Source organism: Pseudophryne corroboree, chromosome 2 (assembly GCF_028390025.1).
Source record: "Pseudophryne corroboree isolate aPseCor3 chromosome 2, aPseCor3.hap2, whole genome shotgun sequence".
Classification (NCBI taxonomy): domain Eukaryota; kingdom Metazoa; phylum Chordata; class Amphibia; order Anura; family Myobatrachidae; genus Pseudophryne; species Pseudophryne corroboree.
In genome coordinates this window covers 7,771,789-8,060,146 of record NC_086445.1, presented here as the reverse complement: position 1 = coordinate 8,060,146, position 288,358 = coordinate 7,771,789, and the positions used below count along the sequence as shown (strand labels likewise).

General features: G+C 45.1%; 2 protein-coding genes and 1 pseudogene across 3 annotated transcripts; 1 reads left to right on the top strand and 2 right to left on the bottom strand.

Annotated features, from left to right (window-relative positions):
* Positions 1-51,654: 51,654 nt before the first annotated feature.
* On the bottom strand, positions 51,655-54,346 carry LOC135050440 (uncharacterized). Its single transcript, XM_063956929.1, has 4 exons — positions 53,858-54,346; positions 53,272-53,331; positions 52,984-53,196; positions 51,655-52,367 (listed from the first exon to the last, which is right to left on the bottom strand). Exons 1-4 carry the CDS (start codon positions 54,204-54,206, stop codon positions 51,700-51,702), a joined length of 1,290 nt encoding a protein of 429 aa, XP_063812999.1. The 5' UTR covers positions 54,207-54,346; the 3' UTR covers positions 51,655-51,699.
* Positions 54,347-61,286: 6,940 nt separating this feature from the next.
* Positions 61,287-61,405, top strand: LOC135051782 (5S ribosomal RNA; annotated as a pseudogene).
* Positions 61,406-68,598: 7,193 nt separating this feature from the next.
* LOC134992488 (zinc finger protein 664-like) lies at positions 68,599-183,020 on the bottom strand. 2 transcript variants are annotated; one of them, XM_063950785.1, is made up of 3 exons: positions 182,935-183,020; positions 112,651-112,728; positions 68,599-74,003 (listed from the first exon to the last, which is right to left on the bottom strand). In XM_063950785.1, the coding sequence occupies exons 2-3, from the start codon at positions 112,700-112,702 to the stop codon at positions 72,694-72,696; spliced, it is 1,362 nt and encodes a 453-aa protein (XP_063806855.1). In that variant the 5' UTR covers positions 112,703-112,728; positions 182,935-183,020; the 3' UTR covers positions 68,599-72,693. The 2 variants fall into 2 exon arrangements, with proteins under 2 accessions (XP_063806855.1, XP_063806856.1); XM_063950786.1 differs by having other exon boundaries at positions 182,930-183,013.
* Between the last annotated feature and the right edge of the window lie 105,338 nt (positions 183,021-288,358).

Genomic DNA, 288,358 nt, shown 5'->3' with positions numbered 1-288,358 from the left:
GTAGCTACAGCCGTGGACTACCGTACTGTGTCTGCTGCTAATATAGACTGGATGATAATGAGATGAAATCAATATATATATATATATATATAATATCACTAGTACTGCAGCCGGTCAGGTATATATATTTATTATGTAATGACTGATGACGGACCTGCTGGACACTGTCAGCTCAGCAGCACCGCAGACTGCTACAGTAAGCTACTATAGTAGTATGTATAAAGAAGAAAGAAAAAAAAAAACACGGGTAGGTGGTATACAATATTATATATATATTATATACAATTATATATATATATATTTATTAAACTCACTGGTGGTGATTATTAAACTGGTGGTCAGGTCACTGGTCACACTATCAGCAACTTGCAAGTAGTACTCCTAAGCAGACAATCACAATATATATTATACTGGTGGTCAGTGTGGTCACAATGGCAGTGTGGCACTCTGGCAGCAAAAGTGTGCACTGTACGTTATATGTACTCCTGAGTCCTGCTCTCAGACTCTAACTGCTCCCCACTGTCAGTGTCTCCCCCACAAGTCAGATAATTAATACAGTCACACTATCTATATCACTTCAGTAAGTAGTAGTAGTAGTACTCCTCCTAATAATGCTCCCCAAAATGACTACTACTGTGTCTCTCTCTACTGTCTCACTCTCTTCTCTAAACGGAGAGGACGCCAGCCACGTCCTCTCCCTATGAATCTCAATGCACGTGTGAAAATGGCGGCGACGCGCGGCTCCTTATATAGAATCCGAGTCTCGCGATAGAATCCGAGCCTCGCGAGAATCCGACAGCGGGATGATGACGTTCGGGCGCGCTCGGGTTAACCAAGCAAGGCGGGAAGATCCGAGTCGCTCGGCCCCGTGTGAAAAAAACTGAAGTTCGGGCGGGTTCGGATTCCGAGGAACCGAACCCGCTCATCCCTAGTTTACGCTTCTCCTCAGACGATTTTGATTTAGATTTTTGGGTAATTTTACTGAGCTTTATTTTTTTGGATTTTACATGCTCTCTACTATGACATTGGGCATCGGCCTTGGCAGACGATGTTGATGGCATTTCATCGTCTCTGCCATGACTAGTGGCAGCAGATTCAGCACTAGGTGGAAGAGGATCTTGATCTTTCCCTATTTTACCCTCCACATTTTTGTTCTCCATTTTTTAATGTGTGGAATTATATGCCAGTAATATATCTGGAATTAGACGGCGGTAATGTCTGGAATTAGATACCACTAGATATATACCAGACACCACTGTGACTGGAAGGATGAGGACCTATGCACAGTGACAGGACACTACCACAGCACCCTACAGCAGCAAGATGCAGAACAAGACACTGTACTAGTATTAGTAATGTAGTATTACTGAGCACCACAAGACACTGAGCACTGATGATACTGAGCACTGATACTGAGCACTGATGATAATGAGCACTGATGATACTGAGCACTGATGATAATGAGCACTGATGATACTGAGCACTGATGATACTGAGCACTGATGGATGATAATGAGCACTGATGATAATGAGCACTGATGATACTGAGCACTGATGGATGATACTGAGCACTGATGATACTGAGCACGGATACTGAGCACTGATGATACTGAGCACTGATGAAACTGAGCACTGATACTGAGCACTGATGATAATGAGCACTGATGATACTGAGCACTGATGATAATGAGCAGTGATACTGAGCACTGATGATAATGAGCACTGATGATACTGAGCACTGATGGATGATACTGAGCACTGATGATAATGAGCACTGATGATACTGAGCACTGATGGATGATACTGAGCACTGATGATACTGAGCACGGATACTGAGCACTGATGATACTGAGCACTGATGATACTGAGCACTGATACTGAGCACTGATGATAATGAGCACTGATGATACTGAGCACTGATGATAATGAGCACTGATGATAATGAGCACTGATGATACTGAGCACTGATGATAATGAGCACTGATGATACTGAGCACTGATGATACTGAGCACTGACACTGAACATGTTAAGTTTAAGAAAGCGCTGGGACATCCAGGAGGAGATAGCAGAGAGACATTTGGAGATAGAGGTCAGCGGTGGATAGGTACATTATCATCAACATAGAGATGATATTGTAAGTCAAAAGAGCTAATGAGCTCACCTAGGGCGGGATGTGCTATGGTGTGGCGGAGTATTCCGCCAAACTTCGCCTACATACTGATCGCATTTTCACTTTAGTACATCCCACCGCTAATGTGGATATGTAGAGAGAGAAAAGGAGAGGACCAAGAACAGAACCTTTGGGGGATGCCTACTAGTAGAGGAAGTGGGAGGAGGTGGAGTCATGAGAGGAGACAGAGAAGGAACGGTCAGAAAGGTAGGAGGACAGCCAGGAGAGAACAGTATCACACAGACCAAGGGAGTAAAGGATTTGCAGGAGGAGAGGGTGGTCCACAGTGTCATATATATATATATATATATATATATATATATATATATATATTATATATATTATTATTTTAATTTATTTATATAATGGTGGATGAAAGGATGCCGCCCACACAGGGCTTCTTCATCTTCACAAAGTCGGAGTGACTCTTTCAAGCTTGTCAACTTTTCACTTTTCATTTTATTTTAGAAAATGTCATCATGACATGAATATACAAATAGTGTCTTACCTGATGTAGCCTAGAAGGATGGAAACCTCCACCGAAACCATCACCCTGTGCTGCGCCCACACCATCTGGGTACAATTACATCATGATTCTATGACGTGCGCCTCTTGGCGCCGTTGCCAAGCAAAACCCGTTGTGCACGTGCTGCAGCACTAAAGACAAAAACCAGCAAAATGTAAAAAGAGTGCGTAACCATACAGAGCCACAAGATGGCAGTAGAATCAATCAGCTATTTGTATAGATGTGTGTGTATATGTATATTTATGTATATATACATTATACAGCATATATAAATAAGTGTGTGTGTGTGTGTGTGTGTGTATATATAGTATATATATATATATATATATATATATATATGTAAACAACAAAAATATAGTGCTCGGGATTGTTTGAGGGAGGGGGAGCCCCGTGAGGTCTGAATCCGGTTCTGCATTTTTGTCATTTGGGGACAGTGATCTATCGGCCTCATTTTGGTAAATACTAACAGTATATTACACATTGGATATGATATATGCACATGGATAAGACATGCACATGGTCAACAATTCCCTGGTTACAGAGTGCATCACCGGTATGTACTGTACATGTACAATATGCTTTTCCTGCGTGCTCATTGTCTGACCTATGGCTGAGAGAGTGATTATCATTTATTCCTCATCAGGGGCAATCTAGCCTTATATTTCTATTACTTACTTCATCTGGATTTCATACTACATTTAGATTCAGTTGCTGAATTATCACTGCGGAGCACGCCTGCTGTAGTTATATTGCACTTGTGGTATGATTGGTCACCAGTTATCATGTCTACACAGATGATATTTCCACAATGTGAACTGATGGTCTAGTGGTATCCTACCTACTACCAGAAGCAGCCACAGCTTCAGCATCTTCTTCTAGGTCCTGGAGGTCCCATTCAGAGCAGTTCCAGTGGCAACATCTCAGCAGCGGCATTCTGGCAAGAATTCTACCTCCTTACCTAACCCTCCCCTACTGCTCAACCATAGCTTGTAGTCTAACCCTGACCCTCCTGGTGACACCTAACCCTTATTCCTATCCCTAATCCTCCACCTATAGTAGTGCTTAATCAGTGGCGGAACAAGCAAGCGGTGGGCCCAGGTGCAACAAAATGCTTTGGGCCCCCCCCCCCCCCCCCCCCCATCCCATCCAAGTACACCCCATGGGCGCAAAAATACATAGTGGCGTGGCTTCGTGGGGAAGGGGTGTGTCCACAAAATAATACCAATTCATAAAACGGTGCACAGTAGTCTCCATTCTTCAAATTACGCCGCACAGTAGCACCACTACACCAGGTAGAGACCCTTTTACTCCTTACAGCGAACAGATTCCCCTTTTTACACATAACGGCAGACAGCGTGCACTTTTTACACATAACGGCAGACAGCGTGCCCTCGTTACACATAGCGGCAGACAGCATACACTTTTTACACAATGGCAGACAGCGTGCCCTCGTTACACATAGCGGCAGACAGCGTGCCCTCGTTACACATAGCGGCAGACAGCGTGCACTTTTTACACATTACGGCAGGCAGCGTCCCCATTTTACACATTACGGCAGACAGCGTCCCCATTTTACACATTACGGCAGACACCATACACTTTTACACATAACGGCAGATAGCGTGCCCTTTTTACACATTACGGCAGGCAGATTCTACCTTTTTACACATAGCGGCAGGCAGATTCCCCGTTTTTATACATAGCGGCAGGCAGATTCCCCATTTTTATACATAGCGGCAGGCAGATTCCCCATTTTTACATTGCGGCATGCAGATTCCCCATTTTTATACATAGCGGCAGGCAGTCCCCCCTTTTTACACATTGCGGCAGGCAGTCCCAACAAATAAAAAAAGAAATTACCTGCTTGTTGCCAGGGGTTTCATGCACTTGGTTCCATGCACGGTGCCAGGATGTCATGCTCGTTGCCAGGGGTTTCATGCACTGGGTGTCATGCTCGTTGCTAGTGGGTAGTGCTTGTTGCTAGGGCCGTGCTCCCAGTGCTACATATGCTCCCAGTGCCAGATATTCCCCCACAGTGCCAGGTATATGCACCCAGTGCCAGATATTCTCCCACAGTGCCAGATATTCCCCCCCAGTGCCAGATATTCCCCCCCAGTGCCAGATATTCTCCCACAGTGCCAGATATTCCCCCCCAGTGCCAGGTACATGCCCCCCCAGTGCCAGGTACATGCCCCCCCAGTGCCAGTTATATGCCCCCAGTGCCAGGTATATGCCCCCAGTGCCAGGTATATGCCCCCAGTGCCTGCTTCCCCCCCAGTGCCAGGTATATGCCCCCAGTGCCGGGTATATGCCCCCCCAGTGCCAGATATTCTCCCACAGTGCCAGATATTCCCCCCCAGTGCCAGGTATATGCCCCCAGTGCCAGGTACATGCCCCCCCAGTGCCAGTTATATGCTCCCAGGTCCCAGTGCCAGGTATATGCCCCCCCCCCCAGTGCCAGATATTCTCCCACAGTGCCAGATATTCCCCCCCAGTGCCAGGTATATGCCCCCAGTGCCAGGTACATGCCCTCAGTGCCGGGTATATGCCCCCCCAGTGCCAGATATTCTCCCACAGTGCCAGATATTCCCCCCCAGTGCCAGGTATATGCCCCCAGTGCCGGGTATATGCCCCCCCAGTGCCAGATATTCTCCCACAGTGCCAGATATTCCCCCCCAGTGCCAGGTATATGCCCCCAGTGCCAGGTACATGCCCTCAGTGCCGGGTATATGCCCCCCCAGTGCAAGGTATATGTCCCCAGTGCCAGATCTGTCCCCCCAGTGCCAGGTATATGTCCCCAGTGCCAGATCTGTCCCCCCAGTGCCAGGTATATGTCCCCAGTGCCAGATCTGTCCCCCCAGTGCCAGGTATATGTCCCCAGTGCCAGATCTGTCCCCCCAGTGCCAGGTATATGTCCCCAGTGCCAGATCTGTCCCCCCAGTGCCAGGTATATGTCCCCAGTGCCAGATCTGTCCCCCCCAGTGCCAGGTATATGCTGCGGTGCCTGCTCCCCCGGCCCCCCCTCCCCCCCCTATGTGTTGGAGGGACACGGAGCGCTTTGCGCGTCTCTCCTGTGTCCCTCCTGGCTCTCCCCCGCTGGTCTAATGAAGGAAGTGCCGTTCGTGAGCCAATCAGAGCTCACGAACGGCACATGCTTCCTTAGAGCGGCCGGGGGAGAGCCAGGAGGGACACAGGAGAGACGCGCGATGCGCTCGTGTCCCTCCAACACATAGGGGGGGGGAGGGGGGGCCGGGGCCGGGGCCGGGGGAGCAGCAAGGAGGGAGAGGAGAACGCAGATTGACATGCGGACTCTCGTCCGCATGTCAATCTGTTCTAAAATGCCGACGGCTGTGGGCCCCTGAGTGCGGCGGGGCCCCAGTGCAATGCACTGCCTGCCCCGCCAGTAGTTCCGCCCCTGTGCTTAATACTCCCTTCTACCCCCTATCCATAACCCTTATCCCTACCCATAACCCTCCCCTACTGCTCAACCTTAGCTTGTAGTCTAACCCTGACCCTCCTGGTGACACCTAACCCTTATTCCTATCCCTAACTCTTGCCCTAGTGCCTAAGCATTCCCTGCAGTCTAACCCTCCTGGCAGTACCTGACCCTTATCCCTACCACTAATCCTCCACCTATAGTAGTGCGTAATACTCCCTTCTACCCCCTATCCATAACCCTTATCCCTACCCATAACCCTCCCCTAGTGCCTAACCTTCCCCCATAGTTTAACCCTAACCCTCCTGATGGTCTAACCCTAATCCTTCTGATGGCAAATAACCTTCAACCCTACCCCTAACCCCTATCCGTACCACTAACCCTTCCCCTAGTACCTAACCCGAACATTCTCCTGCAGTCTACCCCTAACACTCCTGGCAGCAACTAACCCTTATCCCTACCCCTTCCCCTTCTCTTGGCACTAAACTTCCCCTGCAGTATAACCATAACCCTCTTGGTGGCACCTAACCCTTATTCCTACAGCTAACCTACCCTCTTAGTACCTAACCCTAACCTTCCCCCACAGCCTAACAGTAAACCTCCTGGTGGCACTTAACCCTTATCCCTACCCCTCACCTTCCTCTGCAGTATACACTAACCCTCCCTAACCCACCCCCTAGTGCCTAACCTTCCTCTTCTTAACCCTCCTAGAGGCACCTAACCATCAGCATTCTGAGTAGGTCATCTCGGCCATCGTGGACGTGTACCCAGCATAGAGAGCCCTCAATTTGCAGACGAAGGTGCAATTCCAGTGATATGGTTATTGCCAGGTTTGTTTTGTCTTTAAACTAATTGCTGCATTATATCTAGTGACTATGTCGGTAGTATTGTGCCGACACCTTTAACTTATGGGCTTCTATATTTGGCATCTAAGGTTTCATTAGAAGCCCGGTAACACCTTCATCTACCTGTACATAGGGGATGTAGTCATGTGATCAGTTGTCGAGCGCAGCGAGCAACCGAGCCCTTAAGCGGTGTTAGGCGCCGAGGGTCCGCTCGTCAGTGCGGCCGGCGCCTAGCAACGGGGACGCCACTGTCGGATCGTGTTCCCCGTTGCTGGGTCTAAGTTTATATCATCACTGGTTTCCTGGCTGTGTAGCATGCAGCTGCACGGCATGTTGTAATTATCACTCATCTGTTTCCCTGGCCATGCAGCTTGTCAGCTGCATGGCATTTAATCCAATCAGCCTCCAAACAGCTGATTGGAAGACTCTCTGTTAAAAGCACTCCCAGGACTCCTCACAGACGCCGGTGATAGCTTCCTGTTTGCCTGATTCTGCTGCAGAGAGAGTTCCCAGTCCCGGTCTGTTCGTTTGTTCCTGTTCTCAGTGATCCTGTACTCGGAAGTTACCATCTGTTCCTGGAGTCTGATCGAGCACCTTTAACATCTGGTGGCGTTCGTGAGTCGCGGCGCAGCCGTGTGTTGCGGCTTGTCCGCTACTATTTATTATTGTGTTTATTTTGAGTTCTATAGCTTTGCGGAGGATTCCGCTTCCACAAGATCCACTCTGGTGTCCAGCGGTGCCGGATAGGAGTGTCGGATCCGTGGATCTTTGGTTGTCCTTTTCCCTGGCGGCTAGTCCGCACATACCTTTTGATTTAGTTTAGATAGCTTGTAACCCCTGGCTTGGTTGCTTAGTCAGAGGGCCCCTTGTTATCACCCTGTCTCGGACTTCCCCTTGTCTCCCATTAAGACCTGCGGGGGCATCGGGGTTGGGCAGACATAATCCGCCCTTCGAACGCGGCTGCCATGGGCTCAAGCAACCATAGTCTCGCAGGGGATTTCTGATAACACGGGCGAGACAACGGAGTTAGGGCGCCAGGGGTTACTAGGCTCTCCAGCTCCCACAACCTGTATTTCATTCCTGTACTCAGATCTCTGCCATAAGATCTTCTCCAGTCTGGAGTACAGGAATCGTAACAAGCGGCTTCATTGTGCTTACCTCCCGTCCCGGCCCCTGGCAACCTGGAGCCCGGGATAGTGGCATCGGTATCGTGACTGATGGGATCCCATGCGCTGGTCACCCGAACCCAACGTGCACATAGTGGTCTATACTAGTGATATCTTAATTGGTCCAATTGTTTCATCTGGAAGGAATCATTAACATTCTGAATCTAACATGTGGATGGAAAGCCCCATGATCCTCTGTCATTGTAGGCTTCAGCTGGAGACACTGTCTATAGACTATGAATGCCACACACTTCACCACATAAGATCCAATCACCATCTGTGGTTTCCAATGCTTTCAGTGTCAGAGCCCGCTGTAGTGTGTGAGGTCACTGGGAAGCCTCTGTGGCCACAGATCATTGTAGTGGTCACACCCTGAGGGTGTACATGTCATAATTGCTGCCATGATGTTACGTTAGGTGCAGGATTGGGTCGTCACCCATTAGTAATTTTACTTGTTTTTGAAACCTTTCCCAAAGCGATAGAAAATGTGCAGAATTCTGATTTACGGAGACCTACTGTAGAGAGCAATAAGCAGGGGAGATGTTTCCTCCTAATGTTACACATGACGTTGGCTTGGAAGCTGCTCCATGTGCTGAGTCCTTGGCAATGATCCCTGCAGGTTTCCTGCTCTGGGGACTTCCCTCCCGCTCTATTCTGCTTCCTCTTGGATCTCTCTGGAATAGGAAACTAGTAGGTAAATGATGGAGAAGGAAGAGTTGTCTGGCAGCCACTGTCCTGGCAGAGAAGTGTATCTGCTGAACCCGTGTCAGATGTTATTCGTTATGTAATGTATCAACGTGACATGGGCAAAGCTTCAGGACAAAACAGCAATCCTAATATTGGTTATCTATGTATCTCACATACACAGGTGTATCTATAATAAGTTCCCTCCACCCATATGATTATACTTACCTCTCTGCTATCTCTGTTGTCCAATGTTAGATGGCGGCCAGTTGCTTCTTACAAAGCGAGGGTCTACTGTACTCCTAGGCAGCGAGCTTGTGGGGTAGGATTGATTGTCCAGTTCTCAACAGTGATATCAGGTTGGTAACTACTATACAGTAGTTGGAAATATAATTAATTCTGTTTTGGAAATATTAAGTTTGAGGTGGCGAGATGTCATCCAAGATGAAATGGCAGAGAGGCATTCAGTGACCGGGCCCAATACAGATGGTGATAAATCTGAGGAGGATTGGTAGATGTGAGTATCATCCGCATACAGATGATACTGATCCAAGAAGGAGCTGATTCGTTTGCCAAGAGATGAGGTATAGATAGAGAAAAGCAGAGGACAAAAGACTGAGCCTTGTGGTACTCCAACTGATAGAGGAACAGATGTGTCCGCATACATTTTTAATTGCAGATACAGCTGCAGTCGCACACAGAATATAGGCATGCCACAGATCATATTACTGACACTGTTATATAGCATTCCGTATGCAGATACAGCCACAGTCACACACAGAATATAGGCATGCCACAGATCATATTACTGATACTGTAACACAGCATTCCGTATGCAGATACAGCCGCAGTCATACACAGAATATAGGCATGCCACAGATCATATTACTGACACTGTAACACAGCATTCCATATGCAGATACAGCCACAGTCACACACAGAATATAGGCATGCCACAGATCATATTACTGACACTGTTATATAGCATTCCGTATGCAGATACAGCCGCAGTCATACACAGAATATAGGCATGCCACAGATCATATTACTGATACTGTAACACAGCATTCCGTATGCAGATACAGCCGCAGTCATACACAGAATATAGGCATGCCGCATATCCTATTACTGACACTGTAACATAGCATTCCATATGCAGATACAGCCACAGTCGCACACAGAATATAGGCATGCCACAGATCATAATTCTGATACTGTAACACAGCATTCCGTATGCAGATACAGCCACAGTCACACACAGAATATAGGCATGCCACAGATCATAATTCTGATACTGTAACGTACCATTCCATATGCAAATACAGCCGCAGTCATACACAGAATATAGGCATGCCACAGATCATATTACTGATACTGTAACACAGCATTCCGTATGCAGATACAGCCGCAGTCATACACAGAATATAGGCATGCCACATATCCTATTACTGACACTGTAACATAGCATTTCGTATGCAGATACAGCCAAAGTCACACACAGAATGTAAGCATGCCACAGATCATAATTCTGATACTGTAACACAGCATTCCGTATGCAGATACAGCCACAGTCACACACAGAATATAGGCATGCCGCATATCCTATTACTGACACTGTAACATAGCATTCCATATGCAGATACAGCCACAGTCGCACACAGAATATAGGCATGCCACAGATCATAATTCTAATACTGTAACGTACCATGCCATATGCAGATACAGCCGCAGTCATACACAGAATATAGGCATGCCCCATATCCTATTACTGACACTGTAACATAGCATTCCGTATGCAGATACAGCCAAAGTCCCACACAGAATATAGGCATGCCACAGATCATAATTCTGATACTGTAACGTACCATGCCATATGCAGATACAGCCGCAGTCATACACAGAATATAGGCATGCCACAGATCATATTACTGACACTGTAACACAGCATTCCATATGCAGATACAGCCGCAGTCATACACAGAATATAGGCATGCCACAGATCATATTACTGACACTGTAACACAGCATTCCATATGCAGATACAGCCACAGTCACACACAGAATATAGGCATGCCACAGATCATATTACTGACACTGTTATATAGCATTCCGTATGCAGATACAGCCGCAGTCATACACAGAATATAGGCATGCCACAGATCATATTACTGATACTGTAACACAGCATTCCGTATGCAGATACAGCCGCAGTCATACACAGAATATAGGCATGCCGCATATCCTATTACTGACACTGTAACATAGCATTCCATATGCAGATACAGCCACAGTCGCACACAGAATATAGGCATGCCACAGATCATAATTCTGATACTGTAACACAGCATTCCGTATGCAGATACAGCCACAGTCACACACAGAATATAGGCATGCCACAGATCATAATTCTGATACTGTAACGTACCATTCCATATGCAAATACAGCCGCAGTCATACACAGAATATAGGCATGCCACAGATCATATTACTGATACTGTAACACAGCATTCCGTATGCAGATACAGCCGCAGTCATACACAGAATATAGGCATGCCACATATCCTATTACTGACACTGTAACATAGCATTTCGTATGCAGATACAGCCAAAGTCACACACAGAATGTAAGCATGCCACAGATCATAATTCTGATACTGTAACACAGCATTCCGTATGCAGATACAGCCACAGTCACACACAGAATATAGGCATGCCGCATATCCTATTACTGACACTGTAACATAGCATTCCATATGCAGATACAGCTGCAGTCACACACAGAATATAGGCATGCCGCATATCCTATTACTGACACTGTAACATAGCATTCCATATGCAGATACAGCCACAGTCGCACACAGAATATAGGCATGCCACAGATCATAATTCTAATACTGTAACGTACCATGCCATATGCAGATACAGCCGCAGTCATACACAGAATATAGGCATGCCCCATATCCTATTACTGACACTGTAACGTAGCATTCCGTATGCAGATACAGCCAAAGTCCCACACAGAATATAGGCATGCCACAGATCATAATTCTGATACTGTAACGTACCATGCCATATGCAGATACAGCCGCAGTCATACACAGAATATAGGCATGCCACAGATCATATTACTGGTACTGTAACATAGCATTCCATTTAAAGATACAGCCACAGTCACACACAGAATATAGGCATGCCACATATCCTATTGTGATACCCGCGCCACAGCGAGAGACCGGACTGAGGAGCAGGAGAGGTGCACACTGCGCTCTCCTGTCATCACACACAGCCAGGCACCAGCGGGGGTAAACACATTGTGAGCATATGTTATCTGGCACTGTGGGAGCATATGTGTAACTGGCACTGTGGGGGAATATGTATATCTGGCACTGTGGGGGCATATGTTATCTGGCACTGTGAAGGCATATGTGTATCTGGCACTGTGGGGGCATATGTGTATCTGGCACTGTGGGGGCATATGTGTATCTGTCACTGTGGGGGCATATGTGTTTCTGGCACTGTGCGGGCATATGTTATCTGGCACTGTGGGGTCATATATGTAAATAGCATGGTGGGGCATAAGTGTATCTGGCACTGTGGAGGCATATGTGTGTATGGCACTATGGGGACATATGTTATCTGGCACTGTGGTGGCATATGTATATCTGGCACTGTGGGGGCATATGTGTATCTGGCACTGTGGGGGCATATGTGTATTTGGCACTTTGGTGTCATAGGTGTATCTGGCACTGTGGGGGCATCTATGTATCTGGCACTGTGGGGGCATCTATGTATCTGGTGCTGTGGGGGCATGTTTATCTGACACAGTGTGGGCATATGTGTTTCTGGCACTGTGGGGGCATATGTGTTTCTGGCACTGTGCGGGCATATGTTATCTGGCACTGTGGGGGCATATGTTATCTGGCACTGTGGGGGCATATGTGTATCTGGCACTGTGGGAGCATATGTGTAACAGGCACTGTGGGGGCATATGTGTATCTGGCACTGTGGGGGAATATGTTATCTTTCACTGTGGGAACATATGTTATCTGGCACTGTGGGGGCATCTGTTATCTGGCACTGTGTGGGTATCTGTTATCTGGCACTGTGGGGGCATATGTTATCTGGCACTGTGGGGCATATGTTATCTGGCACTGTGTGGGTATCTGTTATCTGGCACTGTGGGGGCATATGTTATCTGGCACTGTGGGGCATATGTTATCTGGCACTGTGTGGGTATCTGTTATCTGGCACTGTGGGGGCATATGTTATCTGGCATTGTCGGGGCATATGTTATCTGGCACTGTGAAGGCATATATTTATCTGGCACTGTGAAGGCATGTTTATCTGGCACTGTGAAGGCATATGTTTATCTGGCACTGTGAAGGCATATGTTATCTGGCACTGTGGGGGCATATGTGTTTCTGGCACTGTGGGAGCATATGTGTAATGGGCACTGTGGGGGCATATGTTATCTGGCACTGTGGGGCATATGTGTATCTGGCACTGTGGGGGCATATGTTATCTGGCACTGTGGGAACATATGTTATCTGGCACTGTGGGATCATCTGTTATCTGGCACTGTGTGGGTATCTGTTACCTGGCACTGTGTGGGTATCTGTTATCTGGCACTGTGGGGGCATATGTTATCTGGCACTGTGAAGGCATATGTTTATCTGGCACTGTGAAGGCATATGTTTATCTGGCACTGTGGGGGCATATGTTATCTGGCACTGTGGGGCAATATGTTATCTGGCCCTGTGGAGTCATATGTTATCTGGCACTGTGGGGGCATATGTTATCTGGCACTATGGGGCAATATATTATCTGGCCCTGTGGAGTCATATGTATATCTGGCACTGTGGGGGCATATATGTAAATAGCATGGTGGGCATAAGTGTATCTGGCACTGTGGAGGCATGTGTGTGTATGGCACTATGGGGACATATGTTATCTGGCACTGTGGTGGCATATGTATATCTGGCACTGTGGGGGCATATGTGTATCTGGCACTGTGGGGGCATATGTGTATTTGGCACTTTGGTGTCATATGTATATCTGGCACAGTGTGGGCATAGGTGTATCTGGCACTGTGGGGGCATCTATGTATCTGGTGCTGTGGGGGCATGTTTATCTGACACAGTGTGGGCATATGTGTTTATGGCACTGTGGGGGCATATGTGTATCTGGCACTGTGGGGGCACATGTGTATCTGACACTTTTAGGGGCACGTGTGTATCTGGCACTGCACTACTGGTGGCATATGTGTATCTGGCACTGTGGGGGCTTATGATATCTGGCACTGTGGGGGCATATGTGTATCTGGCACTATTGGGGGCACATGTGTATCTGGCACTTTTAGGGGCACGTGTGTATGGCACTATAGGGGGCATATGTGTATCTGGCACTATAGGGGGCATATGTGTATCTGGCACTGCACTACTGGTGGCATATGTGTATCTGGCACTGTGGGGGCATGTGTGTATCTGGCACTGTGGGGGCACATGTGTATCTGGCACTGTGGGGGCACATGTGTATCTGGCACTTTTAGGGGCACGTGTGTATCTGGCACTATAGGGGGCATATGTGTATCTGGCACTGCACTACTGGTGGCATATGTGTATCTGGCACTGTGGGGGCTTATGATATCTGGCACTGTGGGGGCATATGTGTATCTGGCACTATTGGGGGCATATGTTATCTGGGATTGCTCTACTGAGGGAGTATTTGTATCTGGACCCCATATGTGTTTTTCACTCACCCATTTTTGGGGCATGTGTGCTTTCAGTGCATGCTCACAGCAACACTAAGACATTTTTCCTACTTGCACCATTACAGTAAAGTAAATGTTTTCTTCACGATACTCGACATCTCTTTGATTATACTTTATTGTTGGTTTTTCTAAAAAATCTTTGAAAATTGCGTAAGACTCTTTATTTTTCTGGCAGCCCACACAAGACTTTGACCTTGATTATTCGGCCCAGTTGGGATTTTGATAAGCTCTGCATCATCTTTCAGTTGCTGGTCACACAAGGTGGATACGCCTCACTGGCAGAGATGTTTAGCCTAGCTCCCTGAGTCAATATGGCCAAATTCACAGTCTCTGTCACATCAGACAGCACCACAGTGTGTAACTCAGTCATAGCCTCCAAATGACTGCACAGAACTGAAACGTTGTGGACAAGTAATCCAAATACAATATTAATTGCTGTAACTGAAGAGATCTGATTCCTGCACAGACAGGTCTCTGATACAATCAGTACATTATAGCAGCTCTCCCACCAAATACTGCATCAGCTCCAGAGACCTACTAAGTATGAAATGGGAGCAGGGCCATAACTAGCGGTGGGCCAGTGTTACCTTGCACACAGTGCATAAGCACTGTGGGCGCAGAAACGCTGGCAACACCCGCACGGCTGCACTCATACCCGCACCTTGGAGATGGAGGACACCCGGTGGTGTGACCTTAATCACCATAGAATTGGAACCCAACAGGTGCCTCCAATCCTGCCTCCACCCCCCAGTCAATGCCCTCGCATATACCTGCATGGGATCCATTCTGGATCCCAGAAGCTCCCCGCTCCAGACCCCGCCTCCTTCCCCAAGTAACTGCCCTCCCATGTACACGCACCATGGGATGCAGCCCCAACAGCAGCTCTGAGCTTCCAGCCCCGCAATAGCTCGTAAATGAAAGAGCTGCATAGTAGTGTGGCCTAGGGTCCTCTGTGGCTCCTTACCCCCTTACTATTCCCCCGGTCACTGCCCTCATCCCCACAACATAGGATCTGGACTTCAGCAGCAGCAGCTTCCCACCCTGGTGAGTGTCCCCAACTGCTTCACAGTTTCTCTGTCTCTCACTCAGCTCTCTCTCTCTCTCTTTGAATCCCATTTTTTACCTTAGTCTCTTAATCTCTCAGCTCCCTTTTCTGTAAGTTCCTATATTATGTGTAAAAGGGAGCTCTACCTTCTATAATGTGCAAAAGGGGACTCTACCTGCCGTAATGTGCAAAAGGGGACTCTACCTGCCGTAATGTGTAAAAGGGTACTCTACCTGCCGTAATGTGTAAAATGGGGCTCTGCCTGCTGTAATGTGTAAAAGGGGCTCTGCCTGCAGTAATGTGTAAAGGGGCTCTGCCTGCTGTAATGTATAAAAGGGGGCTCTACCTGCTGTAATGTGTAAAAGGCGACTCTGCCTGCTGTAATGTGTAAAATGGTTCTCTACCTGCTGTAATGTGTAAAAGGGAGCTCTACCTGCTGTAATGTATAATAGGCGACTCTACCTGCTGTAATGCGTAAAATGGGTCTCTACCTGCTGTGATGTGTAAAAGGGGCTCTGCCTGCTGTAATGTGTAAAAGGGGCTCTGCCTGCTGTAATGTATAAAAGGGGGCTCTACCTGCTGTAATGTATAAAAGGGGGCTCTACCTGCTGTAACGTATTAAAGGGGGCTTTACCTGCAGTAATGTGTAAAAGGCAGCTCTACCTGCTGTAATGTGTAAAAGGGGACTCTACCTGCTGTAATGTGTAAAAGGGAGCTCTACCTGCCATAATCTGTAAAAGGGGACTATACCTGTCATAATATGTAAAAGGGGACTCTATCTGCCGAAATGTGTAAAAGGGAACTCTACCTGCTGTATTGTGTAAAAGGGCACTGCCTGCTGTAATGTGTAAAAGGGGGCTCTGCCTGCTGTAATGTGTAAAAGGGGGCCATGCCTGGTGTAATGTGTAAAAGGGGGCTCTGCCTGCTGTAATGTGTAAAAGGGGGCCATGCCTGGTGTAATGTGTAAAAGGGGGCCATGCCTGGTGTAATGTGTAAAAGGAGACTCTGCCTGCTGTAATGTGTAAAAGGGGGCTCTGCCTGCTGTAATGTGTAAAAGGGAACTCTACCTGCTGTATTTGTGTAAAAGGGAGCTCTACCTGCTGTAATGTGTAAAAGGAGGCTCTATCTGCTGTAATGTGTAAAAGGGTACTCTACCTGCTGTAATATGTAATAGGGTACTCTACCTGCTGTAATATGTAATAGGGTACTCTACCTGCCATAACGTGTAAAAGGGGGCTCTGCCTGCAGTAATGTGTAAAAGGAGGCTCTACCTGCTGCAATGTGTAAAAGGAGACTCTACCTGCTGTAATGTGTAAAAGGGGCTCTGCCTGCTGTAATGTGTAAAAGGGGGCTCTGCCTACTGTAATGTGTAAAAGGGGGCCCTGTCTGGTGTAATGTGTAAAGGGAGTATCTGCCTGGTGTAACCAAACATGTCTAGTTACGGACCTGAATGGGAGTACTGATATATATATATATATATATATATATATTCGTATATATACACTGCTCAAAAAAATAAAGGGAACACTAAAATAACACATCCTAGATCTGAATGAATTAAATATTCTTATTAAATACTTTGTTCTTTACATAGTTGAATGTGCTGACACAAAATCACACAGACATTATCAATGGAAATCAAATTTATTAACCATGGTGGTCTGGATTTGGAGTCACACTCAAAATTAAAGTGGAAAAACACACTACAGGCTGATCCAACTTTGATGTAATGTCCTTAAAACAAGTCAAAATGAGGCTCAGTAGTGGGTGTGGCCTCCACGTGCCTGTATGACCTCCCTACAATGTCTGGGCATGCTCCTGATGAGGTGGCGGATGGTCTCCTGACGGATCTCCTCCCAGACCTGGACTAAAGCATCTGCTAACTCCTGGACAGTCTGTGGTGCAACGTGGTGTTGGTGGATGGAGCGAGACATGATGTCCCAGATGTGCTCAATTGGATTTAGGTCTGGGGAATGGGCGGACCAGTCCATAGCATCAATGCCTTTGTCTTGCAGGAACTGCTGACACACTCCAGCCACATGAGGTCTAGCATTTTCTTGCATTAAGAGGAACCCAGGGCCAACCGCACCAGCATATGGTCTCACAAGGGGTCTGAGGATCTCATCTCGGTACCTAATGACAGTCAGGCTACCTCTGGCGAGCACATGGAGGGCTGTGCGACCCCCAAAGAAATGCCACCCCACACCATTACTGACCCACTGCCAAACCGGTCATGCTGGAGGATGTTGCAGGCAGCAGATCGTTCTCCTTGGCGTCTCCAGACTCTGTCACGTCTGTCACATGTGCTCAGTGAGAACCTGCTTTCATCTGTGAAGAGCACAGGGCGCCAGTGCCGAATTTGCCAATCTTGGTGTTCTCTGGCAAATGCCAAACGTCCTGCACGGTGTTGGCTGTAAGCACAACCCCCACCTGTGGACGTCGGGCCCTCATACCACCCTCATGGAGTCTGTTTCTGATCGTTTGAGTAGACACATGCACATTTGTGGCTTGCTGGAGGTCATTTTGCAGGGCTCTGGCAGTGCTCCTCCTGTTCCTCCTTGCACAAAGGCGGAGGTAGCAGTCCTGCTGCTGGGTTGTTGCCCTCCTACGGCCTCCTCCACGTCTCCTGATGTACTGACCTGTCTCCTGGTAGCGCCTCCATGCTCTGGACACTACGCTGACAGACACAGCAAACCTTCTTGCCACAGCTCGCATTGATGTGCCATCCTGGATGAGCTGCACTACCTGAGCCACTTGTGTGGGTTGTAGACTCCATCTCATGCTACCACTAGAGTGAAAGCACCGCCAGCTTTCAAAAGTGACCAAAACATCAGCCAGAAAGCATTGGAGCTGAGAAGTGGTCTGTGGTCACCACCTGCAGAACAACTCCTTTATTGGGGGTGTCTTGCTAATTGCCTATAATTTCCACCTGCTGTCTATTCCATTTGCACAACAACATGTGACATTGATTGTCAGTCAGTGTTGCTTCCTAAGTGGACAGTTTGATTTCACAGAAGTGTGATTGACTTGGAGTTACATAGTGTTGTTTAAGCGTTCCCTTTATTTTTTTGAGCAGTGTATATATATATATATATATATATATGATGGTTTCGGTATGATAGATAGACACCATATGTTAGACAGACATTAGGTCGGCAGGGTCAGAAAGTCGACATGAAAAGGTAGACACCATGTTTTTTGCATTTTTGTTGTTTGTGTGGATAGTTTTGTCATCTGGGACCCCCATTTGTAGAAAGGCATCCCCCCGTGGGGCTCGCCGCAAGGTTTATAACCGACTCTTTACCGACATGGATAGAGAAGGTATGAAATAGTCCAAATACATGTTACATTAAAGAAAATAATTTGTCTATCTTTTTTACGTCTACCATTTTCATGTCAACATTTTGACCTGTCGACCTAATGTCTGTCTAATATATGATGTCTATCTATTGACTGTCTTACTAGACACTGTCTATGTATCCTCCGGATAGGAAATATGATATTTGGCACTCCAGAATACATGTAGCAGGTGCCCTCCTTGAATAACAATATACCCAGGTGTGATCCCATGTGTGAGGTGTGTACTTCCTCTTCACATTCACACACAGGCGGCCAGAGCCGGCAACAGAAATAGATCTCTGTGCCCCTCCCCCTCCCCCCCAAACTCTCTTTACCCCTCCTAAAGACATCCCTCCCTGTGCCAATACATGTATCTCACACACACACACACACACACACACACACACTATACAGTACTGTGCAAAAGTTTTAGGCAGGTGGGGAAAAATGCTGCATAGTAAGAAAATACTTTTTACCACGCCTGCCTAAAACTTTGCACAGTACTGTGTGTGTGTGTGTGTGTGTGTGTGTGTGTGTGTGTGTGTGTGTGTGTTTATATATACAGGTTGAGTATCCCTTATCCAAAATGCTTGGGACCAGAGGTATTTTGGATATGGGATTTTTCCGTATTTTGGAATAATTGCATACCATAGTGAGATATCATGGTGATGGGACCTAAATCTAAGCACAGAATACATTTATGTTTATATACACCTTATACACACAGCCTGGAGGTCATTTAATACAGTATTTTTAATAACTTTGTGTATTAAACAATGTTTGTGTACATTGAGCCACAGAAAACAAAGGTTTCACTATCTCACTCTCACTCAAAAAAGTCTGTATTTTGGAATATTCCGTATTTCGGAATATTTGGATATGGGATACTCAAAATGTGTATATATATATATTTAGAGTCCAAAGACGGCGGCACTCACGAGGACTTGTAAATGCAGAGAAATAACGAGGCAAACACCCCTACTTTGCTGTTAACGTTTCAGTTGTTTAAAACTTTCGTCAGAACAATACAAACATTGTAAAACCCTTACCTTTATACATTCACCATCACCTCCTCTGCTCCCACGGCGCGGCCGCCAGGCGAGTCCGGATGACGTCACACGCCCACGTGTGCGGTGCGCTCCTTTCCCCGTCATAGCGCCGGTTGCCTAGGGAACATCTACACAAAAACATAGAATCAACACCAAACAAAAATAGACATACATTAGTGGCATGCGATCCAGTATACATCAATGTTGGAATTTTTACAGGCTCATTATATATCATTAATTATATGCATTAGAGAAATATACATTGACCCTTATATCTGGCTTTAAAGAAAACAACGTACTCCCAGTTGCTCATTTAAGCCTACTGGAACAAGAGTATTTAATCGGTGGATCCATCTAGCCTCCCTACGGAGGAGTGCTTGATTCCTATCCCCACCTCTTATATTAGCAGGTTGCTGGCCAATAATCTTGTATCTCAGCGATGCCAGATTATGTTTTGCCATTTTAAAATGCCGCGCTACAGGTTGTGCTTGCTGATCCCCCTCCAAGGCAGCTCTGATGGCCGATCTATGCATAGCCATCCTTTCACGAAACTGCCTGGAGGTTTTACCAATGTAGTATAGCCCGCACGGGCACCTTATAAAATAAATGACGTGTGTGCTAGTGCAAGTAAGGACTTTGGTAATTTTAATGAATTTGCCAGTCTGGGGATGGGGAAAGCCAGGGCCTGTCTCCATGTAGCTGCATGTTGTGCAGCCAACACATTTATAGCACCCTGGCTTCCTTGTTAGAAACGTAGCTATAGGCTCTGGTTTGCGGTCAGAAATATCATTATGGACCAATAGGTCCTTTAGATTTCTATTACGTGTATATGATGGTAGTAAGGTATTGGATTTAAACATGGGCAGGTCTCTATCAGAAGTAATGATAGACCAAGACTGATGGGTAACTTTCTTAATCTCATTACTGTGAGAATTATATCTTTGTACAAATGGAATTTTATCTTTTAGTAGAACTGATTTCGAAACCCCAGCCAGTAATAATTCTTCCCTATTCATACTCAAAACTTTCTCTTTGGTAGCCATCAAACTTGACCAATTATAACCCCTTGCCTTAAAATCCATAGCCATCCTCATAATTTCAATATCCGTATTGGCCAGATCATCTGAAATGCGATGTGCCCTTAAAAATTGGGAGTATGGTAAACTGTATTTCATGTTAGGGGGGTGAAAACTAGATGCATGGAGGACAGTATTTTTATCTGTCGGTTTCTTGTATAAATTCGTACGTATTCTCCCTTCTCTGAGTGAAATTTCCACATCTAAATAATTGACACTAATATTGCTGATTGTCGCAGTAAATTTTATATTAGTATCCATACTATTTATACGTTTCAGACAATGATCAAAAGATTCCTCCGTCCCCTGCCAAATCAAAAATAAGTCATCTATATATCTGACAAAAAACTTTATGTTACTAGACACCTCTGTATCAGCAAAAAACATATCTTTTTCTATCTCAAACATAAAGCTATTAGCAAAAGCTGGAGAGACACAGCTACCCATGGCACACCCTTGGCATTGTTCAAACCACCTCCCATCAAACAAGAAGTAATTTCTGAACAATGTCAATTGCAACAATTCAATAAATTTTTTTATATCCGGGCCATTATAGGCTGGTGAAATGGATAGTAATCTCCTAGCAGCCCCCACACCTCTCCCATGTGGGATATTGGTGTAAAGGCTGATTACATCCAGTGTACACAACAGACATCCATCTGGTAATTTTGGTAACATCTTCAATTTCTTAATCAGGCTCGTAGTGTCCTTCAGGTAAGTGGATTGTGATTGTATCACTGGTTGAAAGTAATAGTCCAGAAATTGTGAGGTTTTATAGAATATTGAGTCCCGTGCCGAAATAATAGGCCTTCCGGGCGGATTCCGGGGATCTTTGTGGATCTTAGGTATGGTGTAGAAAATTGGAGCCACGGGATGTTCCTGAATAAGAGTATCACGGACTTCAGATGAAATAATATTAATAATATTATCACATACCGCCTTCTCCAACATGATTTTAAATTCCTTGTTATATCTAACAGTGGGATCTCCCCCCAATTGCCTATACACGGTAGTCACCTTATCTGACTATCACCGTAATCGACAGATTCCGAGAGGTTTCAGAATCCGGAACATACCCACCATTGGCAAGTACAATGTAGATTTTTGCCGCAAATGGATCGGTATTTTAAACAAATGTTCGCTGGATCTGATCCTCTTAGTAATAGAAGAATCAGCAAGAGAAATGAATGTAATAAAGGAGATGTTCACAACGTTTGAAAGCCAATTTGCTGCGAAATTACAATTGGATAAAGAAAATAAATGGATGGATAAAATTGCCATACAAGTGGAAGCATACCGACAAGAACTGGTTAAATTTAAACAACAGAAATAGGACACTGTTCAGAAGGACTATAAAGAAGGTTGAGTCTACACCTGGGTAAATAATCCGGATGGTCAACAATATACTCGACGCAAGTACCGACAGGGATCACGTTGGAGACCCAATCAGGAGTCTTCAAGCGGGGACCATACTTCACTTAGTGAGAGTGATACACCGGCAAGTTCTAATGTGGCTAAACCACCTTTAGGTGTCAATACACAGAATATGCGTGGCGTAAAAAAAGACAACGCACGAGGCGCGGGGGGCAGTGCAAAAGAAACGAAAAAAGGATCGAGAAGCAAGAAAACAACATAGTTTTCAATCTATCAAGAAAAGAATTAACTGCAGACGAACTATCTCTCCTAAACAAAGGGCTATCATTTATTCCATCCCAGAAATTTGATGAGTTTCAATGGAAAATTGACTCCTATAAAGTCAATAGACGATTAAGGCTTAAGGAGTTTTTTGCAAATCAACCTCCGGCCATTTCAACATCAGATGTACCCAAGAAATTAAAAAACCTTCACAATTTGACCCGACCACCAATAACACTTCATTAAAATGTTTTGCAAGAGTACTTGACTCTAATGTCATGGGACTTTCCAAACAACAAGTCCATATTAAAGATAACCTTACAAGGAATGAGAGAATTGCCTTAACTACACTCAGTAAGGATCCAAGTATAGTAATCCGTACAGCGGACAAAGGTTGAGGTATCATCATCCAGGATTTAACGGATTATAAGAAAGAGGCCTACCGACAATTATTGGACACTACCGTGTATAGGCAATTGGGGGGAGATCCCACTGTTAGATATAACAAGGAATTTAAAATCATGTTGGAACATCCCGTGGTTCCAATTTTCTACACCATACCTAAGATCCACAAAGATCCCCGGAATCCGCCCGGAAGGCCTATTATTTCGGCACGGGACTCAATATTCTATAAAACCTCACAATTTCTGGACTATTACTTTCAACCAGTGATACAATCACAATCCACTTACCTGAAGGACACTACGAGCCTGATTAAGAAATTGAAGATGTTACCAAAATTACCAGATGGATGTCTGTTGTGTACACTGGATGTAATCAGCCTTTACACCAATATCCCACATGGGAGAGGTGTGGGGGCTGCTAGGAGATTACTATCCATTTCACCAGCCTATAATGGCCCGGATATAAAAATTTTTATTGAATTGTTGCAATTGACATTGTTCAGAAATTACTTCTTGTTTGATGGGAGGTGGTTTGAACAATGCCAAGGGTGTGCCATGGGTAGCTGTGTCTCTCCAGCTTTTGCTAATAGCTTTATGTTTGAGATAGAAAAAGATATGTTTTTTGCTGATACAGAGGTGTCTAGTAACATAAAGTTTTTTGTCAGATATATAGATGACTTATTTTTGATTTGGCAGGGGACGGAGGAATCTTTTGATCATTGTCTGAAACGTATAAATAGTATGGATACTAATATAAAATTTACTGCGACAATCAGCAATATTAGTGTCAATTATTTAGATGTGGAAATTTCACTCAGAGAAGGGAGAATACGTACGAATTTATACAAGAAACCGACAGATAAAAATACTGTCCTCCATGCATCTAGTTTTCACCCCCCTAACATGAAATACAGTTTACCATACTCCCAATTTTTAAGGGCACATCGCATTTCAGATGATCTGGCCAATACGGATATTGAAATTATGAGGATGGCTATGGATTTTAAGGCAAGGGGTTATAATTGGTCAAGTTTGATGGCTACCAAAGAGAAAGTTTTGAGTATGAATAGGGAAGAATTATTACTGGCTGGGGTTTCGAAATCAGTTCTACTAAAAGATAAAATTCCATTTGTACAAAGATATAATTCTCACAGTAATGAGATTAAGAAAGTTACCCATCAGTCTTGGTCTATCATTACTTCTGATAGAGACCTGCCCATGTTTAAATCCAATACCTTACTACCATCATATACACGTAATAGAAATCTAAAGGACCTATTGGTCCATAATGATATTTCTGACCGCAAACCAGAGCCTATAGCTACGTTTCTAACAAGGAAGCCAGGGTGCTATAAATGTGTTGGCTGCACAACATGCAGCTACATGGAGACAGGCCCTGGCTTTCCCCATCCCCAGACTGGCAAATTCATTAAAATTACCAAAGTCCTTACTTGCACTAGCACACACGTCATTTATTTTATAAGGTGCCCGTGCGGGCTATACTACATTGGTAAAACCTCCAGGCAGTTTCGTGAAAGGATGGCTATGCATAGATCGGCCATCAGAGCTGCCTTGGAGGGGGATCAGCAAGCACAACCTGTAGCGCGGCATTTTAAAATGGCAAAACATAATCTGGCATCGCTGAGATACAAGATTATTGACCAGCAACCTGCTAATATAAGAGGTGGGGATAGGAATCAAGCACTCCTCCGTAGGGAGGCTAGATGGATCCACCGATTAAATACTCTTGTTCCAGTAGGCTTAAATGAGCAACTGGGAGTACGTTGTTTTCTTTAAAGCCAGATATAAGGGTCAATGTATATTTCTCTAATGCATATAATTAATGATATATAATGAGCCTGTAAAAATTCCAACATTGATGTATACTGGATCGCATGCCACTAATGTATGTCTATTTTTGTTTGGTGTTGATTCTATGTTTTTGTGTAGATGTTCCCTAGGCAACCGGCGCTATGACGGGGAAAGGAGCGCACCGCACACGTGGGCGTGTGACGTCATCCGGACTCGCCTGGCGGCCGCGCCGTGGGAGCAGAGGAGGTGATGGTGAATGTATAAAGGTAAGGGTTTTACAATGTTTGTATTGTTCTGACGAAAGTTTTAAACAACTGAAACGTTAACAGCAAAGTAGGGGTGTTTGCCTCGTTATTTCTCTGCATTTACAAGTCCTCGTGAGTGCCGCCGTCTTTGGACTCTACATATGCTATTTTAGCTGGAAGGCACCTGGGGCAATTAACAACATAGGTGGAGTGCCGGTAATCTTGCTACATTATATATTTATTTATATATATATTTATATATATATATATATATATATATTAGTGATGTGCACCGGAAATTTTTCAGGTTTTGTGTTTTGGTTTTGGATTCGGTTCCGCGGCCGTGTTTTGGATTCAGACGCGTTTTGGCAAAACCTACCTAAAATTTTTTTGTCGGATTCGGGTGTGTTTTGGATTCGGGTGTTTTTTTACAAAACCACATCAAAAACAGCTTAAATCATAGAATGTGGGGGTCATTTTGATCCCATAGTATTAATATCCTCAATAACCATAATTTACACTCATTTCCAGTCTATTCTGAACACCTCACACCTCACAATATTATTTTTAGTCCTAAAATGTGCACAGAGGTCGCTGGATGGCTAAGCTAAGAGACACAAGTGGCCGACACAAACACCTGGCCCATCTAGGAGTGGCACTGCAGTGTCAGGCAGGATGGCACTTCAAAAAAATAGTCCCCAAACAGCACATGATGCAAAGAAAAAAAGAGGTGCACCGAGGTCGCTGGATGGCTAAGCTAAGCGACACAAGTGGCCGACACAAACACCTGGTCCATCTAGGAGTGGCACTGCAGTGTCAGGCAGGATGGCACTTCAAAAAAATAGTCCCCAAACAGCACATGATGCAAAGAAAAAAAGAGGCGCAATGAGGTAGCTGTGTGACTAAGCTAAGAGACACAAGTGGCCGACACAAACACCTGGCCCATCTAGGAGTGGCACTGCAGTGTCAGACAGGATGGCACTTAAAAAAATAGTCCCCAAACAGCACATGATGCAAAGAAAAAAAGAGGCGCACCAAGGTCACTGTGTGACTAAGCTAAGCGACACAAGTGGCCGACACAAACACCTGGCCCATCTAGGAGTGGCACTGCAGTGTCAGACAGGATGGCACTTAAAAAAATAGTCCCCAAACAGCACATGATGAAAAGAAAAATGAAAGAAAAAAGAGGTGCAAGATGGAATTGTCCTTGGGCCCTCCCACCCACCCTTATGTTGTATAAACAGGACATGCACACTTTAACGAACCCATCATTTCAGCGACAGGGTCTGCCACACGACTGTGACTGAAATGACTGGTTGGTTTGGGCCCCCACCAAAAAAGAAGCAATCAATCTCTCCTTGCACAAACTGGCTCTACAGAGGCAAGATGTCCACCTCATCATCATCCTCCGATTCCTCACCCCTTTCACTGTGTACATTCCCCTCCTCACAGATTATTAATTCGTCCCCACTGGAATCCACCATCTTAGATCCCTGTGTACTTTCTGGAGGCAATTGCTGGTGAATGTCTCCGAGGAGGAATTGATCATAATTCATTTTGATGAACATCATCTTCTCCATATTTTCTGGAAGTAACCTCGTACACCGATTGCTGACAAGGTGAGCGGCTGCACTAAACACTCTTTCAGAGTACACACTGAAGGGAGGGCAACTTAGGTAGAATAAAGCCAGTTTGTGCAAGGGCCTCCAAATTGCCTCTTTTTCCTGCCAGTATACGTACGGACTGTCTGATGTGCCTACTTGGATGTGGTCACTCATATAATCCTCCACATTTCTTTCAATGGTGACAGAATCATATGCAGTGACAGTAGACGACATGTCAGTAATCGTTGCCAGGTCCTTCAGTCCGGACCAGATGTCAGCACTCGCTCCAGACTGCCCTGCATCACAGCCAGCGGGTGGGCTCGGAATTCTTAGCCTTTTCCTCGCACCCCCAGTTGCGGGAGAATGTGAAGGAGGAGCTGTTGACGGGTCACGTTCCGCTTGACTTGACAATTTTCTCACCAGCAGGTCTTTGAACCCCTGCAGACTTGTGTCTGCCGGAAAGAGATACAACGTAGGTTTTAAATCTAGGATCGAGCACGGTGGCCAAAATGTAGTGCTCTGATTTCAACAGATTTACCACCTGTGAATCCTGGTTAAGCGAATTAAGGGCTCCATCCACAAGTCCCACATGTCTAGCGGAATTGCTCTGTTTTAGCTCCTCCTTCAATGTCTCCAGCTTCTTCTGCAAAAGCCTGATGAGGGGAATGACCTGACTCAGGCTGGCAGTGTCTGAACTGACTTCATGTGTGGCAAGTTCAAAGGGTTGCAGAACCTTGCACAACGTTGAAATCATTCTCCACTGCGCTTGAGTCAGGTGCATTCCCCCTCCTTTGCCTATATCGTAGGCAGATGTATAGGCTTGAATGGCCTTTTGCTGCTCTTCCATCCTCTGAAGCATATAGAGTGTTGAATTCCACCTCGTTACCACCTCTTGCTTCAGATGATGGCAGGGCAGGTTCAGGACTGTTTGCTGGTGCTCCAGTCTTCGGCATGCGGTGGCTGAATGCCGAAGTGGCCCGCAAGTCTTCGGGCCACCGACAGCATCTTTTGCACGCCCCTTTCGTTTTTTAAATAATTCTGTACCACCAAATTCAATGTATGTGCAAAACATGGGACGTGCTGGAATTTGCCCACATGTAATGCACGCACAATATTGGTGGCGTTGTCCGATGTCACAAATCCCCAGGAGAGTCCAATTGGTGTAAGCCATTCTGCGATGATGTTCCTCAGTTTCCGTAAGAGGTTGTCAGCTGTGTGCCTCTTATGGAAAGCGGTGATACAAAGCGTAGCCTGCCTAGGAACGAGTTGGCGTTTGCGAGATGCTGCTACTGGTGCCGCCGCTGCTGTTCTTGCTGCGGGAGGCAATACATCTACCCAGTGGGCTATCACAGTCATATAGTCCTGAGTATGCCCTGCTCCACTTGTCCACATGTCCGTGGTTAAGTGGACATTGGGTACAACTGCATTTTTTAGGACACTGGTGACTCTTTTTCTGACGTCTGTGTACATTTTTGGTATCGCCTGCCTAGAGAAATGGAACCTAGATGGTATTTGGTACCGGGGACACAGTACCTCAAACAAGTCTCTAGTTGCCTCTGAATTAATGGTGGATACCGGAAACACGTTTCTCACCACCCAAGCTGCCAAGGCCTGAGTTATCTGCTTTGCAGCAGTATGACTGCTGTGATATTTCATCTTCCTCGCAAAGGACTGTTGGACAGTCAATTGCTTACTGGAAGTAGTACAAGTGGTCTTCCGACTTCCCCTCTGGGATGACGATCGACTCCCAGCAGCAACAACAGCAGCGCCAGCAGCAGTAGGCGTTACACTCAAGGATGCATCGGAGGAATCCCAGGCAGGAGAGGACTCGTCAGACTTGCCAGTGACATGGCCTGCAGGACTATTGGCTTTCCTGTGTAAGGTGTAAATTGACACTGAGGGAGTTGGTGGTGTGGTTTGCAGGAGCTTGGTTACAAGAGGAAGGGATTTAGTGGTCAGTGGACTGCTTCCGCTGTCATCCAAAGTTTTTGAACTTGTCACTGACTTCTGATGAATGCGGTCCAGGTGACGTATAAGGGAGGATGTTCCTAGGTGGTTAACGTCCTTACCCTTACTTATTACATCTTGACAAAGGCAACACACGGCTTGACACCAGTTGTCCGCATTTCTGTTGAAATAATTCCACACCGAAGAGGTGATTTTTTTTGTATTTTGACCAGGCATGTCAATGGCCATATTTGTCCCATGGACAACAGGTGTCTCCCCGGGTGCCTGACGTAAACAAACCACCTCACCATCAGAATCCTCCTTGTCAATTTCCTCCCCATCGCCAGCAACACCCATAACCTCATCCTGGTGTACTTCAACAGTGACATCTTCAATTTGACTGTCAGGAACTTGACTGCGGGTGCTCCTTCCAGCACTTGCAGGGGGCGCGCAAATGGTGGAAGGCGCAAGCTCTTCCCGTCCAGTGTTGGGAAGGTCAGGCATCGCAACCGACACAATTGGACTCTCCTTGGGATTTGTGATTTAGAAGAACGCACAGTTCTTTGCTGTGCTTTTGCCAGCTTAAGTCTTTTGATTTTTCTAGCGGGAGGATGAGTGCTTCCATCCTCATGTGAAGCTGAACCACTAGCCTTGAAAATAGGCCAGGGCCTCAGCCGTTCCTTGCCCTCCATGTCGTAAATGGCACATTGGCAAGTTTACGCTTCTCCTCAGACGATTTTGATTTAGATTTTTGGGTCATTTAACTGAGCTTTATTTTTGGGGATTTTACATGCTCTCTACTATGACATTGTGCATCGGCCTTGGCAGACGATGTTGATGGCATTTCATCGTCTCGGCCATGACTAGTGGCAGCAGCTTCAGCATGAGGTGGAAGTGGGTCTTGATCTTTCCCTATTTTACCCTCCACATTTTTTTTCTCCATTTTTTAATGTGTGGAATTATATGCCAGTAATAGATCAACGTATAATACTGGTGGTCACTGATCAGCAAAACTCTGCACTGTACTCCTCCTATATAATACTGCTGGTCCCCAGTCCCCACAATAAAGCAGTGTGAGCACGGATATATGCAGCACACTGAGCACAGATATGGAGCGTTATTCAGGCAGACAACGTATAATACTGGTGGTCACTGGTCAGCAAAACTCTGCACTGTACTCCTCCTATATAATATACTGGTGGTCCCCAGTACCCACAATAAAGCAGCGTGAGCACAGATATATGCAGCACACTGAGCACAGATATGGAGCATTTTTCAGGCAGACAACGTATAATACTGGTGGTCACTGGTCAGCAAAACTCTGCACTGTACTCCTATATAATATACTGGTGGTCCCCAGTCCACACAATAAAGCAGTGTTAGCACAGATATATGCAGCACACTGAGCACAGATATGGAGCGTTATTCAGGCAGACAACGTATAATACTGGTGGTCACTGGTCAGCAAAACTCTGCACTGTACTCCTCCTATATAATATACTGGTGGTCCCCAGTCCAAACAATAAAGCAGTGTGAGCACAGATATATGCAGCACACTGAGCACAGATATGGAGCGTTTTTCAGGCAGACAACGTATACTGGTGGTCACTGGTCAGCAAAACTCTGCACTGTACTCCTATATAATATACTGGTGGTCCCCAGTACCCACAATAAAGCAGTGTGAGCACAAATATATGCAACACACTGAGCACAGATATGGAGCGTTTTTCAGGCAGACAACGTATACTGGTGGTCACTGGTCAGCAAAACTCTGCACTGTACTCCTCCTATATAATATACTGGTGGTCCCCAGTATCCACAATAAAGCAGTGTGAGCACAGATATATGCAGCACACTGAGCACAGATATGGAGCGTTTTTCAGGCAGAGAACGTATAATACTGGTGGTCACTGGTCAGCAAAACTCTGCACTGTACTCCTCCTATATAATATACTGGTGGTCCCCAGTATCCACAATAAAGCAGTGTGAGCACAGATATATGCAGCACACTGAGCACAGATATGGAGCGTTTTTCAGGCAGACAACGTATAATACTGGTGGTCACTGGTCAGCAAAACTCTGCACTGTACTCCTACTATATAATACTGCTGGTCCCCAGAATAAAGATATTTGCACTGCAGCCCCGTGAAACAAAGTGAGAGGACGCCAGCCACGTCCTCTCACTATCATTTCCAATGCATGAGTGAAAAATGGCGGCGACGCAAGGCTTTATATAGAATACGAATTTCGCGAGAATCCGACCGCGGGATGACGTTCGGGCGCGCTTGGGTTAACCGAGCAAGGCAGGAGGATCCGAGATCGCTCGGACCTGTGAAAAAAAAAGGTGAAGTTCGGGCGGGTTCGGATCCTGACGAACCGAACCCGCTCATCACTAATATATATATATATATATATATATATTAGCTGTTCTACCTGTTCTTCGCGCGGGAGTTTCTGATTGTCACGGTTGTACATATAGATGAGTGTTGATAATTTGGTAAATCTATAGAGATGTGAATGTGAGACGTCTTAATGTAAGTAAATGTGAATCCCTGGTTCTTGGCGTTACCCGAGGAGAACTCGTAGCAGATACGGTAACAAGGGACAGGAGCATTTTTGTAGTTTAGTAAATTCTATACACTGGAGGTGCGATCCAAATTCTGATCCGATTGTCTATTTGGGTGGTATCGTTCACGCAATGCAAGCCACGCATCGGTAATGACGAGTGTGTCTGGAGACCCTGGTGGCACATGGTAAATGGCGACTGCGGCACGTAATGGGTTATCCTTTAAGTGCTCGCTGCCATTTAATAGGCGCCACTTTTCAAATGCACTGGCGCCATCTTTAAAATGTATAGGCGCTAGGTGCTGAGTGTTTACAAATGTTTTAACATATGTTTTAATGTCTGCACCGCAGTCCTGGACCTTTCCAGTGACCACGGCAGTGAGGGTGACCCCCGGAGCGCTGGCATGTGTGCTCACCCGGGGAGAAGGGGGAGCCACTGCATCTGGGAGAACAGGTCCCACTGTAGCTCTCAGAGTGTGCCGCCGCTGGGGGCCGGGAGCTCAGCGCTATGTAGGTGGACAGCTGCGGCAGCCGGGACGAGCGTCCCATGCACCTGGGCAGCAGGGGGGGTTGCACTGCTCACGGAGGACCAGGCTAGCCATTTCCCTATGCGCGGGGGACTGAGTAGGATGCTGAGCAGTGGGGTCCGGCACCTCAGCGCTACAGAAGCACGGAGCCATGGCATCCAGGGCTGCCAGGCTACAGAAGGGGGGTGGGCCGCACGCTGCAGTGAGGCCAATAAGTAGTTCCGCAATGGGGGACAGGGAGAGCCAGGTTCCTGGACCCCAGTGGCAGGCAGTGTCCAGGCAGGCTGGGGGACAGGGGAAGCCCCCAGACCTCCAGCACGGGGAGAGCCCTAGCAGCCAGGCTGCAGGGCTAATGGAGACCAGTGCTGGGAGGGGACTATGGCTATGTGCTGGGAGGGGGATGGGGACTATGACTATATGACTGTGGGTGCTTATCTGGCACTCTGGGGGCATATGTGTATCTGGCACTGTGGGGGCATGTGTGTGTAGCTGGCACTGTGGGGGCGTGTGTGTAGCTGGCACTGTGGGGGCATGTGTGTATCTGGCTCTGCACTATGGGGGTCATATATGTATCATGCCCCCAATTTCATTGGCCATACCCCATGTGGCATGTGACCACATACATATTTTGGCGTGCACGCGTAAAGATTCTTTTCTACTTGCACCACTTGGTAGTGCGCTGCACTACACTTCTTTGCACTACTATTTGATTATACTATCTGGCCTTGGGTGGCATTGCCTTCTCAGCCAGGCCAGGCACTGCTGATGTCTCCTCAGTGTTATAAGAATTACTGTGTGAGCATAATGTGTAAAGCGAACTGCTACTGTGTGGGCATAATGTGTATAAGGGTTACTACTGTGTAGTAACGCTTTCTCACAAAATCATGTCCCTTTTTTTATGGGAGACAGCATTCCTTTATTTTGCCAGGGGCGCCCAGACCCCTAGATACACCCCTGCAGGGCCAGATTAAAAACGGGTCCCCAAACCGGCTGGCCAAAGTTCCGACCACGGAAAACCTATCCCCTACCACATACCCGTAGCCTAAACCTATCCCCTACCACCTACCCGTAGCCTAAACCTATCCCCTACCACCTACCCGTAGCCTAAACCTAACCCCTACCACCTACCCGTAGCCTAAACCTAACCCCTTCCACCTACCCGTTGCCTAAACCTAACCCCTACCCGTTGCCTAAACCTAACCCCTGCCACCTACCCGTAGCCTAAACCTAACCCCTACCACCTACCCGTAGCCTAAACCTAACCCCTACCACCTACCCTAAACCCTACCACCTACCCGTAGCCTAAACCTAACTGCTACTTCTACCCGTAGCCTAAACCTAACCCCTACCACCTACCCATAGCCTAAACCTAAACCCTACCACCTACCCGTACCCTAAACCCTACCACCTACCCGTATCCTAAACCTAACTGCTACTTCTACCCATAGCCTAAACCTAACCCCTATCACCTACCCACAGCATAAACCTAACCCCTACTTCTATCCATAGCCTAAACCTAACCCCTACCACCTACCCATAGCCTAAACCTAACCCCTACCACCTACCCGTAGCTTAAATCTAGCCCCTACTTCTACCCGTAGCCTAAACCTAACCCCTACCACCTACCCGTAGCTTAAACCTAGACCCTACTTCTACCCGTAGCCTAAACCTAACCCCGACCACCTACCCGTAGCCTAAACCTAACCCCTACCACATACTCATAGCCTAAACCTAACCCCTACTTTTACCCGTAGCCTAAACCTAACACCTACCCGTAGCTAAACCTAACCCCTACCACCTACCCGTAGCCTAAACCTTACCCCTACCACCTACCCGTAGCCTAAACCTAACCCCTACCACCTACCCATAGCCTAAACCTCACCCCTGCTTCTACCCGTAGCCTAAACCTAACCCCACCACCTACCCGTAGCCTAAACCTAACCCCTACCACCTACCTGTAGCCTAAAGCTAACCCCTACTTCAACCCGTAGCCTAAACCTAACCCCTACCACCTACCCGTAGCCTAAACCTAACCCCTACCACCTACCCATAGCCTATACCTAACCCCTACTTCTACCCATAGCCTAAACCTAACCCCTACCACCTACCCGTAGCCTAAAGCTAACCCCTACTTCAACCTGTAGCCTAAACCTAACCCCTACCACCTACCCGTAGCCTAAACCTAACCCCTACCACCTACCCGTAGCCTAAACCTAACCCCTTCCACCTACCCGTAGCCTAAACCTAACCCCTACCACCTACCCGTAGCCTAAACCTTACCCCTACCACCTACCCGTAGCCTAAACCTTACCCCTACCACCTACCCGTAGCCTAAACCTAACCCCTACCACCTACCCGTAGCCTAAACCTAACCCCTACCACCTACCCGTAGCCTAAACCTAACCCCTACCAACTACCCGTAGCCTAAACCTAACCTTTACCACCTACCCGTAGCTAAAATTAACCCTACCATCTACCCGTAGCCTAAACCTAACCCCTACCACCTTCATGTAGCCTAAAGCTAACCCCTACTTCAACCGGTAGCCTAAATCTAACCCCTAAACCTAACCCCTACCACCTACCCATAGCCTAAACCTAACCCCTACCACCTACCCATAGCCTAACCCCTACTTCTACCCGTAGCCTAAATCTTAACCCCTTCCTGTAGCCTAAACCTAACCCCTACCACCTACCCGTAGCCTAAACCTAACCCCTACCACCTACCCGTAGCCTAAACCTAACCCCTACCACCTACCCGTTGCCAAAACCTAACCCCTACCAACTAAGAAAACCCTTTAACTGATTTTGATTTTACATTACATTTGTCAGATACCCTTAACACATTATCTCTATATATAATTATTTATTCAAGGTTAGTTGGCCGTCTGTCTGTAGTACGATTGTAATTCTGTCATTTCTCCTTAAATAATCGTTTGTATATTCCATCGTTTATATAATCAGATGCATCTATAATATGATAGTACGATTATTACTCTATGTTATCAACAATAATTTAACGTTCTTCTAGTTCATTTCTTCTTTTTTGGTTTTACCAGCGCTTTACCGTCATTAATTGACACCTTTTATATCCCTCTTTCTTTTCTTTTTTCATCCCGAGCATGATGGACTCCATGCTGATGTCAGCACATGAATTAAACAGAATGACCACGGCTGTGCAGCAATCTAAATGCGAGATACACACACCCCCATTGATTGGATATCTGCTGACATTCATCCTGATAAAAAACTGCAGGAGCCCACTACACCACAGGAAGTGACCAAGCCCGGAGAACGGGCGAAACACGTCTTCTGACACCGGGCTGTCCGGGACTATCCACATCTCCAACCTCCTGCCTGCGCCGCATCCAAGACAGTGGCTTCTCAGCAACCCATGAACCGGAGGATACGTCCGCTGTTTAGCATCTGACGTCCGGACCTGAACCTGACCGGCTCACAACACAGCGACTCTTCAGCATCTCGTAACCAGAGCACTCCTCTTCACTGCGAGGCACATAACGATCATCTCTCCTATAGTCACTGGTAATATCAGCACTTATTACCTGTGTATACATGTAACTATTTCAAGGCGGCATTTGAGGATTTAAATCATCACGGACTTGCCGATCAAGGCCACAGTCGGTTACAACCCTATGGGTGTTCTTATATCACTTGACACCTATTATCTTTATCAGAACTGATTGTGAATAGTACTTTAATATTCAGTCACCAGAATTTATTTTGATCACATTATCATTATCTTATGACCGCAGTTCCCTATTGAGAGAGGTTAAGTGTCATTTGTGCTACGTTTCTCATGAAATGTATGCATTAGTCTGCTTAGAAGCAGGAGCACCCAGCTTGTTGGGTGCATACAGGATAAACAGCGAGTCAGTTTTCCTGACTCCAGCCATCCTGGAAACATAGATTTTCAGGGCCCTGACTACGTCCAGCAACTTGGAATCCTCCAAGCACCGAGTAGCCGCAGGCACCACAATAGGTTGGTTCAAATGAAACGCTGATACCACCTTAGGAAGAAATTGGGGACGAGTCCTCAATTTCGCCCTATCCATATGGAAAATCAGATAAGGGCTTTTACATGACAAAGCCGCCAATTCTGACACACGCCTGGCCGAAGCCAAGGCCAACAGCATGACCACTTTCCACGTGAGATATTTTATCTCCACGGTTTTAAGTGGCTCAAACCAATGTGACTTTAGGAAATCCAACACCACGTTGAGATCCCAAGGTGCCACTGGAGGCACAAAAGGGGGCTGAATATGCAGCACTCCTTTAACAAATGTCTGAACTTCAGGCAGTGAAGCCAGTTCTTTTTGGAAGAAAATCGACAGAGCTGAAATCTGGACCTTAATGGAACCCAATTTGAGGCCCATAGTCACCCCTGACTGCAGGAAGTACAGAAATCGACCCATCTGAAATTCCTCCGTTGGGGCCTTCCTGGCCTCACACCAAGCAACATATTTTCGCCATATGCGGTGATAATGTTTTGCGGTCACATCCTTCCTAGCTTTAATCAGCGTAGGAATGACTTCCTCCGGAATGCCCTTTTCCGATAGGATCCGGTGTTCAACCGCCATGCCGTCAAACGCAGCCGCGGTAAGTCTTGGAACAGACAGGGCCCCTGCTGCAGCAGGTCCTGTCTGAGCGGCAGAGGCCATGGGTCCTCTGAGATCATTTCTTGAAGTTCTGGGTACCAAGCTCTTCTTGGCCAATCCGGAACAATGAGTATAGTTCTTACTCCTCTCCTTCTTATTATCCTCAGTACCTTGGGTATGAGAGGAAGAGGAGGGAACACATAAACCGACTGGTACACCCACGGTGTCACTAGAGCGTCCACAGCTATCGCCTGGGGGTCCCTTGACCTGGCGCAATATCTTTTTAGCTTTTTGTTGAGGCGGGACGCCATCATGTCCACCTGTGGCCGTTCCCAACGGTTTACAATCAGCTGAAAGACTTCTGGATGAAGTCCCCACTCTCCCGGGTGGAGGTCGTGCCTGCTGAGGAAGTCTGCTTCCCAGTTGTCCACTCCCGGAATGAACACTGCTGACAGTGCTATCACGTGATTCTCCGCCCATCGAAGAATCCTTGTGGCTTCTGCCATTGCCACCCTGCTTCTTGTGCCGCCCTGGCGGTTTACATGGGCGACCGCTGTGATGTTGTCTGACTGAATCAGAACCGGTTGGTTTCGAAGCAGGGGTTCTGCTGGACTCAGGGCGTTGTAAATTGCCCTTAGTTCCAGAATATTTATGTGTAGGGAAGTTTCCTGACTCGACCATTGTCCTTGGAAGTTTCTTCCCTGGGTGACTGCCCCCCAACCTCGGAGGCTTGCATCCGTGGTCACCAGGACCCAGTCCTGTATGCCGAATCGGCGGCCCCCGAGCAGATGAGCACCCTGCAGCTACCACAGCAGAGACACCCTGACCCTCGGGGACAGGGTGATTAACCGATGCATCTGGAGATGCGATCCGGACCACTTGTCCAACAGATCCCACTGGAAGATCCCTGCATGGAACCTGCCGAAGGGAATTGCTTCGTAAGAAGCTACCATCTTTCCCAGGACTCGCGTGCAGTGATGCACCGACACCTGCTTTGGTTTCAGGAGGTCCCTGACCAGAGATGATAATTCCTGGGCCTTCTCCTCCGGGAGAAAGATCTTCTTCTGTTCTGTGTCCAGAATCATGCCCAAGAACAGCAGACGCGTCGCAGGAATCAGCTGCGACTTTGGGATATTCAGAATCCAGCCATGCTGATGCAGCACTTCCTGAGATAGTGCTACGCTGACTACAACTGCTCTTTGGATCTCGCCTTTATAAGGAGATCGTCCAAGTACGGAATAATCATGACTCCCTTCTTTCGGAGGAGCATCATCATTTCGGCCATTACCTTGTTTAGAATGGGTCTCACCGAACAGTCTGGTTTCGGTACCACAAACATTGTGGAATAGTAACCCTGTCCCTGTTGAAGGAGGGGTACCTTGATTATCACCTGCTGAAGATACAGCTTGTGAATTGCCGCCAGTACTACCTCCCTTTCTCTGAGGGCAGCAGGCAAGGCTGATTTGAGGTAACAGCGAGGAGGAGTCGCCTCGAACTCCAGCTTGTATCCCTGTGATACTACTTGCAGAACCCAGGGATCCACCTGTGAGCGAGCCCACTGGTCGCTGTATTTCCGGAGACGCGCCCCCACCGCCCCTGGCTCCGCCTGTGGAGCCCCAGCGTCATGCGGTGGACCTAGAGGAAGCGGGGGAAGATTTTTGATCCTGGGAACTGGTTGTCTGGTGCAGCTTTTTCCCTCTTCCCTTGCCTCTGGGCAGAAAGGAAGCGCCTTTGACCCGCTTGCTTTTCTGAGGCCGAAAGGACTGTACCTGATAATACGGTGCTTTCTTAGGCTGTGAGGGAACCTGAGGTAAAAATGTCGACTTCCCAGCTGTTGCTGTGGATACGAGGTCCGAGAGACCATCCCCAAACAATTCCTCACCCTTATAAGGCAGAACCTCCATGTGCCTTTTAGAATCAGCATCACCCGTCCACTGCCGGGTCCATAATACCCTCCTGGCAGAAATGGACATTGCATTAATTCTGGATGCCAGCCGGCAAATATCCCTCTGTGCATCCCTCATATATAAGACGACGTCTTTAATATGCTCTATGGTTAGCAAAATAGTATCCCTGTCGAGGGTATCAATATTATCTGACAGGGTATCAGACCACGCTGCAGCAGCACTACAACATCCATGCTGAGGCAATTGCAGGTCTCAGTATAGTACCTGAGTGTGTATATACAGACTTCAGGAAGGCCTCCTGCTTTCTATCAGCAGGCTCCTTCAAGGCGGTCGTATCCTGAGACGGCAGTGCCACCTTTTTTGACAAACGTGTGAGTGCCTTATCCACCCTAGGGGATATCTCCCAACGTGACCTATCCTCTGGCGGGAAAGGGTACGCCATCAGTAATCTTATCGGGGGAAGCCCACGCTTCTTCACACACTTCATTCAACTCATCTGATGGGGGAAAAAACACTGGCTGCTTTTTCTCCCCAAACATAATACCCTTTTTAGTGGTACTTGGGTTAATGTCAGAAATGTGCAACACATTTTTCATTGCCGTAATCATGCAACGGATGCCCCTAGTGGATTGTGTATATGTCTCATCCTCGTCGACACTGGAGTCAGACTCTGTGTCTGCCATTTGAGGTAGCGGGCGTTTTTGAGCCCCTGATGGCCTTTGAGACGCCTGGGCAGGCGCGGGCTGAGAAGCCGGCTGTCCCACGGCTGTTACGTCATCCAGCCTTTTATGTAAGGAGTTGACACTGTCGGTTAATACCTTCCACATATCCAACCACTCTAGTGTCGGCCCCGCAGTGGGTGACATCACATTTACCGGCACCTGCTCCGCCTCCACATAAGCCTCCTCATCAAACGGGATCCGGTCAATATACCGCTGGATGTAATACAGACGGATCAAATACCGACACCGCAATACCGGCAAATAAAATACCGACCCAACACAAATACCGACACCCACAATACAGACAACACCACAAAATCGACTACAACAGTAAACAGACCGACAATATACCGACAATTTGAAATACCGACATGGACCAAATACCGACAATATCCAATACCGACATGGACCTAATACCGAAAATACGAAATACCGACAAGCAATAAATACCGACAAAAAACATACCGATAACTATAAAATACAGACAAAAACAAAACACCGACACACGCAATACCGACAACCAAAACACCGACACCACCGAATACCGGCAGTACCGGGATCGATCGTAATACCGACATGACCCAAATACAGACAAGACAAAATACCGACAACCAAAACACCAACACCACCGAATACCGGCAGTACCGGGATCGATCGTAATACCGACATGAACCAAATACAGACAAGACAAAATACCGACAACCAAAACACCGACACCACAGAATCCCGGCAGTACTGGGATCGATCGCAATACCGACATGAACCAAATACAGACAAGACGAAATACCGACAACCAAAACACCGACACCAGTGTGGGTCTGGGTGTGTGTCCCCTGCGCCCCGCCGTGTCAGGGCGCCCTCATCAAGTCGTCGGCGGCGGCGTCACCCCAGCATTCATCAGACGCCCAGTGTAAGCCGCGAAACGACCCACTCATAGCGCTCTTCCCCAAGGCATGGCACTACATGTCCCAGGCTGCCAGCTCACATCCTTCACAGCCCCCAAGGTTTGGATGCGCTCCCTGCCTCTCTGCATGGGACAAGTAATGTGGGTCTGGCGGTCGGTGTGTGTGTGTGTCCCCTGCGCACTGCCGTGTCAGGTCGCCCTCATCAAGGCGGCGGCGTCACCCCTGCATTCATCAGATGCCCAGTGTATGACCTATGTCCAATATAAAACATGGCATCTTCATATTAGGGTGGAGGAAGGGGGTGGGGCTGACGGTAGTCCATTTCTGTAATGGGATGAACTGATGGCGATAACAATATTAATTTATAACACTATCCAAGAGACAAGCTTTATTAGTAATTTCACTATAAACATTTTATACTACTGATAGACATATAGGCATGACAAGCCAGTTTTAGTTTGACACCGGACATCGTAATTCCATAACACTGTATATGAGTGAAAAACACAGATTTTCTGAATGATGTTAACACTCTGTGTAACTGTATAGTGGACTTGAAAGACACAGCTGTCTATTACCATGCTGAAATAGCCTAATCCTCATGAAGGCCAGACGCATGCGCTGACCAACGATTATTAAAAGCATTGATGGGACAAAAATATTGATAATAAACATAGATATAAGGAGGTAATATGGACCATCACTAGGTATATAGCAATTAAGTAAAATAAAAATGAAACAGATTTAATGACCAAAAATGTATTTAACTGTATTATATTGGAATATCTCCTAACATGTTACTTGCTTAAATATCAAACTCCATTAAACTCCAAACGATAACATAATTTAACAAGTATGTACTAACGATCCAAATATTATATAAAAGTACAAACTTATAAACATTAAAGATTATGAAAAATAGAACATAAAATTGCTGCCATTCTCCAAGAAAAACCAGTCTTCGAAAAATACACCAAAAAAGGTAATATATATATATATTTAAAATTTGAAGTGTATAAGTTATGTTTTCAGATTATGTGCGATGCCTCTCAGAAAGGTCATGGTGTCCACTGAATCCCTGGTGCGTATACATGTCTCCAATGCCTTTTTTTTTATTTCAGTGGATTTACGTGGAGGTGTTCTTGCCACATTTGCAATAACTCTTTGGAATTGGATTTCAGTATTGCGCTGCTCCTTAATGATATAGGTAATCAGATGATATACTCCTAGTTTTCTTTGGCCCAGAACAGTGTTCCATTTCCTATGCCATGCCTCCAGTTTATTTTGAGTACGGGGTATACCATATTGATTATTTTCAGCGACCGACCAAAGTGAGGGGGGATAAGAAGGAGGAACTCTCGAGCATTTGCTCCTTGTCCCAGTTCGACTTTTCCCAAGCACATAGTTTTCCTCAAAATATTGAATCACTGGGGAAGCAATACTGGGCATATTAGCTTTTACTTCCAAAAAAGCTGCAGGTATCTCGCTGTCATTTAAGAATGCCAAAGCCTGTAACAATCTCATTTGGTTACAGAATTCAGAGTCTGCTCCATATTGGTCAACTAAACCAGCGCTTTGAATGCATTTCCAAATGTTCTGTGATAAATGAAAAAGGCAGCATTTATGCACACTGCCTGCAAATTCCATTTTTGAAGCATTTATTGCTGCTAATTCAAAATCTGTAAGTATATACTGGGGAGCGAGCTGTATATCGTTATCCTCGGCATAATCTTGTAAGTCTGCAAAAAAATGTTTATAACACTCCTCGCTCTTACTGGATAGTAACCCATAAACAAGGGGGAGAAATCTTTGCGTCGATTGATCAGTCCCGACCACAGCATGTATGGTGTACAATTGCCTGAACATGGTTGGACACGTCTTAAAAGTGCCGTCCATTACCCAGTATGGGGCTTCATGTAATTTTTGAATGTTTTCCTTGTTTGTAAAAATTAAAATCCGATTATCTGAGAATGATGAGTCTTTCACAAGAAAAGGTTCACCATCAATGTCCTTTAAATGGTTGGGAACATTTAGATCATGTAATGTTTTAGCTTCCGCTGGCATACCTTCCATTCTCGCACACTTAACAATTTGTCTTAGAGCATCTCGATTTGGCATAGATGCAGCACTCGTTGATGGCATGTTGGAGGTCACTGTATGAATTATTTGAGCGGGTGTTTCAGCTGTATCTCTAGCACGTTGCTTTAATTCTGCTTTTGCAAAAGCTATGTCGGTTTGTTTAGCACATGGGGCGTGATTGTGTTCTCCGTGAGATCTCACAACGGGTGTCCCAAATTCGATTGTGCTGGCATATGAGGAACAAAATCCACTTTTTTTCTCCACGCAGTTCCAATAACATACATCTCCACGTTGTTTGTTTTTTGCAAACAAATATCCCTGTATATTTAAAAGCATACCTCCTTTCTTAGAGGGTACAAGTTTGCATGGTATGTTTGGTAGTTGCTGCTGTTGCTGTGCCATTTTTCAAAATAATTTTGGAATAGAGGGCGAGAGATGCAGCTCCAGAGATGAAAAATTTGAATTAAATGGCGCCTAGGGCTGGGGGAGGGGCTACAGGTCAGAGCCTTACCCCCTCTGCTGGACTTCCCCACCGGGTACTGCTGAGCCTATACCAAATGTATATTAGAAAATCCGACCTGTTCCCCTTTCCCTATGCATAGACCCCATAGTAGAGTACCTGCCCCATGATTTGTGATATCAAATAATCATCGATCGACAGCAACTAGATTGACAAGGTAAATGTCAGGCACAAGTTTGATCGAAACTGACTAACATTACGGTGCTCCAGCAAATGCCAGGGGCCCACCAACCTGCAGTCATACATTAGAATGGATGGGCACCCCCAGTAACACTCCCGCACCCCTTCTCCTCCAGGTCCCCCTACCCGGTAATTCTTGACGCCCAGACCTTGGCGCCTCTTCATCCCATTAAAACATACAGGTCTAAATGAAGACGTTCCCTGACAATAGCACCCCCCCCCCGCCGCTGCTGAAAGCTGTAGCACTACAGGTCACAGCCTTCCCCTCACTCAACGCACTCCAGCAAATGCTGTTGTAGGAAGGATAATGTCAGTTCGGCAGCATAAAAGAAAACATGTTGCCTGCTGTGCATTGTATAGTATTCTGGAAATGAGTGTGTTTTTGCTGACAGTTGTAGTTCGACAGGACTACCCGACTACAGCCAGACCCCGCTGCACATCTAGACCTGGGCTCATCCCCACGGCGGGTGACAGTTACAACTGGGGTCCGCCGGGTGGCGTCCTGGCATAGACCCGGTTGTATCAACGACGAGATGCGCCTATGTTTAGACGGTAGCGCTAGTTAATATGCCGCCTAACACCATTGCGACACACAGTCCATATTTTATTTACCCATGAATCACTACAGCAATCAACTTTGAATATCAAATGTCCACACCCTCCTGTTGACATATTTACTTTGATCAATATATTTCCTGTGAAATTTCCTGCCCACTTCCTGTGTTGACATTTGTCATATCAATCACATCATACCATTTCAAATAATGCCATAGTTACATTTTTGCCGCACTTTTTGTCATTTTAAATATCCTTGTCACGCCCTTCCTTATCAGCCATTTTCCGTCCCCTGATATTGAGCGTGGCAGACTTAGGGAATTGGCTTCTGGCTGTTGAGAATCGGTTGCTGTCTGAGGCACCCCGCTGATGTCCGGCTGCTGTTTGATCATCACCCTTGACCGCCTGCGATCTACATTCTTCATTGTTTATTTAATTGTTCCTGAAAAGAAGTTTGTGCAAAGAACCGTCCTTGAAAACTCAAAGCCCGTCCTAACTTAAATATGCATTGGTCTATATGGGGTATATTCAATAGAAGTCCTATCCATTCCTACTGTACTTTTTTTTTTGGTAAAAGTCTTATAGAGATGCTGAAGCAGAGATGGGGAGAGACATGGGAAGACGGGGAGAACCGCGCTACAGCAGCGTAGCAAGAGGATGTGTCACCCGTCCACCCGTCTCAAGCAAGTGATGTCTCGCTGGAGACGGGTGGACGCTACTGTGGGCGACGGCTGTGACATCCCCCACCCCCCCAGATTTATCATGCTAATCTCAACTGTTATGTAGATTACTTGCGAAGATAATAAGAGTTTGAATGATATTGGAGCAGCATTTACACCGGTTACTATAATGGTGCTGCTTGTATAACTGTTAGTAGATGTATTTTTTTATTAAATACATTTATGGTGCAACATGTCTAAATAGTACTGTAGTTGTGCTTTTATAGTAAGTTACTAGATATGAAAGTGCTTCATGTACAAATGGGACAATTTTAAAAATAGACAGATTAAATGGAGCTGCATGTCTATCAGGTACTATAGTGTTGCAATTATTTCAAATAGATAAATGGTGCAGCATGTTTAAAAGGTAGTATAGTGGTGCTTTTATTTTGAATATATTGATATTATGGTTCAGCATGTGTAAATAGTACTATAGAGGTGGTTATTTTTATAGTAATAATAGCTGCTAGCAGGGACGTGCAGTCAGGGGAGGCAGTGCCTCCCCTGTCCTAATGTTTAAAATAATAAAAAGAAGATATTTATAACAGAGTCTGTGATAAATATATTCTTTTATTATTTTAATAATCTCCCCCCGTGAAAATGTTAGGCTGGGAGGCAGCAGGAGAGGTGCCTCCCGCACCTAACATTAAAGTCCGGGCAGCGGGGGGCGGGCAGGGGGCGGTGCGCTGCAATGGGCTGTGAAAGCCCATTGAAAAAGAACGGGTAAGCGGCACCTTTACTTATGCATCATCACAGGGGCGTGCATTCAGCCCGGATTAATGCACGCCCCTGTCATTCCCTTAGATGTGATTGGCTGTCCAATCACTATTGATCCCCCTTTCCCGGCTGCAGCAGGCGCCGTGGGCTGTGTGGGCGTCCGCTGCAGCCGGCGCCGCTGAATCACACTAGAGGTCATAATTGACCCCTAGTGTCTGAGCGGAGGTACAGTGGGAGAGATGTAATGAGTCATGACGTCCCTCCCGTAGTACAGCAGAGAGGAGTCGGCGGAGGGAGACGGAGGCAGCGCTGCAGGAGCGGTAAGTATGTGTGTGTGTGTTTTTCTTTTTGTGTGTGTGTGTTTGAGGCACAGCAACAGGGGCACAGTACAAGGGTGCAGCTACAGGGGCAAAACTACAAGGGGCACAGTACAAGGGGGCAGCTACAGGGGCAAAACTACAAGGGGCACAGTACAAGGGGGCAGCTACAGGGGCAAAACTACAAGGGGCACAGTACAAGGGGGCAGCTACAGGGGGCACAACTACAAGGGGCACAGTACAAGGGTGCAGCTACAGGGGCAAAACTACAAGGGGCACAGTACAAGGGGGCAGCTACAGGGGCAAAACTACAAGGGGCACAGTACAAGGGGGCAGCTACAGGGGGCACAACTACAAGGGGCACAGTACAAGGGGGCAGCTACAGGTGGCACAACTACAAGGGGCACAGTACAAGGGGGCAGCTACAGGGGCACAACTACAAGGGGCACAGTACAAGGGGCACAGTACAAGGGGGCAGCTACAGGTGGCACAACTACAAGGGGCACAGTACAAGGGGGCAGCTACAGGGGCACAACTACAAGGGGCACAGTACAAGGGGCACAGTACAAGGGGGCAGCTACAGGGGCACAACTACAAGGGGCACAGTACAAGGGGGCAGCTACAGGGGCAAAACTACAAGGGGCACAGTACAAGGGGGCAGCTACAGGGGGCACAACTACAAGGGGCACAGTACAAGGGGGCAGCTACAGGGGGCACAACTACAAGGGGCACAGTACAAGGGGGCAGCTACAGGGGCACAACTACAAGGGGCACATTACAAGGGGGCAGCTACAGGGGGCACAGTACAAGGGGGCAGCTACAGGGGCACAACTACAAGGGGCACAGTACAAGGGGGCAGCTACAGGGGGCACAACTACAAGGGGCACAGTACAAGGGTGCAGCTACAGGGGCAAAACTACAAGGGGCACAGTACAAGGGGGCAGCTACAGGGGGCACAACTACAAGGGGCACAGTACAAGGGGGCAGCTACAGGTGGCACAACTACAAGGGGCACAGTACAAGGGGGCAGCTACAGGGGCACAACTACAAGGGGCACAGTACAAGGGGCACAGTACAAGGGGGCAGCTACAGGGGCACAACTACAAGGGGCACAGTACAAGGGGGCAGCTACAGGGGCAAAACTACAAGGGGCACAGTACAAGGGGGCAGCTACAGGGGGCACAACTACAAGGGGCACAGTACAAGGGGGCAGCTACAGGGGGCACAACTACAAGGGGCACAGTACAAGGGGGCAGCTACAGGGGGCACAACTACAAGGGGCACAGTACAAGGGGGCAGCTACAGGGGCACAACTACAAGGGGCACAGTACAAGGGGGCAGCTACAGGGGGCACAGTACAAGGGGGCAGCTACAGGGGCACAACTACAAGGGGCACAGTACAAGGGGGCAGCTACAGGGGGCACAACTACAAGGGGCACAGTACAAGGGGGCAGCTACAGGGGCACAACTACAAGGGGCACAGTACAAGGGGGCAGCTACAGGGGGCACAGTACAAGGGGGCAGCTACAGGGGCACAACTACAAGGGGCACAGTACAAGGGGGCAGCTACAGGGGGCACAACTACAAGGGGCACAGTACAAGGGGGCAGCTACAGGGGCACAACTACAAGGGGCACAGTACAAGGGGGCAGCTACAGGGGCACAACTACAAGGGGCACAGTACAAGGGGGCAGCTACAGGGGGCACAGTACAAGGGGGCAGCTACAGGGGCACAACTACAAGGGGCACAGTACAAGGGGGCAGCTACAGGGGCACAACTACAAGGGGCACAGTACAAGGGGGCAGCTACAGGGGGCACAGTACAAGGGGGCAGCTACATGGGCATAACTACAAGGGGCACAGTACAAGGGGCGAACGTCTTCCCGCATCAGTGAGGGCATAATATTCATTCATTCGTTTGTAAGTATAATTTTACAGGTACCGGCCCTATTGGATTCTACTGGACAAGTGGAGGTGACCGGCGTGGGATGTAGGTAAGTATGTGTGAGTGTGTCAGTGTGGTTTAATAAATTTTTACTTTCACGGTGTGTGTTGTGTTTTTATTTGTGTATTTTTTGTTTTTGTCGAACTACAGGTACCAGCGTGCCCGTTATTTCCCCGCATGCTGGTACTTGATGTTCTCCAAGTACCAGCAAGCGGGGGAGGCTTGCTGGGCCTTGTAGCTCCACAACAAAAAACAATATTCTTTTTTTAACACTCATGACTATCAGCCTGGCACCCACCGCCCAGGGGTGCTGGGGACAGCCTCGGGCTTCTCCCCTGGCCCTTGGGTGCCTGGAGGGGGGGGGGGGACCCCTTGATTTAAGGGGTCCCTACTCCTCCAGGGAACCCCGGCCAGGGGTGACTAGTTGGGGGGGCAATGCCACGGCCGCAGGGACCTACATAAATGTGTCCCCCGGCTGTGGCATTATGTCCCTGGCTAGTGGAGCCCGGTGCTGGTTTTAAAAATACGGTGGACCCCTACATTTTTTGTCCCCCGTATTTTTTGAACCAGGACCGGTCTAAGAGCCCGGTGCTGGTTGTCTAAATACGGGGAACCCCTGTCCAATTTTTTCCCAGTATTTAAACAACCAGGACCGGCTCAAAGAGCCCGAGGCTGGTTATGCTTAGGAGGGGGGACCTGACGCATTTTTTTTAAACATTTTTTAACCCATTAAGACCCTTCTCCATTAAGTTAATGGAAGCCCTGGACAACAAAATTGCATTCATGTCCTCCTCCCACTCCCTTTCCAGTCCCAAACACTCATTTTTATTTTTTTTCTATAACAATGTACAATATATCACAAATATGATGAGAGGGAGGCAGCGGGCATTGGCGGCATCGGACTGAGATGCAAATTAGTGGCGGAGGGCTGGGTCAGTTGATGGTAGGTAAGTTTGTAAGCCATTGGCGGTGGCAGCAGCCACTGGCTCAGAGGCAGTAACGGGCATTGGCTCGGTGGCGATAGGGGTCATCTGCAGGATCCAGTGGACATTATGGCTGTAGTGCCTCACCAGACACTGACCTCACTGCACGCCACTGGCTGCACGGTTATTATGGTCAATATCAACATTTCCACAAATTTAAATAATTATCCAAATATACCCGTCACATATTATGTGTTTAACTGTATTTGATCCTCGCTTGTACTTCATACTGTCTGTAAACCATATTCCTAATTTGGGACTAGTTTTTACATCTTAGTTCTACACTTTTAATTGATAATTAACAAAATAATTTACATATTGTAAATATGCAAATTGTATAATTTTAATAATTATTTAAAATATAATATTTTTTTAAATGTAATAGAAGCACTTTGAAGAAATGGCTGCAGAGAAAAGGCGACGTTCACCATCTTCAACAGAGGAAGAGGAAACTACACCCCAACAAATGACACGGAGTGAGGATGAACAAGAAACAAGATCGCAGGAACAGGTTACTGGAGGATCACATGACGAAGAGGAATCTGCAGAGGAGGGAACAAGCACCAGGGCACCAAAATTCTCAGATGAAGAGACAGAAGCTCTGATTGATGCAGTAATTTCCTTTAGCTTGCAGCTTTTTGGTCCACAAGCAACAAATGTACACCAAAGCTTCAAGAACACAACATGGGAGAAGATATCAAGGAATGTGTCTGTTGCTGGGAATAGAGAGCGGACAATATCAAGCTGCAAAAAAAGACTGAGAGACTGCAGGAGGGTGACCAAAAAGAAAATACAGGCTGGACAGAAACTACAGAAAGTATGGGAGAAAAAGTTTGAGAAATACTTTAGGTTGGTCAGAGAGGAAGAAAGGGCTGGACATAGTGGTACAGGTAAATATCTCCAAAACTTATTTGTGTGTGTGTGTGTATAAGTTTTTTTTATGTTAAATAATACTTTTCAGGAACAGCTACACCTCAGGAAAGCAGCAAAACAGTCCCCACACCGAAAAAGCTTACTCCGACAAAGCAACAATCAGCAAGAAAGACATCTTCAACAGCATTGTCACATACCGAAGGTAATATATTGTTTATATAGTTCAATTGTCTTGCTTCCTGATTATTCAAATAAAATCAGTTAATGTGAGTGACTTGATTGGCTGGTACTTTTTCACTCCAAATTTATAACTTTCAAAGCGATGATGCATCTAGCAGACAGTCTTGGTGATACAGAGACGGGGTTGTACAGTGGTCATTCTCCATCTGCACATCCGAACCTGCGTTGGGGGCTTTGCTGAGATAACAAATCAGGTTCAGAGCCCAATGTCAGTGGCTTAAAACCTTGGTGAGGTGTTTTTATTTCAACAGTTCCATATTGGATCATAAACTTGATGAAAAGAAGTTTAATACCCTTTAGGTGTGTCCCATACTTTGGTCCTCTCCTGTCTAGCTTCCATAGACCTGAATGTCAGAATTTCAATACTAGAAATGAATGGAACATCATTGTATCTATAAATGTCTGTTTGATGCCTATAAGGTACATTTAGGGCCACATTCTGAGTGGGTGCTGCAACGTTCGTAGGCATCTTTTGCCAGTATTGCTTCTCTGGCTTTATGCAAATATGGCTACAATCCCTTCCCTGGTGTAGAAACGTACGTCTGCATGTTTAAGAATGATCTCTATGGGGGACATTTACTAAGCTCCCGATTTTGACCGTGATTGCGTTTTTTCTTCTAAGTGTCATCTCGGTCATTTACTAAACAGTATTTACGGCAGTGATGAGGGCATTCGTATTTTTTTCCTTGGTCAAGTCTAAAATTACGAATGAATACACCATCGGTCAAATTACGCCTGTTTAGATGCGAATCTCGGTCATTTACTAACCATTCGTAATTGTATTTGCGGCCGCGAAAATGCATTTGCGGCCGCGAATTATTACGATTCGCATTTTTTTCCTAAAAAAAAACGCGCCAGCCTTTGAAAGCCGCGTTTACATGTGAACTTAATTTTGCATTACTCACACCTGTTTTTTTGGGCCTATAAAAGAGTTTCAGCCACATTCTGAACTACTCTCACTCTGAAATGGCGGCTGTAGTGTGTGGCAATGGTTTTTTGTTGGCTGTGGGATACGTTAGACTGCTCCATGAGGCTTCCAGGAATCAGGACCAGGTAAGTGAACATGGCCAACAGGTTGTCCAGGTACCGCGGAGGCTGCGCCAGCCTCGTTTTTTTAAAGGGCGTTTAAACTTAAATGCATTGTCCGATGATAGGGTCATACAGATGTTCCGCCTAAATAGAAACAACATTTTCCACCTGTATGACCTTGTCAAACTGGGCATAGACCCTGAGACAGCACGCTCTCGCTCTGTCTCAGGCCTACACAAACTCCTGGCTGTGTTACACTTTATGGCTACTGGGAGCTACCAGGCTGTGGCAGGCGACGTCATTGGGATCTCACAGCCCACCTTTTCGAGATATTTGATGCAGGTGAGTCTACAAATACCTATGCGGTTATGGCTAAGTGTTGCTTGTGTAATTTGAAACACCACAGTATTGTAGAGACTAAGCTAACATGACACTCACCTTAGCTTCTTTAATGTCCACTCAGGTTTTGGATGTGTTGGAGCCACACATTAAAGCATCAATCTGCTTCCCTACAGAGGAGTCGGAGTGGAGTGCTGTCAGGGTAGCTTTCTATGAGCTTGCTGGCATGCCCAATGTGCTTGGGGCCATAGATTGCACACACGTTCAGCTGAGATCACCTAAGGGCCGCCAGTATATATATACTAATAGGCATATGGATGCATCAACTAATGTCCAGGTGGTCTGTGATGCAAAATTAAAAATTATGAGTGTTGTTGCTGGTTACCCTGGTGCCTGCCATGACTCCTTCATCCTCAGTCAGTCATCGCTCTTCGATAAATTTGAGGAGGGACAAATGCCTGATGGCTGGCTGTTGGGTATGTTGTAAATGTTATGTGTGTATGTCTTTTAACCACAGGCTACATTTTGTAGGAGGTGAGAGAATCATCTAACATATGTCCTAATGTTGACTATATATGTTTTTCAGGTGATGGGGGTTACGGCTGCTACTCTTGGCTCCTTACTCCATTGTCCCAACCTGATTCTCCTGCTGAACACAGTTATAATCATGCACATAAGGCTACACGGAATGTGATAGAAAGATGTTTTGGGGTGCTGAAGTCACGTTTTCGGTGTCTAGATAAATCTGGTGGCCTTTTGTTGTATAGTCCCTCAAAGGTGACTAGGATTGTGTTCTGCTGCTGTTTTCTCCATAATCTGTGTTTAAGCCATCATCTTGCACATGGTGAGGGAGAAAGCAGCCAGCAAGCAGAGGAGTTAGAACCATCTGGTGACAGTGTCAGTACAAATGTAGGGAGGCAGGTACGTCAAGAAGTGATCCTGCGATATTTTACAGGTTAGTTTTAGTATGCTCTAATTATCCTTCTCTAAACACTTTCGTATACTTTCTATTGTGTGTTCTGTTACTTACTGTTTGTTGTTTATAGTGGTGTGTCCATTGTGCTTAGTTGATGCTAAACAAACAGTTACAGTCATTACCCTTGAACAACATAACATCATACATACAGACCAGCTTCATACATTTTAGAGTCGGACACAGGAATGTGTTTTTAATTCAAAAGCTTTTATTTTGTCTTAACAAAAGTTTTCATTTATTTTTTTCTCTTGTGTGTGCTGGGTGCTGGCTCACTGGCACGTGCTCTTGATGAACGCCGGACAGGGGAGGTTACTGGCGTTTGAACCGGGGTTGTGGTTCCAGAGCTGGAGGTAGCTTGATGCCCACCCATGTTAGCAATATTGCTGCTGAGATTATTCAAACTGGCAATCAGCTGTGTGTTTGTAGCAGTGTGGCTGGCTACTATCCTGGATAAGGCCTCATTCACCACTTGATTGTGTTGGATTATCTGTACAAGTGCCTGCTGATGTCGCTGTTGGTCATCTATAATGCGTGTTAAGTTTGCGTTCATTTGACTATTTTCCGCCCTAATTTGTTCCATAGAGGTCGCCATTCTCCCTACTTGGACTATTAGTCTGCCCGAGTTGCGACTAAGACGCGGAAGATGATGGGGCAGACTGGCAAGGTGTTGTGTGTGTTGGGTGAGGGTGGCATTGCTTTGGGCCTGTTGGCTTGTCCAACTTGACCAAAAGTCGTCAGGAATTTGGGTTTGGGGGGGAGCTTGTGCCAGTTGTGGACTGCTGGTTGGTTGGGGTATATCCTGCAACTGGATTGGCATGCTTGGATCAACAGCTGTAAGTTGCAGTGTGAATGATGGCTGTTGTTCTGGTCCCTGCTGCTCGTCACCGGACATCAAGTTGGGCTCTGTATGGGGTAGGCAACATGCAATGTTGTTTGTTTTAAATTTGGGCGTGGCTAATACAACACATTAATACATTCATAATAAGACCATTTTGAAATATTACCTCTTGTTTTTCTATGCGTTAACTATGTTGCACTTTTTACAAACATAAACCCCACACTGGCACAGATATTGACCAATTTGCAGATTCCTCACATAACTAACTTCCCTCCACAACATTACACTGTTATATTCCCTCCCCTCACCACGAGATAGACTACTTACCTGTATAGTGGCGAGGAGCTGAGCAAGTAAGCCATCTACATACTGGTTAGGGACGATGTGTGATCACTATTTTTGCTTTTGTGTTTAGTAATTAAATTTAATACACTTCATAATTGTGTTCAAGGAAAACGTGTGTGTGCTTAATGTTTCGTCCAAACAGTTTATTACAAACAACTAGATTGTCTAGACCATCCACTAAGACCTTAGTTATTTTAATCAAATCACCTTGAGCAATTGAAGACATTACATCACATTGATTGCAGGGGAAAACATGTAAACTCCAAACACACTAACAACATCAGAAATGTACTGTGTATATTCTTGCTTATGTTTTTTTTTTCAAATTTTACTCACCAGATAACTGAGGTGATGTGGGCTCATCACTCTGCGAACTCGCCAATAGTGCCAGTGGTGGCTGGGATGACACTGCCGATAGCCTTCGCCTGGGTGGGGATGATGGAGGAGCAGAATCAGACCCAAGACGCCGAGTCTTAGTTGGCCTCCTTGGTAAGTGGCCCGAGCCCTGTGATGGGCGCCTTACAGGAGGGCGGCTTCCAGAAGCAGAACCTAGGTTGAAATTTTAAAATTAATATTTTGTACTTCTATGTTTTTTCAGAAAAAGTGACTACAGTAAAGACTTACCTGCAATACCGGCATCATCACGACTGGTCTGAGGCCTTTCTTGCCGGCTGGCCTGTGTGACTGTGAAAAAAGGAACATCAACATTATTTTCATTTTTTTTTAACAAAGGACCCAGTGCAAACCATTGATGTACTGTAAGCATATATTTTGTTTGTTTTACACAAGAATAAAAAGCTTAAGTGCCTTTTTTTTGGGTTTTTGGAGTTGTTAAAAAAAAAATAAGTCATGTGAGCAACACTTTTTATCATAAACAAACATCAATGTTGAAAAATATGGCAGAGAGTAATTACTTTCAAAGTTATTCAAAATGTAATGTTTTTGAAAAGGACAAGTTTTACAGTGGTCTGTTTAAGTTAAATCCAAATGAGGCATGCAAACAAACACACGTTACAGCATTAGCGCCAAAAATAGGTCCATAAATTGTAAAGCAACATATGCTTGCAGCATAAATTTTGCAAAGACCAAAAAAACATCTTAAGGGAGCATAGGCCTGCACTCTTAAAAAAAACCCAGTAAAAAACACAAAAATTACACCCAAAAAAAAAGAAAAAAAAAAAAAAAAAACACCATTAACAAACAAACTTACCATCCTGCGTGGGTCGGTCAGAATCCCGGACGTGAGTAGCAGACACCACTTCGCAAGGAATCAATGCCCGCACAGGCTCCTCCCAGTCCCGATAGGCGACACGTAAAGGTGGGCCACCTCCGGTCCGACGTGCAGCTTTGGACTCTTTGGCCATCTTGGCCTTGACACGCCGCTTGATATCATAGAACCGCTTGCGGCACGTGTCCTCTGTCCGCCTCACCACACCCTCACTATTGACAGCAAGTATGACTTGCCCCCACAGGGCAGACTTCCTGCGGGAGGACACCCTGGCAGCATCCTGACCAAACAATTGGCGATGGTGCTTCATCAGCTCCCGCACCAACGCCATGTTTTCAGCATAGCTGAACTTTATATTCCTGCCAGTCTTGGTAGTGGTGCGTGGCTGCGGAGCCACAGCACCATCACTATCACTAGAAAACTGACCAACAGGCACCCCCTCCTCCTCCTCCTCACTCACCTCCTCCCTCTCACTACCCCCCTCCACCTCACTAACAGCCTCCACCTCACTACGAGCCTCCACCTCACTACCAGCCTCCACCTCACTAACCTCCGCCACCACACTGACCTCTGAGTCGGACATGACAAACAACAGAAAACACTGAAAAAATAAAACACAAAACACACTCCTCCACTACTCCTACTACACACCACACAGCCAACACACACGCTCACTCACTCACAAACAAAGACAAAAGACTGAAAAAAAAATACAAGGACAAAAAAATTAACAAACTGGTAAAAAACAATACAACAAAGTTCACAAGACTACTAACACACACAGTACAGCACTCAACAATCACCAAACTCCTCTCCAAATCCACCAAAAACTCCACCAAACTCACCAACTCCAAATACACCTTCCTCTCTCCTCTCCACTAGCTAAACCCACGAGGTGCGGAGTGTTTGGGGCGTTTTTATAGTAACATGCACAGACACTCCTCCTTGACGAATACAACCAATCACGGCCGCGTGACGAAAACGAAACTTAGAAGTCAAATCGCGGCCGCAAAAAAAAAACACTGCCGTAACAGACTTGTGACGCATTCGTAAAAAAAAAACCCCTACGCGGCCGTGAAAAACTAAACGCGGCCGCATTCTACAGCAGAAAAGCACGAATGACATCGACATCGGAAGATACAAAAAATACGAATACGAATGCTTAGTAAATGAGTCGTAATCAATTCAAAAAGTTGCAAGATTACACTGTCGATGTCAGTCGCATTTGAACTTGAACATGATTCTGAAAAATACGAATCTTAGTAAATATACCCCTATGAGCATATTTAGGGGTAAATTTACTAAAATCTCTAAAACAGAGAATTGGCTCTGTTGGCCATAGCAACCAATAATATGCTGTCTATCAGTTCATTATTGACTTTTAGAAAATGATAGACAGCATCTGATTGGTTGCTATGGGCAACATCACCAAATCTCAGTTTTAGAAGCTTTAGTAAATTTACCCCTTACACTCAACCATCAGTCGCACCATCTAACCTTGCACCAGCCCCATCCTAGATGCTGATTGTCCATCAGAATACATCCTCCAATGTGGGTTTGCGACCACTTCAGTGACATGCCTGTGGCATTCCTGTAACACGTCCATTATATGGACCATCTCTGTGTGTCCGGTTACTGCCCAGGGACGCCCAGTACATTAAGTCATGAGGGCAAGCCAATAAAGAAGATTCTAAATATATACATGCCTAAAAGCAAGTCACTCAGTTAATATTATTGAAGATTATGTGTTGAGCCTTGAAAATACCTAAAATCAGGAACATTGGTGTGCTTATCATAATGCTTATGTGAACAATTTGTCACACATCTTCTTTTATTAAAGAATCAGGAAGCAAGAGACGCAGAAGAGTATCTTTTAGAGAAAATGTGACTTTGGAGGAAAACATAGAGCAGGAGAACATAACAGCAACACAAGAGGAAACTGTGCAGGAGCCCATCCAAACTGCGCAAGAGGAAACACTGGATGAGACTGTGTCAACAGGGCATGAGGACACTGTGCATGAGACCAGGCCAACACAGCAGAAGGATTCAATGCATGTTACAGGGACAATAGCACAGGGGGAGTTAGTGCAGGAGACCATGCCAGCAAATCAGGAGGACACAGCGCAGGAAACCAGGCCAACAATGCAAAACACAGCAACATCGCATGGGACAGGTATTATAAACTAAAAATTAAAAATTTAAAATCTTGATTTTTTTTTACAGATTTTAGTAATTATTTCAGTTCTATAACATACAGATGGATTTGGGACGATCATTGAAAGACTGCGGCAAATTGAGCAACAAAGACTCGAAGGTGTACAGAAAATATGTAATCGATTAGACAACATGCAACAGACCATGACACAAATGCAGCACAGCTTGGAACAGATTACTACAACACAGTTGGCACACGGAAATGATCTTGTTTCTCTTATGTCTTTATTGGACCGTATTAATGTAAATCAAAATATATTTAATTTGCAATCACAACAAATTCTGCAGAGTATCCAACACATGGTGGTTTGGCAATATGATTCTGTGACCAACTCTAGAATGATAGCAAACCTCCTTCAGCTAATGACTGATCAAGGAAGTTAAATGTATACCGCAAGACCTCCACCTTCTGGAACAAGCACACAACATCCACAAGGGGAATTCCACATGGGACAAGCATCTCAACAAAGAAGATCAACTCCAGAGGATCAAACAATAAACACACAAAGTGAGATGATGGAAATGCAAAGTATCCTTAATTCCTCTATCTTGGATTTTGCAAGATATGCCCCACCAAATGTTGGCATAACGCAACAGGAGCATCAAATAAGTCAAGATGAGGAGATACAAGTAACGGATCAAGAAATTATGGAAGGGGAAGAGCAGCAAGTATCACAGCAAGGACCACAAGGAGAAAATTCAGAGGACAACAACTAAATCAAGAGACCGGCATCTAGCTTTAAAGTTGCGGAATATCAGGTAAGCTGGTGGGGCATAATATTGATTTTTTTTCTCATGGGGGGGGGGGGGATTAGGAGATGCTATTATTTGAATGCTAAAAATAAAAGGCATTAGGGTAAGTGCCTGGATGGACGCAGACATGTAAGCATGCAGGGACAGATAATTAGGCAGAAAGTGGCTGTCAAAATTGCAGAAACGTTTTCTCTTTTATCTTCCTAGACTTTCAACTAGGGACATCTGGCAGCCTCATCCTTGGAAAACGACATCACCCTGGAGGAAGATGGAGAGTCTCAAATCACAGTACTAGGGCCCAGCCTGCAAGTCAACTAATCGAGTGGCTGGCATCGAGCTTTAAAGTTGCGGATTTTCAGGAAAGCTGGTAGGGCATAATATTGATTATTTTTCTCTTGGGGGGGGGGGGGGGGGCCTTAGGATATGCCTTTTATGTTTAGCATTAACATAAATGCATTAGGGTCAGTGCCTGGATGGACGCAGACATGTAAGCATACAGGGACAGATAATTAGGCAGAAAGTGGCTGTCAAAATTGCAGTAACATTTTCTCTTTTACCTTCCTAGACTTTCAACTAGGAACATCTGGCAGCCTCATCCTTGGAAAAATACATCTAGGTATACTCAACATGGATAAAGAAAGAAGGCAAAAAGACTTAGAAGCTACCAAAATATAAGATTTACAAATTAATACATTAATGAACTTCTTTCAATTATTTCTAAATAAATTTAACTTATTTACTTTGAAGTAAAGGATAAATATTTTTTTATTTCGGATTAGTTTTTGTAATGATATATCTGCTTTCAATTTTATAAGAGATTGTGCTTCCTAAGGTTGATTTAAATAAATTATTAAACTGTATTTGGCTTGTGTCTTTTATATATGTGTGTGTGTGTGTGTGTGTGTGTGTGTGTGTGTGTGTGTGTGTGTGTGTGTGTGTGTGTGTGTGTCACTGTTTAGTTTTATTAAAATATATTTCTAATTTAGGTAACAAAGATTAGCATTAATTAGTCCCAGCCAGCTGCTCACTCCATCACTGCGCTCCAGCACATGCCCGTCCCGCCAGCCACCCCGCTGTCAGACAACTGAAGGGATGGCCAGCCCCAGTTGCATCCCTGCACCCCCTCTTCTGAGGCTCCCTCTAGCCGCTAATTGTAGACGCCCAAACCAAGGCGCCTCTTCAGCCCAAGTAAGGCGCTCCCCGGCAGTAGCGCACCCCCTTCCGCAACTTAAAGCTGTGGCACTGCAGATCCCAGCCAGCTGCTCACTCCATCACTGCGCTCCAGCACATGCCCGTCCCGCCAGCAACCCCGCTGTCAGACAACTGAAGGGATGGCCAGCCCCAGTTGCATCCCTGCACCCCCTCTTCTGAGGCTCCCTCTAGCCGCTAATTGTAGACGCCCAAACCAAGGCGCCTCTTCAGCCCAAGTAAGGCGCTCCCCGGCAGTAGCGCACCCCCTTCCGCAACTTAAAGCTGTGGCACTGCAGATCCCAGCCAGCTGCTCACTCCATCACTGCGCTCCAGCACATGCCCGTCCCGCCAGCCACCCCGCTGTCAGACAACTGAAGGGATGGCCAGCCCCAGTTGCAGCCCTGCACCCCCTCTTCTGAGGCTCCCTCTAGCCGCTAATTGTAGACGCCCAAACCAAGGCGCCTCTTCAGCCCAAGTAAGGCGCTCCCCGGCAGTATGACAGGGTGAAGCCGTTCTTTAGGGTCTGCCGGTATTATGTTGCTTCGGCATTGTGGTTGCCGGTATTGCAACTTTCGGTATTCCAACAACCTTAGGGTCTGCCGGTATTATGTTGCTTCGGCATTGTGGTTGCCGGTATTGCAACTTTCGGTATTCCAACAACCTTAGGGTCTGCCGGTATTATGTTGCTTCGGCATTGTGGTTGCCGGTATTGCAACTTTCGGTATTCCAACAACCTTAGGGTCTGCCGGTATTATGTTGCTTCGGCATTGTGGTTGCCAGTATTGCAACTTTCGGTATTCCAACAACCTTAGGGTCTGCCGGTATTATGTTGCTTCGGCATTGTGGTTGCCGGTATTGCAACTTTCGGTATTCCAACAACCTTAGGGTCTGCCGGTATTATGTTGCTTCGGTATATCGTCCATGTTGGGATATGAACTGCCGGGATTATATGTGCCTATATTATATGTCTGTCGGTATTTCGTCCATATCGGTATTACATGTTGTCGGCATATTTACATTGTCGGTATTACAAACTGTCGGTAATTAGCCATGTCGGTTTCATGTACTACTTTAAACATGTCGGGATAACAATACATTTGGTATATAACTTGTCAGTATTTGCACTGTCTGTATTGCGGTTTTGTCGGCATTTTATACATCGGGATATGAACTCATTCGGTATCTTGGTGACGGGATCTCAAGTGCCGGGTATTCAAACGGCGGTAAATCGTACTGATCCCCATCAAACATGTCGACACAGCCGTACCAACACACCGCGCACACACAGGGAATGCTCTGACTGAGGACAGGACCCCACAAAGTCCTTTGGAGAGACAGAGAGAGAGTATGCCAGCACACACCACAGCGCTATATAACACAGGGATTTACACTAACAGAAAGTGATTTATCCCTATAGCTGCTTTCATATACAGTTTGTGCCTAAATTTAGTGCCCCCCCTCTCTTTTTAACCCTTTGAGCCTGGAAACTGCAGGGGAGAGCCTGGGGAGCTGTCTTCCAGCGGAGCTGTGAAGAGGAAATGGCGCCAGTGTGCTGAGGGAGATAGCCCCGCCCCTTTTTCGGCGGACTTCTCCCGCTCTTATATTTATATTATGGCAGGGGATTTTTGCACATATATAGCTTATTAGGCTATATTATGTGCCATTTGCCAATGTATTGTACTCTAATTGCAGCCTCAGTGACCGCAGTGTGTGGTGTGCATAGGGAGCAATGGCGCACAGCTGCAGTGCTGTGCGCTACCTTAATGAAGACCGAAGTCTTCAGCTGCCGATTTCCAGGATGTTCTTCTTGCTTCTGGCTCTGTAAGGGGGACGGCGGCACGGCTCCGGGACCAGACGACCGAGGCTGGGCCTGTGTTCGATCCCTCTGGAGCTAATGGTGTCCAGTAGCCTAAGAAGCCCAAGCTAGCTGCAAGCAGGTAGGTTCGCTTCTTCTCCCCTTAGTCCCTCGTAGCAGTGAGTCTGTTGCCAGCAGGTCTCACTGAAAATAAAAAACCTAACAAATACTTTCTTTACTAGGAGCTCAGGAGAGCCCATTAGTGTGCAACCAGCTCGGGCTGGGCAGATTCTAACTGAAGTCTGGAGGAGGGGCATAGAGGGAGGAGCCAGTGCACACCAGATAGTACCTAATCTTTCTTTTAGAGTGCCCAGTCTCCTGCGGAGCCCGCTATTCCCAATGGTCCTTACGGAGTACCCAGCATCCACTAGGACGTCAGAGAAATATATGTATTCTATGACCAGTATATCTATCCTGGCCAGAGTATTGTTTTCCATTTTCTGCTTATACGGTGGGGATTTATATATACAGCTCCCCCTACAGTCACTATCTTTGAGGAGATAAGAACCACCTTTATTATTCTTTATATATCTACCAACTTGGTATATATCTTTCGTAGACCATTATTGGTTACCCATTGTTTATCTAATATATTGTGCATAAATGTTTATGCATTTGCATAAAACCTGTATCTTTGGAAGCTTATGAGGTTTTCAATCCTCCTCTCATTACAAGGTAGTTTGTACCTGATAACCTCATCACTATCTGATATTCACAACTAAACATTACTTTGTATACAGATCGCAGTCTCTCATCAGGAGAAAATTATTGTCATCATTTTTTTGTCACGCTGCTCAACGGAGTGTACGCCTATGTATGTACTCCACACGGAGTGTACGCCTATGTATGTACTCCACACGGAGTGTACGCCTATGTATGTACTCCACACGGAGGGTACGCCTATGTATGTACTCCACACGGAGTGTACGCCTATGTATGTACTCCACACGGGGTGTACGCCTATGTATGTACTCCACACGGAGTGTACGCCTATGTATGTACTCCACACGGAGTGTACGCCTATGTATGTACTCCACACGGAGTGTACGCCTATGTATGTACTCCACACGGAGTGTACGCCTATGTATGTACTCCACACGGAGTGATACCTTATATGTACTCCATGATCAGTACATATCATACATAGATTTACATTTATCATCAAAATTGATTGTTCCTCTGTATCCAATCCCACTTATCTCTGTGTGGTTCTTCTACTTTCACTATCTTTCGGGACTCTCACCATTGATTCAGGGGTCTCCCTGTCTAACAATGGCAGCAGATCCCCCTTCATAGCTCTCCTCCCAGGGCCACTTACCCTTTCTTATTTCCCCAAAATTTTCGTGAACTCTCATCAGTGATTCTAGAGCACAAGGTTATCGGTACATATATATATTTTTCTACTATCATACCACACTGGAAACACTCGAACCCAACCGATCTTGGAAGCTAATCAGTGTTGGGCTGAGTCAGTACTCAAATAGGAGACGTTTGAGGAATACTTGGTGTAGTAGAAATCTTTGGGCATTTGTGCTCTATGTCTAACGCTGACAGCAGATTCACCTTTCCTATCATATTCTTCTCTTTGCCCTCTCCTCCTAGATAATTAGTGATCTGACATATCAATCTTCAACAGATGTATTTAGAATGGTCTATTCACTACTAATTGAAGCAATTGCAATTGTGTATAGTTTATATCATATATCTCTGTCGCAGGCAGACCTTGGATTCAAAGTTGTGGACCTATTGTTTGATTGTAAACATGATCTAACTCGGACAGCTCACAATTATTATCCAATATTTATTGGCACTATTGATTTAATAAGAATTTACTCACCGGTAATTCTATTTCTCGTAGTCCGTAGTGGATGCTGGGAACTCCGTAAGGACCATGGGGAATAGCAGGCTCCGAAGGAGGCTGGGCACTCTAGAAAGATTTATGACTACCTGGTGTGCACTGGCTCCTCCCACTATGACCCTCCTCCAAGCCTCAGTTAGGACACCGTGCCCGGACGAGCAGACATAATAAGGAAGGATTTAGAATCCCGGGTAAGACTCTTACCAGCCACACCAATCACACCGTACAACTCGTGATACTATATCCAGTTTGACAGTATGAAAACAACTGAGCCTCTCAACAGATGGCTCAACAATAACCCTTTAGTTAACAATAACTATTTACAAGTATTGAAGACAATCCGCACTTGGGATGGGCGCCCAGCATCCACTACGGACTACGAGAAATAGAATTACCGGTGAGTAAATTCTTATTTTCTCTAACGTCCTAGTGGATGCTGGGAACTCCGTAAGGACCATGGGGATTATACCAAAGCTCCAAAACGGGCGGGAGAGTGCGGATGACTCTGTAGCACCGAATGAGAGAACTCCAGGTCCTCCTCAGCCAGGGTATCAAATTTGTAGAATTTTGCAAACGTGTTCTCCCCCGACCACGTAGCTGCTCGGCAAAGTTGTAAAGCCGAGACCCCTCGGGCAGCCGCCCAAGATGAGCCCACCTTCCTTGTGGAATGGGCATTTACAGATTTTGGCTGTGGCAGGCCTGCCACAGAATGTGCAAGCTGAATTGTACTACAAATCCAGCGAGCAATAGTCTGCTTAGAAGCAGGAGCACCCAGCTTGTTGGGTGCATACAGGATAAACAGCGAGTCAGATTTCCTGACTCCAGCCGTCCTGGAAACATATATATTCAGGGCCCTGACAACGTCCAGTAACTTGGAGTCCTCCAAGTCCCTAGTAGCCGCAGGTACCACAATAGGTTGGTTCAGGTGAAACGCTGACACCACCTTAGGGAGAAATTGGGGACGAGTCCTCAACTCTGCCCTATCCATATGGAAAATCAGATAAGGGCTTTTATACGATAAACAGGAGCGGATCTTGCCACGGGCAAGCAGGACTTTTGCCCGGGGCGCCGCCATCCGGAGGGCGCCGCACCACGGCAAGATCCGCTGCTGATGTGCCGTGCGCCCCCCGCTGCCCGCCGCCGCTGTCCCCCGCCGCGAAGGTAACTAGACGCGTAGCGTCTAGTTTCCCTTCGTCGAGAGGACGTTTACTGTGCGGTGCGCGATGACGTCATCGCGCACTGCACAGCAAAGGTCCTCTCCACGAAGGGAACTAGACACGAAGCGTCTAGTTCCCCTTCAAGGAGAGGACCTTTGCTGTGCGCGATGACGTCATCGCGCACCGCACATCTTTCATCGGCGCTACTACTGTACAGGGGGCGTAAGTGACAACGCCCCCTGTATGAAGCCACGCCCCCATCGCCTGCCCAGGGCGCTCAAAACCCCGGAGCCGGCCCTGACGATAAAGCCGCCAATTCTGACACTCGCCTGGCTGAAGCCAAGGCTAATAACATGACCACTTTCCACGTGAGATATTTCAGATCCACGGTTTTTAGTGGCTCAAACCAATGTGATTTTAAGAAACTTAACATCACGTTGAGATCCCAAGGTGCCACTGGAGGCACAAACGGGGGCTGAATATGCAGCACTCCTTTTACAAAAGTCTGAACTTCAGGTACTGAAGCTAGTTCTTTTTGAAAGAAAATCGACAGAGCCGAGATCTGTACTTTAATGGAGCCTAGTTTTAGGCCCATATTCACTCCTGCTTGCAGGAAATGCAGAAATCGACCTAGTTGAAATTCCTCTGTTGGGGCCTTATTGGCCTCGCACCATGCAACATATTTTCGCCATATGCGGTGATAATGCGTTGCCGTAACATCTTTCCTGGCCTTAATAAGCGTAGGAATGACTTCTTCCGGAATACCCTTTTCCTTTAGGATCCAGTGTTCAACCGCCATGCCGTCAAACGCAGCCGCGGTAAGTCTTGGAACAGACAGGGCCCCTGCTGTATCAGGTCCTGTCTGAGCGGTAGAGGCCACGGGTCCTCTGAGAGCATCTCTTGAAGTTCCGGGTACCACGCTCGTCTTGGCCAATCCGGAACCACGCGAATTGTGTTTACTCCTCGCTTTCTTATTATTCTCAATACCTTTGGAATGAGAGGCAGAGGAGGAAACACATAAACCAACTGGTACACCCACGGTGTCACTAGAGCGTCCACAGCTATCGCCTGAGGGTCCCTTGACCTGGCGCAATATCTTTTTAACTTTTTGTTGAGACGGGACGCCATCATGTCCACCTGTGGTTTTTCCCAACGGTTTACCAGCATCTGGAAGACTTCTGGGTGAAGTCCCCACTCCCCCGGGTGGAGGTCGTGTCTGCTGAGGAAGTCTGCTTCCCAGTTGTCCACTCCCGGAATGAACACTGCTGACAGTGCTAGTACATGATTCTCCGCCCATCGGAGAATTTTTGTGGCTTCTGCCATCGCCATCCTGCTTCTTGTGTCGCCCTGTCGATTTACATGGGCGACTGCCGTGATGTTGTCTGACTGGATCAGCACCGGCTGTGTAGGAGCAGGGCTTTTGCTCGACTTAGGGCATTGTAAATGGCCCTAAGTTCCAGAATATTTATGTGAAGGGAAGTCTCCTGACTTGACCATAGTCCTTGGAAGTTTCTTCCCTGTATGACTGCCCCCCAGCCTCGAAGGCTGGCATCCGTGGTCACCAGGACCCAGTCCTGTATTCCGAACCTGCGGCCCTCTAGAAGATGGGCACTCTGCAGCCACCACAGAAGAGACACCCTGGTCCTTGGAGAGAGGGTTATTAAGCGATGCATCTGAAGATGCGATCCGGACCACTGGTCCAACAGGTCCCACTGAAAGATTCTGGCATGGAACCTGCCGAAGGGAATTGCTTCGTAAGAGGCTACCATCTTTCCCAGGACCCGTGTGCAGCGATGCACTGATACCTGTTTTGGTTTCAGGAGGTCTCTGACTAGAGATGACAACTCCCTGGCTTTCTCCTCCGGGAGAAACACCTTCTTCTGGACTGTATCCAGAATCATACCCAGGAACAGTAGCCGTGTCGTAGGAACCAGCTGTGACTTTGGGATATTCAGAATCCAGCCGTGCTGGTGCAGCACCTCCTGAGATAGTGCTACTCCCACCAACAACTGTTCCTTGGACCTCGCTTTTATTAGGAGATCGTCCAAGTACGGGATAATTAAAACTCCCTTTCTTCAAAGGAGTATCATCATTTCCGCCATAACCTTGGTAAATACCCTCGGTGCCGTGGACAGTCCAAACGGCAGCGTCTGGAATTGGTAATGGCAATCCTGTACCACAAATCTGAGGTACTCCTGGTGAGGATGATAAATGGGGACATGCAAGTAAGCATCCTTGATGTCCAGGGATACCATGTAATCCCCCTCGTCCAGGCTTGCAATAACCGCCCTGAGCGATTCCATCTTGAACTTGAATTTCTTTATGTACGTGTTCAAGGATTTCAAATTTAGAATGGGTCTCACCGAACCGTCCGGTTTCGGTACCACAAATAGTGTGGAATAATAACCCCGGCCTTGTTGAAGTAGGGGTACCTTGATTATCACCTGCTGGGAATACAGCTTGTGAATTGCCGCTAGCACCGCCTCCCTGTCTGAGGGAGCAATCGGCAAGGCAGATTTTAGGAACCGGTGGGGTGGGGACGCCTCGAATTCCAGCTTGTACCCCTGAGATACTATTTGCAGGATCCAGGGATCCACCTGTGAGCGAACCCACTGATCGCTGAAATTTTTGAGGCGACCCCCCACCGTCCCTGGCTCCGCCTGTGGAGCCCCACCGTCATGCGGCGGACTTGGAAGAAGAAGCGGGGGAGGACTTTTGCTCCTGGGAACCTGCTGTTTGTTGCAGCCTTTTTCCCCTACCTCTGCCTCTGGACAGAAAGGACCCGCCTTTTCCACGCCTGTTTTTCTGGGTCCGAAAGGACTGAACCTGATAAAACGGCGCCTTCTTAGGCTGTGAGGGGACATGGGGTAAAAATGCTGACTTCCCAGACGTTGCTGTGGAAACTAGGTCCGAGAGACCATCCCCAAATAATTCCTCACCCTTATATGGTAACACTTCCATGTGCTTTTTTGAATCTGCATCTCCTGTCCACTGGCGAGTCCATAAGCCTCTCCTAGCAGAAATGGACAATGCACTTACTTTAGATGCCAGCCGGCAGATCTCCCTCTGTGCATCTCTCATATATAAGACTGAATCTTTTATATGGTCTATGGTTAACAGGATCGTGTCTCTGTCTAATGTGTCAATATTTTCTGACAGTTTATCTGACCACGCAGCGGCAGCACTGCACATCCAAGCTGACGCAATAGCTGGCCTAAGTATAATGCCTGTGTGTGTATATACAGACTTCAGGATCGCCTCCTGCTTTCTATCAGCAGGTTCCTTGAGGGCGGCCGTATCCGGAGACGGTAGTGCCACCTTTTTAGACAAACGTGTGAGCGCTTTATCCACCCTAGGAGGTGTTTCCCAACGTGACCTATCCTCTGGCGGGAAAGGGAACGCCATTAGTACCTTCTTAGGAATTACCAATTTTTTATCAGGGAAAGCCCACGCTTCTTCACACACTTCATTTAATTCATCTGATGGGGGAAAAACTACGGGTAGTTTTTTCTCCCCAAACATAATACCCTTTTTAGTGGTACCTGTATTTATATCAGAAATGTGTAACACCTCTTTCATTGCCTCAATCATGCAGTGAATGGCCTTAGTGGGCATCAGGTTAGACTCATCGTCGTCGACACTGGTGTCAGTATCAGTGTCGACATCTGGGTCTGTTTGAGGTAGCGGGCGTTTTAGAGCCCCTGACGACCCATGCGACGCCTGTGCAGGCACGAGCTGAGAAGTCGGCTGTCCCACATTTGGCATGTCGTCGATTTTCTTATATAAGGAGTCTATACGTGCACTCATTACTTTCCATAAGCCCATCCACTCAGGTGTCTGCCCCGCAGGGGGTGACATCCCTTCTAAAGGCATCTGCTCCGCCTCCACATCATTATCCTCATCAAACATGTCGACACAGCCGTACCGACACACCGCACACACACAAGGAATGCTCCGAATGAGGACAGGACCCACAAAAGCCCTTTGGTGGGACAGAGTGAGAGTATGCCAGCACACACCAGAGCGCTATATAATGCAGGGACTAACTGAGTTATGTCCCCTATAGCTGCTTTTTATATTATATATATATATTGGGCCTTAATTTAGTGCTTCCCCTCTCTGTTTTTACCCTGTTCTGAAGTGTAGACTGCAGGGGAGAGCAAGGGAGCTTCCTTCCAGCGGATCTGTGAAGGAGAAATGGCGCCAGTGTGTCTGAGGGAGATAGCTCCGCCCCTTTTCTGCGGCCTATTCTCCCGCTTTTTCCTGGATTCTGGCAGGGGTATTTACCACATATATAGCCTCTGGGGCTATATATTGTGGTATTTTTGCCAGCCAAGGTGTTTTTATTGCTGCTCAGGGCGCCCCCCCCAGCGCCCTGCACCCTCAGTGACCGGAGTGTGAAGTGTGTATGAGGAGCAATGGCGCACAGCTGCAGTACTGTGCGCTACCTTGGTGAAGACTGATGTCTTCTGCCGCCGTTTTTCCGGACGTCTTCTTGCTTCTGGCTCTGTAAGGGGGACGGCGGCGCGGCTCCGGGACCGAACACCAAGGACTGGGCCTGCGGTCGATCCCTCTGGAGCTAATGGTGTCCAGTAGCCTAAGAAGCCCAATCCGGCTGCAAGCAGGCGAGTTCGCTTCTTCTCCCCTTAGTCCCTCGCTGCAGTGAGCCTGTTGCCAGCAGGTCTCACTGAAAATAAAAAACCTAAACTATACTTTCTTTCTAAGGGCTCAGGAGAGCCCCTAGTGTGCATCCAACCTCGGCCGGGCACAAAATCTAACTGAGGTCTGGAGGAGGGTCATAGTGGGAGGAGCCAGTGCACACCAGGTAGTCATAAATCTTTCTAGAGTGCCCAGCCTCCTTCGGAGCCCGCTATTCCCCATGGTCCTTACGGAGTTCCCAGCATCCACTAGGACGTTAGAGAAATTACTTTTATGTGTATTTTTCTCTTTAATATATGTCCAATTACTTTATGTTTTATTTTGTGACATGAATAAAAATTTAATATTTTTAACCATCTCATTTTCAATACGAATCATTCAAGAGTGCACCCACAAAAGAGTCTTCTTTTCTCCCTTGTTGCTAAACGTTTCATACTGACTCAGGGTGCACCACCAAATATAACTATTATTGGAAAAGTTTGCCTTCTCCTACTTTATTATTGTATCTTGGTAATTATAAATATCCAGCCTTATATTCTCCTGTGCGGTATACCCCCCTATATACAAAGACCGGAGGTATGCAGGTTGTAGTCCAGACTCTCCTCTGTACTTCGGTACATTGCTATGACATTCGTACTGTAACTGTTCTCTCTGCATGTAATAAATCCCTCTTTCTCATATGTGCCTGTGAGAAGCATTGCTATATGCACACACAGAATCCGTTATGTGTGGATCCCAGCCGCCTGTGATGCGAGTTGGGTACGTTATATAAGAATCTATTTCTCTCTTTGCTAATACCACACTCCACAGGAAGGAGGTGACATGTAATCAGTGAAAGAAGCCTTTATATGCAGATTCCATTCACCCAGAGATCTTCTGGTAGTTTTATCTGGGGAAGAGAGCTATATTCATTATCTAAGGGTCTTTCAAAAACGCTTATCTCCTCACAACCCTAGCTGTTTAACACGGAGGTGTAAAAAATAAAATATATGTAAGAAATTACTATACATTATTTATAAATTTTGATTTATTTCCATGTCCCTGTCCATCCTTTGAAGGTATTAGGATGATCTATTGCCTTACAATTTTCCACTTCTCCCCGCCACCTCCCCATGATTTACCACTGCTTACTCTTTCTAATCGAGATACAGTGGGTTACCCTACCCTTACTTCTGTTATTTGTCCAGCCCAGTCTTTGGAGTCATAGCAATGTCCTGTACACATGCTATTGTTGTTTTTTATTGTACTTCTGCTTGTACTCTGTAATTTACAATGTTTTTATACTTACCCACTTGTACAGTGCTGAAGAGGCTTTGTGACACCCCAAATAATTAGTGCTATTTTGGAATTTTAAGATATGAGAAATCCATATTGTGCAATGACATTACCAGCAGGGCATCGTCTGGAGGAAACTCTTGAAGGACCTGGACTAACTGCAACCCGTTATGATGCATGATGATACAGCTAATTGCATCTTTCAATGGAGATTATACTTAGGTCAAACATGGTTGGAGTAATTGAGTAGTTTGAAGAGTAAGTATATGGTCTCTCACCATAGAATATCCCTTTGACTGAATTACAGTAATCTGATATTTTGAGGATTATGGTGTTTGTACTTAGATCACATAAATATGCACCATTAATCCATAAACTGTAGGATCTTGGTAAAGTAGTAAAAGATTTTGGGAGAAAGTGGAACATTTATTGCTGAATTCTGAGGTATTGAGGATTCTCTTGAACATTTTAGATGTTATCTAGCTGGGTAAGTATTTCTAGATAATCACTGCACTTACGGTATAAGGCCATCTGGCTGAATCTGGATCCCGCTGTGCGCCATTCTATGACGCATCCAAACAGGAAATCTCAGTCAAAATATGAAAACCAAGCATGACATAATTTGTTTCAATATTTCTCCTTGGTGCATCAAGAATCATGTTGCTCTTGTCTTGTTCCTGGGCCAAGTGATTATCATTAGAAAGCCAAAACCTTTATCAATCTCTCATTGTCCATCTTGACTAATACTACCTCTCTAAGACATCTCTCCCAACCTCCTGCTCCTTAATTCCTGATCTTCTTCTAGGATGCAGCCAATACCGGATTGACATATCTCCTGACATGACTATTATAACGTCCTCCCCCACCTACCCCGGCAGTAACCCATCCTAAAGACCATGACACTTTTCTTCCTCCCTCCATACCACTGTGCAAACCACCATCACCAAAACCTCACTCTCATATATGATATTGCCGCTAATGCTCTTAGATCAGCCTCTAATCTGTACATTGCTTCATCTCTGATTACATCACTCTCTCCTCTATGACCTCCACTTTTACTGTACTCCCTATCCTGTGTGACCAGGTTCTCCCCCAACCTTCCATCTCTCAAAATTCCCCTCTTCCAGTCAACCCTACATCTACCTGAAAGTATGCTCTGTGCACGAGCAGCTACTGCCCCATGGAACTAATTCCTAGCATCTCAGCTTTGGGTATTAGCTCTAATAGTAGGGCCATTGTGCAATCATTTCATGCCTGTAGCTTCTTGGTCAGCCATGTACGTCCATGTTTAACACCAACTGTCAGACACGGAAAACTCTGTGCAGCCTTATACATAAATAATTCTGATACAATGATAACTACATCCCACTGTGTAACATACCCTAATGTATTCTATTAATACATAAATTATAATAATCATATTGATATAAACAAGGACACAGCATCCCACCATGTTATACTCCACCAGTGTAGAACAGGGCTTCTCAAACCCACTGTATCATATAATAGCATACATATATAAAGACCAGGACATGCTCCATATTATAATCCCACTCACATCTTTCCAACTGTGACGCTGAAAGGAACATGCAGGCAGTGTGAATATACACCAGGACACGTTATCCACCCCAAATATATATAAAAAAAATTCCCACTACCACCCACCTGTGTTTTTCCTGCACTGTGTACCTCCACTGATTGCACACGTGTCCGTTTTCTCATACTGTATATGCACTGGGCCCTTGTATGGCTCACCTCCCACAGTTCAACCTTCGAAGTGCGCCCAACATGGCTGCCCCATCTGGTGGCTTGTGGATGGGATGAAAAATACATGGACCTGATGGTTTTGTTGGAACTCTACTGTGAACCTTAGGACTCTGAAATCACCCCCATTTTGTGTCATCTCTTCTAGGGGTGGACTATTCCACCCTGGGTAACCCTACGCTGAGCGCCCAAGATGGCTGCCGCACCTGATACCTTGTGAGGGTGGAATACACAACCCGTGGAAGTTATTACCCAAAATGCCTTCACCAATCCTGCATAATGCTTCTGTGTGCATAAGGTTTTCTTTATTATGTCTGTGTGGCTGATCTATTTCTGTTTTACTTAAATATTCTGTATTATGTACATTGTTTTTGATATCTGTAAAGCGCCTTGAGTCCTGTTGGAGAAAGAGCGCTATATAAATACAATTATTATTATTATTATTATTACATGTGTATAGATTGGTCACCTTTCCCATTATGTTATACTTATTAATTATTCCATTTATCTAAGGCCAATAACCTCCATCCCACTGTATAATAATCCTCCATTTCTATAGACCAGCACAGACCAGGACACCCTATCCCATGATATATTCTATTTATATACAGATAAATAATAATGATTATACAGACATGATATAATCCCCCCTCCCCTGTATACACATGTTATATTTCATGTACTGTACATACTGTAGACTTGTACACCCGCCTCCCACTGTGTTATACTCGCCGCATTTACACAGGGCCAGTAACCCTCCCCAAACACTCCTCTTATGTACACCCACACCTTATAGTCACATCATTTACTGTCAATGCAGATACATATTTACTTTCACACTTACTATATTAAAGAAATTAAGTCATTCAAAGACATGAACTCTTAAAACGCTGAGTATTTCTTCACCATTAAAAAGAAAATATGATTAATAAGGAGTAAAAGTATCAGCACAGCATAACAATGCACACTACAGTGTAAACATGACACTACTACACACAAACTACTGATCTACATGTAACAAGTGCCCTGCCATACCCTGCTCGTAGCTATGGATAGCGCCTCCCCCTCTAACCGCGCCAATATGCCCCGGAATACACTAACTCATTAAGCTGCTGAAGCGGGGATATGAAGTCTCAGGTAATGAGGGGGAGAAACGCTATTTACTATTAACAGCTGATCTCTCCGTTTCTCAATACTATGGGCTAGGCCAGGAGCCTGAGAGCATCTAGACCTGTACTTTAAATTGCACTAAGAACATTCAGAAAGACGTGTATGCCAGTCCACCAGCCTGAATGTATCTCAACATATTTCACCCATCGGCCTGATTGAAGCACGGTTCCCGACAATCTGAGCGGCCTTTTCCACTAATGTCTGGGTCAGCGGTCTTGAGAACCTTCTCACAGTTAAAGATAACCAATGAATAACTCATGAGAGTGCACCGCAGCTCACACTCTACACAACCTGTGACATACATAGAATACATAGTACAGTCTGATCTATTACAGATGGTACAGGAGAGATCAATGAGACCATGAGTGCTCGATACAGAAGCCAGACATCCCCGAGACTCTGATCGAGCACAGAGTCCCAAAGACTCTAAAGTGGAATCGCCCCTTAAATTCCCAACTATGACAGCAAGATTCCGGCTGATTACGACAGTAAGAGAACCCCTTGGTCTTTGTAGCAGGCAGAGTTTATATTTCCTCTTTCAACGGGTTTTGTAACAGCCACATTTCAGGAAGATTCCCCTGTTACTCCCCATTACTCCTGCATTCTGCAACTCATGGAAACTAAGTACAATGTATTTCATACATGATCATTTTATGTTCTGAGAAGACTCAACGTGCTCTTCCCTGACATGGTGATATGCTGTGACCTGCTGGTCCCTCATGTGGTGACACGAGCTGCTCCGCTGGTCTCTCATATGGTGACACGAGGTGCTCCGCTGGTCTCTCATATGGTGACACAAGGCGCTCCGCTGGTCCCTCATATGGTGATATGAGGCACTCTGCTGGTCACTCATATGAGGCACTCCGCTGGTTACGTCTCCCAGGTTAGTGATACAGAGTGTTACTTCTTCTTTGCCGTGGGCCTACATGTAGGAGTTTTCCACCATGTGTGACCTTTGATGTGTCACTAGCTGATAGCTCCAACAAAAGCTCCGACCACACTCAATACACGTGTATGGTTTCTCTCCGGTGTGTACCCGCTGGTGTCGTGCGAGCTGGTAACTCCAGCTGAAGTTTTTCCCACACTGCATGCAAGTATAGGGCTTCTCTCCAGTATGCGTCCGCTGGTGTTTGTTATAATCGGAGTTGCGGCTGAAGTTCTTGCCGCAGAGCAGGCATTGGAAAGGCTTCTCATTACTATGGGTGACACGATGTCGGTCACATCCCACCTTATCGATGAAACATTTGCCACATTCCGGGCAGGTGTAAGGTTTCTCTCCGGTGTGAATCCGCTGGTGTGTCACCAGCACGGACCTCTGACTGAAGCTCTTCCCACAAGCGGTGCAGGTGTAGGGCTTCTCTCCGGTATGTATCCGCTGGTGCATTACCAGCTTGGAGCTCTCACTAAAGCTCTTGCCACACTGATTGCAGGTGTACGGCCTTTCCCCGGTGTGAGTTCTCTTATGCGTGATGAGATGCGAGCGGACGCTGAAGCTCTTGCCGCAGTCACTACATAAATATGGCCGCTCGCCTGTGTGTGTTCTCTGGTGTATGACCAGCTTGGAGCTCTCACTGAAGCTCTTGCCGCACTCTATACATGTGTAAGGCCGTTCGCCTGTGTGAGTTCTCTGATGTCGGACAAGTTGGGAACTTTCACTGAAACATTTGCCACAGTCTGCACAAGCAAAGGGCTTCTCGCCAGTGTGGATTTTGTGGTGTCGGATGAGCAGAGAGCAGGAGGTGAAGCTTTTCCCGCACTCCTTGCAGGGATAGGGCCTCTCTCCGGTGTGGTTCCGGTGATGCTGAATAAGTAGAGACTTCTGGCTGAATCTCTTCCCACAGACTGTGCACAGGAACGGCTTTGCCTTTGTGCTGTGTCTCCTCTGAGAGCCCGCGTGTCTGTCTGATGGCAGAGAATCCTCATTGTGGGTTGTCTCAGCTGTTACAGATGCCGCTGGGGGAACCCTGGGGGAACTTACCGCTGCGTTCCCTTCCAGATGTAAAAGTTCAAGCAGGTTTTCATGAGAAGGTTCACTCTTCACACACGAGTCGTTATCTTGAGGACATGCAATAAGGTCATTACAACTGAAAATGTTTAGAGAAAGTCTTTCTGGAGAACTGGATATTGGATTCCGGCGTGTTTTGGTGGGTTTCCGCCGACGCCTGGGGGTCTCAGCTGAGTTGCGTCTGGCAGCAGCTCTCTCCCGACATGGTGTAAGGACTGTGTTTGCCTCTGTGGGACACATAACATTATACATTAGATAGAGCAACGCAACTGAAGTGCTCCCAATCTCTCTCCACATTACACATTCATTATACACAACACTCTTATCTAGAGACTAGAGTGCTCACAGCATCGCAGGTTCCCTGCTGCTACCTGAGACAGGTAACCTCTCACATCACCGATCCCTGCTGCTGAGACAGGTAACCTCTCACATCACCTATCCCTGCTGCTACCTGAGACAGGTAACCTCTCACATCACCTATCCCTGCTGCTGAGACAGGTAACCTCTCATATCACATATCCCTGCTGCTACCTGAGACAGGTAACCACTCACATCACCTATCCCTGCTGCTACCTGAGACAGGTAACCTCTCACATCACCTATCCCTGCTACTACCTGAGACAGGTAACCTCTCACATCACCTATCCCTGCTGCTACCTGAGACAGGTAACCACTCACATCACCTATCCCTGCTGCTACCTGAGACAGGTAACCTCTCACATCACCTATCCCTGCTACTACCTGAGACAGGTAACCTCTCACATCACCTATCCCTGCTGTTACCTGAGACAGGTAACCTCTCACATCACCTATCCCTGCTGCTACCTGAGACAGGTAACCTCTCACTTCACCTATCCCTGCTGCTACCTGAGACAGGTAACCACTCACATCACCTATCCCTGCTGTTACCTGAGACAGGTAACCTCTCACATCACCTATCCCTGCTGCTACCTGAGACAGGTAACCTCTCACATCACCTATCCCTGCTGCTACCTGAGACAGGTAACCTCTCACATCACCAATCCCTGCTGCTACCTGAGACAGGTAACCTCTCACATCACCAATCCCTGCTGCTACCTGAGACAGGTAACCACTCACATCACCTATCCCTGCTGCTACCCGAGACAGGTAACCTCTCACATCACCTATCCCTGCTGCTACCAGAGACAGGTAACCTCTCACATCACCTATCCCTGCTGCTACCTGAGACAGGTAACCTCTCACATCACCTATCCCTGCTGCTACCTGAGACAGGTAACCTCTCACATCACCTATCCCTGCTGCTACCTGAGACAGGTAACCTCTCACATCACCTATCCCTGCTGCTACCTGAGACAGGTAACCTCTCACATCACCTATCCCTGCTGCTACCTGAGACAGGTAACCTCTCACATCACCTATCCCTGCTGCTACCTGAGACAGGTAACCTCTCACATCACCTATCCCTGCTGTTACCTGAGACAGGTAACCTCTCACATCACCTATCCCTGCTGTTACCTGAGACAGGTAACCTCTCACATCACCTATCCCTGCTGTTACCTGAGACAGGTAACCTCTCACATCACCTATCCCTGCTGCTACCTGAGACAGGTAACCTCTCACATCACCAATCCCTGCTGCTACCTGAGACAGGTAACCTCTCACATCACCAATCCCTGCTGCTACCTGAGACAGGTAACCACTCACATCACCTATCCCTGCTGCTACCCGAGACAGGTAACCTCTCACATCACCTATCCCTGCTGCTACCCGAGACAGGTAACCTCTCACATCACCTATCCCTGCTGCTACCCGAGACAGGTAACCTCTCACATCACCTATCCCTGCTGCTACCTGAGACAGGTAACCTCTCACATCACCTATCCCTGCTGTTACCTGAGACAGGTAACCTCTCACATCACCTATCCCTGCTGTTACCTGAGACAGGTAACCTCTCACATCACCAATCCCTGCTGCTACCTGAGACAGGTAACCTCTCACATCACCAATCCCTGCTGCTACCCGAGACAGGTAACCACTCACATCACCTATCCCTGCTGCTACCCGAGACAGGTAACCTCTCACATCACCTATCCCTGCTGCTACCAGAGACAGGTAACCTCTCACATCACCTATCCCTGCTGCTACCAGAGACAGGTAACCTCTCACATCATCTATCCCTGCTGCTACCTGAGACAGGTAACCTCTCACATCACCTATCCCTGTTACCCGAGACAGGTAACCACTCACATCACCTATCCCTGCTGCTACCTGAGGCAGGTAACCTCTCACATCACCAATCCCTGCTGCTACCTGAGACAGGTAACCACTCACATCACCTATCCCTGCTGCTACCCGAGACAGGTAACCTCTCACATCACCTATCCCTGCTGCTACCTGAGACAGGTAACCTCTCACATCACCTATCCCTGCTGCCACCCGAGACAGGTAACCACTCACATCACCTATCCCTGCTGTTACCTGAGACAGGTAACCTCTCACATCACCTATACCTGCTACTGAGACAGGTAACCTCTCACATCACCTATCCCTGCTGCTACCTGAGACAGGTAACCTCTCACATCACCTATCCCTGCTGCTACCTGAGACAGGTAACCTCTCACATCACCTATCCCTGCTACTGAGACAGGTAACCTCTCACATCACCTATACCTGCTGCTACCTGAGACAGGTAACCTCTCACATCACCTATCCCTGCTGTTACCTGAGACAGGTAACCTCTCACATCACCTATCCCTGCTGCTACCCGAGACAGGTAACCTCTCACATCACCTATCCCTGTTACCTGAGACAGGTAACCTCTCACATCACCTATCCCTGCTGCTACCCGAGACAGGTAACCTCTCACATCACCTATCCCTGTTACCTGAGACAGGTAACCTCTCACATCACCTATACCTGCTGTTACCTGAGACAGGTAACCTCTCACATCACCTATACCTGCTACTGAGACAGGTAACCTCTCACATCACCTATCCCTGCTTCTACCTGAGACAGGTAACCTCTCATATCACCTATCCCTGCTGCTACCCGAGACAGGCAACCTCTCACATCACCTATCCCTGTGACCTGAGACAGGTAACCACTCACATCACCTATACCTGTTACCCGAGACAGGTAACCTCGTACATCATCTATCATATAGTGTAATGGTGTGTAATACAGTATGTATCTATATCAGAGTGCAGGATAATAACTCTCTCTCCTATAGCATATAGTGTAATGGTGTGTAATACAGTATGTATCTATATCAGAGTGCAGGATAATAACTCTCTCTCCTATAGCATATAGTGTAACGGTGTGTAATACAGTATGTATCTATATCAGAGTGCAGGATAATAACTCTCTCTCCTATAGCATATAGTGTAATGGTGTGTAATACAGTATGTATCTATATCAGAGTGCAGGATAATAACTCTCTCTCCTATAGCATATAGTGTAATGGTGTGTAATACAGTATGTATCTATATCAGAGTGCAGGATAATAACTCCCTCTCCTATAGCATATAGTGTAATGGTGTGTAATACAGTATGTATCTATATCAGAGTGCAGGATAATAACTCTCTCTCCTATAGCATATAGTGTAACGGTGTGTAATACAGTATGTATCTATATCAGAGTGCAGGATAATAACTCTCTCTCCTATAGCATATAGTGTAATGGTGTGTAATACAGTATGTATCTATATCAGAGTGCAGGATAATAACTCTCTCTCCTATAGCATATAGTGTAACGGTGTGTAATACAGTATGTATCTATATCAGAGTGCAGGATAATAACTCTCTCTCCTATAGCATATAGTGTAATGGTGTGTAATACAGTATATATCTATATCAGAGTGCAGGGCAATAACTCTCTCCTATAGCATATAGTGTAATGGTGTGTAATACAGTATGTATCTATATCAGAGTGCAGGATAATAACTCTCTCTCCTATAGCATATAGTGTAATGGTGTGTAATACAGTATGTATCTATATCAGAGTGCAGGATAATAACTCTCTCTCCTATAGCATATAGTGTAATGGTGTGTAATACAGTATGTATCTATATCAGAGTGCAGGATAATAACTCTCTCTCCTATAGCATATAGTGTAATGGTGTGTAATACAGTATGTATCTACATCAGAGTGCAGGATAATAACTCTCTCTCCTATAGCATATAGTGTAACGGTGTGTAATACAGTATGTATCTATATCAGAGTGCAGGATAATAACTCTCTCTCCTATAGCATATAGTGTAACGGTGTGTAATACAGTATGTATCTATATCAGAGTGCAGGATAATAACTCTCTCTCCTATAGCATATAGTGTAATGGTGTGTAATACAGTATGTATCTATATCAGAGTGCAGGACAATAACTCTCTCTCCTATAGCATATAGTGTAACGGTGTGTAATACAGTATGTATCTATATCAGAGTGCAGGATAATAACTCTCTCTCCTATAGCATATAGTGTAACGGTGTGTAATACAGTATGTATCTATATCAGAGTGCACGACAATAACTCCCTCTCCTATAGCATATAGTGTAACGGTTTGTAATACAGTATGTATCTATATCAGAGTGCAGGATAATAACTCTCTCTCCTATAGCATATAGTGTAACGGTGTGTAATACAGTATGTATCTATATCAGAGTGCAGGATAATAACTCTCTCTCCTATAGCATATAGTGTAATGGTGTGTAATACAGTATGTATCTATATCAGAGTGCAGGATAATAACTCTCTCTCCTATAGCATATAGTGTAACGGTGTGTAATACAGTATGTATCTATATCAGAGTGCAGGATAATAACTCTCTCTCCTATAGCATATAGTGTAATGGTGTGTAATACAGTATGTATCTATATCAGAGTGCAGGATAATAACTCTCTCTCCTATATCATATAGTGTAACGGTGTGTAATACAGTATGTATCTATATCAGAGTGCAGGATAATAACTCTCTCTCCTATAGCATATAGTGTAACGGTGTGTAATACAGTATGTATCTATATCAGAGTGCAGGATAATAACTCTCTCTCCTATAGCATATAGTGTAATGGTGTGTAATACAGTATGTATCTATATCAGAGTGCAGGATAATAACTCTCTCTCCTATAGCATATAGTGTAACGGTGTGTAATACAGTATGTATCTATATCAGAGTGCAGGATAATAACTCTCTCTCCTATAGCATATAGTGTAATGGTGTGTAATACAGTATGTATCTATATCAGAGTGCAGGATAATAACTCTCTCTCCTATAGCATATAGTGTAATGGTGTGTAATACAGTATGTATCTATATCAGAGTGCAGGGTAATAACTCCCTCTCCTATAGCATATAGTGTAACGGTGTGTAATACAGTATATATCTACATCAGAGTGCAGGATAATAACTCTCTCTCCTATAGCATATAGTGTAATGGTGTGTAATACAGTATGTATCTACATCAGAGTGCAGGATAATAACTCTCTCTCCTATAGCATATAGTGTAACGGTGTGTAATACAGTATGTATCTATATCAGAGTGCAGGATAATAACTCTCTCTCCTATAGCATATAGTGTAACGGTGTGTAATACAGTATGTATCTATATCAGAGTGCAGGATAATAACTCTCTCTCCTATAGCATATAGTGTAATGGTGTGTAATACAGTATGTATCTATATCAGAGTGCAGGATAATAACTCTCTCTCCTATAGCATATAGTGTAACGGTGTGTAATACAGTATGTATCTATATCAGAGTGCACGACAATAACTCCCTCTCCTATAGCATATAGTGTAACGGTTTGTAATACAGTATGTATCTATATCAGAGTGCAGGATAATAACTCTCTCTCCTATAGCATATAGTGTAATGGTGTGTAATACAGTATGTATCTATATCAGAGTGCAGGGCAATAACTCTCTCTCCTATAGCATATAGTGTAATGGTGTGTAATACAGTATGTATCTATATCAGAGTGCAGGATAATAACTCTCTCTCCTATAGCATATAGTGTAATGGTGTGTAATACAGTATGTATCTATATCAGAGTGCAGGATAATAACTCTCTCTCCTATAGCATATAGTGTAACGGTGTGTAATACAGTATGTATCTATATCAGAGTGCAGGATAATAACTCTCTCTCCTATAGCATATAGTGTAATGGTGTGTAATACAGTATGTATCTATATCAGAGTGCAGGATAATAACTCTCTCTCTCCTATAGCATATAGTGTAACGGTGTGTAATACAGTATGTATCTATATCAGAGTGCAGGATAATAACTCTCTCTCCTATAGCATATAGTGTAACGGTGTGTAATACAGTATGTATCTATATCAGAGTGCAGGACAATAACTCCCTCTCCTATAGCATATAGTGTAATGGTGTGTAATACAGTATGTATCTATATCAGAGTGCAGGATAATAACTCTCTCTCCTATAGCATATAGTGTAACGGTGTGTAATACAGTATGTATCTATATCAGAGTGCAGGATAATAACTCTCTCTCCTATAGCATATAGTGTAATGGTGTGTAATACAGTATGTATCTATATCAGAGTGCAGGATAATAACTCCCTCTCCTATAGCATATAGTGTAATGGTGTGTAATACAGTATGTATCTACATCAGAGTGCAGGATAATAACTCTCTCTCCTATAGCATATAGTGTAACGGTGTGTAATACAGTATGTATCTATATCAGAGTGCAGGGCAATAACTCTCTCTCCTATAGCATATAGTGTAATGGTGTGTAATACAGTATGTATCTATCAGCGTGCAGGGCAATAACTCTCTCTCCTATAGCATATAGTGTAATGGTGTGTAATACAGTATGTATCTATATCAGAGTGCAGGGCAATAACTCTCTCTCCTATAGCATATAGTGTAACGGTGTGTAATACAGTATGTATCTATATCAGAGTGCAGGATAATAACTCTCTCTCCTATAGCATATAGTGTAACGGTGTGTAATACAGTATGTATCTATATCAGAGTGCAGGATAATAACTCTCTCTCCTATAGCATATAGTGTAACGGTGTGTAATACAGTATGTATCTATATCAGAGTGCACGACAATAACTCCCTCTCCTATAGCATATAGTGTAACGGTTTGTAATACAGTATGTATCTATATCAGAGTGCAGGATAATAACTCTCTCTCCTATAGCATATAGTGTAATGGTGTGTAATACAGTATGTATCTATATCAGAGTGCAGGATAATAACTCTCTCTCCTATAGCATATAGTGTAACGGTGTGTAATACAGTATGTATCTATATCAGAGTGCAGGATAATAACTCTCTCTCCTATAGCATATAGTGTAATGGTGTGTAATACAGTATGTATCTATTTCAGAGTGCAGGATAATAACTCCCTCTCCTATAGCATATAGTGTAATGGTGTGTAATACAGTATGTATCTACATCAGAGTGCAGGATAATAACTCTCTCTCCTATAGCATATAGTGTAACGGTGTGTAATACAGTATGTATCTATATCAGAGTGCAGGGCAATAACTCTCTCTCCTATAGCATATAGTGTAATGGTGTGTAATACAGTATGTATCTATATCAGCGTGCAGGGCAATAACTCTCTCTCCTATAGCATATAGTGTAATGGTGTGTAATACAGTATGTATCTATATCAGAGTGCAGGGCAATAACTCTCTCTCCTATAGCATATAGTGTAACGGTGTGTAATACAGTATGTATCTATATCAGAGTGCAGGATAATAACTCTCTCTCCTATAGCATATAGTGTAACGGTGTGTAATACAGTATGTATCTATATCAGAGTGCAGGATAATAACTCTCTCTCCTATAGCATATAGTGTAACGGTGTGTAATACAGTATGTATCTATATCAGAGTGCACGACAATAACTCCCTCTCCTATAGCATATAGTGTAACGGTTTGTAATACAGTATGTATCTATATCAGAGTGCAGGATAATAACTCTCTCTCCTATAGCATATAGTGTAATGGTGTGTAATACAGTATGTATCTATATCAGAGTGCAGGGCAATAACTCTCTCTCCTATAGCATATAGTGTAATGGTGTGTAATACAGTATGTATCTATATCAGAGTGCAGGATAATAACTCTCTCTCCTATAGCATATAGTGTAATGGTGTGTAATACAGTATGTATCTATATCAGAGTGCAGGATAATAACTCTCTCTCCTATAGCATATAGTGTAACGGTGTGTAATACAGTATGTATCTATATCAGAGTGCAGGATAATAACTCTCTCTCCTACAGCATATAGTGTAATGGTGTGTAATACAGTATGTATCTATATCAGAGTGCAGGATAATAACTCTCTCTCTCCTATAGCATATAGTGTAACGTTGTGTAATACAGTATGTATCTATATCAGAGTGCAGGATAATAACTCTCTCTCCTATAGCATATAGTGTAACGGTGTGTAATACAGTATGTATCTATATCAGAGTGCAGGACAATAACTCCCTCTCCTATAGCATATAGTGTAATGGTGTGTAATACAGTATGTATCTATATCAGAGTGCAGGATAATAACTCTCTCTCCTATAGCATATAGTGTAACGGTGTGTAATACAGTATGTATCTATATCAGAGTGCAGGATAATAACTCTCTCTCCTATAGCATATAGTGTAATGGTGTGTAATACAGTATGTATCTATATCAGAGTGCAGGATAATAACTCCCTCTCCTATAGCATATAGTGTAATGGTGTGTAATACAGTATGTATCTACATCAGAGTGCAGGATAATAACTCTCTCTCCTATAGCATATAGTGTAACGGTGTGTAATACAGTATGTATCTATATCAGAGTGCAGGGCAATAACTCTCTCTCCTATAGCATATAGTGTAATGGTGTGTAATACAGTATGTATCTATATCAGCGTGCAGGGCAATAACTCTCTCCTATAGCATATAGTGTAATGGTGTGTAATACAGTATGTATCTATATCAGAGTGCAGGGCAATAACTCTCTCTCCTATAGCATATAGTGTAACGGTGTGTAATACAGTATGTATCTATATCAGAGTGCAGGATAATAACTCTCTCTCCTATAGCATATAGTGTAATGGTGTGTAATACAGTATGTATCTATATCAGAGTGCAGGGTAATAACTCTCTCTCCTATAGCATATAGTGTAACGGTGTGTAATACAGTATGTAGCTATATCAGAGTGCAGGATAATAACTCTCTCTCCTATAGCATATAGTGTAACGGTGTGTAATACAGTATGTATCTATATCAGAGTGCAGGATAATAACTCTCTCTCCTATAGCATATAGTGTAATGGTGTGTAATACAGTATGTATCTATATCAGAGTGCAGGATAATAACTCTCTCTCCTATAGCATATAGTGTAATAGTGTGTAATACAGTATGTATCTATATCAGAGTGCAGGATAATAACTCTCTCTCCTATAGCATATAGTGTAATGGTGTGTAATACAGTATGTATCTATATCAGAGTGCAGGGCAATAACTCCCTCTCCTATAGCATATAGTGTAATGGTGTGTAATACAGTATGTATCTATATCAGAGTGCAGGAAAATAACTCTCTCTCCTATAGCATATAGTGTAATGGTGTGTAATACAGTATGTATCTATATCAGAGTGCAGGATAATAACTCTCTCTCCTATAGCATATAGTGTAATGGTGTGTAATACAGTATGTATCTATATCAGAGTGCAGGATAATAACTCTCTCTCCTATAGCATATAGTGTAATGGTGTGTAATACAGTATGTATCTATATCAGAGTGCAGGATAATAACTCTCTCTCCTATAGCATATAGTGTAATGGTGTGTAATACAGTATGTATCTATATCAGAGTGCAGGATAATAACTCTCTCTCCTATAGCATATAGTGTAACGGTGTGTAATACAGTATGTATCTATATCAGAGTGCAGGATAATAACTCTCTCTCCTATAGCATATAGTGTAACGGTGTGTAATACAGTATGTATCTATATCAGAGTGCAGGAAAATAACTCTCTCTCCTATAGCATATAGTGTAACGGTGTGTAATACAGTATGCATCTATATCAGAGTGCAGGATAATAACTCCCTCTCCTATAGCATATAGTGTAACGGTGTGTAATACAGTATGCATCTATATCAGAGTGCAGGATAATAACTCCCTCTCCTATAGCATATAGTGTAATGGTGTGTAATACAGTATGTATCTATATCAGAGTGCAGGATAATAACTCTCTCTCCTATAGCATATAGTGTAATGGTGTGTAATACAGTATGTATCTACATCAGAGTGCAGGATAATAACTCTCTCTCCTATAGCATATAGTGTAATGGTGTGTAATACAGTATGTATCTACATCAGAGTGCAGGGCAATAACTCTCTCTCCTATAGCATATAGTGTAATGGTGTGTAATACAGTATGTATCTATATCAGAGTGCAGGATAATAACTCTCTCTCCTATAGCATATAGTGTAATGGTGTGTAATACAGTATGTATCTATATCAGAGTGCAGGATAATAACTCTCTCTCCTATAGCATATAGTGTAATGGTGTGTAATACAGTATGTATCTATATCAGAGTGCAGGATAATAACTCTCTCTCCTATAGCATATAGTGTAATGGTGTGTAATACAGTATGTATCTATATCAGAGTGCAGGATAATAACTCCCTCTCCTATAGCATATAGTGTAATGGTGTGTAATACAGTATGTATCTATATCAGAGTGCAGGATAATAACTCCCTCTCCTATAGCATATAGTGTAATGGTGTGTAATACAGTATGTATCTATATCAGAGTGCAGGATAATAACTCTCTCTCCTATAGCATATAGTGTAACGGTTTGTAATACAGTATGTATCTATATCAGAGTGCAGGATAATAACTCTCTCTCCTATAGCATATAGTGTAACGGTATGTAATACAGTATGTATCTATATCAGAGTGCAGGATAATAACTCTCTCTCCTATAGCATATAGTGTAACGGTATGTAATACAGTATGTATCTATATCAGAGTGCAGGATAATAACTCTCTCTCCTATAGCATATAGTGTAATGGTGTGTAATACAGTATGTATCTATATTAGAGTGCAGGATAATAACTCTCTCTCCTATAGCATATAGTGTAATGGTGTGTAATACAGTATGCATCTATATCAGAGTGCAGGATAATAACTCCCTCTCCTATAGCATATAGTGTAACGGTGTGTAATACAGTATGTATCTATATCAGAGTGCAGGATAATAACTCTCTCTCCTATAGCATATAGTGTAACGGTGTGTAATACAGTATGTATCTATATCAGAGTGCAGGGCAATAACTCCCTATCCTATAGCATATAGTGTAACGGTATGTAATACAGTATGTATCTATATCAGAGTGCAGGGAAATAACTCTCTCTCCTATAGCATATAGTGTAACGGTGTGTAATACAGTATGTATCTATATCAGAGTGCAGGGCAATAACTCTCTCTCCTATAGCATATAGTGTAACGGTGTGTAATACAGTATGTATCTATATCAGAGTGCAGGGCAATAACTCTCTCTCCTATAGCATATAGTGTAATGGTGTGTAATACAGTATGTATCTATATCAGAGTGCAGGATAATAACTCTCTCTCATATAGCATATAGTGTAACGGTGTGTAATACAGTATGTATCTATATCAGAGTGCAGGATAATAACTCTCTCTCCTATAGCATATAGTGTAATGGTGTGTAATACAGTATGCATCTATATCAGAGTGCAGGATAATAACTCTCTCTCCTATAGCATATAGTGTAACGGTGTGTAATACAGTATGCATCTATATCAGAGTGCAGGATAATAACTCTCTCTCCTATAGCATATAGTGTAATGGTGTGTAATACAGTATGTATCTATATCAGAGTGCAGGATAATAACTCTCTCTCCTATAGCATATAGTGTAATGGTGTGTAATACAGTATGTATCTACATCAGAGTGCAGGATAATAACTCTCTCTCCTATAGCATATAGTGTAACGGTGTGTAATACAGTATGTATCTATATCAGAGTGCAGGATAATAACTCTCTCCTATAGCATATAGTGTAATGGTGTGTAATACAGTATGTATCTATATCAGAGTGCAGGATAATAACTCTCTCTCCTATAGCATATAGTGTAATGGTGTGTAATACAGTATGTATCTATATCAGAGTGCAGGATAATAACTCTCTCTCCTATAGCATATAGTGTAACGGTGTGTAATACAGTATGCATCTATATCAGAGTGCAGGATAATAACTCTCTCTCCTATAGCATATAGTGTAACGGTGTGTAATACAGTATGTATCTATATCAGAGTGCAGGATAATAACTCTCTCTCCTGTAGCATATAGTGTAACGGTATGTAATACAGTATGTATCTATATCAGAGTGCAGGATAATAACTCTCTCTCCTATAGCATATAGTGTAATGGTGTGTAATACAGTATGTATCTATATCAGAGTGCAGGGCAATAACTCTCTCTCCTATAGCATATAGTGTAATGGTGTGTAATACAGTATGTATCTATATCAGAGTGCAGGATAATAACTCTCTCTCCTATAGCATATAGTGTAATGGTGTGTAATACAGTATGTATCTATATCAGAGTGCAGGATAATAACTCTCTCCTATAGCATATAGTGTAACGGTGTGTAATACAGTATGTATCTATATCAGAGTGCAGGATAATAACTCTCTCTCCTATAGCATATAGTGTAATGGTGTGTAATACAGTATGTATCTATATCAGAGTGCAGGATAATAACTCTCTCTCTCCTATAGCATATAGTGTAACGGTGTGTAATACAGTATGTATCTATATCAGAGTGCAGGATAATAACTCTCTCTCCTATAGCATATAGTGTAACGGTGTGTAATACAGTATGTATCTATATCAGAGTGCAGGACAATAACTCCCTCTCCTATAGCATATAGTGTAATGGTGTGTAATACAGTATGTATCTATATCAGAGTGCAGGATAATAACTCTCTCTCCTATAGCATATAGTGTAACGGTGTGTAATACAGTATGTATCTATATCAGAGTGCAGGATAATAACTCTCTCTCCTATAGCATATAGTGTAATGGTGTGTAATACAGTATGTATCTATATCAGAGTGCAGGATAATAACTCCCTCTCCTATAGCATATAGTGTAATGGTGTGTAATACAGTATGTATCTACATCAGAGTGCAGGATAATAACTCTCTCTCCTATAGCATATAGTGTAACGGTGTGTAATATAGATACATACTGTATCAGAGTGCAGGGCAATAACTCTCTCTCCTATAGCATATAGTGTAATGGTGTGTAATACAGTATGTATCTATATCAGCGTGCAGGGCAATAACTCTCTCTCCTATAGCATATAGTGTAATGGTGTGTAATACAGTATGTATCTATATCAGAGTGCAGGGCAATAACTCTCTCTCCTATAGCATATAGTGTAACGGTGTGTAATACAGTATGTATCTATATCAGAGTGCAGGATAATAACTCTCTCTCCTATAGCATATAGTGTAACGGTGTGTAATACAGTATGTATCTATATCAGAGTGCAGGATAATAACTCTCTCTCCTATAGCATATAGTGTAACGGTGTGTAATACAGTATGTATCTATATCAGAGTGCAGGATAATAACTCTCTCTCCTATAGCATATAGTGTAACGGTGTGTAATACAGTATGTATCTATATCAGAGTGCAGGATAATAACTCCCTCTCCTATAGCATATAGTGTTACGGTGTGTAATACAGTATGTATCTATATCAGAGTGCAGGATAATAACTCTCTCCTATAGCATATAGTGTAATGGTGTGTAATACAGTATGTATCTACATCAGAGTGCAGGATAATAACTCTCTCTCCTATAGCATATAGTGTAATGGTGTGTAATACAGTATGTATCTATATCAGAGTGCAGGATAATAACTCTCTCTCCTATAGCATATAGTGTAATGGTGTGTAATACAGTATGTATCTATATCAGAGTGCAGGATAATAACTCTCTCTCCTATAGCATATAGTGTAATGGTGTGTAATACAGTATGTATCTATATCAGAGTGCAGGATAATAACTCTCTCTCCTATAGCATATAGTGTAATGGTGTGTAATACAGTATGTATCTATATCAGAGTGCAGGATAATAACTCTCTCCTATAGCATATAGTGTAATGGTGTGTAATACAGTATGTATCTATATCAGAGTGCAGGATAATAACTCTCTCTCCTATAGCATATAGTGTAACGGTGTGTAATACAGTATGTATCTATATCAGAGTGCAGGATAATAACTCTCTCTCCTATAGCATATAGTGTAATGGTGTGTAATACAGTATGTATCTATATTAGAGTGCAGGGTAATAACTCTCTCTCCTATAGCATATAGTGTAATGGTGTGTAATACAGTATGCATCTATATCAGAGTGCAGGATAATAACTCCCTCTCCTATAGCATATAGTGTAACGGTGTGTAATACAGTATGTATCTATATCAGAGTGCAGGATAATAACTCTCTCTCCTATAGCATATAGTGTAACGGTGTGTAATACAGTATGTATCTATATCAGAGTGCAGGGCAATAACTCCCTATCCTATAGCATATAGTGTAACGGTATGTAATACAGTATGTATCTATATCAGAGTGCAGGGAAATAACTCTCTCTCCTATAGCATATAGTGTAACGGTGTGTAATACAGTATGTATCTATATCAGAGTGCAGGGCAATAACTCTCTCTCCTATAGCATATAGTGTAACGGTGTGTAATACAGTATGTATCTATATCAGAGTGCAGGGCAATAACTCTCTCTCCTATAGCATATAGTGTAACGGTGTGTAATACAGTATGTATCTATATCAGAGTGCAGGATAATAACTCTCTCTCATATAGCATATAGTGTAATGGTGTGTAATACAGTATGTATCTATATCAGAGTGCAGGATAATAACTCTCTCTCCTATAGCATATAGTGTAATGGTGTGTAATACAGTATGTATCTATATCAGAGTGCAGGATAATACCTCTCTCTCCTATATCATATAGTGTAATGGTGTGTAATACAGTATGTATCTATATCAGAGTGCAGGATAATAACTCCCTCTCCTATAGCATATAGTGTAATGGTGTGTAATACAGTATGTATCTATATCAGAGTGCAGGATAATAACTCTCTCTCCTATAGCATATAGTGTAATGGTGTGTAATACAGTATGTATCTACATCAGAGTGCAGGATAATAACTCCCTCTCCTATAGCATATAGTGTAACGGTGTGTAATACAGTATGTATCTATATCAGAGTGCAGGATAATAACGCCCTCTCCTATAGCATATAGTGTAATGGTGTGTAATACAGTATGTATCTATATCAGAGTGCAGGATAATAACTCTCTCTCCTATAGCATATAGTGTAATGGTGTGTAATACAGTATGTATCTATATCAGAGTGCAGGGCAATAACTCTCTCTCCTATATCATATAGTGTAACGGTGTGTAATACAGTATGTATCTATATCAGAGTGCAGGATAATAACTCTCTCTCCTATAGCATATAGTGTAATGGTGTGTAATACAGTATGTATCTATATCAGAGTGCAGGATAATAACTCTCTCTCCTATAGCATATAGTGTAACGGTGTGTAATACAGTATGTATCTATATCAGAGTGCAGGATAATAACTCTCTCTCCTATAGCATATAGTGTAACGGTGTGTAATACAGTATGCATCTACATCAGAGTGCAGGGCAATAACTCTCTCTCCTATAGCATATAGTGTAATGGTGTGTAATACAGTATGTATCTATATCAGAGTGCAGGATAATAACTCCCTCTCCTATAGCATATAGTGTAATGGTGTGTAATACAGTATGTATCTATATCAGAGTGCAGGGCAATAACTCTCTCTCCTATAGCATATAGTGTAATGGTGTGTAATACAGTATGTATCTATATCAGAGTGCAGGATAATAACTCTCTCTCCTATAGCATATAGTGTAATGGTGTGTAATACAGTATGTATCTATTTCAGAGTGCAGGATAATAACTCTCTCTCCTATAGCATATAGTGTAACGGTGTGTAATACAGTATGTATCTATATCAGAGTGCAGGATAATAACTCTCTCTCCTATAGCATATAGTGTAATGGTGTGTAATACAGTATGTATCTATATCAGAGTGCAGGGCAATAACTCTCTCTCCTATAGCATATAGTGTAATGGTGTGTAATACAGTATGTATCTATATCAGAGTGCAGGATAATAACTCCCTCTCCTATAGCATATAGTGTAATGGTGTGTAATACAGTATGTATCTATATCAGAGTGCAGGATAATAACTCTCTCTCCTATAGCATATAGTGTAACGGTGTGTAATACAGTATGTATCTATATCAGAGTGCAGGATAATAACGCCCTCTCCTATAGCATATAGTGTAATGGTGTGTAATACAGTATGTATCTATATCAGAGTGCAGGGCAATAACTCCCTCTCCTATAGCATATAGTGTAATGGTGTGTAATACAGTATGTATCTACATCAGAGTGCAGGATAATAACTCTCTCTCCTATAGCATATAGTGTAATGGTGTGTAATACAGTATGTATCTATATCAGAGTGCAGGGCAATAACTCTCTCTCCTATAGCATATAGTGTAATGGTGTGTAATACAGTATGTATCTATATCAGAGTGCAGGATAATAACTCCCTCTCCTATAGCATATAGTGTAATGGTGTGTAATACATTATGTATCTATATCAGAGTGCAGGATAATAACTCTCTCTCCTATAGCATATAGTGTAATGGTGTGTAATACAGTATGTATCTACATCAGAGTGCAGGATAATAACTCCCTCTCCTATAGCATATAGTGTAACGGTGTGTAATACAGTATGTATCTATATCAGAGTGCAGGATAATAACTCTCTCTCCTATAGCATATAGTGTAATGGTGTGTAATACAGTATGTATCTATATCAGAGTGCAGGATAATAACTCTCTCTCCTATAGCATATAGTGTAATGGTGTGTAATACAGTATGTATCTATATCAGAGTGCAGGGCAATAACTCTCTCTCCTATATCATATAGTGTAACGGTGTGTAATACAGTATGTATCTATATCAGAGTGCAGGATAATAACTCTCTCTCCTATAGCATATAGTGTAATGGTGTGTAATACAGTATGTATCTATATCAGAGTGCAGGATAATAACTCTCTCTCCTATAGCATATAGTGTAACGGTGTGTAATACAGTATGTATCTATATCAGAGTGCAGGATAATTACTCCCTCTCCTATAGCATATAGTGTAACGGTGTGTAATACAGTATGTATCTATATCAGAGTGCAGGATAATAACTCTCTCTCCTATAGCATATAGTGTAACGGTGTGTAATACAGTATGTATCTATATCAGAGTGCAGGATAATAACGCCCTCTCCTATAGCATATAGTGTAATGGTGTGTAATACAGTATGTATCTATATCAGAGTGCAGGGCAATAACTCCCTCTCCTATAGCATATAGTGTAATGGTGTGTAATACAGTATGTATCTACATCAGAGTGCAGGATAATAACTCTCTCTCCTATAGCATATAGTGTAACGGTGTGTAATACAGTATGTATCTATATCAGAGTGCAGGATAATTACTCCCTCTCCTATAGCATATAGTGTAACGGTGTGTAATACAGTATGTATCTATATCAGAGTGCAGGATAATAACTCTCTCTCCTATAGCATATAGTGTAACTGTGTGTAATACAGTATGTATCTATATCAGAGTGCAGGATAATAACTCTCTCTCCTATATCATATAGTGTAACGGTGTGTAATACAGTATGTATCTATATCAGAGTGCAGGATAATTACTCCCTCTCCTATAGCATATAGTGTAATGGTGTGTAATAAAGTATGTATCTATATCAGAGTGCAGGATAATAACTCTCTCTCCTATAGCATATAGTGTAATGGTGTGTAATACAGTATGTATCTATATCAGAGTGCAGGATAATAACTCTCTCTCCTATAGCATATAGTGTAACGGTGTGTAATACAGTATGTATCTACATCAGAGTGCAGGATAATAACTCTCTCTCCTATAGCATATAGTGTAATGGTGTGTAATACAGTATGTATCTATATCAGAGTGCAGGATAATAACTCCCTCTCCTATAGCATATAGTGTAATGGTGTGTAATACAGTATGTATCTATATCAGAGTGCAGGATAATAACTCTCTCTCCTATAGCATATAGTGTAATGGTGTGTAATACAGTATGTATCTATATCAGAGTGCAGGATAATACCTCTCTCTCCTATATCATATAGTGTAATGGTGTGTAATACAGTATGTATCTATATCAGAGTGCAGGATAATAACTCCCTCTCCTATAGCATATAGTGTAATGGTGTGTAATACAGTATGTATCTATATCAGAGTGCAGGATAATAACTCTCTCTCCTATAGCATATAGTGTAATGGTGTGTAATACAGTATGTATCTACATCAGAGTGCAGGATAATAACTCCCTCTCCTATAGCATATAGTGTAACGGTGTGTAATACAGTATGTATCTATATCAGAGTGCAGGATAATAACGCCCTCTCCTATAGCATATAGTGTAATGGTGTGTAATACAGTATGTATCTATATCAGAGTGCAGGATAATAACTCTCTCTCCTATAGCATATAGTGTAATGGTGTGTAATACAGTATGTATCTATATCAGAGTGCAGGGCAATAACTCTCTCTCCTATATCATATAGTGTAACGGTGTGTAATACAGTATGTATCTATATCAGAGTGCAGGATAATAACTCTCTCTCCTATAGCATATAGTGTAATGGTGTGTAATACAGTATGTATCTATATCAGAGTGCAGGATAATAACTCTCTCTCCTATAGCATATAGTGTAACGGTGTGTAATACAGTATGTATCTATATCAGAGTGCAGGATAATAACTCTCTCTCCTATAGCATATAGTGTAACGGTGTGTAATACAGTATGTATCTACATCAGAGTGCAGGGCAATAACTCTCTCTCCTATAGCATATAGTGTAATGGTGTGTAATACAGTATGTATCTATATCAGAGTGCAGGATAATAACTCCCTCTCCTATAGCATATAGTGTAATGGTGTGTAATACAGTATGTATCTATATCAGAGTGCAGGGCAATAACTCTCTCTCCTATAGCATATAGTGTAATGGTGTGTAATACAGTATGTATCTATATCAGAGTGCAGGATAATAACTCTCTCTCCTATAGCATATAGTGTAATGGTGTGTAATACAGTATGTATCTATTTCAGAGTGCAGGATAATAACTCTCTCTCCTATAGCATATAGTGTAACGGTGTGTAATACAGTATGTATCTATATCAGAGTGCAGGATAATAACTCTCTCTCCTATAGCATATAGTGTAATGGTGTGTAATACAGTATGTATCTATATCAGAGTGCAGGGCAATAACTCTCTCTCCTATAGCATATAGTGTAATGGTGTGTAATACAGTATGTATCTATATCAGAGTGCAGGATAATAACTCCCTCTCCTATAGCATATAGTGTAATGGTGTGTAATACAGTATGTATCTATATCAGAGTGCAGGATAATAACTCTCTCTCCTATAGCATATAGTGTAACGGTGTGTAATACAGTATGTATCTATATCAGAGTGCAGGATAATAACGCCCTCTCCTATAGCATATAGTGTAATGGTGTGTAATACAGTATGTATCTATATCAGAGTGCAGGGCAATAACTCCCTCTCCTATAGCATATAGTGTAATGGTGTGTAATACAGTATGTATCTACATCAGAGTGCAGGATAATAACTCTCTCTCCTATAGCATATAGTGTAATGGTGTGTAATACAGTATGTATCTATATCAGAGTGCAGGGCAATAACTCTCTCTCCTATAGCATATAGTGTAATGGTGTGTAATACAGTATGTATCTATATCAGAGTGCAGGATAATAACTCCCTCTCCTATAGCATATAGTGTAATGGTGTGTAATACATTATGTATCTATATCAGAGTGCAGGATAATAACTCTCTCTCCTATAGCATATAGTGTAATGGTGTGTAATACAGTATGTATCTACATCAGAGTGCAGGATAATAACTCCCTCTCCTATAGCATATAGTGTAACGGTGTGTAATACAGTATGTATCTATATCAGAGTGCAGGATAATAACTCTCTCTCCTATAGCATATAGTGTAATGGTGTGTAATACAGTATGTATCTATATCAGAGTGCAGGATAATAACTCTCTCTCCTATAGCATATAGTGTAATGGTGTGTAATACAGTATGTATCTATATCAGAGTGCAGGGCAATAACTCTCTCTCCTATATCATATAGTGTAACGGTGTGTAATACAGTATGTATCTATATCAGAGTGCAGGATAATAACTCTCTCTCCTATAGCATATAGTGTAATGGTGTGTAATACAGTATGTATCTATATCAGAGTGCAGGATAATAACTCTCTCTCCTATAGCATATAGTGTAACGGTGTGTAATACAGTATGTATCTATATCAGAGTGCAGGATAATTACTCCCTCTCCTATAGCATATAGTGTAACGGTGTGTAATACAGTATGTATCTATATCAGAGTGCAGGATAATAACTCTCTCTCCTATAGCATATAGTGTAACGGTGTGTAATACAGTATGTATCTATATCAGAGTGCAGGATAATAACGCCCTCTCCTATAGCATATAGTGTAATGGTGTGTAATACAGTATGTATCTATATCAGAGTGCAGGGCAATAACTCCCTCTCCTATAGCATATAGTGTAATGGTGTGTAATACAGTATGTATCTACATCAGAGTGCAGGATAATAACTCTCTCTCCTATAGCATATAGTGTAACGGTGTGTAATACAGTATGTATCTATATCAGAGTGCAGGATAATTACTCCCTCTCCTATAGCATATAGTGTAACGGTGTGTAATACAGTATGTATCTATATCAGAGTGCAGGATAATAACTCTCTCTCCTATAGCATATAGTGTAACTGTGTGTAATACAGTATGTATCTATATCAGAGTGCAGGATAATAACTCTCTCTCCTATATCATATAGTGTAACGGTGTGTAATACAGTATGTATCTATATCAGAGTGCAGGATAATTACTCCCTCTCCTATAGCATATAGTGTAATGGTGTGTAATAAAGTATGTATCTATATCAGAGTGCAGGATAATAACTCTCTCTCCTATAGCATATAGTGTAATGGTGTGTAATACAGTATGTATCTATATCAGAGTGCAGGGTAATAACTCTCTCCTATAGCATATAGTGTAACGGTGTGTAATACAGTATGTATCTACATCAGAGTGCAGGATAATAACTCTCTCTCCTATAGCATATAGTGTAATGGTGTGTAATACAGTATGTATCTATATCAGAGTGCAGGATAATAACTCCCTCTCCTATAGCATATAGTGTAATGGTGTGTAATACAGTATGTATCTATATCAGAGTGCAGGATAATAACTCTCTCTCCTATAGCATATAGTGTAATGGTGTGTAATACAGTATGTATCTATATCAGAGTGCAGGATAATACCTCTCTCTCCTATATCATATAGTGTAATGGTGTGTAATACAGTATGTATCTATATCAGAGTGCAGGATAATAACTCCCTCTCCTATAGCATATAGTGTAATGGTGTGTAATACAGTATGTATCTATATCAGAGTGCAGGATAATAACTCCCTCTCCTATAGCATATAGTGTAATGGTGTGTAATACAGTATGTATCTATATCAGAGTGCAGGATAATAACTCTCTCCTATAGCATATAGTGTAATGGTGTGTAATACAGTATGTATCTATATCAGAGTGCAGGATAATAACTCTCTCTCCTATAGCATATAGTGTAATGGTGTGTAATACAGTATGTATCTACATCAGAGTGCAGGATAATAACTCCCTCTCCTATAGCATATAGTGTAACGGTGTGTAATACAGTATGTATCTATATCAGAGTGCAGGATAATAACGCCCTCTCCTATAGCATATAGTGTAATGGTGTGTAATACAGTATGTATCTATATCAGAGTGCAGGATAATAACTCTCTCTCCTATAGCATATAGTGTAATGGTGTGTAATACAGTATGTATCTATATCAGAGTGCAGGGCAATAACTCCCTCTCCTATAGCATATAGTGTAATGGTGTGTAATACAGTATGTATCTACATCAGAGTGCAGGATAATAACTCTCTCTTCTATAGCATATAGTGTTACGGTGTGTAATACAGTATGTATCTATATCAGAGTGCAGGATAATAACTCTCTCTCCTATATCATATAGTGTAACGGTGTGTAATACAGTATGTATCTATATCAGAGTGCAGGATAATAACTCTCTCTCCTATAGCATATAGTGTAACTGTGTGTAATACAGTATGTATCTATATCAGAGTGCAGGATAATAACTCTCTCTCCTATATCATATAGTGTAACGGTGTGTAATACAGTATGTATCTATATCAGAGTGCAGGATAATTACTCCCTCTCCTATAGCATATAGTGTAATGGTGTGTAATACAGTATGTATCTATATCAGAGTGCAGGATAATAACTCTCTCTCCTATAGCATATAGTGTAATGGTGTGTAATACAGTATGTATCTATATCAGAGTGCAGGGTAATAACTCTCTCCTATAGCATATAGTGTAACGGTGTGTAATACAGTATGTATCTACATCAGAGTGCAGGATAATAACTCTCTCTCCTATAGCATATAGTGTAATGGTGTGTAATACAGTATGTATCTATATCAGAGTGCAGGATAATAACTCTCTCTCCTATAGCATATAGTGTAATGGTGTGTAATACAATATGTATCTATATCAGAGTGCAGGGCAATAACTCTCTCTCCTATAGCATATAGTGTAACGGTGTGTAATACAGTATGTATCTATATCAGAGTGCAGGGCAATAACTCTCTCTCCTATAGCATATAGTGTAATGGTGTGTAATACAGTATGTATCTACATCAGAGTGCAGGATAATAACTCTCTCTCCTATAGCATATAGTGTAATGGTGTGTAATACAGTATGTATCTATATCAGAGTGCAGGATAATAACTCTCTCTCCTATAGCATATAGTGTAATGGTGTGTAATACAATATGTATCTATATCAGAGTGCAGGGCAATAACTCTCTCTCCTATAGCATATAGTGTAATGGTGTGTAATACAGTATGTATCTATATCAGAGTGCAGGGCAATAACTCTCTCTCCTATAGCATATAGTGTAACGGTGTGTAATACAGTATGTATCTACATCAGAGTGCAGGATAATAACTCTCTCTCCTATAGCATATAGTGTAATGGTGTGTAATACAGTATGTATCTATATCAGAGTGCAGGATAATAACTCTCTCTCCTATAGCATATAGTGTAATGGTGTGTAATACAGTATGTATCTATATCAGAGTGCAGGACAATAACTCTCTCTCCTATAGCATATAGTGTAACGGTGTGTAATACAGTATGTATCTATATCAGAGTGCAGGGCAATAACTCTCTCTCCTATAGCATATAGTGTAATGGTGTGTAATACAGTATGTATCTATATCAGAGTGCAGGATAATAACTCTCTCTCCTATAGTATATAGTGTAACGGTGTGTAATACAGTATGTATCTACATCAGAGTGCAGGATAATAACTCTCTCTCCTATAGCATATAGTGTAACGGTGTGTAATACAGTATGTATCTATATCAGAGTGCAGGATAATAACTCTCTCTCCTATAGCATATAGTGTAACGGTGTGTAATACAGTATGTATCTATATCAGAGTGCAGGACAATAACTCTCTCTCCTATAGCATATAGTGTAACGGTGTGTAATACAGTATGTATCTATATCAGAGTGCAGGATAATAACTCTCTCTCCTATAGCATATAGTGTAATGGTGTGTAATACAGTATGTATCTATATCAGAGTGCAGGGCAATAACTCTCTCCTATAGCATATAGTGTAATGGTGTGTAATACAGTATGTATCTATATCAGAGTGCAGGATAATAACTCTCTCTCCCATAGCATATAGTGTAATGGTGTGTAATACAGTGTGTATCTATATCAGAGTGCAGGATAATAACTCCCTCTCCTATAGCATATAGTGTAATGGTGTGTAATACAGTATGTATCTATATCAGAGTGCAGGACAATAACTCTCTCTCTCCTATAGCATATAGTGTAACGGTGTGTAATACAGTATGTATCTATATCAGAGTGCAGGACAATAACTCTCTCTCCTATAGCATATAGTGTAACGGTGTGTAATACAGTATGTATCTATATCAGAGTGCAGGATAATAACTCTCTCTCCTATAGCATATAGTGTAACGGTGTGTAATACAGTATGTATCTATATCAGAGTGCAGGACAATAACTCTCTCTCCTATAGCATGTAGTGTAACGGTGTGTAATACAGTATGTATCTATATCAGAGTGCAGGATAATAACTCTCTCTCCTATAGCATATAGTGTAATGGTGTGTAATACAGTATGTATCTATATCAGAGTGCAGGATAATAACTCTCTCTCCTATAGCATATAGTGTAATGGTGTGTAATACAGTATGTATCTACATCAGAGTGCAGGATAATAACTCCCTCTCCTATAGCATATAGTGTAACGGTGTGTAATACAGTATGTATCTATATCAGAGTGCAGGATAATAACGCCCTCTCCTATAGCATATAGTGTAATGGTGTGTAATACAGTATGTATCTATATCAGAGTGCAGGATAATAACTCTCTCTCCTATAGCATATAGTGTAATGGTGTGTAATACAGTATGTATCTATATCAGAGTGCAGGGCAATAACTCTCTCTCCTATATCATATAGTGTAACGGTGTGTAATACAGTATGTATCTATATCAGAGTGCAGGATAATAACTCTCTCTCCTATAGCATATAGTGTAATGGTGTGTAATACAGTATGTATCTATATCAGAGTGCAGGATAATAACTCTCTCTCCTATAGCATATAGTGTAACGGTGTGTAATACAGTATGTATCTATATCAGAGTGCAGGATAATAACTCTCTCTCCTATAGCATATAGTGTAACGGTGTGTAATACAGTATGTATCTACATCAGAGTGCAGGGCAATAACTCTCTCTCCTATAGCATATAGTGTAATGGTGTGTAATACAGTATGTATCTATATCAGAGTGCAGGATAATAACTCTCTCTCCTATAGCATATAGTGTAATGGTGTGTAATACAGTATGTATCTATATCAGAGTGCAGGATAATAACTCTCTCTCCTATAGCATATAGTGTAACGGTGTGTAATACAGTATGTATCTATATCAGAGTGCAGGATAATAACTCTCTCTCCTATAGCATATAGTGTAATGGTGTGTAATACAGTATGTATCTATATCAGAGTGCAGGGCAATAACTCTCTCTCCTATAGCATATAGTGTAATGGTGTGTAATACAGTATGTATCTATATCAGAGTGCAGGATAATAACTCCCTCTCCTATAGCATATAGTGTAATGGTGTGTAATACAGTATGTATCTATATCAGAGTGCAGGATAATAACTCTCTCTCCTATAGCATATAGTGTAACGGTGTGTAATACAGTATGTATCTATATCAGAGTGCAGGATAATAACGCCCTCTCCTATAGCATATAGTGTAATGGTGTGTAATACAGTATGTATCTATATCAGAGTGCAGGGCAATAACTCCCTCTCCTATAGCATATAGTGTAATGGTGTGTAATACAGTATGTATCTACATCAGAGTGCAGGATAATAACTCTCTCTCCTATAGCATATAGTGTAATGGTGTGTAATACAGTATGTATCTATATCAGAGTGCAGGGCAATAACTCTCTCTCCTATAGCATATAGTGTAATGGTGTGTAATACAGTATGTATCTATATCAGAGTGCAGGATAATAACTCCCTCTCCTATAGCATATAGTGTAACGGTGTGTAATACATTATGTATCTATATCAGAGTGCAGGATAATAACTCTCTCTCCTATAGCATATAGTGTAACGGTGTGTAATACAGTATGTATCTATATCAGAGTGCAGGATAATAACGCCCTCTCCTATAGCATATAGTGTAATGGTGTGTAATACAGTATGTATCTATATCAGAGTGCAGGATAATAACTCTCTCTCCTATAGCATATAGTGTAATGGTGTGTAATACAGTATGTATCTATATCAGAGTGCAGGATAATAACTCCCTCTCCTATAGCATATAGTGTAATGGTGTGTAATACAGTATGTATCTATATCAGAGTGCAGGATAATAACTCTCTCTCCTATAGCATATAGTGTAACGGTGTGTAATACAGTATGTATCTATATCAGAGTGCAGGATAATAACTCTCTCTCCTATAGCATATAGTGTAATGGTGTGTAATACAGTATGTATCTATATCAGAGTGCAGGATAATAACTCTCTCTCCTATAGCATATAGTGTAATGGTGTGTAATACAGTATGTATCTATATCAGAGTGCAGGGCAATAACTCTCTCCTATAGCATATAGTGTAATGGTGTGTAATACAGTATGTATCTATATCAGAGTGCAGGATAATAACTCTCTCTCCCATAGCATATAGTGTAATGGTGTGTAATACAGTGTGTATCTATATCAGAGTGCAGGATAATAACTCCCTCTCCTATAGCATATAGTGTAATGGTGTGTAATACAGTATGTATCTATATCAGAGTGCAGGACAATAACTCTCTCTCTCCTATAGCATATAGTGTAACGGTGTGTAATACAGTATGTATCTATATCAGAGTGCAGGACAATAACTCTCTCTCCTATAGCATATAGTGTAACGGTGTGTAATACAGTATGTATCTATATCAGAGTGCAGGATAATAACTCTCTCTCCTATAGCATATAGTGTAATGGTGTGTAATACAGTATGTATCTATATCAGAGTGCAGGATAATAACTCTCTCTCCTATAGCATATAGTGTAACGGTGTGTAATACAGTATGTATCTATATCAGAGTGCAGGATAATAACTCTCTCTCCTATAGCATATAGTGTAATGGTGTGTAATACAGTATGTATCTATATCAGAGTGCAGGATAATAACTCTCTCTCCTATAGCATATAGTGTAATGGTGTGTAATACAGTATGTATCTATATCAGAGTGCAGGATAATAACTCTCTCCTATAGCATATAGTGTAATGGTGTGTAATACAGTATGTATCTATATCAGAGTGCAGGATAATAACTCCCTCTCCTATAGCATATAGTGTAACGGTTTGTAATACAGTATGTATCTACATCAGAGTGCAGGATAATAACTCTCTCTCCTATAGCATATAGTGTAACGGTGTGTAATACAGTATGTATCTACATCAGAGTGCAGGATAATAACTCTCTCTCCTATAGCATATAGTGTAATGGTGTGTAATACAGTATATATCTATATCAGAGTGCAGGGCAATAACTCTCTCTCCTATAGCATATAGTGTAATGGTATGTAATACAGTATGTATCTATATCAGAGTGCAGGATAATAACTCCCTCTCCTATAGCATATAGTGTAATGGTGTGTAATACAGTATGTATCTATATCAGAGTGCAGGATAATAACTCTCTCTCCTATAGCATATAGTGTAATGGTGTGTAATACAGTATGTATCTATATCAGAGTGCAGGATAATAACTCTCTCTCCTATAGCATATAGTGTAACGGTGTGTAATACAGTATGTATCTATATCAGAGTGCAGGATAATAACTCTCTCTCCTATAGCATATAGTGTAATGGTGTGTAATACAGTATGTATCTATATCAGAGTGCAGGATAATAACTCTCTCTCCTATAGCATATAGTGTAATGGTGTGTAATACAGTATGTATCTATATCAGAGTGCAGGATAATAACTCTCTCTCCTATAGCATATAGTGTAATGGTGTGTAATACAGTATGTATCTATATCAGAGTGCAGGATAATAACTCTCTCTCCTATAGCATATAGTGTAACGGTGTGTAATACAGTATGTATCTATATCAGAGTGCAGGATAATAACTCTCTCTCCTATAGCATATAGTGTAACGGTGTGTAATACAGTATGTATCTATATCAGAGTGCAGGATAATAACTCTCTCTCCTATAGCATATAGTGTAATGGTGTGTAATACAGTATGTATCTATATCAGAGTGCAGGATAATAACTCTCTCTCCTATAGCATATAGTGTAACGGTATGTAATACAGTATGTATCTATATCAGAGTGCAGGGTAATAACTCCCTCTCCTATAGCATATAGTGTAATGGTGTGTAATACAGTATGTATCTATATCAGAGTGCAGGATAATAACTCTCTCTCCTATAGCATATAGTGTAATGGTGTGTAATACAGTATGTATCTATATCAGAGTGCAGGATAATAACTCTCTCTCCTATAGCATATAGTGTAATGGTGTGTAATACAGTATGTATCTATATCAGAGTGCAGGATAATAACTCTCTCTCCTATAGCATATAGTGTAACGGTGTGTAATACAGTATGCATCTATATCAGAGTGCAGGATAATAACTCTCTCTCCTATAGCATATAGTGTAATGGTGTGTAATACAGTATGTATCTATATCAGAGTGCAGGATAATAACTCTCTCTCCTATAGCATATAGTGTAATGGTGTGTAATACAGTATGTATCTACATCAGAGTGCAGGATAATAACTCTCTCTCCTATAGCATATAGTGTAACGGTGTGTAATATAGTATGTATCTATATCAGAGTGCAGGATAATAACTCTCTCTCCTATAGCATATAGTGTAACGGTGTGTAATACAGTATGTATCTATATCAGAGTGCAGGATAATAACTCTCTCTCCTATAGCATATAGTGTAATGGTGTGTAATACAGTATGTATCTACATCAGAGTGCAGGATAATAACTCTCTCTCCTATAGCATATAGTGTAACGGTGTGTAATACAGTATGTATCTATATCAGAGTGCAGGATAATAACTCTCTCTCCTATAGCATATAGTGTAACGGTGTGTAATACAGTATGTATCTATATCAGAGTGCAGGATAATAACTCTCTCTCCTATAGCATATAGTGTAACTGTGTGTAATACATATGTATCTATATCAGAGTGCAGGACAATAACTCTCTCTCCTATAGCATATAGTGTAACGGTGTGTAATACAGTATGTATCTATATCAGAGTGCAGGATAATAACTCTCTCTCCTATAGCATATAGTGTAATGGTGTGTAATACAGTATGTATCTATATCAGAGTGCAGGATAATAACTCTCTCTCCTATAGCATATAGTGTAACGGTGTGTAATACAGTATGTATCTATATCAGAGTGCAGGATAATAACTCTCTCTCCTATAGCATATAGTGTAATGGTGTGTAATACAGTATGTATCTATATCAGAGTGCAGGATAATAACTCTCTCTCCTATAGCATATAGTGTAACGGTGTGTAATACAGTATGTATCTATATCAGAGTGCAGGAAAATAACTCTCTCTCCTATAGCATATAGTGTAACGGTGTGTAATACAGTATGTATCTACATCAGAGTGCAGGATAATAACTCCCTCTCCTATAGCATATAGTGTAATGGTGTGTAATACAGTATGTATCTATATCAGAGTGCAGGATAATAACTCTCTCCTATAGCATATAGTGTAATGGTGTGTAATACAGTATGTATCTATATCATAGTGCAGGATAATAACTCCCTCTCCTATAGCATATAGTGTAATGGTGTGTAATACAGTATGTATCTATATCAGAGTGCAGGATAATAACTCTCTCTCCTATAGCATATAGTGTAATGGTGTGTAATACAGTATGTATCTATATCAGAGTGCAGGATAATAACTCTCTCTCCTATAGCATATAGTGTAATGGTGTGTAATACAGTATGTATCTATATCAGAGTGCAGGATAATAACTCTCTCTCCTATAGCATATAGTGTAATGGTGTGTAATACAGTATGTATCTATATCAGAGTGCAGGATAATAACTCTCTCTCCTATAGCATATAGTGTAATGGTGTGTAATACAGTATGTATCTATATCAGAGTGCAGGATAATAACTCTCTCTCCTATAGCATATAGTGTAACGGTGTGTAATACAGTATGTATCTATATCAGAGTGCAGGATAATAACTCTCTCTCCTATAGCATATAGTGTAACGGTGTGTAATACAGTATGTATCTACATCAGAGTGCAGGGCAATAACTCTCTCTCCTATAGCATATAGTGTAATGGTGTGTAATACAGTATGTATCTATATCAGAGTGCAGGATAATAACTCCCTCTCCTATAGCATATAGTGTAATGGTGTGTAATACAGTATGTATCTATATCAGAGTGCAGGGCAATAACTCTCTCTCCTATAGCATATAGTGTAATGGTGTGTAATACAGTATGTATCTATATCAGAGTGCAGGATAATAACTCTCTCTCCTATAGCATATAGTGTAATGGTGTGTAATACAGTATGTATCTATATCAGAGTGCAGGATAATAACTCTCTCTCCTATAGCATATAGTGTAACGGTGTGTAATACAGTATGTATCTATATCAGAGTGCAGGATAATAACTCTCTCTCCTATAGCATATAGTGTAATGGTGTGTAATACAGTATGTATCTATATCAGAGTGCAGGGCAATAACTCTCTCTCCTATAGCATATAGTGTAATGGTGTGTAATACAGTATGTATCTATATCAGAGTGCAGGATAATAACTCCCTCTCCTATAGCATATAGTGTAATGGTGTGTAATACAGTATGTATCTATATCAGAGTGCAGGATAATAACTCTCTCTCCTATAGCATATAGTGTAACGGTGTGTAATACAGTATGTATCTATATCAGAGTGCAGGATAATAACGCCCTCTCCTATAGCATATAGTGTAATGGTGTGTAATACAGTATGTATCTATATCAGAGTGCAGGGCAATAACTCCCTCTCCTATAGCATATAGTGTAATGGTGTGTAATACAGTATGTATCTACATCAGAGTGCAGGATAATAACTCTCTCTCCTATAGCATATAGTGTAATGGTGTGTAATACAGTATGTATCTATATCAGAGTGCAGGGCAATAACTCTCTCTCCTATAGCATATAGTGTAATGGTGTGTAATACAGTATGTATCTATATCAGAGTGCAGGATAATAACTCCCTCTCCTATAGCATATAGTGTAATGGTGTGTAATACATTATGTATCTATATCAGAGTGCAGGATAATAACTCTCTCTCCTATAGCATATAGTGTAACGGTGTGTAATACAGTATGTATCTATATCAGAGTGCAGGATAATAACGCCCTCTCCTATAGCATATAGTGTAATGGTGTGTAATACAGTATGTATCTATATCAGAGTGCAGGGCAATAACTCCCTCTCCTATAGCATATAGTGTAATGGTGTGTAATACAGTATGTATCTACATCAGAGTGCAGGATAATAACTCTCTCTTCTATAGCATATAGTGTTACGGTGTGTAATACAGTATGTATCTATATCAGAGTGCAGGATAATAACTCTCTCTCCTATATCATATAGTGTAACGGTGTGTAATACAGTATGTATCTATATCAGAGTGCAGGATAATTACTCCCTCTCCTATAGCATATAGTGTAACGGTGTGTAATACAGTATGTATCTATATCAGAGTGCAGGATAATAACTCTCTCTCCTATAGCATATAGTGTAACTGTGTGTAATACAGTATGTATCTATATCAGAGTGCAGGATAATAACTCTCTCTCCTATATCATATAGTGTAACGGTGTGTAATACAGTATGTATCTATATCAGAGTGCAGGATAATTACTCCCTCTCCTATAGCATATAGTGTAATGGTGTGTAATACAGTATGTATCTATATCAGAGTGCAGGATAATAACTCTCTCTCCTATAGCATATAGTGTAATGGTGTGTAATACAGTATGTATCTATATCAGAGTGCAGGGTAATAACTCTCTCCTATAGCATATAGTGTAACGGTGTGTAATACAGTATGTATCTACATCAGAGTGCAGGATAATAACTCTCTCTCCTATAGCATATAGTGTAATGGTGTGTAATACAGTATGTATCTATATCAGAGTGCAGGATAATAACTCTCTCTCCTATAGCATATAGTGTAATGGTGTGTAATACAATATGTATCTATATCAGAGTGCAGGGCAATAACTCTCTCTCCTATAGCATATAGTGTAACGGTGTGTAATACAGTATGTATCTATATCAGAGTGCAGGGCAATAACTCTCTCTCCTATAGCATATAGTGTAATGGTGTGTAATACAGTATGTATCTACATCAGAGTGCAGGATAATAACTCTCTCTCCTATAGCATATAGTGTAATGGTGTGTAATACAGTATGTATCTATATCAGAGTGCAGGATAATAACTCTCTCTCCTATAGCATATAGTGTAATGGTGTGTAATACAATATGTATCTATATCAGAGTGCAGGGCAATAACTCTCTCTCCTATAGCATATAGTGTAATGGTGTGTAATACAGTATGTATCTATATCAGAGTGCAGGGCAATAACTCTCTCTCCTATAGCATATAGTGTAACGGTGTGTAATACAGTATGTATCTACATCAGAGTGCAGGATAATAACTCTCTCTCCTATAGCATATAGTGTAATGGTGTGTAATACAGTATGTATCTATATCAGAGTGCAGGATAATAACTCTCTCTCCTATAGCATATAGTGTAATGGTGTGTAATACAGTATGTATCTATATCAGAGTGCAGGACAATAACTCTCTCTCCTATAGCATATAGTGTAACGGTGTGTAATACAGTATGTATCTATATCAGAGTGCAGGGCAATAACTCTCTCTCCTATAGCATATAGTGTAATGGTGTGTAATACAGTATGTATCTATATCAGAGTGCAGGATAATAACTCTCTCTCCTATAGCATATAGTGTAATGGTGTGTAATACAGTATGTATCTATATCAGAGTGCAGGATAATAACTCTCTCTCCTATAGCATATAGTGTAATGGTGTGTAATACAGTATGTATCTATATCAGAGTGCAGGGCAATAACTCTCTCCTATAGCATATAGTGTAATGGTGTGTAATACAGTATGTATCTATATCAGAGTGCAGGATAATAACTCTCTCTCCCATAGCATATAGTGTAATGGTGTGTAATACAGTGTGTATCTATATCAGAGTGCAGGAAAATAACTCCCTCTCCTATAGCATATAGTGTAATGATGTGTAATACAGTATGTATCTATATCAGAGTGCAGGACAATAACTCTCTCTCTCCTATAGCATATAGTGTAACGGTGTGTAATACAGTATGTATCTATATCAGAGTGCAGGACAATAACTCTCTCTCCTATAGCATATAGTGTAACGGTGTGTAATACAGTATGTATCTATATCAGAGTGCAGGATAATAACTCTCTCTCCTATAGCATATAGTGTAATGGTGTGTAATACAGTATGTATCTATATCAGAGTGCAGGATAATAACTCTCTCTCCTATAGCATATAGTGTAACGGTGTGTAATACAGTATGTATCTATATCAGAGTGCAGGATAATAACTCTCTCTCCTATAGCATATAGTGTAATGGTGTGTAATACAGTATGTATCTATATCAGAGTGCAGGATAATAACTCTCTCTCCTATAGCATATAGTGTAATGGTGTGTAATACAGTATGTATCTATATCAGAGTGCAGGATAATAACTCTCTCTCCTATAGCATATAGTGTAATGGTGTGTAATACAGTATGTATCTATATCAGAGTGCAGGATAATAACTCTCTCCTATAGCATATAGTGTAATGGTGTGTAATACAGTATGTATCTATATCAGAGTGCAGGATAATAACTCCCTCTCCTATAGCATATAGTGTAACGGTTTGTAATACAGTATGTATCTACATCAGAGTGCAGGATAATAACTCTCTCTCCTATAGCATATAGTGTAACGGTGTGTAATACAGTATGTATCTACATCAGAGTGCAGGATAATAACTCTCTCTCCTATAGCATATAGTGTAATGGTGTGTAATACAGTATATATCTATATCAGAGTGCAGGGCAATAACTCTCTCTCCTATAGCATATAGTGTAATGGTATGTAATACAGTATGTATCTATATCAGAGTGCAGGATAATAACTCCCTCTCCTATAGCATATAGTGTAATGGTGTGTAATACAGTATGTATCTATATCAGAGTGCAGGATAATAACTCTCTCTCCTATAGCATATAGTGTAATGGTGTGTAATACAGTATGTATCTATATCAGAGTGCAGGATAATAACTCTCTCTCCTATAGCATATAGTGTAATGGTGTGTAATACAGTATGTATCTACATCAGAGTGCAGGATAATAACTCTCTCTCCTATAGCATATAGTGTAACGGTGTGTAATATAGTATGTATCTATATCAGAGTGCAGGATAATAACTCTCTCTCCTATAGCATATAGTGTAACGGTGTGTAATACAGTATGTATCTATATCAGAGTGCAGGATAATAACTCTCTCTCCTATAGCATATAGTGTAATGGTGTGTAATACAGTATGTATCTACATCAGAGTGCAGGATAATAACTCTCTCTCCTATAGCATATAGTGTAACGGTGTGTAATACAGTATGTATCTATATCAGAGTGCAGGATAATAACTCTCTCTCCTATAGCATATAGTGTAACGGTGTGTAATACAGTATGTATCTATATCAGAGTGCAGGATAATAACTCTCTCTCCTATAGCATATAGTGTAACTGTGTGTAATACAGTATGTATCTATATCAGAGTGCAGGACAATAACTCTCTCTCCTATAGCATATAGTGTAACGGTGTGTAATACAGTATGTATCTATATCAGAGTGCAGGATAATAACTCTCTCTCCTATAGCATATAGTGTAATGGTGTGTAATACAGTATGTATCTATATCAGAGTGCAGGATAATAACTCTCTCTCCTATAGCATATAGTGTAACGGTGTGTAATACAGTATGTATCTATATCAGAGTGCAGGATAATAACTCTCTCTCCTATAGCATATAGTGTAATGGTGTGTAATACAGTATGTATCTATATCAGAGTGCAGGATAATAACTCTCTCTCCTATAGCATATAGTGTAACGGTGTGTAATACAGTATGTATCTATATCAGAGTGCAGGAAAATAACTCTCTCTCCTATAGCATATAGTGTAACGGTGTGTAATACAGTATGTATCTACATCAGAGTGCAGGATAATAACTCCCTCTCCTATAGCATATAGTGTAATGGTGTGTAATACAGTATGTATCTATATCAGAGTGCAGGATAATAACTCTCTCTCCTATAGCATATAGTGTAATGGTGTGTAATACAGTATGCATCTACATCAGAGTGCAGGATAATAACTATCTCTCCTATAGCATATAGTGTAACTGTGTGTAATACAGTATGTATCTATATCAGAGTGCAGGACAATAACTCTCTCTCCTATAGCATATAGTGTAACGGTGTGTAATACAGTATGTATCTATATCAGAGTGCAGGATAATAACTCTCCTATAGCATATAGTGTAATGGTGTGTAATACAGTATGTATCTATATCAGAGTGCAGGATAATAACTCTCTCTCCTATAGCATATAGTGTAACGGTGTGTAATACAGTATGCATCTATATCAGAGTGCAGGATAATAACTCTCTCTCCTATAGCATATAGTGTAATGGTGTGTAATACAGTATGTATCTATATCAGAGTGCAGGATAATAACTCTCTCTCCTATAGCATATAGTGTAATGGTGTGTAATACAGTATGTATCTATATCAGAGTGCAGGATAATAACTCTCTCTCCTATAGCATATAGTGTAATGGTGTGTAATACAGTATGTATCTATATCAGAGTGCAGGATAATAACTCTCTCTCCTATAGCATATAGTGTAATGGTGTGTAATACAGTATGTATCTATATCAGAGTGCAGGATAATAACTCCCTCTCCTATAGCATATAGTGTAATGGTGTGTAATACAGTATGTATCTATATCAGAGTGCAGGATAATAACTCTCTCTCCTATAGCATATAGTGTAATGGTGTGTAATACAGTATGTATCTATATCAGAGTGCAGGATAATAACTCTCTCTCCTATAGCATATAGTGTAACGGTGTGTAATACAGTATGTATCTATATCAGAGTGCAGGATAATAACTCCCTCTCCTATAGCATATAGTGTAATGGTGTGTAATACAGTATGTATCTATATCAGAGTGCAGGGCAATAACTCTCTCTCCTATAGCATATAGTGTAATGGTGTGTAATACAGTATGTATCTATATCAGAGTGCAGGATAATAACTCTCTCTCCTATAGCATATAGTGTAATGGTGTGTAATACAGTATGTATCTATATCAGAGTGCAGGATAATAACTCTCTCTCCTATAGCATATAGTGTAACGGTGTGTAATACAGTATGTATCTATATCAGAGTGCAGGAAAATAACTCTCTCCTATAGCATATAGTGTAATGGTGTGTAATACAGTATGTATCTACATCAGAGTGCAGGATAATAACTCCCTCTCCTATAGCATATAGTGTAATGGTGTGTAATACAGTATGTATCTATATCAGAGTGCAGGATAATAACTCCCTCTCCTATAGCATATAGTGTAATGGTGTGTAATACAGTATGTATCTATATCAGAGTGCAGGATAATAACTCCCTCTCCTATAGCATATAGTGTAATGGTGTGTAATACAGTATGTATCTATATCAGAGTGCAGGGCAATAACTCTCTCTCCTATAGCATATAGTGTAATGGTGTGTAATACAGTATGTATCTATATCAGAGTGCAGGATAATAACTCTCTCTCCTATAGCATATAGTGTAATGGTGTGTAATACAGTATGTATCTATATCAGAGTGCAGGATAATAACTCTCTCTCCTATAGCATATAGTGTAATGGTGTGTAATACAGTATGTATCTATATCAGAGTGCAGGATAATAACTCTCTCTCCTATAGCATATAGTGTAATGGTGTGTAATACAGTATGTATCTATATCAGAGTGCAGGATAATAACTCTCTCTCCTATAGCATATAGTGTAACGGTGTGTAATACAGTATGTATCTATATCAGAGTGCAGGGTAATAACTCTCTCTCCTATAGCATATAGTGTCACGGTGTGTAATACAGTATGTATCTATATCAGAGTGCAGGATAATAACTCTCTCTCCTATAGCATATAGTGTAATGGTGTGTAATACAGTATGTATCTATATCAGAGTGCAGGATAATAACTCTCTCTCCTATAGCATATAGTGTAATGGTGTGTAATACAGTATGTATCTATATCAGAGTGCAGGATAATAACTCTCTCTCCTATAGCATATAGTGTAATGGTGTGTAATACAGTATGTATCTACATCAGAGTGCAGGATAATAACTCTCTCCTATAGCATATAGTGTAATGGTGTGTAATACAGTATGTATCTATATCAGAGTGCATGATAATAACTCTCTCTCCTATAGCATATAGTGTAATGGTGTGTAATACAGTATGTATCTACATCAGAGTGCAGGATAATAACTCTCTCCTATAGCATATAGTGTAACGGTGTGTAATACAGTATGCATCTACATCAGAGTGCAGGATAATAACTCTCTCTCCTATAGCATATAGTGTAACGGTGTGTAATACAGTATGCATCTATATCAGAGTGCAGGATAATAACTCTCTCTCCTATAGCATATAGTGTAATGGTGTGTAATACAGTATGTATCTATATCAGAGTGCAGGATAATAACTCCCTCTCCTATAGCATATAGTGTAATGGTGTGTAATACAGTATGTATCTATATCAGAGTGCAGGAAAATAACTCTCTCTCCTATAGCATATAGTGTAATGGTGTGTAATACAGTATGTATCTACATCAGAGTGCAGGATAATAACTCTCTCTCCTATAGCATATAGTGTAATGGTGTGTAATACAGTATGTATCTATATCAGAGTGCAGGATAATAACTCTCTCTCCTATAGCATATAGTGTAACGGTGTGTAATACAGTATGTATCTATATCAGAGTGCAGGATAATAACTCTCTCTCCTATAGCATATAGTGTAATGGTGTGTAATACAGTATGTATCTATATCAGAGTGCAGGATAATAACTCCCTCTCCTATAGCATATAGTGTAATGGTGTGTAATACAGTATGTATCTATATCAGAGTGCAGGAAAATAACTCTCTCTCCTATAGCATATAGTGTAATGGTGTGTAATACAGTATGTATCTATATCAGAGTGCAGGATAATAACTCCCTCTCCTATAGCATATAGTGTAACGGTGTGTAATACAGTATGTATCTATATCAGAGTGCAGGATAATAACTCTCTCTCCTATAGCATATAGTGTAACGGTGTGTAATACAGTATGCATCTACATCAGAGTGCAGGATAATAACTCCCTCTCCTATAGCATATAGTGTAACGGTGTGTAATACAGTATGCATCTACATCAGAGTGCAGGATAATAACTCCCTCTCCTATAGCATATGGTCACATTGTGATGCGGTTGTACTTTTACACAAGACTCCTCCTACGAGTTACCGCTGTCTTTTGTGCCCTAATATTCTATCAGTTGTAAAAATGAAAACTCCCCTCTCATCACCCCTCCCCCTCGAAAATAAGTTAGAACAGCAGACGTAAATACAGACCTTACAAGGAACAGACTACCACACAGACGTTCACATTGCAGCACGATCGGAAAAACAAGACTATACTGCGATGCAACCAGCAAGAGGCGACACCATACAAACGCCGAAAACCACTAATGTACCAACCAGTGCGTAAGACGTCCGAGGTGCTCCCCCCAGGCTCCTCCGTGTCCTGCATACTCCTGATACAGCCGCACGTGGTCACTGCAGAGACAAAACAGGTCCTTACGTTGTAGAACTATATATATATATATATATATATATACACACATACACACACACACACACACACACACACACTGTATATACACTGCATACTCCTGATACAGCCGCACGTGGTCACTGCAGAGACAAAACAGGTCCTTACGTTGTAGAACTATATATATATATACACACACACACATACTGTATATACACTGCATACTCCTGATACAGCCGCACGTGGTCACTGCAGAGACAAAACAGGTCCTTACGTTGTAGAACTATATATATATATATATATATATATATATATATATATATACATACACACACACACATACTGTATATACACTGCATACTCCTGATACAGCCGCACGTGGTCACTGCAGAGACAAAACAGGTCCTTACGTTGTAGAACTAATATATATATATATATATATATATATATATAGACCCAGTGAGAAAGGAGGCACTCAGAGCTCAGAGACTTCCAGATGCAAAAAAACTTTTTAGTGAAACCACTGCAAAATTACATAATCATCAACGTTTCGGGGACGTTACACACGCTACAGAACGAGACACTCTTTTAACATATAGAAACAGAACCCCAAAAGAACAAGGTTTTAACTTTATCACAAGGTTTAATTGCCAGGAAAAACAAATACGCGCCATTTTAAATAAGCATTGGGGTATTCTAAAGATGGACACCATTTTGAACACTATTCTACCAGATAAACCAATGGTGGTTTTTAAGAAGGCAAAAAATTTGAAAGACCACCTTGCACCAAGCATGATAACCTCATTGAAACCAGAAATAAAGACACAATGGGACATGAAAGGTCTCTATAAGTGCCAACATTGCAATGTTTGTCAATTTGTACATCCCCGATCAAGCTCCTTTACAAACTCAGAAGGATCGAAATCCTATACAACAAAAGACCGTACAACTTGCAACACATCGTGGGTCATTTATATGTTAGAATGTCCCTGTAAATTAAAGTATATAGGGAAAACGAAACGTCCACTAAAAATCAGGATTCAGGAGCACATCCGAAGTATAAGGAATAAACAGGAACACCACATCATCCCGAGACATTTCAAGAATTATCATGGATCTGAGACGAAAGAACTGACTGTGAGAACCCTAGAGAATGTCAAATTGGGGCCCAGAGGTGGAGATAGGGAAAAAAAACTTTCCCAAAGGGAGATGTATTGGATCTATGAACTCAAAACTTTGGCCCCAAGAGGACTCAATGATAATTATGAGATTGCCCCTTTTCTCTGAAAAAGCATATTAGGATATGGGCATTCTTGTTTTAATTAATTATTCTTCGAGATATTTTAATATATTTTAGTCCTGAATATGTTTAAAATATGCATTTGTTTTGGGTATCTTTATATATATTTTATATGTATATCTTGCACAATATATGCCCTATTTATATGTATTTTTTAATTTTATTGACTTTTTATGATCCTCATTACCAATATCCTCTCATATATACGACAAAGTCTCCTATTATATTCATATGACCTCCTTTTTTAATTAATTTTTTAATTAATTAATCTTTTTTTAATTAATTAATTATTTTTTAATTATTTTTTTAAATATCAATGATACGTCTAAATCCTTCATCTACAACCTTTTTAAATATAATGATGAATTACTGGGTTCAAATTTCACCCATAAAAGCTAATTGATTAAGAATCACATCACTAAGTACCATTGTATATGTATACTACTTCTGTTTCCCTTTACCACGGCATTGTGCTGTTATGGACTCCACTGCTAGCATGATCTGTGCCAACAGATGCATACGAGAGCAGCGGGGACGGGCGGCGCTGTGACCGTCTTAGTCCCGCGCATGCTCAGTTAATGCGTCTGAAGCTGAAACACCTGAGGGCGGAAGCGCTGCCCGGCGCGCTCGTGACTTCCGGCGGTCACGCCGCTCGTTTTCATGCTCCCTGGAAACCGGACTTTGCAGTGTATATGTGGGGGGTAAACGCAGTAATCTCCATACCAATATTATTATAATTAAAAGGTTTTAAGTTGGTTTCTTTCCAACTCAGGACCGGAAGTGACATCACTTCCGGTAAGTACCTGAGTGGAGCTAATTGCCCATTTTGAAAAGGGGTATAAATACAGGCACATGTGAGCCATTATGTATGCACTCCTGAGGAAGTCCAGCAGCACAGCAACGGACGAAACGCGTTGAGTGACAGACGAACACATCTACTAACAGATAAGCTGTTTTATATTTAGCTCATGGTACGGGCAACTTGTTTTTATGTGTTAATGGTAAATAAATAAAACATTTTTTTTAAACTGTATTACACTATGTTGTGTTCTACTCTATCCTTTACGTTGCACGTTTTGAGACCACAAACGCAGACGTGACCAGTACACTAAGGCGTCCACTACCAGAAATGGGGAACGGCATTGCTTTTCTGAGAAACGTTGATCAAAAGTGGTTATGAGACCACCCCACATGGTACACCTCTATTTTTAGGGTGTTCTTGGTGGAGGTTTATTTTGTATTGTCTATATTGCACTATGGGCGCCTCTCTCATTTGTTTTTCTAGATTTATTGAAGTTCTGTTGGAACAGCGGATCATTTTGGAGAATAGGCTGCCACCCCAGAGGATATAGGGGAAGTGCTCTGGACATTTTAAGAACCCACTGTAAAATACATGGACTATTAGAGGAAGGATTATTGCGCCAATTATCACCCTTTTTATTTCTATATATATATATATATATATATATATATATATATATATATATATATATATATATATATACATATATATATATATATATATATATACACACACACACACACACACACACACACACACACACTGTATATACACTGCATACTCCTGATACAGCCGCATGTGGTCACTGCAGAGACAAAACAGGTCCTTACATTGTAGAACTATGTATATATATATATATATATATTTCTACAAACAAAAACAATAATCAATTGCGCTTGGTATAACTTTAAAACCCTCAGATTTTAGTATTTCCAGTAGCTGTTCTTCCACGGTGTGGATTCTTATAACTGGTATCACCTGCAAGTATACGCTCACACCAGAGAACACACCCGAACAAAAAGACGGCCAGAATGGCCTAAATTAGATATGATACCAATTTGTTTTTATTAAAAAACATATAGAATTCCATAAATTCATATGAACATTTTTTTTTTACAGATAAAAGGTTCCATACATTCATATAAACATTCTTAAAAGAAAAACATCCAGATACAGTCAATAGGTTTTCTGTTCAAGCCTTTAAAGAACACCCTCACCCTTATAGGTGTATATTCTGTAGGGTGTATTAATGAACTAGATAAGAGACCATAACGGATTCTCCCAACGCGTTTCGTCAGAACGACTTCATCAGGGGTTTCTGTATGGTATCACTAAAACATAGGCCCTCATTCCGAGTTGTTCGCTCTGTGTTTTTCATCGCATCGCAGTGAGAATCCGCTTAGTGCGCATGCGCAATGTTCGCACTGCGACTGCGCCAAGTAACTTTACTATGAAGAAAGTATTTTTACTCACGGCTTTTTCTTCGCTCCGGCGAACGTAATGTGATTGACAGGAAATGGGTGTTACTGGGCGGAAACACAGCGTTTTAGGGGCGTGTGGCTGAAAACGCTACCGTTTCCGGAAAAAACGCAGGAGTGGCCGGAGAAACGGTGGGAGTGCCTGGGCGAACGCTGGGTGTGTTTGTGACGTCAACCAGGAACGACAAGCACTGAACTGATCGCACAGGCAGAGTAAGTCTGAAGCTACTCTAAAACTGCTAAGTCGTTTGTGATCGCAATATTGCGCATACTTCGGTCGCAATTTTAAGAAGCTAAGATACACTCCCAGTAGGCGTAGGCTTAGCATGTGTAACTCTGCTACATTCGCATTGCGAGCGATCAACTCGGAATGAGGGCCATAAAACGGGTGATTGGATGGTCCTTTAAAATTTCTAGGATAATTTTTATATACACACATATATGCATATACACATAGGGAAGGAAAATGGAGGAGAAAATGGAGAAGGAAATATATACATACCAAAAAAAGGAAGGAACAAAGGCCTTCATGGATATAAAACATCCATAGCCCATATATATAGGACCAACTTTTAATAGAGATGGATAATTCACCCAGAATGGTTGTAGGATGGTAAAACCTATGGATATTATTAATTGGTTAGAAGAGCATAATTTTAATATTCGGACATATTTTTATTGGGTGCTATCAGGTGTGGTGTCTTATCATATAATTTTATACATACCAAGCATAAACGCGTACGCCTTTAAGGGTATTCAGCTAGTTAATGAACCTGGTTGCAGACTCTTTTCAGTTTTTATGCAGGGTCTGTTAAATTTGAACCCTAAAGAATATTTAACAACATTTCAGCTACATATACTTTAAAGTGCAATTATATCACAAACTCCAAAAAGTGAATAATAAACGGTGTGTTCAATAAATTTACATATAGTGAATAACTGCACCACTCAGTGTTGATTTCTATAGCATAGAGCTAATTTCATATATAATTTCATATGCTATAGAAATCAACACTGAGTGGTGCAGTTATTCACTATATGTAAATTTATTGAACACACCGTTTATTATTCACTTTTTGGAGTTTGTGATATAATTGCACTTTAAAGTATATGTAGCTGAAATGTTGTTAAATATTCTTTAGGGTTCAAATTTAACAGACCCTGCATAAAAACTGAAAAGAGTCTGCAACCAGGTTCATTAACTAGCTGAATACCCTTAAAGGCGTACGCGTTTATGCTTGGTATGTATAAAATTATATGATAAGACACCACACCTGATAGCACCCAGTAAAAATATGTCCGAGTATTAAAATTATGGTCTTCTAACCAATTAATAATATCCATAGGTTTTACCATCCTACAACCATTCTGGGTGAATTATCCATCTCTATTAAAAGTTGGTCCTATATATATGGGCTATGGATGTTTTATATCCATGAAGGCCTTTGTTCCTTCCTTTTTTTGGTATGTATATATTTCCTTCTCCATTTTCTCCTCCATTTTCCCTCCCTATGTGTATATGCATATATGTGTGTATATAAAAATTATCCTAGAAATTTTAAAGGACCATCCAATCACCCGTTTTATGTTTTAGTGATACCATACAGAAACCCCTGATGAAGTCGTTCTGACGAAACGCGTTGGGTCGAATCCGTTACGGTCTCTTATCTAGTTCATTAATACACCCTACAGAATATACACCTATAAGGGTGAGGGTGTTCTTTAAAGGCTTGAACAGAAAACCTATTGACTGTATCTGGATGTTTTTCTTTTAAGAATGTTTATATGAATGTATGGAACCTTTTATCTGTAAAAAAAAAAATGTTCATATGAATTTATGGAATTCTATATGTTTTTTAATAAAAACAAATTGGTATCATATCTAATTTAGGCCATTCTGGCCGTCTTTTTGTTCGGGTGTGTTCTCTGGTGTGAGCGTATACTTGCAGGTGATACCAGTTATAAGAATCCACACCGTGGAAGAACAGCTACTGGAAATACTAAAATCTGAGTGTTTTAAAGTTATACCAAGCGCAATTGGTTATTGTTTTTGTTTATGTTATTCGTTGAAAGTTCACTAACAGGGACTTTCTCCATATTGCTGCTGGTGGGTTGAGCGCGGGGTGGAAGACATTTTTTTGTATTTATATATACATATATATATATATATATACACACACACACACGCACATACTGTATATACACTGCATACTCCTGATACAGCCGCACGTGGTCACTGCAGAGACAAAACAGGTCCTTACGTTGTAGAACTATATATATATATATATATATATATATATATATATATATATATATATATATATATAGACCCAGTGAGAAAGGAGGCACTCAGAGCTCAGAGACTTCCAGATGCAAAAAAACTTTTTAGTGAAACCACTGCAAAATTACATAATCATCAACGTTTCGGGGACCGTAGCCCCGAAACGTTGATGATTATCTAATTTTGCAGTGGTTTCACTAAAAAGTTTTTTTGCATCTGGAAGTCTCTGAGTGCCTCCTTTCTCACTGGGTCTATTCATGGAGGTGGAAACCTCAGAGGACGGCACCTGAGCTAGAAAGCCCACGGAGGCTCTCCGAGTGCCGGCCACCTGTTGTGTATCTATATCTATCTATATATATATATATATATATATAAATATATGTACACACACACATACACACTGTATATACACAGCATACTCCTGCTACAGCCGTACATGGTCACTGCAGGTTCTTGTGTTGTAGAACTAATATATATATATATATATATATATATATATACACACATACACATACACACACATATACATCTATACATGCATGAAGATTTATGGTAGACTTACCATGGTTAAATCTTTTTCTGCGAGGTACACTGGATTCCACAGGGAATACATCAGGGTGTAGAGTTGGATCTTGATCCAAGGCACCAACAGGCTAAAGCTTTGACTGTTCCCAGAATGCATTGCACAGCCTCCTCTATAACCCCGCCTTCATGCACTGGAGCTCAGTTTTGTTAACCAGTCGAATGCAGTAGCAGGAAAAAGAGACGACAACTGTTAGTAGCCACATACACCACACTCTCACGACAGGAGAAAGTGTCAGCGGTTAATGCCATACAAACCCAAAGCAGCTAAGTGCGTCAGGGTGGGTGCCCTGTGGAGCCCAGTGTACTTCGCAGAAAGATTTAACAAAGGTAAGTTCTAACCATAAATCTCCTTTTCTGCAGCCGGGTACACTGGTATTCCACAGGGAATGACATTGGGGATGTCCTAAAGCCGTTCCTCATGGGAGGGGTCGCACTGTAGCGGACACAATTACCCGGCGTCCAAAGGAAGCATCCTGGGAGGTGGAAAAGGCATAAAACCTGATTAATGTGTTCAATGAGAACCACGTAGCCGCCTTGCACAATTGTTCGAGGGTCGCACCAGGGCAGGCCGCCCAAGAAGGTCCAACAGACCGAGTAGAATGGGCCTTGATAGCAGCAGGAGCTGAGAGTCAAGCCTGTGCATACAGTAAGTTTGTGCAATCACCATTTTACTCCATCTGGCCAAGGTTTGCTTATTCGCAGGCCAGCCATGTTTGTGAAAATCAAAAAGTACAAAATGGGAATCTGACCTCCTGATAGAGGCAATCCTTTCTACATATATATGGAGAGCCTGTACCAAATCCAAAGACCGCTCTTTGGAGGACAATCCAGAAGAGATGAAGGCCGGAACCACAATCTCTTGGTTAAGATGGAAAGAAGACACCACTTTAGGTAGATAACCGGGGCGAGTTTGAAGAACTGCCTGGTCACAGTGAAAAATCAGAAAGGGTGAACGACAGGACAAAGCACCTAAGTCTGACACCCTCCTAGCAGAGGCAATAGCCAGCAGAAACATGACCTTGAGCCTAAGGCATTTAAGGTCCACCGAGGTTCAAATGGAGACTCTTGCAGACAGATCCCATAGAGCCACAGGAGGGACATAGGGAGGCTGAATCCATAAAACACCCTGAGTGAAAGTATGAACATCAGGAATAGATGCAATTTTTCTCTGAAACCACACCGACAAGGCAGAAATATGAACGTTGAGGGAGGCCAGACGAAGACCTACGTCATATTTCGTAGCAGCACACCGTGTGAAGTAAGAGTTCCAGACCCTGTAATAAATCCGTGCAGAAGCCGGTTTGCGGGCCTTCAACATAGTTTGAATAACCGCCTCAGAGAATCCTTTGGCTCTCAGGAGTGAAGCTTCAAGAGCCACGCCGTCAAAGCCAGTCTGGCCAGGTCCAGGTACACACAAGGGCCCTGAACGAGGAGGTCTGGGCATTCAGGAAGTAGAAGAGGATGCTCTATCGAGAGACCTTGCAGGTCTGAGAACCAATGTAATCTAGGCCAAGCGGGAGCGACTAGAAGTAGCATTCCTCTTTCTTGCTTGAACTTCCGTAGTACCTTGGGCAGAAGTGACACTGGAGGGAACACATATAGCAGCCGAAAGTTCCATGGAATTGCCAGTGCATCCACAAACGTTGCTTGAGGATCCCTTGTCCTTGATCCGAAGACCGGAACTTTGTGATTGTGAAGAGACGCCATAAGGTCTACATCTGGTAGGCCCCACTTGTCCACTAGGAGTTGAAAGACTTCCGGATGAAGACTCCACTCTGGCGTGAACGTCCTGGCGACTGAAGAAATCCGATTCCCAGCTTAAGACTCCGGGAATGAACACTGACGATATTGCTGGCAGATGGCGTTCCGCCCAACGGAGGATTTTTGATACTTCCAGCATTGCCTTGCGGCTTCGAGTGCCGCTTTGATGATTTATGTACGCCACCGTGGTGGCGTTGTCTGACCGTACTTGACCAGGCCTGTTCTGTACCAGAGGCAGCGCAAGCGTCAACGCATTGAACACTGCCCACAATTCCAGAATGTTTATTTGGAGGAGAGATTCTTCCCTGGTCCACCGACCCTGGAGAGAGTGTTGCTCCAACATTGCGCCCCAACCCCGCAGACTGGCGTTCATTATCAGAGGACCCAGTTGGAGATCCAGAAGGGACAGCACCTGCTCAATTAATGGTCCTGTAGCCACCAGCTTAGTGACAGACGAATCTCCAGAGTCAAGGAGATCATTTGAGACCTCAACCGATGGGGCAGGCCATCCCACTTGGAAAGGATTTACCTCTGCAGGGGGTGGGAATAAAATTGAGCGTACTCTACCATATCGAAAGCCGACACCATGAGGCCTAGTACTTGCATCGCCGAGTGTATTGACACTACTGGCCGAGAGAGGAAGTATCTGATCCTGTCCTGAAGTTTCAGGACTTTCTATGGAGACAGAAACAATCTCTGGCTGTGTGTGTAGAGCAGTGCTTCCAGGTGCACCATGCTCCGAGCAGGGACCAGCGAGGACTTTTTCCAGTTGATGAGCCACCCGTGGGCCTGTAGGAATTTGACCGTTCGTTCCAGATGACTGAGGAGAACATCTTAGGAGTTTGCCAGGATCAGCAAGTCGTCCAGATATGGTAGGAGCCTGATTCCCTGACGACGGAGAATGGCTGTCATCATGGCCATGACCTTGGTGAAGATCCGAGGGGCCGTGGCCAGTCCAAATGGCAGAGCCTTGAACTGGTAATGGAGGTTGCCAATAGCAAACAACAGATATTGTTGATGCAATACGGCAATAGGTATATGCAGATAAGCATCCTGTATGTCCAGGGATACCATATAGTCGTTGGGTTCCATGGCCAGTGCAATAGAGCGCAGAGTTTCCATATGGAATTTGGACACTCACAAATTTGTTCAATGCTTTGAAGTTGAGTATAGGCAGGAAGGACTCATTTGGCTTCGAAACTAGAAACAGGGTCGAATAGTATCCCCTGCCTCGCTGGGACAGAGGTACCAGCACTACCACTCCTGTGTCCAGGATGGATTGCATAACCAAGTTTAGAGCTTGCGCTTTCAATGGATCCGAAGGGATAACTGTTGAGCAGAACTGGCAAGGGGGACGTCTCTTGAAAGAGATTGCGTACCCGTGAGAGACAACTTCCCGCACCCAGGCATCCAAAGTGGTCTTTAACCAGGCCTGGGCGTACTGCAGAAGTCGGCCTCCCACCCTGGGGTCCCCAGGGGAAGGCCGCCCCGTCATGCAGCAGGCTTGTCTTGTTTGGAAGCAGGCTGACGGGCGGCCCAGAATTGTTTAGGTTCGGGCTTAGGTTCGTACTTCCAAATCCACTATCTCGAGTACGCCTTACCCTTTGCCTTCCCTGAAGGTCGAAAGGAACGAAAAGTGGTACGCTTTGCCTTCGGTGCAGAAGGATTAGTACTTAGGAGAAATGCAGTCTTAGCAGTTGCCAAGTCAGTCACAATCAAAATCATTTTCTCGTAGTCTGTAGAGGATGCTGGGTTCCACACTAGTACCATGGGGTATAGACTGGTTCTCTAGGAGCCATTGGCACTTTAACAGTTTAATAGTGTGGGCTGGCTCCTCCCTCTATGCCCCTCCTACCAGACTCAGTCTAGAAACTGTGCCCGGGGAGACGACATACTTCGAGAGAAGGAAATACACAGATAGTGGCGAGATTCACACCAGCTCACACATACAAGGCAAAACAAGCTAACCAGCTTGTAAACTCAGCAACAGCTGAATCAGTACTAAAACCAGTAAGAAACGCAGAACTTACCTAACAACAAGGCAGTACTGAAACAAAAATAACACTGCAGGATAACGATGTGCTGGGCAGGCACCCAGCATCCTCTATGGACTACGAGAAAAGGATTTACCAGTAGGTAATTAAAATCCTATTTTCTCTTACGTCCTAGAGGATGCGGGGTCCACATTAGTAGTATGGGGATGTACGAAAGCTCCCAGAACGGGAGGGAAAGCACGTAGGCTCCTCCAGAACTGCTTGACCAAACTTGAGGTCCTCAGAGGCCAAAGTATCGAACTTGTAAAACTTAGCAAACGTTTTCGACCCAGACCAAGTAGCCGCTCGGCAAAGCTGAGACACCCCGGGCAGCTGCCCAGGAAGAACCAACCTTATGAGTAGAGTGGGCCTTAACCGATTTTGGACACGGCAATCCTGCCGCAGAATATGCATGCTGGAGAGTGAACCTGATCCAGCGAGAAATCGTCTGCTTAGAAGAGAGTCCAATTTGCTGTGACAAGCAGTCCTCTTCACATAGATCTTCATAGCCCTCACAACATCCAAAGACTTTGAGGCAATTGAGGAGTCAGTAGTCACTGGAACAAGAATAGGTTGGTTGATATGAAAAGCCGACAACTTTTGGAAGGAACTGTTGACGCGTCCTGAGTTCCACCCTATCTTCATGGAAGACCAAATAGGGACTTTTACAGGACAAAGCCACCAATTCCGACACACGTCGCGCAGAAGCCAAGGCCAATAAAGTGACAGCCTTCCACGTGAGAAACGTGACCTCAGCCTCCTTAAACCAATCCGATTGTAGGAAATGCAACACCATGTCAAGATCCTAGGGTGCCGTCGGCGCCAAAAAGGGAGGCTGAATGTGCAGAACCCCTTTCAAAAAGGTCTGAACCTCAGGGAGGGCAGACAATTGTTTCTGGAAGAAAATGGATAAAGCCGAAATCTGGATCTTTAGGGATCCCAATCGCAGGCTCATATCCACTACTGCTTGCAGGAATAGGAGAAACCGTCCAAGTTAAAACTTCACCGCAAGAAACTTCTTGGATTCACACTAAGAAACATACTTTTTCCAAATTCAATGGTAATGTTTAGACGTTACTCCTTTCCTAGCTTGTATCAGGGTAGGAAAAACCACGCTCGGAATACCCTTCCGAGCTAAGATCTGGCGCTCAACCTCCATGTTGTCAAACGTTGCCGTGGGAAGTCTTGATAAGCGACCGGCCCCTGTTGCAGAAGATCCTCCCGAAGAGGTAGAGGCCTTGGATCTTCCAGTAGAAGAGCCAGCAGATCCGCGTACCAAGCCCTCCTTGGCCAGTTCGAAGCAATGAGGATCGCCTGAACCCTTTCTTTCTTTTTACAAGCTTTAGAATTCTTGGAATGAGAGGAAATGGAGGGAACACATATACTGACTTGAACACCCATGGTGTTACCAGTGCCTCCACCGCCACTGCTTGTGGGTCTCTCGACCTGGAACAGTACCCCCGAAGCTTCCTGTTGAGACGGGAGGCCATCATGTCTATGTGAGGTACACCCCAATGACTTGTTAGCTCCTAGAACACCTCCGAGTGGAGGCCACACTCTCCTGGATGGAGATCGTGTCTGCTGAGGAAATCCGTTTCCCAGGTGTCCCACTCCCGGAATGAATATTGCTGACAACGCCACTACATTACTTTCTGCACAGAGGAGGATTTTTATCACCTCTGACATTGCAGCCCTGCTCTTCGTTCCGCCCTGCCGGTTTATGTAGGCCACTGTTGTCACGTTGTCCGACTGCACCTGAACAGCATGATCCTGCAGAAGGTGTGCTGCTTGAAGAAGACCATTGTACATGGCTCTTAGCTCCAGAATGTTTATTGGAAGAAGGGATTCCTGACTTGACCACCTTCCTTGGAAGGTTTCCCCTTGAGCGACTGCTTCCCGACCTCTGAGACTTGCATCCGTAGTTAGAAGGATCCAGTCCTGAACCCCAAACCTGTGGCCATCTAGAAGGTGAGGCAGTTGCAGCCACCAGAGTAGTTAAATCCTTGCTTTCGGCGACAGACGTATCCTCTGGTGCATGTGTAGGTGAGAATCCGACCACTGGTCTAGTATCCAGCTGAAAGGACAGAGCATGAAACCTCCCGTTCTGCAGAGCCTCGTAGGAGGCAACCATCTTCCCCAGAAGACGAATGCACGGATGAACCGATACCCGGGCAGGCTTAAAGACATCCCGGACCATTGTCTGTATCACCAACGCTTTCTCCACTGGTAGAAACACCCTCTGCACCTCCGTGTCGAGGATGATACCCAGGAAAGACAGCCTCCTTGTCGGCTCCAGATGAAACTTTGGAAGGTTCAGGATCCAACCGTGCTCCCTGAGCAGAGGAGTCGTGAGAGCAATGGACTGTCACAACTTCTCCCTGGACGATGCCTTTATCAGCAGATCGTCCAGATATGGAATTATGTTCACCACCTGCCTGCGGAGGAGAACCATCATCTCTGCCATCACCTTGGTGAAGACCCTCGGTGCTGTGGAGAGACCAAATGGCAGTGCTTGAAACAGTGCAAACGGGAATGTGGAGGTACACATCCTTGATGTCCAGGGACACCAGAATCTCCTCATCCTCCAGACCGGAGATTACCACCCTCAGAGACTCCATTTTGAATTTGAACTCCCTTAGATAAGGGTTTAGCGATTTCAAGTTCAAAATTGGCCTGACCGAACCATCTGATTTTGGTACCACAAAAAGGTCCGAATAGTAACCCTTGTTTCGCTGATGAGGTGGAAAAGGTACAATGACCTGTGACCTTTCCAATTTTTGGATGGCTTCCTGTAGGATAGCCCTGTCTGCCAGCAAAGCCGGCAAGCCCGATTGGAAGAATCAGTGAGGCGGAAGCTCTTGAAACTCTAGCCTGTACCCCTGGGACACAATATCCTGTATCCAGGGTTCCAAGCCGGACGACACCCAAGCGTGGTTTAACCGTTTGAGCCTCGCCCCCACCGTCCCTTCCTCGAGGCTGTGCGGTCCACCGGCATGCTGAGGATTTTGAGGTACCAGAAGCATGCTTTTTGGATTTTGCACGACCTTCCCTAAAGAAGGTGTTAGACGGTTTGTTCTTTTCTGGTCTTAGCGGTCCGAAAGGACTGTGACGTAGTCGGAGAAAAGGGTTTCTTCGTAGCCGTTGCAGCAGAGGGAAGAAAAGGCGACTTACCAGCAGTTGCCGCAGAAATCCACGCATCCAACGCTTCCCAGCTTGACCTGTGTAGGGTAGGTTCTCTACATTTCTCCTGGATTCCGCGTCCACAGACTATTGGCGTAGCCAGAGTCCCCTGCAGGCCGAGACAGACATGGAGGAGATCCCCACAGCCATCGAACCCAGGTCCTTCATGGATTCTACCATACTGTTAATCTGGCAGAATCCTGTATGTTACGTAAAAACAATTCAACGTCACTTTTATCCATTGTAGCCAAGTCTTCCAGTACAGTGCCTGACCACTTTACTATAGCTTTAGAAATCCATGCACAGGCAATAGTAGGCCACAGTATCGCCCCTGAAGCCGTGTATATGGATTTGAGCGTAGTGTCAACCTTGCAATCCACCTGTTTGTTTAACGCGGTAGATCCCGAGACAGGTAAGACCACCTTCTTAGACAGCCTGGAAACAGATGAGTCAACTATGGGCGGGGTCTCACAGTTTTTCCTAACTTCCTCAGGGAAGGGAAAACCAACCAGAACCTTTCTTGGGATCTGAACTTTTTTCTCCGGATTTTCCCAGGATTTAAAAAAAATAAGAATTTACTTACCGATAATTCTATTTCTCGTAGTCCGTAGTGGATGCTGGGGACTCAGTCAGGACCATGGGGATTAGCGGCTCCGCAGGAGACAGGGCACAAAAATAAAAGCTTTAGGACTAGGTGGTGTGCACTGGCTCCTCCCCCTATGACCCTCCTCCAAGCCTCAGTTAGGATACTGTGCCCGGACGAGCGTACACAGTAAGGAAGGATTTTGAATCCCGGGTAAGACTCATACCAGCCACACCAATCACACTGTACAACTTGTGATCTGAACCCAGTTAACAGCATGATAACAGAGGAGCCTCTGAAAAGATGGCTCACAACAATAACAACCCGATTTTTGTAACAATAACTATGTACAAGTATTGCAGACAATCCGCACTTGGGATGGGCGCCCAGCATCCACTACGGACTACGAGAAATAGAATTATCGGTAAGTAAATTCTTATTTTCTCTGAAGTCCTAAGTGGATGCTGGGGACACCGTCAGGACCATGGGGATTATACCAAAGCTCCCAAACGGGCGGGAGAGTGCGGATGACTCTGCAGCACCGAATGAGAGAACTCCAGGTCCTCTTCAGCCAGGGTATCCAATTTGTAGAATTTTGCAAACGTGTTTGCCCCTGACCAAGTAGCAGCTCGGCAAAGTTGTAAAGCCGAGACCCCTCGGGCAGCCGCCCAAGATGAGCCCACCTTCCTTGTGGAATGGGCATTTACAGATTTTGGCTGTGGCAGGCCTGCCACAGAATGTGCAAGCTGAATTGTACTACAAATCCAACGCGCAATCGTCTGCTTAGAAGCAGGAGCACCCAGCTTGTTGGGTGCATACAGGATAAACAGCGAGTCAGTTTTCCTGACTCCAGCCGTCCTGGAAACATATATTTTCAGGGCCCTGACAACGTCCAGCAACTTGGAGTCCTCCAAGTCCCTAGTAGCCGCAGGCACCACAATAGGTTGGTTCAGGTGAAACGCTGACATCACCTTAGGGAGAAACTGGGGACGAGTCCGCAGTTCTGCCCTGTCCGAATGGAAAATCAGATATGGGCTTTTGTGAGACAAAGCCGCCAATTCTGACACTCGCCTGGCCGAGGCCAGGGCCAACAGCATGGTCACTTTCCATGTGAGATATTTCAAATCCACAGATTTGAGCGGTTCAAACCAATGTGATTTGAGGAATCCCAGAACTACGTTGAGATCCCACGGTGCCACTGGAGGCACAAAAGGGGGTTGTATATGCAGTACTCCCTTGACGAATGTCTGGACTTCAGGAACTGAAGCCAATTCTTTCTGGAAGAAAATCGACAGGGCCAAAATTTGAACCTTAATGGACCCCAATTTGAGGCCCATAGACACTCCTGTTTGCAGGAAATGCAAGAATCGACCCAGTTGAAATTCCTCCGTGGGGGCCTTCCTGGCCTCACACCACGCCACATATTTTCGCCAAATGCGGTGATAATGTTGTGCGGTCACCTCCTTCCTGGCTTTGACCAGGGTAGGTATGACCTCTTCCGGAATGCCTTTTTCCCTTAGGATCCGGCGTTCAACCGCCATGCCGTCAAACGCAGCCGCGGTAAGTCTTGGAACAGACAGGGTCCTTGCTGAAGCAAGTCCCTTCTTAGCGGCAGAGGCCATGGGTCCTCTGTGAGCATCTCTTGAAGTTCCGGGTAGCAAGTCCTCCTTGGCCAATCCGGAGCCACGGGTATAGTTCTTACTCCTCTCCGTCTTATAATTCTCAGTACCTTGGGTATGAGAGGAAGAGGAGGGAACACATACACTGACTGGTACACCCACGGTGTTACCAGAGCATCCACAGCTATTGCCTGAGGGTCCCTTGACCTGGCGCAATACCTGTCCAGTTTTTTTGTTGAGGCGGGACGCCATCATGTCCACCTTTGGTCTTTCCCAACGGTTCACAATCATGTGGAAGACTTCTGGGTGAAGTCCCCACTCTCCCGGGTGGAGATCGTGCCTGCTGAGGAAGTCTGCTTCCCAGTTGTCCACTCCCGGAATGAACACTGCTGACAGTGCTATCACACGATTTTCCGCCCAGCGGAGAATCCTTGCAGCTTCTGCCATTGCCCTCCTGCTTCTTGTGCCGCCCTGTCTGTTTACGTGGGCGACTGCCGTGATGTTGTCCGACTGGATCAGCACCAGCTGACCTTGAAGCAGAGGTCTTGCTAGGCATAGAGCATTGTAAATTGCCCTTAGCTCCAGTATATTTATGTGGAGAGAAGTCTCTAGACTTGACCACGTTCCCTGGAAATTTCTTCCCTGTGTGGCTGCTCCCCAGCCTCTCAGGCTGGCATCCGTGGTCACCAGGATCCAATCCTGAATGCCGAATCTGCTGCCCTTTAGTAGATGAGCACTCTGCAGCCACCACAGAAGAGACACCCTTGTCCTCGGAGACAGGGTTATCCGCTGATGCATCTGAAGATGCGATCCGGACCATTTGTCCAGCAGATCCCACTGAAAAGTTCTTGCGTGAAATCTGCCGAATGGAATCGCTTCGTAAGAAGCCACCATTTTTCCCAGGACCCTTGTGCAATGATGCACTGACACTTTTCCTGGTTTTAGGAGGTTCCTGACTAGCTCGGATAACTCCCTGGCTTTCTCCTCCGGGAGAAACACCTTTTTCTGGACTGTGTCCAGAATCATCCCTAGGAACAGCAGACGTGTCGTCGGGATCAGCTGCGATTTTGGAATATTTAGAATCCACCCATGCTGTTGTAGCAGTACCCGAGATAGTGCTACTCCGACCTCCAACTGTTCCCTGGACTTTGCCCTTATCAGGAGATCGTCCAAGTAAGGGATAATTAAGACGCCTTTTCTTCGAAGAAGAATCATCATTTCGGCCATTACCTTGGTAAAGACCCGGGGTGCCGTGGACAATCCAAACGGCAGCGTCTGAAACTGATAATGACAGTTCTGTACTACGAACCTGAGGTACCCTTGGTGAGAAGGGCAAATTGGGACATGAAGGTAAGCATCCTTGATGTCCAGGGACACCATATAGTCCCCTTCTTCCAGGTTCGCTGCTCTGAGTGACTCCATCTTGAATTTGAACCTTTGTATGTAAGTGTTCAAAGATTTCAGATTTAGAATAGGTCTCACCGAGCCGTCTGGCTTCGGTACCACAAATAGTGTGGAATAATACCCCTTTCCCTGTTGTAGGAGGGGTACTTTGATTATCACCTGCTGGGAATACAGCTTGTGAATTGCTTCCAATACTGCCTCCCTGTCGGAGGGAGACGTTGGTAAAGCAGACTTCAGGAACCTGCGAGGGGGAGACGTCTCGAATTCCAATCTGTACCCCTGGGATACTACCTGTAGGATCCAGGGGTCCACTTGCGAGTGAGCCCACTGCGCGCTGAAACTCTTGAGACGACCCCCCACCGCACCTGAGTCCGCTTGTAAGGCCCCAGCGTCATGCTGAGGACTTGGCAAAAGCGGTGGAGGGCTTCTGTTCCTGGGAAGGGGCTGTCTGCTCTTTTTCCCTTTCCTCTACCCCGGGGCAGATATGACTGGCCTTTTGCCCGCTTGCCCTTATGGGGACGAAAGGACTGAGGCTGAAAAGACGGTGTCTTTTTCTGCTGAGAGGTGAGTTGGGGTAAAAAGGTGGATTTTCCAGCTGTTGCCGTGGCCACCAGGTCCGAAAGACCGACCCCAAATAACTCCTCCCCTTTATACGGCAATACTTCCATGTGCCGTTTGGAATCCGCATCACCTGACCACTGTCGTGTCCATAAACATCTTCTGGCAGAAATGGACATCGCACTTACTCTTGATGCCAGGGTGCAAATATCCCTCTGTGCATCACGCATATATAGAAACACATCTTTTAAACGCTCTATAGTCAATAAAATACTGTCCCTGTCAAGGGTATCAATATTTTCAGTCAGGGACTCCGACCAAGCCACCCCAGCGCTGCACATCCAGGCTGAGGCAAACGCTGGTCGCAGTATAACACCAGTATGTGTGTATATACTTTTTAGGACATTTTCCAGCTTCCTATCAGCTGGCTCCTTGAGGGCGGCCGTATCCGGAGACGGTAACGCCACTTGTTTTGATAAGCGTGTGAGTGCCTTATCCACCCTAGGGGGTGTTTCCCAACGCGCCCTAACTTCTGGCGGGAAAGGGTATAATGCCAATAATTTCTTAGATATCAGCAATATTTTATCGGGGGAAACCCACGCATCATCACACACTTCATTTAATTCTTCTGACTCAGGAAAAACTACGGGTAGTTTTTTTCACACCCCACATAATACCCTTGTTTGTGGTACTTGTAGTATCAGAAATATGCAAAGCCTCCTTCATTGCCGTGATCATGTAACGTGTGGCCCTACTGGAAAATACGTTTGTTTCTTCACCGTCGACGCTGGAGTCAGTGTCCGTGTCTGTGTCGACCGACTGAGGTAATGGGCGCTTTAGAGCCCCTGACGGTGTTTGAGACGCCTGGACAGGCACTAACTGATTTGCCGGCTGTCTCATGTCGTCAACAGTTTTTTGTAAAGTGCTGAAACTATCACGTAATTCTTTCCATAAGACCATCCAGTCAGGTGTCGACTCCCTAGGCGGTGACATCACTAATACAGGCAATTGCTCCGTCTCCACACCATTTTCCTCCTCATACATGTCGACACACGCGTACCGACACACAGCACACACACAGGGAATGCTCTGATAGAGGACAGGACCTCACTAGCCCTTTGGGGAGACAGAGGGAGAGTTTGCCAGCACACACCAGAGCGCTATATATGTATAGGGACAACCTTATAAATAAGTGTTTCTCCCTTATAGCTGCTATATATGTTTTTATATGCCAAATTAGTGCCCCCCCCCCTCTCTTTTTTACCCTGTTTCTGTAGTGCAGGACTGCAGGGGAGAGTCAGGGAGACGTCCTTCCAGCGGAGCTGTGAGGGAAAATGGCGCTTGTGTGCTGAGGAGATAGGCTCCGCCCCCTTCACGGCGGCCTTTCTCCCGCTTTTTATGCGGTAAAATGGCAGGGGTTAAATACATCCATATAGCCCAGGAGCTATATGTGATGTATTTTTAGCCATATATAGTGTTTACATTGCGTCTCAGGGCGCCCCCCCCCAGCGCCCTGCACCCTCAGTGACCGGAGTGTGAAGTGTGCTGAGAGCAATGGCGCACAGCTGCAGTGCTGTGCGCTACCTTTATTGAAGACAGGATGTCTTCTGCCGCCGATTTCCGGACCTCTTCAGTCTTCTGGCTCTGTAAGGGGGCCGGCGGCGCAGCTCCGGGACCCATCCATGGCTGGGCCTGTGATCGTCCCTCTGGAGCTAATGTCCAGTAGCCAAGAAGCCCAATCCACTCTGCACGCAGGTGAGTTCGCTTCTTCTCCCCTTAGTCCCACGATGCAGTGAGCCTGTTGCCAGCAGGACTCACTGAAAATAAAAAAACCTAAGTCTATACTTTTACTCTAAGCAGCTCTTTAGGAGAGCCACCTAGATTGCACCCTTCTCGGCCGGGCACAAAAACCTAACTGAGGCTTGGAGGAGGGTCATAGGGGGAGGAGCCAGTGCACACCACCTAGTCCTAAAGCTTTTATTTTTGTGCCCTGTCTCCTGCGGAGCCGCTAATCCCCATGGTCCTGACGGAGTCCCCAGCATCCACTTAGGACGTCAGAGAAATAGCGTTTAACTCTTTAAACGCAGGGAAGGTTAGCGAGGCTTTCTTATTATCTGTGACGTAAGCCACCTCAACCTGCTCAGGTGTTGTGTCAGTAATGTTCAACACATTCCTAATGGCCTCAATCATTAACTGCACCCCTTTAGCCAGAGAGGCTGCCCCCCGCAGCACATCCCCATCACCGTCTGCAGTGTCAGAATCAGTATCCGTGTCATCCTGCATAATTTGGGCAAGAGCACGTTTTTGAGAGTGCACCATAGGGGGACAGAAGGAACAGAACCGGACTAAACTGCCATAGAGTTCTGTAAAACCTGAGTTGCAGTATCACTCTGTGCAACCCTGTCAGAAATCTGAAAAATTACACCCTTAAGAGAGGTCAACCACTCTGGCTCCCTAACAGGGATCAGTGCTAAAACTAGAGATGTGCAGCGGGCATTTTTCGGGTTTTGTGTTCTGGTTTTGGATTTGGTTTCGCGGTCGTGTTTTTGATTCGGACGCGTTTTAGCAAAAGCTCCCTGAAAATTTTTGTCGGATTCGGGTGTTTTTTCCCCCCAAAAAAACCCTCAAAAACAGCTTAAATCATAGAATTTGGGGGTCATTTTGATACTATAGTATTATAAACCTCAATAATCATAATTTCCACTCATTTCTAGTCTATTCTGAACACCTCACACCTCACAATATTATTTTTAGTCCTAAAATTTGCACCAAGGTCGCTGGATGACTAAGCTAAGTGACCCAAGTGGGCGGCACAAACACCTGGCCCATCTAGGAGTGGCACTGCAGTGTCAGACAGGATGGAACTTAAAAAAATAGCCCCCAAACAGCTCATGATGCAAAGATAAATAAAAAATAGGATTTTGATAACCTACCCGTAAATCCTTTTCTCCTAGTCCGTAGAGGATGCTGGGGACGACATCAAGACTATGGGGTATAGACGGGATCCGCAGGAGACATGGGCACTCTAAAAACTTTTCATTGGATGTGAACTGGCACCTCCCTCTATGCCCCTCCTCCAGACCTCAGTTGTAGGAACTGTGCCCAGGGAGACTGACATTTCGAGGAAAGGAATTACTTAACTAGTGGTGAGATATCTACCAACTCACACCCTCAACCATGCCGCACACATGGCATTCAACATAACACACACCAACAGGCATGAACTAATTGCAGCAACATGCTGAAACCAAGATAACACAACTTGTGTAACTGTAATAAACTGCAGGTAAAGTACGCACTGGGACAGGCCCCCAGCATCCTCTACGGACTAGGAGAAAAATAAGAATTTACTTACCGATAATTCTATTTCTCGGAGTCCGTAGTGGATGCTGGGGTTCCTGAAAGGACCATGGGGAATAGCGGCTCCGCAGGAGACAGGGCACAAAAAAGTAAAGCTTTTACCAGATCAGGTGGTGTGCACTGGCTCCTCCCCCTATGACCCTCCTCCAGACTCCAGTTAGGTACTGTGCCCGGACGAGCGTACACAATAAGGGAGGCAATTTGAATCCCGGGTAAGACTCATACCAGCCACACCAATCACACCGTACAACTTGTGATCTAAACCCAGTTAACAGTATGATAACAGAAAGAGCCTCTTAAAGATGGCTCCTTAAACAATATAACCCGAATTAGTTAACAATAACTATGTACAAGTATTGCAGATAATCCGCACTTGGGATGGGCGCCCAGCATCCACTACGGACTCCGAGAAATAGAATTATCGGTAAGTAAATTCTTATTTTCTCTATCGTCCTTGTGGATGCTGGGGTTCCTGAAAGGACCATGGGGATTATACCAAAGCTCCCAAACGGGCGGGAGAGTGCGGATGACTCTGCAGCACCGAATGAGAGAATTCCAAGTCCTCTTTTGCCAGGGTATCAAATTTGTAGAATTTTACAAACGTGTTTTCCCCCGACCACGTAGCTGCTCGGCAGAGTTGTAATGCCGAGACCCCTCGGGCAGCCGCCCAAGATGAGCCCACCTTCCTTGTGGAATGGGCCTTAACAGATTTAGGCTGTGGCAGGCCTGCCACAGAATGAGCAAGTTGAATTGTGTTACAAATCCAACGAGCAATAGTCTGCTTAGAAGCAGGGGCACCCAACTTGTTGGGTGCATATAGTATCAACAGCGAGTCAGATTTTCTGACTTCAGCCGTCCTTGAAATGTATATTTTTAAGGCTCTGACAACGTCCAACAACTTGGAGTCCTCCAAGTCGCCAGTGGCCGCAGGCACCACAATAGGTTGGTTCAGGTGAAACGCTGATACCACCTTAGGGAGAAAATGCGGACGAGTCCGCAGTTCTGCCCTATCCGAATGGAAGATTAGATAAGGGCTTTTATAAGATAAAGCCGCCAATTTAGATACTCTCCTGGCGGAAGCCAGGGCCAGTAACATAGTCACTTTCCATGTGAGATATTTAAAATCCACCTTTTTCAATGGTTCAAACCAATGGGATTTGAGGAAATCTAAAACTACATTTAGATCCCACGGTGCCACCGGAGGCACCACAGGAGGCTGTATATGCAGTACTCCTTTAACAAAAGTCTGTACCTCAGGAACTGAGGCCAATTCTTTTTGGAAGAATATTGACAGGGCCGAAATTTGAACCTTAATAGATCTCAATTTGAGACCCATAGACAATCCTGATTGTAGGAAATGTAGGAAACGACCCAGTTGAAATTCCTCCGTCGGAAACACTCCGATCCTCGCACCACGCGACATATTTTCGCCAAATGCGGTGATAATGTTTCGCGGTGACTTCCTTCCTTGCCTTAATCAAGGTAGGAATGACTTCTTCTGGAATGCCTTTCCCTTTTAGGATCTGGCGTTCAACCGCCATGCCGTCAAACGCAGCCGCGGTAAGTCTTGAAAGAGACAGGGACCCTGTTGTAGCAGGTCCCTTCTCAGAAGTAGAGGCCACGGGTCGTCCGTGACCAACTCTTGAAGTTCCGGGTACCAAGTCCTTCTTGGCCAATCCGGAGCCACTAGTATTGTTCTTACTCCTCTTCACCGTATAATCTTCAATACCTTTGGTATGAGAGGCAGAGGAGGAAACACATATACTGATTTGTACACCCAAGGTGTTACCAGTGCGTCCACAGCTATTGCCTGTGGATCTCTTGACCTGGCGCAATACTTGTCCAGTTTCTTGTTGAGGCGAGACGCCATCATGTCTACCATTGGTCTTTCCCAACAGTTTATTAGCATGTGGAAGACTTCTGGATGAAGACCCCACTCTCCCGGGTGAATATCGTGTCTGCTGAGGAAGTCTGCTTCCCAGTTGTCCACGCCCGGGAAGAACACTGCTGACAGTGCTATTACGTGATTCTCCGCCCAGCGAAGAATCTTGGCAGCTTCTGCCATTGCACTCCTGCTTCTTGTGCCGCCCTGTCTGTTTACATGGGCGACCGCCGTGATGTTGTCCGACTGAATCAACACCGGTTTTCCTTGCAGGAGTGGTTCCGCCTGGCTTAGAGCATTTTAGATTGCTCTTAGTACCAGAATGTTTATGTGAAGAGACTTTTCCAGGTTCGTCCATACCCCCTGGAAGTTTCTTCCTTGTGTGACTGCTCCCCAGCCTCTCAGGCTGGCGTCCGTGGTCACCAGGATCAAATCCTGTATGCCGAATCTGCGGCCCTCCAATAGATGAGCCTTTTGCAACCACCACAGAAGATATACCCTTGTCCTTGGCGACAGGGTTATTCGCAGGTGCATCTGAGGATGCGACCCTGACCATTTGTCCAACAGATCCCTTTGGAAAATTCTTGCATGGAATCTGCCGAATGGAATTGCTTCGTAAAAAGCCACCATTTTTCCCAGGACTCTTGTGCATTGATGTACAGACACCTTTCCTGGTTTTAGGAGGTTCCTGACAGGTCGGATAACTCCTTGGCTTTTTCCTCGGGAAGAAAAACCTTTTTCTGAACCGTGTCCAGAATCATCCCTAGGAACAGCAGACGTATCGTCGGAAAACAGCTGCGATTCTTGGAATATTTAGAATCCAGTCGTGCCGTCGAAGAACTACTTTAGATAGTGCTCTTCCGACCTCCAACTGTTCTCTGGAACTTGCCCTTTTTAGGTCGTGCAAGTAAGGGATAATTTAGATGCCTTTTTTCTTTGAAGAAACATCTTTTTGGCCATTACCTTGGTAAAAGGCCCGGGGTGCCGTGGATAATTCAAACGGCATCGTCTGAAACTGATATTGACAGTTCTGTACCACGAACCAGAGGTACCCTTGATGAGAAGGACAAAATTTGGACACGGAGGTAATCCTTGATGTCCAGGGACACCATATAGTCCCCTTTTTTCCGGTTCGCTATCACTGCTCTGAGTGACTTTATCTCGATTTGAACCTTTTATGTAAGTGTTCAAAACATTTTAGATTTAGACTATGTGTCACCAAGCCGTCTGGCTTCAGTACCACAATATAGTGTGGAAAAATAATACCCTTTTCCTTGTCGTAGGAGGGGTACTTTGATTATCACCTGCTGGATATACAGCTTGTGAATTGTTTCCAATGCTGCCTCCCTGTCGGAGGGAGCCGTTGGTAAAGCAGACTTCAGGAACCTGCGAGGAGAAGATGTCTCGACTCTCCAATCTTTACCCCTGGGATAATACTCGTACGATCTAGGGGTCAACTTGCGAGTGATCCCACTGCGCCCTGAGACTCTTGAGACTACCCCCCCACCTTGAGTCCGCTTGCACGGCCCCAGCGTCATGCTGAGGACTTGGCAGACGCGGTGGAGGGCTTCTTTTCCTGGGAAAGGGCTGCCTGCTGCAGTCTACTTCCCTTACCTCTATGTCTGGGCAGATATGACTGGCCTTTTGCCTGCATGCCCTCATGGGAAAGGAAAGATTGAGGCTGAAAAGACGGTGTCTTTTTCAGCTGAGATGTAACTTGGGGTAAAAAAGGTTGGATTTCCCAGCTGTTGCTGTGGTCCCCAGGTCCGATGGACCGACCCCCAAATAACTCCTTCCCTTTATACAGCAATACTTCCATCTGCCGTATGGGATCTGTATCACCTGACCACTGTCGTGTCCCTGACATCTTCTGGGAGATATGGACAACGCACTTATCTTTGCCAGAGAGCAAATATCCCTCTGTGCATCTCACATACATATATATAGAATGCATCCTATTAAATGCTCTACATGAATAAAATATTTTCAGTCAGGGAATCCGACCAAGCCAACCCAGCACTGCATCTCCAGGCTGATGGCGATCGCTGGTCGCAGTATAACCACCGTATGTGTGTATATACTTTTTAGGATATTTTTCCAGCTTCCTATCAGCTGGCTCCTTGAGGGCGGCCGTATCTGGAGACGGTAACGCCACTTGATAAGCGTGTGAGCGCCTTATCACCCTAAGGGGTGTTTCCCAACGTACCCTAATTTCTGGCGGGAAAGGGTATAACGCCAATATTTGCTATCGGGGTAACCCTACGCATCATCACACACTTCATTTTATTTTATCTGATTCAGGAAAAACTACAGGTAGTTTTTTCACTCCCACATAATACCCTTTCTTGTGGTACTCGTAGTATCAGAAACACGTAACACCTCCTTCATTGCCCTTAACGTGTGGCCCTAATGAGAAATACGTTTGTTTATTCACCGTCGACACTGGATTCAGTGTCCGTGTCTGTGTCTGTGTCGACCGACTGAGGTAAATGGGCGTTTTTAAAACCCCTGACGGTGTTTCTGAGACGCCTGGACCGGTCCTAATAGATTGTCGGCCGTCTCATGTCGTCAACCGACCTTGCAGCGTGTTGACATTCTCACGTAATTCTCTAAATAAGCCATCCATTCCGGTGTCGACTCCCTAGAGAGTGACATCACCATTACAGGCAATTTCTCCGCCTCCTCACCAACATCGTCCTCATACATGTCGACACACACGTACCGACACACAGCACACACACCGGGAATGCTCTGACAGAGGACAGGACCCACTAGCCCTTTGGGGAGACAGAGGGAGAGTCTGCCAGCACACACCAAAAACGCTATAATTATATAGGGACAACCTTATATAAGTGTTTCTCCCTTATAGCATCTTTTATATATATACAATATCGCCAAAATCAGTGCCCCCCCTCTCTGTTTTAACCCTGTTTCTGTAGTGCAGTGCAGGGGAGAGCCTGGGAGCCTTCTCTCCAGCTTTTCTGTGAGAGAAAATGGCGCTGTGTGCTGAGGAGATAGGCCCCGCCCCTTTTTCGGCGGGCTCGTCTCCCGCTATTTTTGAAGTTAGGCAGGGGTTAAATATCTCCATATAGCCTCTGTGGGCTATATGTGAGGTATTTTTTGCCTCTAATAAGGTTTTTATTTGCCTCTCAGAGCGCCCCCCCCAGCGCTCTGCACCCTCAGTGACTGTTGTGTGAAGTGTGCTGAGAGGAAAATGGCGCACAGCTGCAGTGCTGTGCGCTACCTTAAGAAGACTGAGGAGTCTTCAGCCGCCGATTTTGGACCTCTTCTTCTGCAAGGGGGCCGGCGGCGCGGCTCCGGTGACCATCCAGGCTGTACCTGTGATCGTCCCTCTGGAGCTAGTGTCCAGTAGCCAAGCAGCAAATCCACTCTGCACGCAGGTGAGTTCACTACTTCTCCCCTAAGTCCCTCGTTGCAGTGATCCTGTTGCCAGCAGGACTCACTGTAAAGTAAAAAACCTAAGCTAAACTTTCTCTAAGCAGCTCTTTAGGAGAGCCACCTAGATTGCACCCTTCTCGTTCGGGCACAAAATCTAACTGGAGTCTGGAGGAGGGTCATAGGGGGAGGAGCCAGTGCACACCACCTGATCTGGTAAAAGCTTTACTTTTTTGTGCCCTGTCTCCTGCGGAGCCGCTATTCCCCATGGTCCTTTCAGGAACCCCAGCATCCACAAGGACGATAGAGAAAGGATTTACCGGTAGGTTATCAAAATCCTATTTTCTCATAGGTCCTAGAGGATGCTGGGGACGACATTAAGACCATGGGGTCTATACCAAAGCTCCAGTACGAGCGGGAGTGCGGATGAACCTGCAGCACCGATTGACCAAACTTTAGGTCCTCATCGGCCAAGGTGTCAAACTTGTAGAATTTTGCAAATGTGTTTGCAGAGCAGCTACTTGGTCAGGGTCAAAGTTGTAATGCCAAGACCCCCCGGACAGCCGCCCAGGAGGAGCCCACCTTCCTAGTAGAATGGGCCTTCACAGACATCGGTAACGGCAATCCAGCCATAGAATGAGCTTGCTGAATCGTACCTCTGATCCAGTGCGCAATAGTCTGCTTGGAAGCAGGACACCCAATGTTGCTGGGAGCATACAGGACAAACAAAACCTCTGTTTTCCGTATTCGAGCTGTTCTAGCGACATAAATCTTCAAAGCTCTAACCACATCTAGAGCATTTGACTCAGCGAATGTGTCAGTAGCAACTGGCACCACAATAGGTTGGTTTATGTGGAAAGAAGAAACCACCTTTGGAAGAAAATGTTGACTAGTTCTCAACTCTGCCCTATCTTCATGGAAGATCAGTTAAAGGTTCTTGTGGGACACGGCCCCCAATTCAGACACCCGCCTTGCGATGCCAAATGCCAAAAGCATCACCACCTTCCAAGTGAGAAACTTCAACTCTATTTCTTGTAGAGGCTCAAACCAACCCGATTGAAGGAACTGCAACACCACATTAAGGTCCCATGGTGCCACTGGTGGCACAAATGGAGGCTGGATGTGCAGAACCCCTTTCACGAACGTCTGAACTTCAGGAAAGGAGGCCAATTGTTTTTGAAAGAAAACTTCTAAGGCCGAAATGTGGACCTCGATTGACCCTAATCTAAGGCCAGCATCCACACCAGCCTGCAGAAAATGGAGAAAACATCCCAACTCAAACTCTTCCGTAGGAGCCTACTTGGATTCACACCAAGACACATATTTTCTCCAAATACGGTGGTAATGTTTAGATGTTACTCCTTTCCTGGCCTGAATAAGAGTGGGGATGACTTCCTTGGGAATACCCTTTCGGGCTAGGATCCGACGCTCAACGGCCATGCCGTCAAACATAGCCGCGGTAAGTCTTAATACACACATGGCCCCTGCTGTAGTAGGTCCTCTTGAGGAGGAAGAGGCCGAGGATCTTCTATGAGCAACTCCTGAAGATCTGGATACCAAGCCCTCCTTGGCCAGTCTGGGACAATGAAGATTGCTCAAACTCTTGTTGTTATTATTATTTTGAGAACTTTTGGAATAAGTGGAAGTGGAAGGAAAACATATACCGACCGAAACACCCACTGGGTCACCAGTGCAACCACTGCCATTGCTTGAGGGTCTCTCATCCTGGAACAATATCTCTGAAGCTTCTTGTTTAGACGAGATGCCATCATGTCTACTTGAGGAACTCCCCAAAGACTCGTCACTTCTGCGAAGACTTCTTGGTGGAGGTCCCACTCTCCTGGATGGAGATCGTGTCTGCTGAGGAAGTCTTTTTCCCAGTTGTCCATTCCCGGAATGAAAATTGCTAACCTCTGCTCTAGTAGGTAAGAACTGTAAGAACTGTAAATTGCTAACCTCTGCTCTAGTAGGTAAGAACTGTGCATACACCGGAAAATAATCCTGTCCCCCAAAGCCAGGATTTCGCTCCTGTGGTGGCTACACCACAGGAGCGAAATCCTGGCTTTGGGGGACAGGATTATTTTCCGGTGTATGTGTAGGTGGCATCCGGACCACTTGTCCAACAGGTTCCAGTGGAATAATCTGGCATGAAATCGTCCAAACTGTATGGCCTCATAGGCCGCTACCATTTTCACCAACAACCGAATGCATTGATGGATCAACACGCTTGTTGGTTTCAATATTTGTTTGACCATTTTCTGGATTTCCAGAGCCTTTTCCACTGGAAGAAATACTCTCCGTACTTCTGTGTCTAGAATCATCCCTAAAAAGGACAATCTTGTCGTCGGTTCCAATTGCGACTTTGGAAAATTCATGAACAAACATTGGTGGTCATTCCGAGTTGTTCGCTCGGTAAATTTCATCACATCGCAGCGATTTTCCGCTTAGTGCGCATGCGCAATGTCCGCACTGCGACTGCGCCAAGTAATTTTGCTATGAAGTTAGTATTTTTACTCACGGCTTTTTCATCGCTCAGGCGATCGTAGTGTGATTGACAGGAAATGGGTGTTTCTGGGCGGAAACAGGCCGTTTTATGGGCGCGTGGGAAAAAACGCTACCGTTTCCGGAAAAAACGCAGGAGTGGCTGGAGAAACAGGGGAGTGTCTGGGCGAACGCTGGGAGTGTTGTGACGTCAAACCAGTAACGACGAGCACTGAACTGATCGCAGATGCCGAGTAAGTCTGAAGCTACTCTGAAACTGCTAAGAAGTTTGTAATCGCAATATTGCGAATACATCGTTCGCAAATTTAAGATGCTAAGATTCACTCCCAGTAGACGGCGGCTTAGCGTGAGCAACTCTGCTAAAATCGCTTTGCGAGCGAACAACTCGGAATGACCACCATTGTTGTTGGAGTATTGACAGGTAGAGTGCGATGTTCTGCACCAACTGTTCCCTGGATCTCACTTATCAGGAGATCGTCCAGATAAGGAATTATATTTACTCCTTTTTAACGAAAGAGGACCATCATCTCCGCCAGCATCTTTTATGTCTACTGACACCATGAAGTCCCCCTCTTCCAGACTGGAAATCACTACCCTCAGGGATTCCATCTTGAACTTGAACCTTTTCAGGTAGAGATTCAGATTTTCAGGTTTAAAATCGGTCTGACCGAGCCGTTCGGCTTCGGAACTACGAAGAAGCTTGAGTAAAAAAACCTTCTCCTTACTGTGCCAAGGGTACCAGGACAATGACCTGATCCTGACATAATTTTTTAATTGCCATTGTTACTGCCTCTCTTCCCGGAAGAGAAGCTGGCAAGGTCGATTTGAAAAATTGGCATGGGGGGATGTCTTGAAACTCTAGTTTGTACCCATGGGACACTATTTGAAGACCCATTGGTCCAGGCCAGATTGAATCCAGATTTGGCTGAAAAGTTTCAGACGTGCTCCCACCCAAGCGGACTCCCGCAAATGAGCCCCAGTGTTATGCTGCAGATTTGGCAGAAGCAGAGACGGACTTCTGCTCCTGCGATCCGGGAGACGCTGCGGATTTCTTTCCTTTTTCCCTTCCCCTACCTGCAAAAAAAGGCAGACCTTTGGCCTTTTTGTATTTGTTGGGCCAAAAGGACTGTATGTGAGAGTGATGTGCCTTTTTCGCCGGTGTAGGATCATAAGGCAAGAATGTCGACTTACCTGCGGTAGCCGCATCCATATTTTATTTTGGAATCTACATCAGCATTCCACTGGCAAATCCACAATGCCCTCCGAGCTGATACTGCCATGGTAGCGGTTCTTGATCCCAAGAAACCAATATATTTAATGGATTCTAGTACGTACGCAGCAGCGTCTTTGATATGACCTAACGTTAGGAGTATCTTGTCTCAATCTATTGTGTCAATGTCTAATCACAAGTTTTCTGACCACTTTTCAATAGCACTACTCACCCACTCACAGACAATGGTAGGCCTGAGTAGTGTCCCATTGGCCACATCAATAAATTACCTCACTCACTTGCAGTCTGTCGGCTCCTTAAGTGAAGCCATTTCAGGCGCAGGGAGAAACACCTTTTCTCTTTTATGACAGGGCCCTGTCTAAAATGCAGGGTGACTCCCACCTTTTCTGGAAAAAGGTAAGCTGCCTGAATTCCTTTTGGGAATCTGAAATTTCTTTTCAGGTTTAATCAGACATGAGGTGGAGGGAAAAATAAGATTTTAAACCTACCGGTAAATCTTTTTCTCCTAGTCCGTAGAGGATGCTGGGGACTCCGCAAGGACCATGGGGTATAGACGGGCTCCGCAGGAGACATGGGCATTATAAAGAACTTTAGAATGGGTGTACACTGGCTCCTCCCTCTATGCCCCTCCTCCAGACCTCAGTTAGAGAAACTGTGCCCAGAGTAGACGGACAGTACGAGGAAAGGATTTTGGTAATCTAAGGGCAAGATTCATACCAGCCCACACCATCCACACCGTATAACCTGGAATATACGCAACCAGTTAACAGTATGAACAAACAGTATCAGTCAACGACTGATCTTAACTGTAACATAACCCTTATGTGAGCAACAACTATATACAAGCCTTGCAGAAATATGTCCGCACTGGGATGGGCGCCCAGTATGCTCTACGGACTAGGAGAAAAAGATTTACCGGTAGGTTTAAAATCTTATTTTCTCTTACTTCCTAGAGCAGAGGTTCTCAAACTCGGTCCTCGGGAGCCCACACAGTGCATGTTTTGCAGGTAACCCAGCAGGTGCACAGGTGTATTAATTACTCACTGACACATTTTAAAAGGTCCACAGGTGGAGCTAATTATGTTACTTGCGATTCTGTGAGGAGACCTGCAAAACTTGCACTGTGTGGGCCCCCGAGGACCGAGTTTGAGAACCTCTGTCCTAGAGGATGCTGAGGACTCCGTAAGGACCATGGGGATTATACCAAAGCTCCAAACCGGGCGGGAGAGTGCGGATGACTCTGCAGCACCGATTGAGCAAACATGAGGTCCTCATCAGCCAGGGTATCAAACTTGTAGAATTTAGCAAAAGTGTTTGAACCCAAGTAGCTGCTCGGCAAAGCTGTAAAGCCGAGACGCCTCGGGCAGCCACCCAGGAAGAGCCCACCTTCCTAGTGGAATGGGCCTTTACCGAATTTGGTACCGGCAATCCAGTCATAGAATGAGCCTGCTGAATCGTGTTACAGATCCAGCGAGCAATAGTCTGCTTAGAAGCAGGAGTGCCAACCTTGTTGGCTGCATACAGGACAAACAGAGCTTCTGTTTTCCTAATTTGAGGTGTCCTGGCTACGTAAATTTTTAAGGCCCTGACTAAATCAAGGGATTTGGAATCCTCCAAATCTCCCGTAGCCACAGGCACCACAATAGGTTGGTTCATACGAAACGATGACACCACCTTAGGCAAAAATTCTCAACTCTGCTCTATCCACATGGAAAATGAGATAGGGGCTCTTATGAGACAAGGCCGCCAATTCGGATACCCGCCTTGCAGATGCCAAGGCCAACAACATGACCACCTTCCAAGTGAGAAATTTTAACTCAACCGTTTGAAGAGGCTCAAACCAGTGAGATTTTAGGAACCGTAACACCACGTTAAGGTCCCATGGTGCCACTGGGGGCACAAAAGGAGGCTGGATGTGCAGCACTCCAGTTACAAAAGTCTGGACGTCTGGGAGAGAAGCCAATTCTTTCTGGAAGAATATAGAAAGTGCGGAAATCTGAACCTTAGTGGAGCCTAACTTTAGGCCCATATCAAGTCCAGTCTGTAGAAAGTGGAGAAACCGGCCCAAGTTGAAGTCTTCCGTAGGAGCATTCTTGGCTTCACACCAAGAAACATCCTTCTTCCAGATACAGTGATAATGTTTCGCCGTCACCTCCTTCCTAGCCTTTATCAGAGTAGGGATTACTTCTTCCGGAATACCCTTCCCAGCTAGGATTTGGTGTTCAACCGCCATGCCGTCAAACGTAACCGCAGTAAGTCTTGGAACACGCAGGGCCCCTGCTGTAACAGGTCCTCCCTGAGAGGAAGAGGCCATGGATCTTCTGTGAGCAGCTCCTGAAGATCTGAATACCAGGCCCTTCAAGGCCAATCTGGAATAGCGAGTATTGTCTGCACTCTTTTTCGCCTTATGATGCTCAGTATCCTTGAGATGAGAGGAGGAGGAGGGAACACAAAGACCGACTGAAACAACCATGGTGTCACGAGAGTGTCTACCGCTACTGCGTGAGGGTCCCTTGACCTCCGAAGCTTCTTGTTGAGGCGTGACGCCATCATGTCTATTTGAGGAAGTCCCCAAAGACTTGTTATCTCTGCAAAAACTTCTTGATGAAGTCCCCACTCTCCTGGATGGAGATCGTGTCTGCTGAGGAAGTCTGCTTCCCAGTTGTCCACTCCCAGAATGAATACCGCTGACAGAGCGCTTACGTGATTTTGTGCCCAGCGCAGAATCCTGGTGGCTTCCGCCATTGCCACTCTGCTCCTTGTCCCGCCTTGGCGGTTTACATAAGCCACGGCTGTGACGTTGCCTGATTGAATCAGAACCGGTAGGTCGCAAAGAATATTCTCCGCGCTTGTCGTAGGCCGTTGTATATGGCCTTCAATTCCACTATGTTGATGTGTAGCCAAGCCTCCTGGCTTGACCACAGTCCCTAAAAATTCCTTCCTTGTGTGACTGCTCCCCATCCTCGGAGGCTCGCGTACGTGGTCACCAGAACCCAGTCCTGAATGCCGAACCTGCGACCCACTAGAAGGTGAGCACTCTGGAGCCGCCACAGGAGAGACACCCTGGCCCTGGGGGACAGAGTTATTTTCTGATGTATTTGAAGGTGGGACCTGGACCACTTGTCCAGAAGGTCCCAATGAAACGTCCTCGCATGAAACCTGCTGAAGGGGATGGCCTCGTAGGTCGCCACCATTTTCCCCAGTACTCGAGTGCATTGATGGACTGACACTCTTTTCGGTTTTAACAGGTCTCTTACCATGTCCTGGAGTTCCTGGGCTTTTTCCCTCGGGAGAAAAACCCTCTTTCGTTCTGTGTCCAGAATCATGACTAAGAAAGACAGCAGAGTCGTTAAACCAACTGTGACTTTGGTAGATTTAGAATCCATCCCTGTTGCTGTAGCACTCCCAGGGAGAGCGACACGCTTTTCTGCAACTGTTCCTTTGATCTCGCTTTTATCAGATCGTCCAAGTACGGGATAATTGTGACTCCTTGCCTGCGTAGGAGCACCATCATTTCCGCCATTACCTTGGTGAACACCCTCAGGGCCGTGGAAAGCCCAAACGGCAACGTCTGAAACTGGTAATGACAGTCCTGTACAGCGAATCTCAGGTATGCCTGATGAGGAGGATATATGGGGACGTGAAGGTATGCATCCTTTATGTCTAATGACACCATAAAATCCCCCCCTTCCAGGCTGGAGATGACTGCCCTGAGCGATTCCATCTTGAATTTTAACCTTTTTAAGAACAGGTTCAGGGATTTTAGATTTAGAATGGGTCTGACCGAGCCATCCGGTTTCGGGACCACAAACAGGGTTGAATAGTACCCTTTCCCCTGTTGTGTTAGGGGAACCTTAATAATCACTTGCTGTTGACACAGCTTTTGAATTGCAGCTAAAATTATCTCCCTCTCTGGGGGAGAAGCTGGTAAAGCTGATTTGAAGAATCGACATGGAGGCACGTCTTCGAATTCCAGCTTGTAGCCCTGGGATACAATTTCCATCGCCCAAGGATCCACGTCCAACTGAACCCAGATGCGGCAGAAGAGTCGAAGACGTGCCCACACCGGTGCGGACTCCCTCAGTGGAGCCTCAGCGTCATGCGGTGGATTTAGTAGAAGCCGGGGAGGACTTCTGTTCCTGGTAACTGGCCGTAGCAGGTGTTCTTTTCCCTCTACCCTTACCTCTGGCGAGGAAGGAAGAGCCCCGACCTCTTCTGGACTTTTGCGACCGAAAGGACTGCATCTGATACTGTGGAGTTTTCTTTTGCTGTGGGGGAACATAAGGCAAAAAGGTAGATTTACCCGCAGTAGCTGTGGAAACTAGGTCCGTGAGACCTTCCCCAAATAAAACCTCACCCCTGTAAGGTAAAACTTCCATATGCCTCTTTGAGTCTGCATCACCCGTCCATTAGCGGGTCCACAGTGCTCGCCTAGCCGAGACCGCCATCGCGTTGGCCCTTGAACCTAGTAGTCCGACGTCTCTCATATATAAGACTGCGTCTTTGATGTGACTTAAGGTCAACAAAATGGTATCCCTATCTAGGGTATCAATATCAGATGACAAGGTATCTGTCCAAGCTGCTACCGCGCTACAGACCCAAGCCGATGCTATAGCCGGTCTGAGTAAAGCACCAGTATGTGTATAAATTGATTTTAAAGTCGTTTCCTGTCTGCAATCTGCAGGATCTTTGAGAGCTGCCGTGTCTGGGGACGGTAGCGCCACCTTTTTGGATAAGCGAGTCAAAGCTTTGTCCACCCTGGTCGAGGATTCCCACCGTACCCTGTCCTGTGCCGGGAAAAGATACGCCATAAGAACTTTTTTGTGAATCTGCAGTTTTTTGTCTGGAGTTTCCCAAGCTTTTTCAAATAACTCATTCAGCTCATGAGATGGGGGAAAGGTAACCTCCGGTTTCTTTTCCTTATACATGCGCACGCTCGTGTCAGGGACCGAGGGGTCATCTGTGATATGCAAAACATCCTTTATTGCAATAATCATATAATAAATACTTTTGGCCACCCTTGGGTGTAGCCTTGCATCATCGTAGTCGACACTGTAGTCAGAATCCGTGTCGGTATCAGTGTCTGCTATTTGGGATAGGGGACGTTTTTGAGACCCTGAAGGGCCCTGTACACCGTCAAAGCTATTGATTGACTCCCCATATTATCCCTGGACTCTGCTTTGCCCAATCTCTTATGTAACAAGGTCACATTTGCATTTAAAACAATCCACATGTCCAACCAATCAGGTGTCTGCGCTGCCGACAGAGACACCACAATCATCTGCTCCACCTCCTCTCTAGAAGAGCCTTCTGCCTCAGACATGCCGACACAGGCGTACCGACACCCCACACACACACACACACACAGGGATTGTATATATATATATATATATACACACATGAGCAAGAAGGACTGCGGCACTCAGAGGCTTGATGCAAAATTCTTAGTGTATTAAAACAAACATGTGAAATCCAACGTTTCGGGGTTGGCACACCCCTTTGTCAAGGAGAAACAGCAATGAGGTGAAAAGAAAGGAGACTTACCTAAATACCCAGGAGAAGCCCGCCATGTGAAAAGCGCCGCCTCTGGCTCCGTTCCCGGCGCCTAGGACCGGCGCGCACCATGCGCTTCATTGATGACAGAGAGCCGGGTTGTCATGGTAACCATGACGCCCGGCGCATCTGTCAGCTGACATGAAGTAAACAAAGTGTAGACAGTGACACCCTTGCTGAAAGATCCAGGGATCAGAGAAACGGGAGCATGTGGCAGAACAGACAGAGGGAAATCCTGCACGTCACTTTTAGAGCTGATAATACTTCGTATTGCACATTGCGGCAGAATGCCTGTTAAAAATGTGCAGGTGCCGTGTCTCCGTGTGACGGACCCCTGACTGGAACTTCAGTGCTGTGAGGAGGTCACACTGTGATCCTGCAATAAAATGTGCACTGATTCAAAACATGAACTTGTCTCCCATGACGGGAGTGACATAAGGCGGCTGTGAATGTCAGCAATGAGTGATTGATATATATTGCTCAGAATGATGGTGGCGAGAAAATATTTATTATAAAAACTTGGGCTCCCCTGCAATAATTAAATTCAGGGAAAATAAGATTTTACTCACCGGTAATTCTATTTCTCGTAGTCCGTAGTGGATGCTGGGAACTCCGTAAGGACCATGGGGAATAGCGGCTCCGCAGGAGACAGGGCACAAAAAGTAAAAGCTTTAGGACTACCTGGTGTGCACTGGCTCCTCCCCCTATGACCCTCCTCCAAGCCTCAGTTAGGATACTGTGCCCGGACGAGCGTACACAATAAGGAAGGATATTGAATCCCGGGTAAGACTCATACCAGCCACACCAATCACACCGTACAACTTGTGATCTGAACCCAGTTAACAGCATGATAACAGAGGAGCCTCTGGAAAGATGGCTCACAACAATAAAAACCCGATTTTTGTAACAATAACTATGTACAAGTATTGCAGACAATCCGCACTTGGGATGGGCGCCCAGCATCCACTACGGACTACGAGAAATAGAATTATCGGTAAGTAAATTCTTATTTTCTCTGACGTCCTAGTGGATGCTGGGGACTCCGTAAGGACCATGGGGATTATACCAAAGCTCCCAAACGGGAGGGAGAGTGCGGATGACTCTGCAGCACCTAATGAGAGAACTCCAGGTCCTCCTCAGCCAGGGAATCAAATTTGTAGAATTTTGCAAACGTATTTGCTCCTGACCAAGTAGCTGCTCGGCAAAGTTGTAAAGCCGAGACCCCTCGGGCAGCCCAAGATGAGCCCACTTTCCTTGTGGAATGGGCTTTTACAGATTTTGGCTGTGGCAGGCCTGCCACAGAATGTGCAAGCTGAATTGTATTACAAATCCAACGAGCAATAGTCTGCTTAGAAGCAGGAGCACCCAACTTGGTGGGTGCATACCGGATAAACAGCAAGTCAGATTTTCTGACTCCAGCCGTCCTGGAAACATATTTTCAGGGCCCTGACTACGTCCAACAACTTGGAGTCCTCCAAGTCACTAGTAGCCGCATGTACCACAATAGGTTGGTTCAGATGAAACACTGAAACCACCTTAGGGAGAAAATGAGGACGAGTCCTCAATTCCGCCCTGTCTGAATGGAAGATCAGATAAGGGCTTTTTCAGGATAAAGCCGCCAATTCTGACACGCGCCTGGCCCAGGCCAGGGCCAACAGCATGACCACTTTCCATGTGAGATATTTTAACTCCACAGATTCAAGTGGTTCAAACCATTGTGACTTTAGGAACCCCAAAACTACATTGAGATCCCAAGGTGCCACTGGAGGCACAAAAAGGAGGCTGTATATGCAGTACCCCTTTTACAAACGTCTGAACTTCAGGAACTGAAGCTAGTTCTTTCTGGAAGAAAATTGACAGGGCCGAAATCTGAACCTTAATGGACCCCAATTTTAGGCCCATAGACACTCCTGTTTGCAGGAAATGCAGGAATCGACCTAGTTGAAATTCCTCCGTCGGGCCCTTACTGGCCTCGCACCACGCAACATATTTTCTTGACCTGGCGCAATACCTGTCCAATTTTTTTTTTTTTTTTTAGGCGGGACGCCATCATGTCCACCTTTGTTTTTTCCCAACGGTTTACAATCATGTGGAAGACTTCTGCTGAGGAAGTCTGTTTCCCAGTTGTTCACTCCCGGAATGAACACTGCTGACAATGCTATCACATGATTTTCCGCCCAGCGAAAAATCCTTGCCGCTTCTGCCATTGCCCTCCTGCTTCTTGTGCCGCCCTGTCTGTTTACGTGGGCGACTGCCGTGATGTTGTCCGACTGGATCAGCACCGGCTGACCTTAAAGCAGAGGTCTTGCTTGGCTTAGGGCATTGTAAATGGCCCTTAGTTCCAAGATATTTATGTGAAGTGATGTCTCCAGGCTTGACCACAAGCCCTGGAAATTTCTTCCCTGTGTGACTGCTCCCCAGCCTCGCAGGCTGGCATCCGTGGTCACCAGGACCCAGTCCTGAATGCCGAATCTGCGCCCTCTAGAAGATGAGCACTCTGCAACCACCACAGAAGAGACACCCTTGTCTTTGGTGACAGGGTTATCCGCTGATGCATCTGAAGATGCGATCCGGACCATTTTTCTAGCAAGTCCCACTGGAAAGTTCTTGCGTGGAATCTGCCGAATGGAATTGCTTCGTAGGAAGCCACCATTTTTCCCAGGACCCTTGTGCACTTTGCACTGACACTTGGCCTGGTTTTAGGAGGTTTCTGACTAGTTCGGATAACTCCCTGGCTTTCTCCTCCTGGAGAAACACCTTTTTCTGGACTGTGTCCAGGATCATCCTTAGGAATAGAAGACGTGTCGTCGGGATCAGCTGCGATTTTGGAATATTAAGAATCCAACCATGCTGCTGCAACACTACTTGAGATAGTGCTACCCCGACTACCAACTGTTCCCTGGATCTTGCCCTTATCCGGAGATCGTCCAAGTAAGGGATAACTAAAACTCCCTTCCTTCGAAGGAGTATCATCATTTCGGCCATTACTTTGGTAAAGACCCGGGGTGCCGTGGACAAACCAAACGGCAGCGTCTGAAACTGATAGTGACAGTCCTGTACCACAAACCTGAGGTACCCTTGGTGAGAAGGGTAAATTGGAACATGGAGATAAGCATCCTTGATGTCCAGAGACACCTTATAATCCCCTTCTTCCAGGTTTGCAATCACCGCTCTGAGTGACTCCATCTTGAATTTGAACCTTTGTATGTAAGTGTTCAAGGATTTCAGATTTAAATTAGGTCTCACCGAGCCGTCCGGCTTCGGTACCACAAACAGCGTGGAATAATACCCCTTTCCCTGTTGTAGGAGGGGTACCTTGATTATCACCTGCTGGGAATACAGCTTGTGAATGGCTTCCAAAACTGCCTCCCTGTCGGAGGGAGACGTCGGTAAAGCCGACTTTAGGAAACGGCGAGGGGAAGACGTCTCGAATTCCAATTTGTACCCCTGAGATACCACCTGAAGGATCCAGGGGTCCACCTGTGAGTGAGCCCACTGCACGCTGAAATTTTTGAGACGCCCCCCCCCGTGCCTGAGTCCGCTTGTAAAGCCCCAGCGTCATGCTGAGGACTTGGCAGAAACGGGAGAGGGCTTCTGTTCCTGAGAACTGGCTGTTTGCTGCATCCTTTTTCCTCTCCCTCTGCCACGGGACTGCGCCTGATAATACGGCGTCTTCTTATGTTGAGAGGCTACCTGGGGTAAAAATGTGGATTTCCCAGCAGTTGCCGTGGCTACCAGGTCTGATAGACCTACCCCAAATAACTCCTCCCCTTTATAAGGCAATACTTCCATATGCCTTTTGGAATCAGCATCACCTGACCACGGTCTTGTCCATAACCCTCTTCTGGCAGAAATGGACAGCGCACTTACTCTTGATGCCAGTCGGCAAATATCCCTCTGTGCATCACGCATATATAGAAATGCATCTTTTAAATGCTCTATAGTCAGTAATATACTGTCCCTGTCCAGGGTATCAATATTGTCAGTCAGGGAATCCGACCAAGCCAATCCAGCACTGCACATCCAGGCTGAGGCGATTGCTGGTCGCAGTATAACACCCGTGTGAGTGTATATACATTTTAGGATATTTTTCTGCTTTCTGTCAGCAGGTTCCTTAAGGGCGGCCGTCTCAGGAGAGGGTAGAGCCACCTGTTTAGACAAACGTGTGAGCGCTTTATCCACCCTATGGGGTGTTTCCCAACGTGCCCTATCCTCTGGCGGGAAGGGGTATGATGCTAATAACCTTTTAGGAATTATCCGTTTTTTATCGGGGGAAACCCACGCTTCATCACACACTTTAATTCCTCAGATGCAGGAAAAACTACAGGCAGTTTTTTCTCACGCAACATATTACCCTTTTTAGTGGTACTTGTACTATCAGAAATGTGTAAAAACATTTTCAATAGCCTCAATCATGTAACGTGTGGCTCTACTGGAAGTCACATTCGTCTCTAATCGTCGACACTGGAGTCAGTATCCGTGTCGGCGTCTGTATCTGCCATCTGCGGTAAAGGGCGTTTTAAAGCCCCTGATGGCTTTTGAGACCCCTGGACAGGCACAGGCTGAGTCGCCGGCTGTCTCCGGTCATCAATCTTTTGTAAAGACCTGACACTGTCACGTAATTCCTTCCATAAGCTCAGCCACTCTGGTGTCGACACCCTAGGGGGTGACATCTCTGTTACAGGCAATTGCTCCGCCTCCACACCATTTTTCTCCTCATACATGTCGACACAACGTACCGACACACAGCACACACACAGGGAATGCTCTGATAGAGGACAGGACCCCACTAGCCCTTTGGGGAGACAGAGGGAGAGTTTGCCAGCACACACCAGAGCGCTATATATATACAGGGATAACCTTATATAAGTGTTTTTCCCCCTTATAGCTGCTGTATTGTTATACTGCGCCTAATTAGTGCCCCCCTCTCTTTTTTAACCCTTTCTGTAGTGCAGTAACTGCAGGGGAGAGCCAGGGGAGCTTCCCTCCAACGGAGCTGTGAGAGAAAATGGCGCCAGTGTGCTGAGGAGATAGCTCCGCCCCTTTTCCGCGGACTTTTCTCCTGCTTTTCTATGGATTCTGGCAGGGGTTAACATTCATCCATATAGCCCTGGGGGCTATATGTGATGTATTTTCGCCAGCCAAGGTGTTTTTATTGCTGCTCAGGGCGCCCCCCCTAGCTCCCTGCACCCTCAGTGACCGGAGTGTGAAGTGTGCTGAGGAGCAATGGCGCACAGCTGCAGTGCTGTGCTCTACCTTGGTGAAGACTGATGTCTTGTGCCGCCGATTTTCCGGACATCTTCTTGCTTCTGGCTCTGTAAGGGGGACGGCGGCGCGGCTCCGGGACCGAACACCAAGGCTGGGCCTGCGGTAGATCCCTCTAGAGCTAATGGTGTCCAGTAGCCTAAGAAGCCCAAGCTGGCTGCAAGCAGGCGAGTTCGCTTCTTCTCCTCTTAGTCCCTCGATGCAGTGAGCCTGTTGCCAGCAGGTCTCACTGAAAATAAAAAACCTAATTCTATACTTTCTTTCTAAGAGCTCAGGAGAGCCCCTAGTGTGCATCCAACCTCGGCCGGGCACAAAATCTAACTGAGGCTTGGAGGAGGGTCATAGTGGGAGGAGCCAGTGCACACCAGGTAGTCATAAATCTTTCTAAGAGTGCCCAGCCTCCTTCGGAGCCCGCTATTCCCCATGGTCCTTTCGGAGTTCCCAGCATCCACTAGGACGTCAGAGAAACTGGGGGTGACACGTGTGTTAAAAGAAAAAGAACATTTTTTTTATAAGGACTTAGACTATGAAATAGGTTAGTGCCACTTTAACGGTGCGTGTTTCATGTTGGGGGCTGAAGATCAATGTTAGTGTGTCAAGGCTCCGACGGCAGGAGATCCCAAAGTGTGGAATATCAGATATATAGAACATCAGATATATAGAACATATAAGACATGCAGAGTCAGAGAACCAGGCTAATGATAAACTGTAAATTAAGAGAATGCAACACGTCCCATTTGGGGAAAGTCAATGCTCGCCGTCATGGCACAGGGGCAGCCGACGGGAGCACCCTTAGAGAAAAACATTTCACGGCATGATCTCGTTGGGACCGTGGGGGTTAATGGTGTTCAATCGATAAATCCACCTAGCTTCTAGCTTCAGTAGGAGTCCATCACTCGTTGCTGACATTCACAGCCGCCTTATGTCACTCCCGTCATGGGAGACAAGTTTATGTTTTGATTGGCTGATGGAACCTTCTTGGACTTAAGTCAGAGGGGGTTCCAGGCATTCGGGGAAAGGGGACCCATGTGAAAACATGGGGCCCCTTTCAGTGCGAGGTCGGGTATCCGTTTTTTTTATTTTTAAAAGTAAGTGGATTACCAAAGGATTTACCGAGGAGCCGTCTACCCTGGATTATGTGAGTATAATTTTTTCAACAGGTACACCATGGATTCTACTGGAGAAGAGGACCGACCTGCGTGGGTACATAGGTAAGTATGTGTATATGGTGGTGTGGATGGATATATTAAAGTTATACTTTCAAGGAGTGTGTGTAATGTCTTTATTGGGGTATTTTTTTAGTAGTAGTTCTACAGGTACCAGCGGCCCAGTTTTTCCGCCGCATGCTGGTACTTGTGGTTCTCCAAGTACCAGCTTGCGGGGGAGGCTTGCTGGGCCTTGTAGTACTGCTACTAAAAACAATATCATTCACTTTGAACAAAGGCTATCAGCCCCCCATCCGCAGCCCTTGGATGGGGGGGACAACCTCGGGCTTCACCCCTGGCCCTTGGGTGGCTGGGGGGGGGACCCCTTGATTGAAGGGGTCCCCACTCCCCCAGGGTACCCTGGCCAGGGGTGACTAGTTGGATTTTTAATGCCACGGCCGCAGGGCACTGTATAAAAGTGACCCCCGGCTGTGGCATTATCTGTCCAGCTAGTGGAGCCCGGTGCTGGTTTCAAAAATACCCCTACGCTTTTTGTCCCCCGTATTTTTGGAACCAGGACCAGGCGCAGAGCCCGGTGCTGGATGTTTAAATATGGGGGAACCCCTGTCCATTTTTCCCCATATTTCTGCAACCAGGACCAGGTCAAAGAGCCCGAGGCTGGTTATGCTTAGGAGGGGGGACCCCACGCAGTTTTTCTTTTTTCATTTTACACTATTTAATAAAAAAAAAAAAACATGAACAATGAACCCCAGCACGGATCTCACAGATCCGGTCATGATTCATTGTGTAAAAGACGGCAGTGTTTTGCTAATCACTGACGTAAAACAATGGGGGAAAAAAACGAATGACATCGACATCGGAAAAAACGAAAATGCAGAATACGACAGCTTAGTAAATTAGTCGCAATAAATTCAAAGTGTTGCAGTTTTACACTTTGGATGTCATTCGTGATTATTCTCCCACCAAATCGTGAGAATTACGAATGTTAGTAAATATACCCCTTGGTCTCACACCAAGAAACATACTTTCGCCAGATACGGTGATAATGTTTTACCGTCACCTCCTTCCTAGCCTTTATTAAAGTAGGGATGACTTCCGGAATCCCCTTTTTCGCTAGGATTCGGCGTTCATGCCGTCAAACGTAACCGAGGTAAGTCTTGAAATACACAGGGCCCCTGCTGCAACAGGTCTTCCCTCAGAGGAAGAGGCCAGGGATCTCCTGTGAGCATCTCTTGTTGATCCGAGTACCAGGCCCTTCGAGGCCAGTCTGGGACAACGAGTATCGTCTGTACTCTTCTTCGTCTTATGATCCTCAACACTTTTGTGATGAGAGGAAGAGGAGGAAACACGTAGACCGATTTGAACACCCACGGTGTTACCAGAGCATCTAGTGCTACTGCCTGAGGGTCCCGAGACCTGGCGCAATACCTCCAAAGTTTCTTGTTGTGGCGTGACGCCATCATGTCTATTTGAGGAGTTCCCCAAGGACGTGTTACGTCTGCAAAGACTTCTTGATGAAGTCCCCACTCTCCTGGATGGAGATTGTGTCTGCTGAGGAAGTCTGCCTCCCAGTTGTCCACTCCCGGAATGAAGACAGCCGACAGAGCGCTTACATGATTTTCCACGCAGCGAAGGATCCTTGTGGCTTCCGCCATCGCGACTCTGTTTCTTGTCCCGCCTTGGCGATTCACATGAGCCACTGCTGTGACATTGTCTGATTGAATCAGAACCGGTAGGTTTCGAAGAAAACTCTCCGCTTGTCGAAGGATGTTGTAAATGGCCCTGAGTTCTAACAAATTGATGTGTAGACAGGACTCCTGGTCTGACCAAAGACCCTGAAAATGTTTTCCCTGTGTGACCGCTCCTCATCCTCGGAGGCTCGCGTCCGTGGTAACCAGGATCCAATCCTGAATTCCGAACCTGCAACCCTCCAGGAGGTGAGCACTTTGCAACCACCACAGGAGGGACACTCTGGTCCCTGGGGACAGAGTTATTTTCCGATGTAAGTGCAGATGGGACCCGGACCACTTGTCCAGAAGGTCCCAATGAAAAGTCCTTGCGTGGAACCTTCTGAAGGGAATGGCCTCGTAGGCCGCCACTATTTTCCCCAGAACTCGAGTGCATTGGTGAACTGACACCCTTTTCGGTTTTAGCAGGTCTCTGACCATGTTCTGGATGTCTTGGGCTTTCTCTATTGGGAGGAAGACCTTAATTTGTTCCGTATCCAGTATCATACCTAGGAATGGCAGTCGAGTTGTCGGAATCAACTGTGACTTCGGTAGATTTATAATCCAACCGTGTTGCTGGAGCACTCTCAGAGAGCGCGACACACTGCTCAACAATTTCTCCCTTGATCTCGCTTTTATCAGGAGATCGTCCAAGTATGGGATAATTGTGACTCCATGCTTGCGCAGGACCACCACATTTTTGCCATTATCTTGGTGAAAATCCTTGGGGCCGTGGAGAGTCCAAACGGCAACGTCTGAAATTGGTAATGACAATCCTGTACAGCGTATCTCAGGTATTCCTGATGGGGGGCATATATGGGGACATGAAGGTACGCATCCTTTATGTCCAGAGACACCATAAACTCCCCTTCCACCATGTTGGCTATTATCGCTCTGAGAGATTCCATTTTGAACTTTAATCTTTTTATGTACAGGTTTAGGGATTTCAGATTCAATACTTGTTCAGTAGTGGAGGAGGACCAGCGTTGGCTCTGCAGCCTGAGGAGAGATAGAAAATGGCGCTGAGCAGTGTGCTGGCTGACTGAGGAGGAAGCTCCACTCTTCAGTTATGTGTTTCTCCTCAGCTTTTATAAGGTCATTTTTTATACTGGTGGGGGTAGGACTGTGACTCAGCAACTTATGCCCCTTATTTATGCCAGTTTCCATAGGTTTCATGCTGCCCAGGGCCACCCCCACGCCCTGGACCCTGCAGTGCCAGTGTATGTGTGGGCAACAAGGCGTCACTTTCTTGATTGAAGATCTGTCTTCTAACAATCACCTGTCCTCTGACTTCTGGCTCTGTGAGGGGGGTGACGGCGTGCTGTGGGAGTGAGCATCTAGGCACGGCTAGCGTTCAGTTCCCTTCAGGAGCTAATGGTGTCCTGTCAGCCTGGGCACATTTCTAAAACTAAGGTCAGCCTGGGCACATTTCTAAAACTAAGGTCTGGAGGAGGGGCATAGAGGGAGGAGCCAGATCACACCCAATGAAAAGTCTTAAGAGTGCCCATGTCTTCTGCGGATCCCGTCTATACCCCATGGTCTTGATGTCGTCCCCAGCATCCTCTAGGACGTATGAGAAAAAAGAGATGCAAGATGGAATCGTCCTTGGGCCCTCCCACGCACCCTTATGTTGTATAAACAGGACATGCACACTTTAACGAACCCATCATTTCAGTGACAGGGTCTGCCACACGACTGTGACTGAAATGACGGGTTGGTTTGGGCCCCCACCAAAAAAGAAGCAATCTCTCCTTGCACAAACTGGCTCTACAGAGGCAAGATGTCCACCTCCTCCTCATCCTCCTATTCCTCACCCCTTTCATCCCCCTCCTCACAGATTATTAATTCGTCCCCACTGGAATCCACCATCTCAGGTCCCTGTGTACTTTCTGGAGGCAATTTCTGGTGAATGCCTCCACGGAGGAATTGATTATAATTCCTTTTGATGAACATCATCTTCTCCACATTTTCTGGAAGTAACCTCGTACGCCGATTGCTGACAAGGTGAGCGGCGGCACTAAACACTCTTTCGGAGTACACACTGGAGGGAGGGCAACTTAGGTAGAATAAAGCCAGTTTGTGCAAGGGCCTCCAAATTGCCTCTTTTTCCTGCCAGTATACGTACGGACTGTCTGACGTGCCTACTTGGATGCGGTCACTCATATAATCCTCCACCATTCTTTCAATGGTGAGAGAATAATATGCAGTGACAGTAGACGACATGTCAGTAATCGTTGGCAGGTCCTTCAGTCCGGACCAGATGTCAGCACTCGCTCCAGACTGCCCTGCATCACCGCCAGCGGGTGGGTTCGGAATTCGTAGCCTTTTCCTCGCACCCCCAGTTGCGGGAGAATGTGAAGGAGGAGCTGTTGTCGGTTCCACTTGACTTGACAAGTGTCTCATCAGCAGGTCTTTGAACCTCTGCAGACTTGTGTCTACCGGAAAGAGATACAACGTAAGCTTTAAACCTAGGATCGAGCACGGAGGCCAAAATGTAGTGCTCTGATTTCAACAGATTGACCACCCGTGAATCCTGGTTAAGCGAATGAAGGTCTCCATCCACAAGTCCCACATGCCTAGCGGAATCGCTCCATTTTAGCTCCTCCTTCAATGTCTCCAGCTGCTTCTGCAAAAGCCTGATGAGGGGAATGACCTGACTCAGGCTGGCAGTGTCTGAACTGACTTCACGTGTGGCAAGTTCAAAGGGCAGCAGAACCTTGCACAACACAGAAATCATTCTCCACTGCGCTTGAGTCAGGTGCATTCCACCTCCTTTGCCTATATCGTGGGCAGATGTATAGGCTTGAATGGCCTTTTGCTGCTCCTCCATCATCTGAAGCATATAGAGGGTTGAATCCACCTCGTTACCACCTCTTGCTTCAGATGATGGCAGGGCAGGTTCAGTAGTGTTTGCTGGCGCTCCAGTCTTCAGCACGCGGTGGCTGAATGCCGAAAGTGGCCCGCAATTCTTCGGCCCACCGACAGCATCTCCTGCACGTCCCTGTCGGGTTTTTTTTAATTATGCACCCCCAAATTCAAGGTATGTGCAAAACATGGGACGTGCTGAAATTTGTCCACATGTAATGCACGCACAATATTGGTGGCATTGTCCGATGTCACAAATCACCAGGAGAGTCCAATTAGGGTAAGCCATTCTGCGATGATGTTCCTCAGTTTCCGTAAGAGGTTTTCATCTGTGTGCGTATTATGGAAAGCGGTGATACAAAGCGTAGCCTGCCTAGGAACGAGTTGGCGTTTGCGAGATCCTGCTACTGGTGCCGCCGTTGCTGTTCTTGCAGCGGAAGGCAATACATCTACCCAGTGGGCTGTCACAGTCATATAGTCCTGAGTCTGCCCTGCTCCACTTGTCCACATGTCCGTGGTTAAGTGGAAATTGGGTACAAATGCATTTTTTAGGACACTGGTGACTCTTTTTCTGACGTCTGTGTACATTTTCGGTATCGCCTGCCTAGAGAAGTGGAACCTAGATGGTATTTGTTACCGGGACACCGTACCTCAAGCATTTCTCTAAGTCCCTGTGAACTAACAGCAGATACCGGACGCACGTCTAACACCAACATAGTTGTCAAGGCCTCAGTTATCCGCTTTGCAGCAGGATGACTGCTGTGATATTTAATCTTCCTCGCATAGGACTGTTGGACAGTCAATTGCTTACTGGAAGTAGTACAAGTGGGCTTACGACTTCCCCTCTGGGATGACCATCGACTCCCAGCAGCAACAACAGCAGCGTCAGCAGCAGTAGGCGTTACACTCAAGGATGCATCGGAGGAATCCCAGTTAGGAGAGGACTCGTCAGACTTGCCAGTGACATGGCCTGCAGGACTATTGGCTTTCCTGGGTAAGGAGGAAATTGACATCAGAATCCTCCTTGTCAATTTACTCCTCAGCGCCAGCAACACCCATATCCTCATCCTGGTGTACTTCAACACTGACATCTTCAATCTGACTATCAGGAACTGGACTGCGGGTGCTCCTTCCAGCACTTGCAGGGGGCGTGCGAATGGTGGAAGGCGCCACCTCTTCCCATCCAGTGTTGGGAAGGTCAGGCATCGCAGCCGACACAATTGGACTCTCCTTGGGGATTTGTGATTTCGAAGAACGCACAGTTCTTTGCTGTGCTTTTGCCAGCTTAAGTCTTTTCTGTTTTCTAGCGAGAGGATGAGTGCTTCCATCCTCATGTGAAGCTGAACCACTAGGCATGAAGATAGGCCAGGGCCTCAGCCGTTCCTTGCCACTCCGTGTCGTAAATGGCATATTGGCAAGTTTACGCTTCTCCTCAGACGATTTTAATTTAGATTTTTGGATAATTTTACTGAACTTTTGTTTTTTGTATTTTACATGCTCTCTACTATGACATTGGGCATCGGCCTTGGCAGACGACGTTGATGGCATTTCATCGTCTCGGCCATGACTAGTGGCAGCAGCTTCAGCACGAGGTGGAAGTGGATCTTGATCTTTCCCTATTTTACCCTCCACATTTTTGTTCTCCATTTTTTAATGTGTGGAATTATATGCCAGTAATATATCTGGAATTAGACGGCGGTAATGTCTGGAATTAGATACCACTAGATAGATACCAGATACCACTGTGACTGGAATGATGATGACCTATGCACAGTGACAGGACACTACCACAGCACAAGACAATGTACTAGTAATGTAGTATTACTGAGCACCACAATGCAGCACAAGACAATGAGCAGTGATACTGAGCACTGATGAGGATACTAGAACTGACACTGAGCAGCGAGAACAGCACTGGACTAAATAATCAGATAGCAATACACTTGTTCTTACCTAACACTGTCTAAACAACATGTAGAATACTGAAGTGTCCTGTAAATGCACAGCGCTGAGGAGACAGGCCGCTTTACAGAGGAGACAGTGCCCAGCAGTCCCAGGATCAGCGCAGCTCTGAGTAATGGCGCCCAAACGCTGACAGGGAGTGAGGGAGAGAGATGCAGCTCCAGGGCGGGAACATTTGCCGTAGATGGCGCCTGGGGGAGGGGCTACAGGTCAGAGCCTTATCCCGTCTTCTGGGCTTCACCACCGGGCACGATGGAGCCTGTAATAAATGGATTTTAGTAAATCTGACGTGTGCTCCTTGCCCTGGTGGATATAGTGGGGTCCCTGCACTGCCACAGTGTCCATGCCAGCGGCGCCGTCTGCCTCTGGAGACCGCATCCCAGATCATGATTTCAGCGGGTCCCACCTGGGGGACTTTCTTACCCCCTCCCTATTGTGCGGCCACACGATCCTAGAGAGCAGAGGCGGTATGTGTTACTGAAAAGACCGGAGCACCTCGGCTGTAAGTACCCGGCAACCAGGGCGTGGGAGTATACAGCGCTGCTGGGGGAGGTGAGGGAGCCACAGCATGATAGGTCAGTGTGACTTATAGCATCTAGTGCCTGTGCTGCGGCCCTTGAAGTCTTCTTTCTTCTCAGAAAAGCTCTTTTCACTTAGCTGCCTAGCGCAGCCCTCCCTGTCAGTGACCTGCACTGCAGGCACCAACTTACACACTGAGCTCCAGTGCCTGGAGGCGGGGCTATAGAGGAGGCGCTGCACCGCAGGCACCAACTTACACACTGAGCTCCAGTGCCTGGAGGCGGGGCTATAGAGGAGGCGCTGCACCGCAGGCACCAACTTACACACTGAGCTCCAGTGCCTGGAGGCGGGGCTATAGAGGAGGCGCTGCACCGCAGGCACCAACTTACACACTGAGCTCCAGTGCCTGGAGGCGGAGCTATAGAGGAGGCGCTGCACCGCAGGCACCAACTTACACACTGAGCTCCAGTGCCTGGAGGCGGGGCTATAGAGGAGGCGCTGCACCGCAGGCACCAACTTACACACTGAGCTCCAGTGCCTGGAGGCGGGGCTATAGAGGAGGCGCTGCACCGCAGGCACCAACTTACACACTGAGCTCCAGTGCCTGGAGGCGGGGCTATAGAGGAGGCGCTGCACCGCAGGCACCAACTTACACACTGTGCTCCAGTGCCTGGAGGCGGGGCTATAGAGGAGGCGCTGCACCGCAGGCACCAACTTACACACTGAGCTCCAGTGCCTGGAGGCGGGGCTATAGAGGAGGCGCTGCACCGCAGGCACCAACTTACACACTGAGCTCCAGTGCCTGGAGGCGGGGCTATAGAGGAGGCGCTGCACCGCAGGCACCAACTTACACACTGAGCTCCAGTGCCTGGAGGCGGGGCTATAGAGGAGGCGCTGCACCGCAGGCACCAACTTACACACTGAGCTCCAGTGCCTGGAGGCGGGGCTATAGAGGAGGCGCTGCACCGCAGGCACCAACTTACACACTGAGCTCCAGTGCCTGGAGGCGGGGCTATAGAGGAGGCGCTGCACCGCAGGCACCAACTTACACACTGAGCTCCAGTGCCTGGAGGCGGGGCTATAGAGGAGGCGCTGCACTGCAGGCACCAACTTACACACTGAGCTCCAGTGCCTGGAGGCGGGGCTATAGAGGAGGCGCTGCACCGCAGGCACCAACTTACACACTGAGCTCCAGTGCCTGGAGGCGGGGCTATAGAGGAGGCGCTGCACCGCAGGCACCAACTTACACACTGAGCTCCAGTGCCTGGAGGCGGGGCTATAGAGGAGGCGCTGCACCGCAGGCACCAACTTACACACTGAGCTCCAGTGCCTGGAGGCGGGGCTATAGAGGAGGCGCTGCACCGCAGGCACCAACTTACACACTGAGCTCCAGTGCCTGGAGGCGGGGCTATAGAGGAGGCGCTGCACCGCAGGCACCAACTTACACACTGAGCTCCAGTGCCTGGAGGCGGGGCTATAGAGGAGGCGCTGCACCGCAGGCACCAACTTACACACTGAGCTCCAGTGCCTGGAGGCGGGGCTATAGAGGAGGCGCTGCACCGCAGGCACCAACTTACACACTGAGCTCCAGTGCCTGGAGGCGGGGCTATAGAGGAGGCGCTGCACTGCAGGCACCAACTTACACACTGAGCTCCAGTGCCTGGAGGCGGGGCTATAGAGGAGGCGCTGCACCGCAGGCACCAACTTACACACTGAGCTCCAGTGCCTGGAGGCGGGGCTATAGAGGAGGCGCTGCACTGCAGGCACCAACTTACACACTGAGCTCCAGTGCCTGGAGGCGGGGCTATAGAGGCGCTGCACCGCAGGCACCAACTTACACACTGAGCTCCAGTGCCTGGAGGCGGGGCTATAGAGGCGCTGCACCGCAGGCACCAACTTACACACTGAGCTCCAGTGCCTGGAGGCGGGGCTATAGAGGAGGCGCTGCACCGCAGGCACCAACTTACACACTGAGCTCCAGTGCCTGGAGGCGGGGCTATAGAGGAGGCGCTGCACCGCAGGCACCAACTTACACACTGAGCTCCAGTGCCTGGAGGCGGGGCTATAGAGGAGGCGCTGCACTGCAGGCACCAACTTACACACTGAGCTCCAGTACCTGGAGGCGGGGCTATAGAGGAGGCGCTGCACCGCAGGCACCAACTTACACACTGAGCTCCAGTGCCTGGAGGCGGGGCTATAGAGGAGGCGCTGCACCGCAGGCACCAACTTACACACTGAGCTCCAGTGCCTGGAGGCGGGGCTATAGAGGAGGCGCTGCACCGCAGGCACCAACTTACACACTGAGCTCCAGTGCCTGGAGGCGGGGCTATAGAGGAGGCGCTGCACCGCAGGCACCAACTTACACACTGAGCTCCAGTGCCTGGAGGCGGGGCTATAGAGGAGGCGCTGCACCGCAGGCACCAACTTACACACTGAGCTCCAGTGCCTGGAGGCGGGGCTATAGAGGAGGCGCTGCACCGCAGGCACCAACTTACACGCTGAGCTCCAGTGCCTGGAGGCGGGGCTATAGAGGAGGCGCTGCACCGCAGGCACCAACTTACACGCTGAGCTCCAGTGCCTGGAGGCGGGGCTATAGAGGAGGCGCTGCACCGCAGGCACCAACTTACACACTGAGCTCCAGTGCCTGGAGGCGGAGCTATAGAGGAGGCGCTGCACCGCAGGCACCAACTTACACACTGAGCTCCAGTGCCTGGAGGCGGGGCTATAGAGGAGGCGCTGCACTGCAGGCACCAACTTACACACTGAGCTCCAGTGCCTGGAGGCGGGGCTATAGAGGAGGCGGTGCACCGCAGGCACCAACTTACACACTGAGCTCCAGTGCCTGGAGGCGGGGCTATAGAGGAGGCGCTGCAGTGCATCCTGGGAACAGTTAAAGCGTTTAGCCTGTTGGTGCCTCGGATTAAGATCCAACTATACACCCCGATGTTATTCCCTTTGGAATTCCAGTGTACCCCACTGAAGGAAAAAAAATGGGATTTTAATACCTACCGGTAAATCCTTTTCTCCTAGTCCGTAGAAGATGCTGGGGACTCCAAAAGGACCATGGGGTATAGACGGGATCCGCAGGAGACATGGGCACACTATAAGACTTTGACTGGTTGTGAACTGGCTCCCCCCTCTATGCCCCTCCTCCAGACCTCAGTTATAGGAACTGTGCCCAGGGGAGACGGACATTTCGAGGAAAAGGATTTTTGTTACACTACGGGTGAGAGACATACCAGCTCACACCACAACACACCATACAACTGGATTAGCAGGAATACCAAATAACAGTATGAACGAAAAACAGCAACAAGCTGAACGTAACCGATACACAACCATCGTGTAACCGAAAACAACAACCAATAATACAACAGCAAGTAACAGTCTGCACTGGGATGGGCGCCCAGCATCCTCTACGGACTAGGAGAAAAGGATTTTCCGGTAGGTATTAAAATCCTATTTTCTCATACGTCCTAGAGGATGCTGGGGACTCCAAAAGGACCATGGGGTCTATACCAAAGCTCCAGACCGGGCGGGAGAGTGCGGACGACTCTGCAGCACCGATTGAGCAACACGAGGTCCTCATCAGCCAGGGTATCAAACTTGTAGAACTTAGCAAAAGTGTTTGAACCCGACCAGGTAGCTGCTCGGCAAAGTTGAACTGCCAAGACTCCACGGGCAGCCGCCCAAGATGGGCCCACCTTCTGGGTAGAATGGGCCTTTACTGACTTCGGCAATGGCAACCCAGCCGAAGAAAGAGCGTGCTGAATCGTAGTACAAATCCAGCGCGCAATAGTCTGCTTAGAAGCAGGATTTCCAATCTTGTTGGAAGCATAGAGGACAAACAGAGCCTCTGTCTTCCTAGTAAGAGCCGTTCTGGCGACATAAATTTTCAAAGCTCTCACGACATCGAGAGATTTTGGCACCGTCACGGCATCCAAAGCCACAGGCACCACAATAGGTTGATTTATGTGAAACGAAGAAAACACCTTCGGCAGAAATTGTTGACGAGTCCTCAATTCCGCTCTATCCACATGGAAAATCAAATATGGGCTCATGTAAGACAAAGCCGCCAATTCCGACACCCGTCTGGCGGATGCCAAGGCCAAAAGCATGACCACTTTCCAAGTAAGAAAGTTAAACTCAACCTTCCGCAAAGGTTCAAACCAGGGAGCCATAAGAAAGTGTAACACCACGTCAAGATCCCACGGTGCCACGGGTGATAGAAATGGGGGATGGATATGCAGCACTCCCTTCACGAAAGTCTGAACTTCAGGAAGGGCAGACAAGTCTTTTTAAAAGAAAATAGATAAAGCCGAAATCTGCACTTTGATGGAACCCAATTTCAGGCCTGCATCCACGCCTGCCTGCAAAAAATGGAGGAAACAACCTAGCTGAAACTCCACCGCCGGAGCTTTCTTGGCTTCACACCACGACACATATTTTCTCCAAATACGGTGATAATGCTTCGCCGTGACCTCCTTTCTTGCCTTAAGGAGAGTGGGGATGACTTCCACAGGAATACCCTTTCGAGCTAGGATTTGGCGTTCAACCTCCACGCCGTCAAACGCAGCCGCGGTATGTTCTGAAATACGCATGGCCCCAGCAGTAACAGGTCCTCTCTGAGAGGAAGCGGCCAAGGATCTTCTATGAGCAATTCCTGAAGATCCGGATACCAGGCCCTCCGTGGCCAATCTAGAACGCCGAGTACTGCCGGAACCCTTGTTCGTCTTATGATCCTCAACACCTTTGGAATGAGAGGAAGTGGAGGATACACATATACCGACTGAAACACCCACGGAGTTACCAGGGCGTCCACTGCACTGGCTTGAGGGTCCCTTGACCTGGAACAATACCTTGGAAGCTTCTTGTTGAGGCAAGACGCCATCATGTCTATTTGAGAAATTCACCAACGCCTTGTCACTTGATGAAGAGCCCACTCTCCTGGATGGAGATCGTGTCTGCTGAGGAAGTCTGCTTCCCAGTTGTCCATACCCGGAAGGAAGACTGCTGACAGAGCGCTCACGTGCTTTTCCGCCCAGCGGAGAACCCTTGTGGCCTCCGCCATTGCCGCTCTGCTATTTGTTCCGCCCTAGCGGTTTACGTACGCTACCGCTGTTACGTTGTCCGACTGAATCAGGACAGGTAGACCTCGAAGAAGGTGTTCCGCTTGCACAAGGCCGTTGCAAATTGCTCTTAACTCCAGAACGTTTATGTGGAGACAAGTTTCATGGCTTAACCATTTTCCCTGGAAACTTCTTTCTTGTGTGACTGCACCCCAGCCTCGGAGACTTGCATCCGTGGTCAGCAGGACCCAATCCTGGGTTCCGAACCTGCGTCCCTCTAGAAGGTGAGAACTTTGCAGCCACCACAGGAGAGAAATTCTGGTCCTGGAAGATAGACTTATTTTCCGGTGCATGTGCAGATGAGAACCGGACCATTTATTCAGCAGATCCCACTGAAACACCCGGGCATGAAACCTGCCAAACGGAATGGCTTCGTAAGCCACAACTATCTTCCCTAGCACTCGAGTGCATTGATGAATCGACACTCTTGCCGGTTTCAGAATCTCCCTGATCATGCAAAGGATTTCCAGAGCTTTTTCCCCCGGAAGAAACACTCTCTGTAGTTCCGTGTCTAGGATCATCCCCAGGAAGGGCAGCCGAGTGGCCGGGATCAACTGAGACTTTGGCAAATTTAGACTCCAAACCGTGAAGTCGCAGAACTGACAGGGAGAGTTCCACATTTCTTAGCAACTGTTCCTTGGACCTCGCCTTTATCAGGAGATCGTCCAAGTACGGGATAATTGTGACACCCTGCTTGCGTAGGAGTACCATCATTTCCGCCATCACTTTGGTGAAGACCCCCGGGGCCGTGGAAAGCCCAAACGGCAACGTCTGAAATTGGTAGTGACAATCATGCACCGCAAATCTCAGGAAAGCCTGATGAGGAGGATATATCGGGACGTGTAAGTAGGCATCTTTTATGTCGACTGACGCCATAAAATCCCCCCCTTCTAGGCTGGAGATAACAGCTCGAAGAGATTCCATCTTGAACTTGAAAGTTTTCAAATACAGATTGAGGGATTTTAGGTTCAGGATCGGTCTGACCGAGCCATCCGGCTTCGGCACGACAAAGAGGCTCGAATAGAAGCCTTCCCCCCGTTGGGACGGGGGAACCGGGACAATGACCCTCTGTTGACACAGCTTTTGTATTGCAGCACTCACTACTTCCCTTTCTGGGACAGAAACTGGCAAGGCTGATTTGAAAAATCGGTGGGGGGGGGGGGCATCTCCTGAAACTCCAGGTTGTACCCTTGGGACAATATGTCTAAGACCCAAGGATCTAGGCCCGATTGAAACCAGACATGACTGAAGATTCGGAGACAGGCCCCCACCGGCACGGACTCCCGTAGGGGAGCCCAAGCGTCATGTGGTGAACTTGGTAGAGGCGGGGGAGAACTTTTGGTCCTGGGCGCCAGACACAGCAGGCGACCTTTTTCCCCTTCCTTTACCTTTCGAAGAAGCGAGGAAGGACGAGCCCCTTCCTTTTTTGTATTTATTAGGCCAAAAGGACTGCATCTGATAATGGGGCACCTTTTTCTGTTGTGTGGGAACATAAGGAAGAAAAGATGACTTACCCGAAGTAGCTGTAGACACCAGGTCAGCGAGGCCGCCACCAAACAAGACACTATCTTTAAAAGGGAGAGCTTCCATAGCTTCCTTGGAGTCGGCATCAGCATTCCATTGATGAATCCACAGCGCCCTCCTGGTCGAGACTGCCATGGCATTGGCCCTTGATCCCAAGAGGTCAATATCCCTCTTCGCATCCTTTAGGTAAGCTGCAGCGTCCCTGATATAACCAAGAGTCAAAAGAATGTTATCCTTATCAAGAGCATCCATATCAGATGCCAAATTATCAGCCCACTTAGCAATAGCACTACTCACCCATACCGACACCACGGCAGGTCTGAGTAGTGCACCAGTAGTGACATAAATGGCCTTTAATGGCGTTTCCTGCTTGCGATCCGCAAGATCCTTGAGGGCAGCCGTGTCAGGAGACGGAAGCGCCACTTTTTTGGATAGTCGGGACAGAGCCTTGTCCACATTGGGAGACGACTCCCATTTCTCCCTGTCGTCAGAGGGGAAAGGATATGCCATAATAATTCTCTTGGGAATCTGCCACCTTTTGTCAGGCGACTCCCAAGCCTTTCCACAAAGAGCGTTCATGAGAGGGGGGAAACTTCACCTCAGGCTTTTTTCCCTTATACAAACAAACCCTCGTATCTGGAACAGCAGGTACTTAAGAAATATGTAAAACATCTTTAATAGCCACAATCATGTACTGAATACTCTTACCCACTTTCGGATGTAAACTGGCCTTATTGAAGTCGACACTGGAATCAGAGTCTGTGTCGGTATGTGTATCCGCCATCTGGGTAAATGAACGTTTTTGTGACCCTGAGGGGGTCTGTACCTGAGACAAAGCGTCCTCCATGGATTTCCTCCACGTCTGTGTCTGAGAATCAGATTTATCCGGCCTCTTAGACAATAAAGCCACATTTGCATTCAATGTACTCAACATATTCACCCAATCAGCAGTCGGCGGTGCCGATAGAGTCACTCCCTAATCCTTCTCTGCGCCCCCAGTAACACTCAGTCTCAGACATGTCGACACGCAGTACCGACTCACACACACTCACACTGGCAATAGGGGACAGACCCACAGGGAAGCCTGTAGAGAGAACACAGAGGGAGTATACCAGCTCACACCCCAGCGCCTATATACTACTAAATAAATATATATGATCACTGCGCTGTTATATATATATATATATATATATATATAGCACCAATTGACTGTGCCCCCCCCCCGTTTTGCTCCCCGTACTTGTAGGGGAGAGTGGAGGTCCGGGCCAGTGTTTCTGCATGCACTGTGAAGAGAGAAAATGGTGCCGGTAAGCTGTGCGGCTAAGCCACGCCCCCTCCCGGCGCGCTGTAGTCCCGCTCAAATTAAAATTATTATACTGGCGGGGGTCTCATATTTAGTGCCCAGGCACCGATAATATGCTTTTTTGCCTGTGAAAACTCCAGTAACGTGCTGCCCAGGGAGCCCGCCCCCCCCCCCCTCCCCCTCAGCGCCCTGTACCCGGTGAGTGCCGTTGGTGTGTGTGTGTGTGTGGGAGCATGGAGCGCAGAGCGACCGCTGCCCTGTACCTCCGTCACTGATGCCTTCTGTTCTTCTCATACTCACCCGGCTTCTGGCTCTGTGAGGGGGGTGACGGCGTGGCTCCGGGAACAAGCAGCTAGGCGCACCAAGTGATCGAACCCTCTGGATGTAATGGTGTCCAGTAAGCAGAGCCCTTAACTCAGAAGAAGTAGGTCCTGATTCTCTCCCCTCACTCCCACGATGCAGGGAGCCTGTAGCCAGCAGTGCTCCCTGAAAATAAAAAACCTAACAAAAGTATTTTCCAGAGAAACTCAGGAGAGCTCCCCTAGTGTGTGACCGTCTCTCCTGGGCACAGAGTCTAACTGAGGTCGGGAGGAGGGACATAGAGGGAGGAGCCAGTTCACACCATTCAAAGTCTTATAGTGTGCCCATGTCTCCTGCGGATCCCATCTATACCCCATGGTCCTTTTGGAGTCCCCAGCATCCTCTAGGACGTAAGAGAAATAATAATAATTATATATATACACACACACACACTATAAAGTATATACACTGCATACTCCTGCTACAGCTTCATTTGCTCACTACAGAGAGACAAAACAGTTTCCTATGTTAAAGAAGTATATATACACATTACACACACACACACACACACACACAATATACACTGCATACATTACACACAGTATACACTACATACATTACACACAGTATACACTACATACATTACACACAGTATATACACTGCATACATTACACACACAATATACACTGCATACATTACACACAGTATATACACTGCATGCATTATACACACACACACACACACACACGATATACACTGCATACATTACACACACTATGTACAATGCATACATTACACACTATATACACTGCATACATTACACACACACTATATACACTGCATACATTACACACACTATATACACTGCATACATTACACACACTATATACACTGTATACATTACACACACTGTATACATTACACACACTATATACACACTATATACACTGCATACATTACACACACTATATACACTGTATACATTACACACACTATATACACTGTATACATTACACACACTGTATACACTGTATGCATTACACACACTATATACACTGCATACATTACACACACTATATATACACTGTATACATTACACACACTATATACACTGTATGCATTACACACACTATATACACTGTATACATTACACACTATATACACTGCATACATTACACACACTATATACACTGCATACATTACACACACTATATATACACTGCATACATTACACACACACTATATATACACTGTATACATTACACACACTATATATACACTGTATACATTACACACTATATACACTGTATACAGTACACACTATATACACTGCATACATTACACACACTATATACACTGCATACATTACACACTATATACACTGCATACATTACACACTATATACACTGCATACATTACACACACTATATACACTGTATACATTACACACTATATACACTGCATACATTACACACACTATATACACTGCATACATTACACACACTATATATACACTGCATACATTACACACACACTATATATACACTGTATACATTACACACACTATATATACACTGTATACATTACACACTATATACACTGTATACAGTACACACTATATACACTGCATACATTACACACACTATATACACTGCATACATTACACACTATATACACTGCATACATTACACACTATATACACTGCATACATTACACACACTATATACACTGTATACATTACACACTATATACACTGTATACAGTACACACTATATACACTGCATACATTACACACACTATATACACTGCATACATTACACACACTATATACACTGCATACATTACACACACTATATACACTGCATACATTACACACACTATATACACTGCATACATTACACACACTATATACACTGCATACATTACACACACACTGCATACATTACACACACTATATACACTGCATACATTACACACTATATACACTGCATACATTACACACACTATATACACTGCATACATTACACACACTATATACACTGTATACATTACACACTATATACACTGCATACATTACACACACTATATACACTGCATACATTACACACACTATATACACTGCATACATTACACACACTATATACACTGCATACATTACACACACTATATATACACTGTATACATTACACACACTATATACACTGCATACATTACACACTATATACACTGCATACATTACACACACTATATACACTGCATACATTACACACTATATACATTACACACACTATATATACACTGTATACATTACACACACTATATACACTGTATACATTACACACACTATATACACTGCATACAATACACACTATATACACTGCATACATTACACACACTATATACACTGCATACATTACACACACTATATACACTGTATACATTACACACTATATACACTGCATACATTACACACACACTGCATACATTACACACACTATATACACTGCATACATTACACACTATATACACTGCATACATTACACACACTATATACACTGCATACATTACACACACTATATACACTGTATACATTACACACTATATACACTGCATACATTACACACACTATATACACTGCATACATTACACACACTATATACACTGCATACATTACACACACTATATATACACTGTATACATTACACACACTATATACACTGCATACATTACACACTATATACACTGCATACATTACACACACTATATACACTGCATACATTACACACTATATACACTGCATACATTACACACACTATATATACACTGTATACATTACACACACGATATACACTGTATACATTACACACACTATATACACTGTATACATTACACACTATATACACTGCATACATTACACACACACTGCATACATTACACACACTATATACACTGCATACATTACACACTATATACACTGCATACATTACACACACTATATACACTGTATACATTACACACACTATATACACTGCATACATTACACACACTATATACACTGCATACATTACACACACTATATACACTGCATACATTACACACACTATATACACTGCATACATTACACACACTATATACACTGCATACATTACACACACTATATATACTGCATACATTACACACACTATATATACACTGTATACATTACACACACTATATACACTGCATACATTACACACACTATATACACTGCATACATTACACACTATATACACTGCATACATTACACACACTATATATACACTGTATACATTACACACACTATATACACTGTATACATTACACACACTGCATACATTACACACACGATATACACTGTATACATTACACACACTATATACACTGTATACATTACACACTATATACACTGCATACATTACACACACACTGCATACATTACACACACTATATACACTGCATACATTACACACACTGCATACATTACACACACTATATACACTGCATACATTACACACTATATACACTGCATACATTACACACACTATATACACTGCATACATTACACACTATATACACTGCATACATTACACACACTATATACACTGCATACATTACACACTATATACACTGCATACATTACACACACTATATACACTGCATACATTACACACTATATACACTGCATACATTACACACACTATATACACTGCATACATTACACACTATATACACTGCATACATTACACACACTATATACACTGCATACATTACACACTATATACACTGTATACATTACACACACTATATACACTGCATACATTACACACACTGCATACATTACACACACTATATACACTGCATACATTACACACTATATACACTGCATACATTACACACTATATACACTGAATACATTACACACACTATATACACTGCATACATTACACACTATATACACTGCATACATTACACACACACTGCATACATTACACACACTATATATACACTGTATACATTACACACACTATATACACTGCATACATTACACACACACTGCATACATTACACACACTATATACACTGCATACATTACACACTATATACACTGCATACATTACACACACTATATATACACTGTATACATTACACACACGATATACACTGTATACATTACACACACTATATACACTGTATACATTACACACTATATACACTGCATACATTACACACACACTGCATACATTACACACACTATATACACTGCATACATTACACACTATATACACTGCATACATTACACACACTATATACACTGTATACATTACACACTATATACACTGCATACAGTACACACTATATACACTGCATACATTACACACACTATATACACTGCATACATTACACACTATATACACTGCATACATTACACACACTATATACACTGCATACATTACACACTATATACACTGCATACATTACACACACTATATACACTGCATACATTACACACACTATATACACTGCATACATTACACACACTATATACACTGCATACATGACACACTATATACACTGCATACATTACACACTATATACACTGCATACATTACACACACTATATACACTGTATACATTACACACTATATACACTGTATACAGTACACACTATATACACTGCATACATTACACACACTATATACACTGCATACATTACACACACTATATACACTGCATACATTACACACACTATATACACTGCATACATTACACACACTATATACACTGCATACATTACACACACTATATACACTGCATACATTACACACACTATATACACTGCATACATTACACACTATATACACTGCATACATTACACACACTATATATACACTGTATACATTACACACACTATATATACACTGTATACATTACACACACTATATACACTGTATACATTACACACACTATATACACTGCATACATTACACACTATATACACTGCATACATTACACACACTATATACACTGCATACATTACACACTATATACACTGTATACATTACACACACTATATACACTGTATACATTACACACTATATACACTGCATACATTACACACACTGCATACATTACACACACACTATATACACTGCATACATTACACACTATATACACTGAATACATTACACACACTATATACACTGCATACATTACACACTATATACACTGCATACATTACACACACTATATACACTGCATACATTACACACTATATACACTGTATACATTACACACACTATATACACTGTATACATTACACACTATATACACTGCATACATTACACACACTGCATACATTACACACACTATATACACTGCATACATTACACACTATATACACTGCATACATTACACACACTATATACACTGCATACATTACACACTATATACACTGCATACATTACACACACTATATACACTGCATACATTACACACACTATATACACTGCATACATTACACACTATATACACTGCATACATTACACACTATATACACTGCATACATTACACACACTATATACACTGCATACATTACACACACTATATACACTGCATACATTACACACTATATACACTGCATACATGACACACTATATACACTGCATACATTACACACACTATATACACTGCATACATTACACACTATATACACTGCATACATTACACACACTATATACACTGCATACATTACACACACTATATACACTGCATACATTACACACACTATATACACTGCATACATTACACACTATATACACTGCATACATTACACACACTATATACACTGTATACATTACACACTATATACACTGTATACAGTACACACTATATACACTGCATACATTACACACACTATATACACTGCATACATTACACACACTATATACACTGCATACATTACACACACTATATACACTGCATACATTACACACACTATATACACTGCATACATTACACACACTATATACACTGCATACATTACACACACTATATATACACTGTATACATTACACACACTATATACACTGCATACATTACACACTATATACACTGCATACATTACACACACTATATATACACTGTATACATTACACACACTATATATACACTGTATACATTACACACACTATATACACTGTATACATTACACACACTATATACACTGCATACATTACACACTATATACACTGCATACATTACACACACTATATACACTGCATACATTACACACTATATACACTGTATACATTACACACACTATATACACTGTATACATTACACACTATATACACTGCATACATTACACACACTGCATACATTACACACACACTATATACACTGCATACATTACACACTATATACACTGAATACATTACACACACTATATACACTGCATACATTACACACTATATACACTGCATACATTACACACACTATATACACTGCATACATTACACACTATATACACTGTATACATTACACACACTATATACACTGTATACATTACACACTATATACACTGCATACATTACACACACTGCATACATTACACACACTATATACACTGCATACATTACACACTATATACACTGCATACATTACACACACTATATACACTGCATACATTACACACTATATACACTGCATACATTACACACACTATATACACTGCATACATTACACACACTATATACACTGCATACATTACACACTATATACACTGCATACATTACACACTATATACACTGCATACATTACACACACTATATACACTGCATACATTACACACACTATATACACTGCATACATTACACACTATATACACTGCATACATGACACACTATATACACTGCATACATTACACACACTATATACACTGCATACATTACACACTATATACACTGCATACATTACACACACTATATACACTGCATACATTACACACACTATATACACTGCATACATTACACACACTATATACACTGCATACATTACACACTATATACACTGCATACATTACACACTATATACACTGTATACATTACACACACTATATACACTGCATACATTACACACTATATACACTGCATACATTACACACACTATATACACTGCATACATTACACACTATATACACTGTATACATTACACACACTATATACACTGCATACATTACACACTATATACACTGCATACATTACACACACTATATATACACTGTATACATTACACACACTATATACACTGCATACATTACACACTATATACACTGCATACATTACACACTATATACACTGTATACATTACACACACTATATACACTGCATACATTACACACTATATACACTGTATACATTACACACACTATATACACTGTATACATTACACACTATATACACTGTATACAGTACACACTATATACACTGCATACATTACACACACTATATACACTGCATACATTACACACACTATATACACTGCATACATTACACACACTATATACACTGCATACATTACACACACTATATACACTGTATACATTACACACTATATACACTGTATACAGTACACACTATATACACTGCATACATTACACACACTATATACACTGCATACATTACACACACTATATACACTGCATACATTACACACTATATACACTGCATACATTACACACACTATATACACTGTATACATTACACACTATATACACTGTATACAGTACACACACTATATACACTGCATACATTACACACTATATACACTGCATACATTACACACACTATATACACTGCATACATTACACACTATATACACTGCATACATTACACACACTATATACACTGCATACATTACACACTATATACACTGTATACATTACACACACTATATACACTGCATACATTACACACTATATACACTGTATACATTACACACACTATATACACTGTATACATTACACACTATATACACTGTATACAGTACACACACTATATACACTGCATACATTACACACTATATACACTGCATACATTACACACACTATATACACTGTATACATTACACACACTATATACACTGCATACATTACACACTATATACACTGCATACATTACACACACTATATACACTGCATACATTACACACACTATATACACTGTATACATTACACACACTATATACACTGCATACATTACACACTATATACACTGCATACATTACACACACTATATACACTGCATACATTACACACTATATACACTGCATACATTACACACACTATATACACTGCATACATTACACACTATATACACTGCATACATTACACACACTATATACACTGCATACATTACACACACTATATACACTGCATACATTACACACACTATATACATTACACACACTATATACACTGCATACATTACACACTATATACACTGCATACATTACACACTATATACACTGCATACATTACACACACTATATACACTGCATACATTACAGACTATATACATTACACACACTATATACACTGTATACATTACACACTATATACACTGTATACAGTACACACACTATATACACTGCATACATTACACACTATATACACTGCATACATTACACACACTATATACACTGCATACATTACACACTATATACACTGCATACATTACACACACTATATACACTGCATACATTACACACTATATACACTGTATACAGTACACACTATATACACTGCATACATTACACACACTATATACACTGTATACATTACACACACTATATACACTGCATACATTACACACTATATACACTGCATACATTACACACACTATATACACTGCATACATTACACACTATATACACTGCATACATTACACACACTATATACACTGCATACATTACACACACTATATACACTGTATACATTACACACACTATATACACTGCATACATTACACACTATATACACTGCATACATTACACACACTATATACACTGCATACATTACACACTATATACACTGCATACATTACACACACTATATACACTGTATACAGTACACACTATATACACTGCATACATTACACACACTATATACACTGCATACATTACACACACTATATACACTGCATACATTACACACACTATATACACTGCATACATTACACACACTATATACACTGTATACATTACACACTATATACACTGTATACAGTACACACTATATACACTGCATACATTACACACACTATATACACTGCATACATTACACACACTATATACACTGCATACATTACACACTATATACACTGCATACATTACACACACTATATACACTGTATACATTACACACTATATACACTGTATACAGTACACACACTATATACACTGCATACATTACACACTATATACACTGCATACATTACACACACTATATACACTGCATACATTACACACTATATACACTGCATACATTACACACACTATATACACTGCATACATTACACACTATATACACTGTATACATTACACACACTATATACACTGCATACATTACACACTATATACACTGTATACATTACACACACTATATACACTGTATACATTACACACTATATACACTGTATACAGTACACACACTATATACACTGCATACATTACACACTATATACACTGCATACATTACACACACTATATACACTGTATACATTACACACACTATATACACTGCATACATTACACACTATATACACTGCATACATTACACACACTATATACACTGCATACATTACACACACTATATACACTGCATACATTACACACACTATATACACTGCATACATTACACACTATATACACTGCATACATTACACACACTATATACACTGCATACATTACACACTATATACACTGCATACATTACACACACTATATACACTGCATACATTACACACACTATATACACTGCATACATTACACACTATATACACTGCATACATTACACACTATATACACTGCATACATTACACACACTATATACACTGCATACATTACACACACTATATACACTGCATACATTACACACTATATACACTGCATACATGACACACTATATACACTGCATACATTACACACACTATATACACTGCATACATTACACACTATATACACTGCATACATTACACACACTATATACACTGCATACATTACACACACTATATACACTGCATACATTACACACACTATATACACTGCATACATTACACACTATATACACTGCATACATTACACACTATATACACTGTATACATTACACACACTATATACACTGCATACATTACACACTATATACACTGCATACATTACACACACTATATACACTGCATACATTACACACTATATACACTGTATACATTACACACACTATATACACTGCATACATTACACACTATATACACTGCATACATTACACACACTATATATACACTGTATACATTACACACACTATATACACTGCATACATTACACACTATATACACTGCATACATTACACACTATATACACTGTATACATTACACACACTATATACACTGCATACATTACACACTATATACACTGTATACATTACACACACTATATACACTGTATACATTACACACTATATACACTGTATACAGTACACACTATATACACTGCATACATTACACACACTATATACACTGCATACATTACACACACTATATACACTGCATACATTACACACACTATATACACTGCATACATTACACACACTATATACACTGTATACATTACACACTATATACACTGTATACAGTACACACTATATACACTGCATACATTACACACACTATATACACTGCATACATTACACACACTATATACACTGCATACATTACACACTATATACACTGCATACATTACACACACTATATACACTGTATACATTACACACTATATACACTGTATACAGTACACACACTATATACACTGCATACATTACACACTATATACACTGCATACATTACACACACTATATACACTGCATACATTACACACTATATACACTGCATACATTACACACACTATATACACTGCATACATTACACACTATATACACTGTATACATTACACACACTATATACACTGCATACATTACACACTATATACACTGTATACATTACACACACTATATACACTGTATACATTACACACTATATACACTGTATACAGTACACACACTATATACACTGCATACATTACACACTATATACACTGCATACATTACACACACTATATACACTGTATACATTACACACACTATATACACTGCATACATTACACACTATATACACTGCATACATTACACACACTATACACTGCATACATTACACACACTATATACACTACATACATTACACACACTATATACACTGCATACATTACACACACTATATACACTGCATACATTACACACTATATACACTGCATACATTACACACACTATATACACTGCATACATTACACACTATATACACTGCATACATTACACACACTATATACACTGCATACATTACACACTATATACACTGCATACATTACACACACTATATACACTGCATACATTACACACACTATATACACTGCATACATTACACACACTATATACATTACACACACTATATACACTGCATACATTACACACTATATACACTGCATACATTACACACTATATACACTGCATACATTACACACACTATATACACTGCATACATTACAGACTATATACATTACACACACTATATACACTGCATACATTACACACACTATATACACTGCATACATTACACACTATATACACTGCATACATTACACACTATATACACTGCATACATTACACACTATATACACTGCATACATTACACACTATATACACTGCATACATTACACACTATATACACTGCATACATTACACACACTATATACACTGCATACATTACACACACTATATATACACTGTATACATTACACACACTATATACACTGTATACATTACACACACTATATATACACTGTATACATTACACACACTATATATACACTGTATACATTACACACTATATACACTGCATACATTACACACTATATACACTGCATACATTACACACACTATATACACTGCATACATTACACACTATATACATTACACACACTATATACACTGCATACATTACACACACTATATACACTGCATACATTACACACTATATACACTGCATACATTACACACTATATACACTGCATACATTACACACACTATATACACTGCATACATTACACACACTATATATACACTGTATACATTACACACACTATATACACTGTATACATTACACACACTATATACACTGTATACATTACACACACTATATACACTGCATACATTACACACTATATACATTACACACACTATATACACTGCATACATTACACACACTATATACACTGCATACATTACACACTATATACACTGCATACATTACACACTATATACACTGCATACATTACACACTATATACACTGCATACATTACACACTATATACACTGCATACATTACACACACTATATATACACTGCATACATTACACACACTATATATACACTGCATACATTACACACACTATATATACACTGTATACATTACACACACTATATACACTGTATACATTACACACACTATATATACACTGTATACATTACACACTATATATACACTGTATACATTACACACTATATACACTGTATACATTACACACTATATACACTGCATACATTACATTATCATCACTGGTATTTTTTCTTCTCCATAACGGTCATGTGACCACTGGTGACCTCACATCCTGTGGGCGGAGTCACTGTTCAATCAGCTTTATTAGATAGAGACAGAGTGTTCTGCTCACACTGATCCTGTCACATCTGACACACATCTATACACACATCTATATACACACACACACATCTATATATACACACACATCTATACACACACACATCTATATATACACACACATCTATACACACACACACATATATACACACACACACACACACATCTATACACACATCTATATACACACACACACATCTATATATACACACACATCTATACACACACATCTATACACACATCTATATACACACACACACATCTATATATACACACACATCTATACACACACACATCTATATATACACACACATCTATACACACACATCTATACACACACACACATATATACACACACACACACACACACACACATCTATACACACATCTATATACACACACACACATCTATATATACACACACATCTATACACACACACATCTATATATACACACACATCTATACACACACACACATCTATATATACACACACATCTATACACACACATCTATACACACACACACATATATACACACACACACATCTATACACACACACACACACACACACACACATCTATACACACACACACATCTATATATACACACACATCTATACACACACATCTATACACACACACACATCTATACACACACTGATCCACTGATCCTGTCACATCTTACACACACATCTATATATACACACATCTATACACACACCTATACACACACACATCTATATATACACACATCTATACACACACCTATACACACACACACACATCTATACACACACACATCTATATATACACACATCTATACACACACCTATACACACACACACACATCTATACACACACACATCTATATATACACACATCTATACACACACCTATACACACACACACATCTATACACACACACATCTATATATACACACATCTATACACACACCTATACACACACACACATCTATACACACACACACACACACACACACACACATCTATACACACACATCTATACACACACACATCTATACACACACTGATCCACTGATCCTGTCACATCTTACACACATCTATACACACACACATCTATACACACACACACATCTATACACACACATCTATACACACACACACATCTATACACACACTGATCCACTGATCCTGTCACATCTTACACACATCTATACACACACACATCTATACACACACACACATCTATACACACACATCTATACACACACACACATCTATACACACACTGATCCACTGATCCTGTCACATCTTACACACATCTATACACACACACATCTATACACACACACACACACACATCTATATATACACACACATCTATACACACACATCTATACACACACACATCTATACACACACTGATCCACTGATCCTGTCACATCTTACACACACATCTATATATACACACATCTATACACACACCTATACACACACACACATCTATACACACACATCTATATATACACACATCTATACACACACCTATACACACACACACATCTATACACACACACATCTATATATACACACATCTATACACACACCTATACACACATCTATACACACACACATCTATACACACACATCTATACACACACACACATCTATACACACACATCTATACACACACACACACATCTATACACACACTGATCCACTGATCCTGTCACATCTTACACACATCTATACACACACACACATCTATACACACACTGATCCACTGCTCCTGTCACATCTATATACACATCTATACACACACTGATCCTGTCACATCTTACACACATCTATACACACACACATCTATACACACATCTATACACACACTGATCCTGTCACATCTTACACACATCTATACACACACACATCTATACACACACTGATCCTGTCACATCTTACACACACATCTATATATACACACATCTATACACACACATCTATACACACACACACATCTATACACACACATCTATACACACACACACATCTATACACACACATCTATACACACACACACATCTATACACACACTGATCCACTGCTCCTGTCACATCACACACACACATCTATACACACACACACTGATCCACTGCTCCTGTCACATCACACACACACATCTATACACACACACATCTATACGCACACACACACATCTATACACACACACACTGATCCACTGCTCCTGTCACATCACACACACACATCTATACACACACACATCTATACGCACACACACTGATCCACTGCTCCTGTCACATCTCACACACACATCTATACACACACACACTGATCCACTGCTCCTGTCACATCTCACACACACATCTATACACACACACACTGATCCACTGCTCCTGTCACATCTCACACACACATCTATACACACACACATCTATACGCACACACACACACATCTATACACACACACACTGATCCACTGCTCCTGTCACATCACACACACACATCTATACACACACACACTGATCCACTGCTCCTGTCACATCTCACACACACATCTATACACACACTGATCCACTGCTCCTGTCACATCTCACACACACATCTATACACACACACATCTATACGCACACACACACACACATCTATACACACACACACTGATCCACTGCTCCTGTCACATCACACACACACATCTATACACACACACACTGATCCACTGCTCCTGTCACATCACACACACACATCTATACACACACACACTGATCCACTGCTCCTGTCACATCTCACACACACATCTATACACACACACATCTATACACACACACATCTATATACACACATCTATACACACACACACACACACACTGATCCACTGCTCCTGTCACATCACACACACACATCTATACACACACACATCTATACACACACACACTGATCCACTGCTCCTGTCACATCTCACACACACATCTATACACACACACATCTATACACACACTGATCCACTGCTCCTGTCACATCTCACACACACATCTATACACACACACATCTATACGCACACACACACACATCTATACACACACACACTGATCCACTGCTCCTGTCACATCTCACACACATCTATACACACACACATCTATACACACATCTATATACACACTGATCCACTGCTCCTGTCACATCTCACACACACATCTATACGCACACACACACATCTATACACACACACACTGATCCACTGCTCCTGTCACATCTCACACACACACACATCTATACACACACACACACATCTATACACACACTGATCCACTGCTCCTGTCACATCTCACACACACATCTATACACACATCTATATACACACATCTATACACACACATCTATACACACACTGATCCACTGCTCCTGTAACATCTCACACACACATCTATACACACACACATCTATACGCACACACACACACATCTATACACACACACACTGATCCACTGCTCCTGTCACATCTCACACACACATCTATACACACACACACTGATCCACTGATCCTGTCACATCTCACACACACATCTATATATACACACATCTATACACACACATCTATACACACACACACATCTATACACACACATCTATACACACACACACATCTATACACACACATCTATACACACACACACATCTATACACACACTGATCCACTGATCCTGTCACATCTTACACACATCTATACACACACACATCTATACACACACTGATCCTGTCACATCTTACACACACATCTATATATACACACATCTATACACACACATCTATACACACACACACATCTATACACACACACATCTATACACACACATCTATACACACACATCTATACACACACTGATCCACTGCTCCTGTCACATCACACACACACATCTATACACACACACATCTATACGCACACACACACATCTATACACACACACACTGATCCACTGCTCCTGTCACATCACACACACACATCTATACACACACACATCTATACACACACATCTATACACACACATCTATACACACACTGATCCACTGCTCCTGTCACATCACACACACACATCTATACACACACACACTGATCCACTGCTCCTGTCACATCACACACACACATCTATACACACACACATCTATACGCACACACACACATCTATACACACACACACTGATCCACTGCTCCTGTCACATCTCACACACACATCTATACACACACACACTGATCCACTGCTCCTGTCACATCTCACACACACATCTATACACACACACATCTATACACACACACACACTGATCCACTGCTCCTGTCACATCTCACACACACATCTATACACACACACATCTATACACACACACACTGATCCACTGCTCCTGTCACATCTCACACACACATCTATACACACACACATCTATACGCACACACACTGATCCACTGCTCCTGTCACATCACACACACATCTATACACACACTGATCCACTGCTCCTGTCACATCTCACACACACATCTATACACACACATCTATACACACACTGATCCACTGCTCCTGTCACATCACACACACACATCTATACACACACACACTGATCCACTGCTCCTGTCACATCTCACACACACATCTATACACACACACACATCTATACACACACACACACTGATCCACTGCTCCTGTCACATCACACACACACATCTATACACACACACACTGATCCACTGCTCCTGTCACATCACACACACACATCTATACACACACACACTGATCCACTGCTCCTGTCACATCTCACACACACATCTATACACACACTGATCCACTGCTCCTGTCACATCTCACACACACATCTATACACACACACACTGATCCACTGCTCCTGTCACATCTCACACACACATCTATACACACACACACACCTATACACACACACACACTGATCCACTGCTCCTGTCACATCTCACACACACATCTATACACACACACACATCTATACACACACACACACTGATCCACTGCTCCTGTCACATCACACACACACATCTATACACACACACATCTATACACACACACACTGATCCACTGCTCCTGTCACATCTCACACACACATCTATACACACACACATCTATACACACACACACACTGATCCACTGCTCCTGTCACATCTCACACACACATCTATACACACACTGATCCACTGCTCCTGTCACATCTCACACACACATCTATACACACACACACACCTATACACACACACACACTGATCCACTGCTCCTGTCACATCTCACACACACATCTATACACACACTGATCCACTGCTCCTGTCACATCTCACACACACATCTATACACACATCTATACGCGCACACACACACACATCTATACACACACACACTGATCCACTGCTCCTGTCACATCTCACACACATCTATACACACATCTATACACACACACATCTATACACACACTGATCCACTGCTCCTGTCACATCTCACACACACATCTACACACACACTGATCCACTGCTCCTGTCACATCTCACACACACATCTATACACACACACACATCTATACACACACACACACTGATCCACTGCTCCTGTCACATCACACACACACATCTATACACACACTGATCCACTGCTCCTGTCACATCTCACACACATCTATACGCACACACATCTATACGCACACACATCTATACACACACTGATCCACTGCTCCTGTCACATCACACACACACATCTATACACACACACACTGATCCACTGCTCCTGTCACATCTCACACACACATCTATACACACACACACACCTATACACACACACACACTGATCCACTGCTCCTGTCACATCTCACACACACATCTATACACACACTGATCCACTGCTCCTGTCACATCTCACACACACATCTATACACACATCTATACGCGCACACACACACACATCTATACACACACACACTGATCCACTGCTCCTGTCACATCTCACACACATCTATACACACATCTATACACACACACATCTATACACACACTGATCCACTGCTCCTGTCACATCTCACACACACATCTACACACACACTGATCCACTGCTCCTGTCACATCTCACACACACATCTATACACACACACATCTATACGCGCACACACACTGATCCACTGCTCCTGTCACATCTCACACACATCTATACACACACACATCTATACGCACACACACACACACATCTATACACACACACACTGATCCACTGCTCCTGTCACATCTCACACACACATCTATACACACACACACACACACACACACACACACTGATCCACTGCTCCTGTCACATCTCACACACACATCTATACACACACTGATCCACTGCTCCTGTCACATCTCACACACACATCTATACACACACACACTGATCCACTGCTCCTGTCACATCTCACACACACATCTATACACACATCTATATACACACATCTATACACACACTGATCCACTGCTCCTGTCACATCTCACACACACATCTATACACACACTGATCCACTGCTCCTGTAACATCTCACACACACATCTATACACACACACATCTATACGCACACACACACACATCTATACACACACACACTGATCCACTGCTCCTGTCATATCTCACACACACATCTATACACACACTGATCCACTGCTCCTGTCACATCTCACACACACATCTATACACACACACATCTATACGCACACACACACATCTATACACACACACACTGATCCACTGCTCCTGTCACATCTCACACACACATCTATACACACACACATCTATACACACTCATCTATACACACATCTATACACACACTGATCCACTGCTCCTGTAACATCTCACACACACACACACACACACACACACACACATATCTATACACACATCTATATACACACATCTATACACACGCTGATCCACTGCTCCTGTAACATCTCACACACACATCTATATATACACACATCTATACACACACACACTGATCCACTGCTCCTGTCACATCTCACACACACATCTATACACACACACATCTATACGCACACATACACACACACATCTATACACACACTGATCCACTGCTCCTGTCACATCTCACACACACATCTATACACACACACATCTATACACACACACACACACATCTATACACACACACACTGATCCACTGCTCCTGTCACATCTCACACACACATCTATATACACACACACACATCTATACACACACTGATCCACTGCTCCTGTCACATCTCACACACACATCTATACACACATCTATATACACACATCTATATACACACATCTATACACACACTGATCCACTGCTCCTGTAACATCTCACACACACACACACACACACACACACACATATCTATACACACATCTATACACACGCTGATCCACTGCTCCTGTAACATCTCACACACACATCTATATACACACACACATATCTATACACACATCTATACACACACTGATCCACTGCTCCTGTCACATCACACACACACACACACACACACACACACACACACACATCTATACACACACTGATCCACTGCTCCTGTCACATCTCACACACACACATCTATACACACACACATCTATATACACATCTATACACACACACACACACACCTATACACACACACACACTGATCCACTGCTCCTGTCACATCTCACACACACATCTATACACACACTGATCCACTGCTCCTGTCACATCTCACACACACATCTATACACACACACATCTATACGCACACACACATCTATACACACACACACTGATCCACTGCTCCTGTCACATCTCACACACACATCTATACACACACTGATCCACTGCTCCTGTCACATCTCACACACACATCTATACACACACACATCTATACACACACTGATCCACTGCTCCTGTCACATCTCACACACACATCTATATACACACACACTGATCCACTGCTCCTGTCACATCTCACACACACACACACACACACACACATCTATACACACACTGATCCACTGCTCCTGTCACATCTTACACACACATCTATATATACACACACACACACATCTATACACACACACATCTATACACACATCTATACACACACACACACACACACATCTATACACACACACATCTATACACACATCTATACACACACTGATCCACTGCTCCTGTCACATCTCACACACACATCTATACACACACTGATCCACTGCTCCTGTCACATCTCACACACATCTATACACACACACATCTATACGCACACACACATCTATACACACACACACACACCTATACACACACACTGATCCACTGCTCCTGTCACATCTCACACACACATCTATACACACACACACTGATCCACTGCTCCTGTCACATCTCACACACACATCTATACACACACACATCTATACACACACACACTGATCCACTGCTCCTGTCACATCTCACACACACATCTATACACACACACACACACCTATACACACACACTGATCCACTGCTCCTGTCACATCTCACACACACATCTATACACACACACACTGATCCACTGCTCCTGTCACATCTCACACACACATCTATACACACACACACACATCTATACACACACTGATCCACTGCTCCTGTCACATCTTACACACACACATCTATATATACAAACACACACACACACACATCTATACACACACACACATCTATACACACATCTATACACACACTGATCCACTGCTCCTGTCACATCTCACACACACATCTATACACACATCTATATACACACACACACACACACTGATCCACTGCTTCTGTCACATCTCACACACACATCTATACACACACACATCTATACACACACACACATCTATATACACACTGATCCACTGCTCCTGTCACATCTCACACACACATCTATACACACACTGATCCACTGCTCCTGTCACATCTCACACACATCTATACACACACACATCTATACGCACACACACATCTATACACACACACACTGACCCATTGCTCCTGTCACATCACACACACACATCTATACACACACACACACACACACACACATCTATACACACACACATCTATATACACACTGATCCACTGCTCCTGTCACATCTCACACACATCTATACACACACACATCTATACGCACACACACATCTATACACACACACACTGACCCATTGCTCCTGTCACATCACACACATCTATACACACATCTATACACACACACACACACATCTGTACACACACTGATCCACTGCTCCTGTAACATCTCACACACACACATCTATACACACACACATCTATACACACATCTATATACACATCTATACACACATCTATACACACACACACACACATCTGTACACACACTGATCCACTGCTCCTGTAACATCTCACACACACACATCTATACACACACACATCTATATACACATCTATACACACACTGATCCACTGCTCCTGTAACATCTCACACACACACATCTATATACACACACACACACACACACACACACATCTATACACACATCTATACACACACATCTATACACACACATCTATACACACATCTATACACACATCTATACACACACATCTATACACACATCTATACACACACATCTATACACACACATCTATACACACATCTATATACACGCTGATCCACTGCTCCTGTAACATCTCACACACACATCTATATATATACACACACACACACACACACACACATATCTATACACACATCTATATACACACATCTATACACACACTGATCCACTGCTCCTGTCACATCTCACACACACATCTATACGCACACACACACATCTATACACACACACACTGATCCACTGCTCCTGTCACATCTCACACACATCTATACACACACACATCTATACGCACACACACATCTATACGCACACACACATCTATACACACACACACTGACCCATTGCTCCTGTCACATCACACACACACATCTATACACACACACACTGATCCACTGCTCCTGTCACATCACACACACACATCTATACACACACACACATCTATACACACATCTATACACACACACATCTGTACACACACATCTATACACACACTGATCCACTGCTCCTGTAACATCTCACACACACATCTATATATACACACACACACACACACACATCTATACACACATCTATATACACACATCTCACACACACATCTATACACACACATCTATACACACATCTATATACACGCTGATCCACTGCTCCTGTAACATCTCACACACACACACACACACACACTGACCCACTGCTCCTGTCACATCACACACATCTATACACACACACACACACACATCTATACACACACATCTATATACACACACATCTATACACACACACACACACACACACACATCTATACACACACACACACACACACACACATATCTATACACACACTGATCCACTGCTCCTGTCACATAACACATACACACATCTATACACACACTGATACACTGCTCCTGTCACATCTCACACACATCTATATACACACAATCTATATACACACACACATCTATACACACACTGATCCACTGCTCCTGTCACATCACTCACACACACACACACATCTATACACACATCTATATATACACACACACACATCTATATATACACACACACTGATCCACTGCTCTTGTCACATCACACACACATCTATACACGCACACACACACATCTATATATACACACATCTATACACACACCTATACACACACACACATCTATACACACACACATCTATATATACACAATCTATACACACACACATCTATACACACACTGATCCACTGCTCCTGTCACATCACTCACACACACACACACATCTATACACACATCTATATATACACACACACATCTATATATACACACACACTGATCCACTGCTCTTGTCACATCACACACACATCTATACACGCACACACACACATCTATATATACACACATCTATACACACACCTATACACACATACATCTATACACACATCTATATTTCTTTTTCATCCACTAGGGGTCACTGGAGTACTCTTGGGATATGGACGGCTTCCACCGAAAGAAGGCACTGAATAAATTAATTTTGAGACTACTCCTCCCCTCCATATCCTCGAGCACCTCAGTGTTTTCTCTAACGTCCTAGTGGATGCTGGGGACTCCGTCAGGACCATGGGGAATAGCGGCTCCGCAGGAGACAGGGCACAAAAAGTAAGCTTTTAAGATCACATGGTGTGTACTGGCTCCTCCCCCTATGACCCTCCTCCAAGCCTCAGTTAGGTTTTTGTGCCCGTCCGAGCAGGGTGCAATCTAGGTGGCTCTCTTAAAGAGTTGCTTAGAAAAAGTTTTTAGGTTCTTTATTTTCAGTGAGTCCTGCTGGCAACAGGCTCACTGCATCGAGGGACTTAGGGGAGAGAATTTCAACTCACCTGCGTGCAGGATGGATTGGATTCTTAGGCTACTGGACACCATTAGCTCCAGAGGGAGTCGGAACACAGGTCTCGCCCTGGGGTTCGTCCCGGAGCCGCGCCGCCGACCCCCCTTGCAGATGCTGAAAATTGAAGAGGTCCGGAACCAGGCGGCAGAAGACTTTCAGTCTTCCTCAGGTAGCGCACAGCACTGCAGCTGTGCGCCATTGTCTGTCAGCACACTTCACACAGCGGTCACGGAGGGTGCAGGGCGCGGGGGGGGCGCCCTGGCAGCAATGTAGAATACCTGTATGGCGAAAAATACATCACATATAGCCCTTGAGGCTATATGGATGTATTTAACCCCTGCCAGATATCACAATCTCCGGAGAAGAAGCCCGCCGAAAAGGGGGCGGGGCCTATTCTCCTCAGCACACAGCGCCATTTTCCCTCACAGAAAGGCTGAGGGGAAGGCTCCCATGCTCTCCCCTGCACTGCACTACAGAAACAGGGTTAAAACAGAGAGGGGGGGCACTGATTTGGCGATATAAATATATATTAAATGCTATAAGGGAGGAACACTTATATAAAGGTTGTCCCTGTATAATTATAGCATTTTGGTGTGTGCTGGCAAACTCTCCCTCTGTCTCCCCAAAGGGCTAGTGGGTCCTGTCCTCTATCAGAGCATTCCCTGTGTGTGTGCTGTATGTCGGTACGTGTGTGTCGACATGTATGAGGAAAATGTTGGTGAGGAGGCGGAGCAAATTGCCTGTAATGGTGATGTCACTCTCTAGGGAGTCGACACCGGAATGGATGGCTTACTTATGGAAGTACGTGATCATGTCAACACGCTGCAAGCCGGTTGACGACATGAGGCGGCCGGCAAACAAATTAGTACCTGTCCAGGCGTCTCAGACACCGTCAGGGGCTTGTAAAAACGCCCATTTACCTCAGTCGGTCGACAGACACAGACACGGACACTGACTCCAGTGTCGACGGTGAAGAAACAAACGTATTTTCCTTTAGGGCCACACGTTACATGTTAAGGGCAATGAAGGAGGTGTTACATATTTCTGATACTACAAGTACCACAAATAAGGGTATTATGTAGGGTGTGAATAAACTACTTGTAGTTTTGCCTGAATCAGATAAATTAAATGAAGTGTGTGATGATACGTGGGGTTCCTCCGATAGAAAGTTATGGGCGGTATACCCTTTCCCGCCAGAAGTAAGGGCGAGTTGGGAAACACACCTTAGGGTGGATAAGGCGCTCACACGCTTATAAAAACAAGTGGCGTTACCGTCTCCAGATACGGCCGCCCTCAAGGAGCCAGCTGATAGGAAGCTGAAAAATAGCCTAAGAAGTATATACACACATACTGGTGTTATACTACGACCAGCAATCGCCTCAGACTGGATGTGCAGCGCTGAGGGGGCTTGGTCGGATTTCCTGACTGAAAATATTGATACCCTTGACAGGGACAAGATTTTATTGTCTATAGAGCATTTTAAGGATGCATTTCTATATATGCGTGATGCGCAGAGGGATATTTGCATTCTGGCATCAAGAGTAAATGTGATGTCCATATCTGCCAGACGCAGACACGACAGTGGTCAGGTGAGGCAGATTCCAGACGGCACATGGAAGTATTGCCGTATAAAGGGGCGGTCCATCGGACCTGGTGGCCATGGCAACAGCTGAAAAATCCACCTTTTGTTACCCCGAGTCACATCTCAGCAGAAAAGGACACAGTCTTTTCAGTCTCAGTCCTTTCGTCCCCATACGGGCAGGCGGGCAAAGGCCAGTCATATCTGCCCAGGGGTAGAGGAAAGGGAAGAAGACTGCAGCAAGCAGCCCATTCCCAGGAACAGAAGCCCTTCACAGCTTCTGCCAAGTCCGCAGCATGACGCTGGGGCAGTACAAGCGGACTCAGGTGCGGTAGGGGGTCATCTCAAGAGTTTCAGCACGCAGTGGGCTCACTCGCAAGGGGACTCCTGGATCCTACATGTAGTATCCCAGGTGTACATTGGAAATTCGAGACGTCTCCCCCTCACAAGTTCCGGAAGTCTGTTTTACCAACGTCTACCTCCGACAGGGAGGCAGTATTGGAAACAATTCACAGGCTGTATTCCCAGCAGGTGATAATCAAAGTACCCCTCCTACAACAAGGGAGGGGGTATTATTCCACACTATATTGTGGTACTGAAGCCAAACGGCTCGGTGAGATCTGAAATATTTGAACACTTACATACAAGCGTTCAAATCAAGATGGAGTCACTCAGAGCAGTGATAGCGAACCAGGAATAAGGGGACGATATGGTGTCACTGGATATCAGAGACGCTTACCTAAATGTCCAAATTTGCCCTTCTCACCAAGGGTACCTCAGGTTCGTGGTACAGAACTGTCACTATCAGTTCAGACGCTGCCGTTTGGATTGTCCACGGCGCCCCGGGTCTTTACCAAGGTAATGGCCGAAATTATGATTCTTCTTAAAAGAAACTTGGACGCTTTCCTGATAAGGGCAAGGTCCAGAGAACAGTTGGAGGTCGGAGTAGCACTATCTTTAATAGTTCTACGACAGCACGAGTGGATTCTAAATATTCCAAAATCGCAGCTTTTTCCGACGACACGTCTACTGTTCCTAGAGATGATTCTGGACACAGTCCAGAAAAAGGTGTTTCTCCCAGAGGAGAAAGCCAGGGAGTTATCCGAGCTAATCGGGATCCTCCTAAAACCAGGAAAAGTGTCAGTGCATCATTGCACAAGAGTCCTGGTAAAAATGGTGGCTTATTACGAAGCAATTCCATTCGGCAGATTTCACGCAAGAACTCTTCAGTGGGATCTGCTGGACAAATGGTCCGGATCGCATCTTCAGATGCATCAGCGGATAACCCTATATCCAAGGACAAGGGTGTCTCTCCTGTGGTGATTACAGAGTGCTCATCTTCTAGAGGGCCACAGATTCAGCATTCAGGATTGGATGCTGGTGACCACGGAGGCCAGCCTGAGAGGCTGGGGAGCAGTCACACAGGGAAAAAATTTCCAGGAAAGTGTGATCAAGTCTGGAGAATTCTCGCCACATAAATGGAGCTAAGAGCAAATTTATAATGCTCTAAACTTAGCAAGACCTCTGCTTCAAGGTCAGCCGGTATTGATCCAGTGGGATAACATCACGGCAGTCGCCCACGTAAACAGAAAGGGCAGCACAAGAAGCTGGAGGGCAGTGACAAAACTGCAAGGATTTTTCGCTAGGCGGAAAATCATGTGATAGCACTGTCAGCAGTGTTCTCTCCGGGAGTGGACGACTGGGAAGCAGACTTCCTCAGCAGGCATGACCTCCACCCGGGAGAGTGGGAACTTCATAGGGAAGTTTTTCCGCATGATTGTGAACCGTTGGCAAAGACCAAAGGTGGAAATGAGGGCGTCCCGCCCGAACAAAAAACGGGACAGGTATTGCGCCAGGTCATGAGACCTTCAGGCGATAGCTGTGGATGTCCTGGTAACACCGTGGGTGTAACAGTCGGTGTATGTGTTCCCTCCTCTGCTTCTCATAACCAAGGTATTGAGAATTATAAGACATAGAGGAGTATGAACTATACTCGTGACTCCGGATTGGCCAAGAGGGACTTGGTACCCGGAACTTCAAGAGATGCTCACAGAGGACTAAGGGCCTGGGGAGCTAAGAAGGGACTTGCTTCAGCAAGTACCATGTCTATTCCAAGACTTACCGCGGCTGCGTTTGACGGCATGGCGGTTGAATGCCGGATCCTGAAGGAAAAAGGCATTCCATAAGAGGTCATACCTACCCTGGTCAAAGCCAGGAAGGAGGTGACCGCACAACGTCATCACCACATGTGGTGAAAATATGTTGCGTGGGTGAGGCCAGGAAGGCCCCACGAAGAAAATTCAACTAGGTCGATTTCTACACTTCCTGAAAACAGGAGTGTTTTGAGCCTCAAATTGGGTTTCTTTAAGGTTTTAAGTTTCGGCCCTGTAGAATTTCTTCCAGAAAGAATTGACTTCAGTTCCTGAAGTCCAGATTGTCAAGGGAGTATTGCATATACAGCCTTTTTTTTTGTGCCTCTAGTGGCACCGTGGTATCTCAACATAGTGTTGGGATTCCTTAAAATCATATTGGTTTGAACCGCTCAAATCTGTGGATTTGAAATATCTCACATGGAAAGTGACCATGCTGTTGACCAATATCTCACATGGAAAGTGACCATGCTGTTGGCCCTGGCCTCGGCCAGGCGATTGTCAGAATGGGCGGCTTTGTCTTACAAAAGCCCATATTTAATTTTCCATTCGGACAGGGCAGAACTGGGACTCGGGGTGTCAGCGTTTCACCTGAAACAACCTATTATGGTGCCTGCGGCTACTAGGGACTTGGAGGACTCCAAGTTACTAGACGTTGTCAGGACCCTAAAAATATATATATATATATATATATATATATATATATAGTTTAGGATGGCTGGAGTCAGAAAATCTGACTTGCTGTTTATATTGTATGCACCCAACAAGCTGGGTGCTCCTGCTTCTAAGCAGACGATTGCTCGTTGGATTTGTAGTACAATCCAACTTGCACATTCTGTGGCAGGCCTGCCACAGCCAAAATCTGTAAATGCCCACTCCACAAGGAATGTGGGCTCATCTTGGGCGGCTGCCCGAGGGGTCTCGGCTTTACAACTTGGCCGAGCAGCTACGTGGTCAGGGGGGAACACGTTTGTAAAATTCTACAAATTTGATACCCTGGCTGAGGAGGACCTGGAGTTCTCTCATTCGGTGCTGCAGAGTCATCCGCACTCTCCCGCCCGTTTGGGAGCTTTGGTATAATCCCCATGGTCCTGACGGAGTCCCCAGCATCCACTAGGACGTTAGAGAAAATAAGATTTTACTTACCGATAAATCTATTTCTTATAGTCCGTAGTGGATGCTGGGCGCCCATCCCAAGTGCGGATTGTCTGCATTACTTGTACGTAATTTATTGTTACAAAATATCGGGTTATTATTGTTGTGGGCCATCTTTTCAGAGGCTCCTTCGTTATTATCATACTGTTAACTGGGTTCAAAATCACAGGTTGTACGGTGTGATTGGTGTGGCTGGTATGAGTCTTACCCGGGATTCAAGATCCTTCCTTATTGTGTACGCTCGTCCGGGCACAGTACCTAACTGAGGCTTGGAGGAGGGTCATAGTGGGAGGAGCCAGTACACACCATGTGATCCTAAAAGCTTACTTTTTGTGCCCTGTCTCCTGCGGAGCCGCTATTCCCCATGGTCCTGACGGAGTCCCCAGCATCCACTACGGACTATGAGAAATAGATTTATCGGTAAGTAAAATCTTATTTTTTCTGTGCTCGACACAGTTAGAAGGGGTGGCATTCTGTATGCCGGCGGCCGGGCTCCCGGCGCTCAGTATACCGGTGCCGGGAGCCCGACCGCCGGCATACCGACACTTATTTTCCCTCGTGGGGGTCCACGACCCCCATAGAGGGAGAATAAAATAGTGTAGCGCGCCACCGTGCCCGTAGCGTGGCGAGCGCAGCGAGCCCGCAAGGGGCTCATTTGTGCTCGCCACACTGTCGGTCAGCCGGCGGTCGGGCTCCCGGCGCCGGTATGCTGGGCGCCGGGAGCCCGACCGCCGGCATACCGACACTTATTTTCCCTCGTGGGGGTCCACGACCCCCATAGAGGGAGAATAAAATAGTGTGGCGCGCGTAGCGCGCCACCGTGCCCGTAGCGTGGCGAGCGCAGCGAGCCCGCAAGGGGCTCATTTGTGCTCGCCACACTGTCGGTCAGCCGGCGGTCGGGCTCCCGGCGCCGGTATGCTGGGCGCCGGGAGCCCGACCGCCGGCCAGCCGTAGTGAACCCGTTAGAAGGCATAGTGGAGTTCGTCCACAAGTGTTGGAATTTTTTTTTTCTAAGTTTTATTTTTTTCTTACAATGATTGCCACATCCTTTCCCCCCTTCTGACAGGCGTGGGTCAGGGATAGTGGAAGCTGCTGAGAGCAGCTGTGAGTGTCGGACCTATCTGTAAAGAGCTCCCTCACACCACGTGCAGGCTGCCTGCTAGAAGCTGGACGGAGCTTGAATGAGAAGCCCCGTCATAGACTTTGTTACTGTCCAGGTATGTTGGGTAGGGGCGGTCAGCTTATGCTGCCGCCCCACTGTTGAGTGATTGTATTGGGGACTGAGCACTTTATCCGCTAGCCGCCAGCGCCGCATTCTAGAATACATTGCCGCTGCCCGGAGCACGTGTGCATAGGCCGCTTCACGGCTCTATGCAGTGCGCTCTCTGCTCCCGCTGACCGCCGCTCCCAGCACCTTAGCAGCTGATGAGTTCCCCGCTGCCTGGCTACAAGGACGCTCTACGGCTCTATGTGTGAGTTATCCGGCGGCCCGGAGCGCGTGTGCATAGGCCGCCCCACAGCTCTATGCAGTACGCTCTCTGCTCCTGCTGACCGCCGCTCCCAGCGCCACAGCAGCCGATGAGTTCCCCGCTGCCTGGCTACACAGGTATAGGCCGCTCTACGGCTCTATGCTGTGTGTTATCCCGCGGCCCGGAGCGCGTGTGCATAGGCCGCCCCACAGCTCTATGCAGTACGCTCTCTGCTCCTGCTGACCGCCGCTCCCAGCGCCGCAGCAGCCGATGAGTTCCCCGCTGCCTGGCTACACAGGTATAGGCCGCTCTACGGCTCTATGCGGTGTGTCCCACGGTGCCCCCGTCCTGGTGCTGTACACGGAGGTCGTGGGGGTGGGGGGAGACACATTAGCAGTATTAAGCTTTGAAGGAAAACTTGGTATTTAACATATTTAATGTTTCTCCTGTCTGTTCCAGGATTCCTATATTACATCTCTACTTAAGAGTGGTATTAGGGGAATTTGGGGATCAGTTTTCTTATTGCTGGCAGGCACTGCACTTGCCTGATATATACAAAGAACCTTGGTGTTATTACTGAGTCGTGCAGTCTGTCTGTGTGGAGTTTGTATTGTCTGTCTTCATAATGAGTAAGACACCAGCAAAATCTAAGAAACATTTTTCCTGTCATGTCTGTAAGAGTGTGTTGCCTGATGGATCCACCACATGTACAGCATGTGTTGTTAATACAGCCATAAATACGATTTCCATTCCAGAAGTAAAGCCAGGTTCGTCTCCGGACCCTCCATGGGCTTTACTTGCAAATGTATTAGTTGGTTTGCAATCAGAGCTGGCCGCCTCTCGTGAAGAGCGGGAGGCGGCAAGATCTGAGTTTAAAATGAGACCATTTGAGTTACCAGGGGAGTCTCAATCTGGTCAGAGGCCCACCTTGAGTGGAAAAGATAAGTTTCCTTTTCCTAATAATTCTCCAGTCTCTGGGATACTAGACCTCACTGAACAGGAGTATGAGGAGGGCGAAATAGAACAACAGTCAGATAGTGACGATTTTGACAGCCCAGGTATTGATAATCTCATCAGAGCAGTACGTCAGTCGCTGGAGTTTACGGAAACTGAGGAGCCTCTGACGAATGATGAGGTAGTTTTTACTAAACGACAGAGATCTCCGATGTGTTTTCCTATTTCGGAATCTCTTAATAAAATGTTACTGGAAACACGGAAGAATCCGGATAAACGGTTTTCTATACCTCGTAGATTTAAATCGAGTTACCCGTTTCCAGAGTCCATGACAGCTACATGGGAGAACCCACCATTGGTGGATTCGTCCGTATCTAAACTTACGAGGAAGTTAACCATACCAGTTCCAACTGCTACTACGCTTAAAGACCCTGCAGATCATAAAATAGAGGCTATGCTAAGGTCCATGTATATAGCAGCAGGAGTGCTGCTGAGACCTGGGTTGGTTGGCATTTGGGTTACTAAAGCATTAATGGTATGGATAAAAGAGCTCAAGTCGGCTCTGCAGGATGACCATCTTATACTTCTCACTGATCAAATCTGGGAAGCTGCTGAATATCTATGTACAGCTTCTACTGACGTCTGTCAGCTTACTTCTCGCCTTTCTTCATCGCTAGTCACAGCACGACGAGCACTTTGGCTACGTTCTTGGCAAGCGGAGGCGGAGGTTAAAAAAGGTATAGAGGCATTGCCTTACGATGGCGAGAAGCTTTTCGTTCCCGAATTGGACAGATGGATTTCTGAGGCTACAGGAGGAAAGTCTGTGTTTCTTCCATCGCCTACAACTGTACCTAAACGGAAATATTCTGGTCCGGCGTTCAAATCCTTTAGAACTCAGCCCTTTCGTGGGCGGGGCACAGGAGCGGTCACGCTTGGTAGAAGAGGTCGGGGACGTGGTGCCCGACAATCCAATGCACGTCGTCAAGACGCTAAGACCACTAACAAACCAGTGGCATGACGGGCTCCCAGCCCATCTCGGATCTCCAATTGTGGGAGCACGCCTTCAGAGCTTTCAGGGGGCGTGGCTTCAGACGTCCACAGATGGGTGGATCCGCAATTTAGTGTTAGAGGGTTACAAAATAGAGTTCGATTGTCTTCCGTCAGGGAGATTTTTCACGACAGGACTGCCTGTGTCGGACGACAAGAAAGCAGTTCTGCAGGTTGCCATTCAGTCTCTGCTGAATGCTGCAGTTGTGATTCCGGTCCCTGTGCAGGAACAGGGGCAGGGTTATTATTCCAGTCTGTTTCTGGTACCAAAACCAGATGGCTCAGTCAGGCCAATATTGAACCTAAAAGGTCTCAATCATTACGTCACTTACCACAGATTCAAGATGGAATCTCTCAGGTCAGTAATTGCAGGGTTAGAGCCACAGGAATTCATGATTGCGCTGGATCTCAAAGATGCGTACTTACACATTCCGATTTGGCCACCTCACCAGAGTTTCTTAAGGTTTGCAATAAGGCGAGACCACTACCAGTTTCAGGCTCTGCTGTTTGGCCTCTCATCAGCGCCTCGGGTATTCACCAAGGTGATGTCCGTGATGATAGCTCATCTCAGGTCCCTAGGAGTAATAATTGTTCCGTATTTGGACGATCTACTCATCAAGGCTCCGTCTCAACAGATGCTTCTCCAGCATGCGTTGCTAACGTACAATGTACTAGTTCAGCACGGTTGGATAGTCAGTTTCAAGAAATCACATCTAATTCCGTCTCAACGACTTCAATTCCTAGGGATGATTTTCAATACAGTAAATCAAAAAATTTACCTACCACAACAGAAAGTACAGGTCATTCGTCATCTGGTGCAATTAGTGCTCAAGCCACGCACAGTCTCAGTACATTTGTGCATTCGCCTTTTAGGCACAATGGTGGCGGCTTTCGAAGCACTTCAGTTCGGAAGATTTCACTCACGTCCGTTTCAACTGGAGGTGCTCGCACAGTGGTCGGGCTCACATCTGCAGATGCACCACAGGGTGAGATTGTCGCCACAGGTCAGGGTGTCTCTTCTCTGGTGGCTAAAGATACACAATCTATCTGCAGGGAGACGATTCGGCGTTGGGAATTGGATAATTCTTTCAACAGACGCAAGTCTCAGAGGTTGGGGAGCTGTAGTTCAGAGTCATCGGCTCCAGGGCCTCTGGGCAAATCACGAAAGATCGCTATCCATAAATGTTCTGGAACTCAGGGCGATTTACAATGCGCTAAGACAAGCAGTGTACATGTTTCGTTTTCAGACTGTTCAGGTGCAGTCAGACAATGTGACGGCAGTCGCATACATAAACAAACAAGGAGGAACGAGAAGCCGAATGGCAATGCGGGAAGTAGCTCGGATCCTCAGATGGGCCGAATATCACCAGGTGATATTGTCGGCAGTGTTCATTCCGGGAGTGGACAACTGGGAGGCAGATTTTCTCAGTCGTCGGGATTTTCATCCATGAGAGTGGGCATTAAATCCAGAAGTGTTTCAGATGTTGATCCAGAGGTGGGGTACCCTCAGGTGGATCTGATGGCATCCCGCCACAATCATCAGGTGGCACGATATGTGTCCAGAACAAGAGATCCAAGGGCAGTGGCGGTGGATGCTCTCACAGCCACGTGGCCGTACAGCCTCGTGTATCTGTTTCCACCGTTTCCGCTGCTCCCGCTGTTGCTAAAACGGATCAAGAGAGGGTCCGTCACAGTCATACTAATAGCGCCTCATTGGCCTCGGAGAACTTGGTTCTCGGATCTCCTCGGACTACTCGCAGACGATCCTTGGCCACTCCCACTACGTCCGGACCTGTTACAACAGGGTCCGTTCCTTTACCCCGATTTAGCGCGGCTGCGTTTGATGGGGTGGCTGTTGAAAAGGCCATCTTAAGAAGAGAGGGCATTCCTGAGTCTGTTATACCAACCATGGTACGAGCTAGGAAGCCGGTTACGGCAGCTCATTATTACAGAATCTGGCGTACTTATATAGGTTGGTGTGAAGCTCGGAGGTTTCCGACATCATCTTTTAAATTATCCCGTCTTTTGTTATTTTTACAGATGGGGTTAGATGGAGGACTACGTCTATCCACACTAAAGGTGCAGGTATCTGCATTGTCAATTTACTTTCAAAGGAAATTGGCTTTGTTGCCGTCGGTACATACGTTTCTGCAGGGTGTACTGAGGGTACAGCCTCCATTCATTCCACCTACAGCGCCATGGGACTTGAATCTGGTTTTAGATTTCTTACAGTCCGATTACTTTGAACCTTTACAACAAGTGGATATTAAATTTCTCACTTGGAAAACGATTTTTCTTTTAGCCTTAGCTTCGGCTAGGCGTGTTTCAGATTTGGGTGCCTTGTCATGCAAGCCACCGTATTTAGTTTTTCATGATGACAGAGCGGAACTTCGGACGAATCCCGCTTTCCTACCAAAGGTAGTGTCGTCTTTTCACTCAATCAACCAATAGTAGTTCCGGTATTAACAAAAAATTCTGGAACGTTGGATGTGGTTCGCGCATTACGCGTTTATGTATCCCGAACGTCTACAGTTCGTAAGACGGATACGTTGTTTGTTCTCTATGATGCGGCCAAGAGGGGTTGGCCAGCCTCTAAGCAGACCTTATCCAGATGGATTAAACTGACCATACGTCAGGCTTACCTTCATGCTAGGTTACAGCCACCTACATCAGTAACAGCTCATTCCACACGTTCTGTGGGAACATCATGGGCAGCGAGTCGTGGGGCTTCTACGACACAGCTTTGCCGTGCGGCTACTTGGTCTTCAGTGCACACGTTTGTGCGCTTTTACAAGTTTGATACGTTTGCGGCACCAGCATCTAGCTTTGGCCGCCTGGTGTTACAGGTGCCAAACAGCTCTCCCGCCCACGGGGGAAACTTTGGTACATCCCAAGAGTACTCCAGTGACCCCTAGTGGATGAAAAAGAAAATAGGATTTTGGTACTTACCAGGTAAATCCTTTTCTTTGAATCCATAGGGGGCACTGGACGACCACCCAGAGCAGTTTACCTGTTTTAGAGTAAGTTCAGTGGTTCTTATGGTAACACACTTTCACGACTGGTTTAAATTTAACAAAGGTTAATCAGTTATGGTGTCAACTGTTTAGTTGTCAGTTACGTTTTGTGTCAACTTTATTGTTGTCCGTGAGGTTATATGTAATTCTCCTTTTGTCAATCTCTCTATCGATCCTGTTCGGCTCAGTAAAAAACACTGAGGTGCTCGAGGATATGGAGGGGAGGAGTAGTCTCAAAATTAATTTATTCAGTGCCTTCTTCCGGTGGAAGCCGTCCATATCCCAAGAGTACTCCAGTGCCCCCTATGGATTCAAAGAAAAGGATTTACCTGGTAAGTACCAAAATCCTATTTTCTCTGACGTCCTAAGTGGATGCTGGGACTCCGTCAGGACCATGGGGATTAGCGGCTCCGCAGGAGACAGGGCACAAAAATAAAGCTTTAGGATCAGGTGGTGTGCACTGGCTCCTCCCCCTATGACCCTCCTCCAAGCCTCAGTTAGGTTTTTGTGCCCGTCCGAGCAGGGTGCAATCTAGGTGGCTCTCCTAAAGAGCTGCTTAGAGTAAAAGTTTTGTTAGGTTTTTTATTTTCAGTGAGTCCTGCTGGCAACAGGCTCACTGCATCGAGGGACTTAGGGGAGAAGAAGTGAACTCACCTGCGTGCAGGATGGATTGGCTTCTTAGGCTACTGGACACTGGCTCCAGAGGGACGATCACAGGTACAGCCTGGATGGGTCACCGGAGCCGCGCCGCCGACCCCCCTTGCAGATGCCGAAGATTGAAGAGGTCCAGAAACCGGCGGCAGAAGATTTCTCAGTCTTCCTGAGGTAGCGCACAGCACTGCAGCTGTGCGCCATTGTTGTCAGCACACTTCACACAGCGGTCACTGAGAGTGCAGGGCGCTGGGGGGGGCGCCCTGGGCAGCAATGTATAATACCTTTCTTATGGCTAAAAATACATCACATATAGCCCTTGAGGCTATATGGATGTATTTAACCCCTGCCAGATCTCACAAACTCCGGGAGAAGAGCCCGCCGAAATAGGGGGCGGGGCTTATTCTCCTCAGCACACGGCGCCATTTTCCTGCACAGCTCCGCTGTGATGAAGGCTCCCAGGACTCTCCCCTGCACTGCACTACAGAAACAGGGTAAAAAAGAGAGGGGGGGCACTTTTTTTGGCGATATTATTATATTTAAGTGGCTATAAGGATACAACACTTATATAGCGTTGTTCCCATATATATTATAGCGCTTGGGTGTGTGCTGGCAAACTTCCCCTCTGTCTCCCCAAAGGGCTAGTGGGGTCCTGTCTTCAATAGAGCATTCCCTGTGTGTCTGCTGTGTGTCGGTACGTGTGTGTCGACATGTATGAGGACGATGTTGGTGTGGAGGCAGAGCAATTGCCGGTAATGGTGATGTCACCCCCCAGGGAGTCGACACCGGAATGGATGGCTTTGTTTATGGAATTACGTGATAATGTCAGCACATTACAAAAATCAGTTGACGACATGAGACGGCCGGCAAACCAGTTAGTACCTGCCCAGGCGTCTCAGACACCGTCAGGGGCTGTAAAACGCCCTTTACCTCAGTCGGTCGACACAGACCCAGACACGGACACTGAATCTAGTGTCGACGGTGAAGAAACAAACGTATTTTCCAGTAGGGCCACACGTTATATGATCACGGCAATGAAGGAGGCTTTACATATCTCTGATACTGCAAGTACCACAAAAAGGGGTATTATGTGGGGTGTGAAAAAACTACCTGTAGTTTTTCCTGAATCAGAGGAATTGAATGACGTGTGTGATGAAGCGTGGGTTAACCCAGATAGAAAAGTGCTAATTTCAAAGAAGTTATTGGCATTATACCCTTTCCCGCCAGAGGTTAGGGCGCGCTGGGAAACACCCCCTAGGGTGGATAAGGCGCTCACACGTTTATCAAAGCAAGTGGCGTTGCCGTCTCCTGATACGGCCGCCCTCAAGGATCCAGCAGATAGGAGGCTGGAAACTACCCTGAAAAGTATATACACACATACTGGTGTTATACTGCGACCGGCAATAGCCTCAGCCTGGATGTGCAGTGCTGGGGTGGTCTGGTCGGATTCCCTGACTGAAAATATTGATACCCTGGATAGGGACAGTATTTTATTGACTTTAGAGCAATTAAAGGATGCATTTCTATATATGCGAGATGCACAGACGGATATTTTGCACTCTGGCATCAAGAGTGAGTGCGATGTCCATATCTGCCAGAAGAAGTTTATGGACGCGACAGTGGTCAGGTGATGCGGATTCCAAATGGCATATGGAAGTATTGCCGTATAAAGGGGAGGTATTATTTGGCGTCGGTCTATCGGATCTGCCGGGAAATCCACCTTTCTCTGACGTCCTAAGTGGATGCTGGGGACTCCGTCAGGACCATGGGGATTAGCGGCTCCGCAGGAGACAGGGCACAAAAATAAAAGCTTCTAGGTGGTGTGCACTGGCTCCTCCCCCTATGACCCTCCTCCAAGCCTCAGTTAGAGTTTTGTGCCCGGCCGAGAAGGGTGCATGCTAGGTAGCTCTCCTGAGCTGCTTAGAGTAAAAGTTAGACTTAGGTTTTTTATTTTCAGTGAGACCTGCTGGCAATAGGCTCACTGCATCGAGGGACTAAGGGGAGAAGAAGCGAACTCACCTGCGTGCAGAGTGGATTGGGCTTCTTGGCTACTGGACATTAGCTCCAGAGGGACGATCACAGGCCCAGCCATGGATGGGTCCCGGAGCCGCGCCGCCGGCCCCCTTACAGAGCCAGAAGAGTGAAGAGGTCCAGAAATCGGCGGCAGAAGACATCCTGTCTTCAAGAAAGGTAGCGCACAGCACTGCAGCTGTGCGCCATTGCTCTCAGCACACTTCACACTCCGGTCACTGAGGGTGCAGGGCGCTGGGGGGGGGCGCCCTGAGACGCAATGTAAACACTATATATGGCTAAAAATACATCACATATAGCTCCTGGGCTATATGGATGTATTTAACCCCTGCCATTTTACCTCATAAAAAGCGGGAGAAAGGCCGCCGTGAAGGGGGCGGAGCCTATCTCCTCAGCACACAAGCGCCATTTTCCCTCACAGCTCCGCTGGAAGGACGTCTCCCTGACTCTCCCCTGCAGTCCTGCACTACAGAAACAGGGTAAAAAAGAGAGGGGGGGGGGCACTAATTTGGCATATAAACATATATAGCAGCTATAAGGGAGAAACACTTATTTATAAGGTTGTCCCTATACATATATAGCGCTCTGGTGTGTGCTGGCAAACTCTCCCTCTGTCTCCCCAAAGGGCTAGTGAGGTCCTGTCCTCTATCAGAGCATTCCCTGTGTGTGTGCTGTGTGTCGGTACGCGTGTGTCGACATGTATGAGGAGGAAAATGATGTGGAGGCGGAGCAATTGCCTGTATTAGTGATGTCACCCCCTAGGGAGTCGACACCTGACTGGATGGTCTTATTTAAGGAATTACGTGATAGTGTCAGCACTTTACAAAAAACTGTTGACGACATGAGACAGCCGGCAAATCAGTTAGTGCCTGTCCAGGCGTCTCAAACACCGTCAGGGGCTCTAAAGCGCCCATTACCTCAGTCGGTCGACACAGACACGGACACTGACTCCAGTGTCGACGGTGAAGAAACAAACGTATTTTCCAGTAGGGCGACACGTTACATGATCACGGCAATGAAGGAGGCTTTGCATATTTCTGATACTACAAGTACCACAAAAAGGGTATTATGTGGGGTGTGAAAAAACTACCCGTAGTTTTTCCTGAATCAGATGAATTAAATGAAGTGTGTGATGAAGCGTGGGTTTCCCCCGATAAAAAATTGCTGATATCTAAGAAATTATTGGCATTATCCCCTTTCCCGCCAGAAGTTAGGGCGCATTGGGAAACACCCCCTAGGGTGGATAAAGCGCTCACACGCTTATCAAAACAAGTGGCGTTACCATCTCCGGATACGGCCGCCCTCAAGGAGCCAGCTGATAGGAAGCTGGAAAATGTCCTAAAAAGTATATACACACATACTGGTGTTATACTACGACCAACAATCGCCTCAGACTGGATGTGCAGCGCTGGGGTGGCTTGGTCGGTTTCCCTGACTGAAAATATTGATACCCTGGACAGGGACAGTATTTTATTGACTATAGAGCATTTAAAGGATGCATTTCTATATATGCGAGATGCACAGAGGGATATTTGCACTCTGGCATCAAGAGTAAGTGCGATGTCCATTTCTGCCAGAAGATGTTTATGGACACGACAGTGGTCAGGTGATGCGGATTCCAGACGGCACATGGAAGTATTGCCGTATAAAGGGGAGGAGTTATTTGGGGTCGGTCTATCGGACCTGGTAGCCACGGCAACAGCTGGAAAATCCACCTTTTTACCCCAAGTCACCTCTCAGCAGAAAAAGACACCGTCTTTTCAGCCTCAGTCCTTTCGTCCCCATAAGGGCAAGCGGGCAAAAGGCCAGTCATATCTGCCCCGGGGTAGAGGAAAGGGAAAAAGACTGCAGCAGGCAGCCCCTTCCCAGCAACAGAAGCCCTCCACCGCTTCTGCCAAGTCCTCAGCATGACGCTGGGGCCTTACAAGCGGACTCAGGTGCGGTGGGGGGTCGTCTCAAGAGTTTCAGCGTGCAGTGGGCTCACTCGCAAGTGGACCCCTGGATCCTACAGGTAGTATCCCAGGGGTACAGATTGGAATTCGAGACGTCTCCCCCTCGCAGGTTCCTGAAGTCTGCTTTACCAACGTCTCCCTCCGACAGGGAGGCAGTATTGGAAGCAATTCACAAGCTGTATTCCCAGCAGGTGATAATAAGAGTACCCCTCCTACAACAGGGAAAGGGGTATTATTCCACACTATTTGTGGTACTGAAGCCAGACGGCTCGGTGAGACCTATTTTAAATCTGAAATCTTTGAACACTTACATACAAAGGTTCAAATTCAAGATGGAGTCACTCAGAGCAGTGATAGCGAACCTGGAAGAAGGGGACTATATGGTGTCCCTGGACATCAAGGATGCTTACCTCCATGTCCCAATTTGCCCTTCTCACCAAGGGTACCTCAGGTTCGTAGTACAGAACTGTCACTATCAGTTTCAGACGCTGCCGTTTGGATTGTCCACGGCACCCCGGGTCTTTACCAAGGTAATGGCCGAAATGATGATTCTTCTTCGAAGAAAAGGCGTCTTAATTATCCCTTACTTGGACGATCTCCTGATAAGGGCAAAGTCCAGGGAACAGTTGGAGGTCGGAGTAGCACTATCTCGGATACTGCTACAACAGCACGGGTGGATTCTAAATATTCCAAAATCGCAGCTGATCCTGACGACACGTCTGCTGTTCCTAGGGATGATTCTGGACACAGTCCAGAAAAAGGTGTTTCTCCCGGAGGAGAAAGCCAGGGAGTTATCCGAGCTAGTCAGGAACCTCCTAAAACCAGGAAAAGTGTCAGTGCATTATTGCACAAGGGTCCTGAGAAAAATGGTGGCTTCCTACGAAGCGATTCCATTCGGCAGATTTCACGCAAGAACTTTTCAGTGGGATCTGCTGGACAAATGGTCCGGATCGCATCTTCAGATGCATCAGCGGATAACCCTGTCTCCAAGGACAAGGGTGTCTCTTCTGTGGTGGCTGCAGAGTGCTCATCTACTAGAGGGCCGCAGATTCGGCATTCAGGACTGGGTCCTGGTGACCACGGATGCCAGCCTGAGGGGCTGGGGAGCAGTCACACAGGGAAGAAATTTCCAGGGAGTGTGGTCAAGTCTGGAGACTTCACTTCACATAAACATACTGGAGTTAAGGGCAATTTACAATGCTCTAAGCCTAGCAAGACCTCTGCTTCAAGGTCAACCGGTGCTGATCCAGTCGGACAACATCACGGCAGTCGCCCACGTAAACAGACAGGGCGGCACAAGAAGCAGGAGGGCAATGGCAGAAGCTGCAAGGATTTTCCGCTGGGCGGAAAATCATGTGATAGCACTGTCAGCAGTGTTCATTCTGGGAGTGGACAACTGGGAAGCAGACTTCCTCAGCAGGCACGATCTCCACCCGGGAGAGTGGGGACTTCATCCGGAAGTCTTCCACATGATTGTGAACCGTTGGGAAAGACCAAAGGTGGACATGATGGCGTCCCGCCTCAACAAAAAACTGGACAGGTATTGCGCCAGGTCAAGGGACCCTCAGGCAATAGCTGTGGACGCTCTGGTAACACCGTGGGTGTACCAGTCAGTGTATGTGTTCCCTCCTCTGCCTCTCATACCCAAGGTACTGAGAATTATAAGACGGAGAGGAGTAAGAACTATACTTGTGGCTCCGGATTGGCCAAGAAGGACTTGGTTCCCGGAACTTCAAGAGATGCTCACAAAGGACCCATGGCCTCTGCCGCTAAGAAGGGACTTGCTTCAGCAAGGACCCTGTCTGTTCCAAGACTTACCGCGGCTGCGTTTGACGGCATGGCGGTTGAACGCCGGATCCTAAGGGAAAAAGGCATTCCGGAAGAGGTCATACCTACCCTGGTCAAAGCCAGGAAGGAGGTGACCGCACAACATTATCACCGCATTTGGCGAAAATATGTTGCGTGGTGTGAGGCCAGGAAGGCCCCCACAGAGGAATTTCAACTCGGTCGATTCCTGCATTTCCTGCAAACAGGAGTGTCTATGGGCCTCAAATTGGGGTCCATTAAGGTTCAAATTTCGGCCCTGTCGATTTTCTTCCAGAAAGAATAGGCTTCAGTTCCTGAAGTCCAGACATTCGTCAAGGGAGTACTGCATATACAACCCCCTTTTGTGCCCCCAGTGGCACCGTGGGATCTCAACGTAGTTCTGGGATTCCTCAAATCACATTGGTTTGAACCGCTCAAATCTGTGGATTTGAAATATCTCACATGGAAAGTGACCATGCTGTTGGCCCTGGCCTCGGCCAGGCGAGTGTCAGAATTGGCGGCTTTGTCTCACAAAAGCCCATATCTGATTTTCCATTCGGACAGGGCAGAACTGCGGACTCGTCCCCAGTTTCTCCCTAAGGTGGTGTCAGCGTTTCACCTGAACCAACCTATTGTGGTGCCTGCGGCTAATAGGGACTTGGAGGACTCCAAGTTGCTAGACGTTGTCAGGGCCCTGAAAATATATGTTTCCAGGATGGCTGGAGTCAGGAAAACTGACTCGCTGTATATCCTGTATGCACCCAACAAGCTGGGTGCTCCTGCTTCTAAGCAGACGATTGCTCGTTGGATTTGTAGTACAATTCAGCTTGCACATTCTGTGGCAGGCCTGCCACAGCCAAAATCTGTAAATGCCCATTCCACAAGGAAGGTGGGCTCATCTTGGGCGGCTGCCCGAGGGGTCTCGGCTTTACAACTTTGCCGAGCTGCTACTTGGTCAGGGGCAAACACGTTTGCAAAATTCTACAAATTTGATACCCTGGGTGAGGAGGACCTGGAGTTCTCTCTTTCGGTGCTGCAGAGTCATCCGCACTCTCCCGCCCGTTTGGGAGCTTTGGTATAATCCCCATGGTCCTGACGGAGTCCCCAGCATCCACTTAGGACGTCAGAGAAAATAAGAATTTACTTACCGATAATTCTATTTCTCGTAGTCCGTAGTGGATGCTGGGCGCCCATCCCAAGTGCGGATTGTCTGCAATACTTGTACATAGTTATTGTTACAAAAATCGGGTTATTATTGTTGTGAGCCATCTTTTCAGAGGCTCCTCTGTTATCATGCTGTTAACTGGGTTCAGATCACAGGTTGTACGGTGTGATTGGTGTGGCTGGTATGAGTCTTACCCGGGATTCAAAATCCTTCCTTATTGTGTACGCTCGTCCGGGCACAGTATCCTAACTGAGGCTTGGAGGAGGGTCATAGGGGGAGGAGCCAGTGCACACCACCTAGTCCTAAAGCTTTTATTTTTGTGCCCTGTCTCCTGCGGAGCTGCTAATCCCCATGGTCCTGACGGAGTCCTCAGCATCCACTACGGACTACGAGAAATAGAATTATCGGTAAGTAAATTCTTATTTTTTACCTCAGACCCCCTCCCAACAGAAAAAGACACCGTCTTTTCAGCCGCAGTCCTTTCGGTCCTATAAGAACAAGCGGGCAAAAGGACAGTCATATCTGCCCCGAGGCAAAGGAAAGGGTAAGAGAGGGCAGCAAGCAGCTCCTTCCCAGGAACAGAAGCCCTCCCCGGGTTCTGCAAAGCCCTCAGCATGACGCTGGGGCTTTACAAGCGGACTCAGGAGCGGTGGGGGGTCGACTCAAGAATTTCAGCGCGCAGTGGGCTTGCTCACAGGTGGACCCCTGGATCCTGCAGGTAGTATCTCAGGGTTACAGGTTGGAATTCGAGACCTTTGTATCAAAACTGTTAGGAAAAACACAAGGAAAAGGAAGCCAGTGTGGTTTGAAAAAGAAGTAGCAAATATTGTGAGAGCAAAAAAGATGGCTTTTAGGAAATATAAGCAGACACAAAATAATGAAGACAAAAAAATATATCTTGTTAGACAGAAGGAGGCAAAGAAGGTAATCAGATGTGCAAAGGCACAAGCTGAGGAGAAAATGGCCCAGTCAGTGGGTAAAGGAGGCAAAACTTTTTTTAGGTATATAAGCGAAAAGAGAAAAACAAAAGGCGGAATTATAAAACTAAAGACGGACACTGGGAGTCTTGTTGAAGGAGACAATTTAATAGCAGATCATCTTAATGATGATTATTTACTACTGAAAGAGAGGGGAAGGGGCCACAGTTAAGTTGCAGGGATATTCAGGAAAATGAAACAAGTACATTTACAGAGGAGAAGGTCCTAACAGAACTCTCAAAGCTGAAAGTGGACAAATCTATGGGGCCAGATGGGATACATCCAAGGATACTAAAAGAACTTAAAGAGGTGCTGGTAGCACCATTGACAGAATTATTCAACCAGTCATTAGCTACAGGAGAAATTCCAGGGGACTGGAAAAGAGCAAACGTAGTCCCACTGCACAAAAGTGGAAGCAAGGAAGAGGCAAACAACTACAGACCAGTGAGTCTTACATCAGTAGTAGGGAAATTGATGGAAACACTCTTAAAAGAAAGAGTTGTAGATCATCTCAAATCCGGCAATTTACTGGATCCCAAACAGCATGGATTCACTGGGGGGAGATCATGTCAAACAAATCTTATTGACTTTTTTGATTGTGTGACTAAAGTGATGGATAAAGGTGGAGCCATGGATATAGCTTATCTAGACTTTAGTAAGGCTTTTGATACAGTTCCACATCGCAGACTGCTAAATAAACTTGAAAGTTTGGGATTGGATATTAGGATTATTGAATGGATAAGATCTTGGTTGAAGGATAGAAAACAGAGAGTTGTGGTAAATGGAGTGCATTCACAGGAGGGAAATGTTACCAGTGGAGTACCCCAGGGATCTGTACTTGGACCAGTGCTTTTTAATATCTTTATTGGTGACATTGCAAATGGCATTAAAGGGAAAGTATGCCTTTTTGCAGATGACACAAAGGTATGCAACAGGGTAGACACACCAGGTGGGGTAAAACAAATGATTGAGGATCTAAGTAGACTAGAGGAATGGTCAAGAGTCTGGCAATTACAGTTTAATGCCCAAAAATGCAAAATCATGCACTTGGGTCTCAAAAATCCTAAAGCTAAATACAGTATTAATGGCACTATACTGGAAACTACTGAGGAGGAAAGGGATCTAGGAGTCACTATTTCAGGTGATATAAAAGCAGGTAAGCAATGTAACAAGGCAATGAGGAAGGCTAGTCAGATGCTTGGCTGCATTGGGAGAGGAATCAGCAGCAGAAAGAAAGAAGTAATAATGCCACTGTATAGGTCATTGGTACGGCCTCATCTAGAATATTGTATTCAGTTCTGGAGGCCATATCTTCAAAAGGATATTAATACATTAGAAACTGTACAAAGGAGGGCAACTAAAATGGTGCATGGCCTACATCACAAAACATACCCAGAAAGACTAAGAAATCTTAATATGTATAGTTTGGAGCAGAGAAGGGAAAGGGGGGACATGATAGAAACTTTCAAATATATGAAGGGTTTTAACAAAGTCCAGGAGGGAAAAATTCTCCAAATGAAGAGAAGCAATAGGACACGAGGACATGCACTGAGACTGGAGGGGGGGAGGTTCAGGGGAAATTTGCGGAAAAATTATTTCACAGAAAGGGTAGTGGACAAGTGGAATAGCCTCCCATCAGAGGTGGTAGAGGCTAAGACAGTAGAGCAATTTAAACATGCATGGGATAGACATAAGGATATCCTTACAAAGAAATAAGGATCAAATAAGGTTAGTGATAAAAAAAAATAATATAAAAAAAAAAAAAAAAAAGGGGGCAGACTAGATGGGCCAAGTGGTTCTTATCTGCCGACAAATTCTATGTTTCTATGTTTAAGTCTCCCCCTCGCCGGTTCCTAAAGTCTGCTTTGCCAACGTCTCCCTCAGACAGGGCGATGGTATTGGAAGCCATTCACAAGCTGTTTTCTCAGCAGGTGATAGTCAAGGTACCCCTCCTACAACAGGGAAAGGGGTATTACTCCACGCTATTTGTGGTACCGAAGCCGGACGGCTCGGTAAGACCTATTCTAAATCTGAAATCTTTGAACCTGTACATACAAAAATTCAAGTTCAAGATGGAGTCACTCAGAGCAGTGATAGCGAATCTGGAAGAAGGGGACTTTATGGTGTCCCTGGACATAAAAGATGCTTACCTGCATGTCCCAATTTGCCCTTCACATCAAGGGTACTTCAGGTTCGTGGTGCAAAACTGTCATTATCAGTTTCAGACGCTGCCGTTTGGATTGTCCACGGCACCTCGGGTCTTTACCAAGGTAATGGCCGAAATGATGATTCTTCTGCGAAGAAGAGGCGTATTAATTATTCCTTACTTGGACGATCTCCTGATAAGGGCAAGGTCCAGAGAACAGCTGGAGGACGGAGTAGCACTAACTCAAGTAGTGCTGCAACAACACGGGTGGATTCTGAATTTTCCAAAATCTCAATTGACCCCGACAACACGTCTGCTGTTCCTGGGAATGATTCTGGACACGGTTCAGAAAAAGGTGTTTCTTCCGGAGGAGAAAGCCAAGGAGTTATCCGAACTTGTCAGGAACCTCCTAAAACCAGGAAAAGTGTCTGTGCATCAATGCACAAGAGTTCTGGGAAAGATGGTGGCTTCTTACGAAGCGATTCCATTCGGCAGATTCCACGCACGAACTTTTCAGTGGGATCTGCTGGACAAATGGTCCGGATCGCATCTGCAGATGCATCAGCGGATAACCCTGTCGCCACGGACAAGGGTGTCTCTTCTCTGGTGGTTGCAGAGTGCTCATCTGTTAGAGTGCAGATTCGGCATACAGAATTGGGTCCTGGTGACAACGGCTGCCAGTCTGAGAGGCTGGGGAGCAGTCACACAGGGAAGAAACTTCCAAGGGGTGTGGTCAACCCTGGAGATGTCTCTTCACATAAATATACTGGAGCTAAGAGCGATTTACAATGCTCTAAGCCTGGCAAAACCCCTGCTTCGGGGTCAGCCGGTGTTGATCCAGTCGGACAACATCACGGCAGTCGCCCACGTAAACAGACAGGGCGGCACGAGAAGCAGGAGGGCAATGGCAGAAGCTGCAAGGATTCTTCGCTGGGCAGAAGATCATGTAATAGCACTGTCAGCAGTGTTCATTCCGGGAGTGGACAACTGGGAAGCAGACTTCCTCAGCAGCCACGATCTACACCCGGGAGAGTGGGGACTTCATCCAGAAGTCTTCCACACGATTGTGAACCGTTGGGAAAAACCAAAGGTGGACATGATGGCGTCCCGCCTCAACAAAAAACTGAACAGATATTGCGCCAGGTCAAGAGACCCTCAGGCAATTGCTGTGGACGCTCTGGTGACACCGTGGGTGTACCAATCAGTGTATGTGTTCCCTCCTCTGCCTCTCATACCAAAGGTACTGAGAATTATACGGCAAAGGCGAGTAAGAACAATACTAGTGGCTCCGGATTGGCCAAGAAGAACTTGGTACCCGGAACTTCAGGAGATGCTCACGGAAGATCCGTGGCCTCTACCTCTAAGAAGGGATCTGCTTCAGCAGGGACCCTGTCTATTTCAAGACTTACCGCGGTTGCGTTTGACGGCATGGCGGTTGAACGCCGGATCCTAAGGGAAAAAGGCATTCCAGAGGAAGTCATTCCTACTCTAATTAAAGCCAGAAAGGAAGTGACCGCACAACATTATCACCGCATTTGGAGAAAATATGTTGCGTGGTGTGAGGCCAGAAAGGCCCCGACGGAGGAATTTCAACTGGGTCGTTTCCTAAATTTCCTGCAAACAGGATTGTCTATGGGCCTCAAATTGGGGTCCATTAAGGTTCAAATTTCGGCCTTGTCGGTTTTCTTCCAAAAAGAATTGGCTTCAGTTCCTGAAGTCCAGACGTTTGTCAAAGGAGTACTACATATACAGCCCCCGGTGGTGCCTCCAGTGGCACCGTGGGATCTCAATGTAGTTTTGGAGTTTCTCAAATCCCATTGGTTTGAGCCGCTCAAATCGGTGGATTTAAAATATCTTACATGGAAAGTAACCATGTTACTGGCTCTGGCTTCAGCCAGGAGAGTATCAGAATTGGCGGCTTTGTCGTACAAAAGCCCATATCTGATCTTCCATTCGGACAGGGCAGAACTGCGGACGCGTCCTCAATTTCTCCCTAAGGTGGTTTCAGCATTTCATTTGAACCAGCCTATTGTGGTGCCTGCGGCTACTAGCGAATTGGAGGACTCCAAATTGCTAGACGTTGTCAGAGCTCTAAAAATATATATTTCTAGGACGGCTGGAGTCAGAAAATCTGACTCGCTGTTTATACTGTATGCACCCAACAAACTGGGTGCTCCTGCTTCTAAGCAGACGATTGCTCGTTGGATTTGTAGCACTATTCAACTTGCACATTCTGTGGCAGGCCTGCCACAGCCTAAATCTGTAAATGCCCACTCCACAAGGAAGGTGGGCTCATCTTGGGCGGCTGCCCGAGGGGTCTCGGCGTTACAACTTTGCCGAGCAGCTACGTGGTCAGGGCAGAACACGTTTGTAAAATTCTACAAATTTGATACCCTGGCTAAAGAGGACCTGGAGTTCTCTCATTCGGTGCTGCAGAGTCATCCGCACTCTCCCGCCCGTTTGGGAGCTTTGGTATAATCCCCATGGTCCTGACGGAGTCCCAGCATCCACTAGGACGTCAGAGAAAATAAGAATTTACTTACCGATAATTCTATTTCTCATAGTCCGTAGTGGATGCTGGGCGCCCATCCCAAGTGCGGATTGTCTGCAATACTTGTACATAGTTATTGTTACAAAATCGGGTTATTATTGTTGTGAGCCATCTATCCAGAGGCTCCTCTGTTATCATGCTGTTAACTGGGTTCAGATCACAAGTTGTACGGTGTGATTGGTGTGGCTGGTATGAGTCTTACCTGGGATTCAAGATCCTTCCTTATTGTGTACGCTCGTCCGGGCACAGTATCCTAACTGAGGCTTGGAGGAGGGTCATAGGGGGAGGAGCCAGTACACACCACCTGATCCTAAAGCTTTACTTTTGTGCCCTGTCTCCTGCGGAGCCGCTGTTCCCCATGGTCCTGACGGAGTCCCAGCATCTACTACGGACTACGAGAAATAGAATTACCGGTGAGTAAATTCTTATTATACACACACACACACACACACACACACACACACACACACACACACACACACACACACATCTATATATACACACACACTGATCCACTGCTCTTGTCACATCACACACACATCTATACACACACACACTGATCCACTGCTCCTGTCACATCTCACACACACATCTATACACACACACACTGATCCACTGCTCCTGTCACATCTCACACACACATCTATACACACACACATCTATACACACACACACTGATCCACTGCTCCTGTCACATCTCACACACACATCTATACACACACACATCTATACACACATCTATATACACACTGATCCACTGCTCCTGTCACATCTCACACACACATCTATACACACACACACATCTATACACACACTGATCCACTGCTCCTGTCACATCTATATACACACATCTATATACACACATCTATATACACACACACATCTATATACACACACACACACATCTATATACACACACTGGTCCACTGCTCCTGTCACATCACACACACACATCTATACACACACACATCTATACACACACACACACATCTATACACACACACATCTATACACACACACACTGATCCACTGCTCCTGTCACATCTCACACACATCTATACACGCACACACACATCTATACACACACACACTGATCCACTGCTCCTGTCACATCTCACACACACATCTATACACACACACATCTATACACACACACATCTATATACACATCTATATACACACTGATCCACTGCTCCTGTCACATCACACACACATCTATACACACACACACATCTTTACATACACACATCTATATACACACACATCTATACACACACACACTGATCCATTGCTCCTGTCACATCTCACACACACATCTATACACACACACATCTATATACACACACACACACATCTATATACACACACTGGTCCACTGCTCCTGTCACATCACACACACATCTATACACACACACATCTATACACACACACACTGATCCACTGCTCCTGTCACATCTCACACACATCTATACACGCACACACACATCTATACACACACACACTGATCCACTGCTCCTGTCACATCTCACACACACATCTATACACACACACATCTATACACACACACATCTATATACACATCTATATACACACTGATCCACTGCTCCTGTCACATCACACACACATCTATACACACACACACATCTTTACATACACACATCTATATACACACACATCTATACACACACACACTGATCCATTGCTCCTGTCACATCTCACACACACATCTATACACACACACATCTATATACACACACACACACATCTATATACACACACTGGTCCACTGCTCCTGTCACATCACACACACATCTATACACACATCTATATACACACATCTATACACACTCATCTATACAGACACTGATCCACTGCTCCTGTCACATCACACACACACATCTATACACACACACACATCTATACACACACTGATCCACTGCTCCTGTCACATCACACACACACACACACACACACACACACACACACATCTATACACACACTGATCCACTGCTCTTGTCACATCACACACACATCTATACACACACACATCTATACACACACACACTGATCCACTGCTCCTGTCACATCTCACACACACATCTATACACGCACACACACACACACACGCACATCTACACATACACACATCTATACACACACACACCTATACACACACACACACACATCTCACACACACACACACACACATATCTATACACACACACTGATCCACTGCTCCTGTCACATCTCACACACACACACACACACACACACACACACACACACACACACACACACATCTGTATACACACACACACACATCTATACACACACACACTGATCCACTGCTCCTGTCACATCTCACACACACACTCACACACATCTGTATACACACACACACATCTATACACACACACACTGATCCACTGCTCCTGTCACATCTCACACACATCTATACACACACACACATCTATACACACACACTGATCCACTGCTCCTGTCACATCTCACACACATCTATACACACACACACATCTATACACACACACTGATCCACTGCTCCTGTCACATCACACACACATCTACACACACACACACACACACACACACACACACACACACACACACACACACACACACACACACACACATCTATACACACATCTATATATACACACACACACATCTATATATACACACACACTGATCCACTGCTCTTGTCACATCACACACACATCTATACACGCACACACACACACACACCTGTATATACACACATCTATACACGCACACACCTATACACACACATCTATACACACATATATATACACACACACACACACACATCTATATATACACACACATCTATATATACACACACACTGATCCAGTGCTCTTGTCACATCACACACACATCTATACACGCACACAAACACACACACACACCTATATATACACACACCTATACACACACACATCTATACACACATCTATATATACACACACACACACATCTATATATACACACACACTGATCCACTGCTCTTGTCACATCACACACACACATCTATACACACACACACACACACACACACACACACACACACACATCTATACACACACACACACTGATCCACTGCTCCTGTCACATCTCACACACACATCTATACACACACACACTGATCCACTGCTCCTGTCACATCTCACACACACCTCTATACACACACACACATCTATACACACACTGATCCTGTCACATCTCACACACACATCTATACACACACACACACTGATCCACTGCTCCTGTCACATCTCACACACACATCTATACACACACACACTGATCCACTGCTCCTGTCACATCTCACACACACATATATATACACACACACACACACACACACACACACACACACACACACATCTATACACACACATCTATACACACACTGATCCACTGCTCCTGTCAACATCTATACACACATCTATATACACACATCTATACATACACACATCTATACACACACACACACACACACACACACACACACACACACACACACACACACACATCTATACACACATCTATATACACACACATCTATATACACACACACACACTGATCCACTGCTCCTGTCACATCACACACACATCTATACACACACACTGATCCACTGCTCCTGTCACATCACACACACATCTATACACACACACATCTTTACATACACACATCTATACACACACACATCTATACACACACTGCTCCTGTCACATCACACACACATCTATACACACATCTATACACACACTGATCCACTGCTCCTGTCACATCACACACACACACACACACACACACACACACACACACACACATATCTATACACACACACATCTATACACACACTGATCCACTGCTCCTGTCACATCACACATCTATACACACATCTATATATACACACACACACATCTATATATACACACACACTGATCCACATCTATACACGCACACACACATCTATATATACACACATCTATATATACACACACACACATCTATACACACATCTATATATACACACACACACACACACATCTATATATACACAGACACTGATCCACTGCTCTTGTCACATCACACACACATCTATACACACACACACACACACACATCTATACATACACACACACACACACATCTATACATACACACATCTATACACACACACACCTATACACACACACACGAATCTCACACACACACACATCTATATATACATAGACACTGATCCACTGCTCTTGTCACATCACACACACATCTATACACACACACACACACACACACACACACACACACACACATCTATACACACACACACACACACACACACACACACACATCTATACACACACACACACACACACACACACACACACACACACACATCTATACACACACACACACACACACACACACACATCTATACATACACACATCTATACACACACACACCTATACACACACACACGAATCTCACACACACACACATATCTATACACACACACTGATCCACTGCTCCTGTCACATCTCACACAAATCTATACACACACATCTATACACACACACTGATCCACTGCTCCTGTCACATCTCACACACACACACACACACACACACACACACACACACACACACATCTATATACACACACATCTGTATACACACACACACACACACACACACACACACACACACACATCTATACACACACACACACACTGATCCACTGCTCCTGTCACATCTCACACACATCAATACACACACATATCTATACACACACTGATCCACTGCTCCTGTCACATCTCACACACATCAATACACACACATATCTATACACACACTGATCCACTGCTCCTGTCATATCTATACACACACACACATCTACACACACACACACACACACACACACACACACACACACACTGATCCACTGCTCCTGTCACATCTCACACACATCTATACACACACACACATCTACACACACAGAGACACTCATACACATCTACACATACATCTACATACCCACATCACACACACTCACACACATCTACACACAGAGAGACACTCATACACATCTACACATACATCTACATACCCACATCACACACACATCTACACACACAGAGACACTCATACACATCTACACATACATCTACATACCCACATCACACACACATCTACACACACAGAGACACTCATACACATCTACACATACATCTACATACCCACATCACACACACATCTACACACACAGAGACACTCATACACATCTACACATACATCTACATACCCACATCATACACACACTCACAGAGACTCATACATACATATCTACACACACACACACACACACACACACACACACACACACACACATCTATACACACGCACTTACACACATCTATACACACACACACACTGATCCACTGCTCCTGTCACATCACACACACATCTAGACACACACACATCTACACACACAAACACACACTGATCCACTGCTCCTGTCACATCTCACACACACACACTCACACACATCTACACACACAGAGAGACACTCATACACATCTACACATACATCTACATACCCACATCACACACACTCAGAGAGACTCATACATACATATCTACATACACACATCTATACACACACACTTACACACATCTATACACACACACACACACACACACACACACACACACACTGATCCACTGCTCCTGTCACATCACATACACTCACACACATCTACACATACATCTACATACCCACATCATACACACTCACAGAGACTCATACATACATACATTTCTACACACACACACTTACACACATCTATTCTATACACACTGATCCACTGCTCCTGTCACATCTCACACACACACACACACACACACACATCTACACACACAGAGACACTCATACACATCTACACATATGTGACAACACAGCCGGCGCGTTGTGTCACACAGTGGTAAAATACACGCAGCTACTTCCCTACCCCTAGTCTTACCCATGGACAACACTGATTGTTGATCTGTATTTGGCTATGTACTAGGCAATATCGTATTTTCTCTAACGTCCTAGTGGATGCTAGGGACTCCGTAAGGACCATGGGGATAGACGGGCTCTGCAGGAGACATGGGCACTTTAAGAAAGAATTTGTATTCTGGTGTGCACTGGCTCCTCCCTCTATGTCCCTCCTCCAGACCTCAGTTTGAATCTGTGCCCGGACGAGCTGGGTGCTACTTAGCTCTCCTGAGCTTGCTATAAGAAGTATTTTGTTAGGTTTTTTATTTTCAGAGAGATCTGCTGGCAACAGACTCCCTGCATCGAGGGACTGAGGGGAGAGAAGCAGCCCTACTCTCTGAAGCTAGGTCCTGCTTCTTAGGCTACTGGACACTATTAGCTCCAGAGGGATCGTACACAGGATCTCACCCTCGTCGTCCGATCCCGGAGCCGCGCCGCCGCCCCCCTCGCAGAGCCGGAAGACAGAAGCCGGGTGAGCATAAGTAGCAAAGAAGACTTTGATATCGGCGGCAGAAGGCTGCAGTCTTCACTGAGGTAGCGCACAGCACTGCAGCTGTGCGCCATTGCTCCCACATACACCCATATACTCCAGTCACTGTAAGGGTACATGGGGGGCACCCTGGGCAGCAATTGGGACCTCTTGGCAAAAGTTAGACATACATTACAGCTGGGCACTGTATATATGTACGAGCTCCTGCCATAATAGTGTACATAAACGCAGGACAGAAGGCCGCCGCTGAGGGGGCGGGGCTTCTTCCTCAGCACTCACCAGCGCCATTTTTTCTCCACAGCTCCGCTGAGAGGAAGCTCCCCAGGCTCTCCCCTGCAGATACACGTACCAGAGGGTGAAAAGAGAGGGGGGGCACATAATTAGGCGCAAAAGCATTATAAAAAAGCAGCTACTGGGTTAACACTAAGTTACTGTGTTATTGCTGGGTTATATAGCGCTGGGGTGTGTGCTGGCATACTCTCTCTCTCTCTCTGTCTCTCCAAAGGGCCTTGTGGGGGAACTGTCTTCGAAAAGAGCTTCCCCTGTGTGTGTGGTGTGTCGGGACGTTTGTGTCGACATGTTTGACGAGGAAGGCTATGTGGAAACAGAGCGGGAGCAAATGAATGTGGTGTCTCCGCCGACGGCACCGACACCTGATTGGATGGATATGTGGAAGGTTTTAAATGATAATGTAAATTTCTCTAACGTCCTAGTGGATGCTGGGGACTCCGTCAGGACCATGGGGATTAGCGGGCTCCGCAGGAGACAGGGCACATCTAAAAAGCTTTTTAGGTCACATGGTGTGTACTGGCTCCTCCCCCTATGACCCTCCTCCAAGCCTCAGTTAGGTTTTTGTGCCCGTCCGAGAGGGTGCAATCTAGGTGGCTCTCTTATAGAGCTATTTAGAAAAGTTATTTTTAGGTTAAATATCAGTGATTCCTGCTGGCGACAGGATCACTGCTACGTGGGACTTAGGGGGAGAGACTGGTAACTCACCTGCGTGCAGGAGGATTGCAGTCTCGGCTACTGGACACTGAGCTCCAGAGGGAGTCGGAACACAGGTCAGCCTGGGGTTCGTCCCGGAGCCGCGCCGCCGATCCCCCTTACAGACGCTGAAGACGGCGGAGACGGAGATCCGGTGAAAGGCGGCAGAAGGCTTCAGTCTTCTGAGAGGTAGCGCACAGCACTGCAGCTGTGCGCCATTGCTGTCACACATCACGGACACTGTCACGGAGGGTGCAGGGCGCTGCTGGGGGCGCCCTGGGCAGCAATACATATATATATATACCTCTTTGGCAAACTAAATACACACCATATAGCCATTAAGGCTATATGGATGTATTTTTAACCCAGGCCAGTGTTAAAAAAGAACGGGAGGAAAAGCCTGCCGAAATAGGGGGCGGAGCTTATTCTCCTCAGCACAAGCGCCATTTTCCTTCAGCTCCGCTGGTGAGGAAGGCTCCCGGGACTCTCCCCTGCACTGCACTACAGAAACAGGGTAAAACAGAGAGAAGGGGGGCATAAATTGGCTATATATATATTATATATATAACAGCGCATATGTACTAGACAACACCTTTTAGGGTTGTTTGTATATATTTACAACGCTGTTTGGTGTGTGCTGGCAAACTCTCCCTCTGTCTCCCCAAAGGGCTAGGGGGTCCTGTCTTCAAAAGAGCATTCCCTGTGTGGCTGCTGTGTGTCGGTACGTGTGTGTCGACATGTTTGAGGACGATGTTGGTGTGGAGGCAGAGCAATTGCCGATGATGTCACCCCCTAGGGAGTCGACACCTGAATGGGTGGCTTTAATAATGGAATTACGTGATAATGTCAGCACTTTACAAAAGTCAGTGGACGAAATAAGACAGCCGGCAAACCAGTTAGTACCGGTTCAGGCGTCTCAGACACCGTCAGGGGCTGTAAAACGCCCGTTACCTCAGTCTGTCGACACGGGTACCGACACAGATGATTCTAGTGTCGACGGTGAAGAAATAAACGTATTTTCCAAGAGGGCCACACGTTATATGATTACGGCGATGAAGGAGGCTTTGCAGATCTCTGATGCTGCTGGTACCTCAAAAAGGGGTATTATGTGGGGTGTGAAAAAACTGCCTGTATTTTTCCCAGAATCAGAGGAATTGAATGATGTGTGTGATGAAGCGTGGGTTACGCCCGATAGAAAAATGCCAATTTCAAAGAAGTTATTGGCATTATACCCTTTCCCGCCTGAGGTTAGGGCGCGCTGGGAAACACCCCCTAGGGTGGATAAGGCGCTCACACGTTTATCAAAGCAAGTGGCGTTACCGTCTCCTGATACGGCCGCCCTCAAGGATCCAGCAGATAGGAGGCTGGAAACTACACTGAAAAGTATGTACACGCATACTGGTGTTATACTGCGACCGGCAATAGCCTCAGCCTGGATGTGCAGTGCTGGGGTAGTGTGGTTGGATTCTCTGACTGAAAATATTGATACCCTGGATAGGGACAGTATTTTATTGACTCTAGAGCAATTAAAGGATGCTTTTCTTTATATGCGAGATGCTCAGAGAGATATTTGTACTCTAGCATCAAGAGTAAGCGCGATGTCCATATCTGCTAGAAGAAGTTTATGGACGCGACAGTGGTCAGGTGATGCGGATTCCAAGAGGCATATGGAAGTATTGCCATACAAAGGAGAGGAATTGTTTGGGGTAGGTCTTTCGGACCTGGTGGCCACGGCAACTGCCGGAAAATCCACTTTTTTACCTCAGACCCCCTCCCAACAGAAAAAGACCCCGTCTTTTCAGCCGCAGTCCTTTCGCTCTTATAAAAAGCGACCGAAAGGACAATCTTATCTGCCGCGAGGCAGAGGTAAGGGTAAGAAGGGACAGCAAGCAGCCCCTGCCCAGGAACAGAAGCCCGCCCCGGCTTCTACTAAGCCATCAGCATGACGCTGGGGCTTTACAAGTGGACTTAGGAACGGTGGGGGGTCGGCTCAAGAATTTCAGCAATCAATGGGCTCAATCACAAGTAGACCCGTGGGTCCTGCAGATAATATCTCAGGGGTACATGCTGGAGTTCGAAAGGTCTCCTCCGCGCCGGTTCCTAAAGTCTGCTTTACCAACGTCTTCCTCAGAAAGGACGTTGGTTTTGGAAGCCATTCACAAGCTGTATTCTCAGCAGGTGATAGTCAAGGTACCCCTCCTACAACAGGGAAAGGGGTATTATTCCACACTATTTGTGGTACCGAAACCGGACGGTTCGGTAAGACCGATTCTAAATCTGAAATCCTTGAACCTGTACATACAGAAATTCAAGTTCAAGATGGAGTCACTCAGAGCAGTGATAGCGAATCTGGAAGAAGGGGACTTCATGGTGTCCTTGGACATAAAAGATGCTTATCTACATGTCCCAATTTACCCTTCACACCAAGGGTATCTCAGGTTCGTGATACAAGACTGCCATTATCAGTTTCAAACGCTGCCGTTTGGGTTGTCCACGGCTCCTCGGGTCTTTACCAAGGTAATGACCGAAATGATGGTTCTTCTACGAAGAAAAGGTGTATTAATTATCCCGTACTTGGACGATCTCCTGATAAGGGCAAAGTCCAGAGAACAGCTGGAAGCCAGTGTGGCACTTTCACAAGTAGTGCTTCGGCAACACGGGTGGATTCTAAATCTTCCAAAATCTCAATTGACTCCGACAACACATCTGTTGTTTTTGGGCATGATTCTGGACACGGTTCAGAAAAAGGTATTTCTCCCGGAGGAGAAAGCAAGGGAGTTATCCGAACTTGTCAGGAACCTCCTAAAACCAGGAACTGTGTCAGTACATCAATGCACGAGAGTCCTGGGAAAGATGGTGGCTTCGTACGAAGCGATTCCTTTCGGCAGATTCCATGCACGGACATTCCAGTGGGATCTACTGGACAAATGGTCCGGGTCGCATCTGCACATGCATCAGAGGATAACATTGTCACCAAGAACAAGATTGTCTCTCCTGTGGTGGTTACAGACAGCCCATCTGTTAGTGGGCCGCAGGTTCGGCATACAGGACTGGGTCCTGGTGACTACGGATGCCAGCCTACGAGGTTGGGGAGCAGTCACAAAAGGAAGAAACTTCCAGGGCGTGTGGTCAACCTTGGAAAAGTCTCTTCACATAAATATACTGGAGCTAAGAGCGATATACAATGCCCTAAGCCAAGCAAGACCTCTGCTTCAGGATCAGCCGGTGTTGATCCAGTCCGACAACATCACGGCAGTCGCCCACGTCAACCGACAAGGCGGCACGAGAAGCAGAAGTGCAATGACAGAAACTGCACGGATTCTGCGCTGGGCGGAGAATCATGTCGTAGCACTGTCAGCAGTGTTCATCCCGGGAGTGGACAACTGGGAAGCAGACTTCCTCAGCAGACACGACCTTCACCCGGGAGAGTGGGGACTTCATCCAGAAGTCTTCAACATGATGGTGAACCGTTGGGAAAAACCAAAGGTGGACATGATGGCGTCTCGTCTCAACAAAAAGTTGGACAGATATTGCGCCAGGTCAAGAGACCCACAGGCGATAGCTGTGGACGCTCTGGTAACACCATGGGTGTACCAGTCAGTATATGTGTTCCCTCCTCTGCCTCTCATACCAAAGGTACTGAGAATTATACGGAAAAGAGGAGTAAGAACAATACTGGTAGCTCCGGACTGGCCAAGAAGAACTTGGTACCCGGAACTTCAAGAGATGCTCACGGAGGATCCGTGGCCTCTACCTCTAAGAAGGGACCTGCTTCTGCAGGGACCTTGTATGTTCCAAGACTTACCGCGGCTGCGTTTGACGGCATGGCGGTTGAACGCCGGATTCTAAAAGAAAAGGGCATTCCTGAGGAAGTTATTCCTACTTTAATTAAAGCCAGGAAAGATGTGACCGCACAGCATTATCACCGTATTTGGAGAAAATATGTTGCGTGGTGTGAGGCCAAGAAGGCTCCAACGGAAGAATTTCAATTGGGTCGATTCTTACATTTCCTGCAAGCAGGATTGTCTATGGGCCTAAAATTGGGATCCATTAAAGTTCAAATTTCGGCCTTATCAATTTTCTTCCAGAAAGAATTGGCGTCAGTGCCTGAAGTACAAACTTTTGTCAAAGGTGTACTACATATACAACCCCCAATAGTGCCTCCAGTGGCACCGTGGGATTTGAACGTGGTTCTAAATTTTCTCAAATCTCATTGGTTTGAGCCTTTAAAATCGGTAGATTTAAAATACCTTACATGGAAGGTAACCATGCTATTAGCCCTGGCTTCAGCCAGGAGAGTTTCAGAATTGGCGGCTTTGTCATACAAAAGCCCATATCTGATTTTCCATTCGGACAGGGCAGAATTGCGGACACGTCCTCAATTTCTCCCTAAGGTGGTTTCGGCTTTTCACTTGAACCAACCTATTGTGGTGCCTGCGGCGACTAGCGACTTGGAGGACTCCAAGTTACTGGACGTTGTCAGAGCATTAAAAATATATATTTCAAGGACAGCTGGAGTCAGGAAATCTGACTCGTTGTTTATATTGTATGCACCCAACAAGATGGGTGCGCCTGCGTCTAAGCAGACGATTGCACGTTGGATCTGTAGCACAATCCAACTTGCGCATTCTGTGGCAGGCCTGCCACAGCCTAAATCTGTAAAGGCCCACTCCACAAGGAAAGTGGGCTCGTCCTGGGCGGCTGCCCGAGGGGTCTCGGCATTACAACTTTGCCGAGCAGCTACGTGGTCAGGGGAGAACACGTTTGTAAAATTTTACAAATTTGATACTCTGGCTAAGGAGGACCTGGAGTTCTCTCATTCGGTGCTGCAGAGTCATCCGCACTCTCCCGCCCGTTTGGGAGCTTTGGTATAATCCCCATGGTCCTGACGGAGTCCCCAGCATCCACTAGGACGTTAGAGAAAATAAGAATTTACTTACCGATAATTCTATTTCTCGTAGTCCGTAGTGGATGCTGGGCGCCCATCCCAAGTGCGGATTGTCTGCAATGCTTGTACATAGTTTTGTTACAAAAATCGGGTTTTTACTATTGTTGTGAGCCATCTTTTCAGAGGCTACTTCGTTTTGTTATCATACTGTTAACTGGGTTCAGATCACAAGTTGTACGGTGTGATTGGTGTGGCTGGTATGAGTCTTACCCGGGATTCAAGATCCTTCCTTATTGTGTACGCTCGTCCGGGCACAGTACCTAACTGAGGCTTGGAGGAGGGTCATAGGGGGAGGAGCCAGTACACACCATGTGACCTAAAAAGCTTTTTAGATGTGCCCTGTCTCCTGCGGAGCCCGCTAATCCCCATGGTCCTGACGGAGTCCCCAGCATCCACTACGGACTACGAGAAATAGAATTATCGGTAAGTAAATTCTTATTTTCTCTGACGTCCTAGTGGATGCTGGGACTCCGTCAGGACCATGGGGATTAGCGGCTCCGCAGGAGACAGGGCACAAAAATAAAGCTTTAGGATCAGGTGGTGTGCACTGGCTCCTCCCCCTATGACCCTCCTCCAAGCCTCAGTTAGGTTTTTGTGCCCGTCCGAGCAGGGTGCAATCTAGGTGGCTCTCTTAAAGAGCTGCTTAGAAAAAGTTTTTAGGTTTTTTATTTTCAGTGAGACCTGCTGGCAACAGGATCACTGCATCGAGGGACTTAGGGGAGAGAAGTGAACTCACCTGCGTGCAGGATGGATTGGCTTCTTAGGCTACTGGACACCATTAGCTCCAGAGGGATCGAACACAGGCCCAGCCATGGAGTCCGGTCCCGGAGCCGCGCCGCCGACCCCCCTTGCAGATGCCGAAGATTGAAGAGGTCCAGAAACAGGCGGCAGAAGACTTTTCAGTCTTCATGAGGTAGCGCGCAGCACTGCAGCTGTGCGCCATTGTTGTCAGCACACTTCACACAGCGGTCACTGAGGGTGCAGGGCGCTGGGGGGGGCGCCCTGGGCAGCAATGTATAATACCTTTTTTGTGGCTAAAAATACATCACATATAGCCCTTGAGGCTATATGGATGTATTTAACCCCTGCCAGATCTCACAAACTCCGGGAGAAGAGCCCGCTGAAATAGGGGGCGGGGCTTATTCTCCTCAGCACACGGCGCCATTTTCCTGCTCAGCTCCGCTGTGAGGAAGGCTCCCAGGACTCTCCCCTGCACTGCACTACAGAAACAGGGTAAAACAGAGAGGGGGGGCACTTTTTTGGCGATATTACTATATTTAAGCTGCTATAAGGATACAACACTTCTGTAGGGTTGTTCCCATATATATTATAGCGCTTGGGTGTGTGCTGGCAAACTCTCCCTCTGTCTTCCCAAAGGGCTAGTGGGGTCCTGTCTTCAATAGAGCATTCCCTGTGTGTCTGCTGTGTGTCGGTACGTGTGTGTCGACATGTATGAGGACGATGTTGGTGTGGAGGCAGAGCAATTGCCGGTAATGGTGATGTCACCCCCCAGGGAGTCGACACCGGAATGGATGGCTTTGTTTATGGAATTACGTGATAATGTCAGCACATTACAAAAATCAGTTGACGACATGAGACGGCCGGCAAACCAGTTAGTACCTGCCCAGGCGTCTCAGACACCGTCAGGGGCTGTAAAACGCCCTTTACCTCAGTCGGTCAACACAGACCCAGACACGGACACTGAATCTAGTGTCGACGGTGAAGAAACAAACGTATTTTCCAGTAGGGCCACACGTTATATGATCACGGCAATGAAGGAGGCTTTACATATCTCTGATACTGCAAGTACCACAAAAAGGGGTATTATGTGGGGTGTGAAAAAACTACCTGTAGTTTTTCCTGAATCAGAGGAATTGAATGATGTATGTGATAAAGCGTGGGTTAACCCAGATAGAAAAGTGCTAATTTAAAAAAAGTTATTGGCATTATACCCTTTCCCGCCAGAGGTTAGGGCGCACTGGGAAACACCCCCTAGGGTGGATAAGGCGCTCACACACTTATCAAAACAAGTGGCGTTACCGTCTCCTGATACGGCCGCCCTCAAGGATCCAGCTGATAGGAGGCTGGAAACTACCCTAAAAAGTATATACACACATACTGGTGTTATACTGCGACCAGCCATCGCCTCAGCCTGGATGTGCAGTGCTGGGGTGGTCTGGTCGGATTCCCTGACTGAAAATATTGATACCCTGGATAGGGAGAGCATTTTATTGACTTTAGAGCAATTAAAGGATGCTTTTCTATATATGCGAGATGCACAGAGGGATATTTTGCACTCTGGCATCAAGAGTAAGTGCGATGTCCATATCTGCCAGAAGAAGTTTATGGACGCGACAGTGGTCAGGTGATGCGGATTCCAAATGGCATATGGAAGTATTGCCGTATAAAGGGGAGGAATTATATGGCGTCGGTCTATCGGATCTGCCGGGAAATCCACCTTTTTACCTCAGACCCCCTCCCAACAGAAAAAGACACCGTCTTTTCAGCCGCAGTCCTTTCGGTCCTATAAGAACAAGCGGGCAAAAGGACAGTCATATCTGCCCAGAGGCAGAGGAAAGGGTAAGAGAGGGCAGCAAGCAGCTCCTTCCCAGGAACAGAAGCCCTCCCCGGGTTCTGCAAAGCCCTCAGCATGACGCTGGGGCTTTACAAGCGGACTCAGGAGCGGTGGGGGGTCGACTCAAGAATTTCAGCGCGCAGTGGGCTTGCTCACAGGTGGACCCCTGGATCCTGCAGGTAGTATCTCAGGGTTACAGGTTGGAATTCGAGAAGTCTCCCCCTCGCCGGTTCCTAAAGTCTGCTTTACCAACGTCTCCCTCAGACAGGGCGACGGTATTGGAAGCCATTCACAAGCTGTTTTCTCAGCAGGTGATAGTCAAGATACCCCTCCTACAACAGGGAAAGGGGTATTATACCACACTAATTGTGGTACCAAAGCCGGACGGCTCGGTAAGACCTATTCTAAATCTGAAATCTTTGAACCTGTACATACAAAAATTCAAGTTCAAGATGGAGTCACTCAGAGCAGTGATAGCGAATCTGGAAGAAGGGGACTTTATGGTGTCCCTGGACATCAAGGATGCTTACCTGCATGTCCCAATTTGCCCTTCACACCAAGGGTACCTCAGGTTCGTGGTGCAAAACTGTCATTATCAGTTTCAGACGCTGCCGTTTGGATTGTCCACGGCACCTCGGGTCTTTACCAAGGTAATGGCCGAAATGATGATTCTTCTGCGAAGAAAAGGCGTATTAATTATCCCTTACTTGGACGATCTCCTGATAAGGGCAAGGTCCAGAGAACAGCTGGAAGACATAGTAGCACTAACCCAAGTAGTGCTGCAACAGCACGGGTGGATTCTGAATTTTCCAAAATCTCAATTGAACCCGACGACACGTCTGCTGTTCCTGGGAATGATTCTGGACACGGTTCAGAAAAAGGTGTTTCTTCCGGAGGAGAAAGCCAGGGAGTTATCCGAACTTGTCAGGAACCTCCTAAAACCAGGAAAAGTGTCTGTGCATCAATGCACAAGAGTCCTGGGAAAGATGGTGGCTTCTTACGAAGCGATTCCATTCGGCAGATTCCACGCACGAACTTTTCAGTGGGATCTGCTGGACAAATGGTCCGGATCGCATCTGCAGATGCATCAGCGGATAATCTAAAAAAGGGGAGGTAGAGGACTGCTGCGCCTCAGAGAGCTGCAGTGGGGATACCAGCAGATGATCACTCAATCACCCTGGAACACAATATACAAGAAAATGCGGGATCCCTTCTGCGCTCATCCAACAACAATAAACATAAATACAATAAGTGATAGATTCCCAATGGAATAAGTCTGTAGCTCAATTATAGTCTCTTTTAGTTCTTATGCAAGGCGGAAGTGCCAGATGTAGGGAGACTCAATGAATGCCGTACTCACAAGGAGTCGTGGTATGTCCCGCGTATTGAGGTGTCTTTAGTTGCTTAGTTCTTCTTTACCTTCTCCGAGGTGGAAAGTTCTTGTCCTCGTAGTTGGAAAGAGGAAAAAGTGGGAAAAGAAGAGCAAGAAGAGCAACTGATGGTGTAGTATGTTCGTACAAGCAGGAGATCACTGGATAAATAAGTGGTGGGATACGGGAATATCTTCAACGTGACTCTAGGGGTAGTGGTCCGTAATTTTCATCCTTTTAGTACGTGCTGATATACAAATGGAGGTGATGGGAGTGACTGGTGATTTAACGCGTACCTTACTCACGTTAAATCAGGGTTGATCTTCCATATAAAGGTATCTTTGCTCCTTCGTCGTTCGTCCTTCTTCTTGTAGTCCTTCCTTCGTCACAGAGATGGTACTGGGTGGAAATAGTTTTCTCGGTGGAAAAGCAGGAGAGAACAGATAATAGTGTAGTATGTACGTAACGGCACGTAATAAAGTGACTGTTAAAGCAATAGATGACTTTTGTGCTCAGTTGATGGTCAGATGCGTACCACACTCACATCCATACGGGGAAGGAGAAAACACATAAAGGTATCTTTCCCTTGGGCTGGAATTGTATCATTCAGTCATTCACACCTGGACTGGACACAGGATAGATGAGGAATGGGCGTACCCGACTCACACTCAAAGGTGTAAAGGTCTACACGTAACGGTATCTTTGGGATGGTCCTATACGTCGTGACTCTCCAATTCTCACGTGGATGGCGGTGTATAGGGAGGAGGAGAGTGGAGTGTCAATAAATGATAAATGAGGTATTGACACGTCAAAAAGATTTATTTGAACACAAACAAAAAAATGAAAAGAAATGACAACAAACCAGTGATCAATACAGAGAAGGCACCAGCGGGGATGGGTGAAAGATGTAAAGTCCGGATTAACCTCACCTTAGCTGGTACCGTCCTAATAGATCACTGGTAGTACTGGCCCTCACACCAACGCGTTTCGACTTGGAAGTCTTTTTCAAGGTGTGTATTGAGGGCACTGGTACAGATATTTATACCCCCTGACAGGAAGTCATGTGATGGGGGTGGGGTTACATAATTGTGCAAAGGTATGCAAAGAACCAAGTAAAACATACATAAATAAAACTTAACACGTAGACATTGCCATATTAAAATGACATGCTTAAAACTTATATAAAATACATCGTTGGAAAGGTTTAAAAAGTTACTTCCTGTCGCGTGGAACGCATATGTCACCGGAAGTGACGTCGATGCGTTCCACGTCGGACAGAGGGAATAATACATAAGATTAAAACATGGGGTGCTCCCTAATAGTTAAACCCTAATGAGGGCATAGTGTGATTGAACGTGGAGCAGCATTTAGCCGAGAGCGCAAGCAAACGTAACAGAGACATGCTCGCGCTCCCGGAAGTATGGTTTGGGTAATCATACAGTGGGCCGCAAAGGCAGGAAGTGACATGCCTGCGTTCCACCGGCCCCGCGATCGCGATCCTTCCTGTAGGTGGAGCGCAAATAAGGTATTATGCGTTCCACAGAGAGTGACAGGTCTCTGCAGCATATGATGGATTGGTGGAGCGCAGAGAACGGGTTGTGGGTTCTACTTGAAGTGATAGATTTCTGCAGCATATGTTAAAACAAAGGGCCAAAATATAATATAGTGAATAAATGGCACCCTACAGGAATATAAGAATAAAATGGAAGAGGAAGATTATATCAACAAAACTGACAAAAATGACATGGAATAATAATAAAAATATGATTACATATCTGATAAGACCTATAAAAAATACAAGTGACCTTAATTAATATATGGGTAATATCCGAGGAAAAAAGAGGGGGGGGTGGGAAATTACAGAGATTCATGAGGGATTAGTGTGGGTAGCAGTTTTTACAGAAACCATTTGGTCTCAAATTCTAGATTGAGACCTTTAGGTTTTAAAGTACCCAGATTAAATATAGTCCTCATCTCGGTCCGAGCAAGTCTTTCCTCCAGGTCACCTTTTCTCCAATTCCCTTGTACGGCTTGGATACCGCAGAATAAGGCTAATTCCGATGTCTTGCATGTCCACAAGCAACCAAAAGAAGTATACAATTGGTGAATTTATAACGTGCGACAGCAAAAATGTTGTATATCTTGTACAATGCAAATGCAACAAACAGTATGTGGGGAGAACCACGAGAAAACTCAAAGAAAGAATGGGGGAACACCTAAGAAATATTAAGAAAGGACTACCAACACATGGGATCTCAGCACATTTTAAGGAAGAACATGACTGCAAGACATCGGAATTAGCCTTATTCTGCGGTATCCAAGCCGTACAAGGGAATTGGAGAAAAGGTGACCTGGAGGAAAGACTTGCTCGGACCGAGATGAGGACTATATTTAATCTGGGTACTTTAAAACCTAAAGGTCTCAATCTAGAATTTGAGACCAAATGGTTTCTGTAATAACTGCTACCCACACTAATCCCTCATGAATCTCTGTAATTTCCCACCCCCCCTCTTTTTTCCTCGGATATTACCCATATATTAATTAAGGTCACTTGTATTTTTTATAGGTCTTATCAGATATGTAATCATATTTTTATTATTATTCCATGTCATTTTTGTCAGTTTTGTTGATATAATCTTCCTCTTCCATTTTATTCTTATATTCCTGTAGGGTGCCATTTATTCACTATATTATATTTTGGCCCTTTGTTTTAACATATGCTGCAGAAATCTATCACTTCAAGTAGAACCCACAACCCGTTCTCTGCGCTCCACCAATCCATCATATGCTGCAGAGACCTGTCACGCTCTGTGGAACGCATAATACCTTATTTGCGCTCCACCTACAGGAAGGATCGCGATCGCGGGGCCGGTGGAACGCAGGCATGTCACTTCCTGCCTTTGCGGCCCACTGTATGATTACCCAAACCATACTTCCGGGAGCGCGAGCATGTCTCTGTTACGTTTGCTTGCGCTCTCGGCTAAATGCTGCTCCACGTTCAATCACACTATGCCCTCATTAGGGTTTAACTATTAGGGAGCACCCCATGTTTTAATCTTATGTATTATTCCCTCTGTCCGACGTGGAACGCATCGACGTCACTTCCGGTGACATATGCGTTCCACGCGACAGGAAGTAACTTTTTAAACCTTTCCAACGATGTATTTTATATAAGTTTTAAGCATGTCATTTTAATATGGCAATGTCTACGTGTTAAGTTTTATTTATGTATGTTTTACTTGGTTCTTTGCATACCTTTGCACAATTATGTAACCCCACCCCCATCACATGACTTCCTGTCAGGGGGTATAAATATCTGTACCAGTGCCCTCAATACACACCTTGAAAAAGACTTCCAAGTCGAAACGCGTTGGTGTGAGGGCCAGTACTACCAGTGATCTATTAGGACGGTACCAGCTAAGGTGAGGTTAATCCGGACTTTACATCTTTCACCCATCCCCGCTGGTGCCTTCTCTGTATTGATCACTGGTTTGTTGTCATTTCTTTTCATTTTTTTGTTTGTGTTCAAATAAATCTTTTTGACGTGTCAATACCTCATTTATCATTTATTGACACTCCACTCTCCTCCTCCCTATACACCGCCATCCACGTGAGAATTGGAGAGTCACGACGTATAGGACCATCCCAAAGATACCGTTACGTGTAGACCTTTACACCTTTGAGTGTGAGTCGGGTACGCCCATTCCTCATCTATCCTGTGTCCAGTCCAGGTGTGAATGACTGAATGATACAATTCCAGCCCAAGGGAAAGATACCTTTATGTGTTTTCTCCTTCCCCGTATGGATGTGAGTGTGGTACGCATCTGACCATCAACTGAGCACAAAAGTCATCTATTGCTTTAACAGTCACTTTATTACATGCCGTTACGTACATACTACACTATTATCTGTTCTCTCCTGCTTTTCCACCGAGAAAACTATTTCCACCCAGTACCATCTCTGTGACGAAGGAAGGACTACAAGAAGAAGGACGAACGACGAAGGAGCAAAGATACCTTTATATGGAAGATCAACCCTGATTTAACGTGAGTAAGGTACGCGTTAAATCACCAGTCACTCCCATCACCTCCATTTGTATATCAGCACGTACTAAAAGGATGAAAATTACGGACCACTACCCCTAGAGTCACGTTGAAGATATTCCCGTATCCCACCACTTATTTATCCAGTGATCTCCTGCTTGTACGAACATACTACACCATCAGTTGCTCTTCTTGCTCTTCTTTTCCCACTTTTTCCTCTTTCCAACTACGAGGACAAGAACTTTCCACCTCGGAGAAGGTAAAGAAGAACTAAGCAACTAAAGACACCTCAATACGCGGGACATACCACGACTCCTTGTGAGTACGGCATTCATTGAGTCTCCCTACATCTGGCACTTCCGCCTTGCATAAGAACTAAAAGAGACTATAATTGAGCTACAGACTTATTCCATTGGGAATCTATCACTTATTGTATTTATGTTTATTGTTGTTGGATGAGCGCAGAAGGGATCCCGCATTTTCTTGTATATTGCATCAGCGGATAACCTTATCGCCACGGACAAGGGTGTCTCTTCTGTGGTGGTTGCAGAGTGCTCATCTGTTAGAGGGCCGCAGATTCGGCATACAGGACTGGGTCCTGGTGACCACGGATGCCAGTATGAGAGGCTGGGGAGCGGTCACACAGGGAAGAAACTTCCAGGGAGTATGGTCAAGCCTGGAGATGTCTCTTCACATAAATATACTGGAGCTAAGAGCGATTTACAATGCTCTAAGCCTGGCAAAACCTCTGCTTCAGGGTCAGCCGGTGTTGATCCAGTCGGACAACATCACGGCAGTCGCCCACGTAAACAGACAGGGCGGCACAAGAAGCAGGAGAGCAATGGCAGAAGCTGCAAGGATTCTTCGCTGGGCGGAAAATCATGTGATAGCACTGTCAGCAGTGTTCATTCCGGGAGTGGACAACTGGGAAGCAGACTTCCTCAGCATGCACGACCTCCACCCGGGAGAGTGGGGACTTCATCCAGAAGTCTTCCACATGATTGTGAACCGTTGGGAAAAACCAAAGGTGGATATGATGGCGTCTCGCCTCAACAAAAAACTGGACAGGTATTGCGCCAGGTCAAGAGACCCTCAGGCAATAGCTGTGGACGCTCTGGTAACACCGTGGGTGTTCCAGTCAGTGTATGTGTTTCCTCCTCTGCCTCTCATACCAAAAGTACTGAGAATTATACGGCAAAGGAGATAAGAACGATACTCGTGGCTCCGGATTGGCCAAGAAGAACTTGGTACCCGGAACTTCAGGAGATGCTCACGGAAGATCCGTGGCCTCTACCTCTAAGACGGGACCTGCTTCAGCAGGGACCGTGTCTATTCCAAGACTTACCGCGGCTGCGTTTGACGGCATGGCGGTTGAACGCCGAATTCTAAGGGAAAAAGGCATTCCGGAAGAGGTCATTCCTACACTGGTAAAAGCCAGGAAGGAGGTGACAGCACAACATTATCACCGCATTTGGAGAAAATATGTTGCGTGGTGTGAGGCCAGGAAGGCCCCCACGGAGGAATTTCAACTGGGTCGATTCCTACATTTCCTGCAAACAGGATTGTCTATGGGCCTCAAATTGGGGTCCATTAAGGTTCAAATTTCGGCCCTGTCGATTTTCTTCCAAAAAGAATTGGCTTCAGTTCCTGAAGTCCAGACTTTTGTAAAAGGAGTACTACATATACAGCCCCCGGTTGTGCCCCCAGTGGCTCCGTGGGACCTTAATGTAGTTTTGGATTTTCTCAAATCCCATTGGTTTGAGCCACTCAAATCGGTGGATTTGAAATATCTTACGTGGAAAGTAACCATGCTACTGGCCCTGGCTTCAGCCAGGAGAGTATCAGAATTGGCGGCTTTATCGTATAAAAGCCCATATCTGATTTTCCATTTGGACAGGGCAGAACTGCGGACGCGTCCTCAGTTTCTGCCTAAGGTGGTGTCAGCGTTTCACCTGAACCAGCCTATTGTGGTGCCTGCAGCTACTAGCGATTTGGAGGATTCCAAGTTGCTGGACGTTGTCCGGGCATTGAAAATATATATTTCAAGGACGGCTGGAGTCAGAAAATCTGACTCGCTGTTTATACTGTATGCACCCAACAAGCTGGGTGCTCCTGCTTCTAAGCAGACGATTGCTCGTTGGATTTGTAGTACAATTCAACTTGCACATTCTGTGGCAGGCCTGCCACAGCCTAAATCTGTCAAGGCCCATTCCACAAGGAAGGTGGGCTCATCTTGGGCGGCTGCCTGAGGGGTCTCGGCATTACAACTCTGCCGAGCAGCTACGTGGTCAGGGGAGAACACGTTTGTAAAATTCTACAAATTTGATACCCTGGCTAAGGAGGACCTGGAGTTCTCTCATTCGGTGCTGCAGAGTCATCCGCACTCTCCCGCCCGTTTGGGAGCTTTGGTATAATCCCCATGACGGAGTCCCAGCATCCACTAGGACGTTAGAGAAAATAAGAATTTACTTACCGATAAATATATTTCTCGTAGTCCGTAGTGGATGCTGGGCGCCCATCCCAAGTGCGGATTGTCTGCAATACTTGTACATAGTTATTGTTACAATAAAATCGGGTTGTTATTGTTGTGAGCCGTCTGTTCAGAGCCTCCTCTGTTATCATGCTGTTAACTGGGTTCAGATCACAAGTGGTACGGTGTGATTGGTGTGGCTGGTATGAGTCTTACCCGGGATTCAAAAATCCTTTCTTATTGTGTACGCTCGTCCGGGCACAGTATCCTAACTGAGGCTTGGAGGAGGGTCATAGGGGGAGGAGCCAGTGCACACCACCTGATCCTAAAGCTTTATTTTTGTGCCGCTAATCCCCATGGTCCTGACGGAGTCCCAGCATCCACTACGGACTACGAGAAATAGATTTATCGGTAAGTAAAATCTTATTTTCTCTGACGTCCTAGTGGATGCTGGGGACTCCGTAAGGACCATGGGGAATAGCGGCTCCGCAGGAGACTGGGCACAAAAGTAAAGCTTCACGACTACCTGGTGTGCACTGGCTCCTCCCCCTATGACCCTCCTCCAAGCCCCAGTTAGATTTTTGTGCCCGAACGAGAAGGGTGCACACTAGGTGGCTCTCCTGAGCTGCTTAGTGAAAAGTTTAGTTTTAGGTTTTTTATTTTCAGTGAGACCTGCTGGCAACAGGCTCACTGCATCGAGGGACTAAGGGGAGAAGAAGCGAACTCACCTGCGTGCAGAGTGGATTGGGCTTCTTAGGCTACTGGACACCATTAGCTCCAGAGGGATCGAACACAGGCCCAGCCTCGGAGTCCGGTCCCAGAGCCGCGCCGCCGGCCCCGTTACAGAGCCAGAAGCAAGAAGAGGTCCGGAAAATCGGCGGCAGAAGACATCCTGTCTTCACCAAGGTAGCGCACAGCACTGCAGCTGTGCGCCATTGCTCCTCAGCACACTTCACACTTCGGTCACTGAGGGTGCAGGGCGCTAGGGGGGGGCGCCCTGAGCAGCAATAAAAACACCTTGGCTGGCGAAAATACATCACATATAACCCCCAGGGCTATATGGATGAATTTTAACCCCTGCCAGAATTCATAAAAAAGCAGGAGAAAAGTCCGCAAAAAAGGGGCGGAGCCTATCTCCTCAGCACACTGGCGCCATTTTCCCTCACAGCTCAGTTGGAGGGAAGCTCCCTGGCTCTCCCCTGCAGTCACTACACTACAGAAAGGGTTAAAAAAAGAGGGGGGGCACTAATTAGGCGCAGTATTAACAATACAGCAGCTATAAGGGGAAAAACACTTCTATAAGGTTATCCCTGTATATATATATATATATATATATATATAGCGCTCTGGTGTGTGCTGGCATACTCTCCCTCTGTTTCCCCAAAGGGCTAGTGGGGTCCTGTCCTCTATCAGAGCATTCCCTGTGTGTGTGCTGTGTGTCGGTACGTTTGTGTCGACATGTATGAGGAGGAAAATGATGTGGAGGCGAAGCAGATTGCCTGTAATAGTGATGTCTCCCCCTAGGGAGTCGACACCTGAGTGGGTGAACTGTTGGAAGGAATTAACAGTGTCAGCTCTTTACAAAAGACAGTGGTTGACATGAGACAGCCGGCTACTCAGCTTGTGCCTGTCCAGACGTCTCATAGGCCGTCAGGGGCTCTAAAGCGCCCGTTACCTCGGATGGCAGATACAGACGTCGACACGGATACTGACTCCAGTGTCGACGGTGAAGAGACAAATGTGACTTCCAGTAGGGCCACACGTTACATGATTGAGGCAATGAAAAATGTTTTACACATTTCTGATAATACAAGTACCACTAAAAAGGGTATTATGTTCGGGGAGAAAAAACTACCTGTAGTTTTTCCTGAATCTGAGGAATTAAATGAGATGTGTGATGAAGCGTGGATTTCCCCCGATAAAAACTGATAATTTCTAAAAAATTATTGGCATTATATCCTTTCCCGCCAGAGGTTAGGGCGCGTTGGGAAACACCCCCTAGGGTGGATAAAGCGCTCACACGCTTGTCAAAACAAGAGCTCTACCCTCTCCTGAGATGGCCGCACTTAAGGATCCTGCTGATAGAAAGCAGGAGGGTATCCTAAAATGTATTTACACGCATACTGGTGTTATACTGCGACCAGCAATCGCCTCAGCCTGGATGTGCAGTGCTGGGTGGGCGTGGTCGGATTCCCTGACTGAAAATATTGATACCCTAGATAGGGACAGTATATTACTGACTATATAGCATTTAAAAGATGCATTTCTATATATGCGAGATGCACAGCGGGATATTTGCCGACTGGCATCAAGAGTAAGTGCGCTGTCCATTTCTGCCAGAAGAGGGTTATGGACGCGACAGTGGTCAGGTGATGCGGATTCCAAAAGGCATATGGAAGTATTGCCTTATAAAGGGGAGGAGTTATTTGGGGTCAGTCTTTCAGACCTGGTGGCCACGGCAACAGCTGGGAAATCCACGTTTTTACCCCAGGTCGCCTCTCAACATAAGAAGACGCCGTATTATCAGGCGCAGTCCTTTCATTCCCATAAGGGCAAGCGGACAAAAGGTTCCTCTTTTCTGCCCCGTGGCAGAGGGAGAGGAAAAAGGCTGCAGCAAACAGCTAGTTCCCAGGAACAGAAGCCCTCTCCCGCTGCTGCCAAGCCCTCAGCATGACGCTGGGGCTTTACAAGCGGACTCAGGCACGGTGGGGGCCCGTCTCAAGAATTTCAGCGAGCAGTGGGCTCACTCGCAAGTAGACCCCTGGATCCTTCAGGTGATATCTCAAGGGTACAAATTGGAATTCGAGACGTCCCCCCCTCGCCGTTTCCTAAAGTCTGCTTTACCGACGTCTCCCTCCGACAGGGAGGCAGTATTGGATGCCATTCACAAGCTGTATTCCCAGCAGGTGATAATCAAGGTACCCCTCCTGCAACAGGGAAAGGGGTATTATTCCACACTATTCGTGGTACAGAAGCCGGACGGCTCGGTGAGACCGAGTTTAAATCTAAAATCTTTGAACACCTATATACAGAGGTTCAAGTTCAAGATGGAGTCACTCAGAGCGGTGATTGCGAACCTGGAAGAAGGGGACTATATGGTGTCTCTGTACATCAAGGATGCTTACCTTCATGTCCCAATTTACCCTTCTCACCAAGGGTACCTCAGGTTTGTGGTACAGAACTGTCACTATCAGTTTCAGACGCTGCCGTTTGGATTGTCCACGGCACCCCGGGTCTTTACCAAGGTAATGGCCGAAATGATGATACTCCTTCGAAGGAAGGGAGTTTTAGTTATCCCTTAATTGGACGATCTCCTGATAAGGGCAAGATCCAGGGAACAGTTGGAGGTCGGAGTAGCACTATCTCAGGTAGTGTTGCGGCAGCATGGTTGGATTCTCAATATTCCAAAATCGCAGCTGATTCCGACGACTCGTCTTCTGTTCTTAGGGATGATCCTGGACACAGTCCACAAAAAGGTGTTTCTCTCGGAGGAGAAAGCCAGGGAGTTATCCGAGCTAGTCAGGAACCTCCTAAAACCGAGCCAGGTCTCAGTGCATCACGGCAGTTTCCACGCAAGACCTTTCCAGTGGGACCTGCTGGACAAATGGTCCGGGTCGCATCTTCAGATGCATCAGTGGATAACCCTGTCACCAAGGACAAGGGTGTCTCTCCTGTGGTGGTTGCAGAGTGCTCATCTTCTAGAGGGCCGCAGATTCGGCATTCAGGACTGGGTCCTGGTGACCACGGAAGCCAGCCTGCGAGGCTGGGGAGCAGTCACACAGAGAAGGAATTTCCAGGGCTTGGAGACATCACTTCACACGAATATCCTGGAGCTAAGGGCCATTTACAATGCTCTAAGCTTAGCAAGACCTCTGCTTCAAGGTCAGCCGGTGTTGATCCAGTTGGACAACATCACGGCAGTCGCCCACGTAAACAGACAGGGCGGCACAAGAAGCAGGAGGGCAATGGCAGAAGCTGCAAGGATTCTTCGCTGGGCGGAAAATCATGTGATAGCACTGTCAGCAGTGTTCATTCCGGGAGTGGACAACTGGGAAGCAGACTTCCTCAGCATGCACGACCTCCACCCGGGAGAGTGGGGACTTCATCCAGAAGTCTTCCACATGATTGTAAACCGTTGGGAAAAACCAAAGGTGGACATGATGGCGTCCCGCCTCAACAAAAAACTGGACAGGTATTGCGCCAGGTCAAGGGACCCTCAGGCAATAGCTGTGGACGCTCTGGTAACGCCGTGGGTGTACCAGTCAGTGTATGTGTTCCCTCCTCTGCCTCTCATACCCAAGGTACTGAGAATTATAAGACGGAGAGAAGTAAGAACAATACTCGTGGCTCCGGATTGGCCAAGAAGGACTTGGTACCCGGAACTTCAAGAGATGCTCATTTAGGATCCGTGGCCTCTACCTCTAAGAAGGGACCTGCTCCAGCAAGGACCCTGTCTGTTCCAAGACTTACCGCGGCTGCGTTTGACGGCATGGCGGTTGAACGCCGGATCCTGAAGGAAAAAGGCATTCCGGATGAAGTCATCCCTACCCTGATCAAATCCAGGAAGGATGTAACCGCAAAACATTATCACTGCATTTGGCGAAAATATGTTGCGTGGTGCAAGGCCAGTAAGGCCCCGACGGAGGAATTTCAACTGGGTCGATTCCTACATTTCCTGAAAACAGGAGTGTTTATGGGCCTGAAATTGGGTCCATTAAGGTTCAAAATTCGGCCCTGTCAATTTTCTTCCAAAAAGAACTAGCTTCAGTCCCTGAAGTTCAGACGTTTGTAAAAGGGGTACTGCATATACAGCCTCCTTTTGTGCCTCCAGTGGCACCTTGGGATCTCAATGTAGTTTTGGGGTTCCTAAAGTCACATTAGTTTGAACCACTTAAATCCGTGGATTTGAAATATCTCACATGGAAAGTGGTCATGCTATTAGCCCTGGCCTCGGCCAGGCGCGTGTCAGAATTGGCGGCTTTATCCTGTAAAAGCCCTTATCTGATTTTCCATTCGGACAGGGCGGAATTGAGGACTCGTCCTCAGTTTCTCCCTAAGGTGGTTTCAGCGTCTCACCTGAACCAACCTATGGTGGTGCCTGCGGGTACTAGGGACTTGGAGGACTCCAAGTTGCTAGACGTTGTCAGGGCCCTGAAAAATATGTTTCCAGGACGGCTGGAGTCAGAAAATCTGACTCGCTGTTTATCCTGTATGCACCCAACAAGCTGGGTGCTCCTGCTTCTAAGCAGAGTATTGCTCGTTGGATTTGTTGTACAATTCAGCTTGCACATTCTGTGGCAGGCCTGCCACAGCCAAAATCTGTAAAAGCCCATTCCACAAGGAAGGTGGGCTCATTTTGGGCGGCTGCCCGAGGGGTCTCGGCTTTACAACTTTGCCGAGCAGCTACTTGGTCAGGAGCAAATACGTTTGCAAAATTCTACAAATTTGATACCCTGGCTGAGGAGGACCTGGAGTTCTCTCATTCGGTGCTGCAGAGTCATCCGCACTCTCCCGCCCGTTTGGGAGCTTTGGTATAATCCCCATGGTCCTTACGGAGTTCCCAGCATCCACAAGGACATCAGAGAAAATAAGATTTTACTCTCCGGTAATTCTATTTCTCGTAGTCCGTAGTGGATGCTGGGCGCCCATCCCAAGTGCGGATTGTCTGCAATACTTGTACATAGTTATTGTTACAAAAATCAGGTTATTGTTGTTGTGAGCCATCTATGCAGAGGCTCCTCTGTTATCATACTGTTAACTGGGTTCAGATCACAGGTTGTACGGTGTGATTGGTGTGGCTGGTATGAGTCTTACCCGGGATTCATAAATCCTTCCTTATTGTGTACGCTCGTCCGGGCACAGTATCCTAACTGAGGCTTGGAGGAGGGTCATAGGGGGAGGAGCCAGTGCACACCAGGTAGTCCTAAAGCTTTACTTTTGTGCCCAGTTTCCTGCGGAGCCGCTATTCCCCATGGTCCTTACGGAGTTCCCAGCATCCACTACGGACTACGAGAAATAGATTTACCGGTGAGTAAAATCTTATTTTCTCTGACGTCCTTGTGGATGCTGGGACTCCGTCTGGACCATGGGGAATAGCGGCTCAAAGTAAAAGCTTTAGGACTACCCGGTGTGCACTGGCTCCTCCCCCTATGACCCTCCTCCAAGCCTCAGTTAGATTTTGTGCCCGAACGAGAAGGGTGCACACTAGGGGCTCTCCTGAGCTGCTTAGTGAAAAGTTTAGTTTTAGGTTTTTTATTTTCAGTGAGACCTGCTGGCAACAGGCTCACTGCATCGAGGGACTAAGGGGAGAAGAAGCGAACTCACCTGCGTGCAGAGTGGATTGGGCTTCTTGGCTACTGGACACCATTAGCTCCAGAGGGACGATCACAGGCCCAGCCATGGATGGGTCCCAGAGCCGCGCCGCCGGCCCCCTTACAGAGCCAGAAGACTGAAGAGGTCCGGGAAATCGGCGGCAGAAGACATCCTGTCTTCAATAAGGTAGCGCACAGCACCGCAGCTGTGCGCCATTGCTCTCAGCACACTTCACACTCCGGTCACTGAGGGTGCAGGGCGCTGGGGGGGTCGCCCTGAGACGCAATGAAAATACTTTTAATGGCTAAAAATACATCACATATAGCTCCTGGGCTATATGGATGTACTTAACCCCTGCCAGTTTTTCCACAAAAAAGCGGGAGAAAGGCCGCAGAGAAGGGGGCGGAGCCTATTTCCTCAGCACACAAGCGCCATTTTCCCTCACAGCTCCGCTGGAAGGACGTCTCCCTGACTCTCCCCTGCAGTCCTGCACTACAGAAACAGGGTAAAACAAGAGAGGGGGGGCACTAAATTGGCAGATAAACATATATAGCAGCTATATAGGGGAAAAACACTTATATAATGTTATCCCTGTATATATATAGCGCTCTGGTGTGTGCTGGCAAACTCTCCCTCTGTCTCCCCAAAGGGCTAGTGGGGTCCTGTCCTCTATCAGAGCATTCCCTGTGTGTGTGCTGTGTGTCGGTACGTTTGTGTCGACATGTATGAGGAGGAAAATGGTGTGGAGGCGGAGCAATTGCCTGTAATAGTGATGTTACCCCCTAGGCAGTCGACACCTGACTGGATGGTCTTATGGAAGGAATTGCGTGACAGTGTCAGCACTTTGCAAAAGACTGTTGACGACATGAGACAGCCGGCAAATCAGTTAGTGCCTGTCCAGGCGTCTCAAGCACCGTCAGGGGCTCTAAAGCGCCCGTTACCTCAGATGGTCGACACAGACCCAGACACGGATACTGACTCCAGTGTCGACGGTGAGGAAACAAACGTGATTTCTAGTAGGGCCACACGTTACATGATCACGGCAATGAAGGAGGTTTTAAACATTTCTGATACTACAAGTACCACAAAAAAGGGTATTATGTGGGGTGTGAAAAAACTACCCGTAGTTTTTCCTGAATCAGATGAATTAAATGAAGTGTGTGATGAAGCGTGGGTTTCCCCCGATAAAAAACTGATAATTCCTAAAAAATTATTGGCATTATATCCTTTCCCGCCAGAGGTTAGGGCGCGTTGGGAAACACCCCCTAGGGTAGATAAAGCGCTCACACGCTTATCAAAACAAGTGGCGTTACCGTCTCCTGATACGGCCGCCCTCAAGGAACCAGCTGATAGGAAGCTGGAAAATATCCTGAAAAGTATATACACACATACTGGTGTTATACTGAGACCAGCAATCGCCTCAGCCTGGATGTGCAGCGCTGGGGTGGCTTGGTCGGATTCCCTGACTGAAAATATTGATACCCTAGATAGGGACAGTATATTACTGACTATAGAGCATTTAAAAGATGCATTTCTATATATGCGTGATGCACAGCGGGATATTTGCTGACTGGCATCAAGAGTAAGTGCGCTGTCCATTTCTGCCAGAAGAGGGTTATGGACACGACAGTGGTCAGGTGATGCGGATTCCAAACGGCATATGGAAGTATTGCCTTATAAAGGGGAGGAGTTATTTGGGGTCGGTCTATCGGACCTGGTGGCCACGGCAACAGCCGGGAAATCCACCTTTTTACCCCAGGTCACCTCTCAGCAGAAAAAGACACCGGCTTTTCAGGCTCAGTCCTTTCGTCCCCCTAAGGGCAAGCGGGCAAAAGGCCACTCATTTCTGCCCCGGGGCAGAGGAAGGGGAAAAAGACTGCATCAGGCAGCCTCTTCCCAGGAACAGAAGCCCTCTCCCGCTTCTGCCAAGTCCTCAGCATGACGCTGGGGCCTTACAAGCGGACTCAGGCACAGTGGGGGGCCGTCTCAAGAATTTCAGCGCGCAGTGGGCTCACTCGCAAGTGGACCCCTGGATCCTGCAGGTAGTATCTCAGGGGTACAAATTGGAATTCGAGACGTCTCCCCCACGCCGGTTCCTGAAGTCTGCTTTACCAACGTCTCCCTCCATCAGGGAGGCAGTATTGGAAGCCATTCACAAGCTGTATTCCCAGCAGGTGATAATCAAGGTACCCCTCCTGCAACAGGGAAAGGGGTACTATTCCACGCTGTTTGTGGTACCGAAGCCGGACGGCTCGGTGAGACCTATTTTAAATCTGAAATCTTTGAACACTTACATACAAAGGTTCAAATTCAAGATGGAGTCACTCAGAGCAGTGATAGCGAACCTGGAAGAAGGGGACTATATGGTGTCTCTGGACATCAAGGATGCTTACCTCCATGTCCCAATTTGCCCTTCTCACCAAGGGTACCTCAGGTTTGTGGTACAGAACTGTCATTATCAGTTTCAGACGCTGCCGTTTGGATTGTCCACGGCACCCCGGGTCTTTACCAAGGTAATGGCCGAAATTATGATTCTTCTTCGAAGAAAAGGCATCTTAATTATCCCTTACTTGGACGATCTCCTGATAAGGGCAAAGTCCAGGGAACAGTTAGAGGTCGGAGTAGCACTATCTCAAGTAGTGCTACGACAGCACGGGTGGATTCTAAATATCCCAAAATCGCAGCTGATTCCGACGACACGTCTGCTGTTCTTAGGGATGATACTGGACACAGTCCAGAAAAAGGTGTTTCTCCCGGAGGAGAAGGCCAGGGAGTTATCCGAGCTAGTCAGGAACCTCCTAAAACCAGGACAAGTGTCAGTGCATCAATGCACAAGGGTCCTGGGAAAAATGGTGGCTTCTCACGAAGCAATTCCATTCGGCAGATTCCACGCAAGAACCTTTCAGTGGGATCTGCTGGAAAAATGGTCCGGATCGCAACTTCAGATGCATCAGCGGATAACCCTATCTCCGAGGACAAGGGTGTCTCTCCTGTGGTGGTTGCAGAGTGCTCATCTTCTAGAGGGCCGCAGATTCGGCATTCAGGACTGGGTCCTGGTGACCACGGATGCCAGCCTGAGAGGCTGGGGAGCAGTCACACAGGGAAGAAATTTCCAGGGCTTGTGGTCAAGCATGGAAACGTAATTTCACATAAATATACTGGAACTAAGGGCCATTTACAATGCCCTAAGTCAAGCAAGGCCTCTGCTTCAAGGTCAGCCGGTGTTGATCCAGTCGGACAACATCACGGCAGTCGCCCACGTAAACAGACAGGGCGGCACAAGAAGCAGGAGAGCGATGGCAGAAGCTGCAAGGATTCTTCGCTGGGCGGAGAATCACGTGATAGCACTGTCAGCAGTGTTCATTCCGGGAGTGGACAACTGGGAAGCAGACTTCCTCAGCAGACACGATCTCCACCCAGGAGAGTGGGGACTTCATCCAGAAGTCTTCCAAGTGATTGTAAACCATTGGGAAAAACCAAAGGTGGACATGATGGTGTCCCGCCTCAACAAAAAACTAGACAGGTATTGCGCCAGGTCAAGGGACCCTCAGGCAATAGCTGTGGACTGTCATGATCCGGGTATCTGGACGCCATTACTTACCCTTCAGATGCCTCCTAAGGCTGGCTCAGCGTTCCAGGACCGGATCCCGCTGTTCCTGAGTTTCCACATGCAGAATGTCAGAGTGGTGATTTCATCAGCCGCGGCCTCCGCTGTGCCCGCGTGGTTAAATGTGCGCTTGTCAGTCTGGCGTCTCCTGTCTCCTGTGGCCGGCGTCGCCATTACTGTTTCAATTCTCACATGGATTACAAACCAAACTTCCCTCCAAGTGTCTGCATGGGCGCAGCCATCTTGGATTTTGTCATCTGATCATTTCCACCAATCTGCTGTCTGTATTGTTGATTTGCATAATTGCCTAGCCAACCCCTTCCTTGCTGCAGGTATAAGTAAGCTGTGCCTGAGCAAGGAAGGCGTCAGTGCTTTGGTTGTCTAACCTAGTTCCAGTTTGTCTCTCTCCTGTGGTTGTCTTCCAGGTTCCAGCTCCTGTCTCCAGACTTCTGCTATAGAGACCCGCACCAGCATTCCATCTGCGGTGTAGCCTGACTCTCCGATCCATTCTGGACTCACCTGTTTCCAGTTACAACAATCACCTGCTTCCAGCAGTGTACAGCTTCTCTTAAAGGACCGGTGTCCTTTCTGCAGTTTACCACTCTCCACCGGTATTATTATTTCACCGCTCTCAAACTCCAAACTTCATTATCAATCACCTGCTTCCAGCCCAGCTTCCAGCAGTGTACAGCTTCTCTTAAAGGGCCGGTGTCCTTTCTGCAGTTTACCACTCTCCACCGGTATTATTATTTCACCGCTCTAAAACTCCAAACTTCATTATCAATCACCTGCTTCCAGCCCAGCTTCCAGCAGTGTACAGCTTCTCTTAAAGGGCCGGTGTCCTTTCTGCAGTTTACCACTCTCCACCGGTATTATTATTTCATCGCTCTCAAGTTCGTTTATTATTTAACTGGTTCCAGCCAGTATCCACTCCGTACCAACAACAGTCTGGTTCCAGCCAGTATCTTCAGCAGCCCAGCCTTTCCTGGAACACCAGCTGGTACGATCCTGGGTTCTCTCCATTGCTACAGTCAGGCCTGGTAAGGACTTTCCAACTAGAAGATTATAAGAACTGTCTCACACTACCAGTGCCTGTGGCCCTTGCCACCCTGTAGTACCCAGGAATTGTATTTATCCTCTGTTGACTTTTATGTTTCCTTTACTGCTGCTGTGTTACGGAGTTTGTCATAATAAACATCATTGACTTTTATCCTGGTTGTCGTGGTCACGCCTTCGGGCAGTTATTCTACATGTTACTTACAAGTCTAGGGGTCTGATACAACCTCACAGGTTCCGTTACATCTCAGCCCCTACAACTGAGGCTGCCTCCCGTCAGCTCAGGCCCTCAGTTGTGACAGTAAGCACTGACCTAATGAATCCAGCCGGAGACCAGGATCAAGCGACCAGGCCGATGCAAGAACTGGCAGCCCGACTAGAACATCAGGAGGCTGCACAGGGCCACATCATCCGCTGTCTCCAGGATCTCTCTACACGGCTGGATGGGATTCAAACGACCCTCCGTGGACCTGGCACGTCCGGTGCGTCCACTACAGTGACACCAGCTGTAACCCCACCCACCTTACCCATTTCCAGTCCACATCTTCATCTTCCAACGCCAGCAAAATTTGATGGATCTCCAAGGTTCTGCAGGGGATTTCTCAATCAATGTGAAATCCACTTTGAGCTTCTACCTGGCAATTTCTTCAGTGACCGTACCAAAATTGCCTATATCATCTCCCTTCTCAGTGCTCAGCCCTTGACTGGGCATCACCTTTATGGGAGAAGTCTGATCCCCTGCTATCCTCCTATACTGACTTTGTAGCTACATTCAGGCGCATCTTCGACGAGCCAGGCCGGATAACATTTGCTTCATCTGAGATTCTCCGTTTACGCCAGGGAACACGTACTGTGGGACAGTATCTTATACAGTTTAAAATCCTGGCATCCGAACTGGCATGGAACGACGAGGCCCTGTTTGCTGCATTCTGGCATGGCTTATCAGAACGCATCAAGGATGAGTTAGCTACCAGAGACTTGCCCTCTAAGTTGGATGAGCTAATTTCTCTTTGCACGAAGGTTGATCTACGTTTCAGAGAGAGAGCAACCGAGCGAGGAAGATCATCTACTCCTAAATCTTCTGCTCCTCCTCCTCGTCAACCATCTCCATCCAAGGATGAGCCTATGCAAATTAGTCGTTCCCGTCTATCTCCCGCTGAGCGCCGAAGATGTCTCTCTGGGGTATATTTACTAAGCTCCCGATTTTGACCGAGATGGCGTTTTTTCTTCAAAGTGTCATCTCGGTAATTTACTAAACTCAAATCACGGCAGTGATGAGGGCATTCGTAATTTTTTGCAAGTCCAAGTTAAAAATTACGAATGAATACACCATCGGTCAAATTACGCCTGTTTAGATATGAATCTCGGTCATTTACTAACCATTCGTAATTGTAATTGCGGCCGCAAAAATGCATTCGCGGGCGCGAAAAATTACAAATCGTAATTTTTTCCTAAAAAAAAATGCGCCAGCCTTTGAAAACCGCGTTTACATGTGTACTCAATTATCCATTACTCACACCTGAATGTTTGGCCCTATAAAAGTGTTTCAGGCACATTCTGAACTTTTCTCACTCTGAAATGGCGGCTGTGGTGTGTGGCAATGGTTTTTTGTTGGCTGTGGGATACGTTAGACTGCTCCATGAGGCTTCCAGGAATCAGGCCCAGGTAAGTGAACATGGTCAACAGGTTGTCCAGGTACCGCGGAGGCTGCGCCAGCCTCGTTTTTTTAGAGGGCGTTTAAACTTAAATGCATTGTCCGATGATAGGGTCATACAGATGTTCCGCCTAAATAGAAACAACATTTTCCACCTGTATGACCTTGTCAAACTGGGCATAGACCCTGAGACAGCACGCTCTCGCTCTGTCTCAGGCCTACACAAACTCCTGGCTGTGTTACACTTTATGGCTACTGGGAGCTTCCAGGCTGTGGCAGGCGACGTCATTGGTATCTCACAGCCCACCTTTTCAAGATATTTGATGCAGGTGAGTCTAAAAATACCTATGCGGTTATGGCTAAGTGTTGCTTCTGTAAGTTGAAACCCCACAGTATTGTAGAGAATACCTAACATGACACTCACCTTAGCTTCTTTAATGTCCACTCAGGTTTTGGATGTGTTGGAGCCACACATTAAAGCCTCAATCTGCTTCCCTACCGAGGAGTCGGAGTGGAGTGCTGTCAGGGTAGCTTTCTATGAGCTTGCTGGCATGCCCAATGTGCTGGGGGCCATAGATTGCACACACGTTCAGCTGAGATCACCTAAGGGCCGACAATATATATATACTAATAGGCATCTGGCTCAATCAACTAATGTCCAGGTGGTCTGTGATGCAAAATTAAAAATTATGAGTGTTGTTGCAGGTTACCCTGGTGCCTGCCATGACTCCTTCATCCTCAGTCAGTCATCGCTCTTCGATAAATTTGAGGAGGGACAAATGCCTGATGGCTGGCTGTTGGGTATGTAGAAAATGTTTTGTTTGTATGTCTTTTAACCACAAACTAGAGTTTGGATGAGGTGAAAGAATAATCTAACATATGTACTAATGTTGACTATATATGTTTTTCAGGTGATGGGGGTTACGGCTGCTACTCTTGGCTCCTTACTCCATTGTCCCAACCTGATTCTCCTGCTGAACACAGTTACAATCATGCACATAAGGCTACGCGGAATGTGATAGAAAGATGTTTTGGTGTGCTGAAGTCACGGTTTCGGTGTCTGGATAAATCTGCAGGCCTTTTGTTGTATAGTCCCTCAAAGGTGACTAGAATTGTGTTCTGCTGCTGTTTTCTCCATAATCTGTGTTTAAGTCAACATCTGGCACATGATGAGGGAGAAAGCAGTCAGCAAGCAGAGGAGTTAGAACCATCTGGTGACAGTGTGAGTACAAATGTAGGGAGGCAGGTACGGCAACAAGTGATCCAGCGATATTTTTCAGGTCAGTTTTATTAGGCTGTAATTATCCTTGACTAAACACTTTGCACTACTTTCTATTGTGTGTTTTGTTACTTACTTTTTGTTGTTTATGTTGGTGTGTACATTGTGCTTAGTTTATGCTAAAAATACATTTTCAGTCATTACCCATGAAAAACATACATACATACAGAGCCGCTTCGCCAATGTTGGAGACGGACACAGGAAGTTGTGTGTTAGACAAATGTTTTTTTTTATTTTTCAAATAACATTGTGGTTATTTTTTTCGCTTGTGTGTGCTGGGTGCTGGCTCACTGGCACGTGCTCTTGAGGAACGCCGAACAGGGGAGGTGACTGGCGTTTGGATAGGGGTCGTGGTCCCGGAGCTGGAGGTTACTTGCTGAGCTCCCATCAGAGAAATATTGCTGCTCAAATTATTTAGGCTTGCAATCAGCTGAGTGTTAGTAGCAGTGTGGCTGGCTACAATCCTGGATAAGGACTCATTCACCACTTGATTGTGTTGAATGAGCTGAACGAGTGCCTGCTGATGGCGCTGTTGCTCATCTATGATGCAGGATAAATGTGCAAGCATTTGGCTGTTGTCAGCCCTAATTTGCTCCATTGAGGTAGCCATTCGCCCTACTTGTACTATCAGTCTGCCCGAGTTGCGACTAATACGCGGTAGATGATGGGGCAGACTGGCAAGGTGTTGTGTATGTGCGGTCAGGCTGGCATTGCTTTGGGCCTGTTGGCTTGTCCAACTGGCCCAAAAATCATCTGGAATTTGGCTTGGGGGCGGAGCTTGTGCCAGTTGTGGACTGATGGATGCTTGGGGGATATCCTGCAACTGTATTGGCTGGCTTGGGTCAACAGCTGTAAGTTGCAGGGTGATGGTTGGCTGTTGGTCTTGGCCCTGCTGGTCCACGTCGGCCATCAAGCTGTGCTCTGTATGGGGTGGGCAACATGCAATGTTTTATTGTTGTTTTTTTTGCAAGGCTAATGCTACACATTACTACATTCATAATACTCCATTTTTGTCTTTTATACACTTGATTTTATCCACTTTTTTTGAAACAAAAACTATTTAAAAATAATTAACAACACATTGCTTGTTCTGGAAAACATGTAAACTCCAAACCAACTACCAACATATTAACTGTACTGTGTATATTATTGCTTATGTGTTTTATTTCTGATTTTACTCACCAGATAACTGAGGTGATCGGGGCTCATCACTCTGAGAACTCGCCAATAGTGCCAGTGGTGGCTGGGGTGACACTGCCGAAAGTCTTCGCCTGGGTGGGGATGATGGAGCCGCAGAATCCGAGCCAAGACGCCGTGACTTACTTGGCCTCCTGGGTAAGTGGCCCAAGCCCTGTGATGGGCGCCTTACAGGGGGTCGGCTTCCAGAAGCAGAACCTAGGTGGGCAAAAAGAAATTACTATTTTGTACTTCTATGTGTTTTCAGAATATGTGACTACAGTGAAGACTTACCTGCAATCCCAGCCTCATCCTGACTTGTCTGAGGCCTGTCTGGGCGGCTGGTCTGTGTGACTGTTGAAAAAGGGACCCAAACATTATTTCTATGCTTTTGGAAAAAAGAACCACTGCAAAGCATTTTTGTACTGTAACCATCTATTAGGTATTGTTTAATCAAAATATTTTAGCTTAAGAGCTTCTAGCTTCATGATTTTGAGTTGAATATCAAAATGTACATGATGTGGCACACAATAAATATGTAACATTTTTGAAATTTGACTCAGATATTGCAGAGATTGACTACTTGCAAATGTTTTAAAAATGTAAGTTTTTAAAATTTGCTCCGCTTTTCAGTTAGTTTTTAGAAAAATCCCTTTTTTATTGTTTTAAAAACACACATGTTCAAGCATTATCGCCAAAAATTTTAAAAAATACGCATTAATTTAAAAAAACCACTGCACATGTTTTGGCACTAAATAAAATTGAACAAATAGCCTAGACAAGGTGAAAAAAGCACATTCTAAACACAAACACACCTTAAGGGAGCATAGGCCTGCAATATGTTTTTAATGAAAAAATGCATCCTTTACCTTTAAAAAATGACATTATCTACATTTTACGGACATTTTAAAAACAAGATAACAAATCAAACTTACCATCCTGCGTGGGTCGGTCCGAATCCCGGACATGAGTAGCAGACACCACTTCGGCAGGAATCAATGCCCGCACAGGCTCCTCCCACTCCCGATAGCTTACACGGATAGGTGGGCCACCTCCGGTTTTCCGTGCCGATTTGGCCTCTTTGGCCATCTTGGCCTTGACACGCCGCTTAATATCATAAAATCGTTTGCGGCACGTGTCCTCAGTCCGCCTCCCCACACCCTCACTATTCACAGCAAGTATTACTTGACCCCACAGGACAGACTTCCTGCGGGAGGACACCTTGGCAGCATCCTGACCAAACAATTGGCGATGGTGCTTCATCAGCTCACGCACCAAAGCCATGTTTTCAGCATAGCTGAACTTTATATTCCTGCCAGTCTTGGTAGTGGTGCGTGGCTGCGGAGCCACAACACCATCACTATCACTGGAAAATACAGCAACAGGCACCCCCTCCTCCTCCTCCTCACTAACCTCCACCTCACACCAGCCTCTACCTCACTACCAGCCTCCACCTCACTACCAGCCTCCACCTCACTAACCTCCGCCACCACACTGACCTCTGAGTCGGACATGACAAACAACAGAAAACACTGAAAAATCAAAACACAAAACACACTCCTCCACTACTCCTACTACACACCACACAGCCAACACACACGCTCACTCACTCACTCACTCACTCACTCACTCACTCACTCACTCACTCACAAACAATGACAAAAGACTGTAAAAAAATAACAAGGACAAAAAATTTGACAACCTGTGAAAAAACAATACTACAAAGAACACAAGACTACTAACACACACAGTACAGCACTCAACAATCACCAAACTCCTCTCCAAATCCACCAAAAACTCCACCAAACTCACCAACTCCAAATACACCTTCCTCTCTCCTCTCCACTAGCTAAACCCACAAGGTACGGAGTGTTTGGGGCGTTTTTATAGTAATCTGCACAGACACTCCTCCTTCACGAATACAACCAATCACGGCCGCGTGACGTAAACGAAACTTAGGAGCAAAAACGCGGCAGCAAATTCCAAATCACTGCCGTAACTGACTTGTGACGCAGTCGTAAAAAAACCACAACAACGCGGCCGCGAAATAGCAAACGCGGCCGCAATCTACAGCAGAAAAGCACGAATGACATCGACATCGGAAGATACGGAAAATACGAATACGACAGCTTAGTAAATTAGTCGTAATCAATTCAAAAAGTTGCAATTTTGCACTGTCGATGTCAGTCGTGATTGATCTTGGACATGATTTCGGAAATTACGAATCTTAGTAAATTTACCCCTCTGAGTCTCTCTGTCTCTACTGTGCAGCTCCGTCGCACACTATCAATGCCTGTCCCAAACGTCCGGGAAACTCCAGATCCTAGCTCGCCAAGGAGAGGGCCGGCTAGGAGTAATGATCTCCTCGCCATCTCCTCATGACTGTAACCTCCCAGTGTCGCTCCAAATTGCTCAACGTTACAGGAACGTCATTGCCCTCCTTGATTCCGGAGCAGCTGGGAATTTCATAACCGAAGCTTATGTTAAACGGTGGTCCCTACCCACCGAGAGACTGTCCTCGTCCATCTCTTTGACTGCCGTGGATGGCAGCAAGATTTTTGACGCAGTCATTTCCTTAAGGACTCTTCCAGTTCGTCTGAGAGTGGGAGTTCTTCATTCTGAGTATATTTCTTTTTTAGTGATTCCAAGAGCCACACATCCAGTGGTTTTAGGCCTTCCATGGCTCCGTCTCCACAACCCATCAATTGACTGGACGACTACGCAAATACTGGCATGGGGTCCCTCCTGTACTGAGACTTGTTTAGCCAAAGTTCTTCCTGTTTGTTCTTCCTTCCCCAGGTCATCTGATGTTCCGCCTCCTCCATATCAAGACTTCACGGACGTGTTCAGTAAAGCCTCTGCTGATATCCTTCCTCCTCATAGAGAATGGGACTGCCCAATCGACCTCATTCCAGGGAAGGTTCCACCGCGAGGCTGAACTTATCCGTTGTCTCTGCCTGAGACACACTCCATGGAAGAGTACATCAAAGAGAACCTGGCGAAGGGTTTCATCCGACCATCTTCTTCTCCAGCCGGCGCAGGCTTCTTCTTCGGTAAGAAGAAAGACGGTGGTCTGCGTCCGTGCATCGACTACAGAGGTCGGAACGACATTACCGTCAAGAACCGATACCCTTTACCCCTGATTACCGAGCTCTTTGATAGAGTTAGTGGTGCAACCATTTTCACAAAGCTGGACTTGAGGGGTGCCTACAATCTCATCCGAATCCGTGAGGGTGACGAGTGGAAGACCGCCTTTAACACCCGTGACGGACATTATGAGTACCTCGTCATGCCCTTCGGATTGAGCAACGCTCCAGCAATCTTCCAGCACTTCGTGAATGAGATCTTCAGGGACATCTTGTACCACCATGTCGTGGTTTATCTAGATGACATCCTCATCTTTGCTAATAATCTCGAAGATCATCGTTTCTGGGTAAAAGAGGTTCTTTCCCGTTCCGTGTCAATCACCTCTATTGTAAATTGGAGAAGTGTGTGTTTGAAGTTAAAACCATTCCGTTTCTAGGTTACATTGTGTCCGGTTCCGGACTAGAGATGGATCCTGAGAAACTCCAAGCAATCCAGAATTGGCCTATACCCTTAAGCCTCAAAGGGGTCCAGAGGTTCTTAGGGTTCGCCAATTATTATAGAAAATTTATACGAGACTTTTCCACCATTGTGGCGCCTATCACTGCATTAACCAAGAAAGGTGCTAATCCGTCCAAGTGGTCCGAGGAAGCTACACAGGCCTTTCACCTTCTGAAGCAACGGTTCATCTCTGCACCAGTTCTGAAACAGCCCGACACCGACTCTCCTTTTATCTTAGAGGTAGATGCCTCCTCCGTTGGGGTAGGAGCAGTGTTATCCCAGAGGGCCAAAGATGGACATCTACATCCTTGCAGTTTCTTCTCCCGGAAGTTCTCCCCAGCTGAGCGCAACTATGCCATTGGCGATCAGGAGTTGCTAGCCATCAAGCTCGCTCTGGAGGAGTAGAGATACCTGTTGGAGGGAGCTTCCCACTCAATCACCATACTTACCGACCACAAAAATCTTTTATATCTCAAAGGCGCACAATGTCTGAATCCTCGTCAGGCCAGATGGGCACTTTTCTTCTCTAGGTTTGACTTTAAACTCCAGTTCTGTCCAGGTTCTCAGAATCGTAAGGCCGATGCCCTTTCCCGCTCATGGGAGCAAGAAAATGAGTCCGAGTCTGCAGACAAGCATCCTATTATTAATCCGTTGGCATTCTCCACGGTAGGGATGGACTCTACGCCTCCACCAGGGAAAAGTTTTGTTAAGCCAGTTCTAAGGAAGAAGCTCATGCATTGGGCCCATGCTTCCCGTTTTGCTGGACATACAGGCATTCAGAAAACCCTTGAATTTATTTCTAGGTCCTACTGGTGGCCAACTCTGAAGAAGGACGTTATGGAATTTATTGCCTCCTGCCCAAAGTGTGCCCAACACAAAGTCTCCCGCCAGTCGCCTGCGGGGCAACTGGTTCCATTATCTGTTCCCCGTCGACCATGGACCCATTTGTCGATGGACTTTGTTTCCGATCTACCTATCTGCAGCAAGTTTAATACCATCTGGGTGGTAGTTGACCGGTTCACCAAGATGGCACATTTCATCCCTCTCACCGGTCTTCCGTCAGCTTCCAAGTTGGCTCAAGTGTTTATACAAGAGATCTTCCGACTTCACGGTGATAAAGCTGAATTATTTTATCGTACTTATAACCCTTTATGAGGCCTAAGAACACAGTACGCTATCTACGTAAGGAGTACCGTAAGGGTACGCAAGTTGCGTAACGATCGCTTAGCCGTAGGCGAGACGCTCAAGCGTCGTGTTCGCTCACGGCCCAGAGATCACAGATTGGCACGCTATTGGCTACAGACAAACGTAATGATTCGCTATGGCGTAGCGGACGCTCGAGACCACGAGGAGATCACCAGCGGCGCAGACGTTCACAGCGCTATACCTTTATATCTATACCTTAAACAATGAGAAACACGGTATACCTTTATGTAGAGACAATGTGTAAGTGTAACCTGGTGTAACCTGATTAACTATAAAGCTGCTTGAGCGTCACCGACGCTCTGTGAACACTTAACACTATGAGAAAATACACATATACTTGTTTAGGGTCCAAAGCCTATTATGTGTATTATGACTAATATACTTGCAAAAAGGAATCACAGTACAAATGATACACTACAATATAACAGAGACTTCCTAACCAAATAACTATACAAGAAATGCCATACAATACTAATCAAGGGAAAATACGAGAGAAAGAGAAGAGAGGGAGAGAGAGAGATATGAGAGAAATGGCTCACAGTAAGACAATATGATTATGGAGAGAACTTACGCACAAGGGGAAACGATCGCAAGCGCCTCTGGACATCCAGCTTCCCGATTATCAGCAATGAGAACCGTTTGAAGAGAAGTGAAGCTGGATGCCACAGACCCGTCTTTTATGCTACACACACAATGCAATCCAATGGTCCCTACAATCTTATCGTCCATTGGACACAGGAATTCGGCCTCGCACTATAACAAAAGGTCATAGGGTGATTCATACAGGTGGGCTGTGACGATTTCAAACAGCTCAGGTGGGTGGGAAACTAGGTTTCCCGCCGCATACCTGAGTAAGAGTAAATAATAGTAATGGACATAAACTTCTTATGTCCATAACTATTCGCACGAGCGATTAATATGCTCCAAACCAACACCGGAATATTGCTATTTAAATACTCTTCCGATGGGTACCAAACACTGCTGTATGACCCCTGTTAGACCCTTCGTACAATACAAAGAGGGATTCCTCCGTTCAGGGACATTCTGTATTAACCAAACTTTCAGAATCTATCAAAGGGACCATGATCTACAAACTACATTAATTGTGAAAATATGTAATTATTGAGTCGCACGCTACGACTACATACTCTTTACCGTAAATACGCATACCGAGTGCGAGCGGGTGCACGCAACAGCGGGTATGCGCTATCACGGGAAAGCGCACGCATGCGCAGCGCGGACCAGTGTGAGGTGCAAATATGGCAGTATGTATAGGGATATTTTTCTGACTTTGACAGTCCACCCTTTGGCAGTCAATACTAACTGCCACCTTCTAAAACATTTCAAAAGGAGAAAAACATAAGTCAGGGGTTAATTCATTTCCATGGTTGGGTAGGGGAGGAGAGAGGAGTAGGTGTGAAGAGGGTATGACCTAGTGAGATAGCAGAAGCATGTGTGTATGAGTCCATGTTTGGGGGGTCATGTATCATCGTGTTGTAAATCAAGCTTCGAGGTATTGCGAAGTATACATTTGAATTCCTTCTTATCCCGTATCAAGGGTCTGTGGATGGGCTGTCAAACTCTACCGAGCTCATTTTGGCTTTTAGTTGTAACAAAATGGGGAAGCACATTTTAGTTGATGATACATGAATGGGGGAAGTATGTGGTTGCTGATATCTGTGCCTGTATTCCCTATCGACTATGTGTATCATTACCTGAGGGTTGTAGAGATGAAGATAAAGAACACTTATGGAAAATGCAATGATATTCTATGTCAGGTAAATGTACATCTGTCGTCGAAGTTTTGTTCGGTATCAGTTGAAAGTCGTCTTCTTTGCGCTGTCTTGCTCCTTAGGCGTGAGCAATAAGCTTTGTCAGTGCCATTAGATTTACAAAAAATGTTGGGCTAGCGTGAGTTTAAAAATACTAGGGAAACTGGGGATCCATGGCAAAGTTCATCAAATGTCCATTTCTCAAGTGGTCAAAACTCCTTCTTTGGTCCATCCGTTGTCTGTATAGCGTCTCATCAACTTCCTCGTCCAAGGGGGTCTTTTTATCTTGGAGAAAAGCAGAAAAACAGGTGAAAGAAACGGACCGTATAATCGCATTTTCATCACATCATGGTTTCTATCATTGGGTCATAAATCAAATCCAGGTTAATTACAGTTTCCTCACTCCTCAAACTCATCACTCTTGTACTTTGTTTGCACCTCATTAAAGCCTGCCCGCATCTAAATATCAATCCAATAGATATATCAACACCTAAGATACATAGGAGAAACTTCCCAACATCCATTATGACTCCTTGAGCCCAGTCTCCCAAACCGGAGAACCAATTTCGCGGGTTCAACCATGACACCCAACCAGTCAGCTCATTACCTACAGCAGCAAGAGTGAGATTGTGTTTTCGGCGAAATTCCCACTTTAATTGGAGAATATCGTCCATCTTTTGGTCTATGACCTCTACCGGATCCTCGGTGCTATTTGTGATATACGTGCAACACTTCACGCCGTACTGCGTTGCCAATGTAACACAATATCCGCCTGTTACTGCTGTAAGATAATTAAGAACCATTCTATGCTGTACCAGTTCTGTTTTATAAGCTTGGAGTTCTCTTCCAGTGTATCTAAACGTGTCATCATACATTTCAGTGATATTATCTAACAAATTGGCGAGTGCGGAAATGTATCTATAATTCATCACTCCTCGAGCGGTGCGAGTGAAATCTAACGCCACCAGAACCTGAATCCCGGTGGATTCATGGATCAGATCAGAGGCCGGATGCTCTAACCTTTCTGACAGTTGTCTTTTAACTCGGTGCTCGTAATCAGTGTGAGTATAAGGAGCTTGGGCACCACGGTGTATGTCTTTCATTTTGTCATGTGTTACAGTCATCACTTCAGGCAATACTTTTCCAATATAACACAATCCTTCAGAGTTTGGGGCAAGCCACTTGTACGCCTTTCTCCCGCATATGAAATATGCATCATCGGGGAGAACATAAGGGACGGAGAAGGACATTACCATATTACACACCTTCCAGGTGAAATCTCCTGATCCTAATTCTTCCATCTGCTTAATGCACGTATCAGGCTGTACGACATGTGCACAGTATCCTGGTGATACTTCTCCAACTCTAGTAATCCTATTTCCTAAGGTGTACCTATACCGGAAAGATTTTCCTCTACTGGCTATGTGGCGTACAAGCTCTGTATCTGTAGGCATTCTATCTGCTCTATGCGAGAAGGTCATGGTTAGGTTGCTCCATGACACTTCCCAATTTCCCGGCTTTCGAGGATTGGAGATGTTGAAACATAAGAGGGACCTATCCACATGGTATTGGTGGAGCTTCAAGCTAGGAGGGCTGGAGATATTAAACCTCCGGTCCACCGGTCTCCCACCATTTAGCTCAAGTACCTCCCCTATCGTTAAAGGAAATGGTACTAGCCCTGATTTGCTATGACCCTGAGGTACTTGAGAGCATACCCAACAATCGGTTTTGTTTAACACATTACCCACTAAGGAGTGATAGTCACTCAATGGATGCCGGTCCATATGGATATTAAAACTGGATTGGCATTTCTTTATGCACCCATCCTCAACCAAATTGTCACAAAGCCTACAGATACAGTTTTCTTCAGCTAACAATCCATCACAATTTCTTCTATCGGATCGTTTTCTGATACTCGCCTTTGCTTGTTGGTTAGGTTGATCTTGGAAAACTACGCCTCCATCATCATAATCGGAACCCCTTCCAGAACCTCTCTCGACCTCCATGGTACTCTCGCCAGAACAGACTGCTCTGGTCAACATCATGGTCAACAGGAAAATCCGGATCACAGTCTCTTGGGGCAAGTCCATCTTTGAGGAGGAAATGGAGAAGAATGAGAAGGGGGAAAAAGAAATTTCAAGGGAGAGGGGATGGGAAGTGGAGAAAAACAATAAAAGGGATTGGGGAGTCGACAACTGCTTTCGGTCTTCAAGGCTCAGGTGCCGCCTCAGTCCTCCTGGAACAGACACTCCAGTGATACAACCTCTACCGTCTGTTCCTTATCACGGGACTTCTCTGGATCAGCAACCTTCTTGCAGTGGGATGAATGGACCCAAGTCTCTCTCTCAGCAACCTTCAATGCTGTGGTGCTAGTCAATAAGACCTGGTATGGTCCTTCCCATCTATCAATAAGACAACCTGAGCGTAGAAAATTTCGTATCATTACATAATCCCCAGGTTCAATGTCATGACAATTACTATCAGGTAGATCGGGAATCACCAACTTCAGATTATCATTTTGATTCCTTAACTGTTTACTCATGTTAATTAAGTACTTTACAGTTACTTCATTGTTACATTTCAAATCATCCTGGGGGTTAATCATGACATGCGGTTGTCGACCAAACAAGATTTCAAAGGGGGACAGATTAAGAGGGGACCTGGGAGTGGTTCTGATGCTATACAAAACAATGGGTAAAGCTTCTGGCCACGTCAATCCTGTCTCTGCCATTACTTTACTCAATTTATTTTTAATAGTGCTGTTCACTCTTTCGACCTTCGCACTTGCCTGTGGACGGTACGGAGTGTGCAGCTTGCTATCAATTCCCATCAACTTACACATTCCTTGAAAGACATCACCTGTAAAATGGGTACCCCTATCACTTTCGATTATCCTAGGGATACCATATCTACATACAAATTCTTGTACAATTTTCTTAGCTGTAAACATAGCGGTATTTGTAGCTGCTGGAAATGCTTCGACCCAATTCGAGAAAAACATCTATACAAACAAGTACATATTTCAAATTCCGACAAGGGGGTAATTGAATGAAGTCAATTTGTATTACCTGGAAAGGGCCGCCGGCAGGTGGGATATGGGATGGTTCTGTAGGTATTGCCTTTCCAATATTCTTTCTCAGACAGGTAAGGCATGACATTGCTCTCTTACTCGCATGAGAGGAGAATCCTGGGGCGCACCAGTATGCTCTTACCAATTTGCACATTCCCTCCTTGCCTAGATGAGTCAGCCCGTGAGCTGCTTCAGCCAGACATGGAAGATATGCTCTGGGGGCCACTGGTGTACCATGTCCATCCGTCCAGAGCCCTGAGGACTCCTGGCCATATCCCTTTGACTTCCAGACCGCTCTTTCCTGTGTGGAACACAAATTTTGCATTTCACACAACTTCTGTGTGTTGATGGTATTGAATACCATCAGTTGTGTGGTGTCTGTCTGTATGGGGGTAGCAGCTGCTAACTTAGCAGCTTCGTCTGCTCGGCTGTTACCAAGTGATACTGGGTCTTGACTATATGTATGTGCTTTACATTTGATAACAGCCACTCTGTCGGGTTCCTGTATCGCTGTTAGAAGCCTTTTTATGTGAGCTGCATGCGCTATCGGTGTACCAGCTGCCGTCATGAAATTTCTGAGGCGCCATAGGGCTCCGAAATCATGTACTACCCCGAATGCGTATCTAGAATCGGTGTAGATATTGGCTGACTTACCCTTAGCCAATTCACATGCTCTGGTTAGGGCGACCAGTTCAGCAACCTGGGCTGAGTGAGGTGGGCCTAGCGGTTCCGCTTCTATGGTGTCTTGGTCATCTACGACTGCGTATCCAGTACACAAGTCTCCCGAGTCTGACTGTCTGTGACAACTACCGTCCGTGTAGAACGTGAGTTCTGCATCTTCCAGTGGATTGTCACTGATGTCAGGCCTTGCGGTAAAATTTTGGGTCAAATATTCCATACAATCATGTGTATCTTCCTTTGTATTAAATCCTCCTTCCCCATCACTCTCACCTTCCACCCTTTGTGCCTGACCAGGCACACCTGGGAGATATGTTGCAGGATTTAATGCACTGCATCTCCTTATGGTGATGTTTACTGGGGCCATTAGAGCCAATTCCCATCTTGTAAACCTCGCTGATGAGACGTGTCTGGTTTGGGCAGAATTCAATAAGGCTGACACTGCATGTGGCGTATGGATTGTGAGGTTGTGGCCTAGCACGACATCTTCGCTTTTTGTCACTAGCAATGCTATCGCAGCAACGCTTCGCAAGCATGTGGGGAGGGATCGCGCTACCGTGTCTAGCTGAGCGCTGTAGTATGCAACTGGCCTGCTGGCATCACCGTGTTTTTGGGTTAGTACACCTGCCGCGCAACCAGCACTTTCTGTTCCGTACAGTACAAAGGGTTTCCCATAGTCAGGCATACCTAGTGCTGGCGCCTGCGTTAGGCACTGTTTGAGTCTCTCAAATGCTGTTTCGGACTCGTCTGTATGCGAAATCCGATCAGGTTTGTTTGAGGAGACCATTTCCTGCTAAGGCAGCGCTAAAATGGAAAACCCTGGGATCCAATTACGGCAATACCCACACATTCCTAAAAACGTTCTGATCTGTTGCTGGGTTTGTGGCAGTGTCATGTCTCTAATTGCTTGGATTCTATCAGCGGTCAGGTGTCTCAGTCCTTGTGTTAGACAGTGTCGCAAATATTTTACCTTAGTTTGGCATAATTGCAACTTGTCTTTGGAAACCTTGTGTCCTGTGTCTGAAAGATGAAACAGGAGCTGTTTCGTATCCTTCAGAGAAGCTTCCAGTGAATCTGAACACAGCAGTAAATCATCCACATACTGTATCAATACTGATCCACTCTCTGGTTGGAAAGACTGTAAACAATCATGCAAAGCCTGAGAAAATATACTTGGACTATCTATGAAACCTTGGGGTAATCGAGTCCACGTGTATTGGACTCCTCTGTATGTGAATGCAAACAAATATTGGCTGTCAGGATGCAGAGGTACCGAAAAGAAAGCGGAGCAGAGGTCAATAACAGTGAAAAATTTGGCAGTGGGAGGAATTTGCATTAGGATGACAGCTGGATTTGGCACTACGGGGAACTGACTCTCAACTATTTTGTTAATCCCCCTTAGATCCTGCACTAGCCTGTAACCCCTCCCCCCACTCTTTTTAACAGGGAAGATGGGACTATTGGCTGTGCTGGACGTTCTTACCAGAATGCTCTGTTGTAGCAAGCGCTCTATTACCGGGAAAACTCCTAACTCCACCTCTGGCTTCAGAGGATACTGTGGGATTTTTGGAGCTATCCTACCATCTTTTACTTGTACAACTACTGGAGCTACGTTTGCCATTAATCCAGTGTCCTGTCCGTCTTTTGTCCAAAGTGACTCTGGTATCTGAGATGTCATCTCTTCTACTTGGGATGGATTCCTATTTGTCATAATGGAATGTGACATTAATTTTGATGGGGAGTCTAACATGTCTCGCACTTTCTGAGCGTGATTCTCAGGTATGTCCAAGAATACACCTTCAGGAGTACAATAAATGACGCACCCCATTTTACACAGTAAGTCTCTACCCAGGAGATTGGTCGGTGCCGATGCAGCCAGCAAAAAGGAATGCTTGGTATGCAAAGGTCCTATTGTAATCTCGGCTGGTTTGCTAACAGGGTAGTGCTGGACTACTCCTGTTACTCCCACGGCTGGAATTGTCCTACCAGTGGTTCTCATGCCCACTGTCGAATTTATCACTGACTTGGCCGCCCCTGTGTCTACAAGAAAGTTTAAAGTTTTACCAGCTACATTGATTGCGTCCTCGGGTTCACTTCCAAGGCTTGCAATCAACTTTACTGGCTGCAGATTACAGGTATGGCCACACCCCTATTGGGTATGGTGACCTCCCTGAATCCCGCTGGCAGCAACTACTTGTGAGGGAGTTAGTTGGGAACTACCAGAGGCATGCCAATCTCTGTTCGGGGGGTATCTTTTTGTTTCCCCTGTATGTGGCTCATAACTCCGCCTCTGTGGATCCTGATCCCAATGTCTTGTGTTGTGTCGTTGTCTAGGGGGTTGGTATGTTTTTGGTACATTTCTTACTCTACAGTCTCGTGCATAGTGTCCCTGTCTGTTACAAGAATAACATGTTATCACAGTTGACTTACTTACAGGATTTGATGGTACATACGCAGGCTGCTTTGTGGTCAGCGCCTGTATACTTACTGACATCAACTTATCACTTTGAGACTCCCTGTGTCTGGTGATGTTTCTGTCGTGATCAATAGCAGCCTCTCTCAAGGTGGACACTGACAGACCTCGCCAACATGGTTGCGTGGTCTGTACCCTAGCCTCTAATGTTTCCTTTAAACCATCCATCAGTACAGATACTGCTACTTCTTGATGGTTTGGGTTGGTCCTAATGTCTTCTATACCAGTGTATTTTGCCATTTCTAATAGTGCCCGGTGGAAATATTCTGCTGCCGTTTCGGACTCCTTTTGTTTAATGGAGAATATTCTGTTCCATTTAACAACGGCTGGGAAATACTCCTTTAACTGCAAATTTATCCTTTTTACATTATCCTTGTCGTACACATCTGTAAGCGGTACATCTTTATCTAGTCCACAATCAGCCAAGAATTGAACTGAGTCGACATTGGAAGGTAAACAAGCTCTTAGCACTATCTGCCAATCCTTATTATTGGGCTCTAAAGTGTTTCCTAGATCCCTGATGTATTTTTGGCTTGCAACTAAATCTTTTCTGGGGTCTGGGAATTCAGACACTATGGTCCTCAATTCCATTCTAGTAAACGGGCAATACATGGCAATGTTCCTAACGGGTGTGGCTCCTGATGCATCTGTTTTCCCATTGGGAACTACTATCACCTTAACTGGATTAATTTTAACAACTTCACTCTGTGTAGATTCTACAGTTTGTTGGGGTACAATTGTCTCAGCATAATGCATGGTGCCGTACTTACCCGTTGACACGACCTCACCTATCCCTCCGCTAGGGGCCTTCACTAATCTCGTGAGTGGAGCAGTTCCTACTGTGGTTTCTGATATGGTGGCCGCTAGAGAGAGCGCTGAAATTGTTGCCGAATCGTCTTCTTGATCACACTCCTGAGGAAAGTTCAAAACAGGGTACAACTTGCACGGGTTAATAATTGCATGGGTTACTTGGTTAACATCATTAACATTTACAGGGTTGCTAAGTGTTTGTGTTTTACACCCCAGTGCGTTTCTCTCCGCAATCAACTTCTCTCCTGCAATGTATGGTGGAGGTGGGGCTGTGGCAATCAGTTTCCTGACTGCCCCAGATCCCGCCGCCAGAGCCAAACCTCTCTGTATCTCACCTTCCTGTTGCCACAATTGTAAATAATCATGATGCTGAATTCGTCTCTTTGTTGATTTTACGAGACATATCCTCCTCCTTAAATTTTGTAACACTTCTGGGCTGAAGCTACCTATTCTTGGGAATTTGTCCCTGTCTTGTACAGTCATTCTCTCCCATTCATCACATAAAACTTCTGTGTGACTTCCGTATTTCTCACACATGATGTACCTTGCCGACCCGACTGGTCGGTTCTCTGAATCAACCCGAACCGAGGTTGATCGCCCCCTACCTGAACAACTGGCCCCCATAATCTGCAGGTGTTGCTTACTACTCCTTTGATCTTTATATCAAGGTCTTCAGCGAACCCTTACAGCAAACCAAATTATTCACAATAGGCCGGCGGTGGCGGTTTACCGAGTACCCCACTCACTCGCCCACGCCGACCAATGCGACCTGATCACACCGATATGGTGCTGGCGCACTCGACACAGGGCCCCTATAAACCTTCTGTTTACTGGAACATGCGAGGGTTATCCGAAGAACACTTACTCTTTCCAGTAAAGGTGGGGTTGTTAGACAGTTCCTGAGTGACCAGCGAACTTCCCTTCCAAAAATAAAAAATTACACAAATCACGTCAGAATGTACAAATAGCGTTTATGACCTTTGTACGCAAAATGATACTGGTCAGGTTTACTAATGCACACAATGACGTGCGGTACAATCGTTCAGTACATAAGACTACTTCTTATGTACAGAGAGATCAATGGAATCGAAAATTTCGGCTGCGAATTCCTTCAGCAAGAGCTTGTATGGCCTATATGGGTTCTGCACCAACCCCCGGGGTTGTGCCTCTTACCTTTATAGCGGACTTTCTTGTCTCCTTATGACCTCCTGGTCTGTTACCTTATGGTCCGCTATACTCTAATGCTCCTATATTATTTTTAACCAAGGATGCCTCCCTAGCCACCGTATATGTCACTTACACGTATGTTCCTGACGAGTACCCGACTTTCCTTGTGGTTCCACCTTAAAGTTATATAAACTTATGTATAATACAAACAAAACCACTCACTCACCACATGTACACTTTTGTTTCTATTTCTATTTCTGCGCAGAAATTTTCTTTAGCCCAGCTGTGTTACCAATTAGGAGCAGGATCTGTTAATTTAAATTTCGGATTTCCAAAAATAGACTTGCGTTATTTCTCGCCTGTTGCGCTATTTACCGCTTTGCGTTACTTATCGCTTTGCGCTAATTATCGCCTTTTCGTTAAAAATCAACTTATCGTGACTTGAGCTACGTGGGCGTAACCGGACGCTACGCTGCGTAATGTACGCTGCGTGCCTCGGCCTCTGGATTGCGTACGCAAGTCTCAGTTAGGGACACGTGTACGCAAAGCAAAGATCCACCGTAACACAATTTATACTTTTATCAATGTAGATGATCCCTGATCATCTACCGCACACCACACTGACTTCGCCTTATCTCCCAGGCAAACCGTGTGTTGGTCTATACTTTAACTATTACCTCTATTCTTAAACTATGAAATAACAGCAAATCTCTTTTAGCACTTTTCTATCAACTATAAAACTGGCAAACAGGATAGTGATATACGAAAATTTTAAATGAAAAGGAAATACAGATGTATACGTGCGTGTATACGCAAGACAGAAGAAAAATACAGTTTTTTAAAAGACACAAGCGTTTTGTTCTTACCTCCGGTTCCCGGATTCCTTCAGCACTCTTTATCTAAGCGAAGCAGACGCTTATCCCGTCAGCACTGCGAGACAACCTCCCGCCCTTTGCTGAGGGATAATGTCTGCTGATCTACCTAGTGCAGATATGTGAAGGACAGGACGAGCCGCCAATTGATAAAGCTGAATTCTTTTATCGTACTTATAACCCTTTATGAGGCCTAAGAACACAGTACGCTATCTACGTAAGGAGTACCGTAAGGGTACGCAAGTTGCGTAACGATCACTTAGCCGTAGGCGAGACGCTCAAGCGTCGTGTTCGCTCACGGCCCAGAGATCACAGATTGGCACGCTATTGGCTACAGACAAACGTAATGATTCGCTATGGCGTAGCGGACGCTCGAGACCACGAGGAGATCACCAGCGGCACAGACGTTCACAGCGCTATACCTTTATATCTATACCTTAAACAATGAGAAACACAGTATACCTTTATGTAGAGACAATGTGTAAGTGTAACCTGGTGTAACCTGATTAACTATAAAGCTGCTTGAGCGTCACCGACGCTCTGTGAACACTTAACACTATGAGAAAATACACAGATACTTGTTTAGGGTCCAAAGCCTATTATGTGTATTATGACTAATATACTTGCAAAAAGGAATCACAGTACAAATGATACACTACAATATAACAGAGACTTCCTAACCAAATAACTATACAAGAAATGCCATACAATACTAATCAAGGGAAAATACGAGAGAAAGAGAAGAGAGGGAGAGAGAGAGATATGAGAGAAATGGCTCACAGTAAGACAATATGATTATGGAGAGAACTTACGCACAAGGGGAAACGATCGCAAGCGCCTCTGGACATCCAGCTTCCCGATTATCAGCAATGAGAACCGTTTGAAGAGAAGTGAAGCTGGATGCCACAGACCCGTCTTTTATGCTACACACACAATGCAATCCAATGGTCCCTACAATCTTATCGTCCATTGGACACAGGAATTCGGCCTCGCACTATAACAAAAGGTCATAGGGTGATTCATACAGGTGGGCTGTGACGATTTCAAACAGCTCAGGTGGGTGGGAAACTAGGTTTCCCGCCGCATACCTGAGTAAGAGTAAATAATAGTAATGGACATAAACTTCTTATGTCCATAACTATTCGCACGAGCGATTAATACGCTCCAAACCAACACCGGAATATTGCTATTTAAATACTCTTCCGATGGGTACCAAACACTGCTGTATGACCCCTGTTAGACCCTTCGTACAATACAAAGAGGGATTCCTCCGTTCAGGGACATTCTGTATTAACCAAACTTTCAGAATCTATCAAAGGGACCATGATCTACAAACTACATTAATTGTGAAAATATGTAATTATTGAGTCGCACGCTACGACTACATACTCTTTACCGTAAATACGCATACCGAGTGCGAGCGGGTGCACGCAACAGCGGGTATGCGCTATCACGGGAAAGCGCACGCATGCGCAGCGCGGACCAGTGTGAGGTGCAAATATGGCAGTGTGTATAGGGATATTTTTCTGACTTTGACAACGGTCTTCCTGAAGAGATCATCTCGGATCGTGGAGTACAATTTGTAGCCAAATTTTGGCGAAGTTTGTGTCAAGCCCTCCAAGTCAAGTTAAAGTTTTCCACGGCTTACCATCCTCAGACCAATGGTCAAACCGAGAGGGTGAATCAGGACTTGGAGGCCTTCCTCCGTATATATGTGTCTTCCTCTCAAGATGACTGGGTTCAACTCCTTCCTTGTGCCGGGTTCAGCCACAACAATCAATACCATTCCTCATCTTCTTCTACACCATTCTTCATTAATTATGGATTCCACCCTAAAGTCCCAGAATTCCAACCGCTTCCCGCAACGTCTGTTCCAGCAGTGGATGTCACCTTGCGTCAGTTTTCAAATAACTGGAGGAACGTCCGCGCAGCCCTGCTTAAAGCCTCATTCAGGTATAAGAAGTTTGCCGATAGGAAGCGTAGAGCGGTTCCTGCTCTCAAGGTGGGTGATTGTGTGTGGCTGTCCACGAAGAATTTGAGGTTGAGAGTTCCCAGCATGAAATTTGCACCTCGCTACATCGGACCCTTCAAGATTGAACAAGTCATCAATCCTGTTGCCTACAGGTTACAGTTACCATCCTTCTTGAAAATACCCAGGACATTTCATGTTTCTTTGTTGAAACCGCTGATCCTGAATCGGTTTCATTCCGCACTTCCTCCAGCTCCCAAAGTTCAGACTCAACGGGGAGTCGAGTACGAGGTGGCCAAGATTTTGGACTCACGTTTCCGTTACGGTCAGTTACAATACCTCATTGACTGGAAGGGCTATGGTCCTGAAGAACGCTCTTGGACCAATGCCTCAGACGTCCATGCTCCTGCCTTGGTCTGAAATTTCCACGCAAAGTTTCCTTTAAAGCCTAAGAAGTGTCCTGGGGCCACTCCTAAAGGGGGGGGTGCTGTCACGATCCGGGTATCTGGACGCCATTACTTGCCCTTCAGATGCCTCCTAAGGCTGGCTCAGCGCTCCAGGACCGGATCCCGCTGTTCCTGAGTTTCCACATGCAGAATGTCAGAGTGGTGATTTCATCAGCCGCGGCCTCCGCTGTGCCCGCGTGGTTAAATGTGCGCTTGTCAGTCTGGCGTCTCCTGTCTCCTGTGGCCGGCGTCGCCATTACTGTTTCAATTCTCACATGGATTACAAACCAAACTTCCCTCCAAGTGTCTGCATGGGCGCAGCCATCTTGGATTTTGTCATCTGATCATTTCCACCAATCTGCTGTCTGTATTGTTGATTTGCATAATTGCCTAGCCAACCCCTTCCTTGCTGCAGGTATAAGTAAGCTGTGCCTGAGCAAGGAAGGCGTCAGTGCTTTGGTTGTCTAACCTAGTTCCAGTTTGTCTCTCTCCTGTGGTTGTCTTCCAGGTTCCAGCTCCTGTCTCCAGACTTCTGCTATAGAGACCCGCACCAGCATTCCATCTGCGGTGTAGCCTGACTCTCCGATCCATTCTGGACTCACCTGTTTCCAGTTACAACAATCACCTGCTTCCAGCCCAGCTTCCAGCAGTGTACAGCTTCTCTTAAAGGGCCGGTGTCCTTTCTGCAGTTTACCACTCTCCACCGGTATTATTATTTCACCGCTCTCAAACTCCAAACTTCATTATCAATCACCTGCTTCCAGCCCAGCTTCCAGCAGTGTACAGCTTCTCTTAAAGGGCCGGTGTCCTTTCTGCAGTTTACCACTCTCCACCGGTATTATTATTTCACCGCTCTCAAACTCCAAACTTCATTATCAATCACCTGCTTCCAGCCCAGCTTCCAGCAGTGTACAGCTTCTCTTAAAGGGCCGGTGTCCTTTCTGCAGTTTACCACTCTCCACCGGTATTATTATTTCATCGCTCTCAAGTTCGTTTATTATTTAACTGGTTCCAGCCAGTATCCACTCCGTACCAACAACAGTCTGGTTCCAGCCAGTATCTTCAGCAGCCCAGCCTTTCCTGGAACACCAGCTGGTACGATCCTGGGTTCTCTCCATTGCTACATTCAGGCCTGGTAAGGACTTTCCAACTAGAAGATTATAAGAACTGTCTCACACTACCAGTGCCTGTGGCCCTTGCCACCCTGTAGTACCCAGGAATTGTATTTATCCTCTGTTGACTTTTATGTTTCCTTTACTGCTGCTGTGTTACGGAGTTTGTCATAATAAACATCATTGACTTTTATCCTGGTTGTCGTGGTCACGCCTTCGGGCAGTTATTCTACATGTTACTTACAAGTCTAGGGGTCTGATACAACCTCCCAGGTTCCGTTACATCTCAGCCCCTACAACTGAGGCTGCCTCCCGTCAGCTCAGGCCCTCAGTTGTGACATGGACGCTCTGGTAACACCTTGGGTGTACCAGTCAGTATATGTGTTCCCTCCTCTGCCCCTCATACCAAAGGTACTGAGGATTATAAGACGGAGAGGAGTAAGAACTATACTCGTGGCTCCGGATTGGCCAAGAAGGTCTTGGTACCCGGAACTTCAAGAGATGCTCACGGAGGATCCGTGGCCTCTACCTCTAAGAAGGGACCTGCTTCAGCAAGGACCCTGTCTGTTCCAAGACTTACCGCGGCTGCGTTTGACGGCATGGCGGTTGAACGCCGGATCCTGAAGGGAAAAGGCATTCCGGATGAAGTCATCCCTACCCTGATCAAAGCCAGGAAGGATGTAACTGCACAACTTTATCACCGTATTTGGAGAAAATATGTTGCGTGGTACGAGGCCAGGAAGGCCCCGACAGAGGAATTTCAACTAGGTCGTTTCCTACATTTCCTGCAAACAGGACTGTCTATGGGCCTAAAATTAGGATCCATTAAGGTTCAAATTTCGGCCTTGTCGATTTTCTCCCAGAAAGAATTGGCTTCAGTTCCTGAAGTCCAGACTTTTGTAAAGGGGTTACTGCATATACAGCCTCCCTTTGCGCCTCCAGTGGCACCCTGGGATCTCAATGTGGTTTTGGGATTCCTAAAATCACATTGGCTCGAACCACTTGCCACAGTGGATTTGAAATATCTCACATGGAAAGTGGTAATGCTGTTGGCCCTTACCTGATATTTCATTCGGATAGGGCGGAATTGAGGACTCAGCCTCAATTTCTCCCTAAAGTGGTTTCAGCGTTTCACCTAAACCAACCTATTGTGGTGCCTGCGGCTACTGGGGACTTGGAGGATTCCAAGTTACTGGATGTAGTCAGGGCCCTGAAAATATATGTTTCCAGGACGGCTGGAGTCAGGAAATCTGACTCGCTGTTTATTCTGTATGCACCCAACAAGGTGGGTGCTCCTGCTTCAAAGCAGACTATTGCTCGCTGGATTTGTAGCACAATTCAGCTTGCGCATTCTGTGGCAGGCATGCCACAGCCAAAATCTGTCAATGCCCATTCCACAAGGAAGGTGGGCTCATCTTGGGCGGCTGCCCGAGGGGTCTCGGCTTTACAACTTTGCCGAGCAGCTACGTGGTCAGGGGAAAACACGTTTGTAAAATTCTACAAATTTGATACCCTGGCTAAGGAGGACCTGGAGTTCTCTCATTCGGTGGTGCAGAGTCATCCGCACTCTCCCGCCCGTTTGGGAGCTTTGGTATAATCCCCATGGTCCTGACGGAGTCCCAGCATCCACAAGGATGTCAGAGAAAATAAGAATTTACTTACCGATAATTCTATTTCTCGTAGTCCGTAGTGGATGCTGGGCGCCCATCCCAAGTGCGGATTGTCTGCAATACTTGTACATAGTTATTGTTGCAAAAAATTTGGGTTTTTTGTTATAGTGAGCCATCTGTTCTGGAGGCTCCTCATGTTATCATACTGTTAACTGGGTTTTAGATCACAAGTTATATGGTGTGATTGGTGTGGCTGGTATGAGTCTTACCCGGGATTCAAAAATCCTTCCTTATTGTGTACGCTCGTCCGGGCACAGTATCCTAACTGAGGCTTGGAGGAGGGTCATAGGGGGAGGAGCCAGTGCACACCGGGTAGTCCTAAAGCTTTTACTTTGTGCCCAGTCTCCTGCGGAGCCGCTATTCCCCATGGTCCTGACGGAGTCCCAGCATCCACTACGGACTACGAGAAATAGAATTATCGGTAAGTAAATTCTTATTTTCTTGCTGTGACAACACAGCCGGCGCGTTGTGTCGCACAGTGGTAACAGACACGCAGCTACTTCCCTAGCCCTGGTCTGACCCATGGACTACACTGATTGTTGATTTGTATTTGGCTATGTACTAGGCAATATTGTATTATAGTGTATGATGTTATTGTTACAAGGGTACAGTTATGTTTTCAATGTATATATATGAATGTATTGGTTATTGTGCTATAGTTTGTAAAATAATGTCCCCCCCATGTGACTGATCAGATAACCTGTGTGTTTGCTGTTGGGTAGATACAGCCAGTCTCAGATGTCAGGCCATACAACCCCCCCTCATTCTTCCCCACACAATGGATTCCAGGCCACACAATCAGATTAAGTAAGGTTCATTTACTTAACATCTATTGTGGCCTAGGGGACATGCCTGGACATGTGAAAGTAGGTTTGCTCTGAAACTGTTCTGCGGGTGTCGCCTTATTGTAGGAAAGACAAAGGTTTTGATAATAGCAAACAGGGGAGGTTAGAGAGATCTGGGAGAGACGGTCAGAGAGTGGCAGGAGACTGGCTAAGAAGTAATGTTCTGTCAGGAGTTCCAGGAGGGATTGTCGTGTAGAATTGGATCACAGAAGTGTGCTGAGCTGTTTATAACCCATTCTGTTCAATAAACCACTGTTGGTTTTTCATCTACCACCGTGACTGAGTGATTTTGAACCCAGTATCCTCACACTTGCATAAAAGGTTGGATAAAGCTGAAGCCTCAGGACAGTCAGGGTCCCAACCCGTGCCTGATCCTATGTCACAGGGGCCGTCAGGGTCTCAGAAGCGCCCACTATACCAAATTGTTGACACAGATACCGATGTGGATTCTGACTCCAGTGTCGATTACGATGATGCTAAAATACAGCCAAAATTGGCTAAAGCCATCCGTTATATGATTATAAAAATTAAGGATGTGTTGCACATCACAGAGGAAACCCCAGTCCCTGACAAGAGGGCTCATATGTATGGGGAAAAAAAGGCAGGTGGTGACCTTTCCCCCTTCACACGAGCTAAATGAGTTATGTGAAAAGGCTTGGGAATCTCCAGATAAAAAACTGCAGATTTCCAAAAGGATTCTTATGGCGTATCCTTTCCCGGCAACAGACAGGATACGCTGGGAATCCTCCCCTAGGGTGGACAAAGCTTTGACACGCTTATCCAAGAGGGTAGCCCTGCCGTCACAGGATACGGCCACTCTAAAAAATGCTGCGGATAGAAAGCAGGAGGGTATTCTGAAGTCCATTTATACACATTCAGGTACCTTACTGAGGCCGGCGATCGCGTCGGCCTGAGTGTGTAGCGCTGTAGCAGCATGGACAGATACCCTGTCCAAGGAACTGGATACCTTAGACAAGAATACTATATTAATGACCATGGGGCATATAAAAGACGCTGTCCTATATATGAGAGATGCTCAAAGAGACATTAGTATACTGAGTTCTAGAATAAATGCAATGTTGATTTCTGCCAGAAGGGTCCTGTGGACTCGGCAATGGACAGGTGATCCCGACTCAAAAAGGCACATGGAGGTTTTGCCTTACAAGGGTGAGGAATTGTTTGGGGAGGGTCTCTCTGACCTAGTCTCCACAGCTACGGCTGGAAAGTCAAATTTTTTGCCATTTGTTTCCTCACAACCCAAGAAAGCACCGTATTACCAAATGCAGCCCTTTCGATCACAAAGAGGCAAGAAAGTCCGAGGTGCATCCTTTCTTGCCAGGGGCAGGGGTAGAGGAAAGAAGCTGCAAAACACAGCTAGTTCCCGGGAACAGAAGTCTTCCCCTGCTTCCACTAAATCCACTGCATGACGCTGGGTCTCCACAGGCAGAGCTAGGCCTGGTGGGGGCGCGTCTCCGAAATTTCAGCCACATGTGGGTTCACTCCCAGTTAGATCCCTGGGCGATAGATATTGTGTTATAGGGATACAAGCTGGAATTCGAAGAGATGCCCCCTCACCAATACCTCAAATCGGCCCTGCCAGCTTCCCCCCTCGAGAGGGAGGTAGTGCTAGCTGCAATTCACAAATTGTACCTTCAACAGCTGGTGGTCAAGGTTCCCCTCCTTCAACAAGGAAAGGGGTATTATTCCACCATGTTTGTAGTACCGAAACCAGACATTTCGGTCAGACCCATATTGAATTTAAAGTCCCTGAACATATACCTGAAAAGGTTCAAGTTCAAGATGGAATCGCTCAGAGCGGTCATTGCAAGCCAGGAAGGGGGGGACTTTATGGTCTCTCTGGACATAAAGGATGCATACCTTCATGTCCCCATTTATCCACCTCATAAGGCGTACCTCAGAATTGCGGTACGGGATTGTCATTACCAATTTCAGACGTTGCTGTTTGGTCTCTCCACGGCAGTGAGAATATTTACCAAGGTAATGGCAGAAATGATGGTTCTCCTGCGGGAGCAAGGGGTCACAATTATCCTGTACTTGGACGATCTCCTCATAAAAGCGAGATCAAGAGACAGTTGCTGAACAGCGTATTCATTTCTCTGGAAGTGTTACGGCAACACGGCTGGATTCTAAATATTCCAAAGTTGCAGTTGGCTCCTTCGACTCGTCTGCCATTCCTGGGCATGATTCTGGACACAGACCAGAAAAGGGTTTATCTCCCGATAGAGAAAGCTCAGGAACTCATGACCCTGGTCAAGAACCTATTAAAACCAAAACAGGTGTCCGTGCATCACTGCACTCGAGTCCTGGGAAAGATGGTGGCATCATACGAGGCCAGTCCCTTTGGCAGGTTCCATGAGAGGACCTTTCAATGGGACTTACTGGACAAATGGTCCGGATCACATCTTCAGATGCATTGGTTAATCACCCTATCCCCCAGGGCCAGGGTGTCTCTCCTGTGGTGGCTGCAGAGTGCTCACCTTCTCGAGGGCCGCAGATTCGGCATTGAGGACTGGGTCCTTGTGACCATGAATGCAAGCCTCCGAGGGTGGGGGCAGTCACACTGGGATGAAATTTCCAAGGTCTGTGGTCAAGTCAGGAGACTTGCCTTCACATCAACATCCTGGAACTAAGGGCCATATACAACGCCCTACGTCAAGCGGAGACCCTGCTTCGCGACCAATCGGTTTTGATTCAGTCAGACAACATCACCAAAGTGGCTCATGTAAACCGCCAAGGTGGCACAAGGGGTAGCGATGGCGCAAGCCACCAGAATTCTTAGTTGGGCGGAGAATCACGTAAGCGCACTGTCAGTAGTGTTCATTCCGGGAGTGGACAACTGGGAAGCAGACTTCCTCAGCAGGCACGACCTCCACCCGGGTGAGTGGGGACTTCATCAAGAAGTCTTCACGCAGATTGCAAGTCGGTGGGAACTGCCACAGGTGGAATGATGACATCCCGCCTCAACAAAAAGCTACAGAGGTATTGCGCCAGGTCAAGAGACCCGCAGGCAATAGCTGTAGACGCACTAGTGACACCGTGGGTGTTCCAGCCGGTTTATGTATTTCCTCCTCTTCCTCTCATACCCAAGGTGCTGAGAATCATAAGAAAAGTGAGAACAATACTCATTGTTCCGGATTGGCCAAGAAGGACTTGGCATCCAGATCTGCAAGAAATGCTCACAGAGGACCCGTGGCCTCTGCCTCTAAGACAGGACTTGTTGCAACAGGGGCCCTGTCCCAAGACTTACCGTGGCTGCATTTGACGGCATGGCGGTTGAACGCCGGATCCTAGCAGAAAAAGGCATTCCTGATGAGGTTATTCCTACGCTGATAAATGCTAGGAAGGACGTGACAGCTAAATATTATCACCGTATATGGCGAAAATATATTGCTTGGTGTGAGGCCAGGAATACACCCACGGAGGAGTTCCAGCTGGGCCGTTTCCTTTACTTCTTACAGTCGGGAGTGAGTTTGGGCCTAAAATTGGGTTCCATTAAGGTCCAGATTTCGGCCCTCTCTATTTTCTTTCAAAAAGAACTGGCTTCTCTGCCTGTAGTTCAGACATTTGTAAAGGGTGTGCTCCAGTGGCACCTTGGGATCTTAACGTGGTGTTGAGTTTCCTGAAGTCACACTGGTTTGAACCACTTAAAACCGTGGAGTTAAAATATCTCACGTGGAAGGTGGTCATGCTATTAGCCTTGGCTTCGGCTAGGCGTGTGTCAGAATTAGCGGCTTTGTCACATAAAAGCCCTATCTGGTTTTCCATATGGATAGGGAGTGCTGGTTTAAAATTCAATTTGTTGATTTAATATCAATTTAAACACACATATAGCATAAAAAACCTCAATTGAGTATCTATATAAGCTGACACTTCAATAAGCTCATAAAAGTGCACATAACTCTGTTTAAAAGTTCAAAGACAGATTCCAATTATAATCTACAGCAACAGGAATCAGATGGTTATTGCCAGTCAAAGCTTAATTAGCAATCCAGGGTTCCTTTTAACTGCCTTTTAGCTGTAATTATGTCCTCCAAGTGCGCAGGTACTTAGTGAGCATAGAATGGTTTCATGATAATTCAGATTATAGCTCTGTAACAGTTCAAGTATCCGTTTAGTGTAACCACACAAACAATGCAGAAGATGGATTTACCAGACCAGGCTGTCACGGAAATTTCTCCACCAAAATACTAGTATTTTTCAAGCTGACATTGCATGGATACTTAGCGGTGTTGGACCCAGCGGTCAAGATGTCCCGGGAGAACTTGCCGTATATGGCGGTCACGGCGTTCGGTCCTCGCAGCTGGTAGACACGCTGAGAAGTTTGCACACAGAGGAAGCGGTTGGCAGGGAACCGGACAGGCTGTAGCATACACGATGCACAGTGGAGCGTCCTCTACGCATTTCTCCGCTCTAGTGGTAAGCGGTTTCCTCAGGAGGTTAGTACAGGTGTCCATAACAGGTATGCTTATAAAGTCCATTCAGCCAATAAGGAAGTCTCATTCGTTTGGACTACACCTGTATTTAATTGATGCACCAGCTTAATTCATTGACCGCTGGGTCCAACACCGCTAAGTATCCATGCAATGTCAGCTTGAAAAATACTAGTATTTTGGTGGAGAAAAGGAACCCTGGATTGCTAATTAAGCTTTGACCGGCAATAACCATCTGATTCCTGTTGCTGTAGATTATAATTGGAATCTGTCTTTGAACTTTTAAACAGAGTTATGTGCACTTTTATGAGCTTATTGAAGTGTCAGCTTATATAGATACTCAATTGAGGTTTTTTATGCTATATGTGTGTTTAAATTGATATTAAAGCAACTAATTGAATTTTAAACCAGCGCTCCTTATCTTTGTTTCTAGTTTATCAGAGATTTATATATTTATCTTATCTTGACATCCAGTTGTCTTATAGGAGCTGCTATTGGAAGCTATTTATTACATGTATTGACAAAAGAAAAAATATTCTTTCTGTGTGTTTACAGGTAGATATAATTACTTCTGTGCGCCTGATTAAATATTCATATACACTCAAGTAACGTTGAGTGTATATTGAAAACTATATTTGTAGGATTTTCTTTATATTCCATATGGATAGAGCAGAATTGCAGACCCGTCCACAATTTCTGCCTAAAGTGGTGTCATCTTTTCATATGAACCAACATATTGTGGTGCCTGTGGCTACTCGTGACTTGGAGGATCCTGAGTTACTAGATGTGGTCAGGGCTTTGAAGGTTTATGTAGCCAGAACGGCTAGAGTCAGGAAAAGGTGTCGCTGTTTATCCTGTATGCATCCAACAAGCTGGGTACTCCTGCTTCAAAGCAAACTATCACTCGCTGGATCTGTAACACGATTCAGCAGGCTCATTCTGTGGCTGGATTGCCGCTACCAAAATCAGTAAAAGCCCACTCCACAAGGAAGGTGGGCTCTTCTTGGGTGGCTGCCTGAGGGGTCTCGGCATTACAACTTTGCAGAGCAGCTACTTGGTCAGGTTCAGACACTTTTGCAAAGTTCTACAAATTTGATACCCTGGCTGAGGAGGACCTGGAGTTCTCTCATTCGGTGCTGCAGAGTCATCCGCACTCTCCCGCCCGTTTGGGAGCTTTGGTATAATCCCCATGGTCCTTACGGAGTCCCCAGCATCCACTAGGACGTTAGAGAAAATAAGATTTTACTTACCGGTAAATCTATTTCTCGTAGTCCGTAGTGGATGCTGGGCGCCCGTCCCAAGTGCGGACTTCTTCTGCAATACTTGTATCAAGTTATTGCTTTTATAAGGGTTATGTTATAATTGCATCAGGCTTGATCTGATGCTCTGTTGTTGTTCATACTGTTAACTGGGTAAATTTATCACTAGTTATACGGTGTGATTGGTGTGGCTGGTATGAGTCTTGCCGTGGATTCCAAAATCCTTTCCTTGTACTGTCAGCTCTTCTGGGCACAGTTTCTCTAACTGAGGTCTGGAGGAGGGACATAGAGGGAGGAGCCAGAGCACACCAGAATACAAATTCTTTCTTAAAGTGCCCATTTCTCCTGCGGAGCCCGTCTATTCCCCATAGTCCTTACGGAGTCCCCAGCATACACTACGGACTACGAGAAATAGATTTACCGGTAAGTAAAATCTTATTCTATTGTATGATGTTATTGTTACAAGGGTACAGTTATGTTTTTGATGTATATATATGAATGTATTGGTTATTGTGTTATAGTTTGTAAAATAATGTTCCCCCCATGTGACTGCTCAGATAACCTGTGTGTTTGCTGTTGGGTAGATACAGCCAGTCTCAAATGTCAGGCCATACACCCCCCTCATTCTTCCCCACACAATGGATTCCAGGCCACACAATCAGATTAAGTAAGGTTAATTTAGTTAACATCTATTGTAGCCTAGGGGACATGCCTGGACATGTGAAAGTAGGTTTGCTCTGAAACTGGGGGTGTCGCCTTATTGTAGGAAAGACAAAGGTTTGGATAATAGCAAACAGGGGAGGTGAGAGAGATCGGAGAGAGAAGATCAGAGAGAGTGGCAGGAGACTGACTAAGAAGTAATGTTCTGTCAGGAGCTCCAGGAGGGAATTGTCGTGTAGAATTGGATCACAGAAGTGTGCTGAGCTGTTTATAACCCATTCTGTTCAATAAACCACTGTTGGTTTTTCATCTACCACCATGACTGAGTGATTTTGAACCCAGTATCCTCACATTTGGAGGCAGCAGTGGGATCACTCAAGACACCAGCAGAAAGGAATAAACCACAGCAGGCAATCAATTCTGCCCCGCTATGCTAGCGATACAGCAAGAAGGATCAACTACAGGACCTCTGTCGAACAAGACAGATTGAGTTTAATGCATCGAACACCAGAGCAGTCTTAATGGCAAAGCTAGCTGAATGGGACCAAGAACACCCTGGGCAGCAGGATGATGAGGACTACATCCCAGAGCAAGGAACCACTGGAACCGCTACAACAGGCCCTGCACTGGTCATTGGAAGTACAGATCAGTTGCGGGAGTTGCTGGCTGCACTAGGACAAGGAGCATCAGTACTGGGAGCCGCATTGGGGGCGCAGACCAGTATAACCGCCCCGGCAGTATCGGTAAGGCAGACATCCCGGCTGAGGTATAATGAGGTCCCACCTTTTGATGAGGTCAGTTCGGATATTGATACTCATTTGCAGATGTTTGAATCTGTTATGATAATGCATGGAATTGAGGCAGCAGAGTGGCCTCGATATTTGGTACCCAGTCTGAGAAGGCAAGCACTGGAGGCATTCCATGCCCTGAGTCCAGAGCATATCCTGGTATATGAGGAGGTATGGAGTGTGCTGCTTGCCAGATATGTGGTGACCGCTGAATCGTATCACATAAAGTTCCGTTCTATGGTGCGTAAAGGAGATGTCTCATTTACAAAGTTCAATAACTTGCTGCGGAAGAACTGTGATAGGTGGCTGGCCATTAAGAAGGCCCTTACTGTAGCAGACATTAAAAATGCTTATTTTGGAGCAGCTGCTAAACAAGATGCCTCCAGAGATCAGGGAGTAGGTGGCAGACCGGAACCCTACCACTCCGGTAAAAGCAGCACACCTAGCAGATGAGTTCACAGCTAACAGGCCTCGGTGGAGAGTTGCCAACACAGAGGAGAGGACAACCCTCCGACGGCCCTAGCAGGATCGTGATCTACCATTGCTCCCCCACCGGCCGGCCCCAATACATACCCCGGCTTCCCTAGCCAGAAATTCAAGGTCTCGGGGACCAGCGTCACCTGCAAGCCGACGCTGCTACAACTGTGACCAGGTGGGGCATTTACTTCGGGACTGTACACGTGTAAGACGGCCATTCCCAGGTGCCCAATCTGCCATGTCGCGGGTGGCTGTGTGCCACGAATCATTTGGAACGGGTGAGGTGGACTACTTTCCTGATGCACCAGAGGCGGAGGAAGTAGCATACCAAGTAGAGGTGGTAGCAGCTATTGGGAAATCCACCCCGGATAATATGAAGACCCACCTACAACCTGTAAAAGTTAATGGGAAGGAGCTGCAAGGGTTGAGAGACTCTGGAGCTTCTATCACCCTTATGTGGCCAGAATTAATTCCCCTCTGCCAAATACTGAAGAAAAGGAAAGTTAAAATTTCCATGGCAGGAGGGCAGATCACTGTAATACCTATGAAAAGGGTACACCTGACTGGGGCCTGGGCTCTGGAGAGGTAAATGTGGGACTTTTGGATGGATTACCCACTCACGTCATTCTGGGCAACGATCTAAGTGCTGGATTGGCTAGTTACTTTGTGGGAGCTATCACCTGAAGCCAAGCACAGGTATTGGAGACAGTGCATGAGGACCCTCTCATACCAGCACCAGGAGTCTCGGTGGAAGTGACAGCCACAAACCCTGAACCGTTGGCGCTGAGTAACCCTGTACCAGACTTGCCTGACTGTGATGAGAATCTGGGGGAAGTAGATAGGGTAGCCTTTAGGGAAGCCCAACGGACCGACCCCTCCCTAGCTAGCCTCCGCAGGGCAGCGGGACAAACAGATTGGGGACCTCAGGAGGATCGCATTATGTGGGAGGAGGGGAGACTGTACCGGGTGCCAGCAAAAGCAGACCCATTAGAGCCCGGGGTCCTAAGAAAACAGTTGATTGTTCCACAGCAGTACCGTACCCGGTTGCTGGCCCTTGCCCATGACATTCCCTTAGCAGGCCACTTAGGGGTTCGGAAAACCCGTGCCTGGCTGCTGCGACATTTCTTCTGGTCTGGGGTTAACCAGGAGGTAAAACAGTATAGAGAGTCATGTGAGGTCTGCCAACGCCTCGGGGGACCCCCACGCCGGGTTCCCCTACAACCCATGCCTGTCATAAGTGAGCCATTTAAGAGAGTGGCCATGGACATTGTGGGGCCTTTTAAGAAACCGAGCCGAACAGGAAAGAGATACATACTGACTGTAGTTGATTACGCGACTAGATACCCTGAGGCAGTGGCACTGGCATCCATAGATGCTGAACATATCGCCCAGGCTCTTATGGATATTTTTAGTCGCGTAGGATTTCCCCAAGAAGTAGTTACTGATCAGGGTACGCAATTTCAAGGGGAATTGCTGCAGACAGTATGGGACAACTTTGGGGTCCATCCCTTACGCACCACCCCTTATCACCCCCAGACTAATGGTCTCTGTGAGAGATTCAATTGGACCCTAAAGCAGTTGCTGCGGGCATTTGCTGAATCGGAGGGGGGAGACTGGGAGAAATCCTTGCAACAGCTATTGGCCCTCATTTCGAGTTGATCGGTCGCAAGGCGAATTTAGCAGAGTTGCTCACGCTAAGCCGCCACCTACTGGGAGTGTATCTTAGCATCTAAAATTTGCGAACGATGTATTCGCAATATTGCGATTACAAACTACTTAGTAGTTTCAG

Excerpts from the sequence above, each read along its gene's own strand:
- LOC135050440 (XM_063956929.1), bottom strand. The coding sequence starts at position 54,206 with ATGGCGTTGGTGCGGGAGCTGATGAAGCACCATCGCCAATTGTTTGGT. Across the intron at positions 53,332-53,857 it reads TGACCGACCCACGCAGGATG|TCACACAGGCCAGCCGGCAA; the intron begins GTAAGTTTGTTT and ends CTTTTTTCACAG. Across the intron at positions 53,197-53,271 it reads TGATGATGCCGGTATTGCAG|GTTCTGCTTCTGGAAGCCGC; the intron begins GTAAGTCTTTAC and ends ATTTCAACCTAG.
- LOC134992488 (XM_063950785.1), bottom strand. The coding sequence starts at position 112,702 with ATGCAGGACACGGAGGAGCCTGGGGGGAGCACCTCGGACGTCTTACGC. Across the intron at positions 74,004-112,650 it reads CTCGGACGTCTTACGCACTG|AGGCAAACACAGTCCTTACA; the intron begins GTTGGTACATTA and ends TGTGTCCCACAG.